At 40.7% G+C, this 211,858-nt stretch overlaps 34 protein-coding genes and 1 pseudogene across 48 annotated transcripts; 17 read left to right on the forward strand and 18 right to left on the reverse strand.

Moving 5' to 3' along the window:
• The first annotated feature begins 5,837 nt into the window (after window positions 1–5,837).
• On the forward strand, window positions 5,838–16,617 carry LOC143464905 (uncharacterized). 2 transcript variants are annotated; one of them, XM_076962949.1, is made up of 35 exons: window positions 5,838–6,039; window positions 6,302–6,444; window positions 6,534–6,666; window positions 6,903–6,967; window positions 7,040–7,123; window positions 7,247–7,367; window positions 7,513–7,668; window positions 7,839–8,001; window positions 8,217–8,353; window positions 8,593–8,693; window positions 8,874–8,994; window positions 9,051–9,161; window positions 9,343–9,486; window positions 9,682–9,831; window positions 10,013–10,174; window positions 10,277–10,389; window positions 10,459–10,547; window positions 10,641–10,765; window positions 10,878–11,030; window positions 11,201–11,410; window positions 11,547–11,717; window positions 11,992–12,098; window positions 12,209–12,308; window positions 12,381–12,512; window positions 12,636–12,833; window positions 12,948–12,981; window positions 13,073–13,203; window positions 13,391–13,506; window positions 13,655–13,813; window positions 13,955–14,078; window positions 14,201–14,344; window positions 14,410–14,526; window positions 14,593–14,761; window positions 14,922–14,995; window positions 15,146–16,617. In XM_076962949.1, the coding sequence occupies exons 1-35, from the start codon at window positions 5,964–5,966 to the stop codon at window positions 15,487–15,489; spliced, it is 4,677 nt and encodes a 1,558-aa protein (XP_076819064.1). In that variant the 5' UTR covers window positions 5,838–5,963; the 3' UTR covers window positions 15,490–16,617. The 2 variants fall into 2 exon arrangements, with proteins under 2 accessions (XP_076819064.1, XP_076819065.1); XM_076962950.1 differs by lacking the exons at window positions 5,838–6,039; window positions 6,302–6,444 and having other exon boundaries at window positions 6,590–6,666; window positions 7,040–7,125; window positions 7,248–7,367.
• Window positions 16,618–16,676: 59 nt separating this feature from the next.
• On the reverse strand, window positions 16,677–18,637 carry LOC143464907 (serotransferrin-like). Its single transcript, XM_076962951.1, has 8 exons — window positions 18,478–18,637; window positions 18,245–18,405; window positions 18,076–18,172; window positions 17,849–18,007; window positions 17,543–17,714; window positions 17,284–17,391; window positions 17,067–17,199; window positions 16,677–16,979 (listed from the first exon to the last, which is right to left on the reverse strand). Exons 1-8 carry the CDS (start codon window positions 18,524–18,526, stop codon window positions 16,809–16,811), a joined length of 1,050 nt encoding a protein of 349 aa, XP_076819066.1. The 5' UTR covers window positions 18,527–18,637; the 3' UTR covers window positions 16,677–16,808.
• Window positions 18,638–19,257: 620 nt separating this feature from the next.
• LOC143465773 (protein Wnt-2b-A-like) lies at window positions 19,258–30,268 on the reverse strand. The gene is made up of 7 exons (XM_076964243.1): window positions 29,783–30,268; window positions 27,659–27,751; window positions 27,412–27,551; window positions 26,937–27,068; window positions 26,710–26,849; window positions 20,416–20,686; window positions 19,258–20,309 (listed from the first exon to the last, which is right to left on the reverse strand). The coding sequence occupies exons 1-7, from the start codon at window positions 29,896–29,898 to the stop codon at window positions 19,735–19,737; spliced, it is 1,467 nt and encodes a 488-aa protein (XP_076820358.1). The 5' UTR covers window positions 29,899–30,268; the 3' UTR covers window positions 19,258–19,734.
• Window positions 30,269–34,298: 4,030 nt separating this feature from the next.
• Window positions 34,299–43,823, reverse strand: LOC143465125 (endosome/lysosome-associated apoptosis and autophagy regulator family member 2-like). The gene is made up of 21 exons (XM_076963292.1): window positions 43,583–43,823; window positions 43,367–43,493; window positions 43,061–43,256; window positions 42,611–42,758; window positions 42,220–42,306; window positions 40,877–40,985; window positions 40,538–40,779; window positions 40,284–40,461; window positions 40,039–40,166; window positions 39,726–39,908; window positions 39,164–39,289; window positions 38,920–39,019; window positions 38,434–38,618; window positions 38,148–38,270; window positions 37,846–37,975; window positions 37,615–37,759; window positions 37,177–37,284; window positions 36,865–36,991; window positions 36,608–36,789; window positions 35,987–36,149; window positions 34,299–35,873 (listed from the first exon to the last, which is right to left on the reverse strand). The coding sequence occupies exons 1-21, from the start codon at window positions 43,667–43,669 to the stop codon at window positions 35,817–35,819; spliced, it is 2,931 nt and encodes a 976-aa protein (XP_076819407.1). The 5' UTR covers window positions 43,670–43,823; the 3' UTR covers window positions 34,299–35,816.
• A 2,922-nt stretch (window positions 43,824–46,745) lies between these two features.
• Window positions 46,746–52,601, reverse strand: LOC143464653 (lon protease homolog 2, peroxisomal-like). Its single transcript, XM_076962555.1, has 16 exons — window positions 52,459–52,601; window positions 52,087–52,197; window positions 51,713–51,873; window positions 51,042–51,269; window positions 50,760–50,853; window positions 50,480–50,638; window positions 49,991–50,052; window positions 49,709–49,830; window positions 49,377–49,615; window positions 49,138–49,275; window positions 48,817–49,001; window positions 48,517–48,744; window positions 48,267–48,342; window positions 47,916–48,170; window positions 47,522–47,703; window positions 46,746–47,408 (listed from the first exon to the last, which is right to left on the reverse strand). Exons 1-16 carry the CDS (start codon window positions 52,550–52,552, stop codon window positions 47,151–47,153), a joined length of 2,592 nt encoding a protein of 863 aa, XP_076818670.1. The 5' UTR covers window positions 52,553–52,601; the 3' UTR covers window positions 46,746–47,150.
• Window positions 52,602–52,610: 9 nt separating this feature from the next.
• On the reverse strand, window positions 52,611–55,558 carry LOC143464654 (putative RNA-binding protein 19). The gene has a single exon (XM_076962557.1). It carries the CDS (start codon window positions 55,556–55,558, stop codon window positions 53,150–53,152), a length of 2,409 nt encoding a protein of 802 aa, XP_076818672.1. The 3' UTR covers window positions 52,611–53,149.
• LOC143464655 (BLOC-1-related complex subunit 8-like) lies at window positions 55,505–56,990 on the reverse strand. Its single transcript, XM_076962558.1, has 2 exons — window positions 56,366–56,990; window positions 55,505–56,088 (listed from the first exon to the last, which is right to left on the reverse strand). Exons 1-2 carry the CDS (start codon window positions 56,588–56,590, stop codon window positions 55,933–55,935), a joined length of 381 nt encoding a protein of 126 aa, XP_076818673.1. The 5' UTR covers window positions 56,591–56,990; the 3' UTR covers window positions 55,505–55,932.
• A 1,214-nt stretch (window positions 56,991–58,204) lies between these two features.
• LOC143465775 (serine/threonine-protein phosphatase 2A catalytic subunit beta isoform) lies at window positions 58,205–61,456 on the reverse strand. Its single transcript, XM_076964245.1, has 7 exons — window positions 61,289–61,456; window positions 60,865–61,074; window positions 60,473–60,646; window positions 60,278–60,367; window positions 59,981–60,142; window positions 58,876–58,994; window positions 58,205–58,779 (listed from the first exon to the last, which is right to left on the reverse strand). The coding sequence occupies exons 1-7, from the start codon at window positions 61,403–61,405 to the stop codon at window positions 58,707–58,709; spliced, it is 945 nt and encodes a 314-aa protein (XP_076820360.1). The 5' UTR covers window positions 61,406–61,456; the 3' UTR covers window positions 58,205–58,706.
• A 3,396-nt stretch (window positions 61,457–64,852) lies between these two features.
• On the reverse strand, window positions 64,853–71,233 carry LOC143465733 (uncharacterized). 4 transcript variants are annotated; one of them, XM_076964196.1, is made up of 12 exons: window positions 71,032–71,233; window positions 70,820–70,909; window positions 69,058–69,090; window positions 67,442–68,773; window positions 67,290–67,355; window positions 67,166–67,233; window positions 66,967–67,049; window positions 66,723–66,902; window positions 66,519–66,562; window positions 66,176–66,444; window positions 65,899–66,093; window positions 64,853–65,788 (listed from the first exon to the last, which is right to left on the reverse strand). In XM_076964196.1, exons 1-12 carry the CDS (start codon window positions 71,081–71,083, stop codon window positions 65,720–65,722), a joined length of 2,481 nt encoding a protein of 826 aa, XP_076820311.1. In that variant the 5' UTR covers window positions 71,084–71,233; the 3' UTR covers window positions 64,853–65,719. The 4 variants fall into 4 exon arrangements, with proteins under 4 accessions (XP_076820311.1, XP_076820309.1, XP_076820310.1 ...); XM_076964194.1 differs by having other exon boundaries at window positions 69,058–69,093; window positions 71,032–71,230; XM_076964195.1 differs by having other exon boundaries at window positions 70,820–70,912; window positions 71,032–71,230.
• A 2,264-nt stretch (window positions 71,234–73,497) lies between these two features.
• On the reverse strand, window positions 73,498–79,233 carry LOC143465736 (solute carrier family 2, facilitated glucose transporter member 5-like). Its single transcript, XM_076964198.1, has 11 exons — window positions 78,968–79,233; window positions 78,724–78,855; window positions 77,575–77,706; window positions 77,300–77,435; window positions 76,976–77,097; window positions 75,452–75,552; window positions 75,068–75,215; window positions 74,708–74,902; window positions 74,348–74,495; window positions 74,030–74,187; window positions 73,498–73,916 (listed from the first exon to the last, which is right to left on the reverse strand). The coding sequence occupies exons 1-11, from the start codon at window positions 79,100–79,102 to the stop codon at window positions 73,698–73,700; spliced, it is 1,626 nt and encodes a 541-aa protein (XP_076820313.1). The 5' UTR covers window positions 79,103–79,233; the 3' UTR covers window positions 73,498–73,697.
• Window positions 79,234–82,350: 3,117 nt separating this feature from the next.
• Window positions 82,351–88,380, reverse strand: LOC143465735 (solute carrier family 2, facilitated glucose transporter member 5-like). Its single transcript, XM_076964197.1, has 11 exons — window positions 87,328–88,380; window positions 86,979–87,110; window positions 86,639–86,770; window positions 86,441–86,576; window positions 86,191–86,312; window positions 85,126–85,226; window positions 84,701–84,848; window positions 84,290–84,484; window positions 83,947–84,094; window positions 83,668–83,825; window positions 82,351–83,055 (listed from the first exon to the last, which is right to left on the reverse strand). The coding sequence occupies exons 1-11, from the start codon at window positions 87,481–87,483 to the stop codon at window positions 82,837–82,839; spliced, it is 1,647 nt and encodes a 548-aa protein (XP_076820312.1). The 5' UTR covers window positions 87,484–88,380; the 3' UTR covers window positions 82,351–82,836.
• A 112-nt stretch (window positions 88,381–88,492) lies between these two features.
• On the reverse strand, window positions 88,493–100,255 carry LOC143465732 (complement C3-like). 2 transcript variants are annotated; one of them, XM_076964192.1, is made up of 40 exons: window positions 100,237–100,255; window positions 100,019–100,090; window positions 99,570–99,723; window positions 99,197–99,443; window positions 99,049–99,119; window positions 98,318–98,460; window positions 98,099–98,242; window positions 97,798–97,951; window positions 97,392–97,586; window positions 97,036–97,149; window positions 96,821–96,961; window positions 96,643–96,756; window positions 96,364–96,520; window positions 96,168–96,283; window positions 95,858–96,059; window positions 95,657–95,788; window positions 95,301–95,505; window positions 94,987–95,124; window positions 94,692–94,794; window positions 94,469–94,618; window positions 94,165–94,335; window positions 93,855–94,079; window positions 93,662–93,777; window positions 93,370–93,488; window positions 93,080–93,222; window positions 92,673–92,788; window positions 92,406–92,477; window positions 92,212–92,311; window positions 91,938–92,053; window positions 91,753–91,831; window positions 91,541–91,684; window positions 91,305–91,407; window positions 91,060–91,220; window positions 90,713–90,862; window positions 90,522–90,654; window positions 90,156–90,319; window positions 89,854–90,013; window positions 89,490–89,702; window positions 89,192–89,411; window positions 88,493–88,933 (listed from the first exon to the last, which is right to left on the reverse strand). In XM_076964192.1, exons 2-40 carry the CDS (start codon window positions 100,081–100,083, stop codon window positions 88,768–88,770), a joined length of 5,616 nt encoding a protein of 1,871 aa, XP_076820307.1. In that variant the 5' UTR covers window positions 100,084–100,090; window positions 100,237–100,255; the 3' UTR covers window positions 88,493–88,767. The 2 variants fall into 2 exon arrangements, with proteins under 2 accessions (XP_076820307.1, XP_076820306.1); XM_076964191.1 differs by having other exon boundaries at window positions 100,233–100,251.
• Window positions 100,256–104,310: 4,055 nt separating this feature from the next.
• Window positions 104,311–109,927, forward strand: LOC143466229 (solute carrier family 2, facilitated glucose transporter member 5-like). The gene is made up of 12 exons (XM_076964864.1): window positions 104,311–104,745; window positions 104,963–105,094; window positions 105,303–105,434; window positions 105,497–105,649; window positions 105,694–105,821; window positions 106,046–106,220; window positions 106,896–107,026; window positions 107,296–107,443; window positions 107,662–107,856; window positions 108,052–108,199; window positions 108,321–108,478; window positions 109,079–109,927. Exons 1-12 carry the CDS (start codon window positions 104,590–104,592, stop codon window positions 109,295–109,297), a joined length of 1,875 nt encoding a protein of 624 aa, XP_076820979.1. The 5' UTR covers window positions 104,311–104,589; the 3' UTR covers window positions 109,298–109,927.
• A 1,347-nt stretch (window positions 109,928–111,274) lies between these two features.
• Window positions 111,275–112,178, forward strand: LOC143465130 (succinate dehydrogenase cytochrome b560 subunit, mitochondrial-like). Its single transcript, XM_076963299.1, has one exon. The coding sequence runs from the start codon at window positions 111,323–111,325 to the stop codon at window positions 111,869–111,871; it is 549 nt and encodes a 182-aa protein (XP_076819414.1). The 5' UTR covers window positions 111,275–111,322; the 3' UTR covers window positions 111,872–112,178.
• LOC143465128 (SET domain-containing protein 4-like) lies at window positions 112,152–114,318 on the forward strand. 2 transcript variants are annotated; one of them, XM_076963296.1, is made up of 8 exons: window positions 112,152–112,288; window positions 112,362–112,502; window positions 112,585–112,689; window positions 112,801–113,185; window positions 113,258–113,447; window positions 113,514–113,632; window positions 113,749–113,965; window positions 114,044–114,318. In XM_076963296.1, the coding sequence occupies exons 1-8, from the start codon at window positions 112,237–112,239 to the stop codon at window positions 114,266–114,268; spliced, it is 1,434 nt and encodes a 477-aa protein (XP_076819411.1). In that variant the 5' UTR covers window positions 112,152–112,236; the 3' UTR covers window positions 114,269–114,318. The 2 variants fall into 2 exon arrangements, with proteins under 2 accessions (XP_076819411.1, XP_076819412.1); XM_076963297.1 differs by lacking the exon at window positions 112,585–112,689.
• Window positions 113,406–115,940, reverse strand: LOC143465129 (KICSTOR complex protein kaptin-like). Its single transcript, XM_076963298.1, has 2 exons — window positions 115,806–115,940; window positions 113,406–115,661 (listed from the first exon to the last, which is right to left on the reverse strand). The coding sequence occupies exons 1-2, from the start codon at window positions 115,830–115,832 to the stop codon at window positions 114,387–114,389; spliced, it is 1,302 nt and encodes a 433-aa protein (XP_076819413.1). The 5' UTR covers window positions 115,833–115,940; the 3' UTR covers window positions 113,406–114,386.
• A 1,854-nt stretch (window positions 115,941–117,794) lies between these two features.
• On the forward strand, window positions 117,795–121,495 carry LOC143465774 (sphingomyelin synthase-related protein 1-like). The gene is made up of 9 exons (XM_076964244.1): window positions 117,795–118,164; window positions 118,630–118,753; window positions 118,890–119,104; window positions 119,183–119,397; window positions 119,544–119,656; window positions 120,054–120,206; window positions 120,352–120,454; window positions 120,565–120,655; window positions 120,891–121,495. The coding sequence occupies exons 1-9, from the start codon at window positions 118,033–118,035 to the stop codon at window positions 121,017–121,019; spliced, it is 1,275 nt and encodes a 424-aa protein (XP_076820359.1). The 5' UTR covers window positions 117,795–118,032; the 3' UTR covers window positions 121,020–121,495.
• A 2,668-nt stretch (window positions 121,496–124,163) lies between these two features.
• Window positions 124,164–126,028, forward strand: LOC143464832 (dnaJ homolog subfamily C member 8-like). 2 transcript variants are annotated; one of them, XM_076962845.1, is made up of 7 exons: window positions 124,182–124,324; window positions 124,488–124,578; window positions 124,636–124,746; window positions 124,847–124,961; window positions 125,029–125,195; window positions 125,258–125,425; window positions 125,598–126,028. In XM_076962845.1, exons 2-7 carry the CDS (start codon window positions 124,522–124,524, stop codon window positions 125,718–125,720), a joined length of 741 nt encoding a protein of 246 aa, XP_076818960.1. In that variant the 5' UTR covers window positions 124,182–124,324; window positions 124,488–124,521; the 3' UTR covers window positions 125,721–126,028. The 2 variants fall into 2 exon arrangements, with proteins under 2 accessions (XP_076818959.1, XP_076818960.1); XM_076962844.1 differs by lacking the exon at window positions 124,488–124,578 and having other exon boundaries at window positions 124,164–124,324.
• A 57-nt stretch (window positions 126,029–126,085) lies between these two features.
• On the forward strand, window positions 126,086–127,252 carry LOC143464831 (peroxisome biogenesis factor 2-like). Its single transcript, XM_076962843.1, has 4 exons — window positions 126,086–126,332; window positions 126,396–126,640; window positions 126,712–126,888; window positions 126,989–127,252. Exons 1-4 carry the CDS (start codon window positions 126,091–126,093, stop codon window positions 127,192–127,194), a joined length of 870 nt encoding a protein of 289 aa, XP_076818958.1. The 5' UTR covers window positions 126,086–126,090; the 3' UTR covers window positions 127,195–127,252.
• LOC143464829 (iron-sulfur clusters transporter ABCB7, mitochondrial-like) lies at window positions 127,226–133,300 on the reverse strand. The gene is made up of 15 exons (XM_076962842.1): window positions 132,681–133,300; window positions 132,461–132,540; window positions 132,124–132,216; window positions 131,749–131,851; window positions 131,449–131,557; window positions 130,735–131,003; window positions 130,398–130,574; window positions 130,145–130,319; window positions 129,917–130,074; window positions 129,146–129,339; window positions 128,941–129,040; window positions 128,398–128,541; window positions 128,175–128,306; window positions 128,002–128,109; window positions 127,226–127,915 (listed from the first exon to the last, which is right to left on the reverse strand). The coding sequence occupies exons 1-15, from the start codon at window positions 132,837–132,839 to the stop codon at window positions 127,769–127,771; spliced, it is 2,148 nt and encodes a 715-aa protein (XP_076818957.1). The 5' UTR covers window positions 132,840–133,300; the 3' UTR covers window positions 127,226–127,768.
• Window positions 133,301–139,744: 6,444 nt separating this feature from the next.
• Window positions 139,745–142,726, forward strand: LOC143465844 (progestin and adipoQ receptor family member 3-like). Of its 3 annotated transcripts, XM_076964344.1 has the most exons (9): window positions 139,745–140,100; window positions 140,186–140,351; window positions 140,465–140,613; window positions 140,769–140,931; window positions 141,010–141,165; window positions 141,231–141,319; window positions 141,467–141,566; window positions 142,069–142,159; window positions 142,246–142,726. In XM_076964344.1, exons 2-9 carry the CDS (start codon window positions 140,247–140,249, stop codon window positions 142,386–142,388), a joined length of 996 nt encoding a protein of 331 aa, XP_076820459.1. In that variant the 5' UTR covers window positions 139,745–140,100; window positions 140,186–140,246; the 3' UTR covers window positions 142,389–142,726. The 3 variants fall into 3 exon arrangements, with proteins under 3 accessions (XP_076820459.1, XP_076820460.1, XP_076820458.1); XM_076964345.1 differs by having other exon boundaries at window positions 139,745–140,356; XM_076964343.1 differs by having other exon boundaries at window positions 139,745–140,351.
• Window positions 142,727–143,952: 1,226 nt separating this feature from the next.
• On the forward strand, window positions 143,953–146,988 carry LOC143465398 (progestin and adipoQ receptor family member 3-like). 3 transcript variants are annotated; one of them, XM_076963643.1, is made up of 9 exons: window positions 143,953–144,228; window positions 144,621–144,754; window positions 144,826–144,988; window positions 145,059–145,214; window positions 145,306–145,394; window positions 145,583–145,682; window positions 145,757–145,847; window positions 145,971–146,057; window positions 146,665–146,988. In XM_076963643.1, the coding sequence occupies exons 1-9, from the start codon at window positions 144,010–144,012 to the stop codon at window positions 146,805–146,807; spliced, it is 1,182 nt and encodes a 393-aa protein (XP_076819758.1). In that variant the 5' UTR covers window positions 143,953–144,009; the 3' UTR covers window positions 146,808–146,988. The 3 variants fall into 3 exon arrangements, with proteins under 3 accessions (XP_076819758.1, XP_076819759.1, XP_076819760.1); XM_076963644.1 differs by having other exon boundaries at window positions 145,971–146,048; XM_076963645.1 differs by lacking the exon at window positions 145,971–146,057.
• An 83-nt stretch (window positions 146,989–147,071) lies between these two features.
• LOC143465399 (serine/threonine-protein phosphatase 2A catalytic subunit beta isoform-like) lies at window positions 147,072–152,596 on the reverse strand. The gene is made up of 7 exons (XM_076963646.1): window positions 152,379–152,596; window positions 150,852–151,061; window positions 150,616–150,789; window positions 148,923–149,012; window positions 148,635–148,796; window positions 148,140–148,258; window positions 147,072–147,979 (listed from the first exon to the last, which is right to left on the reverse strand). Exons 1-7 carry the CDS (start codon window positions 152,505–152,507, stop codon window positions 147,907–147,909), a joined length of 957 nt encoding a protein of 318 aa, XP_076819761.1. The 5' UTR covers window positions 152,508–152,596; the 3' UTR covers window positions 147,072–147,906.
• A 1,601-nt stretch (window positions 152,597–154,197) lies between these two features.
• LOC143465832 (prolyl 4-hydroxylase subunit alpha-1-like) lies at window positions 154,198–158,222 on the forward strand. 2 transcript variants are annotated; one of them, XM_076964329.1, is made up of 12 exons: window positions 154,199–155,153; window positions 155,309–155,451; window positions 155,590–155,727; window positions 155,804–155,988; window positions 156,049–156,143; window positions 156,383–156,506; window positions 156,599–156,775; window positions 156,895–157,065; window positions 157,140–157,193; window positions 157,446–157,502; window positions 157,623–157,788; window positions 157,941–158,222. In XM_076964329.1, exons 1-12 carry the CDS (start codon window positions 154,969–154,971, stop codon window positions 158,030–158,032), a joined length of 1,587 nt encoding a protein of 528 aa, XP_076820444.1. In that variant the 5' UTR covers window positions 154,199–154,968; the 3' UTR covers window positions 158,033–158,222. The 2 variants fall into 2 exon arrangements, with proteins under 2 accessions (XP_076820446.1, XP_076820444.1); XM_076964331.1 differs by lacking the exon at window positions 157,446–157,502 and having other exon boundaries at window positions 154,198–155,153.
• A 1,391-nt stretch (window positions 158,223–159,613) lies between these two features.
• Window positions 159,614–163,756, forward strand: LOC143465022 (small ribosomal subunit protein RACK1-like). Its single transcript, XM_076963138.1, has 7 exons — window positions 159,614–159,824; window positions 161,011–161,182; window positions 162,239–162,386; window positions 162,479–162,574; window positions 162,761–162,905; window positions 163,321–163,541; window positions 163,645–163,756. Exons 1-7 carry the CDS (start codon window positions 159,713–159,715, stop codon window positions 163,720–163,722), a joined length of 972 nt encoding a protein of 323 aa, XP_076819253.1. The 5' UTR covers window positions 159,614–159,712; the 3' UTR covers window positions 163,723–163,756.
• Window positions 163,757–163,829: 73 nt separating this feature from the next.
• On the reverse strand, window positions 163,830–171,144 carry LOC143465021 (EF-hand calcium-binding domain-containing protein 6-like). 2 transcript variants are annotated; one of them, XM_076963136.1, is made up of 19 exons: window positions 169,857–171,144; window positions 169,650–169,679; window positions 169,167–169,270; window positions 168,841–169,019; window positions 168,536–168,677; window positions 168,204–168,376; window positions 167,549–167,703; window positions 167,313–167,458; window positions 167,002–167,198; window positions 166,759–166,935; window positions 166,568–166,678; window positions 166,314–166,403; window positions 166,094–166,231; window positions 165,736–165,858; window positions 165,398–165,518; window positions 165,085–165,257; window positions 164,766–164,937; window positions 164,381–164,489; window positions 163,830–164,319 (listed from the first exon to the last, which is right to left on the reverse strand). In XM_076963136.1, the coding sequence occupies exons 1-19, from the start codon at window positions 170,155–170,157 to the stop codon at window positions 164,189–164,191; spliced, it is 2,772 nt and encodes a 923-aa protein (XP_076819251.1). In that variant the 5' UTR covers window positions 170,158–171,144; the 3' UTR covers window positions 163,830–164,188. The 2 variants fall into 2 exon arrangements, with proteins under 2 accessions (XP_076819251.1, XP_076819252.1); XM_076963137.1 differs by lacking the exon at window positions 169,650–169,679.
• Window positions 171,145–173,424: 2,280 nt separating this feature from the next.
• On the forward strand, window positions 173,425–176,612 carry LOC143465478 (uncharacterized). 2 transcript variants are annotated; one of them, XM_076963800.1, is made up of 8 exons: window positions 173,425–173,805; window positions 173,893–174,065; window positions 175,059–175,149; window positions 175,282–175,384; window positions 175,457–175,533; window positions 175,613–175,674; window positions 175,767–175,845; window positions 176,041–176,612. In XM_076963800.1, the coding sequence occupies exons 1-8, from the start codon at window positions 173,688–173,690 to the stop codon at window positions 176,097–176,099; spliced, it is 762 nt and encodes a 253-aa protein (XP_076819915.1). In that variant the 5' UTR covers window positions 173,425–173,687; the 3' UTR covers window positions 176,100–176,612. The 2 variants fall into 2 exon arrangements, with proteins under 2 accessions (XP_076819915.1, XP_076819916.1); XM_076963801.1 differs by having other exon boundaries at window positions 175,288–175,384.
• Window positions 176,613–176,905: 293 nt separating this feature from the next.
• Window positions 176,906–179,807, forward strand: LOC143466230 (intelectin-2 pseudogene; annotated as a pseudogene).
• A 424-nt stretch (window positions 179,808–180,231) lies between these two features.
• LOC143465620 (uncharacterized) lies at window positions 180,232–185,146 on the forward strand. The gene is made up of 10 exons (XM_076964008.1): window positions 180,232–180,419; window positions 181,015–181,131; window positions 181,444–181,541; window positions 182,149–182,296; window positions 183,076–183,182; window positions 183,319–183,434; window positions 183,539–183,637; window positions 184,154–184,295; window positions 184,401–184,509; window positions 184,710–185,146. The coding sequence occupies exons 1-10, from the start codon at window positions 180,351–180,353 to the stop codon at window positions 184,806–184,808; spliced, it is 1,104 nt and encodes a 367-aa protein (XP_076820123.1). The 5' UTR covers window positions 180,232–180,350; the 3' UTR covers window positions 184,809–185,146.
• Window positions 185,147–185,280: 134 nt separating this feature from the next.
• LOC143465619 (beta-1,4-galactosyltransferase 2-like) lies at window positions 185,281–189,451 on the forward strand. The gene is made up of 7 exons (XM_076964007.1): window positions 185,281–185,926; window positions 186,279–186,459; window positions 186,615–186,712; window positions 186,839–186,970; window positions 187,042–187,181; window positions 187,797–187,882; window positions 188,502–189,451. Exons 1-7 carry the CDS (start codon window positions 185,446–185,448, stop codon window positions 188,710–188,712), a joined length of 1,329 nt encoding a protein of 442 aa, XP_076820122.1. The 5' UTR covers window positions 185,281–185,445; the 3' UTR covers window positions 188,713–189,451.
• A 1,100-nt stretch (window positions 189,452–190,551) lies between these two features.
• On the forward strand, window positions 190,552–191,843 carry LOC143465970 (uncharacterized). Its single transcript, XM_076964526.1, has 3 exons — window positions 190,552–190,847; window positions 190,973–191,128; window positions 191,261–191,843. Exons 1-3 carry the CDS (start codon window positions 190,649–190,651, stop codon window positions 191,416–191,418), a joined length of 513 nt encoding a protein of 170 aa, XP_076820641.1. The 5' UTR covers window positions 190,552–190,648; the 3' UTR covers window positions 191,419–191,843.
• On the reverse strand, window positions 191,802–192,617 carry LOC143465971 (uncharacterized). Its single transcript, XM_076964527.1, has 3 exons — window positions 192,308–192,617; window positions 192,001–192,143; window positions 191,802–191,939 (listed from the first exon to the last, which is right to left on the reverse strand). Exons 1-3 carry the CDS (start codon window positions 192,429–192,431, stop codon window positions 191,859–191,861), a joined length of 348 nt encoding a protein of 115 aa, XP_076820642.1. The 5' UTR covers window positions 192,432–192,617; the 3' UTR covers window positions 191,802–191,858.
• A 6,027-nt stretch (window positions 192,618–198,644) lies between these two features.
• LOC143465868 (serine protease HTRA1-like) lies at window positions 198,645–203,602 on the reverse strand. The gene is made up of 7 exons (XM_076964383.1): window positions 201,113–203,602; window positions 200,713–200,827; window positions 200,454–200,540; window positions 199,810–200,013; window positions 199,570–199,705; window positions 199,317–199,485; window positions 198,645–199,205 (listed from the first exon to the last, which is right to left on the reverse strand). The coding sequence occupies exons 1-7, from the start codon at window positions 201,514–201,516 to the stop codon at window positions 199,037–199,039; spliced, it is 1,284 nt and encodes a 427-aa protein (XP_076820498.1). The 5' UTR covers window positions 201,517–203,602; the 3' UTR covers window positions 198,645–199,036.
• A 693-nt stretch (window positions 203,603–204,295) lies between these two features.
• On the forward strand, window positions 204,296–207,250 carry LOC143465836 (serine protease HTRA2, mitochondrial-like). The gene is made up of 3 exons (XM_076964334.1): window positions 204,296–205,912; window positions 206,082–206,235; window positions 206,538–207,250. The coding sequence occupies exons 1-3, from the start codon at window positions 205,594–205,596 to the stop codon at window positions 206,704–206,706; spliced, it is 642 nt and encodes a 213-aa protein (XP_076820449.1). The 5' UTR covers window positions 204,296–205,593; the 3' UTR covers window positions 206,707–207,250.
• Window positions 207,251–207,256: 6 nt separating this feature from the next.
• On the reverse strand, window positions 207,257–210,543 carry LOC143465835 (uncharacterized). The gene is made up of 6 exons (XM_076964333.1): window positions 209,723–210,543; window positions 209,256–209,471; window positions 208,707–208,834; window positions 208,397–208,565; window positions 208,023–208,203; window positions 207,257–207,758 (listed from the first exon to the last, which is right to left on the reverse strand). Exons 1-6 carry the CDS (start codon window positions 209,772–209,774, stop codon window positions 207,455–207,457), a joined length of 1,050 nt encoding a protein of 349 aa, XP_076820448.1. The 5' UTR covers window positions 209,775–210,543; the 3' UTR covers window positions 207,257–207,454.
• Window positions 210,544–211,858: the final 1,315 nt, after the last annotated feature.

Here is a 211,858-nt window from a genome sequence, read left to right on the forward strand (position 1 = left end):
CCCTTTAATTTAACTTTCATCTCGGTCTCTTTGTCAAGCTGACAATTTTCGTTTGTTTCAATTTTGCAAACTCGTCCAAAATGCTGTCCAGCTGCGCGCCCTCCCTCCCCTGATTGTGACAAACTTCGAATCGTCTTCGCATCGACGCCAGCCCATTTTTTCTCGTTGCTCAGTCATCCGGGTGTGACCGAAGTTCTCATATCGCCGCGCAAGCCCGGAGGCAACAGAGCGCAGATGAATCGTTTTATTTCATCTCGCGTTTGTTTTCCTTCATTGACAGTTGATATTCCAATAACTTCGCTCTGCATCTTCGTATACTTCGCTTAATCGCTTTTCATCGCTTTTAAAAACATCCCAGATCCGAAATAAAAACATCGACCGACGTCATAAGAGGAATGAAACCCGACTTCGATCTTCGAAAAACGCGACGCGGTAATTCGATCTCCTTCGACCAGGACTCGCGTTCGAGATCAACAACTCGCGCGGTCACTAGACACAAGGTCGTCGGAGTGATCAAAAAAAGCGATTTCTCAAATCTCCAATGATTTCTGACAAAATCGCGACGTCCGCGATCTTGGACGTGTAAACAAAAACAAACTTACAAAGCGTTCGATAAATCGCCGTGACCGCGCGACACATCTTTCGATGTGAAAAATGATCAGGTTAAAAAAGTTGAAATCTGAATCGCGGCGAGCACTTAAAGATATCGCCTTCCAACTGATGCTGAGTCGCGCAAACAACCGCTCGAAGTAGAAGAGCTTTTGCAAATTTTAAGACTCCGTTGCAGCGTCCAGAATAATCATGTCGCGCGCTTCCACTTTAGCGCGTTTGCTCAATTCTAGAAACAACTGAAAATTTCACTTCCGCGACAACTAAATTTTAGTTGGTTTAGAGCTGACGATCAACAAGCAGCAATCTGCTGAGATTTTTATTAAGGATTAATTTAAATAGGAAATTTGTTAAAGCCGATATTGACGGTGAGTGTCTGACCCAGCTCCAAGCAACAGCAGAATAATCTCACACCAACCTGCGTCTGATAAATCTCGTCATTTGTCGCTTTAAGTTCGATTGCCGCCTGTCAATCATTCGACGCGATCAAGAACTTCGTTTCAATTGTTCAACTTTTCACCTGAAAACTCATGATTTTGTTCGATTGGACGAAGTTTAAATTGCTGAACATTTTGATTTGAAATGTCAAAATGAGTTCGTGATATTGACCAAGTCTCTCGTTCTTGTTTTTCTTCAATCAGAGCCGCTGGTGTGAAGTGAACTTCTCCTAACCAACGTGAGATAAGGATCGTGATCATTGTTAGATCATAATGGTCATCATTGATTACAACACAGATGCAGCATAATGACAATAATTTAACCAGGGACCGGGCAAGTTCGTTGAAGCTTCGAAGCATTCTCGTTCTACGTCGACCAACTCACGATTAAGGCGAGTTTCGCGAATTAAACGCGGCAACATGTCAATTAATGACTCGCGCGTTGTCTAAACTTCCTCATTAAAAGCAAGGGGCAGCGGTGGATGGTCGTAGGACGTCGCATGAGCTTTCACGTCTAAAAACTTCGCCAAGTTCTGATTCATTTCGATTGCCTGAGGCCGTGTCAGGTGTTTAAGTTGTCTCAAGACTTCAATCGATGCAAGATGGAGGCAATATGGACCTGGCCTGACTCACCTATCGAAGCGATCTGAGAAGGTTCTGTGCGAAATATCACAAACCCGATCAAGTCTCAACAAGCAAAGATCTATGAGGTCGGGGCCTTTCCACACATTGCGACACTTTAATCTTGCACCGATGCTCGCGCGATTCTCAGCCACAACCTGGACTCGGGTGCCCTCGAGAAATTTTAAAGCTAACACTCGATGTTCAGTTTCAGTAAAATAACTTCTTTCAAAGAGAATATTTCATCGCTCACAGCAAGGACTTGATCCCTTCTCATTATTTCGTCTCCTGGTTGAGTCAATCTCGCTTAAGTCGATGATCTTTGAAGGTTTCCACCGATTTGGTGAGAATTATTTGTCACTGAGTTTAATATCGACTCAATTCAGCTTGACTGTAGCTGACTCGCAAAATATTTTCGCCCACTCCTGTACAGTGAAGTCCCTTTCAGTTAAACGTGGGTTTTAACAAATGAAAACTTGAAAGTGGAAGTTTTTAAGTCGCTCATTCACGAGCTTTAAGCTCAGTGTCGTCCTTGAACACGATTTGTCTCGACTTTTATCGCAGAGTGCAAAGTCATGATCAAATGCAGGTGAAGTTCAAGTGCATGAAGCGATATGACGTGAATATTCAACTCAAATTATTGCGAAATATTCGTTAAACACGAGAAACCTGGAGTTAGATGTCTATCTTGGTCGAGCAGATGTCTATGACGGGTGGTTAACCACCGGACGCGTTTTAAGTTGGACATTGTCCAGTTCTCGATCAAAGCAAAAATGTTTCTTTGCGTCTTAAAAACAGCGTGGGCAGGAAATGAGTTGAATGTTTTCCAATTATCAATAACAAGGTGATGAGTTGTCAAAACAAAATGGCGAGAAGACGGTCGGTTAGTCACCGAAATATTTCCCCAATCATCAGAGTCGATCTCAAGATCTCCCGTTTCGCGAATTTCGTCGATCGCTTTAAAAAAAACATATTCCACGAATTAAAGAACACATAAAAATGACGTCATTGGGCCTACAAGTTCAAGTCACTCTTGAACTTGGGGAGTTTTAATACAACGTCATCTTTGCATCATTTTCACCAAACCACGAAACCTATTTCACAAAATTTAATGATTTTCGCGGCGAGTCTTTAACAGAATTCGAGCAAACTTTCGCTCCAACTAAAAGCGATTTGTCGCGCTAATCACCGCGCGTTTCAAACTAGAACCACAAGATTCGTCTCAAAATTTTTCCTCTTGATTTGACTCGCCTGACACTTTTAACACTTGGCCGCTTGTACAAATAAATTAAAGCAGGCCCGACCCTCGCTATGAGGTAGGCACCTGTATAAATAGGTCGAGAAAGTCAAAGCGAGGTTGCCTTAATTGTTTCCTTCGCAATGCTTTAGGAATCTGACCAACCGTCGTGCTTTGTCGTGATCTTTCGCTGCAGCCGGTGAGTTAAAACTTTGAAATTACTGCTTTGAATATTCCACGACATTTTGGGACGACCCACCTTAGTTTGTATTTTTCGCTTCAAGTGCTGAGTTGTTTGCATCGAAACATGCTTTTGAAAAATTGCCAAAATTTGCGTTAACCCAATTTTTTTTATTCTGAATTTCCCGACGTCGAAAGCCCGAAGTATCAGTTCAATTAAAACTGGGATTTTCTTGGAAAAATTTCCTTGTATTTTCCGCCATCTTTGGCTTACCCCGGCCCCAGTTATAGATTGAAGTTTCTTTTGATCTCGCTCGACTTCCTCGAAGCGGAAATTGAGATCAAACAACTGAGTTTTGAAATTAACATCGCATCCGATCCGATTGAATCGTTTTGAGGCAGTCGCCTGTAAAAGCGATCTCCACTTTGTCATCTCCGATGTCAAGCGACGAGTCGTCTCACCAGGTTAATGACGGTTCCTCGTTTCGCTCTCTGAGTTCATCGAATTCTAATCGACAAAGAAAATTACCTTTGAAGAAGCCGGATACGTCGAAAATTACCTTCGCGGATTCACTGATGTTTTTGCCAAAATTCCAAAATTGAGAAAATGTTAAACCTTCAAAAGTAACTCACTGCATGAATTAATTTTATGAACAAAGGTATTCAACCAGATGAAAGGGTAAAGTGACTTTGTATTGTGAGGCCAAAATGTGCCACAGATCCAACTTTCTGTTATGTGTTTCTACGGCTCTTTAGCGCTAACAAAGGTTAAATGAAAAAAATCATTTGGCCACTACTTAGCGCTTCATCTACTGGCCAGGAGCAATAACAGCCAACTGCTGTTCCGCGGAAGACAAAAACACAGACGCGCCGTGAAAAATCATCAGACGTGGCGTGGAAGACGTGGCGTGGCGTTGTCCAACTTTTCCTGATGACTTCTCTAAATGAGTTAGGACCAGGGTGGGAAAACGTTTATTGGCTGACGGCGGAAGTTCAGTTTTCTGTGAATGAGTTATGAGTTATGCAATGCAAGTACAAAGTTGAACAAACTTAACAACCGAAACAAATAACGCCGCATGTGGTATCAGAAGCATATATCACTATATCACTTTCCTCGCTCCTGTGCTGCTACAAGCCGAAATGTTCTGCAACGGCTTTATCGCGTCCGTCCTACGAGACCGATTCTTCTTTGTCGGTGAACCGCCCCAGGGAAAACATCAGCTAGAGACAAGATTGTCGTTTAAATGTTTTATTTGAAACAGAAAACGACCAAACTTCTCTCGATGATCAGCCCGAACAAGGCTTGTATAGGCTGCCGAGTTACGACTTATAGGCGTAAGAATGATTGATAAGATAAAACATAAATATATATGATAGATAAAACGTGAAAAGTGATAAAGCTACAACGCAAGCAAAAATCATAAAAAGACAATTAAATCGCGTTAAAATGCGCAACAGAGTAAAACTCGAATAAAGCGTAAGTTTTAGGGCTTTGATAATTCTGTCACATTTTAACAATCTCATTGTTTTTGGGAATTTTCAACTATGCGAATGTTTCCAGGCTGCAGGGCTATGGGAGCTTCCTCATTGAACGGTGAGAATTTAAATTTTTCACGCAAACACCGTAGCAACGACGCGATATCGTTTATATAGATGCTCACAGCGATTCTTGTTTTGGTGTTTTGGTGTTTTGGTGTTCAATCCTGGCGTCCCGTGATGAACCAGCAGCGATAAAAATAGCGTTAGTAGCCATTTTTGTCTTGATATACCTCGCATGTTGTTTGTCGAGATCTGCTTTTAATTCAGCTCTTGCTTAGCGGTGAACATTTAGCTCTTGGCTATCACCATGCGGTTTAAGCAACAAATTTGATGTCCGGTAGGTAGCGGCAGGTAAAAGTATTTGGTAGTGTCATAATTGATGCAATTATGTCGTAATATAGCTTCGAGCGCATGAACCGGTCAGACGAGGTGGGACGATGAAACTTTACAAAAAAAACTGATTTTAATAAATTCAAAAAGACAAGGTTTGTGAAGTGTGCGCCGTCTCAAGATCTTCATGAACAGGATGTAAGAAATATCAAGTTGAGCTCAATGACGTAGAAGGTCTATTGCAGATAAACTGTTTTAAAGCTTTCATGTAAACAAAGAGACGAGCCAGTTTGTCTCAGAAATGCTTTTTATAACTTGTAGCGCTTCGATCTTATAGGAAATTTCGGAAGCAATTTACGTAGAAATTTTCTATTTGTCAACATCTTGGCTCATCAGGATAAATATCGATTGTGACGTCACAGTCAAGTAGTGTCAAACCGGGCGTCTTTATAAACAGACATGTTGATATTGTGCTTAAGTGCTCAATGGATCCAACGTAGTTGAGCGATCAAGGCCACTTCATTGTTTCGATGTCTGTGGGAAAATTACGACAATTAATCGCCAAGCAGTATGCTTGAAGCTGATTCTAGCAACTAATCTTGCCCGGTGCAAACAATGAGTCGCCAACTTATGAATTTAGTCATAACAGAGTTGGCCGCCCGGGGCAATTCTAAAACACTTCAATAATTTTCGCAAAACTCTGCTTCCTTCGCTTGAGAATTTGTCGTCATAATCACGTGAAGTCTTCTTATAGCAACCTTGGTTGGGCTGCTGAGATATCAGAGGTACAAATAGAATCGAAGTAGGTTGAAGAAGTGCAGCAGATGCTCGTGGTGGTGTTCATTGGAACCAGTCAGTTCTTGGTTCTTGCGACCAAATTAAACAGTTTTTCATCGTCTTTTTAATATTTCTGCATTAGAGCAGATTATTCTCGGAATCTAGAAAATAAGTTATTGTATGTGATGTAATAAAGTTGCACATGACGTTAGAATAAGAATTGTCGCGTCACAATGCTTCAATACGTGTCCACTACCGCCATGGCTGGGCTTGTGCTGGTTAACATTCTTCCATTAGTCCTGTGCTTAGGTGAGTAGACGAGTTAATCTTCACCATGGGCTGGCGCGTCCCAGCTTACATTATTTCTTGAATACGCGTAATATGAGATTTATAAAAGGTTGGACGCCACTGAACTAGGGTTTACTGATAAGGAATTTATTCAGAGCTTCTTATCAAAGTTCATGAACAGTTCAAGAACATTTAATAAACGATGAGTTTCGCCGCTTTGAATGATCTCGCAATTAATGTCTTTCAATTTTTAGAAATATACAAATAACTTTTCTCCCTTTAGCACCTTCCGGCCCCCGTAACGTCACTGTGACGCCATACTCACGTCATTCCATTCTGGTTCAATGGAAACGACCGGTGAACTTAAACGGAAAAGTGACTTCATACGTCATAAAATATGGATTTGTGAAGAATCCCGCGAAACAGGTCGCCAAGTCGTTAAAACGTTTGACAAAATTTTATGTTTTTTCATCAACCTATGACTCTATTCATGACGTCAGAATGATTGTTTATAGATTTCTACAAAAAAGGCGGCAAATAACGTCACTGTGACGTCACTGGAGTCTCACAGCATCTATCGTTTCCGCGTGGCTGCGAGAAACAGCGACGGGATCGGGATTTATTCGGCCTGGATACCGACAAGATTAGGTGAGATGGGTCACTTTCTGTGACCATGACTCCGGCTTGATCACAGAGTTATGCTCTGCTGGGCAAGTTTGTTTGCTTCACGGCCAGTTCAGTCAAATGTAGAAACGACTGATAGGAACGTCAGTGTTGGTTCAATGTTTGGTGAAAAGCGCGCGGCCATCGAATTCTTTTCTTGTTTAAAGCGCGCTGGTGTCGTTTTAACTTTTTGTTGAAACTTGCTTCGATTTATGACGCAGATGCGAAGACTTTCCTCCTCCAAGTCCATCAACCGTCGGAGACAAAAGCTGAGTTCCAGAGAGCGGTAAGTTGCCTCAACAGCATCATCCAGTGGCCAAGTCAGATTATTACTAGCTTATCCGTACCATTTTTGCAGCTCTATGACGTACTTCCGCTCGCTTATTTAAGCTCCAATGAAATCAACTCGACAAGCATCGATTTGTCAACGTCATTGGTTGAGGTTTGTTGGATATTTTCGCTTCGTGTTGATTCTGATGTCCTCGACATAGAGACGTCTTGGAATTACTTCCTACTAGACTGAATTCATTTGTTAATGCGAGAAATATTTCCTCGTTGGATTCAGGTTTTTTATGAAATTTCCTTCGACGCAAACTTTGACCTTTCGGCGGAAGTGATCGAAGGAATGTTCGAGCGCGAACAAGCCCGGATGCTCACTACCTACATCCGCAACGTTGATGTCTATGGTGACCTCCTTTGCCGCATTCGCCATGTTGTGATTGTTGTAAACTGTCCGCTAACTATAGACCCGTTCATGCGATCGCAGCTGCATTGATAAAGACAATGTTTCAGTTTGTTCACTTTTTCTCACTTTTCTGCCTTTTTCTAAAGAAATAAACTTCTGCACATCCGGGACAGCAAATTGTCATGAGCATGCGTCGTGCGAAGACGCGCAGGGAACCTTCAGATGTCGCTGCTTACCGGGCTTTATAGACACAGGGGTCGAAGGTCACTTGTTCCAAGGACGGCAATGCATCAACAACACAGGTATTGTCGTATGAGACAAGCTGTCCATGAATTACTATAATACGCAATTGATGATGTGCATGAACGATCCAGATCGATACAAACATGGACAATTAATTTGTCATTCCCGCAAAGTGACAACCTATTGTGAGCAATGGTCTGATCTATGACCATTCAATTCTTCATTGCAGACGAACCAATCGAACTGAGGTTGAATGTCATCAACATCACATCAGTGCGAGTCACCTTCTCACTTCCCGACCACGTGGCCGGCGAAATGGAAGGCTACGAGCTTGAATGGAAAACTTTATCTGCTGATGATCCAGATCAGTCTGAAGTGGAGTTTATTGGCAAGTAAGCAATGCAATGAAACCAATCAATCCAATTCGAATCAAATTCCCTGCAACATCACATCACAATACGTTGAATAAACTTGGATTGCTTCAGTTATTTTCCAAAATAACAGTCATCGACGTAGCTTTAACAGTCATCGACCAAAATAACAGTCATCGACGACTAACAGTCATCGACGGTAAACTTTGCATTTATATCTCCAACAATTTGCTCAGGACCGCCTTCTCGGAGGATTTTGTGGTGACCGGTCTCACACCAAATGCGGTTCACTCATTCCGCGTGAGGGCGGTAACGATCATCCATGACCTGGAGACTCTTGGCCGATGGACCGAGTGGAAAAGCATCAGGACAAGTGAGTTGTGCTGAGATTGTTGTTTTGTGAAAGATATTCTTCGACCGAATGAAATTGATCAATTTCTATTTTACTGATCGTACAACTCAGAATCTTTCAAGGCATCACTAACTAGCTGCAAAATTGGAACACTCACCGGTGTTAAAGCTAAAACTGTGATATTTGCATCCATTCTACACATCATTTATCACACCAAGTACCGCATTTGTGCATAATATTTCGTTATTTTATTCTCCCAGTTTCAAACCTGTACAAATTCGTGTTCGACATGAACCTCAAGAACAACCAGACAGACTATCAGGCCATTAAAATTGAAGCGGAGAAAAACGTCACAAAATCAGTGAGTTTTAAGTCGACGATGCACATTTTCATGATCTTTCTCCTGCAGACGTGTTACCATTAAAGTCCCAAAGTTTCTATTAAAACAACGTTGCTTCGCTTTTAGTGTACATCAAGGCTCGCACCTTGTGGTCCATAGCATAGCACATGCACCTTCATGCACGTTACTTCTCGTTGACAGGTGAAAAAAGCGCTAAGTCGATCCAGCCTGTTGTCGATGACCGACTTTGAGGTGGCCAGGTCCGACCACACTGCGGGCGGCCTCATCCGCTTCCAGGGAATCCTCCACCTCAAGTATCGAAGTAAGTCACCTTGCCTTAAGCACATTGACATCTTATAACAGTGCGGTGTTCGGCAGCGCGGAATCGACCAGACCTCTCGCGGCTTCAACACGTGACCAAGCTCAGAATGAAGAACAGATTCTCGTCAGATCTCGGGATCGTGAACGCGACGTCGGTTCGCGTCGAAGGTTTGTTACGTCACATCCGGTTAAAGCTTGACTATGTTTTATTTAAACTTTTTTATCTTCTTCAAATCGAGAAATCGTCGGTTTCTACAGTTCCTTTACTTTTATTTATTAAAAAACCAACGTCACAGAATATGATGTGTTTTACTTTTTATGGCTTCATAATGACGTCATATTAATCCAGATTATAACGAGTGCGGCACCAAGCGGGAAGACTGCCGCGGGAATCCTTGCGACAACCAGGAAGGTTCCTTTCGTTGCAAGTGTCCGCTAGGAAACGTTGACACGAGCGCGGATTACAGTTTGTTGCCGGGTCGCAAGTGCATGGGTGAGTGGAACAGGTCAACTCGTCTCGAAAGTTAAAAGTAGACACAGACGTCTTTAGTGGTGTAGCAACATTCAATTACTTAGAATAAGAAATTCGGGATAAATCACAACAAGTAAAGTTGCTAAGCTCAGTGGTTTCATAAGATCACGACACTTCACATGACTGGTGACAATGTAATGCTTGATCTTGTTCCAGTGTTCGATGCTCCTGCGGCGTTCAGCCTGTCCCTAAACGACCCAAAGACCGCCAGGCTTTCGTGGAAGATCCCGGCCCAGATGAGACAACCCCAGCTTCGGTTCTGGTTCCTAGTGGAGCACAGAACCCGAGGGAACATGAGCAAGCAAGGTGATTTTCGTCATCAGAATAAAATGGTTAAATCTCTCTGTCAATGTGGTGCAAAACGTGTTATAATTTAATGTTATTATATTATATAACACAGTGGAGAAGTTCTTTACATGTCTACTCTGTACGTATTTAAAACAACTCATACAAACACATTTCATCAGATGAGTCACTTTGTTGTCAGAGGTCAAAGTTCAAATCAACGATCGAGATTTTACTCAGGAAAATTTCATCGCCATCGCCACGATAGAAGGCCTGAGAACGAACACGGATTATGAATTCAGGGTTGCCGCCGCCAATGCTGCTAATACCGGTCGTTATACGTCATGGAGGAGCATAAAGACGAGTATTGCGTCACAAATGTTTTTCGTTTTATCTTATTCCGAATTTTAATTGTAATCCAAATCAGGTTTGCATTAAGTTTTAAAAGATCCTGACTCTCTTTCAGGCAACTCCATCTTCATGATCCACCTTAACTTGACGGCCGTGCTCTACACAAAAGATTTCAAAGATGAGGATGTCGCTGTAACCAAAGATACTGCTGATGACGTCAGAACCTTGGTAAGATTTAGAGCCAACACTCGCCCATATTAGCCTTACTGCTTCTGATGAAGTTTCTTCTCTTTACAGATTCGAAAACTACTGCAACCCCGGTTGCCGCATTTCATGGCGACTGGCAAAGTTGAATTTACTCCCGGAATAAAAGACAGAACTTTCGCGTGAGTTGCTTCGGGTTCGAAATTTTCAGAAGCTGCGTTATGAGAGAGAAGCTTTTTCTTCTCATTTTTTCTCACAAAATCCTATTTCTTCAGCCTCGCTCATCTGTTCTTCCATTCAAAAACAAATGTGAAACCTCTTGAGATTCGGAACGTTTTCAAGCACAATTTCCTCCCTAATGACGCACTTGGACTCGATTATGACGCAGTGTCGGTCACAGGTGAGTTGCTTGGCTGTAGCGAATTTTATATATGTCTATCAAACATGTCAAATAAACGAGGGACGAATATCTGAGACTTTGGTATTTTTTAAATTAAAATCTTAACTTTAAGATTTCGATGAATGCCACAGCACATGGGATGACTGTTCTGCGCATGCGCATTGCGAAAATACTTCTCCGGGATTTAAATGTTCATGCATGAATGATTTCTTCGACCTCAGTAGAGATAAAGGGGCTTCCCCTGGCCGCATCTGCGTCCACAAAGGTTTGAAAAGAACCTTTTAGAAATTTGTTCGGAATCTGCGTCATTCTTTTGCTGGATTGTGTTTTAGTAAATTTTGTTCACTGTAGTTTTGGTGACCCCGAAACTTTTGTCACTTACAGCACCTTCAAATACCGATGTTGATAAAAAAAACTTTACTAAATTTTTTCCAGACTCGATAACAACCCCCCAGCCCTTGACCAGGTCAACCGCTGTGAGCACAACGCCCGCTCCCACCACCCGCCCCCCACTTCCTAATTTGGAAATCGTCGCCGTAGCTGTTTCACCAACCAGTGTGAAGTTGACCTGGAAAAGGACGTCGCCACCTAGTGGTGGTAGAGTTGAAACCGACTTGAATTATTTGTTCCAGCATCGGATAAAAGGTACCGCGTTTTATCGCGTAAAATCGCCTCCATGGAAGCGACACATTCCAGTGCATTGTGCGGATATCGCTTGTTTTGAGGAAAATTGAGACAACTTATCGCTTACTGCGTTGACCCTCTATCTTCTTTAAACCAGCCCCTGTTCCGCTCCAGTGGTCGGGCAATACGTCCGCTCCCTCCTATCTCCGTGAGTTAGTCATCGCCGGACTTCGACAGAACTTCATTTACCAGTTCAGAGTCGCGGAGAGGTGGAAAGGAGAGTCATCTCCTCACACTCTCTACTCATTCCCCGTCGAAATCAGGATTCGTGAGTCGAGTGGATTAACCTTGAGTGCTCGAGTTATGAGCAAGTTACAACCTAAATTAACCAACGTGTCTGTTTTGCCGGACAATAAGCAGAAAAGAAGCCACAAGCAAATGAATGGAGCCAATCACTAACGTTTTGATAATCCTTGAAATTGTCTGAAAAAATTTCCATTTTAGTACTTTATTGTGAAGCACCAAAAACTACCTATATGGTCAAATTATTTAAATCCCTGTCAACATATGACGCCACTAACTAATATTGTTACGTAAATTAGGTCCACGATCTTTCCGAATCTACTTGAGGCTTCCTCAAGTGTCCCCAATCGGAGTGACCACGCACTCAGTGGAACAACAACGATTGAGTGAAGTCGTCTCCGATTTTGTGAGTTGATGAGATGCAAGATATCTCGTAGGAATCATCTCGAGGCTCATCTATTTGTGTTTAACAATATCTGCTGTCATATGAAAAAGTTAAGAGACTTTCACCTCCAGATATCCGACGCATTCACGCATGACTCGGTAAAAGCTAAATTTCGCGATCTTCACTTCGGTAGCGTCGGGAGCGTGACATTCACCGCTGATGCTGATAAAGGTTTGAAGCCGTCGTTTATTCATCACAAGTATAATGACGTAATAATGCATTACAACTTGATTGTGTGTCAAGGTACTCAAGCGAGCGCGATTATGTTCCTGACTTGGTCGAGCAGAGTGACGTTGCAGAGCTTGAACGAAGCGTACGCCGCTGGGGAGGGCAAGGTGGGGAAGCCTTGGAGGATCGTCTTCATCGCTGTCAGCGGTGAGAGCTTTTTATCCACGCAGACAAGAAAAACAAATTCCAATATTTCGAGTTGACAACTGTTTTAGTTACAGTTGGTCTGTGCTTATGAGTCATGACTTGACTTGACTCTGTTGCTCACAGACTTGGACGACTGTGACTCTGACTTCTTAAACGACTGCTACAGCGCCACCATGTGTGGGAATATGTTCAGCACTTTCAATTGCACTTGCTCTTCCGGCTTCCAGGACTACAGCGCCCCCTACTTCCTGCTTCCTGGGAGATTCTGTCAACTCATCTCACCATCCGCATCCTCCCTCGCTTCTTCCTCTGTGACGTCAGGTGCAGTGTTTGATCATTGATGACTTATCAACAGCGATTGTTACGTAATAAGTTACTTAATTGCAATATTGACACAAGTCCATCTATATCAATTATTCTTGTTTGTTGTCATAGAAACCAACCTGCCTCCTCTGCTCATCACATCTAGGTACGTTTGAGGTCCTACGTAGTAAATTATAGTTTATTACGTCAAAATTATTATTGTGTGACAGCATAGTCAATTCATTATTATTGCCCAGACCGAAAAGAACTCGGACCACTACGATGACGTCCAGCAGAGGCACCCCAGCGCGTCCGGTAAAGTTTGTCGGAATTTTCTCAAAATCTTGCCCCAACAAAAACCAGTTCCCCAATGTTGGCCACTGCACAGGTGCGAGTTCATAGAAATCACATTGCAACGATGACAATGGTCGTGTTCTAACATTTTGACAGTAATTATTGCAAAGTTAATCATCTAACGTCGCCATGACAATTGCCTTCCAATTAAGCTTTAATGCGAGAATAAGATTTCTATAAAACGTCAATCACAGCAGTACAATTGTTTTATGACTTCACAGACGTGCTCAGATTTCTTGGTAGTATTGAAATTTTGAAAAAATCTGGCACCAATATCAGCCAATCAGATGTCGAGGGCGAAGGTCTGGGTCATACAAAGGCCATCGTTAAAATTGCTGTGAGCTTTTTATTTTGTCACAATCAGATTTATTTAAAAAAGGCATTTTAATTTGAAAACAGCAAAGCAACAATTTCTCCAGGTTTCCACCTCAGATATCAAAAACATATTTTCTACATTTTTTGACCCAAACTTGCATTTCTCGCAGCTCGATCACGTCTTTAGCTCAAATCCCGCTTTCGTGGCAACGGTTGTTCAGGAACTGCAGGTCGTTGAGGGGAAAGTTCGCGCCATAATTGTCTTAATTCATGAACATATTCAGCCAATTCGCTTTCGTCGGGAAACTTTCAACCTCCCAAGCTTAGAAGTAACCCAGTTCAATTATTTGCTTCGTTCCTTTTGCAAAATAGAACTCAGTCTGATAATAAAATTTATTTTTATTGAAAACTTGTTCCTGTGTGAGGTCTCTAAATACTTCTTGAATTTCATAAACTTGCGTCATATGCAGATCACTTCAACCTCTCTTAGGGATGTTTTGGTCGGTTTCCTTGACGACCAGTTACCACTATGTCGCGTCTCGCCGCCCGGAGAAGCGACTGTGACGTTTTCTACTAATGACGTCATTATAGAAGGTTTAGAGTAGAATATAATTGTTTAAGTTATAAATAAAAATTTGCATTCCAAAGACGACATTGCTACAAAACGTTTTAGGAATATTGTTGGTGAAATTTGATTTAAATCAGTTGTTCCACAGATATCGACGAATGCGCGGCCAACCTGCACGATTGCCCTCCAATGTCTGACTGTTTAAACAGTGAGGGAAGTTTTAAATGTCGATGTCACCCGGGCATGACCGACCTCGCTAGCGACAACCAGCGGAAAGGAGTTAATTGCCGGAGTGAGTAAAAATTTTGAATTATAAAAAAAAATAGAAATGAGATTAATCTGAACATTTTTCCGCAGGTCAGTGCCTTCCAAGTCCCTGTTTGAACGGGGGCCGATGTTCCCCGACCCGCGAAGTGGGCGAACCTTTCTGCGATTGCCCGGAGCACTTTCACGGCCAATTTTGCGAACTGTCAGGTAACTTGGCCCTAGATTTGTTATCACGCAAAAATTCAAGGCGTATGACGTCATAATATATAATAGAGGAGCAGCCACCCGATAACACTCTGCTGATGGTGGGACTGGCGGCAATGGCGGGAGTTCTTTTTGTCTTTATAATTTGCTTCTTTGTTACGTGGCGCATCAACAAGAAAAATAAAAAAAAAGAGAAAAAGAAAGTGGAGCAGGCAGGAGCAAGGAGCGATAACGTCAGGTGATCATTGAAACAACTCGCCCGCCCTGTTACATCACAAACACAACCATGCATCATTTATTTATTATGGGGTTCCTCCGACTCCAAACCAACAAACTATACATAACCGTCAGAACGATTTCATACATTGCAACCATTTGTAACCTAACTGTTTTACCAGCTGCTACTCCAGTGACTTCACAACTGACAGCGATGAAGATTTAAACAATGGCCACGTCACAAGAGTCCCTAAAGGTATTATGACAAAATAACATAAATCTTTGGTTAGCAACCGCTTGCAACCCAACACCTCATAGATAGTGATGAGCCTCACGTCATTCGATAGAGATGATATATCGCTTCACACCAGTCGCCTGGTGCTCAACCCTACTTTGTTCCTGTTAGACCCCACCAAGCAGGATACCGGGTGTGAATCCCCCCCTTCACCCATTCTCTGGGGACCGTCCCCTGAACCAAGGGACTCTCCCGGCGATGACGTCGATCGAGCTCCAACTCCCATCCAGTGGGGTCCCACCGCTGAAGGAGAATCCCCGATACCGGATGAAGATCCTCCTCGACCGATTCCAAGAACTAACCCTCCTATGAGATCACAAGACGTCTATTCTGTCGTAAACAAAACACGTAAAGTGACGTCACAATCTAAGGACAATAAGTCGCCTAAAGAAAACAAAGTTTTAAGAAAACCAAAAAAGTTGGTGGGTGGAAGAATACGGAAACATTCGGAATAATGACATCATCATTGATGATGCAATCATAAAATGACGTCATAAGTTTTAAAACTTCCATCGTGACTTCAGCATTCAATTCAGGTTTCTACACAGGGCCTATGTGGAACCTCATGTGCATCATGGCTATGCATTGTTACGGATCTAAAACTCAGCCTCGCTAATTCTTTACGGTCTGGCCGTAGGGCTTTAAAATTTTGTGTGTTGGTGGAGTTTGGATGCGACTCCAGACCATTGGTTTCAGTGCCTAATCACGTGCGTAGTTTGCCGGAAAATCTCCAAAAACCTCGAAAAAACGTACTTTTAAGTGGACTGTTAACACCTTGATGCTAACACTCAAGGCTTGGAAAACTTGGTGACTGGTTGTTACGATGCATAGAAATATTTTTATGATCGCTTGGGGGGAATAAATGTACTATTTGAGGAGCTATGACGCAAATACCTTGGAAAAACTGGAAAAATATCCGAAATAAAATAAAACATTTTATAACTTTTTTCAGCGATGGCGCTGCAGCTTGAAACTTGCACAAAATGAAGAACCTTATCTTTGGCTCGGTTTAATACTAAAAGTACTTTAACAGTATTCCTCGGGAGGTGAGAAAAAAGGAACATTTTAAGTTTGACGCCATTTTTGTACGGTTGAACACCGAAACATTTTTAATTGTATATTTCAACGCTGTTTTGAAAATTTCGTAATGGAACTTGAATGAAACAATGTCAACATGTCTTCGGATGCTTAAATTTGTTTAAAGATTTTTCTAAGTCCTACCATTTTCCTTGCTCACACTTCCATGGCAAAATAGATTTTCAAAATACCATTACGTAGGACGTAAGACATTCTTTATTACGGGGAATCCCCCTCATTGAAATTTACTCCTCCAAGATTTAAGTTGAAACCTAATCACTTATTTATTTATTTTTTTGTATCTCGTAATCCAGGAAGTTTAACTAAATTTATGATCGGCGCTTTATACGGTTATGAAAATTTTAGCTTTAAGTGATTGCTTTGAAATTTCTGTGAATTTGACTGAATGCAATTGCTTATTGGCTTGCCTGGTGACTAGTTGCGTCTGCTACGTCCTACTGTGTATTGAAGCAGGACCTAAATACAACGATTTGCCACCTCCACAACATTCGCGTTAATATTTCGATTGTCGTTAGATTTTATTTGATAAAACAGCAACGCGTGGTCATGCCAACGATATGAATTTTATTATGAACAATGCATTATGGTCGCGATGAAATTGTGTTTAAAGCTTCGGCATAAAACAACAGACGTCACTCTGTAACAGGTGAAAGATGATGCTGGTCGCATGTGGGCGCTAACACCCGTCTGCTACCTGGTTGGTATGGAGGGCGTGAGTGTTGCAGTAGTAATCTTCTCCCATGAACTCCCTGGGACTCATCAGGATGCGAGGGAGGAAAGAGACGGTGGATGAAGACCACAGAAGATTCTTCCCTCCGTACGAATTGAAATCGAATTCAAAAGCCGCCTGACGCGATGACAAATAAGAAAAGGAACCACTACTACGTATTAAGCGCTATTTGAAATCGATTTTTAAAACGCGCAGATATCTCACCTTTGCGCGGTTAAGTATTTCCGCGACATTCCGAGCGTTTTCCTCGGTTGCTCGGGCAACATCCATGACAACGGCGTGCGAAGGGACTCTCCCGATGTTGCAGTTTCTCCAATCCGCTGGTGGCGCTCTCGGTCTGCGATAAAAGCAAAACATCATTGAGACGTCATAATAGCAGAATCATCTCAAAGATAAAGATCGCGATTGATGAGCGCGATACCTGGTTTCATTGCGACACAGAAGTTGAAACTTGCTCTGATCGACTCCGGGTTCGATCGGAATCGAGTGCTTGACAAAGGCCACGTCGCCTTTGCCGTCCTTCAGGCATCTGCAGAAGCAAGATGTTCATTCGTGGTTGAATACAAGCCACAAAGAAAATTCTACGCAATGCAAACTACACAAGACACGGCGCGTGCCCATTTATTTCACAGCTCAGTCTACAAAATAGAGCCCGCGTGGGCTCGTCGCGTTTCTCTTACTGGAAGGCGCCGTGGTAGCCGTAGTATCTCTCGTCGCTGTCGCGGTCGCACACGTGATCACCGTGCTCGTCTCCTATGCACAGGGCACACCACTTGGTGGGGTTGTTATCGGGCACTAATTCGAGGAACTCCGGATTGTTTGCCCCGGGAGCGCAGCTTTGGGAAAATGGGGCTGAAATTGGAAGATAAATAAGTTTCAGTAACTGGTAGCCGCGGTGTAAAAACACAAAAGCTTCTGTTCAATATTAACGTTTATTGGAGACGAGAACCTGAAACTTTTAATCAGCACGACTTGATCACAATCACCTCTGTTGTAGTTCATCCTGGCCAGCCAACCCATCGGCATGTTCCAACCTGCTGTCTTCCCTATCGAAGTATGACACGATTTGTAACCAATCAAATTGTGCAGGGACAGATTGTCGTCTGCCCCTTTGTGCACAACCGCCACCGCGAAATAACTGGCGTCTGCAACAAACGGCAGTGTTGTGACTTGTCTTTTTTAAGGCACCTTGGCACATATAGACGCCACTTACCATCCACGCCACGATTCTCAGCAGCCGCCAATACGATGTCATTTTTATAACGGAAAACGTCACCACCGTCTATGTCAATGACGTCAGCAACTCCATTCTGCGCATGCGAAAATGACGTGCGTAATAGTTTGCGTCACGTTTATTAAAACATTCAATATCGGGAAAATACCTTTAACGCTCTCATGCAGCCTTCGACGCCGTCCTTGATGACGCAATCAAAATCGAAGTAAGGTGTTCCTGCCTCGTCACTGGCTTGACGAAGATGTCTGCATTTTCTCAGCTCATTGATCGACTTGCAGCACCATCTCAAGGAATGAACACAGCCCACACCTGGAGTTGGGCAGAGTTAAGACAGCGGCGAAACGATGTGAACAGAAAGATGTAGTTAGGCCTCGCACTTACCGCATGAGATGATGATGGAGATGAATAACCAACTCGGCAGATATTTCATCTTGTTGAAGATTTCTTGAACTTGGATCTCTTGATGAACTTAAACTTGCATCTAGCTGCACTCTTTCCCCTGCTTGCTTTTATACTTTCCCGTGTTTATTTTAAAAATAGCTTTGAGGAAATGCCGATCTATCGTTGGTTTCGAAAGCCTCGCCGACGCTTGTTTACGTGGAGTCAAATCCATTGAATTTCTTGTTTTGCAGCCGTCATTCCAGACCAACTGAAGCAAAAATAACTTCAATTGGGCAATAATATGATCGAAAACAACTTAATCACGGTTTCAATAGTTCCCTAAAGTTTTCTCTCCAGTTCCTGTTGAAATGCCTTCTATGGTTTGCTGACTGCAAGTTGCTGCACTTTGCGGCAACGATTGTTCGCTTTTCGGCGGCAACCAAGTCGGCTGCTTCGAGTAAATTTGGCTAATTTGCTGATGTGAAACTGGTTTTGTTGCGTGACAATTTGATGTTTATGAATGCGACTCCAAATTCATTTTTATTTCCTTAAAAAAGTTATTGGGGCAAAAGTTGAGAGCAGGCCTTGAAATTATGAATGAACTTTCAGGTTAAGTTGATCGCGACGATCTTTCTCACTGGGGTCGTTCTTGGTAAAATTCCTTTGAAAGCTTTTCTTTTCACACTTTGGCTTGCTTATGAAAGTTATGACGTAACAGATCAGAAAACGTTTCGCTGCTAATATGGCGCAGGACTGACCAAGCAAAGTGTTAAAACGAAAATTTTTGAAACTTTTATGACGCCACAGAGATGATACATTAACATTGTTCCATCATAAATTGATTCCAACTCTACCACAACAATGCGAAATAAATGAAAATATTTCACCATAAAACGAGTCTTTTTGAACAAATAGAAAAGGTGCAAAAGAAGCACAGACAAAAAAACTGGAATACATTATAATTCTTCAAACATGGAACAGGGGATGCCAATAAAACCTTAATTGCAACATTCAACAAGTCCTGTGAAGCATGACATGATTTTCTTGTGGCCGTGAGCTGGCGCTTTGAAAAGCTTTGTTCAAAAAAGCAGCGGAAAAACAAATAAATAAATAAAATTTCAGCCCTCCCCAAACCTTCGACCAATCAATAAGCGTTGACGGCGAAAGCTAGCTGTTCTGTGCTGTCACTCAGTGGCCTGTGCTTATAAACGAGGAAATACGTCATCAGGGAAACTTTTTTAAAGGTTGAAAGAGAAACTACTGGAGCCAAAATTTAAAATAATCTAAAACGTTTCGCCACCACGAGCTAATTGGATTAGCCGCGTATTTCGTTTTAAGTGCGGTTTTTTGGCGAATCGCGCGCCACTCGTTATAAAGTTTTAGAATTTCTTCGTTTAATCGCGGTCGCCCATTTATGACCGACACCTTGCTTTGTTCTGGCCACCAGGTGGTCTCGTCGTTATTTTCCGCTCTTGATTCGTGGGGATCCCCGTCCATCCAGCGGTCAAGGTCAAAATCTTCTTCGACGAAGACGCTCCGTTTGGTCCGTAACACTTCTTTTGGCTTCCTCCGCCTTCCTCTCCGCTTCCTGCCTCTTCCTTTGCGTCCTCTTCCTTTCCGTTCTTTACCCTTCTCCGTCTTGCACGTGTGCACGTCCGAGGTCACCTCACATCTCTCGCATCGCACCTCGCAGCACCAATGGAACTTGCACTTGCATTGGAACACTCGGGTCACCCGGGTCGTGTCGTAGCCCCTCCCACAGCACAGGTTCTCGCAACTGTCCGCCCCCGTCGACGTCTTGTTGCACTCACGCCCACTAGTGCCCAAAGAACCTATTCCATAAAATCGCAAAAGAAATTTTCATGTCGTTTTGAGGAGGAAGTTTTTCAATCAACGCACGTCTGGCCACATTACGTAACAATAGAATTTCCTTCTAACCTGTTTCATTATTTTTGACGCAATAATTCGGCGATGACGTCAGGAAGACAAGTTCGTTTTTTCCCAACCGCTTGTTGGCGCCCTTGACCGGAATCAGTGACATCTCCGAGCCTTCCTGACGAACTGTGACGTGGACTGCTTTGTTGTACTGCTCCTTGAGGTAGCTCCCCGCCTCGCGGAAGTCCAGCAGCTGCTGCCAGCAGGTCCGGGTCGGGCAAGACTGAGTCGGGCCGTGGCATTTACAATGGGGCTTCAGGATTCGCTTCACCGCCTAAACATAGATATCTTATGATCAAAGCAACATAGAAATCTCCAAGACAATCGCTGATTAACAAGGCACTGGTTTAGAAGTATTTTTGAAAAGACGTTTGCCGTGGTGAGTTCGATTATGCAACTCTGTTTGATTTCTGTTGAGCATAAATAGTCAACATTTTCAAAGAAACTTTTCTGCTCGATTTTCGAAACGCATTCACTGAAAATATTTTCGGCACAAAAACTTTTCGGCAAACGCAAGACGTCGCTGCAGAGCTATCTTAACTTGATTGGTGGGAATACGCTAAACAAATGCTGGTAATTGTTGAATTTTGATTCATCTCGAACTTACTTTTTATAATTCGCCCAACCAGTTCAACTGACAACTGGCAATTGGCTTGATGGCGCGCAAGTGAAGGTCACAGCCAGATAATTCCGGTTTAAGCCGGTTTCATAGCTGCCGCTCATGTTTTCAAATGTTGATGCCGCAAAGGCCAGCATACACAACTGACCTTTCAACCCAAGTCTACTAAACTAATTATTATGCATTATGACGTCACTTATTTTATCATTGTGTTCTGATTACGTCGTGTGAAATAAGTCATGTTTTTCATGGTGTAAGGTGGCGGTAAAAATCATGAATTTTTACCCACAAATCTATGATTCGACGTCACGCGCAACCCATTGTTTTGCGGCAACGTCACAGAGCTTAAAGGGCGAGATGCGATCGATCATCGACGAAAGCTCATGTTAATTTCAATCAGATCGAGAAATTGATGCATCTGTCACGTCACAATAAAGGACCTCGTGAAAATCAAAGTGCGACTCGTTAAAAACAAACAAAGGGAATAAAAAAGCGCAAATAAAATAATAGAACGGCGACGAATAGATCGAGACCGCGAAGTTTATTTTGCGCGTGGCATTCGAATGACGTCAGAACTGACAAAACTTGAGCACAAATATCAGTGCAATTCCATCGAAATCTAATAAACACCCTTTAATGGGATTTGGGGGGTCCCTGTGATCTCTAAATTGCACACCGCTGCGCCAGCGTCTTACTGGCGCTTTACAATGCTTACTTTTACGTCACAATGATGCTGAAGTTACTGGAATTTAAATCGCGAAGAATCTTAAAACCTGGAATTGGATCCCACCCAAATCGCTGCAGAAGACGCGAAACAAGAAGCGTTTCAGTCGATGAAAGAAGCTTAGTGGGAAGATCTCTCATTTACAGAATCAATTTTCGCTTTTCCTTTCATCTCGCCGACTTGCAGCTTCCAGCGCTCGAAGTCGAAACTGGATTTTTTTATAATTTATTCGCGTCCCACGATCCCTCACCCCCACTTTTCCCATAATCCGACCCCAGACCCGCCCAGGTGGTCGCGGTGTTCGATGTCGCGCGATCTATTCAGCCTTTAATCGTCATCTAATCGCGCTGTAGCGCTCGATGCTTGGCATCGCACCGATGAAGCGTCAGCGATTTTATGAGCTACATGTGTGAGTTTTAGGGTCGGTGTTTAGGGGTAAACAAGTCGACAGCGATGACGAGTAATTCTTAATCCGAAGCCGGCGGAGAAAACGGGACAGAGAAATCCAATTTGCGGACCGGCCTGCTCCGTCTTTGCTTTGATCCGCGGAAATGCGAATTTCATTTCCAAAAAGCTGAAGAAGTCGTCTCACTGAGGGAATATTTTAAAAACAATCCATTTTTACGACATAAAAGCTCACATTGTGACGATTTAAATGGGAAGAAAATTGCGTCACGTTCACGACGAAATGGTCCAGACGAAAGTAATAAAACGCGATTTTTGTTCAAATGATCTCGAATTTGAACCTTTCTCGACGCTCGTTCGCAAAGAAGAAGCTTTTAACTTTACAGCCACATCTAAATATTCTCTCACGTTTCAACTTTAACGGACAGAACATTAACAAAGAGCTGCGGTCAAACAGTCTCAAGCATAAGCAGCTCTTATTCCCACGCTTTGTGACGACATAACGATGATAAATTTTCCCTAATAATTCACTTCGTATTACTTTGCTACATCGCTCCTGGTTGGTCATGAACTAATAGACAAAGATTGGCTTATTATGACGTCACCGTTTGTTTGTCTGACAATTGTGGCGTAACAAGCGAAGTGATTCAAAATTTTCGATAGTCTCAAATAATAAAATTTTCTTTTAAGATTGCTCCCGATAAGTTCACCGCGTCTTCGCGATGAAGAAATTTTTGCGATTTCGATGAATCCCAAGTTGGTTGAAATCACCAAGGTCATAGGTCAGGGTCAGATGTCGCACGAAAGCAAGTTACATGCGGGGCTAATTGTGATGTGGTGTTTGCGCAATAAAGCAAATAAACTTTTGCTCTTTTATCGGCGCCGCCTCTTCTGTTATTTTAACCTTAAAACCGCGAGAAGCGTCTTAACTACGAATAAGTTTATTTATTTATTGATCACCGAAATATCGAGTTGGTTATTTTTAACCGTAGGCGGCACGACAATCCACTCGCTACAGCGATTTCTGTCAGAATGAAACCAAGGCCAAGTTCATAAAAGTCACAAATCCAAGTTCAAGTTTATCACAAACTGCAAATACCCAGTCTTTCATCGTCGTCTTTAAAACGTTCCAGAATGCACAACAAGGGTTTTGAAACTACGTCATTAAACAGCAGGAAATGAGCATGAATGACGTAACAGGATTGCGCTTTCTGGGTTCGGGATGCTGTGCTGTGGGAGGGATTCAGCGGATCTTGTTAACGTCTGAAGATTTCTTTCATCAGGAAGCGGATAAACACAAACACGTCACAATTGACATTCGAGAAAAATGAAGACGAATCGCGGTTTTGCGCAAATTTCTCGCCAGTCTCTGCGCTACGAGCTTGTTTTCAGGAAATTTACGGAAACAGCTGTTTTGGGAGCTAAATTTCGGGACCACTGAAGCATGATAAAGTTGAATGTTGCCACATTATGACGTAACAAAGACAGTAAGTGCTCCACAAATGGCGTAGCAGCTTCCGACGAAAACATTTCAAGCTAGTCTGTTTCGATTTCCGCGCAGCAGAAGAATAAATCCGCCTAAATAAGCGCTCCATAGCCCGGCCAGCAATTTTTTGGCTTCCCGGGGGCACAAAGGGCAAAGTTGGACGGAAAGAAATCAATAGAACACATACAGCTGATGACGTAGAGCAGGGGTGTCAAACTCAATCGCACCAGGGGCCAAAACTCAAAACTTATTTAACGCCGCGGGCCGTAAGGATAAAACTTGATTGAACGTTTCGTGACACGAGTATATGAATTGGAACAGTCAGCGAAAGAGCACCAAATTTTTGTTTTTTTTGACGGTTTTGGCTGGGAATAAATCGATTTATTCTATCGTATGATGAGGCAACTGTTGTGCTGCTTTATTGTGCGATTTGTTATAATCTTGTTTTTGCTTGAAAAAAGTAAGTTATACTGCACAATGATCTCGCGGGCCGGAAATAGTTTAATGTATAAAATAGCATTGCGGGCCAAGTTTTATTGTAAAGCGGGCCGGATGTGGCCCGCGGGCCGGGAGTTTGACACCTATGACGTAGATGAATGTGAGTCGAGATGAGCAACAAAATTTTAGGATTGCTTTTTGTTAACGTTGTCATGCCTTTTGGTTCTAACAGTGGAATATTATTATGACGTCATAATAATATTAATGACGCGTTGGAATAGTAATTCACTTAGGCCAGCCCAGGAAAATAATGACGTCATCTCTGCAGTGTTTGCTGATCTACATCATCTACTAGCGTATTTATGACGTAATTAACACGATTCTCCAATTTGTTACTGCAAGAGCAGATTTATTTGACGTCACAATCAACGACGGGATGACGAAGACAGGCTGTGGCAAAAATCCTTCAATTCAAAGTAAAGACGGCGATGGAAGACAAAAGGCGTTGAAAAAGCAAAGAACGATTTCCCAAGAATCTCTCAAAGTCAAGTTTACTTCGAATATTGCGGCTTTCAACCTCGTAAAATCGCTTTGGCGGTTTTCAATTATTTTTCCACGTTTGATTAATTCTAAAATCGCGTTTTAAAACACGATTTATGTTCCATATAAGGGCCTTCCCTCCCCAAATTATCCGCGCAAATACATGAGCGATTTGGCGCGCGGGCTGCTCAATCCGAGCTTACATGCGCGAAGGAAGCGATTAAGCGACCTTGGCCGCCGCAGAAGCGTGTCGGCGCAGTGCCGCCGTTTATTGCTCTTATCGTGGTCGCCGCCGAGGACACAGAACATGAAACCCGGACACACCCGAGTCGCTTTCGAGAAAAGATCAATTAACAGCTGCTTCGAAGACGAAATATTCGAGCTGAAACGCGAGACGCTCATCTACTGTGACATCACAATGTAATCAAATCATACACCAGAACTCTTCGCCAATGGCAGGAATTTGAACCTGCTCCTTATGTAATGCACGTGACAACGAACGACTTCCTTGAAGGAAATTTATTTTCCAGAATTTGACCCAAAAAACATTTTTTGCCAAACACGAGATCGGCGCTTGAGTGGAAACATGAAGTGAAAGCTGTCAATCAAGGGTCTGATTTCGTGCGATTTAAATCGAGTTTAGCGTCGTCTTTCACGTGATTGCTCTCAGCTAAGTTTGCTGCAGGGACTGGCTTGTTTGCTGCGTTCGTAAAAACAATTTGATCCTTGCAAGTCACAGCCACCGCGGCAGCATCGCGATACGAGCAGCTGTCACTCCTAATTTTGCTCATTTGAGACCAAATTTCAAGTTGACTTTTCAACCAAATAAATTTTCCTTCGTTTGACGATTCGGACAATTTCAGCGGAAAATGCCAAAGTTTGCGACTTATGAGAGAAAGTGTCATAACTTTGATTGGATGCGTTAAACCTCGAACAGATCAAAAACCTCATCAAACTACGCCTTTGTTTGTGCTGTCTCGCGCCATAACACGCGCCACCGCCCAATATTTACATCAGATACCGGCTTGTTCCCTCTGATAAACCGGCTTCATTCTTTTGTTTTAAACCAATTGTCCGGTTGCGCTACTGTTCTGCGAAACTATTTAAAGCTTGTTATAAATTCTTCCAACTTTATTGCTAATTTAAGTAGTTTTGACAACCGTTTACCTTCTGTTTGTTTGCTTTTTCGAGCATCGACCCACATGAATCAGTCGGCGGGAGAAAAGAGCTTCCGCGCTCGCCATAAACGTTTGATTTACGATGTTGTTTCAATCAGCGTTACCGAATGTAAATATTATACTGTATTTAGATTAAATAACCAACGGCGCAGCCAAGTGACAAATAAAGACTCGCAGTTGAGCACGTATCGAGCTCGAATATCGGCCAAATCCTCTTGCAAATATGCGGACACCAAATGGCGGAAGTTGGTTTCATGCTAAAAACATGGCAAAAGATGTGAAAATAGCCAAAACCCGCGCGGTTGGCGCGATTGGAATATGTCATAAGCGAATTATTCGAGTTCGCGCGCGGCTTAATTACCAATCATGACCTTGATTGATGATAGACTTCGAAATCATTGCAACGAATTATCGACTAAGATCAGTGGATGACTTGTCCGCAAATAAACAAACAACAATAATTGCCTCTAATCGAGTTGGGTGGCGCGGCCTTTACAGAGAAAGAAAGTTCTTTTCCGAGATGCCACCAACGCGCCAAAGCTTCTTGACAATAATTTCGCATGTTTTGGGTTTGTTGGACGCGTCTGGTCTCAATTTATCAAGATCGTCGACGTCATTGGCCAATTAACACTGTAATTAATGTTTGGCGCTTTTTATCGCTCTTACTACGCCGCGCGATTATATTATGACAACGATTTCTGTGGAAACCGACAAACATAAATCGCCATCATGACCTCGCGGGGCAGCTGGATACTTGTTCTTCAAAGAACGTCATTTTGCCTTTCAAGAAGCCAACCACGTGACCAAACGCAGCGGGTTAGCGCGTCGTGTTACCCCATTTTATGGGGCTCGCTCTATGAGCCCCTCCGAGGTTCCAATATTTAATGAATTCTCATAATTTTCTCACCCTCCTCCCCGCCCGGTTGTTGTGGCGGTTCATGTTGGCGCGCGCGTCGTGTCGCCCGATCTCGACCGCGTCGATGAAATTTTGCGCGAACTCCATTCCGTATTTGACGTCATCACTGCAGCCTCCCCATTCAAAGGAACCTGTGGAGTTTATTTGAGGTCAAGTTGAAATGCATGGTAATGTGACGTGAAATTAATTTGTGATGTCACAAAGGAAAATCGACATACCATCCGGACCCTTTCCGACTTTTTTCCGGTCACACGAACAATCTGGGAGGACCCCTAAGCTGCATGCTTGCGTCACAGCGTACGTCACTCCCGCTGACGTAATAGCGTGGACGAAGGCTGCCTCTCTGCTGCCTAAAAAATTAAAGTCACGTGATACACTCAATGTTTGTTCTGGAATAAAAATTGTTGTTGCGTCATAAATAGATCGATTTGAGGAGGTTCATAGAAATAGGTCGAGTGGTAAAAGGGGTCGATGAGTGGCGACCAAACCATGAGAGCTGATGGGGCGTTATTGCTTCAAGTGGAGAAACCAAAACTCGACTTCAGAAAAAGTTGTCGTGCACGAGCAACGAAGTTATGACGTGAGCGGCTGTTTGGGCTTAATTCGCGTGACGGTGTGGGTCAGCATTGTGATGTCACTATCTCAGTTACAAATTTAATAAATTTCTTTCAACTTTCAACTTTCAACTCTGACCTCTCTGCATGACCTTCCCAAACACGTGTTGCCATTTTCCGGTCGTCGAACAATTCCACCTCTCATTCCGGAACTGATATTTGCATTCATCAATCCCTTTCACAGCTCCGTCGCGGATGCTCGCCATTACACGAGGACTCCTGACAATGCAAACTATGACGTCATAATGTAAAAAGCCACAACACTACATGCAGATACTTTAACAGTAATGTCCGCAACTTTGTGGTCGTCTTAAATCGCGTTCTACCTTTCGCAAAGAATTCTCTGTTCGGGCGATAGCGGCATGTTGGGGCAGATGTGGGGTTCAAACGCGGACAAAGCTTGGAGCTCACCCAGAAGCCTGAAACAGAAAAATTATTCTCAATTTTGCTTGTTGGGATCGGAAAAACCCTAAAGCGAAACCTGTTGGGAGCTTCCACCCATCTATGACGTCAGTTTTAATTTAAAGCTAAAAATTTTTCCGAATCTATGAGACGAGTGGCCGTTCACGACCAATTTTATGAAAGTTTCTACCAAAGTTTCTAACTTCCACGTATTAATTTCTGTGACGTCATTGTCGAAATTTGTTCCGGTTGACTTATTTGTAAGTTGTTACGTAAGAAACACTTCGCGATCTGATCAGTGAACGTCACAAGTTGGAGAGAAATTAGAAAGGATGAAATATAAACCGGAATATCTTATCGGCTTCGGCCTAATAAGCGTGACAACGATTTAAATACGTTTTCTATGAACTTTGTCGCTTCAAACCGAATATGAAAGGCACCATATGGAGCTCGTTCCTAGAGGTACCACCTATAAAAAGTCCAGGAATTAAAAGTTAACAAAAACGTTTGCAAATTTTCTTTTGAACAAACTTGGCTGGTAATCAAAGTGGCAGCAACGACGAGTCTGGGGAGATACCCGCCTTAACGTGGCGTTAGGAGAAAAGCTTCCACGAAAGTTACCAAACTCTCATTTGCTTTGATCATTTTGACAAATTGCTCTGAAGATGGTTTCCATCGCTGTTTGATCGAAACACAAAACAACGCTTCTGGAATTCAATAACTTTTCTTCATTTCTTTATTATCACGTCAAAGAGCCATTTCTTTCAACAGGTGTAATGTGGGATTGTATGACGTCACGTTACAGTCACCCGCAATCGACGAGAGAGCAATTTTTCGAAGCAGGCCGCGATTGAAAGCGACTTCGCTTTCCCGACAGACAAAACTGATTAAACACGGCTTAAAATGAAAAATCAACAGCAGAGACAAAAGAATCGCGTTTTGCTTCGTTCCTATTTACCTTGGCGGTAAAGCGTAGGTTGCGACCACGAATAATTCTTACAATTCTTCTCAAAGACGTTTCTTCATCTCCCCTCTCTCTGTTTTTAGCCGTCGTCAACATTTTCAGCCCCACGTCCCGGCTTTGATAAATGGGGGTTTGAAAAGAAGATGTCTTGAGCGTCATAATTTCTTCTGTTACCGAACAAAGCAACAACAATCTCAAGCACTTCACTTTCAATTAATGTCGAAGCCTACTTTAGCGATCTCCCGCCCAGCCTGCCCTGATGGGGCCTGGTAGCATTTTTGTTTCTGTTTGAAGTCGTGTTAGTGCCAAGCCTTGTTGGCAAACCCTAATTATTTAATGTTTTGATGGTGACGTGGCGGCAAACAAGCCATGCATTTAAAAGCGCGCCCACGCCATGAATGAAATCTGTGTCTTATTTCATCAAATCTATAGAGTTAAGTTTGTCAAGTCACAACTCAGAGTCACATGAGGTGGGAAAGATCATTAATAACAGAACAAAAATCACGTCGCGACTTTCCGTTATTTCTGCAAAATCATTTCACAACTTTTTAATCTGCTTTTGGTGTCGGGCGGATGTTTCTGGCCCCTAATTTGATTAGAGGCGCAGCTGGCACCTTTAACGAGCCCTTGGACGAGGTCCCAGCAGCAATTGACGCCCCAATTTGTGCAGGGAGCCCTGACGAAGCCCAGATGTGCCCGGGTAAGCTTGTGTGCAGCGATGCGTGTCCCGATGCTCACAGTAATTGCTCCCCCCCACCATCGCGCCAAAACACACAAAACCGACCCGGGTTGAAATAATCTCGCAACGCCCCTCATCGCCCAGCCAGACCCTTAATCCAATTGTAGGGGCACATCGCTTCATCGGTCCCCGTCGTATTCACGCTCGCTTTGATCGGGCCCGATTATTACGTAGAGCGCCAGAACTAATCCCTATTCCTGACCGCAAGTTGATCTCATTTTGCAACTAGCCGCCGAAAGAACAAAAGAAAATATCTTCCGCTTCTCATGATTCGATCCAATTCTAAGACAAGAAGCTTCTTTTTCTCAACTTGAAAAAAATTAAAAAATATCCAACAATACTCACCACCAGGAGGCGTACGCTCTCGTACCGAGGAAAAAGTTGAATAGAACTACGATTATGACGTGTAGATAACAAAGGGAAGACATTGTGACGACATAATGACGAAAACTAAAATCCATTGACAAGAAATAGAAGTTCTGTTGATCTCAGCTTCGTGCGAAAAGTTTGAAGGAAAATCGAAAAATTTCCTGGTCGCTTCACGGCCTTTTGAAATCTTATTCAAACGTCCCTTTGCCGAAGAATTCCAGAAGTGAAAATTGTTATTCCGCCGTCTGCGTCTGCCTGGGCGTGCAAATAAATTTCCTCAAACAGTGCTGATGATATTCAGCCACAAACAAGCGATAATCCGATTTAAATCAAGTCATTCCAAACAAACTCGGACGCGAGTTGGTTCTGTCTTTGACCTCCGAAGTTATTTGAGCAGCGATGAAACTTTCATTGTCTCATTCTGACGTCACGCAAGAAATTTTGCTCTATAAAGCTCCTAAATTGTCTACAGAGATGTAAAAAAGTCGGATTAATAATTTGCTGGTTTCAAAGATAAAAACATTCTAGTTAGCCGCCGCCATCTCTCTGTCAACCAATCACTCGATGAAATAAGTCGTCTGGGCTGGCCTCTCTCTATAAATATCTGGAATCATCAGAAAACTTTTTTCTTCGACTGCACAATGAAACGAACGTGGCACAACGTGAAAACGAGAAGCGATTTTTGCGCAGAGAGGAAAGGCGATTGGCTCGATTTGTTACTGTTTGACGTAAGAATTAAATTTCTCTTCTCACGCTTTCGACTGCCTTTGTTCATCGATCGATTTAAGCTAAAATAATTCGAAAGTTGAATCTTTTATTCGTAACTTCACGTCCAATTTGCTAAATTTCTATTTAGTTGTTCTTCGTGCGATAATTCACTTTAATTGCGGAACTGGAGTAGTTTCCAGGTCTCGCTTATGTTGGACAGATGGAGATTCAAAACACAAAACAACGCCTTCAAGACGTGGTTGTTTGATCGACGCAGAAACTGCTAAGAAATCGCCCCCCGCCCTCTCTCAGCGGTTTGTTGATAATTTTGAGGCGCGAGAACAAACCTGCAATCAACCTTCCGTTGACATGTTGGTCCAACCAATATGGCCGACACTTAATGACAATTTGTGGCCTTGAAGAATGATGTAGCGACAGCAGCGGGCATTAGAGCGGGCATTTGATGGGTTGATATGCAATTAAGTACGAGTTGTCAATAATTCATTTAATGGTGCTTTGCTGCTGCTCGCTCCAACGCAATAATATCAAATGTAATGGCAATTGAGACAAGTCATAGAAGGCCAAATCAAGTAATTGAGCTCTCGATATGAGCGCGTGCGGCCATTATGACGTTGACAAATTGCTTTTAACTCGGCTAATTGCACTTGTATGGTAATACACGCACTTGAGAGCGAGGTTTATGTGCAAGCCCAGATCGAATTGATCGGTTTTAATTCGAAATCCCTCAAAATCCGGTGATGGCGACAAAAAGCGACTTTTAAAATTTACTTCCAAGTATTGCGTAATCCGCGCGAAGGGTCTTATGGCGCGATGTATTTAGCGGATTATCTCCTCCTCAGCCGCTAATCGCGATGTCCTTCTCGGCTCGATTCGAGATTAATTCTCGGTCTAACATGCACTCGCCCCCCCCCCCCCCCCCATAACATCTGCTCTTATATTCACAAAGCTTCAAGCCTTCGACGACAAGATTTCGCAGAACATTCCAAAGTTATTAGTGACGTAGTAGTGGTCTGTAGAGAAGCGGTCAAGCGGTCAGCTGACGCTTGTTTTCTTAAAGGATTAGTTTAAGGTTTCGAAACCAATCAGAGGAAGACACTTCAATTTGAATAACCTTTGACCCCAGTGGGCAGATTTGCGTCAAAATTCATGAATAAATCTCTGACTCGGAGCTGAAGTGGTCAGCTGACCTGGGACCATTGTGAGATCATAAAAATTAACCCGGCCCCAGAACAAAAACATTATGATGGCTGTTTTCCTTTCATAAATTAAAAGCTTTAAACCACATTCATCTGATGCGTGTAGGCCTGATGATGCAAGGAACCTGATAATGCGAGGAACCTGATGCAGCAAGGAACGGGAATTTTTTTTATTTGCAGACAACTTCCCATAACCTGCTGAGATTTAAAGAGAAAATTGCTGCGTCGTATTTCGATGATATAAGTTTTCAAGCAAACCAAAAAAGACAGTTTTTGCATGAAATGAGAAATTAATTTGAACATTTTAAGGAAAAAAATTAATAAAATAACTTGAAAGCGCTGAGAACGATGAGAAAATAAACAAATTAGAAAAAAATGCTCAAACAGAGTCCCCGGCATAAAACGTAGCCAACGAACCAAGGCCCAGCCGGCCATTATGAAGTCAAAATGCGCAATTATGGAAAATCGGGCGATCTCATCGATTTATCGCGACAGACAATCTTGTGAAAACAGCAGAAGAGCTCGAGTCAACCGCGGCAGAATCGCGATTCAGCGATTTTTTTGCCCAATTTAAAAGGTTATTAGATTTGTTTGAAGTTCAAAATGTCATTATAAAAGTTATTACATCACAAAGTAAAAACCGACCTGTAATTTATGACGTAACATATACTCTTGTCTCTGGTCACGTAATCTAAATATGTCTTCCGCCACATCTATTGTCACGCCATAATGTCCTCAATTAGGCGCTGATCGCGACAGGTGAATCGGTTTAATTATTTCCGCCGTGATAAGGAATCGCATCCTGAAAGTGACGTCATCACCTTAATCTGAGGACTTCCGAAGTTCTAGATCTCGGCCAAGAACTTCCGCGCTTATCATCCCGCGCTTTATCGCTCTCTCGGAACAGAAACAAAATGTTAAAACTTTGTCTCGAAAAGATCACCACGCCGATTCATCGAATCTGACGTCACTTCCGATCTATGTTGGTCGATTATTGCAAGAAATTGCTTCTTTTATGAGTGGCGCGATCTGTCAAGTTCAAGGTCAAGGCGATGATCAATTCATTTAAATCGAGAATTCCATCGCAACGATTAAAAACTTTTTAACTGTGCGCCAGTGCAGGTGATGATGTCATAAAAAGTGTGCGCTAGACGGTGATGTCATTCACTTCATTATTGACACCTCGTCTAGGCGTGAACTTTGACCTCTTACGTCGATCACAAAAGGTTTTAGGAAATTAGCGAAGTTTATGACGTAAGAAAGTTTGCATCGTTAGTTCAAGGTCGAAGGTCGAGGTCGGGCTTTCGAAGACGAGACCTGGGTGACAAGTGATGAAAGAATGGGAGCAATCGCGCGATGCAAAATCGGCTTTGTTCGAGGGGGAAGGTGGAAAAACCGCGTTTCGATGACGGAGAGGCCGGGAAAGTGGATCTGCATCCACCGGCGCTGAACAAACTCTGCGCTGAAGATCCCATCAGAGTTGGTCGAGCTTTTGAAGTCGACATTTCCTTTTATGATAAATTATAAATGTGATAGGAAGTGTCTTGTGGTGTCCTTGAATTGAGCTGGCGACTTATTTTAATAAATTCCAGTTTATTTTAACTTCCGAAGACATTTTATTGTAAATTATGCCATCACCATACTTGTTGCAAGTTGGAACAGAAAGAGAGCGTCTCTGTTCTAAAACTATATGGAAAGAAATCTGATTGGACATAAGTACCAATCACCGTTTTCTGCGTCGTACAGCAATTCTTTAGCGGTTAATTTCGAAAATAAACTCGGAAAATTTTCAAAATCTTCTTCAAACATTTTCGGTTTGTTGATTTAAGATGTCTATCGGGTCATGGCTGTGAAAAACACCAGAACATTCTGTTACGAGTTTGAAATATTTGAGCGCTGAAGACAAAATTTCACTACGTCATCAATCAACAGGTCGACAAGGAATGTAACATCATTCTCATTTTATCAAACTTTAGACAAACTTCCTTCTACGGAACTGACGCAGCGACGTTTTCCTGTCACGGTAAGCTTAGCTTATCAGAAAAGATTTACCCAAAATTAAATTTAGTGACAAAAACCGACAAATTTTCTTACCAAGCTAGGTTGTTGCAACAAGAAGCCTTCTTGAATTTGGCGCATATCGTTGTATTACCGACACCATGCGGTAGCAAAATCTTATAAAAGCAACCGCCAAAAGATAAAATTGTTTAAGCTGATAGTGGTGTTGTCACGCTAAATTCCATTGGTTTGAATCTTCCCGCTCATAAAGCCACGTCAGCATCTTCATAGACATCAGACAGGAGCGAAGCAACCAGCTTTTCGTGATTTATATCAAAGCTTTTCATGCTCTTGTCGCCCCATCCATCTAATCATCATATAACCACACAACATCACAGATTGTCCTTGGCAGTCACCATGGCATCAGCTTTTATGTTACAATTAATGTTGCCTTCTTGTAGCGACCAACCAGTTTGCTGCAACCCTATTTAAAGCTGTTGGAAAATTATATCTTGTCAATTTCTTGTTGCTATTGTCAGAGAAATATCTTTTATTCGGACAAGTTGCTCTTAATTGCAAATCCCTTATATTTCATGAAACGCTTTGAAACAAATTATTGATGGTAAATCATAGTATGGAAACGACTGATTAATTAAAGGTAAAAAAAAAGTTTACAAAATTAACTTTCTAGCATTATGATTTATAACCAAAAGCACAATGATACAAAACAAATAACGACAAATTGATGAAGGATAATTCATAGAAGTTCAGAAACATTGAAGAAAACCAGCACACACGATCAAGCAGTAACTATGATACAGTAACAGCAAATGATAACTTGATATTTACAACGATAACTTGCAAGGACATCTGCTCAATACAAGAATAACACAATGGCACCTCCTAAAACAAAACAAACTTGCGCAAAATGAATATATGGTGCGATACGGCCAGATTGTTGTACTTGCTACTGTGCAAATGCTGTATCAGTGCAAAGTAAGTTCGTTATCAAAATAAGGGCGGAAAGTGACAAACTGCGCTGGAAATGTGGAAAGTGAAGTCGGGAGCTGGAAAGAAATAATTGGCAACTGCATGGGACGTTTTATGAAGCAACTAATCTCTAAAGCACGGCATGATTCTATCAAGTGTTAATGACGGCAACATTTGGAACATTGGGAATATTTGAAGACTGCAAAATATTAAACTTTGCTCCAAGTCAGAAAACACGGCAAATGAAAACACTGCAAATAGCTAAACAATTTCTTGAAGTATTCGGATAAAAGGCTGAAGCGCAGACCAGGAATGAAAGTTGCACCAAAGATTAAAAACACCGCTTGAAGATTTCATCAAAAGTCATCGAATTGAAGATATTCTCTTACACGGGCTATAAGCAGCATAGAGGCAACAACTTGGGCAAAGTATGGACGACACTTGCTGCTCTTCAATGGAGCAGCTCCAAATTTTGACAAGGTCACAAAAACTTTAGAAAACAAATAAAAATGCACCGACAATATCGCTGTTACCGGGCTCGAGCGATGAGAATTTACCACCCAGTGTAAGCGGCCATGTTCCACTTTTTTAAAAAACAAAAGTCGATTTCAACCTTCCTTGTCCAATATGACGTCATATACATTTTAACAAGGGCAACGATACAAAATGACGAATGATGATTATGACGTGACAGACGACAACAGTAAACACTGCAAAGTATTAGCAACAGGTTGCAAAGCAGTCCAGGCCAGTAACAGCTGACTGATAAAAACACTAAAACAGCAAAGGTCGCTATGATATGAAGACACAGGTTTTGCAACGTCATAAGCACCCATTAGCAGGATTGTGCACTAATTTGATATGTCGCTGTGATAAAAAGATTAATCAGCAACGATGAATCGCTTAAAAAAGAAATTGCACGCAAAGTTTTCAACTGAAGTGAGACTGCAACTTAAATTTGCCAACAGCGAACACATTAAAAACTTAACTTGAATTACTGCACCAGGATACAACGACGAGATTTATTAACGATAGCTGAAGTTTTTAGCAAGTTCCAGCAGCTGAAGGTACCGCGTATAGATTTGTAGAAGCGACGATCAGACACCGGTGGTGACAGGCTGAAGCAGAACGCTTTCATAGTCGGTCACAGATTTCTGTGTAGAAAGATATTAACAATGGCGCCGAGATATTGAACTTGGGTAAAATCAATTTCGAATCAAATTTAATCAGATCTCGTCGATAGAAACGCAAATAGGCGAGCACAGACCTTTCCAAAGAGTCGTGCCTTCTTCTTCTGGAAGATAACCTCGTCAGAATGATCTTCAAAGTCCGACTCACTGTCCGAGATCGCGCAACTATCGGCAGCGGGTAATTCCCCACTCGCTCCCCCCTTCCCGTCCAAGACGAGGCGGTGATATTTGTACTCGAGCCTAAACCACAATGAGATGGCTTTATGCTCCGGTGTATAATTAAGTTTTCTCACAAGATTAAATCACAAAATGACATCATCATCATCGACATCATCCGCAAAATGACTTGAACCTAAGTGCATCCAAGCTTAATGTACCAGGGCTTGTGCCCACTGTGCCGGCTGCGACAGTTGATGAACCACTGATCACGCCATCAGCAGACGACAGAACATGCAAACACGTTTTCATACATTCATGGTAATGTCAATTGTTACATAACAAAAGCAGAGACATTGGGGTAATTATTGCACATAATTAGAGCACATTGTTGGCCCAGTGGTCTCACTTATATCAAGCTGAGGCCGATATGCATGAATGATTGCCACGACTGTGCATGCTTCCACGTGACTGCACAGAATGACAACCATTGCGTTAAAAAAGTTGTAGCAATCTAAATTCGAGGCTGCACCAGAACCTACTTTTTGCTCTTCTTCCAGAGGCAACACACGGCAGCGCACATGATGAAGAGCAGAGACACTCCTCCCACTATCCCGATCTGGATGTAGAAGGTGTAGTCGTGGCATTTCTCGACTTTTTCATCAGGAAGATCGACTCCGGAACGACACTTGCGCGGGTAACTCTTCCAGATGTACTTGGTCACCTTCCAGAAGACATTGCTTATGTCGCTCCCACCACTAATCGCATCAACATCACATAACTCCATCAATCAACTCACGATCTTCCCGCTTTCGCATCCTCCGACAACTTCGATGAAATCTTCCTTGATGCAGATCGGGCACGCCTCGTATGATCGCCAGAGGTAGTAGAAGTCGCATCCATCGCACGTACCATCCGGACATTTCCTTCAATGCAGCGGAATTATTAACTCACCAGACTGGACACCATTATGATGATACTCGTGTTATTGAGGAAGGATGTGGTGGCACGGGGTTAAAGTGCCAGTTGCACGAGCTCAAATTATTAAGCACGAGGTGAACAATCTGAGTACGTCATCTACGCAGACCATGATGCGGTTAATGGCACTCACTTTGGCATCTCGAGCCTTCCGTTTCCATCAGTGAGCCGCGGATCGCAACGAAGATGAACAAAAGTCTGGCGGCCGTCCGGGCAGTCGTCCGACCCATCCCAGTCCATGCTAACCGTGAATATTGGTTAATTTTAATTTTAAGTGTAAAGTTTAATGAGGAGAATGACTTAATTAAGCAGGAATAAACTTTGTGACACCTCAGTACCTGGAGCATTATAAGCAACTATTCCAAGCCTGGGGCAATACTAGGGATGGGATATAACTCATAATGTGGACAACTAATACGTAACAGTTTCTATGCAGAAACAAACAAAACTCATTCACGGGGATTTGAGCTGAGGTTGTCGATGTATCAGAACATGTAGAACATTAATTCACTTTCTTCTTAAAACGGATTCAACGAAAATTCCTGTAACGTCTACTTTTCAAGAACGATACCTCATAAAATAAACAACGTCGTTGTAATCAGTGGCGCCATCTTTTGGAAATATTTCATCAGTTGTGTTCAACACCGGCTCCTGCGACACCGACTCGAGTCTGGAGGCGAGGATGATGGGTTGGGAATGGACGGACATTCGCTCTCCTGCAAGTCGTGCTCAGTTGAGTAATTGTACAAAGAGCCACGGTATTTAAGACCATAGATATCTCACAAAACAAGAAATATGAAACCTGTAGAAGAGTCGAGATTGACAGCGGTCGACCTGCAAACCATCCCAGACAACTTCTTCAAACTTTGTCCACTGAAAAGTCCACTGTGAGCAAATGTGACATTGTCGATGCATTCGGCTCTTCCCTTCCCCTGCATTGACATCAAATATCATGATGCTACAAACTCACATAACTTCATAAGATCTGTCTTATCTTGTCTTTGTGCACCAGCATTGATAAGTTTTGTCACTTAATTGTCGATGCTTCAAGAAAGTTCTTAAAATCTTAAGTTGAATTTAATGAGCCGACTGTCCAAGCATCACCTCGTTCCCACAGAGGCTGATGTTGTACATGTGGTTGTACTTCTTCCCCGTGCTCGTGAAGCTCGGAGGTGTCATAACAGACATTGACCCGGATAAAGCACTGAAGTTGTAATGTCGTCCGACCTGGGAGAGTTGAAAGATGTTTTAGAAAATAAAAAAGAACAATTTAGAAAAATAAAATAGAATTGACAGAAAACTAAAAAACAACAACAAAAGAATAGAATCTTTGCAGCAAAACTGTCAACTTGCATCTTGAAAGCGAGTTAAGTCAAAGACACTTGCTCACCTTATCTGAGAGAAAATGACAATTGTTGTTGCATCTTGTGTTGTCGCCGACCGCCCTGGTGCCCTCCCCGCACTCTTCGCATCCGTTCTTGCCTGCGTTCAACCTCGTGTTGCCGGTGCACGCCTTGCACGTCCGCGCATCATCGTCCAGGTAGTTGCCCACTGGACACGGTATGCATCTGGTGTCTGGTCAATGAACATCACTGGTAAGAAAGTGATGAGTAATAATGACAAAGCTAAACTTGAAGCAGCAACTTTTCAAATCAAGCCATCATTTGCTACACAAATAAAATGCAAATGTTTCATTCATTCTCATGTCATCATGATAATTGATGTCAGGATCTCGTTGTAGTTAAGGTTGGTTTTGATGATTGCGAGTATTTTCAAAGAAAATCAAAGTTTGCAAATCACAGATTCGAAGGCTTGGTTGCTACTGTCATGTTAGCGACAACATCTTCATCAGTCTGATGACACGCAATCCACCTACCTTGTACATTGGCAGCAGCGCAGGGCGTGCACGAGTCAGCCGGTGAGCCAATGACGTTTGTGGCATTCACCAGGAAGATGCCTGCTCTGTCTGACGCGCTCTACTCACATCAACACAACATAAACAACATAAAGTATAATTTCCCAATAAATAACAACTTCGTCGTTTCTAAACTTTGTCATTCAAAAAACCGTGCCAGCTCCAACATGCAATTCTCAAACAATATGAATCAAAGAGACGATACCTTTTTCTGGAAGGCCCACGTGAATGATAGAGCTGTGTCGTTCTTCATGACATTGTAAGAGTATGTTTGTTTCTTTTGGTTGCCCCGCCAACTATCCACCACTGTTGTCTCTTTCTTTTTAACATCCTGGATAAAAAGTATGTATTCTGACATCACAATGCGCTTTTAACAACAGAATAGCATCACAATGATATAACAATGTGAATGCAGGTGGAGAGACGAAGACGCAACATCAAAACTCTACGACAATTCAACAGCACATCCAAAATGCTCTTATCATTATGTGATAAGTTAGACGTGACAGTTTTCCTGCAAAACTGGTTTTGGAGGTGCCAAAGCCATTAACAGCACACATGTAGCAACTATAGTTATCAAACCAACTAGAAGTGTTTTCTTTACTTTATGGAGTTCCAAAGTGAAGCGTCAGATAAAAATGAATGACCCGATGCAAATTCACATGTTTATGCAATCAGTGAGACAGTTGCGAGATGGCACCAAAATACCACTTGGCTTCCTGCCAGAGTTAGTGCAGGTGCTCATCGAAACCCCCCACACCACTCACCTTCATGAAGTAGAGTTGACAATCATCTTCACATTCAAGTTCAAAGACGAAGGTGATGGTGCCGTACACTTCAAAATCATCCGGCTCCATGAAACCAGACGCGATGGAGAGGATGAGGACCAGGTAAGCTTCCCCAGAGTCCACGTTGGTCGTGCGCACCTGGTCCCCCACAACCTCCCAGCCCTGCGATGCATTATTAGTCAAGCCACTGTCAAGCAAGTTTGTCGTGACTCGTAAGTAGGGATATCCCAGATATAATTCTGTTTATTTCATGATTAATAATGACAAGTTGTTCGACATGAGCGGCAGGTACCAGGTCCTGGTCGCAATCGGTCTGTGACAAGCTGATGCAAGAAGTCTTCATCAGGTCGGGAAGGTGATCCCACCAGAGGTAGAAGAACCCATATTGTGGGGAGGTGCTGGCCGGACACTGGAGACAATCTGCGGAAACGAGCCACAACAACGTTTATGAGGAACCAGTGAACCGTGTCATGCTGCAGCTGCTGAGTCACAGTTGCAGCATAAGATTTTCTTCTAATAATTCACGTCTAAACATACGATGTGTGCCGTTGGAGTAGCTGTTTGACTTGCACGGTTCACACCCCATCTCAGTCGGGTGAAATCCGGGGTTGCACGGGGAACAAGGCTTCTCCTCACCAGAGGGCGGCAGTTTAACTGAATCCTCGAGCGTGTCGAGACAGATTTTGGGTTCAGCCCACCGGTACATTATCATTGTCTGCAAGTAGAATCATGAGAGATATTGAACAGGGCTTGATATTGTAACGCACGAGATCATTTCTTGAGCAACTCACTGTTTTGTTCTCGTTACAAGCTGTGTGTGTTGCAAAGTAGTCCTTCTCCATACAAGGCGGCTTCTCAAGGCATTCCTGGTTAGCAGCGGGGGCATATTGCGTCTCTGGGTCACAGGGTTCACATATTGACGCCCCAGGCAAGCTATGGGTGTTGGGGGGACATGGGGTGCACCAGTGCGAGCCCCGCGACGAAGCAAAGAACCCCGCCTGACACTTCACACACTCGGTGGTGTATGACACACCTGGAAACATAAAACAGGGATCGATCAGTGACAGGTTTTAATCAGTATGAAAGGTGACATGAGAGAAATTATTTTGACAAAGCGGAAACCTTCCAACCTGTTATTTCGATGTCACGGATCAGCACGGGGCTCAGTTTCGTTTTATCTCCGAGCAGAATGCCGGTTGTCTTCCAGTACAGGACGTTGGGACCCTTCTTCAAGGTTGCCTGCTCAAGTTTGAATCAAATCTAAGTGTTAGAAGACTCGCATAACAAAGCCCACGTTATCAATGGCTGGATATACTACCAAGGGAAGAACACCACAGATGATGATGAAGCTTTTAAGCGCATCACCGTCAGCAATTACGCAGACAAAAACCAGCAAAATAAAAGTCACTAAACACAGAGTACTGCGTTGTAAGTAAGTGTCAATACATGAATAATTGGCAGTGGAAGGGCATAGGCGGCCGTGTTCCGTGATGAATCGGACATTAAATTGCATTGAACAGAAGAGGTTAAATTTCAATGCAGATCTCAGGTTACGAAACACACTTCCTCATAGTTTTGACGTCATAGACACCAAGACAATGGCGTGATATGGAAAATGTTTGTGGGATTTTTCAAACAGGGATCCAATATGCGTAATTTTGCACAACCATATCATGACTGAGTCATTCCATGTTTAATCAACCAATTTTTTTAAATTTTGTAACCATTAGTCACAGATTTTGATGGTTTTGATACATGTTGCATATATGGATATATGTATATACAGTGAGAACTCGTTAATCCGGACCACTTTGTTTCGTCATAAAATGTTGGTTTAGCGGGGTATCAGGATTATATCGGAAAGCGAAAAATCAATCAATCTTGCAAATGCAGTCACCGTGTTAACCGTGTATATGAAAATACTTTAACCATTCTACAAAAAATTTCAAAAATTTTGTTTCGGTGATCATTGGTATTTTTCTAATTGCGTCATCAACTTGACCTTTGATCTTTATTCAAAAAACCTAATTTATTACGTGAAGGAGATGTTTTAGAGACTCTTCAACTGCTGAAATGAATTCCCTGACTCCAAAAATGGAAAAAATGACATTTGTTTTGTTATTCTGCCTTCAGAAATAAAGATATTGAAGAAAATCACTAAGCGTGACCAGTGCCCACCAACGTGATATCCCTCAAGTGGTGGAAGGTTCAAAACGCAATAACGGCTGGAGATAATTAAAACATATCTTTTTTAAATCTCAAGTTTTTTGAAGCTCTACGACATAAATCCAAACCATCAAAATCTATGACTAGTGGCTACAGGACCTGGTTGATTATACATGAAATGACTCTACTAAGAGTCAAAGGATTGTTACATCATACCTACTACACAATCAGGCTTTCATATGGGCACATAATTCTTTACTTATTTTATAGAAACCATAATACTAGAATTGATAAATCATGGACTCACTCTCCACTGCTTCCAGCCAGTTCCCGTAGTGTTTAGAAATACGTCTGTGTTTTGCTCATGGACAGTCTCACATTGACCATTCTGCACCTGCAACACATCAACGATGCCTGGGTTGTAACTATCACATCATGAACGAAAAAATTATGCCCCCGGAGGACAGCGTTGGGCAGAGAAAGTAATTTGAAGAATAAACAAAGAAGCCAAGAAACTAGAAATTATTTCGTTTCCCGATGTTTAAAGTTATGCTCAACTCATTTTCAGTGGAAATTCAGACATCTGCAAATGAAATCATTTCTAGTTTTTCGGCTCTAATATCGATTTTCAACAAAACAATTTAAAAAAAGTGAAATTCTGGATGAAATAATTTCACGAGCCATAATTAATTCCTCACATAGAAATGAAATATGACATCATCATCGGGGTACTGGTAGCTGAATGAAACAGCGCCGGCTTGTCGCAATTCTACAACGTAAGATAACGAACTTGTGCAGTCGTCGTCGTTGGAGACGACATAATGGCCAGCGGGTGACCACTTTGATCTGAATGAACAAGAACATTCGAGTTGGCATGAAGTGTTGGCAGCACACAGATCAGTAATCTGAGATTCAACGAGCTAAACAGCAAGTAAGCGCCCATAAATGTGGTTAGAAATGTTCAAGTAGTTAAGGACACCTGCCAGTATATAGATAACTGCATACAGAACAACCTAACAATTCTTCACTGTTGTATTTGTTGGGTTTATTGTTAATGTGCCTGGTGGTGCCACAGTATGTTAATATCTATACAATTACTATGTTAAACCACTATCTGTAGACAAAGAAAAACAATGATTTTAACTGACAAGGAGCAGTTGTGGACTTTGGAGTGGTAGCCGTATGGAGAGAAGTGGATTGATTCTGAGCTTGAAGTGAATCTGTCGGGGAGCTCCTCCCAGTTATCAAACCTTATCCCGCTCCCGAGCGAATATGTCCCAACGGGACACTCCTTGCATTGCTGGGTTTTGAGGTCGAGGAATTGGCCGGCAATGCACGAGAAATCTACAGATAACGCAAAATGTTAATTGTCAAACAACTTCAGAATGTCGAGTGTAATTCATTCATCTCCAGTCAGGCAGAGTAAACACGTGAAAATAACATCAACATCTTACCACAATTTTTTCCTCGGACGGGTGCTGTAGGGTTCTTAATTTCACAATGGTCAGGGTTCTTAGGAACTTGAACTCTCCACCTGCCATTACGGCTGTCACACTCAGTGTAAGTGAAAACAGTTTCGTGCTGCGTGAAGAAGTAAAAAATTTTTGCTACGACGCCTCTGACGAATCTTTAACTAGATAAGATATTTTTAATTACAATTTGAAACCCACCTCTACACATGGTGGCACATCGGCAGCGAAGACACAAGACGTTGATAAACAAATGGTCAAGATTTGCAGAACCAGATGCTTGTCCATGCTGCTTACAGTGATGTCACAATGCTACTTGTTCTTCTACAGCTACCCTAACCTAACTATCTACCGGTTGTGCAGATTATTTAGTGCAAGATCTTTGATCTTAAATGGGCAAAATAAACATAACTGTGTGTGCCTGAAAAAATTACCCTGAATGCAATTATTGCTTCATATTATATCAGTATAGGCTATAGGCCTTTTTCAACTATGACGGACTACATAGTACGGCCGTTTTCAGCAAGATCTTAAGTTCGCCAAACAATCAAAAACGACAAGTGCTGAGCGCAAAAATGCTCAGACGCAGTGAAAGTGCGTAATTACACAGTAATATTAACAGTTTAAGGCACACTAAACGCTTGAAATTTAAAATACAGTGTCCCCAACAATGCAGTTCACTTCAGCAAACAACGAGTTACATGCAGGTGCAGCAGCTGTATATAAGCTAAACCTACCGTCAACCGGGGCTACTTTGATTTTGGGGGCTACTATGGTAATAACTATGGTAATACTACTATGGCGGACTGAGACGTGTAGAAAGGAAAATAGCCTCGTCCAAACAGGCTATAAGCGTAATGTTTTGCGGAAATGGTGCAGGGCAGTTTTTGCCACCAATGACTGTTTATAAGTCAAAGAATCTTTATGCAGAGTGGACTCGAAATGGACCCCAAAATGCTTTATACGACCATTCCGTGAGTGGTTGGTTTGACGCTTCTTTGTTTGAAAAATGGTTTTTTGGTTTGTTTCTGGAAGTTGTCAAGGACACTCCAGGTACCAAGATTATGCTGGGTGACAACTTGGCCTCTCATTTTAGTGAAACAGTCTTGAAGGCTTGTGAGGAAAATGACATTAAGTTTGTTAGCCTGCTTCCGAATGCGACGCATCTCCTTCAACCATTGGACGTCAGTGTCTTTGGGCCAGGTAAACGAATGTGGCGTCGAATTTTAGCAGAATGGAGGAAAGAGAGTCGTTCCAAAAACTCCATTCCGAAGAATATTTTTCCTATGTTGCTCAAAAGACTCTGTGATGGGTTGAACGAAAAGCAGCAAAATTTGGTCGCAGGGTTTAAAGCCTGTGGAATTTTCCCAAAAGACCGAGAGCAAGTGCTGAAGCGACTGCCACCTGCCAATTCTCAGCCAGTTCAAGAAGTGCTTGGTAATGCAGTCGCCACAATGCTTGAGGAATATATTTCACCAAGACAAACAGCATCAAGAAAACGTGGTCCCAAGATAACTCCAGGAGCAGCAATTTCATCATGAAGTTTGCGTCATCTGCAACCTCTTGGACCCTCCACGAGGTAGAAGCAGAGATGTGGATTGGGAGGGATGTGACAATTGTGATTTGTGGTATCACAAAATCTGCCTCAGAGACAATGGTGGATTGAGTGCCTCCGATTATTGCAGCTGTGCTTAACAATGTTTTTTTGACACTTATGTTTTTTATTGCTGTGATGTTTTGTTTAATGCAAAAAACTATTAAAAAAGCCCCAAGGGAGGGCTACAATGAACATTTTAGGTATTTACAATGTATTATTGTAGTAGCCCCAACCCAGGGGCTACTACGATAATTTTTTAAAGTTGAATAAAAAAAGTGTGAAAACATAAAAATGAATTTTTTCTATTTTTTTGAGAAGCTTAGGACCAAAGTGTTACTCATTCAAGAAACAGACCCTTTTTGAGCAACATGTGAGAGAGGAGGCAAAGAAATGTCCTGAATCTTATCATAGTAACCCCGGTTGACGGTACTATAGGCAGATATCCGATATTATTGGCAAGCAGCCTTCCTATACTATACTGATATAGGCTACGTGCTGATGTTTGAATAGAACTCTGGATCACACGAGTTTGACTTTTTCGGGTCGAGTACAGCAAGTGCAATGAATATTATCTAACACAAGAACGCCTGCACTATAAATGGTGTTTCCGAGCTAACTTTACTAAAGCTTTGTTCAGACTTTTTTCATGGTCAGTGAACCATATTACCCCTATTACGTTCCCATTTCATCCATTTTAAATTCTTTGCAAAGGAACCAATTGACCATAAAATGAATATTCTTCAGATTATACCTGGTGACGTCATTCGTTTATGGTCATACGTCATAACTAGCTAAAACTTGACATCGGCAATATATCGCTGTTGGTTTAGAAATTTTGCTTAATTTCAGTTGTAAAAGAAGTGTTTTTAAATCGAAGAAATTTAACTAATTTCAATTGTAAAAGAAGTGTTTTTAATTTGAAGAAATTTAACTAAATCCAGTTGTAAAGATGCATATTTTAAGTTAAATGTTGGGGTTTTTCAAGCACAATTGTTTTATCTTGGTGACGCCTGGTGAGCCCGGTCATAAACGGTATTCGTATTTAACCAGTCGTGGTCTGTACACTAATGTTGGTTTTCATCATAGGACATAGGTGGGCAGTACCGGTACCGCGGTACTTTTTCAATACCGGTACCGTCGGTACTTTTGAAAAAAAAAAGTACCGAATTACCTTTTTTAAGAAATTTCAGTCGATCCCGGTACTCGCTACTTTTCACGTGATTATTACAAAATTTTAAAAAGTATGTTTTCAAAAATACATGTCAATTAATCCTTAATACAAATTTTAGTATCTGCTGATCTTCATTGATTTAGAAATGTCAAGTAAAATTTCAAACGAGTTACGTCAAATATGTTTTGACCTAGCGGCAAACATTGCATTTAGAGCAGCATCTTTTACACAAAAAGTACCGAGTACCGACAAAGCACCAAGCTACTTTTTAAAATAGTACCAAATACCGGAACCGTCGGTACAATTTTTACCAAGTACCGATACCGACGGTACTTTCAAGGTACCGACTGCCCACCTCTGGCTGTAATACCTGATTCTATACCATTCTATCGACTTACGCTCAGTTTTCTAAAAAAAAATTACACTGAACTCCAAATCTTTTGTAGCCTTTGCATCCAAAACCACGAAATTAAAGGCCAGTTACTACACACTTCAGCCTGAAGTTTTTAGTAAAATAAGTGTATTTTATTCTCGCCGTGGTGCCAGATAAGTTCGTTCCAGGCAGGTGTGCTAAGATCAACATCCAAACAACACAGTGAAATATTTGCAGGTTTTATTGCACGAAATTAAGCGCAAAAAGCATTATGACAGAAGAAAATGATTTCGCAAATTTCTTGTGACGTATATACATTATACAAGGCTTCAAATTGCATGAAAGTATTTTGCAAAGTGTCGCAGCAGAGTTTAAAAGCACCAAGTCAGGCGAAGATAGAAAAACTTGTGAATGGGGGATCACTGAAACAACTGAGACGCCAACAATGATCAAAATTAACGCCCAAAGATAACCACCAGAATGATTTGCAACGCTTAGCTGCGTGTTAGCTCCCTGGATTGTTCAAAAGTGTCGAGATTATGTCGCAAGATCACAAACATGGAAGAAATTAATAAATTCACAAGGAATCGAATAAATGAACATAAATCATAGAAGCGATTTGAACAACTTATAACTTGGATGTTGGTGGAGCTTTCAATCCATCCTTGGAGCCGAGGATGCCGCTAGTGGTGAAGAAATCGTCGTTGTCGGCTTCGAAAGCTTCCGCCAGAACATCTTCCAACGTAGACACAAACGTAATGCTCAACGTCTTTCTTATGTCATCGCTGATGTCAGCGTTTACGTCACGTTCGTTACGCTTGGGTAGTAAGATCCGCTTCATGCCGGCGCGGTGGGCTGCTAGGACCTTTTCCTTGATGCCGCCGACCTGTGCGGGAAACAAGGGTTTTATGACATAAGTCGTTGCCTAGAGACGAGGTGAGATGCAAATTATCACTGACGTCACATTCAAGCTTCAAAATTTATCGACGCGGGACTAACCGGCAGCACCAGGCCGCGTAGAGTGATCTCGCCCGTCATGGCGAGGTCGGAGCGAACCAGCTTCCCGCTGAAGAGGGACACCAGGGCGGTTACTATGGTTACACCGGCGGAGGGGCCGTCCTTGCCCACAGCCCCGGCGGGGAAGTGCAGGTGAAGGTCGGTGCCTTCGATGATGCTCTTCTCTGTGCGAGAAGATCACGTCATGAGTGTCGCGCAAAATATTTTCATTTTATCATATTTTTATGGAAAACAAAACAAAAACGTGCGCAATGTGACGCACGTACGAGCGCCCACTGGTGATAGATGGCATGTTAAAAAATAATTTACTGAAGACCCATCGACACTTCATTTAAATTTTATATCATTATCTTTATGGAGTCGTCAAGCCACTGACCTCCATGGGAAATCCCCAGCATATCGGCGTTGCTTCGGAGCCAGCTTATCGCTAACTGCGCTGATTCCTTCATGACGTCACCCAGCTGCCCCGTAAGGGTCATCCGACCAGTGCCAGCCCCTCCGTCACCTCCTGCTTTCATCCTGGAGGCTTCCACGTACAAAATCTCACCTCCAGTCCGCGTCCAAGCCAGGCCAGCCGCCACGCCAGGCCTGGTCAGGTGTTGGGCGTTTTCTTGATCGAACTTGGGTGGTCCTGACACAATAATAATTCACTATATGACGTCACCACAATGTCATCTATGAGCAAATAAAGCCAGGTGCCAGAGCAAAAGTGATTTATCGATCATACCGAGAATATCTTTGAGGTCGGTCTCGTCGACAAATATCTCCAGCTTGCCCGCTCGCTTGCCTTGTTGCTTGGCAACCTGAAAGTAATACGTCACATCAAGTTCAAAGTAAATCCTATCAAGTATGACCAGGGTGATGATGTAACTGAAACTCGAATTCTGTTACGCAACCACCATTGTTAAACTTCCTACAGCGATTGTGTTATTATGACGTAGCGCAACGACATCTTATTACGCAGTCACGTGACGCACATTGAGGGCTACTGCGCGACACAGAGCGGCCAGCTTCCGGTCGAGGTCACGAACTCCGGCCTCGCGAGTGTAAGACGCGATCGTGTTTGTGAGGGCGTTGTCGGTGACTCCGACGCAGATGCCGGAGTCTTCCTCATCGCTGGATGGGAGTCCGTGAGCCGAGAGCTGCTTGGGGAGGAGATGTCTCTTGGCGATGGTTAACTTCTCCTCCTGACTGTACCCGGGAACCTATGAGGAGATGAGCAGTTGAATGGCTGAGGATCGTCGTCAACGATTACGTTATTACGTCACAATGCTCACCTCTATGACCTCCATTCTATCGAGGAGGGCTGGGGGAATGGTGGATGCGGTGTTGGCGGTTGCTATGAACAACACCGACGAGAGGTCAAAGGGCACGTTCAGGTAGTGGTCGACGAAGGTGTGGTTCTGTTCGGGGTCCAGCACCTCCAACAGAGCTGCCCCAGGGTCACCCTGAAGCCCCTTCCCTGCGACACACAAGATTTGAATTACTTAGAGTGAGGAATTAAACTCCCCAGCGCGTTAAAATCTTATTTGGGGCAAAATTGGCGGCGAGAGTCAAATTAAAAGCAGGCGCAGCTTGGTGGGGATTCCCCGGCATACCGAGCTTGTCGACTTCATCGAGTAAGAAGACGGGATTGTTGACTCCGACAGTTTTCAACCCGCTGACGATTCTTCCCGGCATGCTGCCAACATATGTCCTTCGATGACCTCTGATATCGGACTGGTCGCACACCCCCCCTTAGTGCAGAGTTTAAAGTTAAATTTACAGAGCTGGAGATTCTCAGAACAAAAAAGCGAAGCACCGCAACATTAAATCATTGAAGCAGCCGGACACGCACCGAGCGATATTCGATGGAACTTTCTCCCCAGAGTTCTCGCGATCGATCGCCCCACACTCGTCTTCCCGACCCCGGGGGGACCCACGAAGCAGAGGATCGGACTTCTGACGTTTTGGGACTTTCCCTTCACGTGACTTTGCAGTTGGCGAACGGCCAGATATTCTAGAACCCGCTTTTTAAGTTTGTCCATCGAGTAATGATCTTCATCGAGGTCAAGTTTGGCCTTCTCAAGGTCGAGTCTGAAAGGACCGAGTTCAGGTTCAAGTTTTAGTCAAACATGAGCATCGATAAATTATCGAGCAAGGTCACAGAGGTCAGAGGTCAGAGGTCACCTGTCCTTGGTCGAGTTGTTCCAGGGCAGCTCGGTGAGTAGCTCCAGGTAGTTCCGCGTGAGGGCGTGGTCTGGGAGGGCGCTTGGCATCTTCCGCAACCTCTTCATCTCTCTGTTCGCCACCTGACGTCATAATAGGAAGAGTTAGGTCGCGATAAATCAAAGAAACACAAAAGTCATCCTTTTACGTCATTTATCGAGGCCGAGGTTTACGTTCGATGACTCGAATAAATAGGCGGTGAATATGACGTCACAAAGTTGAGATAAACAAACGTGACGTTACCTTGAGAACTTCGTTCGGCAATCCTGACGAGTTTAACTTTCTTTCCAAAGTCTGAAGTTCGTCTAAAAAACAACAGATATAAGCCCCATGCCCCTGTGTACAAGACTAACATAATCCTGCCGCCGTTGAACTTGACATCGACCGCTGACGTCACCGACGTGTCTATTGCGTCATAACCGCGTTAATTTCTTTGCCAATCCAGGATAAGTTTACTGGTTTTAATCAAGTAGAAAGTGACGTGGCATCTTTCGTCTATTTAATTAAAATTGATCATGAAAGACCATTGTGACGAGTCACTGAGCTCATAGACTGCGATGAGTCAGCATATTCACTCGCGATTGTCTCGGTTAGAATGAGAGCAGTGAACCAGAGAAAGGTTTTTAGAAGGGAAGTGCAATAAGTGACGTCACAGACCGAACAATGGGTCGGGCTCAAGTGTAAGTTCTAGGAGAATTAAGTCTGAGAAAAAATTTGATTTTTATCTGGCACCTTCGTCGTCTGTGTCGTCATCCTTCGTCATAATTGCCGGGAAGCGACGACCTTTGTTGACCTGGTTGCCTCTTCGTTCATTATTACGTGGAACAATCAAGTCCTGTATGTCGTCAGTTAATCCACTGTCCTGGTTAGCTGGTCGGTTTCTTTGTTTGCCTGAGTTTACAAAAATATTTAGTCAACTACTGATTGTGTTGATGCAGAAAATATCGAGAAAATGGACCAAAAATGACGACAAAAATCCAACAACAAGAATCAAAAAGAAGACGTCACTCGCCATTTCCCTTCACGAGTTTGATGCTCTCCAACTGGCGCAGAATGAGCGGCAAAGTTCGACGAAGTCTTTCTTCTAAATCCATGGCATCAAGTATCTGGGAAAATAAAATTTCCCCGATTTAAAGTCGATTTTGTAAAATTTAATCGACTTGTTCAGGTGGTAATCTCTTCAAAACCGCAGAAACCAGATTTCAAAAATAGAAAAACTCGAGTGAATTCCCATTATAAAGGTTTAATGATGACTCATCACAAGTAACAGCGGATTAGAGATGACGTCAACAACCTTTAACTTCTCCTCGGGGGACGATCGCACGATGGCGGCGATGACGTCAGGCAGAGTGTGGTCGGGCAATCTGCCGAGGAGAGATCGCAGCTTGGAGACAATCGGCGCCGACATGTCGAGAGCATTGACAAGCAGGAGTGCATCGTTCCGGAGCTGGGATGCGAGGTCAGACACCGCCTCCTCCTCGATGCCGTCTGGATCAGTCGGCCACTTCCCCATCCTGGTCACCTGCGCGAGATCAAGATCTTGTTTTGATCAATGAAACTCGAAGACAAGGATTTGGTTTTTGTGAAGTAGGACCTTCAGCAATGACTTTTAATAGGCAGTAAAATTGGTTCATTTAGTAAAATTTTGTGCTTCATCGATATTGAACTTGGCAAATGTATTTCATAGATTAACAACATGCTACAGCATGACGTTGTAATTTACACTCGTAACTTTGCATACCTCGTTCAAGCAAACACAAAGTTAGTCAAAGATTAACCAAGACAATGTATTACATAATACATGGACGTTTAAAGGCATTCCTACTCGTCAATCACATGAAAGATTCTTTTGTTTTTGAAGCCATTTCTTTGCAACCTTCTTAAGGTCGTAACAAATTGAACAATATATCAAGATTATTGATGATAATTATGTAACTACTCGGATGGAAACAAATGTGTTTTCACCTTCGCGGTCATGAACGGTGAGTCTCTCATGATGTTGTCGACACTGAACCTGCACAAGCCATGAGCAAGCAGAGTGTAATGAGCTCGCGGCCAGTTGGAGCCGACCACCTGCACCACCATGGCAGCGGTGCCGATGCGATGGACGTTGTCGGGACTCTCATCTGTGTGAAGACAACACACACATTCACACAAGTGATAAATAATCAAATGAGAAAACACAACACTTGCTTATGAGGAGACTTCACAGAACCATGTTCTGTAGCGAACATCAAGCCCATTATTTCTACAGGTGGCGCCATCTTCAGTGGACCAATATAACGACGATGTTAAACAGAAACAGGTGATTGTTAAATTATAGAGTCACAAAGTCTTACCAGCAACATCGGGGTCAACAGTTTCAGGAATAACACCAATAATCGTATTTCGAAGTGATGCGCTTCGAAGAAGGTATTCCTTCACCAAGCTCACGTTACGAGGGGTGTCCACTGTAATTCAGAGAAATTTCAGTCCAGTCAAAAAGCAGCAATTCGCCAAGGCATTAAAGTGTTTACAACAAAATCTAACTTGGAACCAATATATGCCACTGCATGGCGTGTAAAATACATGTACGGCAGGTTTACAAAGAAAACATAACAGATATCAGACTTTTGAAACACACATCCATAGACCATACCAGATATACTGTATATAGTAATAACACGTATAGATAATATCAGCCCAATAATAGTGTCAGCTCATCGGCCAACCTTTTATTCTTCTTGACGATCCAGGCATGAGAACGTTATCTCCAACCAGTAAGAGTGGAAGTCTCGCTGGCAGCTGCATGTTCTTTGATGACATCTTGCAAATCTAAACTAAACCTACAAGTTTTCAAGTTTAAAGTTGCCTGAACAATTCCTGAAAGTAGAAGAATACACAGACAGCAGTGAGAGACAAGTCCTGAGACCAGGCAAAACACCCTGCATAGGTCACCTACTTCTAAAAACAAATGAATATTTCTGACAAACACAACAAGCCCAGCCTCAGGCAAGATGACTAAGCACTTCAAACATGTTGATGACAAGACACTATGCATGGTTGCTGAACACAAGCAACATTGACTCATATGACTCATGTAACCAGGGCAACCATTGGACCATGAATTAAAGGATTCTACAAAAAGTTTTCCACTAAACTAGCAACATAACACAGCATAACACGGAGCAGGCTTAAAAACTATTCAACATTCTGCGAAAATGTTTTTGTCTGTACCAGTTATGAAATATCAGAGAAATATTGACTAAATTTTGCTGCGACATAAAAGTGCATTATACACAGCTTCAGCATATTGCCAAAACATTAAGTTAAGTAGAAAGGAATCCAACTGAACACAAAATGCATTTTATCTAACACGTGATTTCTATGGTATCATCTCATCCCTCACTTTGTCAATGTCATTCATTCTACCTCAGCAGGTGTCGTTGTCAGTTCTTCTTCGATTAAATTCACGCTTTTATGCTTCTTTGCATCTCCGTGGTAATGTTCCGAGGTTTTCCTTCTCAGTCCTTCCACAGTGTCATTTTCTGAATCTGCCCATTCAAGGACAAGTCGTCGCCCGTACAAGTGAGTCGAGTGGCACAAGGTCTCGAAAGCAGATTTTGCGTCCTGCTTTGTGACAAAATCAACAAAAGCGAAACCTCTGTGATGGCCGCTTTGCCCGAGATCAGCGCTCAGTTTTTTTGGCAGTCGAACTGACTTAAGTTCTCCGAAAGATTTAAATAAACTTCTAATCTCAGACACATTTGCTTGAAAAGGAATATTTCGTATCAAGATTTTTGAGGAAACCTGTTTCTTATCTTCCTGTCGTTTTCGATCTTGCCCAACATTAACAGGTTTTTTCCGTTCAGACAATTTCAATTCGAGTTTATGTCCATCTAAACACAAATTTTGAAGAGTTTTTAATGCTTTTTGCCCATCTGATTTATTTTTAAAAGTCACAAAACCATATCCCATAGATAGAAGAATGTTTCTTTTGTGGGTTTTCTTCTTGCTGATGGCACATGACAACAGAGGACCACATTTTTCAAAATGGCCACGGAAAGCTTCATCTGTGGTTTCGAAGTTTAAATTTTTCACAAACAACGTCAGTGAAGATGCTCCATCCTGCTCATTGTCAGCTTCAACATCCTTCATCACTTCTTCAACTTTGTTCTTATTTTCTTGAGGTTTCGGTTCCACAAAAGTTTCCATGGGAGCCCATTCAAGGTATAAAGGTTTGTGGTGGAACTTGCGATAAGCGAGCTTCATGAAAGCATTCCTCGCCTCCGATGGTTCGAGGCACTCAACTATGGCGGTCACCCCGGATGGAGAGAGCAGCAATCGGCCAAGCCTGGCGTGTTTCTCGAACATCTCCCTCAGTTCGGAAGAAGTGGCACCGACCGATAAGTTCTTGGCGATGATGACAGTTTTGCTTCTCTCTGCATTGGGCTGGCTGAAAGCATCGAGGGAGACGCCGTTATCAATCAAGAAATCTCTCGTTTCTTTAATAATCTGGGTTTCCCCCAGCGCCACTCGAACAGCCGCGCTGTGCTTGTCGGTGGAGGAGAGAATCACGTTCTTGTCCTCGTTGTATTTCTCTGAAAGCGCATCAGCCACTGAATTTGTTCCAACAAACAATGAGTTCCAATTATGAGAGCTCTGGGATGACTTCTTCTCCACGGACGCCTTATTCTTCTTGAAAGATGATTTGGCATCAGGATTATTGCTCTCAGATTGTTCAGTCTTAGCTTTTGCTGGCAGGATATGCAGCATGCGACCTTGAAATGCCGATCCATCGAGCTCATTGAATGCTTTCAACCCATGCTCTGGCATCATGAAAGTGACGAAACCAAAGCCGACACTTTTATGAGTCAAGTTATCCAGAGGGATGTTGACTTCCGACAATGGGCCAAATTTTTCGAAATGTTTTTCTAAATCTGACTCAGTGCAAGTGTACGATAAATTACGAACAAAAAGTCGACCCGTCTCTGAAATATCTTCAATTTCGCAATTGTCATGATCTTCGACGACTTTCTTCATCCACGGCTTGTCTGAGGGTCTCAAACTAACTGGACTCTGCTTGTCCTTCACTCTGAAAAGCTCGATGTATCTTCCACTGAGGTAATCGCCATCGTGCTTCAGCGATTGTTCTACGTCTTCCTTGTTTGTAAAGCTGACAAAGACGGTCCCTGTCCTGTTGCCGTGCTCACTCTTCTGGATGCTGATGCGCGTGATGAGGAGGGGGTAAAAAAATTCTCTAACTTGCTTCTCCTTCAAATTGAATGGGCAACCCCGCATCCGGATGTGGTGTCTTACAAAAGGCTCATCATTCTCAGCTGTCACATTATCGAGTTGGTCTTCATCATCACTCAGTGTCGTTTTGCTCTTCATGAACTCCAAGTCGGAAATTTCAGACTTTGGATGAATGTTTTCATCATCGCTGTTTCTCGAAGACAATTTCTTGTTATTTTCATTTTCAGCTTCATCATTTTCGTTCTCTTTTTGGAGTTTTTTTGCTTTCTCCTGAACACCGAAGTCTCTACAATTTTCAACGATCATTCGCTGATTGTTCAGCAAACTTTTGTGTAAATTATTTCTTGCATTCTCAGCTTCCTCGTTGGCACGATAACCAACAAAAGCAAAACGTCGAAATTTCCCAGATTTGGTGAAGACAAGTTTGACGTCGGTGACGACTCCATACTGGGAAAACTTCTCCCGGAGTTTATCATCAGTTATCTTAGAAGGTAAATTTTTAACAATTAGCCGAGACATTGCCTGAAAAATAATAGTAATGTTAAACTCACTTTGCATTGCATCTAAGCAGTGCATGGAATAATTACAACAAGACGAACACAGTGACAGTGGCAATAAATAGAGAACAAACAATCATCACATTTGAATAAAGCTGTTTGTGTACAACAATGAAGCAAGTTACAATTAGTTATACAATACAGTTATTCTAGTTACAGAACAGTTATACACACATTTTGTCCATAAACACACAGCAACAATAAATCAAACAAAAGAAACTTAAGAAAAAGTGCTGGGTTAAAACTTCTTTTTATTTGACTAAACCAACACACAAATTCTGTGCTATCCGCTTTAAACGGCCGACTAATTTCTTAGATTTCTCATCAACACAAACATAGCCAGCCATTAACACTGTTTTCAAGGTATCACGTCGGCCATGATAGATGCTGCCATCAAGACTGGTTTAACTTTGATTGGCTTTTTATATTGAGCAGGGCAGTTGTTGTTGCACATTTGTGCAAGAGTTCTTCAATTTGTGTAAATGTCTTGTCACTTTCAGCGATGGTCTTCACGACATCAAGAGCAGCACTCGTGTCGTACACCAAACCCTAAGAACAGAGACAAGTAATAAGGTTAACACCAATAACTTTCTATAAACAGCATCATAGAAGTTAAATGTTAAACATCATATTCCATAACAATGGAAATTTATCATTGCATCGTTAGAAATAACAATATATATGATATAAACTTATATACTGTATAATATATATTATATATATATATTCATATGTGTGCGTTGAATAAAATGTATAAAAAAATCAACAGTTTGAAGTTAAAATATAACAAGATGTGAAATAAATCAATTAAGTTATCTCAACTTACTTCTAGTTGTTTCTCTGCTTCTTTCATTTGGTCGTCACTGGCAACCACTTTTGGTAAAGTCTTTCGAGCGTGTTGCTGGATCCGATACAAACCCAGAGACGGTTCGTTTGCGATGATGTGCACGGATTTGTTTATTCCATCACAACCACGTTTCGCCTTTACGTCCAATTCTCTGTGAGGGATGCTAACAGTTGCAGAAGTCATTTGACTGAAGTCATTCAGCATGACATGAACCAACGTGAATCTACGGAGTGGTTCCTACATATATTGCCAACATATACAAGCATAGAAAGAAGTTGAAGTTTAGATCAGTATTTACTTATTGTTTAGACAGTTGAATAATATATCTTTGAAAACTTTCATGTTTACCATTAGCCTACATGCATGCATGGCTGTGTGATGGTTGCAAGTTGTTACTTTGTCTCACTTTCATGAATGCTATTTTGTATCATATTGTTTATTTTTCGCCATTAACTGTGCGGAGCAAAAGTCAGGATACTAACCGTTGGAGTTATAACACAATAAAACACATGCTCACCAGCAATTAATGAGCAGAAAAAAGTGACAAAACCCAGGAACTTAAAACATGCAAGATAGCAATAACGCAGTTGTGCTATAACAGGGGTGGCCAAACTGCGGCTCTTTAATGAATTAGTATTGTTGAATTAGACATGCATTTTCCCGGTCTAGACGAGTTGTTTGATCAGATTATGAAACAATGCGTTCTATCACACATAGTAACAATGGACTCATTGTTAGTAATAATCAAATTACACTCCAAAAAGTACATTATTGTACAGAAGTGTGCTAACTTGTACACTGTAGTTAAGTAAACTGTCAGTTTGAAGCTGTACCTCAGGGCTGACCTAGTTTTAAGTCTCGGTTACGGTTACACTAATAATTGCAAAAAGAGTTGGTGAAGCCCAGGTGGAGACTCATAGTATCACCACGCAGCACTAATGTTTATCAATAGCTACACTTCGTTGCGAGTGAATAAATTCGTATTTTTTATTGTGTTTGTGTTGCGGCTCTTTTAAAGCTCGAATTGGTAATATGCGGCTCGAGCATGAAGCAGGTCTGGCCACCCCTGTGCTATAAGATGGTAGGTTAGCATGGCCACCAAACCCACAAAACAATTCCTAAATTTAAGTGAATTAAGGCCAACCTAACACAAACAACGAAACAACTACACTGTTGGAAGATGTAGAGGACATGTTCTCTAACATTAAAAACAACGACATTAACAGCCGAAATAAATATATGGAGTAACATGGTTTGATTAAAATGACAATGATTAGGCCTAGGCCCATACACCTTAGTTTCCGTAAGCTGCTGCTAAGCATTAGGACTAACTGTTATACTACAAGGTTAAGTGCTGTTAATAGTAAGTTAAATTACACTTATTTTAAAGCTAGGTGACATTACATTACATCACATTACCCTCCTAAGCGGCAAGCCGCAAACACCGGCAACATCACTTCCAACCCACGCAAAGTTTGCTGTCAGAAGCACACCATGCAGTTCTCTACCGCCACCGTGCGTGATGCAGAAAAATAATCGTTTACCACTGAAAATGAATAAACATCTTTTTTTTATTGAATAACTTTTATGAATACTGTACATGGACCTACCAATGTACTGCAGCGCAGTCAAACAACGGTTGTATTTTTATAAACCTAAGATATGCAGGTAGCAGCAGGATGTCCAGGATTAACTATGCAAAGCTTCAACACAATCAATGAAAACCAGGTAGTAGTGTTGACGAACCATCGTAGTCGAATAAAACGTTTTCTTCCAGTTGAATATGCAGATTGCAGAAGCAAAGACCACACAGACAAATGGTTGTGCTCAACTTTATTGTATAAAACTTGCTTGCGGCGATGGAGTTTTGAATAAAATGCTAGCACTGCACAAGTTTGTGACAAAAACTTTTATCTCAACCAGCAGGACGCGAGGTTGGTCAATTGTCGTCAATGCTTAATCATTATAAGCAACACGAAAGCACCGTCAAGAGGTGAAAATGCACTTTCTAAAACTTTGACCAAATCAGAACATTAACTTTAAACACGACGAACAAACACAACCAATCACATGGAGACGGCATGGATAGGTCACTGAAACACCACAACAACAGCATCAAGGCAAAGGTCAGCACTTTTTGAACAACTATAATAGGCCTTTATGCTTTAAATTCCACTAAATAATATACACAAGAGTCTTGTAGTAGCTGAGCGCAGTGTTATACACAGAAGCTCTGTATGTATTGTGACGTCAGCGTGACGTACATCGTTGCTGGAAAGTCACAACGGGATGTAAACAGTGTAACTAAGCGTGGCGCCATCTAAAGGAAGTAGTCTGGTGTACGACGAGTGACGTGTGGCTCTCCACGACGAGGTGCCGGGTCAAACTGCAAGCTATGAAAAAATCATTAATAAGAGTCGTGCTATTCCGTGATAAATTCAGCCAATTTAACACCAATTCACAACTAAACTTGCTGATTGCAAACTTACAATGAATATCTTAAAGTGTCGTCGAGTTCCATTAAAGCAGCTTGATTCCCGCATCTGTAGCAATAATTTGGAGCGCTGAATATCGTCACAACATTACGATCATGACACCAGTTGTATCCCTGCCAATAAAAACAAGTTAGTTTTGCACAGAATCGCTCCCAATGTTCCACCCAAGACCTGACGTCGTACCGATGAAGATTATTTGATCAAAACGTCATCAATATTTGTAGCAAATAGCCCGTCCATATTGACACAGAAATAAATGATTAACCAAAGTTTTATCGATCGTCAGTTTCGTTATAAGACAAAGGAAATGTTGCAACAATAGCTGAAGGGCAGCTACTTCATGCTCGGTAATGCGTATCATGCAAGATCTTAACTCTGGAAATAATTGCAAGCCGACACAAATAATAATCTTTCACCATTGATACAGTTTGCAGGAATTATTTTTGAAGTTCTCTCAACAGCCATGGACCGAGCTTAACCAGAGGTGGGCAGTCAGTACTTTGAAAGTACCATCGGTAACGGTGCCAGTGCTTGGCAAAAATGTACCGACGGTTCCGTTATTCCGTTCTATTTCAAAAAGTAGTTGGGTACTTTGTCGGTACTCGGTACTTTTTGTGTAAAAGATGCTGCTGCAAATGCAATGTTTGTCGCTATTATGCCCCTGGTAAAGATTGTTCCAGGTCAAAACCTATATGAAGTCGATCGTTTGAAAATTTACTTGACATTTCTAGAGCAAAAAAGATCAACAGCTGGTAAATTAGTATTAAGGATTAATTAACATGTGTTTTTGAAAACATACTTGTTCAAATTTTGAAATAATCACGTGAAAAGTACCGAGTACCGGGACCGACTGAATTTTCTTGAAAAAATAATTCGGTACAAAGATCGGTATTTTTTTTCAGAAGTACCTACAGTATCGGTACTGGAATAGTACCGTGGTACAGTAATGCGGTAATAAAGTATGGTGCTACTGCCCACCTATGCGCTTAACAACATGCGGAAAGAGGCAACAGGGCTTAAGCAGAGTTGATTTTTCTGCTTGTGTCACCATCACAGGAAGATTGTCTCATTATCAACAAATATGGACACAAACACTCACCTCCATGACAAGCTGATGTGCTCTTGATATAAGAGTGAGTCCGTTGTGGTGGTTGAACGTTTCAGATATATCCTGCCCGAAGGTGTACCCAGCCCCTCGCGGGGAAATTCCCCAGCCACCCCGGTCATCAGGATCAGACCACAAGAGGTCGCACATAGGCCCCTGGATTGATTATGAATCTCCGTTGTAAAAAGGGGATCAATAAATGAATTTGTTACATTAAACAAAACCCCATAACATGAGCCAAAGCAAACTGATAAAAAGCGATACATCCAACCACGTAAACCGAACCATCACCTCATGTGGAACTTCTTGAATTCTGTCCAACGCACGAACATGGTCTAAACTGTCTATGGATGGAGAAAGTCCCCCGTGGAGACAAAATATCTAAAAAAGTTCATGAATATCTAAAAGTTCATATGTCTGATAAGAGATACAACTTATAGTATGGAATCCATCTTTAATTAAAGCTTATATCGTCTGAGTGGCTACCTGGCCATCAACCAATGCAGTGAGTGGAAGATAGTCAAACAAATCAGTGAAGTATTTCCAAACGTTTGCGTTTCCGTATTTTCTAAGACATTCGTCGTAAAATCCGTAAACTTGGGTGATTTGTCGTGACTCGTGGTTACCTCGTAAAATTGTGATGCGGTGTTTGTAACGGACCTGGATGGAAGAACTTATTGTTAACGAAGTGTCCTCTAAGGCAACACATATCAAGCCATGTTTGAGATGTTTACGTAACTAATAAACAAACCAAACAAGAAAAAACAAACAAAAAATTTCAATTTAACGTAAAGTGCTCATCGTTCGTTGTTCTCTACAAATCAGTTGTTGAAACAAGTGAAGAAGAGATTCAAGAAAACTTGTAATTTGCTTCATACTTTTAATGAAACAAGCAAAGTTACAGTTTCAACCGAGTAGTAACCGCGGTCAACATAATCCCCCATGAAGAGGTAATTTGTGTCCGGGGAACGACCGCCGATGCGGAACAATTCCATGAGGTCATGAAACTGGCCATGGACATCACCGCATACCGTCACCGGACATTTCACTTCCTGGACATTTGACTCGCCTTGGAGTATTTCCCGTGCCTGGCAAAAAAAATGCAAAATTCTTGTTTTTATGAAAGTTCCTAATCCCAGCATATACTTTATATGATCCTGTAGTTATAAGGATGATTCATGGTTGCAAGCATGACAAGGATCGGTAAAATAACTTAATAACTTAACTTAGCTTCGGTAGAATATTTTGCGTTAAAGTTAAATGCTTTCCATAACAGCGTACTTTACATTTTTAACATTTCACCTTATCACAAACTGTTTTGACTTGGTTTTCACTCAATTGTTTACATTCAAATAATTGTTCTATCCACCCATCCAAGTCCTTATTGGAAGGTTGAGGGACCATTGGTGCCTCTTCCATTTTAAATAATTTATTTAACCTATTTTAGAACAAACCTAGAAATGGAGCATAATTGGTTTAAAGTTAATTTTCCAGGATTAATTTAAATAAGAAAGTATGCCCTGGGCTTTACTCCACTTCGAAAATAAATACACTTTTTAACCCCTTCAGAAACCAACCAAACAACTATGTTCCATACACAGTTGGGCGTGTTCCAGTTTTCTCAACTTTCAATTAAAAAACATGGTTTTGAAGGAAATCTTACTTTTAAGACAAATTAAGCATCGTATTTAAAATGTATATAAGCTATAATCATTATCCATAGTAGAAGGTTGGGCACCTGCACAGACGAGGCTCATTAGCACGCACGTCGAATATTTTATTCATCACGTCAATTTATAATAAACAAACAGACAATTGAGGCTTCAATGCACTTATGCACTCAATTACAACAAAACTTTGATTTCTCGTCATAAACTGCCGTACCGGTACTTTCCAACTTTGGGATTACCAGTTTCTCGGGGCGTTAGCCACTTTGGGTTGCAGGCCTTCAAAGTATGGATGCCGCATCAGTAGACCTACGCCTACTCTGACAAGAGAACTACAGAGCATAAGAAACAAACAAAGCCTGCTGCATTTTGTCTGGCTATACAACCGGTCAATCGACCTTAAGCTGCCCCTTTCTGCCATTCATTCAACAAACTTTTCTCCTTCCCATCAATACACTTACCCAACCAGATCTAGTCTAACTTGTGATACCTTAACACCTACTTTCATTTCATAACACCAATAATAAGATATGCTTGTTGCGCAACGATATTTTAAAGGCACAGGAACCGAAAAAAGCAGAAATATCTTCAAATGAAACCTTTCTTCACTTCGACAGTTCGACTCCTAAATTGGAACAAAGTAGTTATTGTGCGAATACCAGAAAAAAATAAAATCATGTTGCCCACTACTTTTCAAAAATTAGGAATCTTTAGCATTTAATATCAACACAGGCAAGAAAAGTTTTATATAAATTAAAAATTTTGTTTTAAAGTCAATGAAAATAATCATCTGATTTATATTAACAAACTTTGTTTATTTATTATTTACCACTTACAATAGGTTGTTGTTTTGTTTACTAAATACTGTAATTTCAAAACCAACTTTTAAAGGACGGATACCAGATAGCTTTCTCCCGCAGTTGAGTTTCTTAGTGAAGGTGACATCTATGATGTTTATTGTCATTTTAATCAAACCATGTTACGTTATATATTTATTTCGGCTATTAATATACGTGCTTTTATCGTTGGAGAACGTGTCCTCTACATCTTCCAACAGTGTACTTGTTTATGTTATGTTGGCCTTAAGTTCGTTAAACTTAGGAACTATTTTGTGGGTTTGGTGGCCATGCTAACCTACCATCATATAGCACAATCGCATTATTGCTATCTTGCATGTTTTAAGCCCTTGCGGGCTTTACCACTTTTTCCTGCTCATTAAATGTTCGTGAGCATGTGTCTTATTGTGTACAACGGTTATAACTATAACTACAACGGTTAGCATCGTAACTTTTGCTTCGCACAGTTAATGTCGAAAAATAAACAATATGGTACTATACCGTTTATTTGCTGTTGTTTGTGGGGTAAGTACTTCCATGCAAGCGCTGCAGTCATTCCGGGTTTCCTACGCTCTTTATCGCCATCAATTCGGTTGCGGCGTAGCCTGCGAACTGGTGCATGGTAGACCCTAGAACAGTGTGTAGCGTTCACCACCCTGTCCGCTAGAGAGCGGCAGGACACAACGTTCATTTGCCAAAAAAATTACTGTGTTTTTACCAACTAATTGACACAAACGGTGATTATATAAATTTTGACAAGGTGATAAGGCACAAACGGTGATGATCTTATGATTGACCATGAATTTGTTCCTAACAATCAGCTATTCTTATGTCAAATCTGCAATCCCAGATGACTGGAACCAAACTTCGCGACAAAACGACCACAACAGAAACCCATTAGAATTTCTAAAACAATGCGTTTTACTCCATAATAAAACTTCAAACCGCAGCTACGAGTTCATTCTTCAGCGAAAAGATGCGACTGTCAATATTATACAAAAAAATAGGAAAAAGAACTAGAAATTGACATACTCAATACAACATGGAAAACATTAGGTATTCAGCAAATAGAAAAAATAAGTTCAGATTTCATTATAATAAATGGGGGCTGTGTCTACCATGCTTTTGATTTGCATTTTTTTAATTGGGCTTTGCCATTTATTTTATACTATTGTTTATTTGTTATTTGTTGTTGTTGTGGTAAAATAAAAAACAAATATTGTGTTTTTTCTCTTTATTGCCTGTTATTTGCCAATAAAATAATACGAAGTTAGCCGCAGTGGTAGATCAGGAACAGTTCAACAACATATATACAGCGCAATGTCCTTTCGTTGCGTCATATATTTTGGTGACCCCGACGTGATTGAAACGCATCCTTTGATTGGGGTCAATAATGGAGTCAGCTTAGCAAAGTAACCGTGCAGTTTGAATGATAGACGATTACTCAAATGATAGACTGCACGATCGTGTTCAGGAGGATGTGCGAGGGAATGTGCAGCTTTCGACGTGTTGCACTAGCCTACGTGTCACCACTGAAATTTTGTCTTAACTAAATATTTCCTCCAAACTCTAATACAAATTTTAAGTCAAATACTTGAATACGCAAAACTTAAACATTTGTGACATGAGCAAAGCTTGGGCTGCACTTTTTAGCCACCCGCCTATACCGCTGTTATCTTATTATATTGCAATCTGACTCTTAAGAACAATTAGAAGGTTGCGAATTCTGTCTAGAAATTCACAAACTTCAGTTGAATGGATTGTAATATTAAATACTGAGAATTTGATTAATTTCACTTTTAATGCTCTTCATTATTACTTCAGACAAACACGAGAATATTACTGTTCATAAAAAGTATTTTAAGAACCCTTTAGCAATCAAAGCGCAACTCTCTACATCAGGGGTTCTCAAACTTTTTTCGACTATGGCACACCAAAACATTCTGGATTCTACCGCGACACACCGACTTACTATGCCTATGATATTATCTTTTTACAAACTTTTCGACCGATGCCGCTACGTTAACAACTATACACGGTAGAAGTCACTTCAAGTCAGCTTTGTTTTGATCAATGCATACCAGTAAAATCCGTTATTTTTACTGCAATGTGAAGGGTGGGCTTGCTTTTGTGCGGAAATAGTCTTGACTCAGGGCTTAAAATCAGACAAGCACACCCTTAAGTTCTGATCTTTGTTTGTTCTTGATCAGCGTCAGTGAAGAAAATGCCGATTCACACAAGTTAGTTGTGGCAAAAGGTGATATAATGCGGCACACTTGCGACTTCCTGGCGGCACACAGTTTGAGAAACCCTGCTTCACATTTCACGATCTCTTAAATATGTTGTTCTCAGGGTTGTTATGATCTATCTCTTGTCATTCATTCAAACTCTCTCTAATCCAAAACTCTAAATCCAAAACTCAAAGCTCAATACTGAAAAACTGAAATCATAGCATGCATCGGTGCATCGTACAGATATACACTGAAGGAAAGAATAAAAGAAACAGAATTTCAAGTTGTGGCGCAATTGCGCTTAACAAAACAGGAAATGATTTGGACTTTTAGGCTCGAAGATTTACAGGTTGACAAGTGTGAGGTTATCTTAGTACAATAAGTTCAAAAGTGTAGGGTAGATCACATGTTTACGGACCAGATTGTCAATCAACTATTCTTCAATGGGTTAACAATTATGTCGTGAACCGAGAATGAACTTACGGCAAGTATGACGTCATGTAATAACAGAGCGGTAGACAGCAGATACATAATTATAACGTCACAACTTGGAAGACAATGGAAACAGCTGAAGTAACACAAATATCAGTTCGGCAAAAAGCGATTAACAACGCGGCTTAGAGCGTAAAAAACTGCAGGTTACGTTTAGAACGTCCCTGACATGGAATGAGATTTAGGCAGACGACAGAGGAGGAATTTTGCAGGATTTTGTGCTCAGCTTACAGCCATGTATGTGGTTTCACAGTGGCGCTATAAAATATGTTATTGTGTATGATGAGATTTTTCAGGAAAAATGTAAAGCAGTTGGCTAAGCTGTGAAAAATGTACAGATACAGTTACACTACTGGGGAAAAGCAATAACATCTTCATCTACATCTTTTACGTATAAACAACCAGGTGCGTACAAATTCTACTAAATTATTGGAACTTTATGGAATGTAGAATTGGGTTCAGAACCCGTTGTAATACGACAACTATCCGGTGACAAATCTTTAAGACTTATTCTTTTCTCAAGTAAATTCTTGCCGGGTCTGCATCTTGATCGTATTCAATTTCAACCTTCAACTCCTAAACATCAGTTAGTAAGTTAATTAGAAGTGGATGTCGCCATAGAACAAGGCGCTTACTGGCTGTCGGGATGAATTGTTCTTAAATAGCACTTCTGTGACGTCACTTACAGTTTTGCCAAGAGAATTGAGAGCTCTTTGAAGATCTTTTTTCTCATCATCGCTGACATTCCTGTAATTTCCCTCACAGCGGCCGGCAAAGGCGAACCACAGATCCAATTCCTTCTCGACCTTGCTAAGGATCCCGCACAGTTTGCTGACGTCATTATTTTGGAAGTTGTTCACGCCAATGTGCAATTTATCAATCTGGTATTGTGACATCATAGTTTACATAAGCTGGCCTCAAATTAATTGAATAACTGGATAAACTATTCGCAGTTAGAATCACCTTCCCCGGCATTTCATTGATGGCTTTGCATATGTTGTTCAGGGCGTGGCTGTCAAGTTTGCATTCTCGTAAGTTCAGTTGTCTGACATGCTTGTCCACACGCTTCAGCACAGAGCACAGAACATAGACATTGCTCGCAGTGAGAGGAAAGTACGACAATGACGTCTCCACCGGGAAGTATTCCGCTGCAGCTTTCAACATTTCCTCATCGTTGCATTCCAGAATATCGTTCCAGAGATCAAGCAGCATGTATTTGCCGAAGGACGCTTCTAAACATAAAAAAAAAACAATCAAAGACTATTACAGTGTCTCATAACGTTGACAATTTTTACGTCAAATTTACCGATTGGTCCTTTGTCATCAGCTTGGTTGTCCCCTTTAAGCGCGCTGTTAACCAAACAATGATGGTGATTATTATAAAACAATTAAAATTGATTCTAAGCAAAAATCAATTGTTTCACCACAATTTTAATTAAAACGAACTTAAAAATCAGCATTCAAATCTTTCACAAACAGAGAACAGTGCTTATGACATCACTGAAGTGACCTGCACTGGGGGAAGAACCTCCGATGTTCTTCATCTGCTGCGTCTCCTTTCTTCCAGAAGCGAACAGCGCCACCACACTTGTAGCATTGCACGCGGTCTCCATCTCCGAGGTAGAAATAACCCGTCTTTGCCAAGTCTTCGCCCCTCATTGCCTGGTTGGTCCATTTCCCAAAAGTTGAGCTGAAATCGGTCAAATTTCTTGTTAGGTCGAAAGCCACAGAGATATGCTTCCAGGTCAACTCACACTCTGTCTTCTTCTTTACTAAGATCCAAGCTCTCAAGCAAGGTTTTGTGATCAGGTTCCTTTATAATCGACTTTCTCAAAATCTGTTTCATGCAAAACACAAAGAACAGCCGTGTTATTAATATATCTCTTCAGCAGCACAATATCCGAGGTAATACAGTCACTTGCTATAGCAGCGAGTGTCCACTCACTCGAATACCTGTTGTTTAGGATCCATGTCAGAATCATCATTCTCAGGAGTGAAGTTGTTGTAAAATGAGCCGTCACCTGCAGTGAATTTACATCAATCATTTGCTTTGTTCGCATTATGCTTGGGTACTTACCCATGCTATCTAGCACTTTGAGAAACTTTTCCTTGTACATTGCTCTCTTCTTGCCGACATCACCTCCTAAAAATGTAACTGGTTACGGTAAATCGTCGATAGAGAAGTGCTGTGGTGAAATATCTATACCAGTTTCCTCTTAAAAAATTCACCTTCAGCTTTTCCAGTATCCAGCAGGAGTCCAGCCAAGAATTTTCTCACCATGGACCAATGAGGAAGAAAAAGTTTTTCCTTTAAAAACGAGCCGAATTCTTCCAGAGACATCATATAAACGATGTAATAGGCACAATAATATTCTTGCAAGTTTTGGTGAAAGAAATACAATTCTCTCTCCCCTTCCCACATCCTGCTGTCCTTTGCGTTAATTTCACTGAACACTACCATGATGTCTTGCATTTCTTCGACTTTGATTTTAAAGTCCTTGAGTTGCTTCTCATTGATAACTAGAACACGCCTCTTTGTGATGTCAAACGCAATTTTCGCAAGTTGTTTGGTAATTTTATCCAGATCTATTTTACTGTTTTTGGAATGTCGGATTTTATGGAGAACGGTGCAAAACATGCGCGTCATTGAGGAAATTTTGCCAATTTCTTTTAATGGCTCAAGACAAGCTTCCACACAAAACCTGAGCATCAGAGGATTGAGGCATAAGTCAATCATGTGAGGAGAACTTTGCTTCAGGTGTCTCCACAACTTGTCAAACTCGTCACGCGCAAAAACCTGGAAGAGCCGCTTCATATCTTTGTAAGCTAGACCCTGAAGAAAGTAGGTGACCTTTGGCCTCATTGGTACAGGTAGAGTGAACATACTGTGGGGCCTGGAGGTGAAAATAAGCCACGACTTTGGCAAAAACGTCCTGCCACAGAGGTTGGCAACAAGCTGGGAAATGTGAAATTTAGTTTTGTATCCACCTCGGAGACAGTTTTCAGGCAAGTTCCAGTTTTTTTGGTCGTAACCGTCCATCACAATCATGCACTTCTCGCTGTTCTTTGTCACCCACTCAAACACTTTGCTGCGAACACTCTCATCCAAATCTGGATGGAAATAGTTGATCAGCAAATCTTGTAACGTCAATTTTTCTTCGTTTGGGTAATTTAATTCCATAAATGGGAGGAAAAAACATAAAACAATGTTTAAAAATTCGTCAGATCTGGCAATTCGTTTGGCCAAAGTGGTTTTGCCAGTACCAGCAGCTCCAACAAAAGCAGTAAATTCATGAGGTGGACATTTCTTTGTCAGATCTTCAAATTTCAGTTCGTTTGAAAGATCTTTCTCGTAAGTGTCTTCCTTTCCATCAGACGGCCGGTACTTGTCTCTCATGTCGTGTTGATTGGCTTCGTAAAGATTAAACTTGGACATTTTCGGATGAACGACCGGCACCTGAACGCCTTCACAGCCCTTGATTGCCGGTATTTCAAGGTCATTTCCACGTTCACGTTTTTGAGCTTCCTTAAATATTTTTAGAGCATCTTCCACTGAAATTTCTACAAAATGTCAATCGAATGAGAAATTATGTTAAAAGCGTCAGGTGCTTGAGGATTTCAAATCTTTATCAACATCAAAACCCAACCAAAAAGTTGCCAAGGAGAGTATGTTCTACCCAGTTGCCAGCGCATATATTGTTAACATGCTGAAGCCAACTAAGGAAAGAGGTTTCAATCAGCAGCAGCAAAGGTTGGGAACACACGATGAAGCGTCATTATATGGGATTGAATGCTTTTGTAATTATCTCAACAAAACTAAATAATCAATAAGAGAAAAAATTCACCAGGTCTTCGCCTCTTCGCAGATGGGGGATGATCTTCTAAAATAAATAAAATTTTGATCACATGATGCAGTGGCTAAACAAAGACAGTGAAGATACAGCAATGTTTGTAATAAACTTTAGCAGCCATCTTGTCATGCCCATCCAAACTAACTACTGCAATACAACATGGTAATACATAAAGCTCTATAAATAGCTTGATTAGTTGTGGGTGCATTTAGATCAGTTAATGGCTTATTCAGAAAATTCTATTCATCGTGCAATATCTATTTAATCGAAGAGGTTGTTTCCAAAAGTAACGTTTACTCATTCTGGGCACATTCAAACACAATTGTGGGCATATTTGGTATCTCCTGTTCAACACAATGGCTTGCGGTGAAAGCATAGCACAGGCGCCTCTATCAAACAGGAAGTGGTAGGAAGCATACATGGCTGGAAAATGCCACTGCTGCCCTTACACAAACACACGCCATGAACAACAGACAAAAATTGAGATGGTGTTTAAATGCTGGAGGTTTTATCAAACTCTTTCTGTGCACACTTAAATGACCCGACACAATGCATTAATGTTTTCATACAAAAATATTTCCGGGTATTAATACAGAGAGATGCTGTTAATTTCCTGGTTTTGCGTTCTGGTTTCTTTTGTAGGTCGTGGATTTGTAGGACACGTGACATGCGATGCATTGTATGCAAAATGTGAGCATGGTGTAGTGCTTATGCCTTGCCACATCTGCAATTCAAATTAATTTTCACGCCAAGACTGGACGTTAATTACGGGAATACGGACGATTTCTCTAGCACGTCAACGCTTTGATGCAATCACAAAACTTTAAAAAAACACAAGTTCTTCACACCCTGCTGTATAATGTGTATAAACCTCGTATGGTGCATTGGTGAAGTCCACATCATAGAAAGCTAACTTACCATTACGTTGCTTACGGCTATTGTATTCAAAAAATAAACTTTATCTGTGTTCGGTATTCCACTACTCTAAGTGGGATCTTTTGGTGCGCATCATGCAATCGTGGTTTGAAGAGTCTGCAGCGGCGGTGCCATTTCTTTATCGTTTGTGGTTTGTGCATTTACTGGAGTTGGTCGCCACAAAACAAATTCCATCATCACGCTTAGAAACTTTTTACAAAGGTGCTTTCCCCATTTCATAAACCCACGCTGACGTCGTTAAGCTATTTCACAGTTTTCCACCAGGTTCACATTTGCTTACAGTTGCACAATTAATCATAATTTCGAGGAAATACAGATCCAACCAAGCAAAAAATTCAAATCTTGGTCCGGAAAATAAAAAACATTTTCATCGTCTGTTGAAAGTAAATCAAATATATGGGGATGACTTGGACAAAGCAATAAACACAAAAGGGAACCAACACACTTTGATAACAAACACTCCATATAATACTAGGCGGTTGACGAAGCCTGCCTTATACAAATAGCTCAAATAAGTTGTATTGTGATGGCACAGTGGCCAACAAATAGTCACGCATAAGAATGTTTCTATTGTCACAACTAACTGAGTCCGGAAAAACTCGATAGTGACCAGATATAAAACACAAAGCCCTACACTAGTTATTTTTATCGACTTAAAAACTTCTTTTGCTAAATCAAACTTATAATGATACAATAGAAGGCCTAAGAAGGCTCCAAACACGCGGCATAGAAACAAACAGTATCGAGTTAGACGCTGTCACAGCAAATCCCACACAAGCGGTCACGCATCAAGTTTCAAAATATCAAAAGTAGATCGCACCTGTATCGTCGGACTGGAGTGTCTGGAAGGTGTCTATGATCTGCACGTTGCTCCCATCAATGTGAAAGTGGTTTGTGACGTTGGAAGGTGCTGCTGAAATTATTATTTGAGAACAGAATAAAAATTCAAAAAGCAGGTAAAAATCTTCATATGTCGTTCGCTACAGTCAATTGAAATGAAACGTGGCACAACACAGCCAGGCGCCAACTTACCTGCCGGGTTCTGAGAACTTCCTTCTTCGTCGCTGCTAGAATCGGAACTCATTCTGCTTAAACGATCGGTCGGTCTTTACAAGCAAAAGCAGAGCCGCCCTATCTGTGGGTCGGCGGTAAAAGCAATTCCTACGTTGAAAATGAGACACTGTCTTGCTGAAGAAATGTACAATAAGATGAGCTGGCGATTGGATAACTAATCAAATGACAAATATTTCCTTTCATGTCTATTCATAGAACTAAAACCAAACATTACACGACCGCATCGCAGCAGCCAGTAAAATTCCTGAAAGCTGCGGTTAGTGATTTAAAAACGTGAACATGTTTTGAAGACTCAAATCACGAATCTACCCAGAGCGTACTTCCGTGTTTCAAAGTGGCTTGACCCCACACACACTGCATTTATACATTTCGTCTCTTGCGGTTATTCACATCGCGTCGCATTTGACGCTTCCCCGACACAATCAAATCCCCTCTGACGACTGGAATCGGCGTTTGTCTTGTTTACAATCGCGCGCTTGCTTCGAACCAATACAAAAAAAGAAAAAGGGAACCGAAACTGAATGCTTTACTTCGAGCGGGTTGAGATGAAATTACTCATCGTCACTGGCTTCCTGATGTGAAAGTTTCCTTCAATAAGCTCGCTCACTGCAACTCACGACACAATAATTGCTTATTACAACATAAGTACGTCACAATGCAACCGATGCGGTAAAGTACCAGAAGCAGAGCAAAGAGCGCACGAAAGGTCGACCCTTTTGCATGAATATTTACTCAAATATTTTCCGTTTGTTTTATTCTTATTTGCATGTTCGGTTTAGTTCTCACCATTGATCGTCTTCATCTCGTGTTAACATCATTTTCGTTCGTTTTAAGACGTTAGGCTTTGCTGCTTTTTCCAGTCATTGTCTGCGGACTGAACTGTGACGTTACTACCTTGTAGTGGTTCGCATTTTGTCGTTCGTTCCCCCCTGGTGATGACATAAACGATACGACCCGAGGTGAGCGATCGAGCCAAAACCACTCAAAATCCCTTCCACGAAACAAATTTACATTCCGCGATTTTAAACCTTGCATTATAGTTTGGAGATTTCGTTTATGCCAGCCATAAAACCCTCAACAAATATTGGAGGGATTCTGGATTTTTCCCTTCATTACGTCATCGGTCTAAATACTATGCGGGTGTGTAGGCGCAGCACAGCTATTTCTAGATATGACGTCACATAAACGTGTTAAATTGTAAATATTATTCTGCTACAAGTGACGGTTGAAATCTTTCCAACAAACTGTCCCAATTGGTAATTAAAGTTTGCATTCCTCTAACATCGTCATAATATTTGCTTATTGACAACAATCTGTCGCAAGAATCGAATTGTCCTATGAGGTCACAATGCAAGCAATAACAAAAAATAAAATTGAATTGATATTAATAAATCAATTGAACAAATACCAAATTTTCAAAAAAAGCTAAAAATTTAAAGCGCTTTAAACATTTCATAAACCCACAAAATGAGCCCAGCTGGCAGATGTGCGCTCACAAAGTCGTATTTAGCTCATCACCACCAACAAAGCGGATGACATTGGGTGACCTCTGTGCTAACCTCACGTGCCAGCGCAGACTATTTACTTCAGCACTTTGTCTTTCTTGACTGGACACGGTTCGTTTCAGTCGACACGCGAAGATTCATTCATAAAAAGCGTTTTAAATTCGACTGCAAACATCGGAACTAACAATAACAGAAATACTGCGGTTGCCATCAGGCACACAACAGCAAATAGAAATGCTGTTTGAACGTGGGGTGGAAATTTATTTCTTGGATACGAGATTGACTGAGAAATGAGCAGGTCCCTTGCCTTGATGAAGCTCACCCGAACAGGTTAACAAAACGTTGACAGAAACAAATTTCCATATTGCACCAGTTGTGTTTATATTTGTCGTTGATGGCCTACAAAGAACAAAGCGATCGAAGATTTATAAAATTTTTTGATTGTTTACCGAATCGATGAAGATCCACAAATTTCGCGATTAAAGATGAACTGAGACGTCGATCAACCAAACCCAGACCCGCATTTGTGTTGCGACAGATCTGTTAAAAACGACAACATATGAAATTTATCTCAAACATAATTTAACGTAGGCAGGTCCAATGCCGCCATTACTGTGATTATTTTGCGAATATCACCAACTTGACCTCTCTTGTCTGGGCACGAACTTGACGATGGAGCGACCACCTCAGACGCATTTCCACTGGAATGTTCTCTCCCGTGATTAAGCAGTCGTCAGTGCTGGACATATTTCGAACTAATTTTGCCCTAACTCATCTACAAGCTCATAGCTAATGGAATGTCGTAGATTAAAGACGGGAAATCAAGCTCACAGAGATTAACGTTTTCCAGAAAAGTTTAAATTTAGCTCCAACCGAGAAGTGGTGATCTTGTGTTAAGGTGAGACCGCACAAAGCACGATGGAATATATCACAGGCATTTAATCGAAAGATGGAAATGAATCAATAAATATTCATAACAACACAATTTAATGAAGTGTCTGTGTGTAACGATTTAATATTTCATGAATGATGTTGGTAAAGTTATGTTGTGAACAAAAGGTTTGCTCATTCCCAACATTCCGACCTTTCTCCTAAATATATTTTACCAAGCTCATATTTTCAGGCAGATGACGTCATGTTTAGCTTCTCCAATGATGTTTTTTCCATTGAGAGGTTACTGGAGTCACGTGAGTTGCAACAAAATTTCTTTTTCTTGAAAATTTGTTGAATTTCAACAAAAGACCGATCTTTAGTTTCTGGGACGGCGAAATAGACAAAAACGGCGACGGCGAAAGCGATCGATGAAAATATCAAGAAAGTGAACCCTCTTAATGCAGCCTGGACAAATAATTGACAAAATTTCATAAAAACATTGTGGTTAAGATTCATCTTTCTTTACGCAGAAAAACCAAGACGGTCTCACATGACCCCAATATCGATCGAAGACTCACCAGGGCGTAGGGCAACGAAATCACAACAAGGGAATATGCTGTCCACACGAGTGCGCTAGTGGTCATAAGCGCTGCAGTACGAGCAGACTGAGAAAAGAATTCTGAAACTACGAGGAAGGTGGTGGCGGCAGGTCCAATGATAAATCCCATCGTGAAAGCTGTAAAATTTAAACATATTCCAAGAACAAATAAAAATAATTAGGCTACATTAAGAATTTCATAATTATGACGTTTCAACCAAACCCCTAATTCCTCCTTCCCAAAGAAGAACCACAGTCTAATGTGAAGCAATCAACTAAACTAAAGCGGAATACGCACTTGTGGAAAACAAGATAGACAAATAGGGAATCCAATATACCAGGTCACCTATCTCGATGGTAATAGTCAGAAGCAAAAAGGAAATCCCCTCAATGAGATATCCGATAAAGAGAAGTTTTTTTCTTCCAACACGTTTGATTGTTAATGACTGAAATATACATTGAAGTATAGTTGGTGCAATTTGGGGTTAAAAAAGATTCAAGACTGGAAACATGAGACCGTTTTCATGAAGTTTGACAACACTTAACTAAAAATCCTATTGTTAAGCACTACACATACACAAGTATGGGAGACACCACGAAAGTGTTCAAAATAAACAACATATCAACTGCACATTACATAAAAGCAATAAATCCTTACAGTTAGGCAAGCGGTGACAATCATGACAGCTGTGGTTATGATGCTGCCATAAGCTGAAATGTCTGACGAGATCCCGGCTTTCATGAAAAGTTGATTCAAGTACGACATGATCCCGGACAGACCAGTTAGTTGGTAGGCAAACCCCAAGACAATTGTGGAAACCAACTGGAATCGCAATGTCCGAGAGCGAAACAACTGAAACACATTTTCACAATAAAACTGCAATAAGCGAAATATCAGTAAAACAAGAATCAATGCAATTCACAAAATCTATCTATCTGTGAAAAGAAAGTAGAATCCATGAGCACGAAGACGAGAAAATGATCACACATTCAAAATAACCACAATGACTCCTCCAACCTGAACAAGACTCATTTGCTTGGACGATGCTTGAGATTGAAGTTCAGTTTCCATTTTATCGAGTTCATCGGAAACGTCTTCACACTTCCTCAGCTTTGTGAGCAACTTCCTCGCTTCTTCCTTCCTCCCTTCTGTGATGTATAAATGCCTGGATTGTGATGAAACAATGCACAATTGTAGATCAAGAAATTTAATGGATTGCTTAAATAAAGACATTTTGAGCACAGAAAAAGTTAAATTGCCAGAAGAGCAAATTTTTTCCAACTAATTTAATAATTTAATTAATCAGCAAATGCTTTATGTCTTGTGCATCCTGTTATTGCATTAATTTGTAAAGAATTTTAATTAAAATGGAACCTACCACAACATCACATTGCAATGTACCTTGGGCTCTCCGGCATGAAGTAAAAGAGAGAAAAGAAAACAAGTGATGGGAGCCCGGTAAGTGCGAGCATCACCGGCCACAATTCATCTCCTCCTAGAATCTAAAGTCACAATTATAACGTTCAAGCAATGATTACCGCAATTAGTGGTTGTTGACAAATTAACTTGAAAATATTGTTAAACCTTTTTGCATGGCTGCTTTGACGTACTTTTCTCTCGCTTCGAAAATTAAAAAACAAACTGAGTTCAAACATCAGTCTGTCAAGTCAACCAAATCAATCAATCGAGTCAAAGGATATAGATTGGCTGACAAGCTCAGCAGCAGGTTCAAACATTTTACAGCGTTGTTCAAATTAATTGAAACTAGGAATAAAATCCTGAAATACCCTTTTCTACCTGGTTCCAAAAGACACTTACAAACAGTGCTAGAGCTTATTTGCACTCCTGCTCAAACCAAATCCTTCAATAACTGTCACAAGTCTTTCTTGGGTTAACCTTACTCTGTCTCAATAAAACTGCATCATCTCGAAGAGACGTAAACCTTTTACGGCCACATTTACCATTGAGCATTGAACTGTTGAATGATTCTGAAGCTGTTGCTCTGCTTACTCTGGGAGACTCTTTTGAGGAAGTTCAGATAATTGTTGCAAACTAATGATGCTAGTTCGTTTTCTTGTAGTAGCATCTGTCATGCTAACATACTAGATTGTGCACTGTGTGTAAGCGTAGTTTAAGCTTTATCTGTAACTTTGATTTATAAGCTCAAATTGTGACGTAATAAAATCTTTGATGACGTCGTTATAACCTGTGTCTCACAAATTGTATTAGTTTATGTAATATCTACAACCAAGCTATCATAAAGATAATCCCCATGAAACATGCATATTAAACTCTCAACTATGTCACAGAATATTGCCAGTTAAATTTTTATACAAATAGGCAAACATGCAGACACTCTCTTGAGCTAAGCTTCTTTACACAAGCTGTAGAAGGAATCATGCTTTGCTACTATTTGGTCCTGTTGTAGATATAACCGGTGGCTAATTTTACTAAAAATAAGAATTTTGGACTTTGAAAAGTGTTACCAAAAACTTTTATTTTCATCCCAACTGCTCAAGAGACTCCACCAAACTGTTCGACTCCTTCAGAAACAGTCACCTGCATGCGTTACACTTCACTGGTTTATCTCGACTTGCCTGAACTCACTCATGTAAAAAGGTTGTTCAACTACGCAGACATGATAAGAATGAAATTATAAAAAATTAATCAGTTCAAATAAGTTTAGGATAAGCAATAATTAACAAAAAGGATATTGGTGCAAAATTATAAATGACTTAAATTTTAATCCATTGTATAAAAATTAGATCACAAAAAACAAGTTGGCCTGAAATTAAAGAATTTCCAAAATTTCCTTCTCTGGTAAATTTATTGACAATTATTTCTTGATTGAAGGTCAAATTGTTTTAGCATTTGCTCCTAACTTTAAGAAATCCACAACCATCGCGCTTTCCACATCGCACAAACCTCTGGCAAGCCAAGAACATTTGCGATAAAAACTCCAAACGTGATGAAAAAAGCAGACATGCTGCTAAACACTCCTCTCCACTTGGTGGGGTTGATTTCAACGATGTACGTCGGAGTGATGCCTTTGAAAATAAATGGAAACTTTGTAAATAGATGGCAGTGTGAGGTAATAATTGGAATCAAAGCAGTGGAAGTGCAACAACATCAAATTTAAGTTTAAGCAGATGATGGCCAAGCTAATGTACAGTGCTGGCTGCCTTATGACATAAACGGTCAAATGACGAAGGGAGTTATGCAATATTTGGTCGAGAAACGTCAACTAACTTGTTCCAACACTGGAGCCACAAACACCAATCACAGCTCTCGCAATGACGACAACTTCAAATGACTTGAACAGAGAAGTGAGTCCGAGAAACACGCTTGCTATGACCACGACCACGTGCCCGTATAACATTGATCGCTGAAGAAAATTAAGACTCCATAAATCTTATGAAGCCGTGAAAACATAGTTAACAATGCTATGATGCTTTACATTCAACTTAATACAAAATCGTACGTTTGAGAAAGATTCGAAGAAACAAAGTCAATGCATTACTTACCAATTGACCAAAATTTTTCACAAAAAAGTTGGGGATAAAACACCCCACCAACCCTCCAATGGGATGCGCCATGGCTGTAACTGTCCAAATCAAATTCAAACCGTCTTCGCTCAGGGTGGTGTTGTGACGAATCTAGCCAAAGTTTCAAAACAAGAAATATGCAATTTGGGAAGCGGACTCTGTTAAATGAAACCGCAAAAATAAAATTCATCAACTCATTGAATTCATTTAACATTGGTTTGGAATTTTTACATGGAAAATATGCTGTTTGATAAACTCCAATCTCATTTTCAAACAACATAATTGTGAACATTTGTAAGAAAGAAAAAGCCATCTGTGAAAAGACAATGAAATCTGCGGTTATGCAAGTTTCCAAACGTTTGTGATTGTGAGCAAACAGTAATCTGGCATGGTATGATATTATAATTTTTACCTGCGGACTGAGGAAAGTCTTTACGCAACTTAAACCTGGTGATGGTTCCTCACGAGCTTGTCTTTGTGCAAGATCAGATTGTCACACATTCTTTATTTTGATTTTTTAATTTTTTATATGGTATTGCATGAATTTAAAATTGTCCACCAGGTACACTGAACAGGAGCAAGTTTCATTAATGCCTTGCCCAAGAGAATTACAACAGTACGGCACCACTGGGTATCAAGCACAGAACCTGAGCAACATTTATTGCGGGTTCAGCGCTCGAACCACTCGGTTCCCCAGCAAACGATGATCTCTGTCCACCTCCCTCCCCACTTCCATTCTTTTTCTCTCATTATTGCACATTTTGCTCTCGTGTCATCTTGGCGACTTAACGGGTCAGCCATTTAATGTTTGCAAACCACGATTTAATGCTTCTATATTTCTTTAGTGCAAAATATATCTATTAAGCTACTCTGAATTGTTTGGATTTTTGCTTTAACTTTTCTTCCATATTTACAGTGCATCCACTTATTTATTGACTAAACTCAACGTCAGCAGAAACTGAAGTGAATTCTAATCCAACACCGATACTGCGATGTCCTTCGCCTGAGAGAGATTTGTTCAAATGCTGGTCTATGAGGTCTATGGATGTTGGCAGATTTCTGATCAATGCAACTCGTTACCTTCAAATACCCAGTGACCAATGAGCAAGCAACAATGTTTTTATCAACCTGATAATATTCTTGGAAAGCTTTCCGGGCTGGCACCGCCACTGAGTTGATTGATCCGATTGGATAGCCATAAGGGAAACCCCCAGCAAAGAGAGCAATCAAGCTTGACCAGACCACCCAGCAGGTCAGTTTCTGTGATAAACAGGACAACGATTGGTCGATAGATGAAACTTCACACTTAAGATTAATAATCAGCAACTGGTCAACGACATAATTTTAACGCAAGTTAAGACATAACAGTGACCTCATTAGCGGCTTTGTTTTTATTTGTGACGTGGTCAGAAGCATCGTCTCCATTTTCTACCAGGGGACTTTCAACAGCAACATTTCCATTTTGAACACAGCTAGATGGCAGCACAGCTCCATGACACTCTGACATCTCTCGATCAATTAAATTAGATTGTAGACTCACAACGGTAGTTCTATGTGGTGTCGTTTATCAGTAAACTATCCAACCTAGCCCATACCAGAAAGTAAGACTCATGGTTTCCTGAAAAAATGAAATATTAGGCACAAAACACTTTCATTGAGTTGCTGGTCACGCGAGTAATTGGATGTAAACGAACCGACAGCAAGTCTATCCGGTGGTTTTGAGAAAAATCAACAAAAGTGCAGCACACTGTGTTTGAGAGCTTACTCGGGTTTTCCTATTAAATGATGAGGGCTGTTTACGACACAGAAGTGGGTTTGTAAGAAGCATTCACATAAGTTTCGACATCAGCTTGTTAATGTTCTTATTTTCTGTATTTACTGCACATTCTTGGCCCTAGTCAGAGTTTAGAAAAAAAATGGTTGTTTTTTGCTGTTTGACTTCGCCCACCTTGGAGCCAAACATGCGTCGCCAAAATTCAAGCTGCTCCCGTGGACAGTTTACTCCACTACATGAACCAATGGTCTATGAAGCAGGTTTTACTTGACAAAAACTACTTTTTATAATTATAAATGTTAAACTAAAGCTCTAAAACGTTTTTGGGCTTCTTAAATAAGTTTTTCAACAGACAACATCTCTTGGAAATCGTGAAGCAACAAAAAATATTTTGGTGACCAAATGTGAAGAAAACTTGTAAGAATTTGCCAGGTATTTACACCAAGCTCGTTGCGTCACTTTCTTGTTGTCTTCATCACAAAGTGTCTCGGTGTTCTATAAAAGTTTACAGGTTGCTCAATTGCCATTCCAAATTGGGGCAACGCTGCCGAATATAAAAATCTAAAAAAACAAAAAACGACTGCGTGTGTCTCCCGAGAACTACAAGTAGACCAGTCTGCAGAAAACATCATTAACCATTGGTGTGTAAAATGGTATGTTGGTCACCAAACTTTCAACTTTACCTTCAGAATTTCAGACTTTCTAGACCAAAATCCTGGTAAGATGGATTAACCTGAATAATTTCAAGTTTAAATCGAGAAATTTTCCTTTAGAATTCTTTTGATTAAAGAATTTGAGCCACCACATACTATATTTTGCATGAAGATTCGAACCGAATTACCTTGCCAAATGAAAAATAATTTTCATTTGTTTTAATATGTTTTGAAATTAATCAAAAATTTTTAGATGGGGCTTTTTGAAAGTTTGCCTAGGAGCTACCTCAAGCTGGAACATGGCTACAATTACATATCTCCAACTGCAGTTAATGTTACATAGGCCTAGGCCAAAAGTTAAAAACAGAATTTTGGTCTAACAATGCACCTTTTACCTACATTTGTGCCAGTTTTGAAAAATATTCTGTATATGACTCAGGACTTTTAAACTCGCCGACTGCTAGGGTAATTCCCACACTAATACAGCAAGCACCACGCAGCCAAAACAAGTGACCTTCCAGTCAGCAATGCTGTACGCCAATCAAACTATCTTAAGTGAGCATGAGTATAGTTGAGTACGTGCCAACGATGACGTAAACACATAACGAAGATCACGCGGATGTTACTGAATCATATCACTAGTTACACTAGTTATTCGGGGTACATGTTACGGAGGACGCTAGGAACATGTCCCGAGACAGGTGGTAGGCTATCACTGCTGTTGGGTCAAGATTGAAAACACAGAAAGCGAAAAAATTAAATGAATGGGCTAGATTCTAGCCCATAGAATCAATAGATGGAAAAGATCGGTCAAGATCAACTTAGGTTATTCCCCAAAGAAAGGACAAACCACTGACAAAATTGAATTTTTTTACGGGAATATACGCCAGAAAATAAGGAAATTGTGTTAAGCTAAAGGCGTTCATGAACTTGTATTTGAACCCAAACACCTAAACAATACATAGATTTAAAGCACATGATTAAAACTGAGTCAACAAACAACTATAATTGAGCCAATGGTTTTGCTACCATCTACATGGATCAGGCAGCGAATAGCGTAGGCTACTTGCCGCAGCCAAGAAGTCTTATAGCAGGTTCCTGTAATATGGCATATTCGCAAGTACCATTGAGCAGCCAATTAAATCGGTTTTGACAATGGTATGATGGATCAAAGCAAGCGAGACAGTTTGCTTATTTATTGTGTTGTTGACCAACTAACTCAAATCACTGCCGAGTTTTGTTGCCATCAAAAATGATCACGAATGCTTGATATTGCTTCTGTCTGATATTATTGCGTTTCCTTCGGTAAAAGTATTAGTATGACGCATTGAGGTAAAGTACGACAACATACTATTCATCGCACTGAGTTCTCTAGAATGATTGAAGTCGTTAACACAAAGACTGCTGTGTTTTTGATTTTGCCAATTTTTGTGTCAATGTAATTGTTCAAAGAAGCTTCAATATAATCAGTATATACAGTTGTCATTCCTGTCTAACCATTGTTGAATACAATTTGAAGAAGTTCAGTGCTAATATAGACAACTTTATTGTCATCTTCAAAAGACAATAAGCCGTCAAGGTGAACAATTAAATCTGTGGGTGAGAAAAGCAGACAATGACCTTATGAGACTCATATATCAACATATACTTATTGTAGTGAAGTGGGTCAACCTCTCAAGTTTAGGTGCCATATACCCATTTTCCATTACAAGGTATCACTTTCTTGCCGCTAGTTGGCGCATACGAGCTACTTCGCATGGTAGAAGATTTTTTATTTGTAATTGGCTGCACGTCATACAGACAGATCAGTATGAACCAGAAAGTGCTAATTTTCCTTTGAAATAAGATAACTACCATGTTGGATGGAGCGTGGACGCGTAGACGCAAAGACATTGATGAAAGTAAATGACTTTATAACCAGAACTTAATGTAAAGTTAATAACGGTTGCCATTTGAGACGAGATTATTATTTACGTTGAACAAACCTGTTTCGTCCGGGTGTGATTTCATAAAATCTTCACAAATTCGCTCACCAGCTATGGATAAGCGGAACACAATCCGGACGAAAGTTAACAAAAACTTCTTTGAACTTCCATGTATGGACAACACATCGACTTATTCGGGAATATTCCGCTTCATGTAACATAGACTAAATTCTAATAGAAAGCTTATTGATTTGTTGAACTACTGATGTTGATCAATTGCTCCATACAAATATATCGAAGCAATTTTCACGGAACAGGAGTTGTTTGCCGGCTCAGTATCTCCGGCAGCATCATTGGAACAATTTGCAGGAACTTCCTCACAAAAATTCTTGGTTTAGACAAATGACGCAGAAATTATGTGGGAATGTTTTGGTCTTGGAGTTATAAAAACGATTTCTTTCAAGCGCGCATGCGCAGTCATGCACAGTAAGAAGCCAGCAAAATTGTACACTGAAGCAGGAAATGCATAGCACAGTGGTAGAACATAGAAATTTGAAACGAAAACCGGTAAATGAGACCATGCCTGAACATCGCAACGTCATAGACAATGACGTCAACGTACCGTAAAAGGAAAATGTCACGTGGTACTTTAGGTATCTGACTCTTATAAAGGTGGTGAGAAAGTTACGTCATAAGCAAGTGGTCATAAACTGACAACTTTTATTAAGTCGAAGTGAGCACAAAGTCAAATAATACTCAAATAAAGGTTTCTGGCCACTTCTACGAACCATAAAGTTTTCAGTCCTACTTTCTTTCCAGAGACCATGATCATCGTGTTGAAAACTGCAACCCAGAAATCTTCCGCTGATATTTCAACAAACTCATGTTTTCAGGCTGATGACGTCATGTTTGGTGTCTCCAATGATATTTCTTGTACAGAGAGGTTACTGGAGTCACGTGATTCGCAACAAAATTTCTTTTTCTTGAAAATTTGTTGAATTTCAACAAAAGACCGATCTTTAGTTTCTGGGACGGCGAAATAGACAAAAACGGCGACGGCGAAAGCGATCGATGAAAATATCAAGAAAGTGAACCCTCTTATTGCAGCCTGGATAAATAATTGACAAAATAAACAAACAGCAAGTGCCTCTGTAGGGGGCAATATAAAATCAAGGGCAAGGTGCTATTTCAAAAAAAAATTGAAAAAATTGAAAACAATCGGAATCACGACATTGCACCCATATAAGTTATTACACTCAGAGAATTAATCGAAGGCTGTTTTGAACGAACATAGAAGCCGGAAGAATAGAAAACATATTTACTAATCAAATGTTTCGGTGGATACACTGCAGGTGTTTTAGTGATAGGGCAAATTGAGCAGTGATAGGGGCTATTTGAAGACCATACGTCACATACGAGAACCAACAAACCAGCAATCGTTTTATTTTGCGGTCAAGATTGCTCATAACGCTATGAAAACGAGTTAATTAATTTATTGCTATTTTCTTGGCTCTAAAATTTATTCGTTGAACACATGGTCCGGTTTAACGAGGTCTACGACATGATTGGGATGTTGGAGTCTGGAAGGACGGGAAGAGACGAAAGCTTCATTTAACTTGTCAAAGCAGATACAATCACAGCGGCATATCCCTGCATATTCCTGGGTGCAATGTAGCAGTTACCCGCGACAATTATAAATCAAGGTTAATAGAAATCTTACTATCATGTATGGAAATAAAACAACAACAAAGGTGAAAGAAGTCCACAGGCACAGGCTGGTTGTCATCAGGGCTGCCGTGCGAGATGTTTGGGGGAAAAATTCAGAAACCGCAAGCAAAGTGATCCCTCCCGGTCCAATGGCAAAACCAACAAGGAAACCTGAAAGTAACGAGAAAATATAGAACTTCCGAATCAAACCAAACAACACAGTTACCCCAAGTTCACCAAACAACCAAATTCTAACAAAAGTTTGCATGAAAATGGCTGATAATGGCCACACCTGAAATAAAAACGATGGACAAATAGGGAATCCAATATGCCAGGTGACCAATCTCGATGGTGATCGTCAACAGCAAAAGGGAGATCCCCTCAATGAGATATCCGATAAAGAGAAGTTTTTTTCGTCCAACTCGCTCGATTGTAAATGGCTGAAATTTTATTTTTTCATGAAGAAATGTTAAAAACATGAAACAAAATCTCAATTTGTGGAAATTTCTTTTAAAGAAAAGCGCTTGCAAGTGCAACACTGGTGTAAAAAATAATTGATATTTGCTGAAAATAACTGGCCAATATCAGTACAAGCTGCTAAAACCAAGAAGACAGATCAAACAATCAACTCTTACTGGTATAACAGCAACGACAAGGAGGGTAGCAAAGGGTCCAAGACTCGCATACTGAGCATCAGTGGCTGGGATCCCGACTGCGACATAAAACTGTTTTAAATAAGCTACGAGCCCGTTTAAACCTGTCAGCTGGAAAAGACTTCCCAAAACCATGGCAGTGATCAATTGAAAACGCAATGCAGGGGATTGAAACAACTGAAATATTAGAAAAAAATTATTTAAGTTTAAAGGTTTAAAAAGATTAACTTACTATAATCTGACAAGTTAGAAAAGTGAAAAGTAAAAATCACAACTAATAAAATAGACAAAGTTATGTATAATTATGTATAATATAATTAGATAATTAATAAAACAGAAAAAATTAACAAAACAACATTGAGCTTAAAATTTAAAATTAACAAATCCTCCAACCTGAACAAGACTCATTTGCTTGGACGATGCTTGAGATTGAAGTTCAGTTTCCATTTTATCGAGTTCATCGGAAACGTCTTCACACTTCCTCAGCTTCATGAGCAACTTTCTCGCTTCTTCCTTCCTCCTTTCTGTGATGTATAAATGCCTGGATCGTGAAGAAACAATGCACAATTGGGGATCAGAATACACCGACATAAATTTCTTTACAGACATATTTGGCCAATGATTTGTAATCTATATTCTATAGAGCTTACAATAAGTTGAATAAGCATATCTCTAAATAGCAATCTAACTATGAGCAACTTTCAACAAATGCACTTTTGTGGTTTTCACACCGGAATTGTTACCAGAAACACTAAATAAAATAAATCTACATAGAAGTGTAAACATCGAACCTACCACAACATCACATTGCAATGTACCTTGGGCTCTCCGGCATGAAGTAAAACAGAAAAATGAAAACAAGTGATGGAAGCCCGGTAAGTGTGAGCATCATCGGCCACAATTCATCTCCTCCTAGAATCTAAAGTCACAAAATTTGGAAAAATTAACCCACTAAGAGCAGTTGCATATCAGTGGTGCCTACACAAGTTTTTTTTTGCATCGAAACAATAGATTCTCAAAACTATTTCATTATTCTTAGAATTATTCAAAGAGAAAATTAAAATGTTGAAATTTGAAAACATCTCTGTAAGTTTTCTTGCTTCATGCAAAGTAAAGGAAGAAGCACGAATATGCCTCGGACATTCGCCATCACGAAAAACTGAAGTATTTCAGCAAAATTGTTTTCTCTGAACTTTCTTTTCGAAACATTGTTGCCTTCTGCTGCATTAGTGTGTTTGTTTTGGTTTATTTTCACTAAACTTTTCCAACTTTTGTCCAAATTTCTTCCTGCTCTGCTCTTTGGACTGTTTCACTGCTTGTGCTGCAGTTTTTCAATCCTCAACGTACCGAGCTCACGAAGCAGGCAAAGACCTGTCATAAAGCCAGGCTTTGATAATCCTTTACTTTTGACCTGACTAGGTGCTGTGCTAATTGTCATAATTAGCTTTATTTCTACAGAATTCTTGAGAAGATCAGATCTGAGCACAGTTTGAACATGTCTTTGGGAACAAAGCTTCCTCCATCATAGCATGAAACTTCAACAAGGCAATCAAAATAAGCTGACACGACAAGGCAGTAGTCAGTGAACAACATCTTAAAATTAAACTAAACTATGCCCGAAATTGGCATTTTTCACTGAAAGCCTTTGCAACTAAAAAATGTTTGAAATATTTTTTCTTCGAGAGTAATAATTTTAAACAACAGGTATATGACAGCTTGTGACTCTACGCAGTTTGAAAATCGCTTCCGTCTATAAATCATATTCATACGTATTAATGTGTACGATGGTCTTTTCTACATAATGTGGAATTAGTCAGTAATACTGGTATTGGTGATAATATGACCAATGTCGAAATCATCTTGAAATAGAAAAACAAACAAACCTCATTTAAACCTAACAGAGTCGACGTAAAAGATCCAATCGACATAAAAAAAATGACCGTGCTCCCGAACATTCCTCGCCACTTGAGGGAGCAAACTTCAACAACATAACTTGGGGTGATGCCTTTAAAAGAAAATTTTTCATTGCTGAATTAAATTTTAATGCAACGCAAGTTTGGTTGAAAATATAATACAACCTTACCATGCTTATTACATCATACAGAATCCATCAATCAGATAACAAAAACTTACTTGTGGAACAACTTGATGTCACGACACCAATAAGTATCCTGCCAATGACAATGACTTCAAACGACTTTAACAGAGAAGTGAGTCCGAGAAACACGCTTGCTATGACCACGACCACGTGCCCGTATAACATTGATCGCTGAAGAAAATAATAACAATCAAGCTAACACAGTTAACTTGATAATGACTTAAAATTATCACCAGTTTTCCAAACTTCTTCACGAGAATGTTAGGGATAAAGCATCCTAATATTCCACCAACTGGAAATGCTGCAACAGTTATCGTCCAAATTAAATTCAAATCGTCTTCACTCAGAGTCGTGTTGTAACGAACCTGGATCGAACATTCAATATCGTTAATTGTAAAAATTCCAAAAAAAGTTCAAATAGTGACAGTTTTGATTTTGACCCAGATTCAGTTTTGGTTGTCATTGTATAATTTTTAGATGTCTGATTTTGAATTGGGTTTAATTATTTATTCTTGGCAAAGTGTTCATGTTTTTATTAAAGCTAAATAATTCCCATTCAAGAAACCCACTTACTAGATGGTGTTCCTGAAATGCTTTTCGAGCTGGTGTTGCAATTGCGTTGATTGAAGCAGCAGAATATCCAAACATAAAATAAGCAGAAAATAGCGCCAGCAGACTGGACCGTACGACCCATAGTGTTAGTTTCTACAATCAAAGAACACCTTTGTTGAGCTTGTAATAAACTTTCTCACTAAGTCAATGAAAATGAACTGAACTGCAGACGAATTGGTTGATCTTGACCCTCCAGTGTGGAAACAGAAGCCATTAGATACTAGTCTCATTTGCTCTCGGCCATGTTCACAATTATGTAAAAACTACACAAATAAAACAATGAAGCATCGGATAAAAATTTGGTTGCAACCTGTTCGCTGCTTGTATTTTCATTTGTGACATCATAGCATCCTTCATTCTCATTTGAACATGACGTTCCATTGTTTTCTTCCACAATTTCCACCTCAACTTGGCCATTATGAGATGATGATTCAGCCAATGACACCGACTCACTACTTGTATCCATTCTCTCGACTCAACCATCCAATACAAGCATCTCAGTGAAGCCATTTCTAATAATTTTCTTTCACAAACAACAACCTTCCTGTACGTGGCCGATACTTTCCGGTCCTTGCATCGAGATAAATATTAGATCTGTGCTTGCGCCACATAAACCATATTGACAAGAATCCTCAGTGGCGCCATTGAATACCGAGCCAATGAGCTCCACACAACCTAGCACCGACACCAACTTCACAAATCAAAGCACGACCTCAACTAAAACACTTGTGCAGGGTATTTCCCTATTATGGAAATTGTAAAACGATTTTGTTTGTTGGACAAAATGGAATTGATACTGCTTAAGGCCTTGGTTTCTTTAACTTGAATTAAACTTAAGGTTTCTGATCCGATTCTACTATACATCAAATAAAATTGATAATGACTTTTTATTGTCAGCAAAGTTTTCTTTTGACGTAAAATGCGAGGCTTCAATCTTTATCGTCGGACTAAATGAAGTCTTTGCATAATTTCAACTCGGTAATGACTGTAATTATCCGCCGTTCTAGTCCCGGTGTCGTGTCAAATAGTGCTCCTCCCTTTGTGACGTAATAAATTCATTGTCTGATAAAGGATTTGACTCAGCAGAAAACGTGCCCCTAGTCAGTGGCTGAATAATATGATACCGTAACTTTTGCGAATACATATAAACTGGCAAACAGAATATCGTATGCTGGCCACAGGTGTTGGCCTACTTCTGCCTGTAAGTTCTGTAGGTTACTTGTGTATAGAGCATGTTGCGTATTGAATGAACTTATCACGTCACAAAAGGTGTTCACTATTTGGCACGACACCGGTTACGGAGCTTATCTTTGTGCAAGTTTCAACGAACACGAATTTTTTATTTGTATTCTAATGCCCAGCTTTAGAACTGTTCACCAATTAAGCGTCGATCCTACCATGCTCAAGATTCCCACATCGGTGACGTCACTGGAAATTGGGCCAAGTTTTACGAGTCAAGACACTCCGAGAAAAACCTGACTAAATGCAAAATTGCGGTTTATTGTTTTCAGGTTCAAAAATTACGTTTACGCTTTGATTCACAATTGTATTGAAAAATATAAACTAACCCGAAGGACAATCTCATCGTCAAAGCAGACAAAGGCACAATCACCGCCAGTTTCAAAACGATGAAAGATCTCGCGCTATCAAATCAATGACGTCACCAGACACCTTCCCATTGTTTACCGCAAATATGTTCGCATGTTCTTACGTCACCTTCATCAGGGTCATCACTCATCAGTGACGTCCTCTATGATGCGGTGGGGCATCCCCGGTTATTACGCATGACATAATTGTAATCGTAAAGTCTTTCGCAAATTGACCGCGATTTAGAATTCTCGATTCGTTCGCAGTTGTCCAGGTGGACGGGCATCCCTTCGACTCTTGAGGTGGCGTCCAACAAATGCTTGAACATCCTGAGGTGAATATGAGGCAGATTTAAACTTTATAATTCCACTTTTAATGAGGTTTTTTTAAACGAAATCAGATAAATAAGAGCAATACTAATAATTCTATTTATGCAAACAAATAAACTAACACATTAGCCAGACAGGCCGGTCTATAACAGCTGTGAGGTTCTATGGTAGACTACACGTACAAATATAGCAACTTATATATGGAGAAATGTCAAGACATTTTAAGCTACACCAGGAGATTTTAAGAAGCGAACAAACCCGCTGCTGCTTTCCACGGCCGATTCCCCGAATATGAGATAGTCCTTGTTGACCTGCAGCTTCCGCGAGTCGCACGTATTTCGGAGCCAAAACGCATGAACTTGACCTCTCTCGACGCTTTCAAGTTCATCAGCTTTGTTGTAAACCCACAATATGCTCGCGTTGTAGACGTGCCAGCTTCTGTCAATCTGCGTTGTGCCAATCATCCTGGTTCTGTAAGCTGCGTCAATACCAAGAAAATAATTTGAAGTTAAAGTAGAAATCATATAAAATATTTCTCATTTATTTAAATTTTCACCGAATTTGACGGATGATCGGCACGACAGCGCCACCCTGTCCGGTGTGCTCGTCCTGTACGACTCCGATCTCGTCACAAACGCCGGACAACTTGAGCTTTGTGAGCAAAGACATGCGTCATCAGGCGACAGAGATGATGACGTCATCGAGGAACATAAAGCAATGATGTCGTGAGCGCCACCGAACGGCGAGTAGAAAGAAGTGCATTTTTGCTCTGCAAGGAACAACATCGAGTCTTGATCAAAGTTTACAGACGATGAGAACAGTCTGACAAATATAGACCTGCCCGTACGGTTCGGGTGATCTCACTCCACTTAGGCATAAGCCGCCTATGGCACAGTGAGCCTTCATGGCGTCGATCTCACCTGGAAATGCTGCGGGATAGACGACGACCGGGTTCGATTGTCTCGACTTCCTCTTGTCCGTCATCTCGAACGAGATGCTTCTCTCGCCGCTCATGTAGAGTATCAGCGCCCTCTGGCTGATGCGGTAGTGCTCGACCGCTTTCTCGATCGGGTTAGAAAGCTTGGATGGAAATTATGAGGATAAGGGTAGGATTGTGACGAAACTATTACAAAGAACTCTGCAGCGTTGATAAACGCGTGCGCGGAACCTATATTTAGCCTCAAATGTATTCGAGCAAGTTTGATAAAAATTTGTTTCATACTCTTTCCAAATCTTCGCTTATGACTTCATAATTGGAGTTGAGACCGAACTCGACGACATATGATACGTCATCGCTTTCAGGTAAAGTGACGTTAGCTTTGTTCCTTATCGAGAGAGCAACTTTCAGTCCCCGGTCACTGATGGTGCTCCTGAGCAACTGAGTATCTGGCGATGGGAAAGAGACTCATTACGTCATACACGGAAATATGACATCATTGAGTGACTACGTTACTCAGTGATTTTGGTTTAAGTCTGCGTTTAAGCTGGGTCCTACGCAAGCCTGAAGCTGATGGCCAGCACCGAAGTTGGACAAACTCATCTTAATAGCGTTTCATGTAGCTAATTACGTCAGTGCTACGTCACTTACAAGGTGACTTGATTGGGGCAAGGCCGATTGATACTGTGACATCATAAGGACATAGACGTTGCTCCGACACTGGGGGTGCTATGGCGGTTGATCTTGCATGGACGGAGGTGGGAAGATTGTATCCGACGCCGAGCTGCGAAGTGATGAAGACATGACGAGATCCTCCGAGATGAGAAACTCCAACTCCTCACCTCAACAAATCCCTTCCCGCTTCCTGACGCTGTTATGGAAACCGCATCGTTCGTCACCGGAAGATCGACCGCGTCGGCGGGTATGTCCCCGGTTGCCATGGGATCCTGGAGATCGATAACTTCCGGTGTTGCCGACGATAACGTGGAAACCTGGGTGGAAGACCGATTATGTACGTCATAATAGCATTAAGTTCAACCAATCACAAATGTTTAACGTATAATGGAAATGCACCGTAACCAAAAAGGAAGTACGACGTCACTTAACCAAGAATATTTTTACACAACGACAATTTTAAATATTCGGTTTATTCTCAATTATTCATTTCCGGAGTCGTCCTTACACCCACCTCTATCCTCAGATTTTCATATCTGGGACTTCCCCCAGCCCTGTGCAAGACGTATCTGCCCAGAGCTTCCTGTGCGGCCAGCGTGTCACGAAGCGACACCCACCGGTTGTCTGCTCCTCTCATCTTAAGCAGCCAGTTGGCGTACTGGTCGGCGGCCAAGCCTGACAACACAAAGATGCAAGACATCCCGACAAATACAACGTCGTGATAAAATGCAAAAGCAATTGTTTATGAAATAGTCTTACCTCTACCGACACTATGATATAACATGTAGCTGGTTGCCTCTACGTTTGCCGACCTCAGTTGAAGAGATTGGACATCTGTGAGATCGTCTTCGCTTTGGTTGGTCTGCAAGCATCAGAACTATGACTTTTATATGACGAGCATTCCTGCGCTGATTACGCCCGTCCAAGCACGACTGACTCCAGTAGATGGGTTGTTGTTAATATGATCTTATCTAAGATTTCTATGGCGCCCTTACGTCTATCCACCAGGTGTTGCCATCTTCCCTCCTGTGACGCAAAATCGATTCTTCCAACATCGAGGGGGCGCGGGCTGAGAGCGAGAAGAGGGACTTCCCCGCTGCTGAGAGGCTCATCGGGCTGGCGACCGTGTTGCTGCGAGACTAAGATAGCAAAGTACGTTCATTGTCGTTGTGAATATTATTGGTAAAACATGAGGCAACACTCCCACCTGCCGGCGGAGATATCTGAGCGTGGCGCGAAGGGAAACCCGGAGCCGACTCGTGTTTATCGACGACAAGCGATTCTCGCTGAAGAGATAAAATATTGAACTTGGCCACATCAAGACGATTGGAAACAAACTGAAGGGTTGTCTTGTCACATGTCAATGACAATTTCACCGACGTTCAAACTTACGCGGGGGCTGACGTGGTGTCTGACGTCACAATCGGTTGAAGACGGGAACTTTTCCACTTGTCAGCGATAGAGAGCACAGCGTGTAGAGCAGAGGCGACAACAGACGTTCGATAAACCTATGACGTAAAAGCTTCGGGTTAAACGCGCGATGTCGCCATCAACGTCAAGATTATTTATCAACTTTTTTAGACATAAGAGCGGCTGCATAGGAGGTTGGGATGAAACTCCAACACAAAATCTCTTCTATGCAGGAGCAGAAAAACATGACAAGAACCTTTCTCTCTAAATTGTTGTTGAACTGAGGCAACTTTTGCAAAGAGCGATCTGCATTTCTTCTTCTTCTTCTGCTACAAGCTCTTCTGCGCTTCCTGCACCTATAACAATAGAAGCTTTATTACGTCGTAATATTTTTACATTATGAACAAGTGTTTATGAATTAAGAACCGAGTTATGAGGTCAATGACTTACATCTTCTGCCATTTCTTGAATTCTTCAGCAAAGGAGAATTTCTTCTTGGGATCGTTGCAGTTCGTCACAGACCTGAACAAAACGTATTCGCAGTGAATTTGAAGATTCACTTAAACGAAGATCAATGGCACGATCTTCATTTAAGCAGTTTTCTTTACTTGTGACGTTAACGTGACATCACCAAACAAAAGCCTTACGTTATAAATGTCTGACAAATCGCTCTGCAGGTTTAGACGGTTAATCTTTCGACAGACGACATAAACTTACGGGCAGGATGATCGTCTTCTTCTCGATGGTGGGGGGGAGGTCGGAGAGCTGGCGAAGAATCCCCTCCTCTGATCCTGATGCGACTCAATCCATCTCATCACTCCCGAGAGGACGCTCTGCGCGAGATAAACTCTCTTGACTCGAAGTGAAGATACAACAATTTTCCATGGTTGAGAGTTGTGGAGGAGCCACGCGTTCAATTATTCGGGGAGGGCTTGAAACGTGCCAGAAGCAAATTACAGCGGCAACGATCTACTACGATGGAAGGCTGGCACGGCCACAAAACCCAAGGACCGTTTATTCTCCATTAAAAGTATAACTTGTGCACAAAATTTACATTGAGTGAAGCCTACAATGTGAAGAAACAGTCAGCTGCGAAAGATAAGACGATAAATTGCGCCACCTACCTGATCGGGTTCGATCAAGATCGCTGCTCTGCATAGTATCCGCAGAGCGGCGCTGGTGAGCCATAGATCGGGTTTGGCAACAGATGCAGGCGAATAAGAAAAACCAATGGAGCGTGGAAGGTTTTGAGATGATGACGATGGACCTATGACATCATAAATTGTAACAATCACCTTTGTTAAAGTCCGGATTGTTTAAAAGTCAGATACGGAGCAAGCAGAGCAGTATAAAAGCGGTTGTTTTCTAGTTATTGGCCACACTAGGGGTAGCTCCCGTTCAAGCAACCACTTACCTGCGCTTTTTGGCGTTACGTCACGTACGTAAGTCAGAAGGCCATCATACGCTCCTTGCGCGTCATCCGTAAGTTGCGTAATTCGAGCGTCACTGAGTCTACCGTCGGCGTATTCGACTCTAATCAGAAACAAAAGGATGACGTCATAAACGGAAACTATTAATCGCTCATTTGGTGGATGATTGGCGCAGATGAGCAATACAAGGTCATACAAGGTCATACAAGGTCATACAAGGTCATGTTTACTGCTGCATGCGACGTCACGGGTCGCAAGCAATCAAGTCCGTCTTACTTTGTCACAGTCGCTTCCAGTTTACAGAGATATGGTGCGATTGTGGCGGAATCGTCCTCGACCGCGACTGGATCGCGAAGAAAAGCGGAACTCAGCGAATGAAGATTTATCGACGCCTGGAAGGAGAAAGGAAACAAAAGAAAGTTTATCAAAAAATCTGCAACAACATTCAACGTTAGATCGGGGAATTGACCTTCTCGGAGCCGGGAATTGCGTCTTCTGGGAGGGAGAGATTCATAGTTTCACTCGATCTCGGACCAACATTGAGGCGATTCCTTGTCCGGCCACTCGGCCTCATTTCAATCAATTTCCATTGAACTTGACGTTGGGGTTGACCTTCTGACACGACCTTCATCTTCTTAACGACGCTGTCGATCCGCGAGCGTTTCTGCCTTATGACGTCACCAAACATCTTGACCTGCGTTGAGAAATAAGTTGAGCACCTGGAGGAGCTTCCAACAAGCACCATCCATTGTTATGGAATAATGGCAATGACGTGCTACCTTTATTCTGTAATCGCCCGACTGCAGCGGAATGATTGAGAATCTAAGATAAACAGTGGACGCGATTCCTTCTCGAGATTCAGGAACATGCTCCCGGATCTCACTGTTCGCATCCGACCCAGACCCGGAGCTGATGCACAAACCATCCTCCGGCTCCAGAACCACTTTCACCTGAATAAACGTCGTTTGTGATGTGTGATTACGTCACAATGACAGATAAATAAATTCATCGAATCCATGTACCAAATTATATTGCCAAATATTCTGGAACACATCGTGAGAAGATTGAATCAATGGAACTTACATCAACAGCGGTTTGCAGATAGTTGAAGATGGTGACCCCGACTGAGAGTCTGCTTCCCCTCAGCACCGGGCCATGAGGGAGGTCGACCTCCATGAAGAGGGAGTGCTCCACCGCGAACGTCTGTGGCTCTGCTATGCACAGGCCTCGATCCTGCCAAGTGCAGTGGCATGATGTAAGCTCAGTCCTTCCATGCAACATGTCATTTACAAGAAGCCCCACCTACCGGTGAAATTGTAAACGTTCCTACCGACCACGATGTGATGCTATCGGGCAACGGTGGAATTCTTGAACGAGTTGTGTTGTTGAGAGTCACGTGACCGCTTTGTCTGCAGCAAAACGACTTTTTAGTGACATGCCTTTAAATCGTTGAACAGGAGGCGAGCAAACACATTACACAGAAGCGGTTTTAGAATTCAAACACTGACTGGTTATGTTGAATATCACGTGATACTGATGACGTGTGACGTCAAATAGAAACTTTAAAGTGAAAGCTTCCATAAATGTTCAATAAATCTCACCCGAGTTGGAAGTCGACGGCGAACCAGGTTTGGTCAAAATTTGCTCTCAGGAGTTCGACGGATCTCTCAACCACAGAGAAACCAGAGATGTCGGTGGAACCTGCGCTCACAGAGATCGATTTTGTGTCCGCGATAATTCTGTGAAGTATAAAGGCAAAACGCGCGGTTTGGAAACAAAATCACAACCATAAAGGACCTTCACACCATATTGCTGTAGATTCGTCACAAATTTTGAAGATTGGCCGAATAAGTTCCTCCAACTCTACCCTGGTTTACTAACGCCACCAAGTGGAGCGATGACAACTCGTCCTCACCTGCAAGGTCTCCGCTTGATGTCAGGATTCCTTCTGATACATTCCGACTCCAGGCAGCACTCGAGGAAGGCATCCTTGCACTCTTTGCTCAACGTCACCGTCTTCGCTCGCTCTGCGCACGTATCACCCTCATACGTCATCAGAGAGCTGACATCACTCGAGCCGACGGCGCAGCATTCGTAAGCGACGCCGTTGAAGCGGTCGGCTGAACAAGTAACTTGGCTTAGTAGAAGGTTAAAGTTTATGAAGAGTTGTAGAAATAGTTGAAGTTATGCGGTGGAACCAGTCTGGCAGGAACCAGGTTTTTTTCCTGAATTTGACTGATTCTGTTCAAAGCAGCCGAGGTTGCGCGTTACCTTTCTGAATCAAACCGATGCTTGGCTCATGGAGGCTTCTTCTTTGTCTGGAATCAAGCGTGAGAGAGTCGTCGCATTGTTCCCGGGCGCCATCTAGAGAGTTATAACTCACACTGGTCACCAGGGCGCGGCCTGCAGATGCATTGTTGTGTTAAAAGTTGCACGCTTCGCTGGTGGACATGCTTCGTGAGATTCACTCACCGACGGCTGGAAAAGCAGATTCCGGAGTCGGCGTGGCAGGCGTCTTGCACCCGGGCATGAAGGATCGCATAAGCTCGAAGACGCCGCTCCGTGTGCTGGCTGGAAAGTCGGTGGGAAATTCCCTGCGTAGAGAAAGGGCGGCGACGTCAACTGCTGTGAGACCGACGTAGGAAGACGGATCACCTCGCACGTCAACCATCAGCTGCAAGGAACAAATCGACGTTATAACCATTGCTTATATTAAAGCCACTCATACGCTGAGCTTAAGTAGAAAGCTATAGCAATACATTCTCTAGTTTGCTTTTGTTACCTCGTCTCCAGGCAGCGGAACTTGATCGCCAGGTAATAAAATAGTGTCGGGTTCGATTCCCGAGCAAGAGTCTTCTGTTCTCAACACAGAGGAATCAGCGACAATGAACGGAAGACCTGCAATGGGGAAATATTAATGTCGGTGCTCTTCTCAATCTGCTGAGGACAACCATCTCTTCCTGGAGCGTCATAAATACCTGATGACGTTTCCGTAACGTAATAAGCGGTCAAATGTGACGTAGGCGACATTTCCGGGGAAACAATGAAAGGAGCTGTCACGTGATCAATATTGGCGGCTACTTCCGCTTTTCCTTCGGTGAAGAAACTACGCCCACTTGTGATGGTGTAGACGACCTGAAAGTTGAGCAAAATATAGTTAAGCTTCGAACCTCACAACCCTTGGACCGACATCAAGTCTAAGTTGTTTGGCTTCGACTTAACCTGTTTCATATTTAAGCTATGAGCAGGGTTCTTACTGTTCGGGTCCGTGACGAAGGTGTGACGTAAATTTCAACATCAGATGATGCAATTCCCACAACTAATTCGCTAGCTGGCGCCACAACCTGGAGATATTCTTCGTGGACAGATTCCTGAAACAGTTCAATAAGTCAGTAAATGATGACGATGAAAATTCAAAACAACACTTCAACTCACTTGAGGTCGCACTTGCTTATCAACGTAAGTGTCGTAAAAGCTTCCACTGGGGGCAGAATAGCGCGCACGGGCGGCAACCGTCACCATGCTTCCGTCAGATGGCGCACCGAAGAGAGCGAAGAGTGTTCCTTCCGCGCTGGTCTGCACAAAACAAAGATTTCTTCAGGCCCGACCTGTATAATTGGTCAATAAGCGCACAAGGAACAATCATCCACCTGTATGACGTCATTGAAAACCTCGACAGACATCCCATTGTCTCTTTCAGCCGTTGCCATGACGATCACGCTGATGTCAGATGCTTTGCTTCCGTTCACGTAGGAAGCTGAAAGCTAAAGAGTTGGCAAGTTATGAGGTTTGAAGCTGACTGGCCGTGAAATATATCGCACTCACCCAGCTTTGAGGAGATTAACCGGGTTCATCGGCGAATGCAAGGAACCGTATGCACACACACACACACACACACACGTACGCACCAAAATAAGTCCACTACACAGATATAGCGTTGAATAAATGTCACAATTTTTTATAATAGTTAAGAGGTCACGTGGAGTGATGGGGTGAATCAACTCACCTGGAGGGGGAAGGGCAGGCCCGGTTTGTAATATGATGACGTGCGTTCCAGGCTCAGCACTATCGGTGATGACGTGAAAATGACGTCACTATTACGAACTGATCTAGTTTTCCCGCTGGAGAAATCAGTGACGGAGGCTTCGATGAAGAGATGCGTTCCCGCGTCGTTCAGCCTGGAGATGGGGATGGAGTGAGCCTATGATGACATGGAGGAGATTTTAAGAAAAGATGAAGATAAGAAAGATATTTAAGAAACTAGAAATGGGGAAGTTGGCCAAGAAACGCAGCAGAAATAGTAAAATATTCTTCAAATAAGCGAATCACTTTCCTTGGTGCTACAAGTCCTTATTTAATTATTATTAAAGCAACAAATTAGCGGTTTCCAATCTGACCAAGTCCTAACTCACCAGGGACGACACCGGAACTGTGACCTCCAACCTTCCATCCCGCGTATTGTTCTGCCGGATGACGTAGGTGGTCAGTGTCTCCTCCTCGACTCCTGGTTGGACGAGACCAAATCTGACACTGGCCGTCCCCTCAACACGCTCTCCGTATACGAAGCTACGTCACAATGGAAGTGAATAAGACTCTACAATCGCCAAACCTGACTGAGCTCAAAACTCAGTTTCAGTTACGACTTTATACCGGATTCAAAATGTCTTTATTGACTCAAAACTCGACCTCAAGGCAACCCCGCTCCTGACTTACTTGGCCAGCAAGACGCACGAAAAGTTTTCATCGTCGGGCAATATGAAACCCTCTCCCATTGGTCGGATCGAAAGTTCAAAAGTCGGCAGCTTATACTCGTGCACATAGAATGACGTCACAAATTCGTCATTCACAACGTCATCACTTGAAAAATGAAAAATTGTTTAAACGCACAATGAAACATAAAGTCAAATCCATTGCACGCGACCGGATTCGAACCCGATGAATCTTGCTTTCACCGTCCACTTGCCGATAGGTGGCGTGTCAGGAAGCATGAAGGTTCTGACAAAGACAGCGTTGCTGGCTGACTTGGTCTTACGCCACGATTGCAGGGGATCTCCCCCCAGTGTTGGGTTGGGTGCCTACGTGACAGAAGAAGCGTGCACACTTAAACGAGCGTCTTCCTTAAAAGGGGAGATCTGTGAGTTGGCGTGCGAGGTACTGCACATGTAACGTTAGGTGCTGCGAATTGCGGCGAACAAGGTGACAAACGCACCCAGTTGACCACACTGCACGCCACTTAATATGGCCAGAGCAAGCCAGAAGAGTGGAATATTAACGAAACAAAGTTTTGTAAGACGGTTATTGACGTCATTTCCTGTCATTCACAATGACCACGGCGGACTGGACCAAAGAACGCGTGAATTTTTAACCCATATTCCAAATGACACAAAATATCTCTTTCATATTTATGGATGGTAGTTACCTCATAAGCGCTCATCCAAATATAGAACTGCTAAATTACAAGCAAGCAAAGAATGGAAGAGTTTAGCATTCGATTAACTCGAAGCCATTTGAATGAGCGGGTAATTCGTGAATCCCCATTACAGGGCAAACTGGGCTGATGTGCTTAGAAATAAAACATGGCAGTGGCGTGAAAGTAAAATTAGACGCACGCCATCTCGCAGCCTTGTTTGCTGGCATCTTATAAATGTACATAGACATCTTACCAGAATTGTCATTGCCATGGGAGAGGTCAAAGGTCGCATCGTGTCATCCACGGGAATAAATCTGACGTAAACTAAAACGGAAGTTTATTCAAATGAAAACATTATTGCGTCACAAAATTCTTCCATTAATAATGCAACAGAGCAGTACCTTTGTCTTTCGGTTTGTACACAGGCCTGTCAGTCTGTATAAAGATGTGGCCTTTCATTCTGACAACGGGGACCTCCTTTGATTGGGACCAACTCAGGCCGCCAGATGTCGTTACAGAAACGTCGATTACGTTCCTGCATATCACGTCACTATCGATGACGTCACCGGTCAAACATTCAGCCAATGAAGGGTTGCTGATGATCGGAAAGCGGCGAGTCGTTGCCGGGTCTGGAGCGTAAAAGGCGACCTGGAAGAGAAAAGATGGCGATCCCAGCTGACGTGACTGGTAAAGCTGGAATGCACTAAACTACAAACAAGACACAAATGCGACTCGTGTTTAAAGATTAACTGTCTCTGTAATATGACGTAGTACCTGATGCCGGTATATCTGTCTGTTGTTGGGATGATTCCTCAAAACGATTAAAACGGCGATTTCTTCCTCGACGTCCGCATGAAACACAGTGAGAATTACCGAGTGGTTTTTGCTGTAAATCAACTTCCCTGGGAGGCTGAACACCACGTCCAGGCTACAACAAAACACAGATTGTTGCCAGTTGTTCGGCGTAAACACATTTAAGCATAGACCAATGAATTCTGGAATCTCAAATAATAGTCAATAAGCGAACCAACCAATCGCAGTTAAGATATTACAAAGTACAGGAAGTTCAAAGAATATTACATCACAATGGGTAAAGACAGAATTTGAAAGACCACTAAGCACCCCGAAGTTCATAATTCAGCTTCTTTTAAAGGAAGTTATTTTCACTGCACAAAGCGGTAAAGTTAGTAGCATTATGACGTAGCTGGATATGACGTACTTACCCATTTACTGAACCAGTTGAAGCGAGGATCGTTACAAAAGACAAGAAAGTACTGGCCAACATCATCGCTTATCTATTGCGTAACAAACAAGCATAAACAACGTCACATGCAGAAATTCTTCAACTAATTGCTAAGAGACTTCATCTGTGCACAACATTCGAGTAAATGAGTTTGCGACAATCTGCCAAGTTACTGCAGCACTGGCGGATCCTACCGACCTGCTGCTCGCTTTATCGACTTTCGATGCTTTTTCTCGTCCCAAAACGACGGTCGGCATCGATTGATGCCAACTTTACTTGATATTTTTACACTAAAGTGGACGTAATCCGCGGCAAAACTCGTGATTGCGATTGAGTACAAGTTCAATGAACTCTGCCTCCGTTTGCAAACCGGAAGTTATTCAAGTCACGTGACGTCAACAAACCAAACGATACTTAAATCTGTGTGACGTTATAATACGGTAAACGTATCTCGCGCTTGCCAGTAGTAACCAGCATGTACACGCTTATACGCAAATCGCGGTAGTTCGTCGTCAGGAGCGGGTATTGTAGCAATGACGTCATCACCCAAGTCCACGCAACGCGATGTTCGAGAAAGCTGGATCTGACCCAGACCGACCTACATCCAGTTGCTTGAGATGGACTCACCCCGACAAGTGCTTGCCTGGCGCTTTCATCGGCTGAGTCGGCACCAAACACCTGCTCAATTATCACCTCCAACTATTGTCTCCGCTCAAACAACTTCACCTTCTAACGCGCTCAGACGAGAAATGTAAGCAAACGCAAATTTTGCTGGTAATTACGTCAGGCAACTGAAACCTTTGTGAGTCATGTTACCTGACAAACAATCAACATTACTTCACAATTGAGGTTCTATTACGTAGAGCGGTCTGTTTCCGGCGGAAATTTTTTGAGTGTCGAAGCAAAAAGTCCTGTTTGACCTGCACAGCTGTCAGTAAATCATAGGACTCATTGTACTGTCGCAATGCTGGCAATGCAGCAGCCTAAATCAAAAGTTCCAGTTTTATTTCCGGTTTTTAATTGAAATCTTTCCCTGATACTTCGCTTCTCATTCCAGCAGCCAAGCACGATAACCTGCATTTCATGGATGACGCTGCGCCTGTCTTTTTACCATCCCGGTGATAATTAAATGTTTAGATCTTTGTGCGACGCAAACTCGCAACTCTTTTATTGCACAGCGGCTGTTCAAGCTCGACTCGTGCAGCGGCCAATCTTGAACTTTGACTTGCATAACATCTTGGGCACGACGCAAGTGGAAGAACTACTGTCGGTTGCCACAGCAACACCGCCTACAAGGGATGCAAAATACAAGTTACTACACCCCCCTTCGTTCTATTTCCTTTCTACTTGGACTTCTATGCGTAGCCAACTAGCTCTCTCGGTCGTATACTGCCTTAATTGCCTCGCTCTACTCGTGCAGGCCATATACAGCCGAACATTGCCAAATATGGCGCGCGGCCAAGTGTCGCGACTAATCTTGTTTGAAACTAACATCTATTTTGCCTCGGAAAATTCCACCGGAATTGTGCGCTTGGATCGTTTTCTAAACTTGGTCGCCAAGAGACGTCAAAGAAAATTGTCGATGACAATTCATTACGTCATTTGCAGAGAATGTAAAAACAAGTGATTATGGTTGACAAAATCCACCTCAATCGTTGGAAAAGCTGCTCAAAAGTTTTATTTTTAAATAGTGAAAAAGTGGTTGCCTGTGTTATTTGCGGCCCTGCGTCGTTGCGGATAAGCGCTAAACACAATTGAAATTGAAAAAGTTTATGTTCACAGCTATTTTTCGCCATAGACTGCGGGAGCAAAGAAATGTTGCCCAACTTTGTTAAGCATAATGCAGTAGAAGAAAATATGTCAACAAACAATCAACGAACGGGAAAAAAACAACAGAGCCACGAAAGTTCAAAACTTGCAAGACGTCAATATTAGCCATGTTGTGGTGCTATAGCAATGTTCAAAGAATTAGCCAGGCACTCACCGAAAAACTTATTTTAAAGTTTTTTTCAATGATTTTACCTGTTAGTGTAATTTGTATTTAAATCCAGGCAGATAGGTTTTGCTGTGATTCATCGCGGAGTATTGTGCAATTTTAATACAGATCTCAGTTCATTTTGGATGTAGAAGTGTTTTTTGCGACATGTAGTGACAATAAATAATCAAGAAAATTATTATACGGTGGCAGTAAAGTGCTTTAAAATTAAATGTTGTCATCTTACGCTTCTGAAAATCATAGGCTATTGATTGAAGTTTATGAACTAGTTTTTTGATAACACTTCAACTGTCGTTTGATTGTTGGAAACCTACTCTGAATAACTTTGTATAAAAACTCCTTTTAGTACGTTTGCAGGTTGTTTCCAGCACCTGTGCTGATAAGAAATCTTTATTGCAAATGCCCGCTTCTTAACTTTATACTGATTGTATTTATCTACACGTCAGCTTCAACTGCATGTAACTCCCATTGGGAACACATTGTTTTCTTTGCTGCACATGTTTTGAAATGCTCCGTTTTTCTTGTCGAATATTTTCACTCCCATCGCTTCACGTTTTATAAGCTCGCACTTCTACCGGTGACCAGACGGAGAGACACAGAGAGAGTCAGATGCATAAATATGTAATAAAAAGTGGATATATGGTACCTTAACCTGCTGCTGCAAATATGTTGCAGCTATTAACTTAATACACGAATTGAATGAATAAATAATTCACAATGCACGTATGATAGGCAGGAAGCAATGAATAGGTAAAGCAATATTCAATCACGAACAAAAATGATAAACAGAAGCAGGATTTCATTGACACTATGCTTTAGCTTCTTTGAGCAGATTTACAAAACAAGAAGCTCGTCGGCATTTTTATGTCACGTTTTATAAAGCCGATTTCCGTAAACAAAATTTTATACAGTATAATATCTCCTTATCCTCACAGATATATAAGATATCTATGGTCAGATGAGCTTACTACGCTAGTCATGGTGTTTGCAACTCAATAGACATCTTATTAGCAGTGGTATTACTATGTTTTTGATGGTTCCATGACATTTGACCGCGGGAAATTGACCGCGAACAAACTCACCGGGGACAACTGAACGTGGCGTAAATTGACCGCGAACAAACTGACCGTGATGTAAATTGACCGCGAACAAACTAACCGGAAACAAACTGACCGGAATGAAAATTGACTGGGAGGTAAATTGACCGTGCAAGTGCTGAATTATTGTGTTTAAGTTGATGGTAGTATATGATATGTAAAGTAAATATTTGTTTGTAACTATTTCCTTTGTTTTTAACAAAATTTTTTTTATTTCAATACACATTGAAACATTTATTTAAATAAACAGAAATATTTCCGGAAATACGAGAAATACGAGTAACAACATTAAAAGAAGTTCACTGCAAAACACATATGACACTACATAATAAGGGCACTAAAATTTACACAAACTGTTATTTGACAAATAAGGAAGTTTATTGCGCAAATTGTAGGTTGTGGGCGATGCCTCTGAGAAAATCTAATATGTCACGGTTTGCAAAATCTTCAACGATGGTTTGAAGTCGCGCATCCAGATCCTTGTATTTTCTCCTTTTGGCAGGAGGCCCTTGGGCACAGAGCGCCTCAATCTTGTTTTTGTTTATGTTCTGCAATTTCCTCAAAGCTTCTATAAATTTCCAAATGGTTGGGTGTTGCATTGATAACATCTTGTTTATTAGATTGTGGTGACCTTCAACTTTGTTGTTGGTTCTGGCGTCGCCATTTAACACTCGAACATGGACGTTCCAGAAGTCATGTGAATATGGCGGGTCTCGTCGGAGTTGAATAAAGGTGAAAAACCCGTAGGGTCACCCTACACCCTAAAAGGGGCCAACAAACCCTACGAGTGGCAACCTTGACTGCAATACACATACTAACTTGGCTGGGATTAAAGCTGATGCGCGACTAGATAGTGAATTAGAATTTTGACCTTTTGACGGCCAATTTGTCGCCGGTTAATTTGATCGCCGGCCAATTTATCGACGGTTAATTTCATCGCCGGCCAATTTACGTCACGGTTAATTTGATCGCCGGCCAATTTGTTGCCGGTCAGTTGACCACTACCAGTTGTCGTCGGTGAATTTGTTCACGGTCAATTCACGTGATCCCGTTTTTGATTATGCGTAATGTTGAGAAAGTGTACAGCACCTACAATAACAACCTTTTCTTGTAAACTATATCTGTTGTAATATTAAAAGCTTTCGGCTGACAAGAGATTAGAGTATTCTAACCGCACGCAACAAAAGAGTCAAATAATTTATTCAACAGGTAAATTAAGTTAACATAACATAAGTTAAGACAGATAAGCTCTGTATCTACATTAGTAAGATCTGCACAACGGCGCCACTGCGGATTTTTGTCAATATGGTTTATGTCGTGCAAGCACAGATCTAATATTTATCTCGATGCAAAGACCGGAAAGTATCAGCCACGTACGGGAAGGTTGTTGTTTTGTGAAAGAAAATTATTAGAAATGGCTTCACTGAGATGCTTGTATTGGATGGTTGAGTCGAGAGAATGGATACAAGTCGTGAGTTGGTGTCATTGCCTGAATCATCATCTCATAATGGCCAAGTTGAGGTGGAAATTGTGGAAGAAAACAATGGAACGTCATGTTCAAATGAGAATGAAGGATGCTATGATGTCACAAATGAAAATACAAGCAGCGAACAGGTTGCAACCAAATTTTTATCCGATGCTTCATTGTTTTATTTGTGTAGTTTTTACATAATTGTGAACATGGCCGAGAGCAAATGAGATTAGTATCTAATGGCTTCTGTTTCCACACTGGAGAGTCAAGATCAACCAATTCGTCTGCAGTTCAGTTCATTTTCATTGACTTAGTGAGAAAGTTTATTACAAGCTCAACAAAGGTGTTCTTTGATTGTAGAAACTAACACTATGGGTCGTATGGTCCAGTCTGTTGGCGCTATTTTCTGCTTATTTTATGTTTGGATATTCTGCTGCTTCAATCAACGCAATTGCAACACCAGCTCGAAAAGCATTTCAGGAACACCATCTAGTAAGTGGGTTTCTTGAATGGGAATTATTTAGCTTTAATAAAAACATGAACACTTTGCCAAGAATAAATAATTAAGCCCAATTCAAAATCAGACATCTAAAAATTATACAATGACAACCAAAACTGAATCTGGGTCAAAATCAAAACTGTCACTATTTGAACTTTTTTTGGAATTTTTACAATTAACGATATTGAATGTTCGATCCAGGTTCGTTACAACACGACTCTGAGTGAAGACGATTTGAATTTAATTTGGACGATAACTGTTGCAGCATTTCCAGTTGGTGGAATATTAGGATGCTTTATCCCTAACATTCTTGTGAAGAAGTTTGGAAAACTGGTGATAATTTTAAGTCATTATCAAGTTAACTGGGTTAGCTTGATTGTTATTATTTTCTTCAGCGATCAATGTTATACGGGCACGTGGTCGTGGTCATAGCAAGCGTGTTTCTCGGACTCACTTCTGTGTTCAAGTCATTTGAAGTCATTGTCATCGGCAGGATACTTATTGGTGTCGTTATGGCGAAGGTTGCGCTAGTACGTTGTTGCGTTGCTGTCACGATGCTGCGTTGTTGATCCGTTGCTGACTCCTGCTTCAGAAGGCTGCTACTCAGTTGTCTGTTACCTTCGCTCATATATTAAAAGAAAAACAAGTACGACCTTCTTACTTCAAGTCTTTAATCGAACTGATGTCCTGCGCTCAGACAGTGCAAAACGAATGGGGACGGTAAACGAACTAACAGTGCTTAATAAACATGTGCTGGGAGCATTGTGCGAGCGCCATCCAGCGACAAAACAAACAAAACACCCAACGACCGCTACATCGTGACATCAAGTTGTGCTACAAGTAAGTTTTTTTATCTGATTGATGGATTCTGTATGATGTAATAAGCATGGTAAGGTTGTATTATATTTTCAACTAAACTTGCGTTGCATTAAAAGTTAATTCAGCAATGAAAAATTTTCTTATAAAGGCATCACCCCAAGTTATGTTGTCGAAGTTTGCTCCCTCAAGTGGCGAGGAATGTTCGGGAGCTTGGTCATGTTTTTTATCTCGATTGGAGCTTTTACGTCGACTCTGTTAGGTTTAAATGAGGTTTGTTTGTATTTCTATTTCAAGATGATTTGACATTGGTCATATTATCACCAATACCAGGATTACTGACTAATTCCACATTATGTAGGAAATGACCATCGTACACATTAATACGTATGAATATGAATTATAGACGGAAGCGATTTCCAAACTGTGTACAGCCACAAGCTGTCATATACCTGTTGTTTAAAATTAATATTCTCTGAGAAAAAATATTTCAAACATTTTCAAGTTGCAAAGCCCTTCAGTGAAAAATGCCAATTTCGGGCATAGTTTAGTTTAATTTTAAGATGTTGTTTTGTTTGTTGTCACAATGCATTTATTATTGAGTGACAATTATTCACGGGCTACTGCCTTGTCGTGTCAGCTTATTTTGATTGCCTTGTTGAAGTTTCATGCTATGATGGAGGAAGCTTTGTTCCCAAAGACATGTTCAAACTGTGCTCAGATCTGATCTTCTCAAGAATTCTGTAGAAATAAAGCTAATTATGACAATTAGCACAGCACCTAGTCAGGTCAAAAGTAAAGGATTATCAAAGCCTGGCTTTATGACAGGTCTTTGCCTGCTTCATGAGCTCGGTACGTTGAGGATTGAAAAACTGCAGCACAAGCAGTGAAACAGTCCAAAGAGCAGAGCAGGAAGAAATTTGGACAAAAGTTGGAAAAGTTTAGTGAAAATAAACCAAAACAAACACACTAATGCAGCAGAAGGCAACAATGTTTCGAAAAGAAAGTTCAGAGAAAACAATTTGTCAGAAAAACAACATCACTTGTTTTCATTTCTCTCTTTTACTTCATGCCGGAGAGCCCAAGGTACATTGCAATGTGATGTTGTGGTAGGTTCGATGTTTACACTTCTATGTAGATTTATTTTATTTAGTGTTTCTGAAAATGATGTGTTTCTGGAAACAATTCTGGTGTGAATTCAAATGTGCATTTGTTGAAAGTTGCTCATAGTTAGATTGCTATTTAGAGATATGTTTATTTAACTTATTGTAAGCTCTATAGAATATAGATTACAAATGATTTGCCAAATATGTCTGTAAAGAAATTTATGTCGGTGTATTCTGATCCCTCAATTGTGCATTGTTTCTTCACGATCCAGGCATTTATACATCACAGAAGGCAAGAAGGAAGAAGTGAGGAAGTTGCTCATGAAGCTGAGGAAGTGTGAAGACGTTTCCGATGAACTCGATAAAATGGAAACTGAACTTCAATCTCAAGCATCGTCCAAGCAAATGAGTCTTGTTCAGGTTGGAGGATTTGTTAATTTTAAATTTTAAGCTCAATGTTGTTTTGTTAATTTTTTCTGTTTTATTAATTATCTAATTATATTATACATAATTATACATAACTTTGTCTATTTTATTAATTCTGGTTTTTACTTTTCACTTCTACTAACAATGTCAGATTGTAGTAAGTAAATCTTTTTAAACCTTTAAACTTAAATAATTTTCTTCTAATGTTTCAGTTGTTTCAATCCCCTGCATTGCGTTTTCAATTGATCACTGCCATGGTTTTGGGAAGTTTTTACCAGCTGACAGGTTTAAACGGGCTCGTAGCTTATTTGAAACAGTTTTATGTTGCAGTCGGGATCCCAGCCAGTGATGTTCAGTATGCGAGTCTTGGACCCTTTGCTACCCTCCTTGTCGTTGCTGTTATACCAGTAAGAGTTGATTGTTAGTTCTGTCTTCTTGGTTTTAGCAGCTTGTACTGATATTGGCCAGTTATTTACAGCTTATATCAATTCTTCTTTACACCAGTGTTGCACTTGCAAGCGCTTCTCTTTAAAAGAAATTTCCACAAATTGAGATTTTGTTTCATGTTTTTAACATTTCTTCATGAAAAAATAAAATTTCAGCCATTTACAATCGAACGAGTTGGACGAAAAAAACTTCTCCTAATCGGATATCTCATTGAGGGGATCACCCTTTTGCTTTTGACGATCACCATCGAGATTGGTCACCTGGCATATTGGATTCCCTATTTGTCCATCGTGTTTATTTCAGGTGTGGCCATTATCAGCCATTTTCATGCAAACTTTTGTTAGAATTTGGTTGTTTGGTGAACTTGGGGGAACTGTGTTGTCTGGTTTGATTCGGAAGTTCTATATTTTCTCGTTACTTTCAGGTTTCCTTGTTGGTTTTGCCATTGGACCGGGAGCGATCACTTTGCTTGCGGTTTCTGAATTTTATCCCCAAACATCTCGCACGGCAGCCCTGATGACAACCAGCCTGTGCCTGTGGACTTCTTTCACCTTTGTTGTTGTTTTATTTCCATACATGATAGTAAGATTTCTATTAACCTTGATTTATAATTGTCGCGGTTTCCTGTTACATTGCACCCAGGGATATGCGCAAGCTCCGCTGTGATTGTATCCGCTTTGACAAGTTAAATGAATCTTTCGTCTCTTCCCGTCCTTCCAGACTCCAACATCCCAATCATGTCGTAGACCTCGTTAAACTGGACCATGTGTTCAACGAATAAATTTTAGAGCCAAGAAATTAGCAATAAATTTATTAACTCGTTTTCATAGCGTTATGAGCAAGCTTAGCCACAAAATAAAACGGTTGCTGGTTTGTTGGTGCTCATATGTGACGTATGATCTTCAAATAACCTCTTTCAACCTTTTGCCCTATCACTAAAACACTAAAGCAGTGTGTCGACCGAAACATTTGGTTAGTAAATATGTTTTCTATTGTTTTAGCTTCTATGTTCGTTCAAAGCAGCCTTCGAATAATTCTCTGAGTGTAATAACTTATACGGGTGCAATGTCGTGATTCTGACTGTTTTCAATTTTTTTTTGAAATAGCAACTTGCCCCGGATTTTATATTGCCCCCTACAGATGGCACTTGCTGTTTGTTTATTTTATCAATTATTTTTCCAGGCTGCATTAAGAGGGTTCACATTCTTGATATTTTCGTCGATCGCTTTCGCCGTCGCCGTCTTCGTCTATTTCGCCGTCCCAGAAACTAAAGATCGGTCTTTTGTTGAAATTCAACAAATTTTCAAGAATAAGACATTTTGTAGTGAATCACATGACTCCAGTAACTTCTGTGTACAAGAAATATCATTGGAGACACCAAACATGACGTCATCAGCCTGAAAACATGAGTTTGTTGAAATATCAGCGGAGGATTTTTGGGTTGCAGCTGGCAACACGATGATCATGGTCTCTGGAAAGAAACTAGGACTGAAAACTTTATGGTTCGTAGAAGTGGCCAGAAACCTTTATTTGAGTATTATTTGACTTTATGCTCACTTCGACTTAATAAAAGTTGTCAGTTGATGCCAACTTGCTTATGACGTAACTTTTTCACCACCTTTATAAGAGTCAGATACCTAAAGTACCACGTGATATTTTCCTTTTATGGTACGTTGACGTCATTGTCTATGACGTTGCGATGTTCAGGCATGGTCTAATTTACTGGTTTTTGTTTCAAATCTCCATGTTCTACTACTGTGCTATGCATTTCCTGCTCCAGTGTACAATTTTGCTGGCTTCTTACTGTGCATGACTGCGCATGCGTGCTTAAAAGAAATATCGCTTTTATAACTCCAAGACCAAAACAAGGCCAGATAATTTCTGCATTCGTCATTTGTCTAAAGTCTAATTCATCGCGGAGTATTTTGCAATCGATAGTGAGCACTTTGCAATTATGATACAGATCTCAATTCATTTTGAATGTAGAAGTGTTTTTTGCGACATGTAGTGACAATAAATAATCAACAGGAATTATTGCTCGGTGGCAGTAAAGTGCTTTAAAATTAAATGATGTTATCTTATGCTTCTGAAAAACATAGTCAATGACGCCGCAGACTGTGAGTGACTGAGTGATCGGATTCTGTGCTGTAAAGCATATCCTCGTCGGTTGTCATAATTCTGACTCGTAACGAAGAATTTGCAATTTATAAGCTTGTTAACAGCTATAAGCATCGTATGGTCGTGCTGGTGTCACGGTCTGCCGGTAAACTGCTACCCTTCATGTAGGCTAACCTTTTCAGCCGCACAACGCCAACATCAAAAGGCTTATAAATGTGCTTAACCTCGCCAAAGCCTACGGTTCAAGGAACCCGTCAGAACACAGAAATATAGGTTTAGCAAATGAGCGGTACTTAGTATAACTTCTGAACTTGTACAGTAGGCTATATCGGTTAATGGGTACCGGTGCTCATAACTTACGAGTCTCAAGTCATAACTGTCAGCTATAAGACAATTTCTAGAAGTTTTGCGACTGTAAGGGCTGAAATGAGATTTTTACCAAGCTATATAATTTGGTGATTGCAACTGCTACCCGTTGTGGAAATTATGATAAAACATGACTGCTCGTACACCAAACTTTTTTATCTTTATGGAAATTTATAATAAATAAACAAAAAGTATTGTACGTTTATTGTACAAGTACTTGAACGCCGATTAATATAAAATTAACAAAGAATTAAGACTTCACTGTACGCCAAAATTTCTGTCTTCGTATGCACGAGTTCTCAACGAAAACTGCCAGGCCTACTTTTCAGTCGGAACTAACTAATATATCCTGGCCATGATCCATCATGGTGTAAAATGTGGCAACTGCAGGCACTAGGTTCATCAATGAACGCACCAATTTATAATAAATTTGCAAACATTAATTAACAAATTTGCGTCTGTACGTGCATGATTTCTCATCAAAAACTGCCTCACTTTCCAGTGTGACCCCATAATTACCTCAATACTTGCTTCTGGCTCACAGAACCTTTGGCAACAAATTAGCTAGCCTATGCCCTAGGGCAGTGGTTCTTAAACTGAGTATGCACGTGCACGTCCGAGATTTTTTGGCTGAAATGATATTGCACAATGGAAGAATTGCGATCTTTCTCTAAAAACGAGACACTACTCTTGTCTCTGTTTTTTATCATTGTAAGGCCGCACCTTGCCTACCACAACGCGGAAGCTTACGCTTCAGTATGAGTCGTAGTGCACTTCGGTACCCTCGAGATTTTGGCAAAAACTGCCATACTCTGGAGTTAAAGCGGAGTATGGCATACTCTAGATTAAAGCAAGTAGTTCTGTAGCCTATCTATGTGACTGTTGTTTGTTTGAATTATTGACAAAATATTTTCTAACTTTCAGAATCGTAAGTTAATAAAAATGTCATTGCTGAGCAGAGTTTTGTCCAAGCAACATCTGGTGCTCAGTAACAGATGTCGTCCTGAACTATTTGCCGCAATATTTAGTGCAAATAAATCAAGTGGGTCTGCACAAAAACAAATGGATGACTTCTGGGCAAAAAATAAATCAGTAAATCGGCCAATGTCACCCCATCTGACGATTTACAAACCTCAACTGACATCGATGCTTTCGATAACTCACAGAGCAACAGGAATTGCTTTGGCTGCACTCACAAGTGGTTTCGCATTTTCCACTTTGCTTCCAGGAACTGCTGTTGCTCCGATCCTGGCATTTGCAGAAAGTCTCCACAGCTCCTGGTTAGGCTCCGGATTTCTCCTCGACTTAAAGTTTATTGTTGCTTGGCCGTTAATTTTCCATTCAATTAATGGTTTGAGACACCTCATGTGGGACAGAGCTTCCGGTTTGAAGATCGCGGAAGTCTATCAAAGTGGATGGTTCGTGTTGGCCCTCAGCACTCTGTTGGCCGTCATTTTCATTCTTCCTTGGAACAAGATCAACCAAAAATAACATTATTTCTTTGATGATTAATTTGGTGAAATTTTGCAACCGCATGATGCTTATTTTCAGTTATATCATTTATCTTGTATTTCTGGTTGAACCAAATAAATTTGTGGGATTCAAGTTAAAATGTTAATAACATGTTGTTTTGACAAATTTGTTTCATTGAAACTTGTTGAAGTCTATAATAATGGTGTTTGTGATGTAACTTTTATTTTGGAAATTTTTTGTTTTCTCTGTCACTTCGCTTATCCGCAAATTAATTGATGTTCTGATAAATTTAAAATATGTGGTTTTGTATTTATTTGTGCTGTAGCAGGAGTAGGTGATGTGCACAAGACAGAGTTTTCTTGAACTCACTTTGCTGATTTTGAATGAGAAGCGCAAGAGGAAGGACTTCGCGGCAAAGAAAGAGAAAAGATCGTGGTGAAATATTTAATTTGTTCTCACATGGGTTTGTCAGTTTGACATCGACTTGAATGAATGTTTTTATTTTTAGATTTTTTTAAAGAAGTTGACAAAAATCTGATCGACCTTCAACGATGGATGAAAACTGTGAGTTTCAAAGCGGACGGGCTGGCGGTGGCAGAATTTAAGGGAACTGGACGTGGTTTAATTGCAAAGAAGAATCTTTATCCAGGTGGAGAAGATTGCAAGAATTTGTTTAATTAATTGTCAGAGTTTAATCATAATGTTCACTGAACTATCCCGTCATGTTTTAGGCGATGTGATTCTGTCGACACCCTGTGAAGTGTTGATTGGGGTTGCAAAAGCCTGCAGAGAGTCACATTGGGTTAAATCTGTACTTGGACTCCACAGTAGCATTGGTGAAACTTGTATAGAGCAATCAGCTTAAGTGCTGTTGATATATCCATATGTGTCTCACTCAACTTGGTAATATTGATGTATAGTTTTGCTTAAATTGTTTTACTGTTTAGACAAAAATATCCAAATAACAGGGATTCACGCACTTTGCTTGTTCCTGATTGAAGAGAGACGCAAACTTAATTCAGCTGAAAAAGGCAGCAACGTACCGATTGGAAAGTGGGACAAGTACGTCAAGGTGCTGCCAGATCATTTCACCCATCCCGTATGTTGGAACAGCGATGTCCTCTGTCTTCTGCCATCAGATTTGCTCAGAAAGGTTGTCAGCACCAGGTCTCAGGTTGAAGGTCAAGTCAAGTTAATAAACAAACTGATCTGTGTGGCTGCCAAGCACAAACTTCTGCAAAAACTTTGTGGGAGAGACGGAACGTTTGGACTCTTGCAGGAAGAAATATCAGCAGAAGAGTACAAGTGGGCTTGGTGCTGTGTTAATACAAGGTGATATAATAAACTTCACTATCTACCAACCTGCACTTTATTGCACATATCACACCGCCTACTTCCCTGCAGATGCGTTTACTCAGACCATGACCCACCAACGCTGAAGGGGCTTCAGCCTTCTGAAGCAGACAACTATTTCCTGGTCCCTTTCCTTGACTTACTCAACCATTCAGTCGGTGCACGAGTCGAGGCCAAATACAACAAACTATCCAAAAAGTTTGAGATCAAAACTTTAAATTCAGTCAAAAAATATTCACAAGTAATTTGATTTTTATTAAATAACTTTTGAAATAGCGAATAACAGCTTTCTTGCTGTGTTGTTGAGGTGTTCATCCACTATGGGGCGCACAGCAATGGCTTCCTTCTCACAGAATATGGGTTCATAGATGAGAGCCAGACCAACTATGACGACAATGTTCCTTGTCAGTGGAGGGATCTCCTTGAGTAAGATGGCGCTGGAATATGTTGAAAACCTTGATGAGGCATCGTTGGATGACGTTGTTTTGTCTTTAGCAGTTCAATTTTTGCAAACACTTGCCAATATGCCATTTGTCACATAGAAATCACAACTTTGAAGAAAACGTGGCGGATATGATGACATCTCTGCTTGAAAAGTATTCCATCAACGGCGGTTTGTGTTTCACGTATGTCGCCCCCTCATGGTCGTTGTCCATCACTCTTCTTCTTCTGCAGTTATTTGCTTCTGATTGCGTCGACAATCCCGAAGCCACGTTCTTGTCGCTCCTCGCTTACAAACTCCCGTCCAAACATTGTCAGGTGAGATGTCTATTGATGACATCGCCGCCATCTGATGGTGGAATTATCGATAAATAAAGTCTGTCACTATTATTTCAGGAAGTTTTAGAAAGTGCTCGCCGGATACTGTTAAGAATATGCACAAAGAAGAGGGAATTTGTGACGGGATTTATCACTAGATGCAACCGACAACTTGTAATTTGTAAACCCAATGACAAGTTGATCGTGGAAATGATTTCAAAGTTGTGGAACATTTACAACAATATCATAAAAATCAATTGTGAGCTTATTAATTCCAACCAGTGCTTTTGTGATTTTAGTTGAATGTTGTCGCATCTGCAACTGTATTAAATTAAAAATCCCTGAATTTCTTACGGATACAAAACTTTTTTTACTTGTGCTTAAATCATTCCAGTAAGAGGCAAAGCAAAAGAAAACTGAATTATTCACTTTTATCGAATCTATCATCCACATTTTTATGAATGATCTTTGATTTGCACATTTTGAGAAGCATGACCAGGTCAGACTGGAAAATGTGAACTCCCTTGCTGGAGATGACGGCCATGTCTTCTATACTGTCTCCAGTCATATCCATGAACTTAATACTCAGAACAGGATGAGCCATATTCCTTGTCCACATAGGCTGCTGCTGAGTGTAAGGTTGCCGATCTGCCTGAGACGAGTATGCCAGCAACCTCTGACCAAACGTCCCAATCAACACTTCTTTAATCCCGTCATAATTGACATCAGCCACTGCACAGCATGTCACACAGTCATACTTTGAACTCCCAGACAAGACGAGAGGATTTGAGAAGCCGGATGCGAGGAGGTTCCTGTAGATCATCGCTTCCTCCCTGGCGCTCACAACAACCACATTGTGCTCAACCCCTTCACTCGATTCTCTGTTATTTGCAAACAACTGGCATTGCACTATAGGACTGTCGTGTTCTATTGTCCACGATGCAGTGATTGAATTGTTGAACGAATCGACCAAAAACATACTAAGCGAGCCACATTCATATCCTGCGATGGAGAGCCTCCTCATGTCGGAGATATTCTTCATCTCCAAGAAGATTGGCTGCTTTGTAATGGAATCGAGCTCACAAAAATATTTCTTGGTCGGTTCCTCAACAAATTCCACCTCATTCTGTGCGTAGACATGAAAGCTGCGATCACTCCCCAGTAAAATGAAAACTGTCCTCTGCTCTCTGACTTGGGCAGTGTCTCCTCCAGTTTGCTCCTCACCTTGTGGGCACAGAACCTTGCAGTGTGTGAGCTGGTACGGGGTGAAAGTCAAGTTGAAGCTTCGGCAATTTTGAGCAACATTGTCCAGGTTCCATTCTTGTCCAGAGGGAACATCGTCGCCATAATTGCAATAAACATTGAAAAAATTCTCATTCAGTTCCTTGCAGAATGTCACACCAACTATTAACCCCCGCGCTGCGCAGCTGAAGTTGTCGATGGAGATGATGTGACAATCTGCCGGGATGTACGTGAATGTCACTTCCCTGTTGACACCGAGCACGTCGTAGTTGGGGTTGGCAGGCTTATGATACTCACAAGCGAAGATTCTTCCCTTTGCAAGTGCGACGAGTATTTTGTTGGAAAGGTGCGGGATGTTGCAGAGTGATGTGACGCCATAAATGCTGCTCTGGCTGGGAAGGGCATCAAAGTTGGCTTCATGAAAGAGCTCATCACTTAGTGGCCGCACACTCATCTATTTAGAGAATACACCGACAGTTCTAATCACACTTAAATAAGCGTTCTAGCATGGAAATCAAAACCGCTGTGAGTTTATATTCAATATAACATAGACCTGAAAACATATGCTGAGCTATCATCATCACACTCTCAAACTCACATTCCCTGAGTCCTGAATCGGCCTCATTGGTTGATTAGTTGTTAAAAATGTTACTGTTCACCTTGACAGTATCTTATCAGCTTAATTAGTTTCTTTTTTGAAGACTGATCTTCAGACAACATGGCTAAAAGTTTGAGTTGAAATATAAATGCGAAATATAATATGAGCCTATGCTGCAATACCGTCTTGGATGTCTATGCTCTGTAGGAGCGGCTTAGGGATTTTTTTCTAGTAGTGCTTAAGCATAGACATCTTTAAAAAAAAAATTCATTTCTGCTTTTGTCGTTATGTATAGCTTGGTTTCTGTCATTGTTTGCACAGGTGGGCAGTACCGCGGAACTATTTTAGTACTGATACCGGAAACGACGTTACTTTTGAAAAAAGTACCGAATTACTTTTTCAAGAAATTTAAGTCGGTCCCGGTACTCTGTACTTTTCACGTGATTATTTCAAAGTTTGAACAAGTATGTTTTCAAAAACACATGTTAATTAACCCTTAATACTAATTTTGGCATCCGCTAACCTTTTTAATCCAGAAATGTCAAGTAAAATTGCAAGCGATTAACGTCACATATGTTTTGACCTGGAATAATCTTTACCATTATAACGGCAAACATTGCATTTGCAGCAACATCCTTTAGACAAAAATTACCGGAAATGGTACCGACAAAGTACCTAACTACTTTTTAAAAATAGTTCCGAATACAGCCGTTGATACAATTTTTGCCAAATACCGGTACCGTTACCTTTCAAAGTACCAACTGAGTGTCTGTGAAGCTGCTAAAAGTAAAATGTTAACCGTCTCATAAGAATAAAACAAAGAATCTATGAACAAAGAGTTATCGGAAGAAAGAAAACGTTAAAACGTGCAAAATTTATAAATTGACTAAGTTATCTATATGTATGATTGCAATTAAGTAACCTATATTAATTTAGAGATATGTCAATTAACTATAAATACCACAGCATTTAAAATTTTTAAATATTACCAAAACTTGTTAATAAGTGAACGGAAACCACCAATCGCTATTATTTTCTTACAGCCGGTTGTTGCTTTCATAAACACTGTCTTTCTAAAACAACCCAACTAGACATTTCTAATCAAAGAACGGAGATTAGAAAGGTTTTTCCCACCATTGTATGTTTCTAGCGTGCTTTCTGCATTGCTGTTTCATTCACGCATGCACGACCTGGCTGGCAGACTTACTTTGCTGATTTTCAATACTAAGGTTGCGATGTCAAATAAGCATCGGCACGTCAGACAGGCTTGCAAATTAATTCTGTCTTGTCATCTGAGTTGAGTGATAGACATGCGGTGCAGTGAGCTTGTCAAGTTAGAAACTGAAAGATTGTTGGAATTGAGTGATGGCTCCGTTAAAGCTGTCTGACTCCTACAGAAGGTTGCGTGTCCTTCATATAGCACACACAATGACACAAAACCGTAATTTTAACTTTCAGCAAATCAAAAACTTACTCCGTAACACGTGCACGTGAAACTAACTGATGAAATCGAACTCAATTCAGAACACGGAAGATCACACAGAAGTAAAAAGTAAGGTAGTCTACACGCCCACACGTCCAATGTTATCCGTAAAAGACAACCAAATTAAGGTGGGAGATATTTGTGTGGCACTCCCCGCCAATGACATCACAACTAACTTATACTTATTTATTAAATAGTCTCAGTGCCCTCAACCAAGTCCATATTTTCTAAGTTTTCATTTTGCCCGGGATCTAAAAGCCTTGAATGCACTTCTAGTAGTGCCCAAAGTTTCTGGCTTTAATTTTTTTCAGAGATGTAAAGGCCAGTGTGGGATAACTAAGCCGGTCAGACTACTTATGACTGATCTACTTAATTTTATGAAGCACTTCCCGGGTACAACAGCGTATAGTAATAAACAACGAAGAAAACGGCCAATAGGAGGGAATTTAGCGCCACCTCGCGTTGGACTTTGGTCAAGATCTTTAATTCTGGTTTGTGTCACAATTCTGCCAACGTAAACAAATTAGTAAGAGCACACTTCCATGCGGAAAGTGTCGGTTCACGCATTGCTGCGTAAGCGTTTAGGGCTTGTGGGCCTGTTTTTACTTTCTTTGTTTTGTTAGAACAAAGTTGTTTAAAGTAAAGTGAAATTACCGGTACGTAATATCGCGCTATTTGATTACTTACTGATGACTTGTATTCCACATTCAGCAATAGCGCTGCTGGCTGCATGTTTTCTGAATTATGCAAATATCGGAATGGAGTTGCGCAGAGGTAGGGCAATGGCTGAAAACACAAGGCTTTGAAGAGTATTGTTACGTTCTTTGTGACGTACATGGTGTTGATGGCGAAGTTCTGCTGAGCTTAACTGAAAAAGTAAGTATTCATTTTGGAAACTGCTGTACTCAGAACGGTTACGAGATAACCATAAAAGGAAAAATAATCTTGATAGGCCTAGACCAAAATAGTTTGACCAGCGTCTCATACTGTGATACACAGGAAGGACACTGACCGTTTTCAACTTGTTTTGACTCTAGCATCTATCAGTCTTTGAATAAACTTAGACTAAGCCCAGCAGGCTGAACAGTATGGCAGGAGCACAGCCGAGCTATGTTTTACTTTAATTTGCAGAAGTAATAATTAAAAGTCATATCTCTAAACTAAAAAAGAAAACAGGGAACACTGATTTTTCCCCAATTTCTCTCCTATCACAACTTCCGGGCAGCCATTGGCCACGTGTCACCGTGCACACCTAAGATCTCGGCAAAAATTGCCATTCTCTGCAGTCCGGGACTTAGCTTTGATCATAACATAATGACTTGAATTACTTTTTGTCACAAGGATTTGAGGAATCCGCCTCTTCAGCTGCAAAAGCTCGCCGACATTAAAAAGCTCGGAAAGTGTTTAAAACAGATTCAAGAAAAGTCCAGAATCGAGAAGAAATCTGCACTTAATCACGTGATCGGTGAGCTGTTCGCTGAAGTTATAACTCTTCATTTTATTTCTATGTTGATAATTTTCTGTTTAAACTCAGAAAAAATTATTGTTTTTGGTGACAGTTTTGTCTTCTATAATCGTATTAAAGAAATATTTTTAAACAGATAAAGATGGAAGAAAGCAAATGAACGGCAGGTTCACTGCTCGGAAGAAAAGAAAGCAATATCAGTGCAACAACAGTCCGTTTGATAAAGACGACATATCAAGCGACATTGAAGAGAGTGATGCTCAATGTATTGTGGATTCCGACGGAACTGAATATTGTGAAACTGTCATCTATAAAAAGAACAGAATACTCCCAGAGTATAAGAAACTTCTGGTAAATGAAGGTTGCATGAAATTGTTGATCTAAACTTGATCATTGGTTCATCTTCATGGTTTGTTGCTGTTGTCACAGGTTAGTTTTGGGTACGCGTTCGTTGTGTCGTGGATAACCGCGTACACGATGGTTCTCGTCCATGAGCGGGTCCCAGACAAGCAGAAGCACCCCCCTCTGCCAGATATATTTCTCGATAATATTCCACTCATGCCTTTTGCTTTTAAACTTGCCGAGCTTTGTGGTCTTATTTTGGCTTCATTTTGGATGATCATCCTCGTTTTTCACAAGCACAGGCAAGTTGATTCATGCAAATTTATTTGTGCTTCAACTTCACTTTGTGAGGTTTTCAACAGCTGTCAATGCAAATCGAAGTTAAACATGAATCAGTAACAAACTCCGATCCACGTTGCTTGAACGTAGCGATGTTTCTACTCATCAGAGCGATTCTTCTTCGTCGATTCTTCAGCATTGCCAGCACCATCTTCCTCCTTCGATCCTGCACCATGTTTGTCACTTCTCTCTCCGTGCCAGGGGAACATCTGCAGTGCACTGGTATTCCGTAACTGTCTTGTATTCTGGTTTTCTGGAAGAAATTAGTTTGATGTAGTTGATTCGTTAGAGATGCGACTTTCATCTTTAGAGACATTATTGTCTTTCTCTTGACTTATAATATAACTATTAAAAATATCATTGTTTCTAATCCTTAGGCATTTGCATGTGATTATTAATCAATTTTCAACAGGATTTAGGTGGACGCGTATTTTTGTACAAGTTGCACCCCTGAAATCTGATATTATTTACAAATGTTTATTTAACATGTAGTAGCCTTCAAAGTTTTACCTTTTGTTCATTGATCGAAGCCTCATGTATAAGCTGCCTTCCACCCATTTGTTGAACATTTTCCTCAAAAAATAAGACTTGTGTTAACCAGCTATGTCATGTCATACAGCGATGTACAACTCGGCGTGGCAGAGAATATCTCGAGCCACTGAGATAGTTCTGGGCATGGGAATGACACTGACTGGAGTGCACAGCTGCGGAGATTACATGTTCAGTGGACACACAGCCTACCTCACCCTGTTCAACCACCTCATAACCGAGTGTGAGTTTGCATTTACATTAAACAGTAACTTATTTTGTCTTCGATGCAGCTGTAGCAACAGAAGAGGGTCATGTTGTTCTATTTTGAAAAATAATTAACACAGATGTTTTCGGTTCCACAGTTTATAATGATACCTCCTTTCCAGACACTCCCTTAAGAATGTATTATATCCACACAGTCTCATGGGTTCTTAATCTCTTTGGAGTGTTTTTTGTGCTGGCCGCTCATGAACACTACTCAATTGATGTGTAAGTTTCGTCGTCACACTTATGTTTTCTTTAACTTGCCATGGAGCAACTTCAGTGTTGTTTGATTTTTATGAAAACAATATTTGAGAGCGTATTGTTCCCATCCCCAGGTTGATTGCATTTTACGTGACTTCGAGGATATTTCTCTACTACCACATGCTTGCCAACACCAGGTCATACTGGCACAGCAAAAGAATTAGGGTGAGTGTAAATTAATCCATTTACTTTTATCCCAGTTATTTATCTTGTTTCTCTGTAATAACAATCTAGATCACAAGGTCACAAACGCTCCTTCATGTGAGTCAAGTAATGATGTAACAATGCCAGAACATTTTATTGCAAACAATTGCACCAGATACTGAGAGCCACCAGACCATCTAAACCTGCTTCATACAAAGCTGTGCGTCAATTTTTAACATTCTCTCCTATTTGATAGATTTGGTTTCCACTTCTCTCATATTTTGAATGCAATGTGCCCGGGAAGATCCCGAATGAATACGAGTGGCCTCTCTCTACCGACAACTTGCGAGAATTTTTCAAACTCGTGAAATCCAAGACTGGTTAGATTGAGGTTGAAGATCGTGTACAACTGGCTGGTCGGGAATGTACCGAGTGTTTGAAATGCGATCGCTGATGCCGCAGTGATCATGTTATTTAGTCAGTATTATTATGAGGGGTAGTCATATGCATAAAATCCATGAGATGACTTTTCATCTTCTGTAAATTATGTGTTATTACACAATGCATCTTTATATCATGGTCTTAACGTGTATTATCATTTCGATGCTTTTCATGAAGTTTTTATTCGTCTGCGGCCATGCAGGTCGCCACATTTACTCATCATCGCTACAACTGTCTTTGCTTATTGGCAACTTGCATGTTTTATTTTACCCTGAGCTTGTGTTTCTGTGCATGTGAGTGTAGATCATGTGATATTGTTATAACACATTTGTGATTGTTTCAAATGCAGCGACGTGCCCAATCTGGCAATGTGCCAGTTTAGGCGAAATGTTTTCTTCAAATAAATTCGATATGAATGAAGTCGCTTCCAAAATATGATGTTCATGAAATCATGCCTCGGACTGTCGACAGTCGTTGCATTTTGTCACCTCAAGAATCATGACCCACCAAGCAGCGTGAGTTGGCGCATCAGTTTTTGCACGTAACTGTCTTTGGCATCTGGGCTTGATGTTCCAGAAAGTTACGACACAAGTTCATAAAACAGAGACATCACATAGGACAAATCAGCAAGTGTTAATTTTTTGCCACAGACCGTAAGGAGCAAAAAATACGCTGCTAAACTCGTTGTGTTTACAAACAATCATTGAACGGGAAAATCTCCGTAGGCTTTAAACGTGCAAGATAGAGGTAGGATGTTGGCAGCTGGTGATTTGGTTAAAGCTGGGTTTGGAGAGATGGGATTGGAGGATGTTGTGGAATGTAGATAAAGACATTATTTTCATAGAAGGTGGTAACTAGGTAGACAAAGCTGACAAACAAGAGAAATAGGGTAAAATCTTGATGAATGTGAAACACAAATATAATTCTAATTAAAACAAACTAGTTTCTAATTTCTATTGCCTGCACCTCTGAATGCGAAGCAAACAACGTTTCTTTTTTGTTTTTACTTTAAAAACGTTTGTTTTAGCCACCAATGTGTTGCATAAACAAATTGCCGCACGCCCATTGTTGACGTGGTTGAAAACTTCATGTATTCAAATAAGTTTTGTAAGATCGGCTTCATTGCGGTTTGTAGGTTATAGAAAGGGATTTGTTGAGTTTATTTCAACGTGGTATAACGTTTAGGTTGTTTTGCATTTAAAATAAACGCACGATTATCCCTGATACTTATACCTTATACTTGAAGGTCAAACTGATAAAACAACTGGAAATAAATATGTGTTTATCGGATCGTATGCAAGCCAACTAGAACAACCACTAATCAGGTATAATTACGCCTTGAGATGAGGTTTGTCAGTATCAATGAACAGTCGTAAACGTCATCAAACTTCACCGTTCATTTCGCTCGACTACAGGAATGACGGAAGTCGCAACGCCGGCATGTAACATACAAGGATATTATTGTAACACGTCCAGTACACATCCTGATACGTTAAAGGTGAATGCTCCAAATCTTTCCATCGTTGCTCGTATAAAGTAAGGTCACGTATGATTTCGTTCTTGTATTTTGAGCAAAGTTTGAAATAATAAACTGAAAGAAATTACGAACGGAATTATGGGGATGATGTGGTGTTGGATTAGTTTTAGACTGGCCTAAGCCAAGTCTGACTGTTTGACTCCGCTAATGATTGTCTTTGACTCCGTTGCGTTTACTGTCTCTATATTGCTTCTTAAATCAACACCAACTTCATAAAGTTTAGTTGTTATATTATCCGAATAAGTTGTATCAAATTAGCAATATTTACACCATGATCCCACTTTCATAATAATTCAGTAATAACTTCAATTTAGCAGAACAAGGGAAATAACTCAGAGAAGAGAGAATTTCCAAGAGCCCAGAGAAGTACTAGCAAGTCCTGAAGGGACAAGCCCTTGCAGAGACTCGCCGGCCAGAGCTTCCAGGGGGTGATTTGAACCAAGCTTAAACTTTTATATCATACACGTCAGCCAATCAGCTAACGCCATGTTAATTTATCGTTGCTACGTGTATGTGTGTAATATCTATTATTCTACGAATCTACGTCATCCAAACATTTCATCAAGTACACTTCAAACTTTACGCCGTAAAAACAATGCTATTTGAAATACTTCAATCTGCGTCAATATGTCGGTTAGAATTTCTTTGTTTGAATAAGAGCTTAGCATGAATACGAAGCTTTTGCAAACATTACATTATCTAAACTGGAGAAAAAATACAAAAACTCATACAATGCCAATTTATATAACTAATTGCAATTTCTACATGATCCCCACAGAATCATGATTTTTTATCGGTACTTGCACCAAGGCGAGCTCAGTAACCGAAATTTAGCAAAGAGAAATCATTAATAAATTATTCTTTTACTTTGATTTGTTTTTTTTTTATATGCTTATTTCCATATATGATTTCTATAACAACAAGTGTTTTGCTGTAGCTCCTTTTACTCAATATTTAGAATGTGAAAAAGAACAATTTTATGGTCGAGTGATATCGAACATGGAGGCTTGCAAGCTTGAATAAACTCTTTTTCACAATTTGTAAGAGAATCTTTCTTTCGTATTCTAAATAGTGAGCAAAACGTTCTACCGCATTTTGTAGCTCTATCAGTGTTTCCAACTTAACAATTCAATATAATTGATTCGGTTTTGGTGTAACAGTATTTTGCCATTGGTATGATAACATATTGTTTATCCTAAGAACGAGGAAAGTTTTTCAAGGAGTTTAACCCGGTGATGATTCCTCACTGCTCGATACCTAGTTACCGAATTTTGCTTTTGTGCAAGTTACCAAGGCCACTTACCGACTTGGAAATATTATGACGTCCTTTTCGGACTGTTCGGAATCATCTTGCCAAATACGATTTTGAAATTCTTGCTTTTGTGGTAGATGTTGAGCCTTGTTATAATCAAACCGAACAAAGTGGCTAATAATTATACAAAACCATTGCATGCTGAAATATAAATATTATACTTTCAAACTGGGGGGAGTTTAATTTTGATGTGGCGTGAAGCCACATTCACTACTACAATCTCCATGAGCACTCTTGCAGGTTCATTCAGATCGCTTCTGGTTCTGCTGAACTTGCACAAACTATTCGTGAACTAAGTGAAGAAGGTTGCGCCTTCATATTTGCTGGAACCAAGATGACTTCGGAAAGCGGTGCAGCGTCTTCAAGTAAAGATGCAGCATTTGCTACTTACATGACTGAGGTTCGGAGTTAATGGTTTCTTTGAGTATGACAGCCTAATATTACAGTTTTTACAGTCTGCTCTAAGCCTAAGGTGATGTTTTGATATATGCTGGGATCTAGCGCAGCAATACACAACCCCAGGATGTAGTTGTATACTAGACCCAAAACTTTAAACATTTCAGGAAAATAATCAACCAAGCATACAACACACAATTTATGATTTGCAAAGCTCATAAATGGACTATAGCTTCACAAGTTTGCCACACTGCAGAGGTATAGCAGTAAGCAATATTGTGTTAATGTTGGTATCAAGTCAATCATGTTCCACAGGTAAAGCAAATTGAAAAAGCTGATGCAGTTTTGACTCCAAAACAACAAATTGAGCGACTTAATCGTCCCGGCAGCACTTACTTCAACCTGAACCCCTTTGATGTCTTACAGGTTTGCCGCTCTGCTTATTTCATCACAGTTTTATCTTAAAGCATTGAAATTTTGCTTGAAACCCGTCCCAGGTGTATTATTCATCTTTCATATGTTGCAGGTTGCTCCTGAAACCCCCCAAAGCGAGATAAAATCAAAATATCGGAAACTCTCGATCCTGGTTCATCCCGACAAGAACCCAGATGATGAAGAAAGAGCAAAGAAAGCTTTTGATGGTAACCTGCCCTACTTGTTTACTGCTCAGAGACATCCTTAATACATCGGACATTTTTGTTTTTCCAGCCGTTAAGAAATCTTGGGAGACTCTGAGCAATGACAAAGAAAGGACGGAATGTCTGGGAGTCGTTGAAGACGCACAAAACAGACTCGAGACAAAGTTGAAAAATTTACGAAAGAAGCTGAAGAAGGAAGGAAAGACGACCGAGATTCCCGAAGACGACCCTGATGTGGTGAGGTTCATCCGAGTTCGATCGAGCAATCCGCATCTTGATCTGTCACATTTGCTCTGCAGTACGCAGTGGAACTTCACAAAGAGACGTGCAAGTTGTTTGCTGACCTCGCTCTCGTTCGGAAGGAAATGGAGATGAGGGAAATGAACGAACGAAAACGTCAAAGACAGGCAGAAATAGAACTCGAAGAAAAGAGTAAAATGCAGAAAGAATGGAACAAAAATTATGAGGTATGAAGCGTTTTCATTTGTTTTAGTGCTTGTCCTGGTCCATGAAAATCTTCAACTTTTGTTGTAGGAATTGTGTTAAATGCTTTTAAGGGAATTAAAAGGTTTTTATGTTTATCAATAATTTACTGAGAATTGAGACAGTTGTTATGAGAAAATTTTCCATCTTTGACAGGAAAGTCGCGAAGGTCGAATCAGCAGCTGGCAGGACTTCAAGAGCGGCAAGACAACAAAGAAGAGGAAAGCGAAACCGGCGAAGGGCTTCAAGCCGCCCAAAGTTAAGATGGAGCAGAGATAAAAGCTTGTTTGGAGCAGACATGCGCCTCATTGAGTGAGGATGATGCAATGCAAGGAACAAATCATAAGACACTGCTGCGAAAATATTCAAACTCTGAAGCGAGTTTAAATTCTCGTTGATTTTACGACACAACTCACAGTGCTGCCACTCCATGTGTTTGTTCAGGCTTTGAGGAATATATTTTGCTTTTAAACAATTGTTAAAATGTTCGCTTACGTGTTTCCTTGTTATGTTTTGTAGATTTATTGTTTTTATTTTATGACTTACCCTCTGGGAATGACTCAATGTCAGCTTGTCGTGTTTTTAGATCTGGCCGCTTAGGAATTATGATTTGATGCTTTATGCCTGATAGAGCTGGTGCATTGTGGGAATGATGGACAATAAAAGTCCAATCCCTGCGCTCAGAGTTGCCCAGTTGGACACCAATGAACTGGATGAGAGCGTGATAAAACTCATGAGCGATCAGCTGCATGTCTGCTGCAAATATAAAATCTGGAAGTTTGATTTGTTGAGAGTTGAACCTCATTTAAGGGCTGCACTGTATGGAATCCTGTTGTATGAAACCCTGTGGAAAAAGCAGCAAAGCATCGGGCAGAGGCTGCTTGGGCTGAGGTAACATCCCGATCATCTTCCGCTTTCATCTGCTTCTTTTTAATCGTTGTTCGTGAAATACAGATACGGTGACAGCGTGACATTGAGTCCTCCTTCCAAGTTCAAGTCGTCCTTGCTGCACATTGCACTTCTGCTCGAATATTGGTTGAAAGCCACAAATAATGCAGAGACAAGCTTTGTATTGAAGCATAGACATCTTTTAACTCTATCCAAGTTGATTTCTGGGACAATTAAATTATTTGCGCTTTTAAACTTTCTTCTTTTCCTGCGAAGAGGATTCTTCCACAAGATCTTGCTCCGACTTCTCGGTGAGTCCAACATATTTTTGCTTCGAGCTGACAGATGCGGTCAACTAGAAATGACGGGTGATATATTTCAGGGCTGCGGACCATTTACGCCGACCCAAACCCCCGCGAGCGAAACATTACTTTCCAGACAATGAGCCGGGAACTTCTGTGGCACGGCTTTGCAGAAACTGGCGTCTTCTTTTTGTCTTTAGTCAACGTAAGAAAGTTCCAACAAAGGATGACAAGGTTTTTCCTTGGAACAGCATCAGGTGCATTTTGTTAATCTTATAATTTGACGGTTTGAGGAGTTGGCCACATTGAGCACACTCACATAGCCAACATCATTCCATGCCCATTTAAATATCTTAGATCCTGCGAAACTCGTGGACATGTGCGCATTCTGTCAAAGCATCCCAACGATGCCGTACTCCTGTGACTGTAATAACCACATCTTCTGCTACTACTGTGTTGCAAGTTTGTTGAAAGTCGACGCTGATGCGAGGTGCCCCTCGTGCAACGACCCCATAGGCTGTATCAGACCACTAGATGTCGGCAAAGTTTTAATAGAAACCTGATCTTTCTGCTGTTGACAGAGTGAAGCGATCGCGCAATAAACATTTTTGTATTAAATGAAGCAAACGATTATGTGGTTCACTCAGAATAATTGCACTCTTCCAAATTTTAGGTACTGAAAATAAAATTGGTACCCACACAATAAGTTATTCTTTTGGGTGCGTTTCCCTGCTGCTAGAATACACATGTATCTGCAATCTATATGCAGGCAGGTATATGAACAAATTCAGGTTGAAACAAGTACCATTTCGTCCATTCCAATAAATAAATATTACGCCTAAAAGCAGTTCATCTGAGTACAATAAGTGCATGGCCCACAGCAAGTATAGGACCGGTCCTAGCAATAGTAGGTGAACCAGATAAGGTCGGACTTGTCCAATATGGAGAACCAAAAAGATGCAATTGTAGGAGTCTGACTTTAAAACAAGATTACGATAAATAATATTTGCAACACATTGTTATTGTTTGCAATGAAGCTTTCTGCATAGACGTAAGCTGCACGGTTCCATGACGAAAAGATTTCTTTATCTGGATTTCAACCAAGATGCTGGTTGGAAGAAAAGCTCATCTTCGAACTTATTTTTCATTATTTCTTCCTTCCATCATATTTCCGTTGAATGAATTCTCGAGCGCGATTTTGTGCTGACTCAACCATAGTTCGTGATAATGTGACTTGGGATTAGCTATGAGGTCATAATGGGTCCCACTCTCTGCGATCTGACCCTGCAAAATCATGACAAGACTTTATCATGCGATAGAACTTGTGCGGAGTTATAATAAGTGAACATGCAAGATGATGAAGTCATTACATTGTGGAGGACGAAGATCCTGTCGCATCCCATCACCGTTGAGAGTCGATGCGCGATGAAAATTGAAGTTCTGTTCTCCGTTATTCGACGAATTGCTGAGAGAATGTGCTAAACAAAGGAGCGCTTGTTACATCATAATAGCAGACACAACAACAAGACAGGACGTGATTCACCTCCTCAGTGATGGAATCGAGCGATGACGTCGCCTCGTCGTACAAAACAACCATCGGCTTCTTGAGAATGGCTCGAGCGATGGCAACCCGCTGCTTCTCCCCCCCTGACAACTTCAAGCCACGCTCTCCAACCTGGAAATATCAACTAATTGTCAAGACTCATCACATTGAGTTGCTCACCATGGACGGGCAAGTGGCCACTACATGGGACGTATCCCCCCACCTGGGTCTTATAACCCCTCGGCATGTGCTGGATCGAGTTGTGGACATCGGCCATCCTCGCCGCCTCATAAACCTCTTCTTCTGGAGCATCAAGATCTCCGTATGCGATGTTGTGGTAAATCGTGTCGTGGAAGAGGACGGTGTCCTAATGATGCAGAGCCACATGATTAAAAGCAAATATGAAGCCCGCTAATGCATTAACACACAGTTCAACATGTACATGGTGTCCACAAATACAAGGCACAAAGTGTGGTGTTTATCAGCAGAGGAAGTGCTGTAGACTGTACAGATCATAAACCTGCAGTGGCATTTCCACTGGAAGCAAATAACTGTAGAGTAATTAAGACTACTGGAGTTGTACAGGTATAACTGTCACAATAGACGGTTCACAACATAGACGATTACTTTTGAGATGATTAATATGACGCTATGAGTTTTTTTCTTTTGCAATCATCTTCTGTATGCAACGTAAAATCTTTTTATTCGTGTCATTCCATGTGAATTAAAGACAAAAACAGTTATAATCATTGAAATGAAAGACAACCTGTGGCACGACCCCCATGACCTTTCGCACCGACGCCATCTGCACTAGTTTGATGTCGTTGTCGCCGACCAAGATCTTGCCTTGCTGTGGGTCGTAGAACCTGGAACGTAACATCGACACAATCTTAAAATCATCCCATTCAAAGTGTTAATCATGGAATATCAGGTAAAATAATGTCAAGTTAGCCTGGTGCCATGGCACTGACCTGTAAAGAAGTTTGATTATTGTCGACTTGCCACTTCCACTGCCGCCAACGATGCCAACTTTCTCGCCCGGCCTCACCTCAAAACTCAGGTTATTGAGGATATTTTTCTCCGGGGTGTAGCCGAAGGTCACGTCGTCAAACTTGATCGACGTCTGAGCAGGTGATAACTCAAGTGCCGGGGCATTGGGAACATCCTGTTTGAAAATTTGCACTCAAGCGCATGCATATATGATATTTGTATAAAGTTATACAGTGCATTGTCCCTTTGCATTGTCAAGTACAATCACCAGCACATTACTGTGATAAAACGTCTGCAAAAATAACCATGAATAATCTTGAACTAGCATATATGTGGAAACATAAACACTTGCTATCTCAATCACCGCTGTTTGCTTAAGAGACTGATTTTTAAACTGTGGACAACAGAGTTGGATGGAAAAGACAGAAGCTGTGGTTGAAAAAATCTCGTCCGTCAAATGTTGCCAGAAATTTAAGTAAATTAATTATGCTATGTCTGATCCCTTCATAGATCATAACACAGGATATGAACGCGTTCTCGCTTGATTTATTATGATCAACAGTTTACCAAATCTAATAATTCAAAAGTAAATGTTTGCAAAATATGGAAAGTGTTGATGTGATGTTTGAAAACCACTGCTGTGAGATATTTCTAAAGATTAAGACTATTTTCAACTTAGGTTTGAAAAATGTTGATGAAGTTTGATGAATTAAAATTACTTTAAGCTACTGAGATAGCTCATGTGCAGATACCTGGACATCTCTCTCCATGTTCATTATCCCGAACATGGTCTGCATGTCAATGACAGATTGTCGGATGTCACGGTACACCGAACCCAGGAAACTCAACGGAACTGAAAGCTGAAAGAGGAGGCCGTTAACCATAACAAGATCCCCGACCGTCATTGTTCCTGCACAATAAATGTGATGTCTATGGGAAGGAATTCAGACAAAAATCTTGTGAAACAAAACCAGACGTACCACTTTGTATGCCGTTGGCCGCCACAACCATGATGGCAGTGAGGCCACAGCTAAATATGAACTGCTGGCCAAAATTTAACATCGCCAATGACTTGTTGGTCTTTAGATTTGCGTCCTCATAATTAGCGAGCACCCAGTCATACTTCTCCACCTCGTGAGCTTCGTTGTTGAAATACTGAGGACAAAAGTATTAAGTGTCTCAAACAAAATGAATATTTACAAATCATTACAATATTGAAAAGATGTCGCTCACTTTGACAGTTTCATAGTTAAGCAAGGAGTCGATGGCGATGTTTCCCATCTTATTGTCGGCTTGATTCATCTGAACACGGAACTTAGTCCTCCAAGCAGTCACGGCGAGGGTCCACAGAGCGTAGGCACCCAGAGTGGAAAGTGTGATCAGTGCAAACTTGCCCCCGCACTTGTACCACTGTATCCGAGGAAATATCACATGACACATCAATTAGTTACTGATCCAGCGTCACGATGTCAAGCGTAAACAAATTAGTGGCAACTAATATTCGGTGCTGGCCGCTGCACAACATAAACATCTTAATGCCGATGAAGCACAAAGCTTGCCGTGAGCTCACCAGGATAGAAGTGACCAAGGAGACTTCGAGAGTTGTCGGAATTATGTTGAAGATCAAAGCGCGCAGGACAAAGTTTATTCCCCTCGTGCCACGATCAATAGCCTTAGACAGCCCCCCCGTGTGTCTGCTCAGATGGAACTTCATGTCGAGGCTGTGCAGATGCTGGAAGAGATTCTTCGCTATGTTCCGGATCGACCTCTGAGCGACCTTCGCAAATACCGCGTCTCGCAGCTCATTGAAGAGTGCAGCACCCGCTCTAGCGCCCCCATCTGTGTACAGTTGGTGGTTACAAGGTTATCATCATTACCATATATGGACATGTCGGCTAAGTAGTGTGTGGTTGTTTGATTTACAAAACAAAGCAGCATATTTAAGGTAAAATATCACAATAAAGCTTGAAAGCAAACAAAATTAATTGACATGTGCCAGCTGGCATACAGATATGATTTCATGAACACATTTCATTGGTGATATTTCATAAACAAATAATTTCCTGTTTCCTTTGGAGTTGACAAGAAACACTGAGGTTAAAATTTGAGTAAAACTCATGGCAAGTGGCCAAACATTTATCTGTTGTGAGGTCTCGCTTCTTCCACCTAATGCTGGTTGGGAGGAGAAGGAGTTGTTTCAAGAATGACATCAGCGGCCAGACCTGCATCTGGTTCTCTCTTGTTTCATAGAAATAAAATTTCATAAAAACAACAAAATACTTACATCCCAGTATGAGACAGAGGGTGGTCGTGAATACGGCGTTGCCGGCTGTGTCTGCGTTGAGCCCGATCCCACTCAAATTGTCAATAACATATTTAAACATGAACGGCACCTGCAAACACCACAAAGCTTATAAGATCTCAATAATAGAAATATTGATACAATCCAAATATAGCTGCACTCCCATCATGTTCATACGAATTATAGATAGAAACTTCATACGTGGAGAAAGACATTTATTCTTAAAATAAAACAAGAGAAATCAAAATATAATCCTGGATGATCAGGCAATAAAGCTCACACCTGCACATTAAGAAGCTTTGCCCCAACCAGCAAACCCAGGGACACGACAACACGACGTTTCACTGATGGATTTTTGTCCGGCCAAACATACGAGAGCATGAACCTGGAATAGACAAAAAGTAATCGTTTAACTCCTGCTCTTCAGCTTTTAAATTATACGAGGTCAGATGTAAGAAAACTGCTGTCTTTCGAAGGTTTCGCAATTATTAAATTAATTTTTTCAATTTGTCATTAGGCTGGTTTTGAAATCATTTTGTGTTGGAAGAAAACGACAACAACATTTCAACATCACTTTTCTCAAAATTTTAATGTTTAGTCGTCAGAGGTAACTACAAAATTATTGGAATCTATTTCATAAATTATATAACTTCTCACTTAAAAAGCTTCTTGGAATCAACGGGTTTTGTGGATTGAAGAACTGGGTTTGGTCCGGTCACATTTCCGGGTCCGCGTGTCTGTGATCTCGCCCTGAAGAAGATTTTGTTTGTCATTGATTTTATTTTCTACAACGATCTAAACCAGCAGTTTTCAACCCTTTTGTCTCAAAGGACCCTTTTTAGTGCCACCAGCACATTCGTGCTAAATTCTACAACATTTAAAATATTATGCAGCCATATGACTGCTGGCAAACCCACATAACTTTCATATTAACAAGCAGGAGTTTTAGTGATAAAAATCTTCATAGTTACTGTTGCCTTGGACAACTACTCACCACCAAGATCTTTTCCACTGTGGTCTGTTCCATAACTTTAAATTCCTTGAAAGTTTTCTTTGAAAAAAATTTGGGCGTCCCTGTAGATAAAAGTACAAATATGTTGATACTTAAGCAGGGTGCCACTATGGTACATTGCGAGTCAAACACACTGTAATGATCATCACTGTGTCAATTGGTACATTGCGTGTGAAATACGGACCAATACAAAATACTTTACCAATAAACGGCCGGCTTGTGTGAAATGAGGCTTCCACAAAACAACTCTATCAATTTTGAAATGTGAACCTGTGAGTGGTTCCGACAATGACCTGGCAAATCCAACGTGATGCTTCCAGCAACTTTGTACTGAATTTCTCACCAGCACAATGGCAGACATTACACTTCATGAAACACTGGATAGGTTTCGTCACTTACGCTTGTCAAAATTTCATGTCACACTCTACGTCCAGGAAACATAAGATATTGACAAGAACTGAACCGTATAGTGTTTGCATTGCGGAAACATTTAAAGATATAAGAAAAAAGTTATTAAGACCTTGCACAGACAGTTGCTGAGTCTCCTGCATTTGCAGGGACGCCTAACTTGTTACACAAACAAAATTTGATAAGACAATTAGCCTAGACTTATGCAGCTATAGGTTACTCTCTCTGCCTGTATATTTATAGGGTAAACGTTACAGCTAACTTTTGTGACAAGTTCGCCTATCGTAGAAATCAAAGTTGTACGCAATACTGTTTTAGGAAGATTTAAGAAAACAGGTTATATAAATATATAAACCTAGAAGATCTGAAAGCAAAGGAGTTGACGCAACCCTAAAAACTCGACATATATGTTTAGCCTAGTACAGCAGGCTATAAATGATAAAAAGCTGGTCCACTGCTAGTCTGTTACCTTGCCGACAAATGTTGTCATAGGTGGGCAGTAATGCAGCGCTACAGTATCGAATTACTGTACTATACCGCGGCACTTTTTCAATACCGGTATCGTCCATACTTTAAAAAAAGCACCGAATCTCTGTACCAAATTACCTTTTTCAAGAAATTTTAGTCGGTCCCGGTACTCGGTACTTTCATGTGATTATTTCAAAATTTTAACAAATATACTTTCAAGAATACATGTTAATTAATCCTTAACACTTATTTTACCATCTGTTGATCTTTTTTAATCTAGAAATGTCAAGTAAATTTGCAAGCGATTAACGCCACATATGTTTTGACCTGGAAAAATCTTTACCAGGGGCACAATAGCGGCAAACATTGCATTTGCAGCAGCATCTTTTACGCAAGAAGTACCGGTAGTCCGGTACCGACAAAGTACCTACCGGTAACTACTTTTTTAAAATAGTACCGAATACCGGTAACGTCGGTACATTTTTGCCAAGTACCGGTACCGTTATCGACGGTACTTTCAAAGTATCGACTGCCCACCTCTGAGGGTTGTAATGATTCGAGTCGTTGACTTGACTAGCGCAATAAAACACATGCTCACGAACAATTGACGAGCAGGAAAAAGTGGCAAAGCCCAGGAACTTAAAACATGCGAGATAGCAATAATAGAATTGTGTTATAAGATGGTAGGTTAGCATAGCCCCAAATCCACGAAATAATTCCTAAGTTTAACGAATTTAAGGCCAATAAAGCCATGTAGGCTACATTCGAAGCAAAACCGCACCAGAGCCAGAGAAATATTTTTTTGGAGAGTGGAAACGTTTCTGGCTTCTATATTCTTTCTCAATGCGAAGTAGCTTATAACTAATCTAGGCCTTGTACAGTTTAATACAGACTTGGACAAACCACGTCCCTTTGGCTTTTAAAATGTTTTCAATGCATTGTGGCTCGTACGGGAAAAGTTTAAAATAACCAACAATGTATCTAAATACAAACTGAATTATTAAATTCAAACTTGCCGCAGATACAGCGCAAACTCTTACGCATTTCACGCTGCAGACTTCGCTGACCACGTATCCATAATCCAGACGTCCTATGAAACAAGTCCAGCACATAGGCTATACGTATTTTACTACAATGCACAGGTTCAAAAAGGACCACTTGGTTAAGGAAATTCTTCTATAAAGACTCAAGTTCCATGCTGCTACTGATTTATTGAAAGTATTTCTGGGAAGGACCTAGCAGAAGATAAGATAGAGTCTGATATGAAACATGAGTATGTGATAAATATATCAATTAATGCAATATAAAATTGTGTACGACATAGAATTCTCGTCTATCGAATCAGCGAAGCATAACACTTTGTGACGTAATCGATTGCTTCTCTGTTACTGTGCGTGCATTACGAGCGTGCATTACGAGTCATCACTTTACAGTCGTATGTTCAACGCCGCAACATGTCTTTATGCTGTTGCTGTAACAATGTTCTATTTTGATTTATTCGTTCAATGAAGCTTCAATATAATCAGATTATACAGTTGTCATTCCAGTGTCATTATTGCTGAAGTCTATCAAAGTTCACTGTTAAGATATACACAAGTAAATAGACTTTGTAAGGAAGTGGGCAAACCTTACAGGTTAAGGTACCATACACCACTTTCCATTACAAACTGATGCAGCCGAGTGAGGACGATAAAAGAAGACATTTCCATTACAAGTGTGGTGGAGACGAAATCGCTGAGAACTACGCTTTTCTTTGTGGAGCAACCTATGAACAATTAAATTTGAGGTTGAGAGAAGTCTAGTGATCTCAGACTACAAGTTTCGAAGATATGTCTCATCTACAACCCATGCAACACTCATTGGATCCAGCCGACGGACATCTCGACAACATGATTTTCGGTCAAATCAACCTCAACGACGGTGACGATGAATCGCCTGGACTACAACCACCTTTGGAAGCAACAATGACCGACGAACAAAGCACACTGAACCATCCACGTAACGTAGCACGCCAGTGAAAACACTTTGTCGGTATTTGGACATTCAGTAATGATTTTTTGTTTGTTTATTCAATATATATCATAGAGTTTTGTTTATTTTGCTGTATATTTTTGGTCAAGCCTATAAAGCATAACTTGAGTCTTATGTCTAGGATGTTGTCCATTTGTATCGCTGTCAAATTGTCAATACCTCTCAAGGGTTTAAAAGGACCTGTGGTAGGAATCTCTGACAATATGATTTTACGTTTATAATAGCGTTATTGTGCAGATTACGCTTATTTCCAAGTGAAATATTCACGCAGCTACACTGGGCAAACCAGACGCTGAAATATGATTGAATGGTCTTATATTTGAAAATGCCTAGCGCAAATTTCTTTTATGTTGATCAGAACGCGTGAACATAAGAAAATTTTATACCATAAGTTGTTTACGGAAATCGGCGTCATGAAACATGAGAGGAGTATCTTGCTGACGATTTCCTCATTTTGCAAAGCTGCTCAAGCCGCAGCATAATGTGTCAATCACATCCTGATTTATATTTAAAGTCGTGACATAAATGTCATTGTTTGTTTTGTACACTAATTTTGCTTTATGAGTTACAGAAAACATATTACTATCTTTTTGCGAATGTATTGCCAATATGAATTGTATTGTAACTATGTTTCAACGTTTATTGTTATGTGATCTACATTTTACGTGTTATATTGACTTTTGTTATCAACACTATTGTTTTAATTATTGTTCACCGCGAATTGTTTTTATCATGATCATAAAATATCGTGAGTTTTTTCAAAACTTACGATCTTTTCTTGGGGAAGGTTATGTGATAAATATATCAATTAACACTAGAAGGACGGCAATTTTCGTATACCTAGAAGGACGGAGTGCGTCAATTGACGCAAAAGATCAAAACGGCGCAAATGTAACGTTTTTTGTTGAGAAAACTGTGCTGTTGCTCCGAAAAAACTACTTCTATCGCATGTCCGCTTTGTGCATTTTAATTAACAAAAGCAATCGCATTGAAAATACAAGCACTCGTGCCTAAACACTTCTGTTTCACGCAACTCCTTTTTCTTCTTGCACTCTTCCGGGACTTCTCTCCTGTTCTGGCGCATTGTCCCTACGAGGCTGCACTTCTTTTCAGCAAGTCGCAACGCCAGGTCAAGTGAGGTGAAAAAATTATCGCAAGTGACGTTGTAACCTCCTTGAAAAAGCGGAGCCATAAGTTTCAGTACAACGTCGGTGGGCACACTCACATGGGGGCTCCTTGCGTCATCTTTTCCAACGTAAGGAAAACCGTTGAATAAATATTTGTTTTCAACGTCAACTGCCAGCCAGAACTTTAGACCAAACTTGTCTGGTTTATTGGCCATATATTGGATGAACTTGCAGCGTGCCTTACACGGCAATAGTTGCTCATCCACAGTTATCTTCCACTGTGGAATGAATGCTTTTTGGCAGTTTGATATAAAACTGTTCCAAAGTTGTGAAACGAGTGCAAATTTATCATGCAATAGATTCCTACGCCTTTCCGTCTTCAGATCGAAGCGAAGGAATCGTATGAGCTCCAGAAACCTGTCTCTTGCCATGGTTTGGGAAAACATCGGACATCCCCACAAACTCTTCAAAGGGAAGTTGCGCCCTCCTATCACGCCACGAGCAACCACCAAGCCGACGAATTTATCTAATTCATCTACTTTATCTAACTAAGAAACTCTTACTACACTTACGCTTCGATAAACTTCAAAAATTCCGAAATTAGGCTGCGCTTGTGACGAAACTACTCTGTTTTGCGGAAAAGTCGACTTGCATAGTTTGTCGACACGTTTGTCACACCTCTGTGTTGGCAGCTGTGACCTAATTCGATAAACCTGTAATTATCAGCAGAAAGAAAACAATGCTCTCTATCGCGAGACTGGTTTTTGTACTGTGAAGTAACAATGCGTCAATTGACGCACCCCGTCCTTCTAGGTCAGGGGCGGGCAACTTCTTCGGTCGGCGGGCCTGATATGAGAAAATGAAGTACTTGGCGGGCCGGATTCCTGAATAGATTGGAACGCAGCTTTGTCTTATTAATGTTCATGGTCGAAAATGTTTGCTCATAAATGTATGTAGACCCGAACAGAACAAGTAGATTTATGGCCATCTTTCTCAGGTTGGCAAACGTGGACTTATTCAGTGACGCAATACAGGGATTGCGGCAGAATGTGGCCGCAGGCCACATTATCATGTAAGACCGGAAACTGTCTGCGGGCCGCTCAAAATCCCGTCGCGGGCCGGATCCGGCCCGCGGGCCGTATGTTGCCCACCCCTGTTCTAGGTAGTGACCACGTTAATTATCTCTACCGGTAAAATAAAAACTTCATATTCATGGGTTAGTTACCTAACACTAATGTAGGAAAAGTCAGGAAATATCACGGTTTTGCGATGCACCACTTAAAAGTTATAGATGCACTTAGGTTGAAAATGCGTCGACGTGCCCCGTCCTTCTAGTGTTAATGCAATATAAAATTGTGTACGACATAGAATTCTTGTCTATCGAATCAGCGAAGCATAACACTTTGTGACGTAATCGATTGCTTCTCTGTTACTGTGCGTGCATTACGAGTCATCACTTAACAGTCGTATGTTCAACGCCGCAACATGTCTTTATGCTGTTGCTGTAACAATGTTCTATTTTGATTTATTCGTTCAATGAAGCTTCAATATAATCAGATTATACAGTTGTCATTCCAGTGTCATTATTGCTGAAGTCTATCAAAGTTCACTGTTAAGATATACACAAGTAAACAGACTTTGTAAGGAAGTGGGCAAACCTTACAGGTTAAGATACCATACACCACTTTTCATTACAAGTATTAGGCTAATTGGTTATTAGAAAGTTATTATTTATTAAAAACCAGAGATCTAGATCTCTTGGAGGTGAGGTTAGATGTAGATGAAAAACGTTTTTACTGAGCATGAGTGGGTTTTGCTCAACTAACAGTGGGACACTCAATCAGTGAATATAGAAAACTGAAAAAAGAAACATAAAGACCCGCTGGTTAATTATTTGTACTTGCTGTCATCAGTTATGAGTTTAATGTAGTTTATTATTGTCCTTTGCCGCCCACATCCGGAAGATTTAAAAATTCACTAATTTTACCAGTAAAATTACGCTGCGTCATGCCAGCCAAGTGGTTTGATACCTTTTGAACCAAGTGGTGCCACTTTTACCTGTTTATGTTGGTATTATCCACTTTTGCTACTCGCCTGAACAAAATGTTTACAATCTGGTGCCTAGATCGCTTATAATTTAAAAATAATTAATCAAAGTGGTTCGACAATTTCCATTATTAACTATATAGTCGATTGAACAAATCTTGCCATCCAAAAATATGGCAGCCGTAACTCGAAAAGGGTCTAATTAGCTATTTACATCCGAAATTTATTTTAACATGTTCTAAGGTAATCACTTCCCAGTTATGAAACTCAACAAAGCAGACCTTTGAAGTTTTCTACAAATCAAAAAAGCTGAAAAAAGTCCACAACCAAATGATGTCACAATTTGAGTAGCTGGGGTATACAAATGTATCCTGTGGTTGTGCTCATCTGCACTAGACCTAATGTTTTGTTGTAAAACGAAGGGAATGCGCCTAAATTCCAGTGTAAATCTGTCGTACTTGCCAACAGCAAGGTTGTTGTTGAGCTTGTTTTATTCTTCAAAACAACCAAAAATATTGGCTTAATTGTAATTTTCCCAAAACAGAGAAAATATTTTCAAATGAAAACACTGCTGACAACTGAACTGAGTCAGCATTTAAGTTAAATCTTAGAATGTAAACGAATTTAATTTCAAATGAAAGGCTTAATCCATTTGTGTTATGAAAGGTAAAAGAAGACAGGGAACAAATACTCGAAGTGAATATTTCCTAAGAAGTAAAAAGAAAAAAAAATTTCAACCAGTTACGAAACGTGTGTTGTGGATTCCACCGAAATCCCCATACCATTTGGTTCAAGAAACTTTATTTCATGATCCGTGGAAATTGCTCGTGGCAACAATATTTTTAAACCGCACCAGTGGCACAGCTGCAATTCCTTTGCTCTGGAAGTTCTTTGATCTTTGCCCAAATGCTGAAGTGACCTCAAGAACAAATCCTGATGAAATTGCAGAATTACTGAAACCTCTGGGCTTGCACAGACTTCGAGCGAAAACACTGATTCGATTTTCTGATGAATACCTCAAGAAAGATTGGCGCTACCCTATTGAACTTCATGGCATAGGAAAGTATGGCAACGATTCGTACAGAATATTTTGCATCAATGAATGGAAGATGGTGGAACCAAGTGATCGCAAATTAAATCTGTATCATTCCTGGATGAAGAAGCAGTTCAGTGACGATTAGGAAGAAGACGCATGAAGCTGACATGTGTGCTCTGTAAAAACTGGTGTTCTCTTTGGTCTGTGTTGAAGTATCACTTGAAATAAGATCGTCTTATACTCCTGTGATCTTGGTGAAGTGACCAAACCCACTCCATTCAGTTGCTTTGCTAGTCAGTCAGTCAGTCACTCTCATTTCTTTGATCTTAATCATGTCAATGCCTCCATGTTATTGTTTTAACTTGCAAGCATGTTAAGTATGAGATCCTGAAAGTGTTTGTAGTCGTGCATGCCTTCAACAATGGGAAATTTTTGCTACTTTTTTCTCATGTGTGAAGTATACTGTTGGCTCTTGGCTGCGGTAACTACTATGCTGTAATTAGCAGGTTTGTTTCATCCGGTCGATGTTACTACAGCAATGCATGCATAAAGGGTTGGCATGAATGTTTCTAAAAGTCTTTGTTTCTGCAGATGTCACTGTAGACCAACTTTCTTGCTTCAATGCAATAGCCTAGAACATTAATATCTACCAATGCTACCTATGCTAAATAAATCAGGAAATACAAGGAAATCTAGAAGCTTTGTGAAATACCAGCCATTAGTGAATGACAGAAAGCACACATGGAATTACTTTCAAGTGATATATACATTATATGTGTATGATGAAAGTTTTTGTTTTTAAATTGTTTTCAAACCGAAATTTGTGCAAGCCAAGAAATTTTTTGATAATTTTCTTATCTGACTTCCTAGATATCTGTGTCACCATCACAAGCTCTTCGCCATGTTCGATCTGGAATCCATTTGTACTCGTTTGATGAAGTCCCCGAATACCAACAAGACAACCCATTCATCACCCACGGATATCGTTCCTATCTTTCAGCAAAGCAATGTTTTAAAAGGTGAGATCCAAATTGACAAATCTTGTACAATCAAGTTTTATCACAGAATAGTTGTCAAGCGGACCGATTACGTTAAAGCACAACACAACAACAGGATTAATTTAAAGGATTTTTTAAACATATTTTCAATGTTTTCTTTTTATGTTGTTTTCCAGCATTCTTATTGCTTCAAATGAACTAGTTAATATTTGGACACACGGTGGAGTGTTTTTTCTTCTTTTGATTTTGATGTTTCACGACCACTTCTACCTCCTCCCCCCCATGCAAGCCTCAGTATCCGACCATTTCATATTTCTCACATTTTCTCTTTGTATCCAGGTAACAAATTACTCATTATTATGTAACAATATGCTTTGTGATGATGCTGTGCAAGTAACCATCATAGTCTCCATGCAGGCGTGTATGGTTTGTTCGGCGAGCTACCACACATTCAACTGTCACATATATGAATCTGTCGCCACCCGGTGGCATGCTGTGGACTTGTATGGAATCACCGTCGGCATGATGGGTTGTTACATCATCGGTCTTTATTACGGATTTTATTGTTACAAGGTTGGTTCGTATTCTGGCATCTTTCATGTCTGTTTGATCACAGTTTGATTTTGTTTCGCTTCCAGGGCACCTGTTTGTTTTATGTTGCCGTCGTTTTCATTCTAATTGTTGGCTCCGGGTTTTTCATGATGCATCCAAAATATTTCACCAAGAAGTAAGATGTTTATGTTTATTTAATGACCAGTGCAAGAAATTGCAGGGTCGTGCTGATATTCCGTGTTCTTCACCTCAAGTATTTCCTGCCTCATCATCGAAGCATTTTTAATGACTCTGGGCATGAATTTGACATCTGTTTTCATAGATGGAGTAATTACAGGCTGTGGCACCTTTGCACTATTGCTGTGTTCGGTCTTTTGCCCACTTTGCACTGGACCATAACTTCACCGTCTAAAGAAATAGAGGTAATATGTAGGGATGTGCCGCGAAGAGGATTATTCTGGTTCGTGCAAACCCGAATATAATGAAGGTCGACACGAACGAATCCCGAATCTATTCGTATTAGAACCAAACAATAAAATTTCCTCCAAAAGTTGTCAAGTCTTGCTTCGAAAATGACGTAATCGATAAACAAATCGCTTTCTTTCAAAAAATAGTGTTTAAAAAACGATCGAAAAAGCAAAATCGTTAGGAAAACGACCTTCATTGTAAGTATTGCTGACCGTAGTTTAGCTTTGTCGGGAAACTATGTCATCATTTTTTACAAAAGTCAGTAAATTTATAAGTAATATTGTATTCGGGTTCGCCATTGTTGGTATTCGTGTTCGTCCGAATCTTCCATAAAGGCGATATTCGGCGAATCTATTCTGGTTTGGGTTCGTATCGGCCCATCCCTAGTAATATGCGCTCTGCTGGAAGCTTCTGTCGAAAGCAACTCGGAAAACTGACGAACAGTTTTTTGTTTAGATGTTTTTACCCGCGGTGCTCACATTTTACATGATTCTTGCCGTCGCCGCGTCTTTTTATGTCTCAAAATTCCCTGAGAGGTTTTGGCCAGGTGAAGTAATTTGCTCTGATTAATAATTGCTGCAAAAGTTTCACACTGTAAGGACCGACACTGACTTTTTGTTGTGCATTTTCCAGGAAAATTTAACTTCGTTGGCCAGAGCCACAACCTGTGGCATGTTTTGACTGGCGTGGCTTTCTTGCATTGGAGGCAATTCGCGTTGACCGTGCTGCAGCATCGCCTCACGTCACACTGTCTTGTGCCAAGCCTGTCTTCATAGCATCTCAAAGGCTGCTCCTGTTTATTTGTAAAATGTCCAATCTTGATAAATCTTCCATAAACGAGTCAGTAAGCCCATTTGGCTTTTGCAGTCACTCCACTGTGTTCATCCCGATTTCAACCAACTTTCCACGCCTTAAATTCGCGTTTGGTTGTTTAGTCCTGCACTTAGTAATTTGCATGTCTAGAAATTGTCATAATTTGTAATAATCTCTGAAGATTGCAACTACTCTGTGATTTTGCGTTTGTGTTTGCTGCAAGTGTTTTTATTGCTTTTTAATATGTAGAACGTCATATGCTCTGTTGAGTTTGTTTTGCAAAACAAAAAGTTCACCATTATTTTCTGCTCCTACACTAGAACGACAAGTAAATAGGGAATCGCAGGTTTGTAGGTTCCTAGGTGAGGTTAGAATCTTCCAAACACCCACTTTGTTGAAGTTAAAGGCAAATGTTCATTGAATCCTAGCGCTCGATTGTTTCCGTCTATGATGGTCCATTTTCTATTTAGTTGTTCCAAAAGCGCCGAATTCTGTGCGGCGGTGTGGACGAGCTGAAACTTGTATTGTTTCTGTATGATGGTAGGTCAGCATGGCCATCAAACCCACAAAATAGTTCTTAAATTAAACGAATTTTTAACCAAAATAACACAAACAAGTACACTGTTGGAAGATGTAGAGAACATGTTCTCTAACCATAAAAGCACGTATATTAATAACCGAAATAAATATATAACGTAACATGGTTTGATTAAAATGACAATAAATATCTTAAGTGCACAAGAAATGGATGTTGAAAGAAAACCGCACAAAAGAAATTCGATCCTAGGGACCGGATCCCGTTTCTGTGGCCAGGAGAGGACACAATAATGTTGCCCACAAATGCACTAAAAGATAGACAGTACGAATCAAATAAAAGTATAATAATGTCATTAGGAAATCATACCTCTACGTTCCTTTCAACTACAGCATTGGTGATAAATTAATATTTATGCTTGAGAAATAATTCCAAGGATGAAGAGAACGAACAAAATCCTTTTCCACAGATGTTTTTACGTTCTCTTGAAGCTCTTGTGGTCAGAGTTGCTGATAATGCGCACGAGTTTAAATCTTAAGTAAATTTTATGACATTTCGGGATTAAAATGAAAAATATGGGAGATATAAGGTGATGACGTCATCTCTCAGTAAATTCTAGTTGGCCAGCTTCAACGTTAAATGTTTGGAAGATTGAGAGTTTTGAAGCAAACACACTAGACCCAGAGCAGACGCAGGCATATTAATCGCAGACTTTATCACACCAAGTAGACAATAGTCTCATTGTTTTCGATTAGTTGTACCTAGCTTCAAAAACGAGAATAGGCCGACAGCATTACTTAAAACGTCTGCAACTAAAACTGTTTGCATCTACTCCGGTTCTTATATTTTTTTTCATGTGGCGAATATTGGAATTGCAATGCATAGTCTATGTCAGACAGGGTGGACTTCGATATTATATAACTGACCGGTATGAACGATAAAATGACAATCATAAATATTTTATCATATAAAGCAACTGTTAAGGTTCGATCTTGTTGTTTTTTCTCTTCGCGCGCGTTATTTGAGATGAAAGACGCGTCACGAACTGGATGTTTAGCGCGGAAATTGCAATTCTAGATATTTCCGCCAGCTTCACGCTTTACAACCCGAAACAGAAGCAGAAACACGGCACAGAAAGGCGGCATTCACGTGATAACGACAACCGGCCGACGACCATGATTGGTGTGAAGGACCAATTAGCAGCGTACACGAAGTATTGTGAAGCGATTCACTGCTGGGTAAGCAGGATGAAGGAACACTTGGTGCAGGTGAGGTTTTTAATTGAATTGAAAGAACGACGTAGAAACGAGAATGACCTAAAATGCTCATTGCAATGAAAACGACTGATCTAAGACGGAATCGGAGACTATAGGGCGACTGAAGTTTCACAACAGCAGTGATTTGTGCGCGATTGTTAGGACCGGACTCGATTAAAACTCACAATTCGCAGCCTGGTTTTCCTGCGTTTATAAATTCGAGGTCAACTGTCGGTTGGGGAAGCCCCACAGCTTTGTCAGGGGTCAGCTGCTAAATTAATCGTTGCTGGGGTTGAAGACAAAATTTTGCTTTTCGAAAAATATTTTTGAAAATATGTTTTTCGAAAAGCAAAATTTTCCGGGAAGATTCAACTGAAACGATTTATAAATTTCTGATTCTCCAGATGTCGTACTATCTCTTCGATTTCTCCGATATTCCTTTGTACTCATTTGATGAAGTGCCTGACCACCAGCAGGGTAACTCCTACGTCATCCGTGGCTACCGAGCCAAGCTTCTTGATCGTCAGTGCATGAAGAGGTTGTTGCCATGGTGATTACCCCGTGAAAAAATCTGGTTCAAATTTCACCTGAAGCTCGATTTGTGTTCAGTGCCTTGCGTCTTTCCAACCAGCTGGTCAACATCTGGACTCACGGCGGTCTGTTCATCCTCCTCATCCCGCTCATGATCCACGACCTCTTCTGCCTCCTGCCATCCATGGGAGCTTCCCCCTGGGATAACTTCTCATTCCTCATCTATCACGTTTGCACTCAGGTGAACTCAACGCAATCCCCAAGTCATAGTGACATCACAAAAGTATATGTTTGTGGTTTTGTCTCACCAGAGCTGTTTCGTGGCGTCAGCTGGCTATCACACTTTCAACTGCCATCTACGCGAAGCAGTGGCCGCTAGGTGGCTCGCGTGCGACTGTATTGGCGTCGTCACAGGAGTGACGGGCATCTATGTCGTCACAATCTATCAGGCTTTCGCCTGCAACAAGGTAATTCCAACAGAACTTATTTTTGAAGTAAGCGCTGTTGTATAGCTTCCATTGACGTCATAGTTCCAACAAAGCTCATTCTCGGTTTTAGATTTCCAGAATTTGTTATCTCACCGCGGTGGTGGCCTTGGTCTTGGCGAGTCGAAGGACTATGCTACATCCGGGATATTTCTCCAAACTGTAAGCCACTCGACCAACGTCTTTATTTGTTTCAGTGAAAATCTGCAGGGGTTGCTAATAATCACGAGGCTCACAAGCGATTTGTTGCTCTAAATCTCAATTAACCCGGTTCAAGTGACGTCGACACATAACCGCGGAAGCAATGAAACGTCATTAATCGAGTGATGACGTGACGTTGATTTTGACAGATGGGAGAAGTACAGGATTCTTCACTTCAGCACATTCGTTGCACTCGGCTGCCTCATAGCGGTGCACTGGTGTATAATTTCAACATCTGAAGAATTGGAGGTAATGCACACGAACCGGTGTGCAAATGAACTCCTTAACTTGATGATTTCTATGTTTTCCATTGAACTTACTAGACTTTCCTACCCGAAGTCGTCATCAATTTCGTCATAATTGCTTTGGCGTTGCTGATTCTCGTCACAAAAGTTCCGGAAAGGTTTTCGCCAGGTGAGTTGAGGAAACATTTTATCTCAATCAAGCAAGGCCAGGTCAATAGTGTTGTCACCTCCACATTGTGTCGTTGTCAAAGTGTTTTAATCAACGCGCAAAATCACGCTTATGACGTACCAGGCGAAGATAAAGTACTTTGTGCCGTACAAGAAACCCTGCCCAGCTTAAAGTGGAACGTTGAAATGATTTTTTTCCAAAGTAAGACAGGTAACATCCAGTATTCTAGTTAATATTTTCGGGCGTGTTCCACCTGGAAAACAAGGAGCTCTTCATACCCATCACCATTCTAAACTCCCCGAGAGTTTTTGGCGCAAATAATTCTATGATGTCACATGTTGCAGGATCGAAATCTTTGTTTTTTCTGGCAAATCCGCAAGTTTTGAAACCAGACGCGATATTACATACGTCATCTTAAGACAAGCTTGCTTCATCGCACCAGTGTCGCTAAGGATACTGAACCAATCCTCAGGGATAGACCAAAATAACATAAACATTCAAATACTAATAATAGATTTTAGTGATCGCGCGACTCCAAACCTGCACGTGGTTCGGTTTAACACAAAAGCATCTCTCGCTTAAGCTTGTTGTTATGTTAATAAATTAAAAATACTTTTCGCTTTAATTAAAACCTCTCTTAATCACAGTCTTTATAATCAATCATAAAAACGTTTTTCTACTGATTTTTTGCCTCATGCAAGGTTGGGATTGACGAGAATAACAAAAATAATCGATGTCCGATTCGGCGCCTCTTGGCGGAAGCTTTAACCATTCTTTCGCCCAGCAGCGCCATATAACGGTGGTGTTTATTGCACAGGAAGCTTCGATTACTTTGGTCAGAGCCACAATTGGTGGCACATCCTGGTCGGAGTGGCCTTCCTCAGGTGGAGACAGTTTGCCATCAACTATCTCAACTACCGGCTCAACACCAGCTGTGTGTCGTCCCAAGAACCTTGGTAGATGATGATTCTTGTTTTATAAAGATTATCATCACCACCCTGCCTTGCTTAAATCATTCCTCAAACTGCGAACGTTTACCACATGCACGCATGCTGGATCCATATGTAGTCTACAATGGACAAATATCCTCAGAAATCGTTTATTCCTACCAATGTACGTCAATATAAGCAAAAATACTTCACCTCGATACACTTGATAAGCAACAGGTAGATGTCAGTGCAGGGTCTAGCACAAATAAGCAGGTTGGTAAGAACGAGCGAGGTATTGAACAGAAAAGTTTATTCAAAGTTTTTATTTATTTCTTAAAACAATTCCGATGAGTCGGGATAATTAGGCGGCCATGAGCAGCAGGATGGGGGCGCAAAGAGCTTCATGCTCAGTTGCCTGCCACTGGAGTGTGAAGGTGGGACGACAACAATTACCACTGCGCAGACATCCTACAGCTTGTTCAGGTGAGATTACAAGGAACTCACAACAGGACAGAGATCAAACAAAGGCATCCGAAAGCACCTAGTGGTGCGAAGTTCCTTCCACAAGCTGGCAACTTAGGCAGAATTTTTAAACAACATTTCGTGGAAATGTGGCGTGACATCCATAATGCAAAGTGGTCAGGAAATTTTAGAACTTCAATGAATAAGATGAACAACAAGGAATGCTGTGACGGAGATTTCACATTCGAAAAATTACAATTTTAAGGCCTTAATATGAACACATAATTTTATAGAAGAGCTGTCCCATGGCAAACCGGAATAAACTTATCTCATCAAAATATCAACAACTTAGAATTTTTTCAAACTAATTACAATCAACTTTGGAGTCGGTGGTAATACAAACACGATGGAAAACAACACGATTATGCTAGAATATGCTACAAAAATTATCACAAAACTCTGAACTTGTTACTGCACTAAAATACAATTCATAATAGAAATTGCCAACAATTGATTACATTATTGACAAATAAGAAGATCGACTGAATACAAAGAAGATACAATTTCAATTAAAAAGTCATTTCACAGAGATACCCAACTCTTTTTGGAGGGGTACGTCACCAGCAAAACTGGTGGTGAAAATAACATGTGATGTCGATGTTGAGGACTCACAAAAAGTAATCCGGAGTCCGTCGGGTGACTTGCGGTTCGCCGCGTCTAGGGGCGGGGTCGAACTGCAAGCTAAGTCAAAAACAACAAAATTGTCTGAACAACAATCGTTACGAATATCGAAATACGGAAAAGTATTAAAATGTATTCTAAGCGCATCACGGGTCAGGATGCCAGCAAGGATTTCTTATTCAAGATGAAAGAAGAATAAATTCGAAGATTGCAAACTTACAATGAATATCTTAAAGTGTCGTCGAGTTCCATTAAAGCAGCTTGATTTCCACATCTGTAGCAATAATTTGGAGCGCTGAATATCGTCACGACATTACGATCATGACACCAGTTGTATCCCTGCCAATAAAAACAAGTTAGTTTTGCACAGAATCGCTCCCAATGTTCCACCCAAGACCTGACGTCGTACCGATGAAGATTATTTGATCAAAACGTCATCAATATTTGTAGCAAATAGCCCGTCCATATTGACACAGAAATAAATGATTAACCAAAGTTTTATCGATCGTCAGTTTCGTTATAAGACAAAGGAAATGTTGCAACAATAGCTGAAGGGCAGCTACTTCATGCTCGGTAATGCACCGAGCAGCACAACATAAGCGCTTAACAAGATGCGGAAAGAGCCAACAGGCCTTAAGCAGAGTTGTTTTTATGCTCGTGTCCCCATCATAGGAAGATTGTCTTATTATCAACAAATATGGACACAAACACTCACCTCCATGACAAGCTGATGTGCTCTTGATATAAGAGTGAGTCCGTTGTGGTGGTTGAACGTTTCAGATATATCCTGTCCGAAGGTGTACCCAGCCCCACGCGGGGAAATCCCCCAGCCACCCCGGTCATCAGGATCAGACCACAACAAGTCACACATGGGTCCCTGGAATAAGATAAAAATCTATTTTTGTCCCCTAAGCTTGAATTAAAACATCACAGCAACGTGTAATTCCGCCGAATAAGCGAACAACTTTATAATAGAGCAGATAATCAGGTGATGAAGGCTGACCTCATGTGGTGCTTCCTGCAGTCGGTCGAGAGCCCTGATGTGGTCGAGAGTGTCTATGGATGGGGACAAACCTCCGTGCAAGCAGAAGATCTGAACACGGAACAACAAGTTAAGAAAAGTTTCACAACTTGCCATGATGAGGTAATATCTGGGTTACAACCAATTTATTATGATAATTATGCTAAAGCAGTGGTTCTTAAACTGGGGGGACGTGTAAGATTCATAAGGGGGGCGCGAGAGATGACAAACTGTCTATTATATGAGCTATGTCTAAACATGCTTTCTTGACTTTCGCTATAGGTTCATTTTTACTAAAATTTTAAAGTGTCACGATGGCAATTGTATTTTTGAAATTTGGATTCTGAAATACGTCAATTGTTACGTCATAATATTTGGTGTCTCTCCGCATTGAAGCGTATTGTTTTTGTTTACTCATTCACGCACTCCTAGCTCGACTATCTGTTCTCTTGTGTTACCTTTTTGCGGTGACCTGTTTTTTTTCTCACAATGGGGAGCGGCGTAACAAGAAAAGCTTTTACAAATATATCACTTGTAGAAATACTTAATTTACACTAAATGCATTTTCTTTAGTTTTACAATTATGATGTATACACGAAGCCAGATGTTTTTGCTACTAACCTGTAAATATCCGATCAGTTGACCACGTATAATTTTCGAGTCATTAACGATTGAAAATTTGTGTGCAGTGTCGACCACACATAATAAAAATAGTAATGTCGCGCACCCGGTTTAAATAGGCTAAAACCAACGTCAGCCAATATTAAAACCGTAAAGTGAAGTAAAACTTAAATTTAGTATTGATTTAATAACCAGGTATTTTAGTAATTAAACTAATTGTATTGACACAAAATGAGTGGAAAAAGAGACAGTATGACCAAAATTATCTGAAGTATGGCTTTATAGATACCACAGTGAACGGAAAAGTCGTACCGCAATGCGTGATACGCTTAGAAAAGCTAAGCAACGACGCTTTGAGATCAAGTCGTTTGCAGCGTCATGTTCATGAATATAAAGACAAAACCTAGGAACAAACTTGACTGTGAAGCCGACCTAAGATCTGCATTATCTTCTACAAAGCTTTGAATTAAACGTTTGGTTTCCCAAAAACAACTACATCCTTCACATTAATGAAAGTTAGTTGAAAATAAATTGTTGTTTTACTTAATGCTTTTTATTTTGCAATGAGGTGGGGCGCGAAATTTTTATGTACCGTAAAGGGGGGCGTGTGCCAAAAAGTTTAAGAACCCCTGTGCTAAAGAATTGTCCTGCGCAATACTTGAAGTGAATGTCTCATCCTTCTGATGAATGTGTTTTGCGCATAATTAAGTTCCTTTAAACTTTACCGCCAACCTTTAGCTATAGATGTCCCTTTGTTCAGCTACAAACTGCCAACTAAGTGGCAGGAAGTGACCTCATATGTGAGCTATTTTTGACCTACAGTAACCTGTAGCTTAGTGCTTGTATAAGTGATTTCTGTGCAAATGACCAGTGAAGGCCACTCCTGGTTAAACTTCAGCTCACCATCCCTAGCAAGTGATACTGAACATATTAACTTTACTCCAGGTCATGCCCACACGAGAATCAATAAAGAATCTTTAAAAACATTGCACTACAGTGTCATGTAAGTTGCCGCCGGCCATGGTTAATATTCTAAATCAATCGCTGTTGTCACCTCATTGTTGACCAGAGCAGTCAACGGTAAGAAGTCAAACAAATCCGTAAAATATTTCCAGATGTTCGCATTCCCATACTTCCTCAGACATTCATCATAGAAACCATAAACCTGAGTGATTTGACGCGTTTCGTGATTTCCTCGTAGTATTGTGATGCGATGAGGATAACGAACCTGTCACACAAGTTACAACCAATCAAAATGGTCTGATTGCGGCTGAAGCGCTTTACAATTACCTTCAAAGTGACGAGCAATGTGACAGTTTCAACCGAGTAGTAACCGCGGTCAACATAATCCCCCATGAAGAGGTAATTTGTGTCTGGGGGGCAACCGCCGATGCGGAACAATTCCATGAGGTCATGAAACTGGCCATGGACATCACCGCATACCGTCACCGGACATTTCACTTCCTGGACATTTGACTCGCCTTGGAGTATTTCCCGTGCCTGGAAAAATTCAATTTAAACTTATTCAGGTTCTGAAATCTGTGTTTCAGTGAGGTCTGAGGCTTAACACGGCCAAAGCTGAAGTGACCAATAAAATTGCTTCAAGTTACCTGGTTGTTGTATTTTATTACACAGTGGTTTTGGCAGAACCAACCAACAAATCTGCTTAGTTGGAGTTATTTGAAATTTTGAGTCAAGCAAAATTATTGAGCTTTCACAGTATACATAAACCTAGCACCTTAGTTAGTAGCTTTAGGCATTTGGTTCTCCTTGAGATGATTCATGTCACGCAAAGTGATGTCACAATTCATTATAATACTTGCTGCCAGTATTTCAGAGCTGGTTCCTCAGCACGTCCCAAGCCTCAAGTTTCACAACAAATTATGTCAAATCGGCGGCTTGACGTCTTGCATAAAAATTTGACGTGGGCTACCAGTGTTGTAATGATTCGAGTCATTGACTTGACTTACATATTTTTGTGACTTGACTTGGTTCGAGTTAAGTGCCCTAAATGACTTGACACAAGTCAGAGTTCAAAATGATTCAAGTCATGTTATTACAGCTGTGACAGTAAAACATGGAGCTCCAGATAGCAAAGTAGAATAATTTTCCAAACTATTTTACTTCTCTGAAAATAATATCAACCAGATCATATTTGAGACAGTTATGATGTTATGATGATCGATGGAAAAAGGGTGTGGTGCCAGGAAAATTTTTTAAGCCAAATTTGTCAACCTGACTCGAGTCAAGATTCAAATTGACTTGGTTTGAGTCAGAGAAATGACTTGGTTGCAACAATGTGAGCTACACAGAGTCACAGACAGCACATAACACATAAGCAAAACAAACAATGTTTTAAGATATTCATCAGTGGCAAACTGCTGAAGGATTTAATAACAGCTGAAAATGTGGGGAGAAGTTTGCAAATTTATGTTAATGACTGATCAATGAAATTATCACCCAGGGTAAATCAGAACTTGTGCAACACTCTGTGCGGCGTCAATGACTCTGTTATGGAGATGTTGTCATCATTTTCCAAAAAAAGACACTTGTTTGGTGACAAAACAGTTTACCATAAAGTGTATTAAAACGCTGAATGAATTTGCCATTCCAATAATTATGTACGTAGAAGTATCTGTATCTTGTGGAAACATCTCAATAACCTTAATACTGTTAAATATTCAAGCATTAAGCAAGACATCACATTCAAACGCACACATCACATTCAGTTTTAGCAAACACTCCACTTCCAAACCATCAAAAACCAGGCTTTAACATTTAGTCAAGATAATTGGTAAAAAATCGCAGATGCTGTACCTTGTCACAAATAGTTTTAACTTGCAATTCAGTCAACTGTTTGCATTCATACAACTGCTCAATCCACTGGTCCAGGTCCTTGTGTGAGGTAGAAATGGGCTCCGGGCTTGACACGGCCATCTCTTCCATAGTGACTTGCTTGTAGTTTGTTCGATTTGTACAGCAATATGAAACCCAACAAAGTTCTTACATATTATAATTCTATCCTACAATACAATGCTTTTCAGTTATATATACTATACATATTTCGATTGATTGTATTTATGGTTGTATTCCTATTGTCAACTGGACTGTGTATTTCAAAACAAAATTCAAACAAACTTCTTTAAAATTTAATATCACTTTTTGAAACTTTGAAAGTTCTGTCAGTTGATACAAACTCGCTGACCAGACCCTGGTTCAGTGATCAGCATATTATATGGAAAACCTATAGGCCTATACTGTTGGTTAAAATCTACATAAAACAAGTTTCATATCAGTCCAATTTCAACCTCTTCAGCAAGGCCATGTTCTTGCAAGACAAAATTTTAACGAAGGTATAAAACCATTGAGTTATCGCAAAAGTCCAAAGAATGAAATGTTTTAGTTGGAGTGATAATGTTTAAATTTAAATCCGCTATGGGGTATATTTTGTGTCCTTGCAAGGACTTCATGACACTAAGACTACTTCAGTGTTCAATATTATTTTGACAAAAAATTTCAGATCTGGTTTAGGTTTAGTCTAGTTTCCAGCAGTACCATTATAGGCTCATTACACATGCCTAGGCGCCATACGAGATCTTCCATCTAGCCTAGGTCTGAGCCAATATCTACCTAAAATAACTGAGTGTATGAAACCAGTAGTTATAAACTAGGTCCAAGCCTGGCTATATCCAAACATCCAAATCTTTAGTTATAAATTAATAAGAACTCTGAAACCTGACTAGGCCTATAGCCTGTAGCCTAGGCCTCATACGCCTACGACAATAAATGGCCTCTATGATCAAGAAAATTATCGAATTCCGACGTTTGTGCAAATGGCTGATGCAACAGGTGGCGGCGTCTGCTCTATCTCCAATTTATAATACCCATTTTTTGGGTATTATAAATTTACTTTATTATAATTTTAGTTATTATTCGAAAAGAAAATAGTAGAGTTTGATAGTTATGCTGACGCTTTAAATTTGTCTTAAACTTATTTATTATGATGCACGTTTTTGCCGTGGAGGCCATTGTCACGTAACCTATTCCTGCCTTAGTTGTGTTGTATTGCTTTTAATACGTTCGACCACTAACGTCAGCGTAATTTTTCCTCCCTCGCAATTATGGCAAAAAAACAAAATAAAAGAATGACTGAAATGTGAAATCAGAAAGTTTCTGTACTTAATCGGTTTAATTTTCACAGTGGTCTTAATAATAAAAAATGGTCTGAAATATGCAGTGTGTAAAGTATTTGACATATATATTTTAAACGATTTTGCTAATTGCAAAACATTTGTCAACCAAATTCTGTTTTTAACGCACTGTGTAGCGTAGAACTGGATCCTGTACCCATTTCGCTTAAAGACTTGGGGCTTTTTGTGGCAGCCAACGAAAAATGAAATTCATGGAAGCGCGTTTTTCTCTTTGTTGAGAAGGCGAAAAGGAGAGAGCCTTCTTCAAAATGGCCGAAAACCACTCCACTGAGCTTGTCGGCATCATAGATTAGAATAGTATATCAGTATTCTACACTCTGCAGCATGTTGGCTCAAAATCACTTGAGCATAACAATTTTCTCTTTTCTTTTTGGAATGGTGACTTTTGTACCAGACCCGTCAATTGTTGGTGAGCATGTTTTGTTGCGCTATAACTACAACGGTTGGCATCCTAACTTTCACTCCGCATAGTTAATGGCGATAAATAGGCCTAAACAGTACAATATACAATGCGTCTCTACGCAAAATTTCCGTTTTGTGCTGTATTCTATATTATAAGTTATGTTTGTGTGGTGCAAATTTTGACATTACATTTATTGGCACATTTATCTGATGCACTGAAAGCAAACTTTCCAGTAGGACCCTGTATTAAATTTTCGAAGCAGATTGCCTAGCTTATACACTATTAAGTTATCTAATAACTAATTAAGCAAAGAACGCAGCAAATAGGCTACAGGTTATTATAAGTCAGTGAGCAAACAAGCAAAATTGGGTTGTTTGAATGCCAATTTATAATAAATAAAGTAAAAATAATATCTTTACGTCATCACGTCAAAATTTCTCTTCAAAGGCTGCTGTACTTTCCAGTCAGTTAAATCTAGGCCTATAACATCTGGACTCAGTGGAAAGTGTGGCGCCTGCACACACGAGGTTCATCAACGTGCTCGATAAACTTTGGTATCTTCACCCCGATTTATAATAAACAAACAAAGAAAAACTGGTTGTTTGGACGCCCATTTATAATAAATAAACAAAGAAGAAGAGAAAAGAATCGAGGCTTCAGTGCATGCCATCACGCTAAAATGATTCAGTTCAGTTTCATTAAGTTCAGCCTAATGCCAACACCATTGCCTGGTTTTCAGTCTTAGGGTGATTTGTGATGAAAAAGATCTCCAGAGTCTGCGGGTCTGGCAGGAATGGTTATCATTGAGAAAGGAATCATTGTTTTAGTTCTTGGACTGACTTTTCCAAACCTGGTGTCATGCGACTGGTTTTCATCGATCAGCCACATGGAAGATCTTATAGAGGAAGAAACCGACCTGGTTGCCTCTCTTAGCCACTACATTGACAAACAGGAAGCAAAAATACGTCACCTTAAAAGGTTTGTTTGTAGGATAGACCGTAATTTCTTCATTTATCTTGTACGCTTCATTTTATTGCACTTCCATTGTTTTGACCCTCTTTTAAGAAGATGACTCTCAGTTACTTGCTGATTTTCATGTTGTATACTGCATTGTATCTTTACAAAAACGTTAGGTTTGTGAAACAGTTTGATGACATCACAATGCAGAATGCTGTCGATTACTTGAGCCATCCAGTCAACCAGTTTAGACTTTTTAAGCGTCTTGCATTTGAGTGGGATGTTATTCAGGATACTGTTAAGGAAAATACTTCAACCGGTAAGAATTTATTGTTTTTAGACGTCAGACTTTTTGCATCAATATCACATACCACTAAATAACTACAAGCTGTATCCTGCATTTACATTCCAATGAATGAATCAGTGTGTGCTTTTACACAAGGACTTGTTGTTGTAGAATTTGTGGAAAAATTATCCACGAAACGAGTAAACTTTCCCGATGAAAAAGATGTTGTTGGATCTGCGCAAGCTCTCATGAGGCTCCAGGACACATACAAGCTCGAAATTCATCAACTGGCTCGTGGAAATGTGAATGGTTTGTTCAGGTTTTCACTTGCACAGTATTTACAACACATTGCTACTACGCACATTTGTATTACTTACCTTGCCAGGTGTTCAAGCGATCCAGATGTTGAGGCCAAGAGACTGGTATGACGTCGGGCGAATTGCGTTCGAGATGAAAGATTATTATCACTGCGCGTCGTGGATGGTTGCTCTCTCATCGATGAACGAAACTTTGTTCCAATCTTTCACAAAATTTGATGTCTTAGATCACGCCTCATTCTGTTCTGTGCAGGTGATTTCCTAATGTATATGTTCTTCATTTTACCTTTTGTGCAATCTCGTGTTGTTATAGTTGGGCGACATTGAAACAGCTTACAATGCATCACTTGAAATGACCCTGATTGAACCCAGTCATGAAAGAAACAACAAAAATTTTCAGTATTACAGGTATATTGTGACCATGTTCATAAAACTTTTGTTTTGAAATCATAACCTGAACAATATCTTATATCTATATCTTATATCTAATATCTTGAACAGTATCTTTATTACATAAAATGAAACATTTCCTGGTTGTAATTCATTTACAAGCATTCCAGCATGAATTCTGTTGTTATGGAACGAGTGTAAACCAAGTTAAATTTAAACTCTGTGGTAAAACAATAGAATGTAAGTTTTATTTTCAGTGAAATGAGGAAGAAAAGCGACGTCGATCTTGGAATATCGTCGTCGCATCAACCTCTCTCCGCTCTCAACCCTGATGATCTTCGCCACTATGAGGCGCTATGTCGAGATGAAGGCACAAATTTGGTAAAATTGTTTTTGCATAAGAATGAAAAAGCACTGGTTGTATTTAAATTTTATTTTCAATGGTTTAAAGAATTAAGCAATGTACGTTGTAGCCAGCTCACATTGGGAGCAAGTTGAAGTGTTATCTGTGGACCAATCATAACAATCCAAGGCTCATCTTGCAGCCAGCTAAAGTAGAGGAGTTGTGGCTGTCCCCTCAGCTCATCCGATTTCATGATGTCTTGTCTGACACTCAAATGGAAAGTGTTAAACAACTTGCCCGACCGATGGTGAGATGGTGAATGTGTTGACAGTCTGAGCTGGTGTGGTGATGTTGTGCATGGAAACGCCTTGACGTGCTTGCTTAAACTATTCCGTTTGTGACTGCTTACCGTATGATGTCGCGCAGCTTTATCGATCTACTGTGAATAACCCTGACACAGGCAAGCTGGAACACGCAAAGTATCGAGTTGCTAAAAGTGCGTGGTTGGAAGACTCGGATGCGGATGTGATTGGTCAAGTCTCAAGAAGAATCTTTGACCTCACTGGACTCTCTCTGGACTCTGCTGAGATGCTCCAGGCAAGATCAAACAATTTCTTTGATTCGTAGAGTTATCCAGCTATGTTGAAGTACTCGTGTTTTCTGTTTGTTAGGTCGCTAATTATGGAGTTGGTGGGCAGTACGAGCCGCATTATGACTTCTTTGGGGTGAGTTCCACAAAGCTGCTGTGATATGATATGAATTGCCAATAAATAGTCAATTATGAAGATCGGTTGTGTTTTATTGATTCATTTTACCAAGAAACTAAATTTCCAATTTCTCTTTAACTGCTGTATACTTTATAATGCTTAATAACTAATTCCAATACAACTTAATGTATTCTTTCAAATTAATATATAATTGGAATTTGTTTAAAATTAGGACATAACCAAGGTAGGTGCTTTACTGTATATGTTTAGAAACATGTCCCAATTGATGAGAATTCCGGCAATCGGATTGCCACCTTTCTCATATATGTAAGTTCCGGTCTTCCTTGATAATCATGATTGATGAGTGCACAAGTTTTCTGACTTAGCTAACAATTGATGATGAGACAGAATCTAGACACAGTGTTATGATAGTCGTTGCTTACTCAGCTTTCTGACGTCACGAACGGAGGGAGCACAGTTTTTCTGGAACCCAAAGTAGGGGTTCGTCCAATTAGAGGGAGTGCTGCGTTCTGGTACAACCTTGACCCTGCAGGCGTACCAGACAGACGTACACGCCACGCCGCTTGCCCAGTTCTAACTGGGGTCAAATGGGGTGAGACATAGATGGATCTAATCACTCACCAGTATTATATTTAGCATCAATTCCAAGTAGCACAGACTCTGATATAAACTGAACATATTCCTGTTGTAGCGGTGTCCAAGGAAGACTTACTGAACAGATTCTCAAATAATTATAATTTTCAGTTGCAAATAAATGGATTCACGAAGTGGGCCAAGAGTTCAAAGGACGACCCTGCCAACTCAGTCGTTATTCCGACAATCTTGGTTTTGCTTGAAGTGCTGCCTTACAACTACCGCCATCGTTTCTTACCTACCTGCTCGGCATTTTTTGTATGGATTTATATTCTTTTTACCGTTCCAACCATCCAGTGTACAGCACTTAATGATTTGCAGTATGTGGTTTAAATAATGCAGTGCGTTGTCATACGATTGTGAGGCCAAATAAAATGGTGTATTTTGCAAAAACATGTAATGTTTATTCTCAATCAATTTGATATTTCAATTTTCACTTGCACATATCGTAGTAACACTTATTAAGTGTGAAATCTTTTTAAACTTTAAACACTCGACTAGTTCAGAAAATCTTCGCTGTGAACAAATTTTGCGGATTAGAAAACACTGGACGAACAGTAATAGGAGTTATTTAAAGTAAATTAAAAGAAAAATCAGTAGGTTGACACTCTAAAGCAGGGGTGTACAACCTTTTTCGCCGAAGGGCCACATGCGATTTATGAATGATTGAGCGGGCCACTTGAGTGTTTATTGGTAATTTCTAATTAAAACCCTCATACCAAAATTCTAATCTTAGAAATACGTATTATCCTCTTTTACAATTATAAGAACAATAAACATACCGAGTTATAGTAAATTCAACGAAGTTTTTACTACACGTCGACATTTCAATGTGAAGTCTGGCACTGTTTTTCTCTAACAAGTTTGGCAATATTCGGTGAGATGGACGATGTAGCAATGCGAAGCGAGTTTTCCATATGGCTGTCATAAATTACTAAAAAAACAGTTAATGCCAATTTCTCGGAATGTAAGTTCGCCATAAATTACGTAGGCGAATCAGTTGAGAATATAAGTCAATTCGACAAATACCGCGCGTGCCACTTAGAACTTTCCGGCGGGCCAAATGTGGCCTGCGGGCCACGGTTTGGACACCCCTGCTCTAAAGGTTAACTTTATTTAAATTTCTATACACGAGCTGTCGCAAACATAAGCTTGCTTCTTCAGGTGTATTGCGAAAATCATTTGATTTTCAATCATCATTTGATTAGACCTGAAGAAGCAAGCTTATGTTTGCGAAAGCTCGTGTAGAAAATTATATATAAAATTAACCCCCAGAGTGCCAAACTTTATCTTGTTTTTTTTAAATTTTACTTTAACATTTGGTTAACACGTTTCAGACAACATCAACTTTGTAGAGTTATTTAAAGGTGACCTACAATCGATCACTTCAGCAACTTTTGTTAGATTAGTTGAGAGTCTTGTCATTTATTGATTATGTAAAAATATTAACAAACTATTCAAACTTTAATGTGTAGTATTAAAGTTTTGTCACAACGTCAGCAAATAGGCAACAGCCTCAGTTGCCTTAAATAGATTTACTGAGTTTTTATCTGGAGATATTTTCCAAGTTAATAATGACACCGAGCAACGTACGTAAAATTTTTTAATTTAGAGATTTATTTTTTTTCAATACAGCAAAATTTTTGATACAAGTTTTGTTTCCTGGCATAAATGTTATATATATATATTTTTATATACTCAGTACCCTTTTCAAAAGCATAAAAATTGTGAAGAGCTGAAAACGATTGCCCACTGTGACAAGTGTGGTCGCTGCAGCGAATTATGTCTTTTTATTTCGACTGTCAGGCGATGGAGTCGTAGGAAGTTAGGCTGCGATATTAATCAAGTTTAATCAGCCTTGGATACAAAAATTGTAAAACAAGATGACGCAAGAACAAATGACATTGCGAGGAACTTTGGTGGGGCATAATGGATGGGTCACAAAAATCGCTACGACCCCGGCAATTCCAGAAATGATCCTCTCTGCTTCCAGGGGTAAGAGTTTATTCTTGTGGTAATATCTCGAATTAAGTCCCCCTTTTCTGCTTGCCACCGATTTTTGAAAATCTTCTGTTATGACACTTCTTTTAGATCATTTGTACATTATTATCAACATGATCTATAAGCAATCACAACATGAAAATCGGGTCTAGTGTAAAAGTAGACATTCAGAAATCCATGTCAGCATTAAAGTGCAGACCAGACCTTATTAGATTAGCTCAGAAAGTTCGTTTGTTTTTGTAATACATAAACCCTTAAAACCAGAAAAGACAAAGCTGATCTTTAAACCAGAGTAGCAATATTTGCTCCTTTGCCGCGGCGAAGGTCTTCGGCAGAGCATACAAACTTTCTTCACAGGAATGTGCCTCATGTTATAAATTGGAAACAGTGGACCTTGCTTTGTTTATAATAACTCGATGAGTAAAACTTAAAAACAGTAAAACTTGGATTGCACATTAATGAGGATCAGTCATTCATGCGTGCACCATTATAATCTGTAGTTAACTACCATTGCATTGACAACATGGAATGATGGTTTTACATGTTAGACTTCTGAACATTTTGATGAAGTTTTTTGTCTGACCATGTTGTTTCCTTGCATTTTATCCTGCATTTATATCACTTTGGAAAGTTTGCAATAAACAAAATGAGCTGCTGCTGGTTTAAATTCCATCCACAGTCATGTCTGCACATTTTGGCTGAAATTGTGTCATGTGCGACCTCAGTACTAGGCTGGACTCGAGTGATCTCGTAATAAAAAAGAAAACACTCTTGTTTTCCCTTTTCTGGTATAAAAGGCTTCACATTCCCCACCGTGAGTTTTGGTGCGAATGAAAAGCACGGTAGTTTTCAACAAGAAAACATGTGTACAAACATGCAATTTATGACATGCACTGAAACCTTTCATCTTTGTTTATTTTTCCACACTTTCCACTATGGTCAGTGCACACTGAAATTTTGTGTAAGAACCTTGAGGTTTTGGTGAAAACTGCCATACTCTGCAGTCAGGCTGAGAAGCTCATTTTGAAAAACAGCCTTATCTAGGATTTTATTTTCAGTGTGGAAGAGTGTGTTGCAGCCCGTATCCACACATTAGACGCTTCATTTGCAAACATTCCGTGATGGCATTGCTGCATAGTTTAGTATACAGCATATAAATCTGTAATTATGTTTGCTTTAGATAAGTCCCTCATTGTATGGAAGTTGACAAGAGATGAAAACACGTACGGAGTGATGAACCGCCGTCTTAAAGGACACGCCCACTTTGTGTCTGATGTCGTGATTTCATCCGACGGTCAGTTTGCATTGTCTGGCTCATGGGACCATGACCTAAGACTCTGGAACCTTCAGCAGTGAGTATGGTGGTGCTTGGTGTGCTGCGAAGATAATAAAGTTGTCTTGATTTCTTTATGTGCAGCTGGCTTATATATATATATGTGTGTGTGTGAGGTGTCATGTATTATTGCCATGGTGTCCTGTAATTTTTTGGTTGTAAGTTTTGGCTCAGTGCTTTTGTGTTGACTCAGGGATCATCGCCGAGTTTATGCTAAAACTTTCTTCAGTCTGGTAATAAAAATCATGCCATGTTTAGAAATTATTGTCTAGGCTTTTGCCGTAAAAAGCATAGAACACTTTGTCACAAATATTAACGAATTTGTTTGCACAGCATGGTGCCACTTCGCATGTTGTTGTTTGTAATAAGGTAGCAACGGAAAGGTAATTAAACTTTATTATACTCGGAAGCAGACAATCCACGGAAATTATGGTGCAAGCGTAATTATCAACAATACGATGCAGTTTATTGAGTGTACTTACCAAACCAGCAATTGTTGATATTCAAATTGCACAAAAGAAATAAAAATAAAACCTGTTTAAACTCAAACCTTGGAGTATTATTCTCGGCTTTTACGTTTCTATAATGTTGAAAACAATGTTGTGTATTGCTTACAACTGCTCTAATGGTTTTAACAAATCATTAGCATGAATCGCCGTGTAAACTTTTAAAGTTGTTTGCAAGTGCATGCCCATAAAGCTGCAGTGGGCTCATTACCACTCTTGAAGTTTGTATATTGCTCAAGTGGATAACACTGCATTGTTTTCCTACAATAAAAACAATCCGACTATATGCAGCATTGATACACAAGTTTGAAATTTTGTTGAACAAAATTATTGGCTTCATTATTAAAAAGGTGCTTTGTGACATCATCTTTTATTGCCTACTTGTTTTTATTTTGGTTGGTAGATTGAAAAAAATCGAAAGTGGTTGAACTTGGGAGTGTTGAGAAAAGTGTGTTTGTAACAGTGGCTTATTTGGAGATTAAAAGGGCATTTTTCATGGAACAGTCTACAATTGTGTTTTAATATCCCTATGCTATGTTAGTTTGGCTCATCAATGCACTTTTGTGCAGGGGAGAGACGACCCGTCGTTTTGAAGGCCACACCAAGGATGTTCTTTCCGTGGCTTTCTCCGGTGACAACCGTCAGATCATCTCGGCGTCAAGGGACGGTACGATCAAGCTGTGGAACACACTCGGACAGTGCAAATATACCATCACTGTAAAGCTCTCAGCTCATATGTGATGTCATTGTGACATGAGTTTGTCGTTTTATTTGCTCACATTTGAATAATAAGATGTTTGTTTTTTTAGGAAGACAATCACACCGATTGGGTCTCGTGTGTCCAGTTCTCTCCAAACCCAAACACGCCAATCATTGTCTCGTGCGGTTGGGACAAAGTGGTCAAGGTAAAACTATTTATAACTCAGTTTGGTAAAGTAGTTCGTGTTTTTTTGCTCTTACCGAATATCTACGAGATATTCCTTTTGAACTTTCTGTTTAGCAAAATTCCATTTTTAAATGAATTACAGTATAGCTGCCGTACATTCACGACAGTGCAGTTGCGGCTAATTGTGCTCTTTGTGTGGTTTCAGGTTTGGAATTTGACCAACTGCAAGCTAAAGACCGACCACTATGGACATACTGCGTTCATCAACTCAGTCACCGTATCACCAGATGGCTCCTTGTGCGCCTCTGGTGGAAAGGACGGCCAGGCCATGCTTTGGGATCTCAGCGAAGGTTTGTTCAAATTAGCTGCCAGTCTAGTCTCGTAACTGCATCGTTCTGAGCTTAAGTAGGTTTGGCAATAGGCATATTTCATATTCTTTTTCAACATGGAAAATTTAATTTTGTGCTTGGTTGTTACTCAGTGGTTATCTTGGCGTGCATTTGCATCGTTGTCAACTTGAACCTGTTGTGGTTGTGTCTCTTATTAAAACTATGACTGTGAATTTTTAGCAAATCTTAAATATCTATTGTGTTGTCACTTTCAAATCGTAACATCCCTATGTTACTGTGAGGCTCAATGATTACAAATCTACACACGACCTGATCGGTGATGACACGTTCTGCAATTATGAGAGCCCATATTAGAAACCTATGGCACAGACTCCCAGTAACGCCACATATTGACCGATCGATATTTCGCTTCCAGGCAAGCACCTGTACACGTTGACGAACGGCGAGAGTGAGATCCACGCGCTCGCATTCTCTCCCAACCGATACTGGCTGTGCGCTGCTTGCGGACCAACCATCAAAATCTGGGACTTGGAAGGAAAAGCGCTTCTCGATGAACTCCGACCAGAACTTATTAACCTGAACAGCAAGGCCGGACAACCTGAATGTCTCTCGCTGGCGTGGTCCCCAGATGGACAGGTCAGTCATATGTGGCGCTTCGTTTCATAGAAGTAGTGCGGCTTTGCATGAGCTGCCGGTTTGTTCGAAACAAGCATCGTAACGAAACTATTTTTTTTTTCAGACTCTCTTTGCCGGCTACACTGATAACTTGATCAGGGTCTGGCAAGTGTCAATTTTGGCGAGTCAGTCAGTCCAGTAAATATGTTGTTAATGAAATAAAATCTGCGACTGATTATGTGACTCATCTCTCATATAACACCAGGATATTGCAGGGTAGGGTGAGGTAGGCTCTTGTGAGCAAACAGGTCCAACCTTGTCTCGTGTATTTAAACATCATAAACACTAGGACAATTCAAACGATTGTTCCATCACAACGAAAGAAATTAATCTCAACTACAAATATAATGTTGGAGCACATTAAGATGCTAGAGCCCAGATTTTTGACACTATTTGTTTTTCGAACTAAAACAATTGACAACCCTAAAAAATAACGTAACAAGGACATCTGGTGGCTGGAATGTTCCGACCACTAGCTGTGCACTACGACTACAACATAAAATATACAACACAGGAAGCGTGAAAACAAAGACAAAAGTTTCACGTCTTCAGCGCAAAGTCAGTACAAATTGTAAAAGTGTTTTGGTTCTTTGAAATTTGGAGTTTGCTCAAGGTTTTGAGTTCCTCGAAGTTGCCCTGCTCGTATTTTCCTGCAGGAACTTCTTGTAGTTCAACTTTCCAGACATTGACTGGTCGTATTTTGACAGCACGTGATATACTTCGTCTTCGTCCAAAACAACTACGAATCGAGTGAATACGTCACAAAGGTTAAAAAGATTCGCCACCTTGTGCTGACTTACCATTGCATAACTTTAAAACGCTTCTGAACTCGGGCAAAGTGAGCATTCCATCGGATGAAACGTCCATTTTCTTAAACGCCCGTCGCAAAGTCCTCCAATCCCCAGCCAGCTGAAATGCAAGGTGGGATTATACAAAGCGACACTGCACCAGCTAGTGGATGGTCCAACTCATTTAAGCGCCTAATTTGCATTGGTGAAGATAATGCTCGTTGTAATAAACTGATGTTTGATGAAGAATACCGGTACAGCACATGATTAAAGGAAAAAGTTATCAAGCAACCACGTGTGTAGCAGTTAGAGAGGTGACAGCTAGGCTAGGTATAAGCAGTTACCAGGACAATTAGTTTAGCATTCAGATCAATCAATTTTGATTTTAACTAATTACCTGTTGTTTAAGTTTTGACGTCACCGCTTCTAAACCCTTGGTCGGTTTTCCGGCGATGTCGGCCCCAGGTAGCTCAGGCTGGGGGTGGGTCAGGACCGCCAACATGTTGTTACCATCCTTCCACAGCTGGCGCCGTTGAGCAAAGGGACGCAGAAACTCGACGTAAGAAATCCTTGACATAAAAAAATTTATAGTTTGTTTGGGTTTTGTGACGACATAATGCAGAATTACAAAGTCGAGTACATTACGTAAAAAACAATAGACCCCATTTTAGAAAATAGAGTGCGATTAAGTACCACAAGGTCAACACCTAACGTACCTTCCGTCCCCGTTGGTGTCAAATTTGTTGGTGATGAGGTCTGTCTCGTGATTGGACAGATGAACGCACAACTCCATGAGCACGTCACGGAACTCGTCACGTGATACGAACCCGGTGTGGTAGGGATCCATCTCGACAAACTCGCGGCGGAGATCCTCCCAAAGATAATCGACCTGGAATGGAAAGAAACGCTGGAACTTTTTGTCTTTGTTCAAATTCGCTTTCAGATTTGTTCAAGTTTTGTGTCATCCAATGGATGTGATTTTCATGATGACGCTTAGTTTGATGGATTTTTTTTCAAAAATGTTGAAACCTTCGCGCGCAAACTGTCCTCCAGCATGTCGGCTGCACAATTCAACTTCCGGGATCGAATCATGAAGTCGTTGTCTCCCCGCTGCGGTGGAGCGATCTTCGCATTCGGGAAAGCCGCAGATCTAGAAATACGCAACTTCTTGCTTATTTCATGCTTTTGACTTTATGCTTTCTTATCATATCATAAATATCATCATCATTTTCATATCATATCGTAAGTATCATTGTCATATCATAGACTTTCCTGAACCTAAGTTAATTTTGCAAACAGTTACAAAAAGTAAACAAATAAAATGCTTAACAACATAGACATCACTTATAAACATAGACATCAAATACTTGAGCGAGTATCCGTAATGTCTGACAAACTGAAGGAAACTCAAAGTCCGGTTTTTGTTCACGATAAAGGTCTCCCACAGTCGTCGTATCTCGCCTCTTGTCACCTTTGGGGTGATGTTCAAGCTGTCAATCATAAATTAATCAAACAATCAAGCTGTCAATCATAAATTAGTCAATCAATCAAGCTGTCAATCATAAATAAGCCAATCAATCAAGCTGTCAATCGATCAAGTTGTCGATGATAAATTTGTCAAACAACCAAACTGTCGATCATAAACTTGGTCAACTTAAGTTTATTCAGCCTAAGGCAAGGACACGGATCTTTATATTGTGTATGACGTCACACTTCACCGCTTACTTTGACAACAACTGGAACATCATTTCCTGCGTCAGACGTCCGCTGTTGAACTCGTCCAGTTGCCGGAACTCACTTTCAAGTTTGTTCATGTCGTTCTTTACAAAGTCCCGCAAGATGGCGTGCAAGTCTTCTAAGGTGCTACGTCACAGATCAAAGTAAAGTTACAACATCAGTCTATAACTTGACCGCGCGGAAGTTGTAATTTTGATCAAGAAATTACCGTTGTTGATTGGTTGGTTTTGGCTTTGTTATGTCATTTTTAACGTTCGTGACGACAGACTTTCCGTCCCAGAGACTTTTTGCTCCTTTCCTGTTAAAAATGGAAATAATATTGTACCAATAAATCAACCAAAGTCGCGTGAGGGCAGCAGAGTACTGCATCTTTCAAATACGACCGACTTGCTTGACACATGTCGCAGAGCTACTTAGCACTACGGTTTATTCAAGGTCATATTTCCCAAAATGACGGGTTACTTTGTGTCAAACTGAGCCATGAAGTCCGGATATCTGACGTTCCCCTCAGCGTCGAGCGGGACTTGCTCCATGAAAATCTCGAACTCTTCGTCGTCCATTTCTAGCCCGAACCTGCAAATTGAAAATCAGATTTATTGTAAATGATGTCACAAATACTTGATTGTGACGACACAATGTTCACGCTTCTCAACCTGCTCTCGATGGCGGCTCTGAACTCCTGCTGCGAGATGAGGTCCTGGTGATGTTTGTCGATCTTGTGGAACATCCCGAGAAGCGCGAGGAAGTCGGACTGGAACAACGTCATCATCTTCGCTTCCACCGCGGTCACCGTCGACTTGGGACTGACAGGTCGCGGGTCCTGGTTGAACCTGTGCGACATGTGATTGGTTAAACCGCGATCTATCGCTTCTACGTCATAGAGGGCTTTATCTCACCGGTGTTTGGAGTTGGAAAGGATGTTGTGGGCCATCCCCTCTTCACTCCTGTCCTGGAACTTGTTCAAGAAGTTGACGTAGGAGATGTCGCCGCGATCCGAGAGTCCGCACCGGGCCAAGAACATGTTGAGCGAAGAATCTTCGCGGAGGTAAAGATCAAACTGCGCCAGCACGCGGCGGAACACCTCACGTGAGACCTTCGTCATAAAGACGAAACAATGTTATGTTGCCCGTAGGAAAAAATAGGAAATCTTTCCCATTTTTACGCTTCAGACGTCACAAATTCTTTCTCTTCATCAACCGGATCTCACCTTTCCCGTATTCTTGTTGTCTCCCTTCTTAAATTCGCGTCTCATTGCTTTGAAGCCCTCCCGGAACTTATCTTTCAACCATCTTTCGATGTCTATGGATGTCCGACGTTCCGCTTCACTGGGCCTAAGAGAGCGACCAGATGGCGCTGTTGAGTAAAACAATAAGGGTTTACGTCATCGCTTCAAGGCTTCCAAACTGTTTGGAGGTTGGGCGAGGTTATATGTCTGCATCTTACGAGCGGACTGCAGCGAAATCGACTTCCCGTTCGGTATCTTGCCATTGATTGAAGCGATAGTCGAACTTGGAGGAGATCGGGACTCTCGGAACTCGATACCGAGTTTCTTCAACAGATTCTCCGCGTTCACCACTCCCAGACTCGATGTGTCATATCTGGAATCGAACATTATTGCAGAAGTTTTTGCACAAATAATGACGGCAGTTATCGTCGCGTCATGGACGCAAGTTAAAGAAAACAATTCGTGATGTTTTGACCGACACCAGCCCCATAACACGAACACTCGGCAGAGGAATCCTTTTCATTGAAATGCTTTGTCGAGTTATTACCAAGTCTCAAGTTTCCTGGTTGTTCAATTGTTTAATTCAATTTATTATTGATAATCCTCTCGTCTATTGTGCAACAAAGCCCCATTGTTGTTGTCGCGGTCCACTCGCCGCTTTGTAGCGATTACAAACCCATATCGGGATGGGCTCACCACACAATGCTTTTTAATATGTAAAGCCTTGGTAAATAAAGTCGCGCTTACTATCGCGGTTACCGCGGAAGGAATTCTAGAACTCTTCGAGATGAAAGTAGGAAAGGGTTGTTGCCATGGAAGGTCCGATTCGATATTTTGTCGCAAGTCGGCGATTTTTCGCCCAATTTTACTCACTTTTTCCAGAGTTTGTCAAATTCTGCGTCGTCCATGTAGAAGCCGAGCTTGTTAAGGACGTTGCGGAACTCCGGAGCCATGATCCGCCCTGAGCCCCCGGGATTCATTTGCGGAACCAGATCCGCCAAATCCAGGAACCTCTGTTTTGCTCTTTCCTTAAGTTGAGCGTGGACCTGAGAAGATAGACAAGGATCGTGAGAAGCTTTCACCCTGGTCTTGTGCATCCGTGAAAGGCTCCATGCACATGAACGCATCCACATGAACGCATGCACTTAGCCCTGTGCATCGCTTGTAAAGTGATGCATTGACTAACCGCGTGAAACTCTTCTCACCTGTGACGCGTTCATGCTCGCTCGTTCCGTCTGAGCGCGCGCCACCGGGTCCAGCCATCGAGGATACTCTGACGAAACACTTTCGCGGAATTGTGAGTAAAACTCCTCGAATTTGATGATACTCTGCTCGGCCAAGTGCAGTCTGATGATGAAAATGCGCCATAACAAAACCGAAATTGTGACGTCATAATATGTTTTGTCAAATGTTCAAAATCTTGTAGCAGAAAACTACAGAAAATTGTCACCACACCTCTGATATGAAAGTCTAGCACCCTGTGTAATATTAGGTACCTATCGCACCCTACCTCTTAAGTAAAAGATGGAACTGCTTGGACGTGATGAGGCGACCTAGCGTGGACGAGATGATATGCATGAGTGCTTCTCGGGTCACGTTACCTTTGCCTTCGGGGTCGTTGTTTTTGAACGACTGACGTATTGTGAAAAATCCCCCTGACCTGATCTTATCGCGGAGAAGCATCTCCAGCTGAAAAAGCATATAATGACGTAAGAAGAGGGCAAATGTCAGACTATCAAGCGCCAACTTAACCCCGCAATGAAACCATCCCTACGTCATAATGAAAATGACGTTAAACTTTATGATTAGCTGGTGTTAAGTTAGGGGAATTCCCACCTCGTCAATCTCGATCCTGGTTTGTGTTCCAGGTCTTGAGAGCGAGGACAACTTGCTCGCGTTGCTCACTCTCGACTCGGCTCGACTCAGCACCGCGCGATTTCCTGAAAAATACCGACTGCAAAGTTCAAATGAGGTTGGACTTAGTGGCGCTTCATTTGTTCTTTTGATCGAAGTTATTTGTGGTAACCCTCTTCAACATAAATGAAACCGATTCTAATATTGTTCGAACATTAAAGCTAAGACCGCGCTAATGCGTTGGAGCAAACTGCTTTGTTTCAAACAGTCATTGCTGAGGGACCCATATTTATTTCCAACTACCAGGATCTACACAGACAAAGTTAATATCTCGGTCTCTGCTCTATGGCGCATTAGTCCGATCGTATCTACTACAAATGCTATCTCTGCTACGTCATGGTACTACGGGTTATCTGAACTAATGATTTACTAGTGTTAGTTTCAGTTCCATGATGTATCTCTTACCAAGTGAACTCCGCGACAGTCTGTCGTCACCTGTATGATGTAACAAATACGTAAAACGAAAATATGTTAAAACAGTTTCAATCAAGAAATCGAATGAGACGATGGCTTCCCCGACACGACGTATATTACGTCATGGCCATATATTTCTCATGTCAAAGTGTGCTGAATCATGTTTAAATAGCCTTAGTCATGTTTCTAACCGCTCACCGAAGATAGGAAGAGTTGGCTTGCTAGGATCCCTTGAGTGGACCACCTGGACCCCCTCAGGGATAGCTTCGATCGGCATCTTCGGACTCAAATCCTTTCTCCTTGGACTCATTTCCTCCGTCTTTGAGAAGCGATGAGTCTTTCGTGCGGGGACTTCCCCGGACCTGTTACTGGCCCGGCTCATACCTCGGATAGAAATTTTCTCCGGATTTTCTAGGCGGGACAGGGGGTGCTCGATGCGGGGCAGGACCCCGACCTTGCTGCTCTGGGTTCCCGGCCGGCTAACGACGGCTTGAGACATAATTCACTTCACTTAATACGACCACGAAGCATGAAAAAGAAGAAAGTATGGACACGAAGATTTATTTTTCATCTGACAGTTTTATTTTATTTATCTCATCAACGGCTTCTATGAACTCATGCTCACGCGCTGCATGACAACGTGTGTAAATGACTCATCTCTCAGAGTGTGGTTGCCACGGCACCACCTCTTCCTGTCAAACTGCTCCTAACCTCATCACTTAAGCCTCGCTGTGTGCCACCGTGTTTCATGACCCAGCCCTGCTGTGAAGAAAACTTTAGACTGAAGCGGTCTACGCGCTTGTTTACACACTGGTTCACTTCTTTATCGCATAGTTTGCTTCGGTCAACACCTGCCTGTTTGCTTGAGGGGTTTAAACCCTTGAAAGCAAAACTTTAAACTTCTTATCGACTTTCTATTGTTGTTGCTATAAAAAGAAACTTGACGTCAATCAACACCGGGAACATCGCGGGCTACAAAGAGACTTCCAACTAGAACCTCGTGATTCAATTGGCAACTTTGAAAGTTAAAAATTCACAATTTAAGGTCGCTGGCCTCGTTAAAAGTTATTAGATCATCTGATGCTGATGATCTTTGCGATTGATGCCCTATAACTGATGTGTGATGATGATATTTCACATGCGCGGCATATTCAGTTTAATTTTCACTGCAGGATCTATCTAATTGCTGGTGCCTTGCTGGTTGAATATTGCTGCAAGGGTCTACAACGACCAGCTACATATTTGAGCAGGAAAGTTTATTTCGTGTTTCTGAAGTTTCTTATTTTAACTTGTCCGCTTAAAATTCCTGAATATTTTGTCTTGTAATTCCGCAAATATCTCCGCTCATTTGTCTTCCCTAAAATTTAACTTTCCTCTCAATTTTGTCAGTGATGACGGCAATAATTGACCAGTGTTGATTCAATAAATATCATTGTTTTCATCAAAACTTCTCAAATTCTATCGACGTATCGGCCTCACTCGCAACTCTCCACTTTTCGATTTACCGTCTCGTCCTATCTCGAGTAGGTGTCGTCATAGCAACCGACCTTACAATAGCAACAATGGTACTAGAATTCGTGCCTTTGTTGACTTCATTGTTTCTTTCTCGATGTTGCTGAGCCGGAGCGATATCGATATCAAAGGGCAGAGCTCGAGCTTCGACTGTCGCGACCAGAAGATTTCTCTAACCTCAAGCCCTGCTTTATGAAGAAAAGGAACATTCTGGGTTATTTTGTGATGACTTCTAAGTGTAATTAAATCTTAGTGCAATGTAAGACTCTGATGAAATTTAAATGAAGAACCGACCCACACAGTCGCCGTACAACCACAAACATAAGGAGCAAGTGACGGGACTGATATTGTTTTGAAAACACGAAAATTAGACCTGGTCCCGCGCACAACGCTTTTGTCTTTGAGAAAATACGTTTCATTGAAAACTCCTCGATAGCATCAATTCATAAGTTGTTTCGGAAAGAAAATTAATTGATGTTTTGGCTTCTTAATCCCAGCTCATGGCCATAACAACGTGTCGTTCTCTTTCATATGAAACAATAGGACGGAAATAGAATCCATCGTTCAATAAAACTTACCTTGGTCGATATAATCGACGTTACTTTTAAGCTCTGCATTTGTTTGTGAATATCTGTTAATAATTTACAACGATCGAGTTTCACCGCGGAATCAAACGCGATAGTTAGACGAGAATCAATTTAACGCCTGATCGCCACAATTTTCACTGTGACTTTTTTTCCCGAAAAGGCGATAATTTATTTAAAGCGAGCTTGACAAATTTTTGGATTTTACCTGAAATATGTGAAATGATGAAAGAGATTTTGAACGAATTTCAATAAAAGTCCTTTTTCTTAAAATTTTTGATACGAAAAATAAATTGAACCGAATTCTCGGATTGAACATTTTAACTCGAGTATGCTGAATTCACTTTTGAGTTCACTGTGACGTAAATTTCTTCTATCTATGGCCTTGTCGCTGATTTTAATGACGTAATGGCATTCGATAGGTTTCAATGCAATGAGGGGATCGCCCTCCACTTCTTGTTGATGAAGATCGCTATCTCTAACTTTGTTTTGTCATAGATTGAAATTCTCTCGTGGAAAGTGAACTGTTAATGAAATCAAGACAAATCGACCTGAATTTCAAGGCACGAGCACGCAATTAAGGCGATGAGAATTGTTACTTGATAATGGTCTTTGTCTCACTAATTTCTCGGAATATGCGCCGTGGCTGCTGTCTATCTCTTGCCTTGTAATTAAATAAATCCTTCGACTTTAACCGATTTCATTTAAAATGCATTGAAAACTTGCCCCGATTATTGCGTACTTGTTACGTCACAATTACCTAATGTGGTCATCCTTGACGCGAAAAATAATTTTCTCGCTTTGGGAATAATTAGCCTAATATTGTGCGCCCCCTAGCGGCATACCTGAAGCAGCTTGAACCATGGTTATTAAGCCCAGGTTTAAAAACTGGGACATTTCAAAAAACCTGGCGAAGAGATAAGTTGGATGCTGTTTCGAGGTTATAACGTCACCGAATACAAAGTTGCACCACGAGCACGTGCGTACTGCTGTGGAAGTTTTATGACTGTCGAGGTTAATTGTTATCGTGGCGAAATATTTTGATCAACGATGCTCGAACTTCTATAAATCGCTTTATTCAGATTTTTGAATGATAAGTTTGTTCGAAAGTGGTAAAATTTATTTAAAAAACTTAAAAAATAATTTCAAACTGAATTTAGTTTGAAATCCGTCGATTAAATGCAAGGAGATACCGAAGTTTGTTGAATCTTTGAAAGCTTTCCACAAATAGCGCGCCTGGTCGCTAAAATATTGCGATATAGGTCTCGGGCGTGTTATGTTTGAACAAATGGAGCTCGTTGACAGAGACAAGATTTGTAAAACAATCCCCGCTCTGTCGCTTTTCCGACTAATCCTTTAAATAAACTCGTTGTGAGTCGCGCAGCGTTGAGTCGCGGTGTTTCTCATCGCTCTTTCTTCAACTTATTTGCGCTTAAAATACCAGAAATAAATTATACAAAATCTAATTTTTTTAAATTCAAAATAAAAGAATAAACTTGAACAAAACTACGATGTTTTCTGTAAATTCTTCCTCATTGTTACGTGTAAGAAACATTAAACGCGCCCCCACTAATCGCATTATGACGTCACAACAAGCCCCTCAACAGGTGAGAAAGATTTAGGAGATGGTCCTTGAAAGTCAGTTGTAAAGAAAAGATATTTTGTGGGAATATGAGCGGTTGTTGCAGATTGAAACTTTCAAAACTTATCTGACTAGAGTTGAAATTTGGTCAACTTCAGACTATTTGTTAAGTTAATTTGTCACTTGTTTGAGTTAAAATCGAATTCAGATTGTATGTTAGAAGCGTAGAACGAGTTTTAAGATAAGGAAGTGAAATTTCTTCACAGATTTTATTGAGGCCTGTGTCGTACATAGACAACATTGGAGGAGCTGAAATAGTTTAAAGATTCGTGATTTCGTCACAAATCGACGATGAATTATTCAGACACAATGAACGCGATGTCGGCTATCCACGCCATGCATTACAACCAGGCGCATGCGCAGTACGTTCCTTACTTTCACGCACATTCAATGGTGGAGACGCTGACAGGTAAGGTAGAGCATCATCAATCGATGTGAACAAGATTTTTTATACCTCATTGTTACGTCACGATAAAATCATTTAAAAACAATCTAGAATTAATTTTGAAAAACGGAAGTCTTCCGCGAAAGCATCGGAGGAGTCGAACCGCTTTCACGGCTCACCAGCTACAGGCTCTGGAGCGGACATTTCAGGAGGGGCAGTACCCGGATGTGGAGACCCGGGAGAATCTTGCCATCTGCACCAACCTGGCCGAAGCAAGGATTCAGGTAAATTTGAAACAAAACTCGAGCCAGGAATACTCTGGTTTGGCTTCGAAACCTCCAAAATATTGTAAAATGTATGTGTATAGCACGTATATGTATAGCACGTATATGCATGTATAGCACCTGTATATATTAAGTTGGCGGGAATAGGTCGAACCAGGATCGTGTTAACGCCACAAAAGAGCTCAATTTTCAGAAAAACCGATTCGACCTTGAAGTTATTTTTGCCACAATTTGCCATTTCCTGATTGGCGCTCGGTCATGTGACATTAATCCTCTTTGACGCGTCGCGGATCACTGAACGCGATTTAAATTACATGACCTTTGGCACCTGTGACCGAACAATTATAGTGTCAGGAATTGAAACAAGTCTTGTCGCAAAATATCGATGAAGCCCAATTAACTTATCAGCAATCTAATAACCACAAAGGTGATTGGTAGAAATGGCTCATAACATTTTAAAGTTGTCTTTTGTGGGCTGCGGGGACCACGCGGGACATTTTTGTTGGTGCTGTGTGTCTAGTTTTGTGCTGGGGAACTTTTATCGACTTAGAAGGGATTAGTGCGGTAACTAGAAATAACGGCGATGTATCTCGCCTGATTTCATTATACAAGGAGAGAGCTTAACAACCCTTCAATGATCCTTCAACTCGAAAACTCTGACAAAAAAGTTTTAGTCTGGATATTTTGCCGTTTAATCCCCATAAGAGGGCTTCATGGTGTAAAACTCCTGTGGGAAAAACAAACATCATTCTTGCACGTTTATTACGTCACATGTACATTTAGTCTATTGATTTAAACTTATGAGCAGACTGTAAGAAGATTTCTGCAAATTTTCGATCAGTAATTTATATATTCTTCTAATTTTTTAACAAAATGACAACAACTTAAACAATTTCTAGTTACAAAGAACAAAGTGTGTACTGAAAAAAATTGTGCAATGTAGAGTAATGTAGTTGATATACTTTTTTAACATCGATGCAAATATTCTTCCAGGTTTGGTTCAAAAATCGAAGAGCGAAATATAGAAAACAACAACGACTAAACATCGCCCAAAACAAAGACGAAAACATCGAAGAAAAGTCAGGTAGTTGCCGAAGCTGCTTCGATGATTCTTAAACTCTTTGTTGTGTTTCTCAGTTAATAATTCGCGGATTCATCTTCGATCTCTTACCAGAAATCTTTAAGGTCATAGATTTTAAATCTTTCAACTGTCTAGTTTCAGATGGAAATAGAAAAAATTCAACAAAATCTGACAATCTCGAATTTGGGGATTCCCCGACTGCTCCGTTTCAGCCCAGGACCATCCCAGCAATGACCGAGTTAGGAAATTGAATTGATCCAATTTCGCTTGTTATAAATTAGCTAATTTTTCTTGACGTCAATTTTCATAGACTTCCAAAACATTTCCCCAAACCGAGAACAAATCTTCAATTCGTTTCGTCGTTGGCTCAATCGAGTCAAAGTTCAGGTAAAGTTTGATTCGTGCAAAGAAAATTGCTTTGATCTAACTCGTGAACTCTTTTCTTTATACGATTTCTATTTCTTAGGGATGTCTTCTAACCATTTTTACGAATGGTTCAGCTTGAGACATAACTTGTCACCTTTTCAGGTAATCAATGATGCATGGAGGTGACGTATTTACCAGTTATGCAGTGTTCTTTGTCTTTGTGGCATCACAAAACGATATTTTCTCTTTCACAGTTTCCACAAAGATCTTTCTACTTTCCAACGGGTATTCCCCTACCCGCCATGCCAAACCAGCCCTGGAGCTTTGAGCAAAGTGAGTTAAATCATGTAAAAGTTTTACGAATATTAAATCAAAACTTTTATGAACTTCAAAAAATGCTATAAGTTACAGTAACTGTAATTAACTACAGAAATTTTATTTGTTGAATATTCTATGATTGGGCTACTTTAAACTTTCAAGACTGAACACGTTTCATTTGTCAAACATGTTTTCTACCTTCATTCCCAGCCTCTACCCCTGGACAAACTATTACGTCACAAGCATTAGCGACTGGGTTCAATCGATGAACACATGATGATCAACTTCCACTTTGTAATTTTGATGTCTATGGTGCTTACGTGTCATTACTCAGTGAAAGCACAATCTAGAGTTCCACAGTAGCCCAGAACGGCCTCGCCGAACTCGCCGGACTTACCGAACTTACCGAACTTACCGAACTTACCCTAGTTAGCTTTTCATAATGACATGGAAAATGGTCATTGAAAAGCACAAATGCTTGGATAATAATGAAAGACACTGTCCACTTATGCTGGTCGTACTCTTGGACTTGCGAGTTATAAAACTGAGACGAAACATTTAAGCATTGATTTTAATTTTATTTTGTTTGATATTTTTGTTTTGATTTTATCTCTGTGACGTCATAAAGGTCTATTGTGGCCATCATATCAAGACATGACATATCACGCAATACAGTACCTAAAATGTGAAATTGAGTCGGTTTTGCACAAATAAAGCTCATATGGCTGGATCTTGAACAAGTTGAACTTTGACACAAAAAATACATAATAGAAATATTTGTAATAAAATTTGGCCCAAATCCTTAATTTTGTGTATAGACTTGCCCTTAAAATATGTTTTTACAAGTATGAAGTTAAAATAGAATTTAAGCCACGGGGTTAGCTAGAACTGCTAGATGGATTAGGAGCAAGAAAGTAAAGAAAAAGCTGTCATTTGCCGACAGGCTGAAAAGCTTTGCAGTAAAAGAAACTTGCTCGGAAACGTTTTAGGTTAGCTTACTTCGCCCATGACGTAGTTTACTATCGTATACCACACCCAGGATAAACATCTAGTTATATAATCATATATCTACGCGATGGCAACACCGTGTGAGTTTAGTCCTAAGTTCGTGTCATGTCAACTGAGTTCGTCTCATCATCTCGTCTGATGTCAACATGGGAAGTTAGAATTACATTGGCGTTCAATTCCGCAGATGCCATAAAGTTGGTGGACATAAGTATCTAACAGCTGCTTTTATTCCCACTTCTATAAGTTATGTCGCTCGATGCTGGAAAGTTTTGAAATTCCGTGGGACACATTCCTTCATTCCCACTTCACAATATAGACTTATGACCTATGACTTATGACTTAACCCTATCCTAACCAGGCTCGCGAGTTTACTGAAAATCTAGGTGTGGCCGACCCCGCACACACATTTTCAATCGTTAATTACTAGAAAACTATACGTCGTAAACTGATCGGATTTTGACAGGTTAGTAGAAAAATCTGCTGGCTTCCTGTATACATCATAATTGTAAAACTAAAGAAAGTGAATTTAGTGTAAATTAAGTATTTCTCAAAGTGACACATTTCTAGAAATTCTTCTTGATATGCCGCGTCCCCGCTGTGCGGAAAACCAGCTGACCGCGAGATGAGAACGAAAGAGAATAGTTAGTCGAGTTATTGGTGCGTAAATGAGTAATACGCTTCAATGCGGAGAGCAGAGCAAAGCAGAGGAAAATTATGAAAATATCGCAATATCTTAAAAATTACAAAATCCAACTTTATCAAACAAACATGGACAGATAGCCGAACATTTTTTAGGAAAAGTCACCAAATTTCAAGTTTCTACAGCTAACAATGCAACTGTACGCCACGTTTTGCTGTGACATTGTGCAGGAGAAGCCAAGCCTAGTTAGAATAGGGTTAACAATATAGACTTATGACCTATAGTAAAATAAACTTTAAATGTTTGCATTTACCTGGAAGTGAACAAAGTAATATTTGCTTCTCATGTGAAGACGTCACCGCACTAACACAGGAACTTTATTTAAAGTCCTGGACAATAAGTGCGGTAACATATTGTTTGTGAAATATAGGTAAGGAAAATATTTTTGTGGAAAATCTGATAATTCATCAAGAAAAATGACGAACCCGATCATAATTAAATTCCTTATTTCAAGTTCTGTGGCGAGTGGAAAGTTTCAAGAGGAAGCCTCGCCAGCTCATGATGAAACATCAAAACTATTTAAGGCTAAATTCCAGTCGTTTCTGCTGACAACCGTGTTCTTAACATACACTAAATAAGCCTTTAAGCTTTGGTTCAGTCGGTTTCCTACCATTTGATTTAAACAAAACTATGAAATAAAATATGAAATGAGCTCGAAATCAAAACGTTTCCTTCCATTTCAGTGGAACATCTCAATCGATCTGGTTCGGCTGCCGACCTGTCAACAAGCTTCCGACAAATCAGAGTGGAAGGACTCAGTCACGGGAACGGGGTCTACTACATCCGGGACTCCAACATGACTGCTTACCCGGTTTATTGCGACATGACCCTAGGCGGAGGGGGCTGGACCCTGGTCGCTTCCATTCACGAAAACAACATCCGAGCCACCGGTAGATGTCAGTCTGGAGACCGGTGGTCGAGTGAACACGGAAATGAAAAAAACGCAAAAGTTGGCGCTGAAAATTGGTCCAATTACAACACGTTTGGTCACGTTGCCTCGGCAACCAGTGACGATTACAAAAATCAAGCTTACTTTGATCTCCAAGTCCGTGACGTCATGATTTGGCAAGTGCCCAACGATACGCTGCTTGAGAAATACGATCCGTCATCCTACCTGCAATACCGTAACTTATGTTCAGTTTTGCGTCTTCAAATATTCTCAAGATTTGTGATTTGCGTATTTTGGCAAAGCAAAAAAATTATTATTTTAAATAATATTTTAGTTTAGACTGAGCAATCAATCAGAAGAAAAGTGGCTACCCGCTATCTCCTTCTGGGAAACCTCACGGTAGTTATGGGGACATAGAACACGGTTGCATCGGATCAACAGCTGATATAATCTGGACTCAAAATATTGTGGAGATTTTACAGCTATGAGTTTCGATGCGTACGGCACTGGGACCGGATGGAATGCTAAACGTGAACTTCTTGAATCCACTTTTCTTGTGTTTTATCGCTAAAATGTTTTCTCTCGTCAGACTTGTTGATATTCTTGATCCTTTTATTTGGCACAATAGCCTACTAAGTTATTAGTGTTATTGCGCAATTTTACATTAAAAGGGGGAAGTTATATTTAGTCGCAGAGTTGGCAGCACGTAGCCGCGGCCAATGTTATTGCACGAGCGCGGTTTAAGCCAAAAGCCGGCTGCAATATTTTCCTACTTTGCACCATGTAGCACGTTGTAGCACCTTGTAGCGCCTTGTAGCAATGTGATCGGACAAACATGTTCCATCGGATGCGGCTATACTTGCCAATGGGTTGAGAAGCGACAATAGCATTCAGTTCACGGACGAAATTGCCCGATATCGCGGCACCTCCACCACATATGTAGTTGATGAAATATTAAACATGTTGTTATAGAAGCCTCAAAGCAACTCGATCAAGGTCGTCCTTTCACCTGCGATCACAAAACACAAAACTTCGCCTTTTTTAAGGGGGAAATTACGTCATCGCACTTATATTGTACTTCCGCTATGATTCGTTGCAGATTTTTGCGTCAAACTTCACTGAAAAGCGACAGAAGGAAGTAATTGGCCGAGGCAGGTCAGGTGATCAATAAACCGGCGTTTTGGCCAAATCTCGCGATTACGTCACGTATCCGCCTCACAAGCGTGCAATAGAATGACGTATCTTAGCACGTCCCCTGTAAAGCCGCCGTCATTGCATTCAGGCCTCCCTCGCCTCGCTACGTCATATTTTGATGAAAACAACCAAGGTGTGTTCATGCAGGCGACCAAGCAGGGGACAAAAACCGAGAGAATAAGTTAGTTTGTTGTGGAAAAGTTGTGAGTACTGTTGCCATCAACTTGCATTGCATGTGAAAAGTGAGGTGTCTGGTAGGAAGGAAGCTTCAGCTTCTAGGCAGGCGAACTAATCGTTTTTGTCGTGGGGTGTTGGCTTCTGTTTAAACATAAGCTGCTTATTTCTTTTGTTCAACTTCTTTGTACGCTTTCAACAAAATTAAAGTTCTAAAGTCTTTAAAATAATTTTTTTCAGTTGCAATTTATCTTAAATAAAGTGCTTCATAAGCTGCAACTCATAATTATAAACCATGTGCGCGTTGTTTTATTTAATGAGCATGTAGAGTAGCTTTGCACAATGTGCTGGTTCTGATGACTTCGTGGCGAATAAAGTTATTTCATCGTTTAGCTTGGCCATGCCAAAATGGCAAATCGCTGCTGGCACTATATTTGGAATGTTTTTTTATCTTTTAAGTTATAGGTATTACTGCATTTAAAGAAATCTGATCTTAACTTACTTGTGACTGCTTCAAAATACGTCAGATAAAGTTTCCATCACCGTCACGGCAACATGTCGACGAAACACGTAGTCTGCGTCATAATCATGTTCTTTAACTTTGCACTTACGTCATCAACCAGGGTGAGTTGTGACTTGAATTTGCTGAACAAAATTGATATATTTTGTTAAATTATCAAAACTTTGACTCACAAACAGTGACGTATTTAGGGGCGCGTTCACGGACAAAAAGTTTTCAAACTCTGAAAGTAAAAATCCCCATGACCTGCCGCTACGCCGTAGATGCGCGAAGCGAAAAAAGTTTAGGTTTTTACCCTTCAAAACCCGTTATAAAATGCTTCAAAGTGGAGTTTACTCTCATGTTGACATGCACATGGGGCATGCTACGAAATGCCGCGTACATATTAAGGCCGCATACATGTTAAGGCCGCATACATGTTAAGGCCGCATACTTTGTAAGGCCGCATACCAGCTTAATATGTTTTCATAGGTAACAGCTGATTATTATTAGTCACAAGCAAGGAAATGCGATGAACAGAATAGATTGAAAACGTTAAAAGCCATGGCGCATAAATTGTGTTCTTGGGGGGTACCATGGTCGAATGGATCCCTCTCCTAAATACGTAGCATTCATAAAGCGTTGGAATAGCGCTATTAGTGACAGAAACCTTTAACGCATGATGTAATAATGTATAATGATGCAATATATACGTCACAGGTAAAACGCGGCTCCGGCCCCAAGCGATATCCTTTGAGCAAGTCGCAGATGTCCGAGATCGTGGAGAAGCACAACCAGCTCAGAAGCACCCTGCACTCATCGGACATGAGATTCATGGTGACGTAATTGAAGAATAATTGTGATGTCATAAGCTTTGGTCTCAAGTTCATAAACGCTCGTATTACGTTGACTTTGACCTTTGAAGGAAGTTACTTTCTAAAATAGCATTCCTGATAGATGACGAGTACCGCAATAATACGTCATAATAAGCTTAGTTGTGAAATCACAAATGACTAATATTTCCTGGTTATGTTTCCACTCATCGTCAAATACAAAGCGAAGAGATTTAATCTTCGCGATTTTCCCGCAGACAAAGGAAGTGACGACGAACCCAGCAACAGGTTTGTTTTTCATTTTGTTAATTTGTAGACTTGGGACGACGAATTGGCGCAAATTTCGGCGGATTACGGAACAAAATGTCAATTCTCTCACAACCAGGAAGGTTCCCACTCAAAGTTCAAGAACAGGTCGGTCACCTTTCGTTTCCATTTATATAAAGTCAACATGAGCAAACTCGCGCGCATATAAACGCTTGAACAGGGATTGACATTGTGATGTCACAATTGCCGGAAGCGCGTCGAGTCTTGTCAGAGGGTTTCTTACCGCTTGTCAGTCACGTGTTTCCGAATTTTAGCTTTTAATAGCGTCATCTGGCGGATGCCAAACAAACTTGCCGGTCTTGGCAAACAGTAGTTTGTTAGAAACAGCAACAAGTTTTGCCAAATTTTCAGGATCTCACTGCAGTGTCTGTGTCAGTGTCTAAATCTGTTTCGGGCATTGTGACGTATGGGTTTGGCGTGACTCAGCATAATCCACATCCGCTGGGAAACCTTGGAGATTGCCCTCGAGTTTAGAAAAAAACTTACAAGGTCACCAACTTTTCTTACAAACAAGAAAACGATAAAAACTTACCGGAAATACAAAGTTTTTGATCAAACAATTGCGTTGAGTTATGCGACATTCTTACGTCACACTGCCCGGAACAAATTTGGCACGACAACAGCAATAAATAACAAATTATAAGATGTTAATGAGAGCGTGGTAACTAATATTCTTTCGCTTCACTCCCTGCAGTATCGGAGAGAACATCTACGTCGCAAAAAGTCCTCCCCAGACCTTCGATGTGTCGCGCGCCATCCAACTCTGGTTTGACGAGAAAGCAGAATTCGACTACAAGGCACTGACGTGCACTCCCGGAGCAAAATGCGGGCACTATACCCAGGTACCTATAACAGTGCACTATATCCAGGTACCTACAACATGGAGCTATACCCAGGTACCGACAACAGGGCACTACACTAAGCAGCCCACGCGATAACGAGATAGCGTTAGCAAATTTATTTTCACGAACACATTTGCATATCACAAATTCGATTTGAAATTCTCAATGTCTCGTTCTAACAAAAGAATTCGGCCGCGTGGATGGACCTCGTAGCGCTGTAGCTACTTCATTTAACAAGTGATTGGTTTACGACAGTCATTGCACAGAAATATTTACGGTGCTGATCAGCCAGTTTGTTTCTTTTGCGAAGTCGATTCTTTATTTTCTTATTTTTGACGAAATGAAGCAAACCTCTGCTCCACACAATAACGCGTGAAATCTCAATCAAATACCTGGAATAAAATGTTGTAGCCCGGTAGCAGGGGTTCAACTTTGATGAGTTAGGCTTGGTATCGTGATGGCTTGCTGAGATTTCCAGCGTTAAGTGTTGATTGATCTCACTACACTGGACTTGTTGAAGTTTATTTGCCATTGTAATAACTTGTTGTTGTTCATTCCTAGCACGAATGTTTCATGTAATCGGTTTCTTTCATCTGTGACAATTTTTATTGGTTGAAACCCAATCAAACCCAGGTTTTATTCTTGGAATGAACGAATGTCGCATGTTACGTAACAATTTACCTGCTGTGGTGTCGTCTTATAAGACAAAGTACTGTAGGTTAGAGTTAACTTCGCTCGATGCACACCGACAGTTAATTTTCCACAACTTGAATCCGTAGATTGCTTGGGCGAAAACTTACAAAGTCGGATGTTCCTTGACTATGTGTGATGAGGTCACGGGTTTCCACAAAGATTCTCATCTTTTTATTTGCAATTATTCTCCTGCGTAAGTAACATTTTACGTTTTCACAAGTGGTAATCCCCCTCATCCATCTCAATCACCAACGTGCAAAATGTTGAAAGGAAATATCTGGCATTAATATAAAAGAACAATGCTCTCAGCCTTCACATTTTCATTGCAGAGGAAACGTCTATTCTTATCAGAGCGGCGAAAGCAAAATGCTGAGCCCGTTCACAAAAGGCAGCCCATGCAGCAAGTGCATGACGTCATCAGATGTGTGTAGCAGCAAACTTTGCGGTGAGATTTCCTAAAACTTGAAAACATGAATTTTTATTTTCTTCAACACCTGATGCTGAGCTTAAGTTCCATACAAATCCTAACTTCAAGTTTTTATGTTGTAGCAAACGCCGCTCGCGATCAAACGTCACTTCCGCTAAACCCCAATTTACCCCCACAAAATAGCGGAATTGACGCAACAGGCGACAGTGGTTCTTCAAACAGTGAGTGCTACTTTGTTATGTTTGTCAGGATTGTTCACTTTAATCTTAACTTGTTCGACTGGGATAAGACCGACACTTCACTAGGTACAAGACATCACAAGTACAAGGTGTCATAAATACAAGACATCACAAGTACAAGGTGTCATAAATACAAGACGCCACAAATACAAAGCGTCACAGTTACAAGGCGTCACACTTTAATCATTTACAAGAAGTCTCATGTGCAAGGTGCCACAGGCAAAAAATGTCAACATTCTTTTAATGCTTCCGTAAATTTTATTAAAATATGAAACAGACTATAAGGTTGCACTCTATAGGGTCAACTTTTATTATTAATTTTTAATTCTCCTGCACGAGCTTCAGCTTGATCTTGCTTCATCAGGTGTATGACGTCATATCTACACGCAACCAAGCATTCGAAATTTGTAACAAACAAACACAATCAAACAAATAATTTGTTTGTGATTTTACTTGAACTTGAACTTTGAAGTCTGATGACGTGATTCGTATTTTTAGGTAGTCTCATAGCAGCGGTTGTCGTTCTCTCCCTCCTCCTGCTGGCCGCCCTTCTCTACATCTGCTACAGAGAGCGCAACAGGATGACTTCCGCCCTAAATCCTCCCCAGCAACGTGTGACGTCACAACACAACAAATTCAGGTGAAGATTACGTCATTCCATAACGACAAACTAATCTAGTACTTTTGAAAGTTTATTCCTCCATTAATGACGTCATGTCACGCTGATGTCATTACATTATTGCAGCAATCCAAACACGCCGGTACCGTCACGCTTGAATACACCCCGCCAGTCTCTGGCTGGCGGCAACTTGCACGGAATTTCGAAGCCGAACGCGCCCCCACCATTAAGGCCGGTAAGCAAAGTGCAGGTTGAAGGTCAAAGATATCGATTAAAGAGGGATGGTTGCCAAGCAAACAAAAGAGATGGTTTCTAATAATTACTAAGCACCAGTCCCGTGTAAAACCGAAGCCACTTTCTTTAAAATTGGGCGATTCTGACGCCGAATGTGAAAGACTGGTTTTAATGAAGATTATTATTTAAAACATTTTCCAGGAAATACAACGTATTGACAAGGCTCCAAGAAGCGCCCCGTGCTCCCCATATCGGCCGGGAATTCCAACAAGACCCCCACCGCCAAGTGTCGCTCTGTAAAGTTTAACTTCAAATCGCCGACTTCAGTGTTATTTAAGTTTTAATACAATAAAATCCATCTCCAAAAAATTTTAACACTTCTTCACAGGCGGCCATATTGCGCCAGTGGCAGCTTGCGAAGGGCGTTTTACAGCCGAGCTCTATAAGTTTACTTTTTAGCTAAAAGTTTACTTTGCACATTTCTCGCGAAACATGAGGGTGACTGTGATGAGAAGCTTGATCACGTGACCTATTTTTGCTAGTCAATACCGCAATGAATAGACATTGTTGCGTCATCAATGTTTTATTATTTTACATGATTTTGATCTTTTTATTAAAAGCTTTTTTGCCAACTTCCATCTCAGCCTAATGTGACGATTGCAGGAAAGCGTTTGAACTCTAAATGCTCAGAAATGGTTCGAAATATCGATTCAGGTCGCAAGTTGTCGTGCGAATAAGTTTCTAAACAAATTCATCTCTTTCAAAGTGGTCACGAGTAGTGGTGACGTAACTTTGTGATCGCTGCCAGCTCGCTGTTGGCCTTTTTTGCTCAAATTTACTTTATAATGCTTTCTTCTTGCGGGAAACTCGTGGAATATCAGGCAGGGCAGCCACGACAAGCAGTTGGAGTAGAATAAGGGCTGAGCAGCGAGGTTTCATGGGATGCGAGATGGCTTGGCGCTTCTTTGTGAGAAGATGTGGAGCTTGTGGAGGATCCATCCTCATCATCCTCGGGATATTCTTCATCATCCTACGACTTGGAGGAGATTATCAAGCATCGAGGACAATATCCGTCTATGACGTAAAACTACGCTCATCGCTGCAGGAGTGCTTGGGCGGACTTGGGGGGGAGGAGATGAGAAAGAAGATGAGGATGTCGTCTGTAGTCGCATCTCCCGACCAGCTGGTGGTGCTGTTGTCGAAGTATTTCCCGGGATGTTTCAAAAATCGTTCAAAGAAATTCATCGTTGATTTGATGAACGCGATTGCGGCGGCGCTCGAAGAGCCGGGAAAGGAAAAAGAAGATTTTGATTTTGAAAGTCCGTGGGGAAATCGAAGCCATCGGAACGGAAACAGAAGCTCCTTGTGTCCGGAGCAGTCTCCGCTTTTGCAAGGACCATTCCATATTGCTCTGGACAGTGAGTAATTGTGGAAAACAATTATCTTTCCTAAATCTTTATCACGTTTTAATTTTAATCGCAGTAAATCAGAAATGAAAGTTTCTTAAATCTAGAACTTTCCACCGCGCAGCAAACTTCATTCATGACGTAAAAGTCAAAATACAAGAATAGGAGAGACAATTAGAATATAGCAAAGCGGTTATTCCGATATCACGTGTTTCAAATAAGACTTCGGTATAACCGTTGAAAGGTAGAAACGAGTTGGACACGACGCACTTTCCTGGGCAAGAATCTCGTCCAAAGCTAATGCCAGCATTAAGGCATTTATGTGGTCACCCTTCGTGTGATTTCTATGGCGTTTCACTTTCAGACAAAGGCGAAATATCGAGCGGAGAGCTTCGATGGAACTGGCCACCCACGTTGGAGGAGGTTGCTCTCGAATATCAAATCGATCTCGAACTGGGAGGGATTTATAACGGGCCTCCCGATTGCACTTGCAGGGGGGCTTCCGCTGTTATTGTTCCATACCGCGACAGAGCCGAGCATTTAAGGTAAATTGACCATGATATTATTTCTTTGCGTGAAGCATGTTGGGCATCTTGCTTGCTTTCAGTAAACTGCAGCAGCAACGTGACCTTGAACTCAACAAGGAGCAAACGTTTTGACGGGATAGCTTTTCGTGTCTTTACCTCAAGTATTGTTTCAGATTTTTTCTGCATTACACGCATGAGTTGCTCAGAAGACAACAGCTTTGTTACGTCATAATTGTAGTTGAACAAGACGATGACAAGACTTTTAACAAAGGTAAAACGAGGCAAGGAAGAATGTTGTTGTAACACGCTGGAAATTAGAGACAACAAACTAAACATTTCTAAAATCGGTTAAACACCAACGGTGGTCGTGTAAAGAACTAAAAGCAAGGGTTTGTAGGACAGGTGATGAACTCAGCGTTTCAGTATTCCAAGAATCTCACATTCGCAGATGGAAGCAAGATAGATTGTTTCATCTTTCATGACGTCGACATTCTATCAGAAGACGACCGCGTAATTTACACCTGTCGAGGTATTCCAACGCGTGAAGCTTTCGAATGTCTATTAACCGTGATATTCATCCGCTCTTTGTTTTCTCCACAGACGGAAAAACTCTGAACCACATTGCGCCCTACATCGACAAATATGAATATAGGTTCTGCTGCGGGGTCACGGTGGGAGCCGCGATGGGGTACACCAGGGAACAATTCGAAGAGTTGAATGGATACTCGAACGAGTACGCGGTAGGAAAATTTTTCATCGGTCTTATTCTGAGATAATTGGGGGTTAGAACGATGCTGGGTTGATTCAGGATTGAGATTTATCGAAACTGGAACAAATCAAACAGTTTGAACCCCTATAATGGTCCAACTTGGCTCGGTGCTTTTGTTTTTTTTTTGAAAACCTGTGATACGTCATCGACAATCGCTTCGCTGTTGCGTTAGAAAGCTTGGTTTACGTCTTGCTTGGAGCCTGGACGGATCGTCGGGTTCGATTGGGCGTGTCCATGTTGGCTTGAGAGCATTCAAGAGTTGTATTGTTTCTAGTTTTCATACAATTATAAACTTATGAATAGGACAGCTGCATGAGTAAGCGCTTTCAGAGGCAAACAAGACGCGCGCACGGTCGGTGCTCAATACTACGTCACAACATTCCAACGAAGTTACGCCCAATGCGCTGGAATAAGAAAAGTCGATATTTTAAAGATTAAGATTCAATTTGTTGTAACTATGAAACAAGACTGAATGTGATTTTCACCTTTGAGCGATAAATATAAAAAGCCTGAGATAAAATGAATAATCGAAGATGGAAGAATAATGACGCGATGCTTGTTCCATTGTGTTGTTTATGACGCGCAGGGCTGGGGCGGTGAGGATGACGACATGAATGAACGGATCAAGCTGAAAGGATTCGAGATCTGGAGGTCAGAGAGGAACTACACCAGGTGCTGCTTGTTCATTTTGCTTGTCTTGTTGTTCCAGAATTCCCGTCGTCAGAAAGCGGAACGCGACGAACAAATGTTTGCACAAGGGATAACCGCAACTTTCACTCAAACAAAACTTTTGTTGGCGTCATTTAATATCTTGTCAATTCGTTGAGCAAGCACCTTCTATTTAAACCCATTTTGGACAGCACCTATGTACCCATTTGACGTCATACTATACCTTACTGCTCTTGTTGTTTGTGTAAGGATCGCTTATGCTGAACCACGTGATCTGTTTTGCTGGGCGATACGTCACAATGATGGAATACTGTTTGCTTTAAAACTTTTATTTCAAATTCCTCTCAAAATAGAAAATAAAGTTGAACCAAACTTAAAAGAACTTAATAAGAGTCTTCATTAAATTTAACCTCCCGCTTGGAACTGTTTTTAAAAGTAAAGAAATCCCTCATCGAACGAGTCTTTTGTGAAGACGTGTGTTGCTTAACTTTTATGTTTCCGCTTTTGCTTCAAACAAAGTTACTTTTGCGCTTAACTGCAAACTATGAGGTTTTTAACGTCGTCACAGATATTTTATCAACAAAATCTTCACTCACTAAAACATTTCTAATCATTTTCCCAGGTTCAAAATGGTCCGGCACAATGGAGATAAAGGAAATCCCCCAAACGATAACCGATTGGAATTGCTGAAGCAAGCGGAGAAGCGACAACCTCGCGATGGACTGAACTCGCTGCGGACGTTTATTACGTCAGTAGTACGTCATCCAAGCCACACTAGATTGAAAGTACGAACCAATTTAACTAACGAAGAGCTGAGATCAATGCTGGTCTGACTTCTTTCAAGTTTTGTCGAAGATGTCGACCTGCTTATCGCCTTGATGACGTTGAACCACAAGTTTTAAATCAGCCTGGGGTAGTCGCATAAATGACGTCATGGTTAAAAACAACGTTGTGTTTATGAATTCAGTTTCAATGTTGCTTGCGTCACATGGATTCGCATCTTTGCATGTCTCCTATATGTGCAAATGATGGCTCCACAGTTCCAGCTTGCGGTGTTTTATTCTTTAATGTTCTACCTCAGCAACTTTGCGCATGAACATTGCGTAAAAGAGCATCTTTTTGCTGCCATGAAAGACGCGTAATAAATCTCTGATGACGCACGATGGGTAAATCGACACAGATCCACGGCTACAACAAAGTGTGACGTAATCGTGCGTGAACCCAAACATGTTCACAGGATGACGCTCGCGAGCGCATTTTTCATTTCATTCAAAAAGAAGATTATAGAAGATGACTGCAATATCCGGAAGAAAATGACGCAACAAAGTCCATTATGATGGCTGTGAATTAGATGAGGTCTTTTAAGTTTAGAAGCATTTGCTCATATTGTCGAGCGCAGCAACTTCACCCTCACGCATTGCCTTGTAACTTGTCAACAGAATTTGTTCTTACTTCAACCAATTACGTCATCATGCAAACTATATCTGTTGGTCAATGCCGAAATGTTTCTATCGTGCAGATTTTAATTTGGTCCGTAATAAAACTTTGCACAAAAGTATCAACGCCTGTTACGAAAGCACAGGTTTGTTACGTAAAAGTGTGGGCATCGCCAATTACGTCTTTAACCGACAATGAGTGTTAGCGTAAGGCGCGTGCAGGTTGTTCATCGAATTTTATTGGTCAAAAAATTGCGTAATAGCAGAAGTTTCTTCGATGCTTTACGTCAGCAAGAAATCCTCCCAAACTTTAAAACGTCGTTTACGACAACGGCACAAAGCAATTACGTCATGCGACCACAATCGCTTACTTAAAAACTGGTCTACATCAGCACTTGAACGAAAAATAACTTTATTTTTCCCGCGAGAGCTTTCAAGTCGTTATAGAATTTAGAAGAATGCAGTTTGTTACGGCACGTAATCGTTTTTGATTGGCCCCGCTGTTTTCTGTTGCATTCGTCAAACACATAGATATCTTAGGTTAAACGAAGATACAATTGACGTCATTATTTCACGGTTAGATGATTTAATCCAAGCATTGGGAGTCGGAAGTTGGATAAAATCTTCTTCTCTTGCACTGGAAACAACGCATTTCGCCCATTCTATTGTGTAAATTATTTATGGAAACCCTTGCGCATAAAAGCGATTAAACCAGTGCGTGGCTGTGACTGCCTTGATGGGCGAAACAGGTGTCGGCTTTCGATAATAATGCAGTTGGTGCGTTTAAAGACGTTTCCCCACTTCCGGGTTCAATGCGCAGTTTTCAAGCTCTTTTTGTTGATTATAACGTCACACCTAAGTTAAGAACTTTAATATTAATACTGAGAAATAATCAATACGTATTTTTACAAGAATTGAAGAAGCGCACGATGCCCCACGACGGCGATTTTTGCATGACTAGCTTTTATGGAGATCACGTGACCGATAATGGCAAATGGTGGAGTGCTTCCAAATATGTTGGCGATTAATTATTAACCGCCATGTTGAGATATTAACACAAAGCTAAGCAGTTCACTTGCGGTCATGAATGTGGCGTGGTAGGAAGCACGTGACTGGTTATTTACTCGCCAGATGCTGGAACAGAGATGACTCGAGGTCACCAGACGGAACACAAGCAACCGAGGTTACCTTCGGTCAGGGCGAAGTGGCGTGATAGTCGCCTATAAATCTGGAGGACTACAGAGTTTATCAGATCGTTGCTTGGCAGTTTTCGCTTCAGTTGTAGACATCGCTGAGTCGGTTGTAGCAGCAAGTAACAGACAAAAGTTCTAAAATGCCCCCAGAAACTTACAGCGGACCGAGGTTGATTAGCGCGTCCCTGCCACGTGCAATTCCAGAACGTAAGAAAGGAAGTGACGACAGTCAAGCGTCACCAACGTCGAAAAAACGCCAAAGGAATTCGCCAAAATCTTCGAATCTGAGGCGATCACCGAAAACTCAGATTAAACCTACGATTACGTCATCAAGAAAGGGTGAGTTTACCGCTTTGTCGTGCTCTTTTCTTATTGGTCGACTTCTTGTACTTTCAAGCTTTTAGAAAAGCTGATGTCTGCATTATTTTGTCAAAAAATTTGAATCTGAATTTATGGTTTTACAGACGATTCTGTTGCGAGATACGATCGCGATTTCTTGCTTTCGCGTCAATTCTCGTCACTTTCGACCCGGCCTCCCGTGTTACCCCCCATCCCTGGAGTGACGGTTCCAAGAACAAAGGAGATACCGCCCAGTCTTAAAGTTAAACTGGAGAAGAAAGGTACGTTGCATTGATGCCAGGATGTGTTGCTGCAGTAAAAGCATATTTCAATAAATATCTTTAAGCATTCGCTCTCGGGTATTCATCTGAGCACCTTTGCCTATTAGTCACCTTTCGTATTTCGCCTTGCAGGCGTTCGTATCAAGGATGACGTCATGAGTGCAATACCATTGTTCAGCCCACTTACGGCAACCAGCCGAAACCAAACGTCGATGACTCATAAACACGTTATTTCACGTCACAAAGATGATGAGGCAGCTTGGAAGTCATGCATGTACCACGTGATGTGAATTTCGTTTTGATGATGCGAAGAATTGGTCACGCATCAGTAACGGAATCACTGGAGCGGAACGTGGTGACGTAGTTGTCCCGGAAACAGATTTTGAGATGAGGTGTCATCGGACTACAGAGGAAATAACTTCCCTTGTCATTGTTTGCACAGAATTACTGCTTGAAATTATTCAAAGTGTTTACACTCGCATTGAGAAAGCGTCACACGCGGTGTTAAAACGTCAAAGTTTTTTTCATGGAATTAAGTTTGCTGTTTTTTTGGCTTATTATTATACGTATTTATTTACTATTATTTTCTGTTTATTTCTTCTCAGATTTTCCTTTTAACTTGTTTGAAAACAACCTTCGTAAGCGTCATGTGACGTATAAATCGTCCATTGTGTTTACGTGGGTGCTAAAGTTAAAATAAAATATCGCCTTATTATGCGCTGAAGTGAGTTTAATCATCCGTAGCGGCGGTCGTCGACAAATTTTCCCTCAATTGTTCTTCTGCGTCTTTCCACTGTGGCTTCAGGAACACCTTGAACAGAGCCCTACATGAAGGTTTCTTAATACTTTTGTAGTGTCATTTGCTGTTTTACCTCCACGTAGACGACGGTGATTATGATGGCAAGAAAGACGGCCAGTATTGCGATATAAAGGTTGACCGGTCTTCCCATGAACCTGGATGACACGCGGTTCTCCAATCGTTCCAACGACCTCCGGCCTCGTTCTTGGAACTTGCCTGGATAACGTAAAACACACAACGGTTCAAGTTATGTGAAGCTCGTTCAGCGTTTTCACATTTTCCAAGCAAATGTTTGAGGCCAGTTTCCAACTACGCAAAATTATCCAACTGCTACAAAACTTAAATACGCAATAAATCACCCCCAAATGTTTAATCCTTACCCCAAGCCCCTTCTTGCATTCTACGAGCCAGGGGTATCTTGCTAAAGTGGGAGTGTCTTCTCTCTTTGGGTCGGTCCTCACCCGTTCTTTCCACGTCACTATCGTCTGCCGTTCTGGTTTCCATCTTTTCCTCTGCTCTTTAGTATTATCTTGATGCAATCCACCACCTTAGCGACAACTTCAGAGGCGGCAAGTCATTCCTGCTGTAATCCTGAGCTTCCCAAAAATGATTTTAACCTCGGTGTTATTCACCGCCACTTTCGCGAAAAGTTTGACAGCTTTGAACAAACTTACACATTACAGGAACAAGCTCAATTAAAAAATTTTAATAATTTTTAAACACCCGCTCTATGACGTAAAAATACAATTGTTGAAAAATAATTAATCGTTTGCAATTTTCAAGCCCAATCGCAGGAGAAATGCCATACAACTCGCCAGGGTCATCTTGGCATTGTCACACTTAACACCACTTTTAAGCCATTTCATCATATTTGATATATTCCGCGCGTCTGGAATCGGAAAATGGGATTAGTTTTATGACAAAATACAATGGCCGACCTTCACCAAGAATATAAACAGGCGCAAAAGTAATTTGCTTGTAAACCTTACCGGTCACACTTTATATGCTTCTAGGATTTAGGACAAGCCGCTGTATGCTGACATATACCACAAATCACAAGACTCAATTTGGCAAGGGCAAGTTGCACCAAGTTTCAGTTCTGCAACCCGGTATCGAGTGATAAGTAGGGCCCGCAAAAGTCAATAAAGTCAAAAATTTTTTAGGACCTCGTCTGACCACGAAACAAAGAAAAAAATTGTTTTCAGCACCTTGGGGAGTGTTACTAAGAAGTTTATAGGTCAAAATAAAGTCAAAATTTACAATAAAGTCAAAATTTTTAATAAAGTCAAAATTTGTCAAAATATGGCTTTTCTCAAAGTTTTTGTGATTCTTGAGAGTAATTTTTGTAAAAATCCTCGTGGAAGCATTGTAAATCAGGAACTGCGACACAATTAAACCATATTAACCCATAAAAGCAGGAAATAAGTCACAATGCCCACTTGGATCAGCAGTAAATTTTATCGCAAAATGTCCATTGTTTATTCATTGTTACGTATTTAAATAATTCCTATAAAACAGTTCGTCTTCATAAACGTGGTCTTTTCGAAGATCAACAGTTTGGATTTTAGGAATAGCCTACTGACATTCTGTAATACAAAAATGCCTAAGCAAGCTAAATCTACTTCAGCAAAAGTTAGACAACTCCCGAGGGTGATTTAAGGTGCAAATTTTGCGAGGTTATAGTGAAGTGCGATAAAAAGTATTTTGTTGAAAGCCACAGGAAAAGTAAACGCCATCAAGCTGGATTGGAGCAACAACAAGCATCGCAATCAATGCAAACTTTTATTGAACAAGCCCCAACGAAGAAATTTACTGACAATGTAGTTTCCGCATTTTTATCCGCTGACATTCCTCTACATTATAAGCTTAATCATCCAGCTTTAAAATCCTTGTTTGCCACTACAGGAAAGAATTTGCCTTCTGAGACTGCTGCTCGAGCTAGCGTTGCCACGCTAGCAAGGCAAAAAGAAAATGAAATCCGTGATTTGGTACAGTATATGATAAAAAAATTTTCATGGTCGTAGATGAGGCGGATGTGGCTGGGCAAAAGTACATCAACGTGCTTGTAGGAAGTTTGGAAACTCCAACTCAAACCTTCCTGATTGATTGTCTTGCTCGTGATGGTAGCATTAACAACAGCAGCATTATTCACATTGTCGACGATGTCTTGCGACAACTTGGTACTAAGCGTGAACATTTTTCTTTGCTTTTGACGGATGCTGCGAGATACATGACTCTTGCCGGTAGGACACTCAAGGAATTTTATCCCTGTCTACTTCACGTCACTTGCTTAGCACACTTACTGCACAACTGCGCAATGCGAGTGCGTGCTTACTTCAAAAACGTAGACGCAGTGGTAGCAACAGTAAAGGCGGCAACAGTTAAAAACAAAGACCGGTCTAAAGATTTTCGTGATGCCGGCTTACCGTCGCCTCCGTTACCTGTGATTACGAGATGGGCAACCTGGCTTAGAGCTGCTTTTTAGTATAGTGAGCACCTTCCTGCTGTTCGTGCCATTGTAAACAACTGGACAAGCGGCGGAATTTTGGTCACCAGGGCAAAAGAGGCTATAAACGAAGATCAGATAGCATCAGACCTGGTCCTTCTCTCAAACTATCAGTCGCTTACAAACAACGTCGAACTCTTGGAAGCTAGTGACTGCAGCATGGAAGAAGCGTTCAAGTTAATAAAAAACATGCAGTTTCACGAGGATCCCTGTTCAATTCGAGATTACATCGAGCAACGGTTAGCCAATTCAGATGTGGAAACAATAATGTACTGTTCAAACTCGAGCATTCCTCCAGCCACTTATGCGTTACTGCAAAAAGCTCAGCCAACATCAGCTACAGTTGAACGCTCATTTTCTATGCTGAAAAAGCTATTGAGAAAAGACAGAAATTTCAAGCCTGAAAATGTTAAAAATTACATGATGCTGTATTACAATAAATAAGTTGAAACACTTTTCTGTAGTGATTTCTTTAAAGCCGCGTGAAGGGGGTCACATTACTTCTTCCCTGTTTAATTTGCTGTTTATTAGAATTTACCATGCGGAGAAAATCGAGGCAAAGTGCCTTTTTCACAAGGACAAAATAACACAAGTTACCTAAATCTATCGCCAAAAAAACACGACGCACTTTTTATAATCCATAAAACACCTTGACTTTTCGACAAAATATTACGTTTGGGTTTGAAATCGACAAAACATTATGTTTGGGTAACTGGAGGAAGAACTGTGGCCTCTACAAATAAGCAAGTTCGTTAGGTCAAAATAAAGTCAAAATTTGATAAAAATAAAGTCAAAAAAAATTTTTTTTAGGTCAAAATAAAAATGGCCCTAGTGATAAGAAATCATGGCCGCGTTTAAGGAGGCGTCAAACACCAAAAATGCCTTAAAATCTTTGTTTGTTTAATTATACAGTGAATTTACTAAAAGACTGATTACTCGAAAAATCCTCCTCTGCATGGGGCTCTCTGAATTTTTGCATGTCAGTTTAGTACGCTTTGGACTAACAGTCCATAAAATCTCATCAAAAAACTATGATTCAAACTTTTTTAACGGAGGCGCAAAATGAACACTAGAATGTTTGGCCGAAAGAACCTAATTTTAGGTACTTCCATGCTAATTTTTAGCCTAATTCTGAACGCTACCTGAGACATTGTGTAGTGGCTTGGGAGCCACATCCAATACCATTATGTTTATATGGCGAGTACCCGCGCGTATCAACTGCCCCCCTACCAAGCCTCTTGGATCACATAAGATGCTACTTCATTACAACTCTACGTCTTTGTATAGAGTTTCCTTACCTGACCTGGGAATCTCCGTACATCACTGGAGAAAGTGTTCCGCACGTGCGAAAAGCTGCTATGGCGAAAATATTCACTGTGACAACAACAACTTTATCTTTCGCTACCAACAATGTACAGAGCTCGACAGACTCGCTCTTTTTCGCCCTAATCTGCCAAGGCGGGTGTCTGATCAAACGCCACACTCGCAATTCTCGCGACTTCTTGCAACCTTCGACGGACAACAGGACGATCTCATTTCCGAAGTTCTCACTACTTTCAACGAAGAGAACAAGTTCCTACATTGCCAACTCACGAAGCTGATTGGCACACTCTACAAAGCAGTTGGGAAGATTTTCCCTACTGAGATACTCTCTTCTACTCTTGGACATCAAGCCATGGGTTCCAACCTTGGAGATTTTATGTCCAGAGCAACATGTCACTCTATCAACGGTACCGTCTTACCGTCACTTGCGTACAGAAACGCATTCAGTCAACGCCCTCTCATCCTTTATCGCGATCAAAACGGCCACAGTCAATACGGCCAACTTATCTCAGACAACATTGTCTTACCGGGAGTACATCTGCTGGAATCGTATCGACCAGCTAGAAGTTTTGTCTTCCGAGTTCTGGGTCACACCGTCCTTTATCACAACTACACTTTATCGCACGAACATGTGCAGGTGCACCAACTCAACTTACCTTTGTCGACTATACACATCAACTACAACGCGCCCGACTACGAGAAGATTCTCAACGAGCTACCTGACTCCGACTCGTTCACTGACCTTCAATCGCTGCTCAGCTCTATGTCTGAAGCCAACCTGCTTAAGGAGAAAATGCGACATGTCATAACAAGTCTAACTACTACTGATGAAACTATGATCAACGGCTCCTACGTCGCCGACACATTCGCGCACGCCGCAAAACAAACACTGCTGCTTGCATTGTCACAGATTACGAATCCATTTCTCTCAGCCCTTATCTTCATCCTGCAGCTACTTGCCATGATGTGGGCCTTCTGCCATACCATCGGGTTTATCCGATCATCTCCGCAGCATTTGCGGTATGCCAGATCTCTTGTATCCCGTATTCGCGCTGGACGCAGCCAACGAGATGCACATCTACAACAAACTCAACCGTCGCCTCTGCTTCGACGTTCGCGTGACCAACCGTCTTCTTCTGAATCTTCTGATGACGCGCCGCCCGCTGCGTCGTCCCGTGATGAATTCGCGGACACAAACACACTTTAAGTTTTATTATCTGTATCAACGTGTTTTTCGGGGCCCCGAATGTCGTATGCATGTAACCTTTTGCCATTTTCCCTTTGTCGTTGTCGACCGACAAATTTTTTGTGTATATCTTACGTATCGCATGCCTACTAATTACTAACCTTTTCCTTGCTACGTCGCCTTGTCTTGCAATTGTATCTTTACCAATTTCTGTCACATAGCATGCTCACCTTCCCGCGCATGACCTGAGTTGTTCAAATAATTACCCTCAAACCTCTAGTTTCTATACAGATTTGCCGTCATTACCGTCGCCGTCATTACCAACGACTGGAAACAATGTTCGACCTCGTTCCACAGATTAGTTGCGAGACAAAAATCTTCACAATGATAGGAGCCACAGCTGCTGTCCAGGCAACCGACTTGCTACGGTTTTTCCTCCACCTGAGAAACACAACGCCAGTTGGAACCCAGGCTTACGAACAGTTCAAAAGTTATCTGAAACACCGAGTGATGTGTGAGACACCCACCAACTGGTAGCAGAGGGTGGTTGCAAAACGGCAAAACTGCAAAACTGTAATTACTCTGTTATCTGTACATAATCATTGTGTTATTTTTGTGCTACCCGCGTAATCAGGATGTTAGTTTTTAATTGCCAATTTTTTTTTGCCTTCCGTAGCGGGGGAGGAATGTAGTGGCTTGGGAGCCACATCCAATACCATTATACCAATTGTGGAAACATATGCGCCATTTAAACATTGTTCATTGATAAACCTACAGCTAGCATTTAATATTTGCAATGCAGATGCAATTCGGCTGCAGTCACAACTTTACAAACTGCAATCGTTATGCAATATTTGGAAACTTGCACTAAATAACTTTATGTGAAAGCGCCGTTTAGTACGTTACCAGGTGATTTCATAACATCCGAGTTTTAACTGTAAATAATTCCCATTTGCCAACGCTTTGCTTTTATCGTTCACACATTCTGAAATGTGCGTGTATTTTGTGTTGAATATTTCCGTTCACAAGCGCTCTACGCTGTTATAAGCTAAAACGTCTGTGCGTGTAGGCGCCCAGACAGAGAGATACCGAATCGTACGAACGTATTACGTCAGTCGTGTTAGAATGTAATTTGTTAGACTTGTTTTAATTGGTGAATGCTAAGTTTGTGCTTGTGTCATAATAATCGGAACCTATACAGTTCCTACAATAAAGGATTGTTTCTGATAAACTATATCTGTGAATCGTAATAGCTTTCGGCTAGTAACAGTAGTAACACGTTAAGGTTAGAGATTTCTAACCGCACGCAACCTCGGAGTCAGATCATTAATTCGGCAGTTAAATTAAGTCCGAATAACAATAGTTAAGACAAGCAGTACCTCTGCAATTGAAGCACGCCAACTGTTAGATTAATTCCCAGGCTAGAAAACAACTCTAACTATGCTGCATTCTGATTGGTTCACATAGGTTTTTTAAAGCACTACGTCAGCCGTCCAACAAAATCATAGAGATCTTAGTTTTAAGCGTTTGGCGCCTCCTTAAGTCGTGCAAACCTCAATTCGAGAATAAAAATCATGATACCAGTTACAGGCTGCAAGCAGTTTCCTGTTCGATCAATTTAAATAAAAAATCTTAGTTCAACAAGTTCTATTTTTGTGGCCATTTTTGATCGCTGAAGATATTAATATTATTTTGCCACACATTTAACATCAAAGATTTGTTTTTATTTTTTAAACGAAGTGCAAAGAAATTGCAGCAAAAATGACAGTGGCGGCCACTGGGGGCAGCATAACCACTCCTCTACGTCTCACAGTTCTTCTCATATCAATGAGGCAATCGTAAATACTTGAAATAAAACAATAAAAAGTGATACATCGAGCAGTAGCAACCGAGTTCTTGCCTAATAACACGCACAGCTACGTTGTCCAACTGCGGCGACCGGAGCAAAGTAAAAGTGAGAAAAGTAACGGCATAATGCAGTTGACAAACTTCCACATAATGACATGAAGCAAAGTTATCAATGTTCCAAACATCGACAGGATATAAAAAATACTTCAAAATGGGACGTATTTGTTGCCCAAGATGAAGCTGACATCAATGCGCTAATTCCTCGGCGACGACCCTCAACACCACTCCTCTGGTCCCTCGCTTGACGTGGACGTTCAAAACTTGGTCGCGCTTCATAGCATTCATCACATCACTTGTGGTCAGTATTTGACTTCCATTGATGGACATTATGACATCACCATCTTGAACACCAGCACTGCACATAAATACGTGGAATGTTAATGCCAAGCAAATTACTCAGCAGAGTTAAGAAGAGTCACACGAGTATTGACCAAATAAGGAGTTAAAGATAGAGAGCATGACTCACAGATAAGCTGGAGAGTCGGGTTGGACTCGATGGACGTAAACTCCTTCGTTGATGTCTGGAAAATTTGGGTTCCGAGATCGCAGCTGCATTGCGATGTCTGGAGTTAGAGAAAGCATCGTGATCCCAATCCAACGTCTCTTGGGGCTGACTCTACTCGTGTAGCCGCTTGCTGCAAAACATCAACATAACAAGACCTTCATTACAGAGTTCCTTTGACTTGTCGTCAACAGCACAGTGATGAAAAGGAGCTCACCACTTCGGAGTTGCTGCAGGAACTCTTGAACATAATCAACAGGAATGGCAAATCCAATGCCAGCAGAAGCCATCATGGTGTTTATTCCAATCACCTGCCCATCAAGGTTTACCAGAGGTCCTCCTGAGTTTCCAACCTTCACAAAATATCTGATGAACATTAGCGTCACCATTCATCTTTTGCCCATATTTGGAGAGTTGGGAACAGCAAGCAAGGTGAATATATTTTAGGGTCGCTTACATTGATAGTAGCATCAGTCTGAATGTATTCCATATCTCGCTTCTCTCCATGTTGCAATCCCAACTCCTTTCCAGCTCGACACATATTGCTGACTATACCGGCCGTCACAGTGTTCTTCAAAGCCAGTGGGCTGCCAATGGCCACTACCCACTCACCAGGTCTCAAGTCTTTGGTTGTTCCAAGTTCAATTCGTGGCAGGTTCGACTGAACATTTTACAAATAGTTAATCAATCGGTGAACTTTGTGCTATAATGAGAGCATTTTGTCTGGGAATGATTTTTGTTGGCTTGGCATAGCAGTGGCTAGAGCACCTGGCTCGTAAAAATTTGAACCAGGTTTGACTCCCGGTTGTCATACCCTTGAGCAAGGTGTTTGCTCTAGTTCAGTGGTCCTGGTAAAGAGATCCACAAATTCGAGCAATACCACATAAAAATTTAAAACGTCAGATGAACATGTACGTGTCTACTGGAAAATGTATAAAGACAAGACAAGTTACCGACGCTTCAACGATGAGGAATCATTGCCAAGTTTAAATCATGTAAAGACTTTCCTCAGTCTGAGGATAAAGATTAAGAAACAAAACCACACAGATTGCTTCATATGTAATGGAAACCTCGAACAATGTTTGTGTTTTGAGAACTTACACCATTAATTTTCACAGCTGCAATATCTCGGGACTCGTCGATACCAACAACACGACCTTGAAACTCTCGACCATCTGGCAGTTTAACCTGCAAAGATCAGAATCTGTATCAGAATAACTGCTTTTATTTAAGTCAAGGGAGAACTTTTCCTATTAACTGTAAAATAATCTAAGCTTTGTAATGTCAACATGCCCTAAACAGGCTTCAGACGCGTATCACTATTCCCAATAAACACATGGTTCTGCGTGTCACAACTTACATTCAGATTTGATTGGTTGCCGACAACATGTGCATTTGTTATAATAAGTCCAGTTGAATCCACAATGAAACCAGAGCCATTTGCAATTGGTACTGCTTGCTGTATAAATGGGATTCTATAACACAAAGAAAGCCTTAAATAAAAAGAAACGATAAATATCAGTTTAATGCCAGTCAAGTGGGACATGGTATGACGTCATAATTGGAAAAGGTTGACGTCATTGAAAATGTGTTTTGTAAATGCAGTGGACCCTAAAATGTTGCACAAATTTTCAGAAGTTAGTCAAATGTGTTTTCAATAAATTAAAGAAATTTTTGAACTTTGGAGCAAGTAGCAAAAATTCTACTGTAAGGACAACAATGATAAGTCTAACGAAAATGATAAAATATATAGAACTTGCTTCTGAAGTCTTTCAATGTACACAACAGCCGGCCCAGCCACTTCCACAACATCTGCCACAAAATTGAAAGCTTTTCTTCGGTTTCCAATATTTCCCCTGTTGCCAGATCCTCGAAATGGTGACTTCGGGTCAAGTTCTGCTGCAAGTGTTTGCGAATGACGACACTTCAGTGCATCAAATGTGATGTATCCGGCAGCAAATCCACACGCTGGAACTAACAAATTAAAAATTCTTTCATTTTTTCTTTTACTCTTCGATGAATTGTCTCTGTTACTTCCATGGTGGAAGGAAACAACTGCAAGATTTCCACGACAAAAGTTCTGGGAAAGAGAAGTGCCATTGTTTCTCATAAATCCACGGACTGTCTTTGAAAGAAGAGAGCGGGTACTTCTCCCCACCGACATATATCTTTATTTCGTCAATAAGTTTACGCGGAACTAACTAATTAACAAGTCAAACAACCGTCAATGATCACTTCTTTCAAACATAACAAGAAATTTTTACTATCTACACCAGGGGTGTCAAACTCAATCGCACCAGGGGCCAAAACTCAAAACTTATTTAACGCCGCGGGCCGGTCAAGGATAAAACTTGATTGAACATTTCGTGACAAGAAACATGAGTTGGAACGGGCAGCGAAACAACACCAAATTTTTGATGTTTTTGACGATTTTTGACTGGGCTATTTTTGATTATTCTTCTCTTACATCGGTATGTTTCATTTTTCTCTTTGCAAAAGCATTAAAGAATTAACAAACAATAAAGAAAAAAGCAGCCCAGATTACCAGCGTTGGAATAAATCGATTTATTCTGTCGTATTGTGGGGCAACTGCTGTGCTGCTGTAGGCCTATTTTACGATTTGTTATAATCTTGTTTCTTGCTTAAAAAAAGTAAGTTTTACTATACAATGATCTCGCGGGCCAGAAATAGTTCAATGTATAAAATAACATTGCGGGCCAAGTTTTAATGTAAAGCGGGCCGGATGTGGCCCGCGGGCCGGGAGTTTGACACGTATGATCTACACAATAGTAATTAGACTGTTTTAATATAAATACTACAAGGTGGTTCATCTGCTGGCAACACTGATATAAAAAGGTTCCAAGTCTCACTTTTCATTGGACTAAGGCGTGGGTTATATTTTTTATATTTATCTGCTAGACCTTAAATAAACATGATTGTTCATGCGTTTCCATTCTCCAATTTTTCATTTGTTGTGGTGACTTATTAATTAATTATTATCAATGACTGCTAAATAAGAACAAATGATATTACTATTACTTGCAGTTGTTTATGAAAACGTAAGATGTGCTGTTTTATATAGTTTCATTTGTTTACAATCATGTTTTTGTGCATCTGATGGCTCCAATGTCATGCTCTCACTTAGGTCACAGAAACAGGATCTTGGTGTTTTCTGGTTTGCTTTAGTTACGTTGAATTTTAACAACAACAAATTCTGGACTTGGGAGACGTGCTAGCCTTCGATCGTTGTAGCAACACTGTAGTTTACATAATTGCACGTTTTTAACAATCAGGGCTTTGCTGATTTTTCATGTTTGTTGATTATTTGAGCGTTCTTCTTGTTTGATCGATCTACAAGAGGATAGCACCATACTTTTCGCTCCCCACAATCAGTGGCGAAAAACAACTATATAATACAGTTGACAAAAGCATAAACTTCTCCACAAAAATAAGGAAATAAAGTGTGGAAGTGATAGAGAATGATTTGCCTTATATCTTATCGTATTCTTATTTGACTATAACTCTTGACTGTCCGACTGGAAAATACGGCAGTTTTTCATAAGAAATCGTGGGCACAAATTTTGGAGAGATGATATGCACTGAAGCCTCAACCCTTTGCTTATTTATTATATATTGGCGTTCAAACAAGTAACTTTTTTGGTTATTTATAATATTTTGGCGTTCAAACAAGTAACTTTTTGTTTATTTGTAATAAATCGACGTGAAGAGAAAAAAATCTTTCATTAGGCCTATGGGCTGACAGGATTTTATGGAAAATTATATAGAATTCAATCATTTTATTTTTCGATGGTGGAAGCACAGTGGGGACAAAAAAATCAAGCCAGTTGTTAATAATTGCTCGAAACAACTAGCACGGCCACAAAACCTATACATAATAATATAAAGTATAATTATACTTATATATAATTAGTAAATAATTAGTTGAATCCATAAAACATAAGTCGAAAAATTAAGCAGACGAGCAGGTTGTGTGTTCAAGCAACTGATGAATGAAAATTGCTTCAATGCTGTACATCAGTGAATTTGAGTGTATGGCATCATCCCGGCTATGGGAATTAATTAGCTCTAGTTTTAGATTACTTAAGGTAGGGTTTGGAAAAAATATTTAGTTAAAAATAGGCATATAGCTTTTATCTATTGGTCTGTTTTATTTCGCAGGCTACCCTAACTGCCATTTAGATTAATATTGTATTTTTTTGCAGATTGTTGCTGAACTTTGTTTACACAAAAAATATGTCACCAACAGATACCTATCACCACTCACCAATGTAGTCTGCCAGGTTTACACAGTTTACAATGCTACATTATGACATCATAATTCATTCGCTACCATTCACTCTATGAGTCGCTTTCCTGACTACATGTGTACTATGAAGTACTTCAGTAATTCTGCATCAATCAACCAAATATTTCATTTTTCGCTGCGCGGTGGATCGAATAATCAAGGCCGTTGTTGCCAACACGCACTGGGAAAAACGAACGGGAAAAAGTGAAAAATCTGAAAAGGCTTAGAACGTACTTAAAAGTAATTAAGATAGTAATAACACAGGACAGTACTTGTATTTACGTTAACAAAAAATTATCCATAAAATAAAATTGATTTTGTCCTTTTTATAAAGTTCCTTGTCCTAACGTTACAATACGGGTATTCCCCCAAGCAATTGCAGGAACAATGGGAAATGGTAATCTTGTATTGTTTATTTTTTTGCATTGCGACAATTTTAAAATAAAACTCAGCATTTCGAAAACAACTCGTGACTCGTATTGTATTGTTTATTTTTCGACATTAATAATACAATACAAAAAAATAAACAATGCAAGATTACCATTTCCCGTTGTTCCAGTAGTTGCTTGGGGAAATCTTTTTTGAGTTTTGCTCCTTCCTGGAGAAATGTTTATACTTTATTCGATCATGGGCGGAAAAACTGTAGGGTACGTGAGTAGCATGTCCTCCCAATGCGTATGCTTGGGGGCGAAAAAGTTAGTCGTATAAGCAATTGTTGTTGGTTGTAGCTAAATGTTGCAACCTTTTGGAGTGCTTCGGTTGGTATTGAGTTACATTAGTAGATTGACAAAGGCCCAAATAGAATGTTTATACTATATGAGTAATATTAATGAGCTACTTTGGGCATAAACCAATAGTTAATATACAAAGGTTTTTTGTTAGCACAAGAAGACACATCACAAAGAATTAAATATAAGAGCGACATAAAACGAAGCTGTAAACGTTTGACAGGAAATTGTTTGCAGGCACTATACAGAAGCCATATGTTATGGCATGTGTTCTGGAAAATATATTTCTTGCAAGAAAATGCAAACGTATAGTTACTGAAGTCACATAATTTTATTCAATATTTTGTTTCACTGTTGATTTGTAATTCTTCATCTTTATCTACGTCATAGCCCTTTAATATCTGACTTGGGAGTTGGAACAGATTGAAGTTCAATTTCGTTGCAACTGTCATTTACAGAAAAGATCACCTTTGCTCAAAGCTGCACCATGCACATACTGACATATTAGCAAATTGCAAGTACCGGTAGAAATGTTATTGAGGGGACCATTTACTATTACTAGCCTATGCTGGATTGCTTGGCTACTACATTCAGATATTAGGCCTGTAGACCTACTCTGCATGTAGGCTACTATGCTCCAGAGTACCCCTGTAGTAGAAAGTGTGCATGGCAGCTACACAGTGCACACACGACATTTATCAACATGCACACCAAATTTTTTGTCTTGCTGTTTCATAATAAAAAGATAGAAACCCTGGTTTATTAATTTTATTTATAATTTATTAAATTAATAATAATTAATTTATATTAAGTTTAAACAAAGAATTGAGGCTTTGGTGCACGCTTTCATGCCAAAATTTACATGTTTGATTTATCATCGAAATCTGCCCTGATATCCTTCCGAGACTATGTAGCAACTCGGTAGCGTACAGCCCAGTATTTCGAGTGCTGGCCCCAAAATAAATGCAGGCTTGTGTAACGTGTATTGGTATGATATTTGTTTATTTTATGCAAATTTTGAATTGTTTCCGCTTACATATTTCCAATTGGTGCAAACAGGCACTGAAGTTCCAACTTTGATTATTGTGCAGCTTGTCTTGCAAAGTTATGCACACACTCGAGATCAAGTAGTATGCACACATTTTAAATGTTGGATAATTTTTCCGCAATTTTATGTTAATTGTTATCAGCCTTTATATTATCTAGCATGAAAATATTTTATCAAAGCTGGAAATATTTGAGTCCAAGTGCAAAGAATTATGTTTGGGGTGAAAATGAAAACCTCCTTAGAGCGATAACTTGCAGGATATTGTTTGAGAAAAAAGTAGCTAACACTCTTCATACTAACTTTTGTTGGAGGCGATCTTATTCCAGTGATGATAAAAGCAGAGGAAGTTTTTATGGCAAGCTGAAAGCCCCCTTATGTGCTGGTCTTATAGCATCTTCTTTGACGATAAGCGTTCTGAAAGATAATCTGTCAGCTTACGCAGCAAACCCAACACAATTTGATCGATCATTTGCTACAGGTGGGTGCCTACTACCGTGGGTGAAATTACATCTGAATTGAAGCTGACTGCTAAGCAGTGACAGGCTTTGTCTGCTCATCATTGAAGGGTCTGTTTTGGTCCATTCAGTATTTCTAGGTTTAATAGTTTTTATGATCGAATGTTATATCTCGGCAAATTCTACTTTTAGGTGGTGGTTTCACAGGTACCAGGTACATCGGCATCACCATGCTGCCTGTGACCGGGGAAATATCTGCCGCTCTCCGATCAACTTATCCTCAACTTCAGCATTGCTCTGGTGGAGTTTTAGTTCATGGTGTGCAGCACAACTCCCCAGCTCACCTGTAAGCTTTTCATTTCGCATCATTGGTTTTTTTCTACGTACTTGTGATGTCATAGAACTAATTATTTATAAAGCGCAACAAGGGTCCTTCCAATAATGTGAGTGCAATGGTGTGGTTATGTGCAGATGTGGGAGCTTCAGTTGGACATGTCGGCACATAGCTGTACATAACTCCCAATACATAGGCACATTTAGGTGGGCAGTGAGTGCTTTGAAAGTATCGTCAACAATGGTGCCGCTACTTGGCTTACAAAGTATTAAATATTATGGCTTACAACTTAACTGCTTACAAAATATTTGCAGAGCTGGGTTACAAGTGGGGGATGTCATACTAAAAATTAACGGAGAAATCGTGCAAAGTGTTGATGAAGTGAAGAGAGCAATTGCTCGCAACAAAATTCTAGAAATGGAAGTTTACAGGAATGGAGAAGTTATGTCGGTAAAGGTTTACACAGAAGTGTCCGTGCATTGATGTTTGTACTGATTTAATCCAGAAAAAAGTCGTAGCGAATTGTATTTTTGATTCAGCGTCTTACTCGTTTCAATTATCGACCCAATGTTGAAAAACGTTGAGATGAAGTCTATATTTGAATGTTCGACTTCTTGCTTTGTTCCATTGATAAACGCCAATTGATTTGTCTTTATGCTTAAACTTGTCATTGCAATTGTCTTTTTTTACTGGAATATCTTGGTTTAAATACAGTGCTTACCACAATGGCTAATCCACTGTCATTATAGACATGTCATTTATTTGAATGTTTCGTAGGAATCTCTATTTTTAAGTATCCTCAGTTTTTGATAGATTTTTAGCTGAACATGTTCTGTATATTCTGAAGTAAATGCGTGCGGTATGACCATGAACTCGTACTGTTGTTGTCGTTTCATTTTTTGTGCAATTTTCATTTTTGTCCCGGGACCATGCAAACATTCATGATCCATATTTTATTATATGTTTAGATGTTTTCATTGAAAATCAGTTGGTGTCCTGGTTGACGTCATGCAGTCTTCAAATTTTACTCGACGTATTTTATTCAGTTAATAAAAGCGTCACAAAAACGTGGAGTTCCTCACCGTGAACCGCTACTCCCTTTCGAAGGAGCATTATTCTTCTACTGTCGCGTCTCACGAGTCCTTTGTTTCGCCGGTTGTTCTAGAAGTTGCTTGTTTTTCGTGTCTGCGCCGGCATGTCATTGCAGTCCTAAGATCTGGTTGCAACCAGTTTATACCAGCGTGGTTGACGTCTTGATCGATGACGTCAACTTGGAGCTGTTTATTCTTCGCTCGCACGGGTTTTTCTTCTTTGCACAGCAGGGCACCAACCGTTGCTGCCAATCTGCGAAGGAACCGACGATGCAAAGGACGTTGCAGACCAGGTTGGCGTCATAAATGTAGTTGATTATGATGAAAGAAGCGGAGTGAAACAAGCTCATAGTCAGGATGAAAGCGAGAGCATCGGCGGAAATACAAAGCGCGGTGGTGACCAGGGATCGCTTCACAAGATTCACGAGTAGTTTGTCAGATGGCCTTAAAGGAAAGAACAAAATATTGCGCTTGAGAATTTATGTTCGCTTAAAATCACGTTCTGGGGTAAGACAGGCACAAATCAACATGAATATACATGACATGACAGAAACGATCAAGAATCCTCGCCGAGTTTAAGGAACAAGACAATGGTGGCTCAGTTTAATAACTTGACGTCGGTTATCAAATATCTTCTTCCATTCACCAACAAATTTCTAACAATTGTTTACGCTGTCTGTTAAATACTCATTTTTTTATTGAACATACATTGAATCGTTGACAAATCTTGCGTGACGTTTCAACGGGAAGACAAAAAGTCCAAGAAGTGTGAGTTGCATCGCCACCGATCCGCTGAACAGAACAATGAAAGGAACCCGATTCTCTGACGTCTCCACGCAGCCCACCTCACTGCCTTCAAATGTCCACAAGGTGGCGGTAAGGGCCATTCCTGGAATACAAGAAAACAAAATGTTAGTTTTGGTTATCCATGGTTGGCCATAGCGGGGCCTCGTGCACTCATCCAAGCAATGAAATCGTTTGAATCAGTTTAACCGAGCACACCACTTTCACAGAATTGAATGGCTGCTCCCATTCATGAGGGACATAGCCCACGAAGCCATATAAAGCGACAGAGTCCGTACCTGCGACCATCATGACAAAAAAAACTGGCAAGATTGTTGAGCTGAGCACTGTGAGCAACTTGCTGTACATCTGGGCGAGGGTGGGGCTTTTATAACAAGCTCTCTGTCGCAGCCAGAGAAAGGTATAAAGACTCGTGATTCCGGCCGCGTAGAAGATGAAGGAAAAACACTAATGAAGTAAAATTAATTCAATGCTAGCAATTTAAAGTCATTTAAGTGGTTGCAGTTCTCCAACCACTCGTTCCTCAACCGCGCTTTAACAGCAAATCCTTTAACTTCACGTCCACAGCGAGCTCCATTTGCATCTTACCTGCATCACTTTGCACGTTAAACTCGACACATCCTTGGTGTACATTGTCGGATGGTCACTTAAGCAGTTCAGGAAAGCGAAGACGGCGGCTATTAAGCTCAAGTTGTCCAGCCAAGGCGACGAGCTTCCTGGAAAGAGTCGTTCATTGAAGCACAAGCTCACAATAAGAGAACACATTTCATTTCGAGACGATTTTAAGCGTTTTTTGAGGCGTAAAAGCGCAAAATGCTGCGTTCACTAAATTTTGAGCGAGGTGGGCAGAGGCAGAAAATTTAGACCAAGCCCCTTGGACGCAATTTTAAATTCGCCAGCAGGCCCTTCCACTTTGAAAATGGTTCAGTTGATGTCTGGCGCGTGAAAGTTGGAAAGTGAAGCGTTGTCGCGTTAAATACACTTTCAGGTCATTGAATATTAGTTGGATAAGTTTTACGCAAGAATAACGCCAGTGTGATGTCATAATGAACTCATATTCATCAATTTAAACGACCAAGAAAGTCGTTGAATGATGACTTCTTAAAAATATGACGTAGTAACACCTTTCCATCTCACCTTTCAGCTTTCTGCCACGCGTTGACTCACTCTTACGTAACAATGTCTCTTTCTTTTTTCGCTTGTGTGTTCGATAGCGGTGGTAGGCGAGCGCGATGATGACATACAAGGATACCGTGGAAAGGAACAAACCGATGACGTAGAAAGAGATTTTATCCTTCTCTGTAATGCCGACGTCATCGATGACATCACTCGACTCAGATTTGGTTAAGGCGACTGGAAGAGAAAACATTTTCTTTGTGACCAGATGCTTGGGAAGTCATTTTCCGCCAGCGGTTGTTGACGTCACGTTTACAGCATGCGTGTGAATATTTGCTATTGTAGATATTTGCGTCAAGGCATCTTTATCAGTGGAAAAGCACTGACACCATTCCATGGCGCGCGTTTTAATTGACGCTTTGTTTCAGGTGCACCTGGAGCAAAGTCCGCCCAGGTGTGGAGAAAAGAATTTCGAAAGTGAAGCTCACCTGTGCTTGTTGTGGTGAGCTGGAATCGATGAGAAATGTTGAACCGCTGCATCGTCGTCAGCAAGATCCTTTCTTCCAACCTCGTCTAATGTTTCCAGATTATAACTTAATGTTTAGCAATATACGGTAAAAGCTGCTCTCAACTCTAGGAAGTAAACTTGGCTAAAAATATCAAGCTTTCGATAAGTGGTCGTTGCGGTCCACTTCACTACCTTTGGTTTATCTGCCAGTTGATGGCGCCGCCACCTACCCGTGATAATTACATCTCATAGTTCCGACATTACACGATATTATTGAGACATTCAATAAAGTGACATCTCCTAATTTCGAGGTTGGAATTATGCCGGTACTACGATTAACGATTAATTCATCCGGTTCCATTAACAACTTCCCTAGCCTTGAGTCGACAACACTTCTCACCAAATGCAGGCTAGAAACTTCTTCTAGAAATCTAGAAGAAACTAAGTTAGTTCTTAAAAGAGACTTACAACGCAACAGATGAGCCGTCTTGTGTTTAGAATCCGCTCAAGTTTTTTGAAATTTCTGCATTTTCCTTAAAATCTAATGGTTCTGTAAATAATTCGTTGGTGATTTCACTGAATGATAGAACTTTCACTGAACTTTTTATCTGCCACAAGGCCACAACTAGCTGTAGCCTACTTATACCTAAAAATTTATAAACTTTAATCTATCGGCTGCCCATATTTGTAGATTTACAGTAATAGATAAAAGTGTACACCATCCCAGCTCACAGCGCTAGTTCTTGTACGATAAAGCCCGAGAAGACGACACAGTTCGCCGTTTATATATAGCGCCTGTGTTGTGCCAAATAGTTAACAATAATTAACCTGGGCGACTCACCAAGCAAATAAAACAGAAGTCGTGGTGAGGCGCAGTGTCACGTGAGCATCTCCACTTCGGGCCGCTTTCCATGAGATTGCTCCCTGGATCTTTAATAATATATGGGCCAATAAATCAAGAGACATTAAAGCGGTAAGATAGCTGAGCAAACTACCGTATGTACCAAGCATGTTTACTTGGTAGTGTGTGAGCTACTTGGACAAACCTATCACCTGATGTTTAGATGTGCCCGGAATAATTCATGTTCTCTGTGATAAAGGCGATGTGGAAACACCAGCAAGCTCACTTGGAAAGGGAAATGCAACTTGAACTTATGCTGCATTGCTTGGGTTTCCTTGCATTTGATACATTATTCAAACAAACTTTCCGAAAGTGCAGTTTGCTCAATTACGTTTGTTTCAATGCGCACTCGAACATGCTGAGTGCGACCTATTCAAACGTTATGCGGTGAAAGTTGAAGCCCAAAGCTGCAACAAAAAGCAACGAGTAGACCAAGGAGTACAACTATTTATCCCAATCGTCCACAACGTACAAGTGTAATGCTTCTGAGGGCCAGAAAACAATTCAAATGGAACCACCTGGCTGGACATGACTGACGTAGCTGACCATCTTCTACTTCCTCTCACAACTGACCTGTGTAAAAGATTCGTACCGCGTATACAGGCCACCTGAGCGTGACTCTGATCCCGTGGATGGAGTTCATTTTAGTTGGGTTTTTCTCCTTCCATCCAGACATACAGGTCGGTTCCATCTTGACGATGACACAACGCTTATGTCCTGTCAAACTATCAGCGTAAATTTTGTTTTATATTAAATGTGTTTAAATTACGTGTTTTTGTGTTAAATTATGTTTAAATCATGTGTTTATAATTTGGGTTTGGTGGCCGTGTTGATGCTAATAACTCTTTTACATTCTCTGATTGGTCCGTAACGCACGTTTTTGCCCTCGTGACCTTGTCACATTTGCCCGTCCAATTTGTGGAAATTATTGTCATTAACTTCTTATATGTTTGCGACCACCTGCGTCAGCACAATTTTTTATTTCCCACATTGAAGACGAAAAATAAAATGGATGAATGAAAGAATGAAAAAGTATTTAAAAATAACAGACTATACTTGATGAAGTGTGTGCGGGAGGCGTGCCACCTAAGTAGTTTGCCACCTAAGTGGGCTGTATCTTGCACGCCTGTGGAGTAGACCGCTGCTGACATCGATGACTTCAGGTTAATGTTTTGTTCTATTCTGCTCACAAATTATGCACATCAGGACAATAAT

The sequence above is a fragment of the Clavelina lepadiformis genome, chromosome 7 (genome assembly GCF_947623445.1).
Source record: "Clavelina lepadiformis chromosome 7, kaClaLepa1.1, whole genome shotgun sequence".
NCBI classification, from domain to species: domain Eukaryota; kingdom Metazoa; phylum Chordata; class Ascidiacea; order Aplousobranchia; family Clavelinidae; genus Clavelina; species Clavelina lepadiformis.

What these genes read in the sequence shown, in the direction of transcription:
- LOC143464905 (XM_076962949.1), top strand. Translation starts at nt 5,964, where the DNA reads ATGCTTCAATACGTGTCCACTACCGCCATGGCTGGGCTTGTGCTGGTT. An exon ending in TCCATTAGTCCTGTGCTTAG is followed by an intron (nt 6,040 to 6,301) that starts GTGAGTAGACGA and finishes TTCTCCCTTTAG; the next exon opens with CACCTTCCGGCCCCCGTAAC. An exon ending in CCGCAACGTTGATGTCTATG is followed by an intron (nt 7,368 to 7,512) that starts GTGACCTCCTTT and finishes CTTTTTCTAAAG; the next exon opens with AAATAAACTTCTGCACATCC.
- LOC143464907 (XM_076962951.1), bottom strand. Translation starts at nt 18,526, where the DNA reads ATGAAATATCTGCCGAGTTGGTTATTCATCTCCATCATCATCTCATGC. An exon ending in CAGGATGAACTACAACAGAG is followed by an intron (nt 17,715 to 17,848) that starts GTGATTGTGATC and finishes TTCCAATTTCAG; the next exon opens with CCCCATTTTCCCAAAGCTGC. An exon ending in GGCTACCACGGCGCCTTCCA is followed by an intron (nt 17,392 to 17,542) that starts GTAAGAGAAACG and finishes TTGCTTCTGCAG; the next exon opens with ATGCCTGAAGGACGGCAAAG.
- LOC143465773 (XM_076964243.1), bottom strand. Translation starts at nt 29,898, where the DNA reads ATGGATTTTAGTTTTCGTCATTATGTCGTCACAATGTCTTCCCTTTGT. An exon ending in AGAGCGTACGCCTCCTGGTG is followed by an intron (nt 27,752 to 29,782) that starts GTGAGTATTGTT and finishes TTTCTGTTTCAG; the next exon opens with GCTTCTGGGTGAGCTCCAAG. An exon ending in ACAACCGGGCGGGGAGGAGG is followed by an intron (nt 20,687 to 26,709) that starts GTGAGAAAATTA and finishes ATCTATGTTTAG; the next exon opens with GCGGTGAAGCGAATCCTGAA.
- LOC143465125 (XM_076963292.1), bottom strand. Translation starts at nt 43,669, where the DNA reads ATGGACAAGCATCTGGTTCTGCAAATCTTGACCATTTGTTTATCAACG. An exon ending in CCGTGACATCGAAATAACAG is followed by an intron (nt 40,780 to 40,876) that starts GTTGGAAGGTTT and finishes TTATGTTTCCAG; the next exon opens with GTGTGTCATACACCACCGAG. An exon ending in AGGCACGACTCTTTGGAAAG is followed by an intron (nt 35,874 to 35,986) that starts GTCTGTGCTCGC and finishes CTTTCTACACAG; the next exon opens with AAATCTGTGACCGACTATGA.
- LOC143464653 (XM_076962555.1), bottom strand. Translation starts at nt 52,552, where the DNA reads ATGTCATCAAAGAACATGCAGCTGCCAGCGAGACTTCCACTCTTACTG. An exon ending in CCCCCGAGGAGAAGTTAAAG is followed by an intron (nt 50,854 to 51,041) that starts GTTGTTGACGTC and finishes TTATTTTCCCAG; the next exon opens with ATACTTGATGCCATGGATTT. An exon ending in AACAACTCGACCAAGGACAG is followed by an intron (nt 49,616 to 49,708) that starts GTGACCTCTGAC and finishes CGGTCCTTTCAG; the next exon opens with ACTCGACCTTGAGAAGGCCA.
- LOC143464654 (XM_076962557.1), bottom strand. Translation starts at nt 55,558, where the DNA reads ATGCACTGCTTAGATGCAATGCAAAGTGAGTTTAACATTACTATTATT.
- LOC143464655 (XM_076962558.1), bottom strand. Translation starts at nt 56,590, where the DNA reads ATGCTGAATGACTTCAGTCAAATGACTTCTGCAACTGTTAGCATCCCT. An exon ending in AAGCAGAGAAACAACTAGAA is followed by an intron (nt 56,089 to 56,365) that starts GTAAGTTGAGAT and finishes CTCTGTTCTTAG; the next exon opens with GGTTTGGTGTACGACACGAG.
- LOC143465775 (XM_076964245.1), bottom strand. Translation starts at nt 61,405, where the DNA reads ATGGAAGAGGCACCAATGGTCCCTCAACCTTCCAATAAGGACTTGGAT. An exon ending in TCAAAACAGTTTGTGATAAG is followed by an intron (nt 61,075 to 61,288) that starts GTGAAATGTTAA and finishes TTTTTTTGCCAG; the next exon opens with GCACGGGAAATACTCCAAGG. An exon ending in CTTTGCTTGTTTCATTAAAA is followed by an intron (nt 60,647 to 60,864) that starts GTATGAAGCAAA and finishes TCTTCCATCCAG; the next exon opens with GTCCGTTACAAACACCGCAT.
- LOC143465733 (XM_076964193.1), bottom strand. Translation starts at nt 71,083, where the DNA reads ATGAGTTCCGATTCTAGCAGCGACGAAGAAGGAAGTTCTCAGAACCCG. An exon ending in AAGTTCTCAGAACCCGGCAG is followed by an intron (nt 70,913 to 71,031) that starts GTAAGTTGGCGC and finishes TAATAATTTCAG; the next exon opens with CAGCACCTTCCAACGTCACA. An exon ending in TGCGAAGAGGCGAAGACCTG is followed by an intron (nt 68,774 to 69,057) that starts GTGAATTTTTTC and finishes GACATTTTGTAG; the next exon opens with AAATTTCAGTGGAAGATGCT.
- LOC143465736 (XM_076964198.1), bottom strand. Translation starts at nt 79,102, where the DNA reads ATGTCAGAGTGTCATGGAGCTGTGCTGCCATCTAGCTGTGTTCAAAAT. An exon ending in CTTTCCAAGAATATTATCAG is followed by an intron (nt 77,707 to 78,723) that starts GTTGATAAAAAC and finishes AACTTTGGCTAG; the next exon opens with ATTCGTCACAACACCACCCT. An exon ending in ATGTTCTTGGCTTGCCAGAG is followed by an intron (nt 75,553 to 76,975) that starts GTTTGTGCGATG and finishes TTGTGACTTTAG; the next exon opens with ATTCTAGGAGGAGATGAATT.
- LOC143465735 (XM_076964197.1), bottom strand. Translation starts at nt 87,483, where the DNA reads ATGGATACAAGTAGTGAGTCGGTGTCATTGGCTGAATCATCATCTCAT. An exon ending in AAAATACAAGCAGCGAACAG is followed by an intron (nt 87,111 to 87,327) that starts GTTGCAACCAAA and finishes CTTTGATTGTAG; the next exon opens with AAACTAACACTATGGGTCGT. An exon ending in TGAAGAAGTTTGGAAAACTG is followed by an intron (nt 86,577 to 86,638) that starts GTGATAATTTTA and finishes TATTTTCTTCAG; the next exon opens with CGATCAATGTTATACGGGCA.
- LOC143465732 (XM_076964192.1), bottom strand. Translation starts at nt 100,083, where the DNA reads ATGATGTTGGCCAGTACTTTCTTGTCTTTTGTAACGATCCTCGCTTCA. An exon ending in GTGAAAGCAAGATTCATCGG is followed by an intron (nt 98,243 to 98,317) that starts GTTCGAATCCGG and finishes TCATTTTTCAAG; the next exon opens with TGATGACGTTGTGAATGACG. An exon ending in TTCCGCTGCCTGGAGACGAG is followed by an intron (nt 96,060 to 96,167) that starts GTAACAAAAGCA and finishes TGTTCCTTGCAG; the next exon opens with CTGATGGTTGACGTGCGAGG.
- LOC143466229 (XM_076964864.1), top strand. Translation starts at nt 104,590, where the DNA reads ATGGATACAAGTCGTGAGTTGGTGTCATTGCCTGAATCATCATCTCAT. An exon ending in CATTTCAGGAACACCATCTA is followed by an intron (nt 105,095 to 105,302) that starts GTAAGTGGGTTT and finishes TGTTCGATCCAG; the next exon opens with GTTCGTTACAACACGACTCT. An exon ending in TTGTCGTTGCTGTTATACCA is followed by an intron (nt 107,857 to 108,051) that starts GTAAGAGTTGAT and finishes ATAAAATTTCAG; the next exon opens with CCATTTACAATCGAACGAGT.
- LOC143465130 (XM_076963299.1), top strand. Translation starts at nt 111,323, where the DNA reads ATGTCATTGCTGAGCAGAGTTTTGTCCAAGCAACATCTGGTGCTCAGT.
- LOC143465128 (XM_076963296.1), top strand. Translation starts at nt 112,237, where the DNA reads ATGAGAAGCGCAAGAGGAAGGACTTCGCGGCAAAGAAAGAGAAAAGAT. An exon ending in TGGACTCCACAGTAGCATTG is followed by an intron (nt 112,690 to 112,800) that starts GTGAAACTTGTA and finishes TTTACTGTTTAG; the next exon opens with ACAAAAATATCCAAATAACA. An exon ending in TCCCGTCCAAACATTGTCAG is followed by an intron (nt 113,966 to 114,043) that starts GTGAGATGTCTA and finishes CTATTATTTCAG; the next exon opens with GAAGTTTTAGAAAGTGCTCG.
- LOC143465129 (XM_076963298.1), bottom strand. Translation starts at nt 115,832, where the DNA reads ATGAGGCCGATTCAGGACTCAGGGAAT. An exon ending in CGATTCAGGACTCAGGGAAT is followed by an intron (nt 115,662 to 115,805) that starts GTGAGTTTGAGA and finishes TTCTCTAAATAG; the next exon opens with ATGAGTGTGCGGCCACTAAG.
- LOC143465774 (XM_076964244.1), top strand. Translation starts at nt 118,033, where the DNA reads ATGCAAATATCGGAATGGAGTTGCGCAGAGGTAGGGCAATGGCTGAAA. An exon ending in CAGAGTATAAGAAACTTCTG is followed by an intron (nt 119,105 to 119,182) that starts GTAAATGAAGGT and finishes CTGTTGTCACAG; the next exon opens with GTTAGTTTTGGGTACGCGTT. An exon ending in GAACACTACTCAATTGATGT is followed by an intron (nt 120,455 to 120,564) that starts GTAAGTTTCGTC and finishes TCCCATCCCCAG; the next exon opens with GTTGATTGCATTTTACGTGA.
- LOC143464832 (XM_076962844.1), top strand. Translation starts at nt 124,259, where the DNA reads ATGACTTCGGAAAGCGGTGCAGCGTCTTCAAGTAAAGATGCAGCATTT. An exon ending in CCGAAGACGACCCTGATGTG is followed by an intron (nt 125,196 to 125,257) that starts GTGAGGTTCATC and finishes TTTGCTCTGCAG; the next exon opens with TACGCAGTGGAACTTCACAA. An exon ending in AATGGAACAAAAATTATGAG is followed by an intron (nt 125,426 to 125,597) that starts GTATGAAGCGTT and finishes CATCTTTGACAG; the next exon opens with GAAAGTCGCGAAGGTCGAAT.
- LOC143464831 (XM_076962843.1), top strand. Translation starts at nt 126,091, where the DNA reads ATGATGGACAATAAAAGTCCAATCCCTGCGCTCAGAGTTGCCCAGTTG. An exon ending in GATCTTGCTCCGACTTCTCG is followed by an intron (nt 126,641 to 126,711) that starts GTGAGTCCAACA and finishes GATATATTTCAG; the next exon opens with GGCTGCGGACCATTTACGCC. An exon ending in TTTCCTTGGAACAGCATCAG is followed by an intron (nt 126,889 to 126,988) that starts GTGCATTTTGTT and finishes TAAATATCTTAG; the next exon opens with ATCCTGCGAAACTCGTGGAC.
- LOC143464829 (XM_076962842.1), bottom strand. Translation starts at nt 132,839, where the DNA reads ATGTCTGCCATTGTGCTGGTGAGAAATTCAGTACAAAGTTGCTGGAAG. An exon ending in CACAAGCCGGCCGTTTATTG is followed by an intron (nt 132,541 to 132,680) that starts GTAAAGTATTTT and finishes TTTTATCTACAG; the next exon opens with GGACGCCCAAATTTTTTTCA. An exon ending in GATTCCAAGAAGCTTTTTAA is followed by an intron (nt 131,852 to 132,123) that starts GTGAGAAGTTAT and finishes TGTCTATTCCAG; the next exon opens with GTTCATGCTCTCGTATGTTT.
- LOC143465844 (XM_076964343.1), top strand. Translation starts at nt 140,247, where the DNA reads ATGCTACCTATGCTAAATAAATCAGGAAATACAAGGAAATCTAGAAGC. An exon ending in ACACATGGAATTACTTTCAA is followed by an intron (nt 140,352 to 140,464) that starts GTGATATATACA and finishes CTGACTTCCTAG; the next exon opens with ATATCTGTGTCACCATCACA. An exon ending in CATTTTCTCTTTGTATCCAG is followed by an intron (nt 140,932 to 141,009) that starts GTAACAAATTAC and finishes GTCTCCATGCAG; the next exon opens with GCGTGTATGGTTTGTTCGGC.
- LOC143465398 (XM_076963643.1), top strand. Translation starts at nt 144,010, where the DNA reads ATGTTTAGCGCGGAAATTGCAATTCTAGATATTTCCGCCAGCTTCACG. An exon ending in GATCGTCAGTGCATGAAGAG is followed by an intron (nt 144,755 to 144,825) that starts GTTGTTGCCATG and finishes ATTTGTGTTCAG; the next exon opens with TGCCTTGCGTCTTTCCAACC. An exon ending in CCGGGATATTTCTCCAAACT is followed by an intron (nt 145,395 to 145,582) that starts GTAAGCCACTCG and finishes TGATTTTGACAG; the next exon opens with ATGGGAGAAGTACAGGATTC.
- LOC143465399 (XM_076963646.1), bottom strand. Translation starts at nt 152,507, where the DNA reads ATGGAAGAGATGGCCGTGTCAAGCCCGGAGCCCATTTCTACCTCACAC. An exon ending in TTAAAACTATTTGTGACAAG is followed by an intron (nt 151,062 to 152,378) that starts GTACAGCATCTG and finishes GAATTTTTCCAG; the next exon opens with GCACGGGAAATACTCCAAGG. An exon ending in CACATCAGCTTGTCATGGAG is followed by an intron (nt 148,259 to 148,634) that starts GTGAGTGTTTGT and finishes TTTTATTGGCAG; the next exon opens with GGATACAACTGGTGTCATGA.
- LOC143465832 (XM_076964329.1), top strand. Translation starts at nt 154,969, where the DNA reads ATGGTTATCATTGAGAAAGGAATCATTGTTTTAGTTCTTGGACTGACT. An exon ending in AACAACTTGCCCGACCGATG is followed by an intron (nt 156,776 to 156,894) that starts GTGAGATGGTGA and finishes GATGTCGCGCAG; the next exon opens with CTTTATCGATCTACTGTGAA. An exon ending in ACTCTGCTGAGATGCTCCAG is followed by an intron (nt 157,066 to 157,139) that starts GCAAGATCAAAC and finishes TCTGTTTGTTAG; the next exon opens with GTCGCTAATTATGGAGTTGG.
- LOC143465022 (XM_076963138.1), top strand. Translation starts at nt 159,713, where the DNA reads ATGACGCAAGAACAAATGACATTGCGAGGAACTTTGGTGGGGCATAAT. An exon ending in AGTGCAAATATACCATCACT is followed by an intron (nt 162,387 to 162,478) that starts GTAAAGCTCTCA and finishes TTGTTTTTTTAG; the next exon opens with GAAGACAATCACACCGATTG. An exon ending in CGTGGTCCCCAGATGGACAG is followed by an intron (nt 163,542 to 163,644) that starts GTCAGTCATATG and finishes TTTTTTTTTCAG; the next exon opens with ACTCTCTTTGCCGGCTACAC.
- LOC143465021 (XM_076963136.1), bottom strand. Translation starts at nt 170,157, where the DNA reads ATGTCTCAAGCCGTCGTTAGCCGGCCGGGAACCCAGAGCAGCAAGGTC. An exon ending in AGGACAGTTTGCGCGCGAAG is followed by an intron (nt 165,258 to 165,397) that starts GTTTCAACATTT and finishes TTTCCATTCCAG; the next exon opens with GTCGATTATCTTTGGGAGGA. An exon ending in CGTCAAAACTTAAACAACAG is followed by an intron (nt 164,490 to 164,765) that starts GTAATTAGTTAA and finishes CTTGCATTTCAG; the next exon opens with CTGGCTGGGGATTGGAGGAC.
- LOC143465478 (XM_076963800.1), top strand. Translation starts at nt 173,688, where the DNA reads ATGAATTATTCAGACACAATGAACGCGATGTCGGCTATCCACGCCATG. An exon ending in AAACATCGAAGAAAAGTCAG is followed by an intron (nt 175,150 to 175,281) that starts GTAGTTGCCGAA and finishes TCAACTGTCTAG; the next exon opens with TTTCAGATGGAAATAGAAAA. An exon ending in GCCCTGGAGCTTTGAGCAAA is followed by an intron (nt 175,846 to 176,040) that starts GTGAGTTAAATC and finishes CTTCATTCCCAG; the next exon opens with CCTCTACCCCTGGACAAACT.
- LOC143465620 (XM_076964008.1), top strand. Translation starts at nt 180,351, where the DNA reads ATGTCGACGAAACACGTAGTCTGCGTCATAATCATGTTCTTTAACTTT. An exon ending in AATGCGGGCACTATACCCAG is followed by an intron (nt 182,297 to 183,075) that starts GTACCTATAACA and finishes TTGAATCCGTAG; the next exon opens with ATTGCTTGGGCGAAAACTTA. An exon ending in CGACAGTGGTTCTTCAAACA is followed by an intron (nt 183,638 to 184,153) that starts GTGAGTGCTACT and finishes TCGTATTTTTAG; the next exon opens with GTAGTCTCATAGCAGCGGTT.
- LOC143465619 (XM_076964007.1), top strand. Translation starts at nt 185,446, where the DNA reads ATGGGATGCGAGATGGCTTGGCGCTTCTTTGTGAGAAGATGTGGAGCT. An exon ending in TGACAAGACTTTTAACAAAG is followed by an intron (nt 186,713 to 186,838) that starts GTAAAACGAGGC and finishes AAGGGTTTGTAG; the next exon opens with GACAGGTGATGAACTCAGCG. An exon ending in TCAGAGAGGAACTACACCAG is followed by an intron (nt 187,883 to 188,501) that starts GTGCTGCTTGTT and finishes TCATTTTCCCAG; the next exon opens with GTTCAAAATGGTCCGGCACA.
- LOC143465970 (XM_076964526.1), top strand. Translation starts at nt 190,649, where the DNA reads ATGCCCCCAGAAACTTACAGCGGACCGAGGTTGATTAGCGCGTCCCTG. An exon ending in GATTACGTCATCAAGAAAGG is followed by an intron (nt 190,848 to 190,972) that starts GTGAGTTTACCG and finishes ATGGTTTTACAG; the next exon opens with ACGATTCTGTTGCGAGATAC. An exon ending in AGTTAAACTGGAGAAGAAAG is followed by an intron (nt 191,129 to 191,260) that starts GTACGTTGCATT and finishes TTCGCCTTGCAG; the next exon opens with GCGTTCGTATCAAGGATGAC.
- LOC143465971 (XM_076964527.1), bottom strand. Translation starts at nt 192,431, where the DNA reads ATGGAAACCAGAACGGCAGACGATAGTGACGTGGAAAGAACGGGTGAG. An exon ending in AATGCAAGAAGGGGCTTGGG is followed by an intron (nt 192,144 to 192,307) that starts GTAAGGATTAAA and finishes TACGTTATCCAG; the next exon opens with GCAAGTTCCAAGAACGAGGC. An exon ending in TCACCGTCGTCTACGTGGAG is followed by an intron (nt 191,940 to 192,000) that starts GTAAAACAGCAA and finishes GCTCTGTTCAAG; the next exon opens with GTGTTCCTGAAGCCACAGTG.
- LOC143465868 (XM_076964383.1), bottom strand. Translation starts at nt 201,516, where the DNA reads ATGTCGGTGGGGAGAAGTACCCGCTCTCTTCTTTCAAAGACAGTCCGT. An exon ending in AGACTGATGCTACTATCAAT is followed by an intron (nt 199,706 to 199,809) that starts GTAAGCGACCCT and finishes TATTTTGTGAAG; the next exon opens with GTTGGAAACTCAGGAGGACC. An exon ending in CCTGCAGCAACTCCGAAGTG is followed by an intron (nt 199,486 to 199,569) that starts GTGAGCTCCTTT and finishes GATGTTTTGCAG; the next exon opens with CAAGCGGCTACACGAGTAGA.
- LOC143465836 (XM_076964334.1), top strand. Translation starts at nt 205,594, where the DNA reads ATGAAAATATTTTATCAAAGCTGGAAATATTTGAGTCCAAGTGCAAAG. An exon ending in TGATCGATCATTTGCTACAG is followed by an intron (nt 205,913 to 206,081) that starts GTGGGTGCCTAC and finishes TTCTACTTTTAG; the next exon opens with GTGGTGGTTTCACAGGTACC. An exon ending in CACAACTCCCCAGCTCACCT is followed by an intron (nt 206,236 to 206,537) that starts GTAAGCTTTTCA and finishes AAATATTTGCAG; the next exon opens with AGCTGGGTTACAAGTGGGGG.
- LOC143465835 (XM_076964333.1), bottom strand. Translation starts at nt 209,774, where the DNA reads ATGCAGCGGTTCAACATTTCTCATCGATTCCAGCTCACCACAACAAGC. An exon ending in GCTCACCACAACAAGCACAG is followed by an intron (nt 209,472 to 209,722) that starts GTGAGCTTCACT and finishes TTTCTCTTCCAG; the next exon opens with TCGCCTTAACCAAATCTGAG. An exon ending in GCGTGGCAGAAAGCTGAAAG is followed by an intron (nt 208,835 to 209,255) that starts GTGAGATGGAAA and finishes GACTCTTTCCAG; the next exon opens with GAAGCTCGTCGCCTTGGCTG.